Genomic DNA, 288,057 nt, shown 5'->3' with positions numbered 1-288,057 from the left:
CTAGCAACAAAGGAAATGAAATTTTTTTTCAAAATAAATAGTAAAGAAGAAACATCCTTCCAAAACTTATATCTGTTTTGGGATATGGCTAAAGCATATTCTAGAGGGTTGGCCATAATGTATACTGCTAAGAAAAATAAAGAAAAAAAAACAACTACAGTTAAAATTGAGAGAAGAACTTTAAAAAATGGAACTAGAGCTACAAATTGATCCACAAAAGAGAGTCCTTAAGAAACAAATGGAGATAATAAAACATAAACTAAATTTGGCCGAGATGGATATAATGGCACAGCAGATTAAACGGACTAAACAGAATTTCTTTGAAAATGCTAACAAGCCAGGAAGATGGTTAGCATATAGATTGAAGAAAGAAAAAGAAAAAAGAATGATAAATAAGTTACAAGATCCAAAAGGAGAATTACAGTTCCACAATGACGCAATGAAAAAAATCATTAAAGATTGCTACGAGATACTTTATAAGGCAGAGGTAGTTTCCAAAGAAAGAAATTTGAAAGAAATAGATTTGCCAAAAATCCTGGAGAATATCTGAAATATACTAAATGGGAAAATATCAATGATGGAGATTATAGAAGCCATAAAAAAGCAAAAAAAAAAAAGACAAGACTCCAGGCCCAGATGGTCTTCCTGCAGAATTCTATGTAGCATTACAAAATATATTAAGCCCGACATTGAAAGAATTGTGCAACAAAAATTTTTTGGAGACTAAAATACCGAATTCATGGACTGAAGCTAATATTACCTTGATACTTAAAGAAGATACTGATTTCACACAAATAAAAAACTATAGACCCATATCGCTATTAAATGTGGATTACAAAATTTTTGCCTCGATAATGGCAGAAAGAATTAAGAAATTCTTGATTGAATTTATTCATACAGATCAAAATGGTTTTCTACCTAAGGGGCAGATAAAAAACAATTTAAAGATTATCTTGGACGTTTTGGAATACTATGAAAATCATCCAGGGAAACAGATGGCATTAATATTTCTTGATGAGCAAAATGCCTTTGACAATTTAAATTGGCAATTTATGTTCCAGCAGCTGATGGAAATGGATTTTGGGAAAAACTTTATAAATGCAATCCAAGCAATTTACCATAAACAAATGGCCAGAATATTGTTAAATGGAGATTATACAGAAAGCTGACATTAAAAAAAATACAAGACAGGGATGCCCATTATCCCCACTGCTATTTATACTAACATTGGAAGTATTGGCTAGAAATATTAGGCAGGACATGGAAATAAAAGGACTGGAGATAAAAGAGCAAAAATATAAATTACAAGCTTTTGCAGACGATTTGGTCTTCATTCTGGAAGAGCCACTAGAAACAACTACTAAACTGCTGGAGAAAATAAAAAAGTTTGGAGAAGTGGCTGGTTTGAAAATAAATAGAGAAAAGACTAAGGTATTAACAAAAAAAACCCTAACAGACAGATAGAAAATCCAATTCACAAAAAAGACAAACTTGCAAATAGTCAAAAAAGTTAAATACTTAGGAATTTACTTAACAGCAAGATGCGCAACATTAAAAGAAGACAACTATGAAAGACTGTTGAAATAAAACTGGATTTGGAAAAGTGGAAAAATCTCCAATTGTCACTGCTAGGAAGAATAGCTACAGTGAAAATAAGTGTCCTGCTGAAATTACTCTTTTTATTCCAAACGATTCCTATAAAACTGGGAAAGGTCTTTTTTGATGATCTAAATGCAACAATATTGAGATTTATCTGGCAAGGGAAGAAAGCACGAATTAAAGTGAAAATGCTACAAGAAGCTAAAGACAGTGGAGAATTTGGGCTCCCAGACTGGAGACTATATTATCAAGCAGCTATCTTACTGTGGCTTAAAGAATGGATAATGCTGAGAAATAAAAGGTTATTGTACCTAGAGGGGCATGATCTACAAATGGGTTGGCATGCCTTTCTATACGGGAAAAATAAAACACACAGATATTTCCAAAACCATGCTATAAGAAATGTACTGTTTTTAGGATTGGGAAAGAATAAAACAAAAAAATTACATTAAACTACCCGAGTGGCTTTTAACAATGGAAGCTTTTGCTTACCCAAATTTAATTAACTACGACAAAGTCATTACTTATAAAGATATTTTGGACAAGGACGGAAAACTGAAAGATAGGCAAGACTTACAACAACAAGGTATTGACTTAGCATGGTGGCCTTATTTACAAATTCAAACAAGATACGAAAAAGATGTAAAGACAATGGGATTCTATAAAGAACAGATAGAATTTGATCAAATACTTTTAAAAACAGATGAAACAACAGATCAAACAACTTGATTAAGAAACTTTACAGATTTCTTCTAAAGTTGAAGATGGAAGAAGAACAAGTAAAAGAAACGATGATAATATGGGCAAAATTTTTGGGATACTCTATAGATTGGCAAAAGTTATGGGATAGAAACATTAAACTGACTAAAGCAGCTTCATATAAAGAAAATTTGTATAAAATGTTTTATAGATGGCACATGACATCAGTAAGACTAGCGAAAATGTTTAAAAATGTTTCGAACAATTGTTGGAAATGCAAACAAAAGCCAGGCACTTACTAACATATCTGGTGGGTATGCCCTAGTGTGAATCTTTTTTGGCTTAAGATGCATGTATGGTTGGAAAAGATGACTAAAATACAGATAGAATTTAAACCAGAATTGTTTTTGTTAGGAATACTAGGCGCTGAGTATGAGGAGAATGAGTATTTAATATTGCATATTTTAATGATATTTTATCTGGAGCAGAATTACCTCCATCCTGGAGAACGGCCTTCATATCATTAATTCCAAAGGATGACCAGGATCTGTCCCAGTCTAGAAATTATAGGCCTATATCTCTTTTAAATACAGATTATAAGATTTTTGCAAAGATATTGGCAAATAGATTAATGCAGGTTTTGAAACAATTGATTCATACTGACCAATCTGGATTTATAATGGGGAAATATATGAAAAACAATGTAAGACAAATTGTTAATTTAATAGAGTATTTGGATAAGAACAACCAAATCCCTGCTGCTTTAATATTTATAGATGCTGAGAAAGCTTTTGATCAATTAGATTGGAATTTTCTATTGAAAGTTGTAGAGGAAATGAATTTTGGAGATAAATTCTTGTCTGTTCTCAAGGCCATTTATCAACAACAATCGGCGCAAATTATAATTAATGGGGGATTAACAGACGTATTTAAAATAGGAAAAGGTACAAGACAGGGTTGTCCTTTATCCCCCTTGTTATTTGTACTAACAATGGAGATTTTACTTATTAAAATTCGAGATTCATCTAGATTAAAAGGAATAAAAATAAGTAAAATTGATTATAGGCTGAGAGCTTTTGCTGATGATTTGGTTGTGACATTATCCCATCCAACAGATTCAGTCAAAGATTTGGTTGAAATTTTAGTACAGTATGGACAGGTCTCTGGTTTTAAGGTAAATAAGAATAAAACTAAAATATTATTGAAAATAATGTCTAGGAAGGGAAAAGATTTTATAGCTGAAACAACCGGTTAGGAAATAGTTAATAAGGTTAAGTATTTAGGAGTTTATATTACAACATCTAATGGAAAATTGTATAAGAATAATTATGAACGCTTATGGGTTAAAGTTCAAAAAGATTTAAATGATTGGCAAAAGCTACAACTATCGTTATTGGGGAGAATTTCAGTACTGAAGATGAATGTTCTACCAAAGTTTCTTTTTTTGTTTCAGATGATACCCATTTTAAGAAGGATGCTAATTTGGATGAGTGGCAGAAGGATATTAATAAATTTATTTGGGGCGGGAAGAAATCAAGGGTAAAGTTTAAGATTTTACAAGATGCTCGAGAAAGAGGTGGACTTAAAGCACCAAATTTGAAATTATATTATGATGCGGCCACTTTAACTTTAGTAAGTGACTGGCTCAATTTAACAAATAGAGATATTCTTGTTCTTGAAGAGTGGGATTTATTATATGGTTGGCATGCATATTTAATTTTTGATAAGAAAGTAGATTTGGTCTTTAAGTCATATATTTTAAGATATGCTTTACTTCGAGTTTGGAAAAATTATTATTATAAGTTAAATTATAAAATACCTATTTGGGGGATCCCTGGACAAGCAATCCAGGGGGTTCCTAAGGGGGTGAATTTTGACAACATTTCGTATAAAGAGTTACTTATTTGGTCGGGTACTGATTGACAGTTAAAGTCTTCTGATGTGTTAAGGCAAGAAAACATTTTACAATCATAGTTTCAATACTTAACAATGGATGGGGGATATTTGAAGTTTAAGTAGTTCAGATAAAGTAGAAATGGTCTTATTGTATATAATATTAATGTTTTAATTCTGAGAGAGGAACTGCTCGGGCATTTCCCCTGGACCACATCAAGAGGGAGGAGAAGAAGGTGAGAAGTATGTAGGAAGGTTGAGGTGAAGGAGGAGAGGGGGTGAGTGAAGGAAAAGAGGGAAAGAAGTAAGTTTGTTTGAGGTGGGATGCGGTTTGGGGGGAAATGGGCAGGCAAGACTGAATGTGGCGTGTATCAATTTGTTTTATTTTTTATCTGAAGTATTTGTAAGATTGTTATGTATTGTAAAGTTGAAAATAAAAATTTTTACCCCCCCCCAAAAAAATATTGCATATATTGACAGCATTTGCCCAATATTGGATAAATGAAAATTTACCATCTGAAGAGATCATAATAAAAAAAAATTAGAATGTGCAGAAATGGATAGATTAACATTAGAGATTAAAGAGAAAGAAGACTCAGTTTACTTTAAAACATGGGATAACTTTTACCAATGGTTAACAAAATGAACTAGTGAAAAATGATTGTGATATTTAATGGTGAATATATTTTAATAAGATGAAGGATTGATTAACTGATATTGTTTATGATTATTGTTTCTCATATTTACTATAGCTATTTACTATTATATTAATTACTGTTATTGAACATATGTACCTGGACAATAGTCTGTTTGCTAAAGCTTGAAAATGTTATTGGGGGCCAATAACTTCAGATAAAAAATAAAACAAATTGATCAGATCAAGTCAGCCAAAGTTGCCATGCCCGTCCTGGACCATAGAGATCCCAGTCTTGACTTGATCTTGCCCAGGACAGACGTGCAGATTTGGCTCTTAGGCAGGTACAGTCTTCATTGGTGGGTTTTCTTTTCCCCAGTAGCTGTGTAGGGTTGTAGTGAACTAATTTGACTTTACTCCCATTTGAAATTTGATTGCTATTACCAAATTCTCCAGTCCCTTCCCATTCAGGAACTTGGAGTTAGCTCTTAATTCCCTCTAATTGGGGGCTATAACCTAACTCTGGTTAAGGAAGGGGTTCCTTCCTCATTCTCCCCCCTCCCCTCATCCAAAATTCTGCTCACTGGATAGAGTGGGACTAACGGCTGTTAGACCCAACCAGCTGAGGAGATCAATAAATCTCCATCAGAGCTTGTGGCTGTGGCTCCAGTGACCGTTTTCAGGCCGAAAATACCTCCCACGGGCAATACAGACCTTCCCAGCTCATTCGGAATCCGTCGGAGCTCTGCAGGCTGATCCAGGCCAGCCGAGCAATTTCGGCCCATTCTCTCACCTAATCGACGATCGCCGGTTTTTCATTCCGAGAAGGGGGTGCACGCGCATGAGAGCAGTGCCGATCAGCTGTACTGTGGCTGTTCGGTGAGTCTAAACTGGCCAGTTTTTTTCTGCCTCACTTCGTCACGAACCGCACTCCCTTCCCAGAATCGATTCTCGGGTCGGCCTTGCTTCCAGGAGTCGGCCCTCACGTGCGGCTGCCATCTTGGCATCGCGTGGTCTCACACGTGGCTGCCATTTTGGGACCGTGTGGTGTAAATAGGCCTCTTGAGTTCGGGGACTAAAGTGGAAGGGGATCCTTTCTTTTCTCCACTGAGTGCTATTTGGAGCGAGGGATCTCGCGGGGGGGGGGGTGCTCAAGAAAACAGGCACTACAGAAAGGATTCACTACAGATTGGCAGGCCGCCATTTTGTAGACAGCCGCCATTTTGTGTATAAGGTCGGCCCATTTGAACTGAGGCCTGCTCTCAGGGAAGAGGCCTAGACGGTCTTTCCTAATTGGATTATTGGCACATCCAGGTTCTCTGGGTTCCCTTTTTTCAGGCTCTGGTGTCTCCTGTTTCCCACATTGTCAACATTCATACAATTGGCTTCATCCGGATTCCAGGCACCTCTTGTAGTGTGTCTGTCCTTATCCGTGTAACAACTATACTTGGATTCCAGGTGCCCCCGGTAGCGTGCCTGTCCTTATCCACAGTGTTTGAGGCCAGATTCCAGACACCGGCTGTAGTGTGTCTGTCCTTATCCATGCAACAGCCATGGTTGGATTCCAGGTGTCCCCAGTAGTGTGCCTGTCCTTATCCATGCAGAGGCTGTACCTGGGTTCCAGACGTACCCTGTAGTGCGCCTGTCCTTACCCAGCGTGTAATACTCTCCAGATACCAGGAGCCCCCTATCGTGTTCCTGTGCTATCGGAGAATGGAGGACTCTACCCTTGCCTCAAAGGGTGCCTTGCCCTCCTCATCGAGTCTACCTGGTCTGAAGGCGTTGATAAGACGGCAACTAGAACCAAAGTCTGATCCACTGTCAAAGCTTCCAAAAGAATAGACAAACAGGCCAACCAGAGACACCAAGCCTTAGAGAAGGAGTTTTCCAAGGCGCAGAAAAAAGCTAGGCTGGAGACATCCCAGACTGAAGGGTTGGCCCTGGACTTACCCCTGGGGGCTCCAACCTCCCCTCTGGGGATTTGATCAACAGGGGAATCCTTACATTCCCCTACGCAGTGTGGGACAGGGAAGTTTCTCCTCATTTCCCAATCCACTACTACACGGGTTCCTCAGGGGGCTCCCGAGGCCACATTCACCCCTACTGCGGCAGGACTCCGGCCAAGTGAGCCGGTTTTCCTTCAGAGGACTGACTAGCCTTACTTATTGCACAAGCTGTAGACTAGGGCCCTTGATGCCAGGGCACAGGCTTCCAGGCCAGTGACTGCCATTCCCCATCATATCCAACAACCGGTGACTGAGACCTATTATAATCCTTCTTCCCCATTGGGGTCATCAGTCTCTGAGGGTTCTTACCTCCACCAGCCTGGCACAGACCAGGAGATTCTAATGTCTGAAGGGGAGGAAACTCCTCCAGAGGCCCCTTCATTCAGCGGCCTCTTCAACCCTTCTTTCTTTGTCACCTTACTACGTAAGGCCACATCCACAGCCCATCTTGGGTCTGAGTCTTCATCAGCAACAAACCCTGCTCCCCCAGACTTGGAGGCAGACCCAAACTTCATTGAACTGGTGGCGGCTCAACACTGCATCCCTTGCCCTTCTCTGTTTCTGAATGCGATCCGAAAACACTGGACATCTCCGACTTCTCTTCCCCTCCCAGGTAACACTGACAAGAAGTTGTACAATGTTGCCAAGGATCTGGAGGAGGCTCTGGACGTACCGGCTGTGGATGAGCCCTTAGGTCCCCTAGTATCGGCCACTGCTATTTCCAGGGATTTTTCTGAGGCCCTTAAAGCCGAGGATCGCAAGTGCGAATCCACTTATTGCAGAACGCACCAAGCGGCTGCATGGGCGATCAGGGCCGCAACCTCCGCCTCATTTTTCAACAGGGCCGCCCTCTGCTGGCTCCGGCAACTTCAAGCCCAGATTCCAGCGGAGGATATCCGCACACACCAAGACCTCAGCAAAATGGTGGCAACCACCGAGTATGTGTCAGACGCAACTCTCCAAGCCGCCAGATTTTCATCTACAGCTATGGCATCCAGTATCACTGGTCGCCGTATGCTTCGGTTAAAATACTGGCAAGCCAACGTTAAGTCCAAATGGAACCTGGCAGCTGCTCCATATCAGGGAGGTAAATTGTTTGGAGACGCTCTGAATCCCTATTTAACAGAAAATAAGGATAAACGCAAGGTCCTTAATCACCTCCTCAAAAAATCGGACAAACACTCCACTTATTACCCATGAAGACAGTCCTTTCATGCAGGAGCTAGATACAATTACACCCAGCCATATCACTCCTTCCTGGCCAGGCAGTATAGGTAGGAGAGTCAGCTTAATAGGCAAACTCCTAGACCCAGACAACAATCACAGGGCTAGCGGCCCTTTTGAGGGAACAGCAGGCCATTCCGCTGCTCCAGGTAACTCCCCATCAGTACCTCCCATAGGGGGCAGACTCTCTCTATTTGCCCACCAGTGGGAGGCCATCACCATGAACGCATGGATGCTCAACACCGTGCGTCACGATCTTTCCCTGGAGTTTATCTCCAACCCCCCAAATCGATTCCTCTCTTGTCCATACCCCTGGAACTGAACAAAGAAAAGGCTGATGAACGAAGCCGTTCAGCATTTATTACACATACGGGCCATAGTGAGGTGGGCAAGAAAAAGTTCAGTATATCTATATCTTAATAGGAATGCTTGTTGCTGATAATAGTTAATAGATAATATTAAGCTTGGCTGTGAAATGTAACCTAAATAATATAACCTGCGTGTCATAATTATAGAGATGTGTTCATGCTATGTAGAAACCATTTTACAAGAAGTGTCAGTGTCAACTAAAAGTCACAGATGTTGTAAGATAGCACCCGTGCAGAAAGGTGTGGTAAGACAACCGTTTGTGTGAACTTCTCCTTTTTACTTAAGTAGTTTCAAGATATAAACTTCTCTGTTTTAGTGTGTCAAAGGTAGATAAGAGCCACCCTAAGGCTAAGGCGTGGGTGGTTAATACTATAAGAATTACTCCCTGAGAATAGTTCAGGGTTCAGAATTTGTCATGCGAATGCTCTGAACCATTGTGCACAAATAAAAACCTGTTTTCTCCAGCCCTTCGTGGTCTTGTCTTCTGATGTAAGTATTGTGGTTTTCCACTACATTTATCTGGCGACCGTGGCAGGACGACAAGGAGTCTTGGGGCTCTCTGGAGGACCCACCCCGGTGCCAGAAGCCTGCAGTGAGGGGGGAATATCCCAGGCACCATCGGACCTTTTCTTCCGAGGGACTTCCCTGTGTCACAGGGCTCTGACATCGGCAGTCGGCCACTCCAAGAACCACTGGTGAAGGGTGAGGAGACCAGGCATCTTTCCAGCCGGCTTCAGGACAGAGGATTCGCCTGCAGGCAAGTATTGAGGGAAATAGGGAATCCCTCCCTGTAAGCAGGGACGGAGGAGAGGACTGATCACCCTCTCTTTAGGATAAGGTGGGAGGATTGTTGTGTGTGTTTGTTGTGAGTGAATGGCGTTTGAATTTCCCATCGGTGACCGTTGAGTTTCCGGCTCCCTGGGTCTAACGCGTATAAGTGAAAACCCTCAGTGTTATCCTGAGTGGAAGGACCCCTTACCTTCCTCTCATCCCTTTTCCTCATTTGTCTTGTCTGGTGCCCTGGGAGGCTCATGGGGGGTGGTGAAAGTGTACCCCTTACTCCATTGGGGTGCATGCTACAGCATTTTAAGTCTGCTTATGAGACACAGGATTATGGTATTAAGTGGAGCAGGCATAAATTGAGGAATTTCTGTGAGATAGATTGGCCCAGCTTTAACGTAGGCTGGCCAAGCACAGGGACACTAGATCCATACATTACCCAAAAGGTACATCAGCTAGTGTTCAATCCCACATTAGGGCACCCAGACCAGGCACCCTATATTGATGTGTGGCTTGGCTTGTTGCAAAGACCTCCCCCCTGGATCCAAAAGTGTAACAAAGAGCAGTGTAGACTTCTAGTATCACGCACCTTGCCATTCCCAACGGCTAAAAAGCCCATTCCAGTTCTACCAAGTAGCCCAGAAGAACTGCCACATCCACCACCGTACATCCCTCCACATGGATTGAGGGGAACCCCAGGGTCATCATCAGCATTGGGATCCATGTGGCGCCTGGACATGCTGTCCCCAATGCTAAAAGGCCTCCATCTTGAGGAAAGGAAAGGTCAGAGATGAACACCAGTCCAGGATCAAGGAGCCCAAGCAGGACCATCGTCCCAAGCAGCAGAAGGGAGCTCTGGGACTGAGGAGAAGGAAGAGCAAACGGAGGGAAGGGAGGAAGAGGAGCCAGTAGCTGAAAGGACTAGGGCAAGGACAGAGCTAGTCTCTCTGAATGCTCCCCTCAGGCAAGTGGATCAATTGGTTGTTAATAAAGACAATCCTACAGACATAGCCACTGCTCCTCTGTTCCAACATGTGCCTTTCACCACTTCAGATCTTCTCAACTGGAAGTTTCATTACGGGCCGTTTAGTGAAAAGCCAAATGAAGTTGCAGACTTGATAAAAACCATTGTAGACACCCACAACCCCAATTGGATGGATATGCAACAGCTTATGGGAACATTGTTCAATCTGGAGGAAAGGGAAAAGATCAGAATAGAAGTGGCAAAAATTGTGAAGCCCGATTTGCCTTCACTTTACACCCTTGAAGACTATGTCGAGGCTAAGTTCCCTTCTAAAGATCCTAAATGGAATCCATATCGTGACCTCCAAGAATTGCAGGCTTATCAGCAATTAGCAGTGCAGGCAGTCCATGCAGCAGGGAAACCAGCTGTCAATATGTCTAAACCATCTTTGGTGGTGCAGGAAGCCACAGAGAGTCCAGAAGCATTTTATGCTCGGCTGCTTGAAGCCTACCAAATGTACACCCCTATTGATCCAACAGAACTTGACAATGCTAGAATGCTTGCCATGGCTTTTATCTCACAAAGCACCCCTGATATTCGGAGAAAGCTGCAAAGATTGGAAGGCGCCCTAGGGAAGCCCATGAGTGAGCCGATGGAAGTAGCCCGGAAGACTTTTGTGAATAGGGAAAAGGAGGAGGAAAAGAAAAGAGATCAGAAAATGCAATGGAAGGCTGAGCTGCTTGCAGTTGCTATGATGGGGGTGCCAAGGGGCGGTGGAAGAGGCAGAGGGAGGGGAATGGTGTTAGGACGAAACCAGTGTGCCATATGTAAAAGGGAAGGACACTGGAAGGGTGAATGTCCAGAAAGAGAGAGGGAGGAGGAACAAGGAGAGGGAAGAGGAAGATTTGCAAGGTTTGCCAGAAGCTTCAGAGGTAATCCAAGAAGAGGCCAGGGAGGGAGAGGAAGAAGAGAAGGATTTTCAAGGACCCTCCCCCTCATAGGCCTGGCAGAAACAGAGGAATGGGACTGAGGCCGACCGGGTTCAGCCCGCCTCCCAGAACCTGTGGTCAGTTTAACAGTAGGAGGCAAATCTATTCCCTTCCTTGTGGATACTGGAGCCACCCGATCAGTCTTAACCCAACCCCTAGGCCAAGCCTCTCCTCACTCTATTAATATACAAGGAGCAACAGGAAAAATATTACAGCGACCTTTTTTGGAGCCCCTAAGTTGCACAATAGGGGGAAGAACGATAACCCACCAGTTTGTATACATGCCCGACTGTCCAATCCCATTGCTAGGGAGGGACCTGCTTTGTAAATTAAGGGCGCAGGTCTCCTTTGAAGAGGATGGAAAAGTAACTATGGAAGTTCCCTGTGAAGAGGAATGGAGAATGGTGATGCTGGCACAAGCAGTAGAAGAAAATACCAAGTGGAAAGAGTTCAATGTGCCACACCTGTGGGCAGAAGACAACCCCCCTGGTTTTGCAAAACATCATCCTCCAATTGTAGTGGAAGAAATACCAACTAAAGTACCTATCAGAATTAGACAACGTTCATATCCCAGGGTGGTAGCACAAGCTATCCAGGAGGTAATAAACCTCTATCTAGCTCATCACATTTTAGTCCCTATAGAATCAAAATGGAACACCCCAATTCTGCCAATACCTAAGGGGGAAGGGAAGTTTAGGCCAGCCTAGGATTTGCGGGTTGTGAATGAAGCCACAGTCACTATCCACCCGGTGGTCCCAAATCCTTATGTCATTTTAGGGCTAATCCCCCCCAGGGCTAAGTGGTTCTCAGTAATTGACCTAAAGGATGCCTTTTTCACAATACTTATACATAAGAAGAGCCAGCACTTGTTTGCCTTTGAGTGGGAGAACCCCGTATATGGAAGAAAACACCAATATGCTTGGACAAGGCTACCTCAAGGTTTTAAGAACTCCCCCACTCTCTTTGGAGCTGCATTAGGAAAGGACTTAGAGGACTTAGACATCCCCCACCCAGACGTGGTGCTGCAATATGTTGATGACCTATTAGTCACTGGTCAGACAGAAGAGGACTGCTGGCAGAATACTTATGCATTGCTTCAGCTCTTACAAGACCGAGGCTACAAGGCATCCCGTAAAAAAGCCCAATTGGTAGCCACGAGAGTTAGATATCTGGGATATGACATAGAGGAGGGAAAGAGAACACTAGGACATGAAAGAAAAGGAGCCATCTGTCAGCTGCCTGTCCCGAAAAACAGAAAAGAGTTAAGAGGTTTTTTAGGGGCTGCTGGCTTTTGCAGAATATGGATCCCCAACTTTAGCCTGATAGCAAAACCCCTGTATGAAGCAACCAAGGGAGGTGATAAAGAACCGTTGCAATGGGAGAAGCAGGAAGATAAGAGCACACATTAAAGCTCTCAAAGAAGCTTTAATGTGTGCTCCGAGTCTAGGGTTACCGAATTTGGAAAAACCCTTTTAATTGTTTGTAGATACAAAACAAAATGTGGCTGTAGGAGTTCTCACCCAGAAAATGGGGGCCTGGCATCGCCCGGTTGCTTATCTGTCTAAACAGCTTGATAATGTAGCCAGAGGGTGGCCGGCTTGCCTCAAAGCAATTGTAGGAGCGGCGTTACTAACACAGGAAGCCAACAAATTGACTTTTGGGCAGAAGTTAGATATCTACACACCCCATGCTCTTAAAGCTGTTTTAGAAGCAAAGGGGCACTTGTGGCTGACCAACCCACGCATGTTAAAATATCAAGCCTTAATAACCCATAACCCAGCAGTCACATTAATTCAATCTAACTCACTGAATCCAGCCACGCTGCTGCCTGAACCAGACTTGGAAACCACACACAGCTGCATACAAGCAATTGAAGCAACTTACGCTAGTCGCCCAGACATGAAAGATGTTCCCCTGCTGGATCCAGACTTTACCCTATACACTGATGGAACTAGTTTTATGCAGGAAGGAATTCGAAAGGCAGGATATGCTGTGGTGACTTTGGAGGAAATATGGGAAGCCGAGCCTCTTCCGCCCGGTACAAGTGCTCAACTAGCTGAACTGCATGCATTAACTAGAGCTCTGGAGTTGGCAAAAGGGAAGTGTATTAATATTTACACAGACTCTAAATATGCATTTCTAACAGTGCAAGTACTGGATAGTACTCACAACCAATGCCAGCCTGTTCGGCTGGGGAGCACACCTTCGGTTGCAGTGGGCACAGGGCCGTTGGTCCAACTCAGACCTCCGGCACAACATAAACTGGCTCGAACTACAAGCCATCCATCTAGCCCTTCGTCACTTTCACAACCTGGTGGCACGGCGTCATGTACTGGTCCTCATGGACAATGTGGCAGGCAAGGCTCATGTAAACCGCCAAGGGGGTACCCGCTCTCGGACTCTTTTGACCGAGTCTCTCTTTCTGGGTTCCTGGGCAGAACACAATCTGGCCTCCATCAAGGCCAATCATATTTCAGGAGAAGCGAACACCCAGGCAGATCTTCTGAGCAGGACAACGGTAGATCACTCGGAATGGCGCCTCCATCCGAGGATCTTCAGAGAAATTTGTCACCGTTTCGGCCTCCCACTTATGGACCTCTTTGCGTCTTCATCCAATGCCCAGCTGACTCGCTTCTTTTCCCAGTTCCCATCTGCAGGGGCAGAACAGGCGGATGCTCTTCAGAGCCCATGGCCGCAGGGTCTGCTTTACACCTTTCCCCCTCTACCTCTTCTCCCGGCAGTAATATGCAAGCTCCTTCGGGAGTGAGCGGAGATACTCCTGGTGGCTCATTATTGGCCAAGGAGACCTTGGTTCGCCGATCTGATGAGCCTTTCCCTCGCAGACCCCTGGCGGATCCCCCCCGGAGCGGGTCTCTCTCAGTCAAGGGGTTATTCTCCATCCGGACCCCCAATGGCTCCAGTTAGCCATCTGGCACTTGAGCGCTCAATCTTAACAAGGGAGCTTTGCTTGCCGGGGGTCATCACAGTAATCCAGGCCTCCTGCCGCCCTTCTACAAACCGTATTTACGAGGCCACATGGAAAAACGTCCAATTATGGTGCTCTGGGTGACAGTTGTTGCTCTCGGAACTCACAATTCCCCATATCTTAGACTACTTGTTAGATGGTCTGGAGAGGGGTTTGGCCCCAAACACATTAGGCAGGCAGGTTGCTGCTCTTTCAACGGTCCTCACATGCAACTCAGCGGCGACATTGGGTCATCACCCCTTACTCCGCTCATTCCTTAAAGGGGCCGCTAACACCAGACCCCCTACCGTGCACAGGTACCCTTTGTGGGAGCTACCACGGGTCCTTCGGGCTCTTATTTAAGTCACCCTTTGAGCCCCTAAGGATATGCGATGTTCGCTACCTGTCCCACAAGGTGGTGTTCCTGGTGGCAATCACGTTGGCACGACGCATCTCCGAATTGGCAGCACTCTCGATCCGGGATGTCTTGTGCATTTTCCACCAGGATCGAGTGATCCTCTGACTTGACCCTACCTTTGTCCCGAAAGTCAACTCTCTGTTCCATAGATCACAGGAGATAGTGCTGCCGGATTTTTGCCCCAACGCATCACACTCTCTGGAATGGCAACGGCATAGTTTGGACGTCCACAGAGCACTTCGGTACTATATTTCACGGACAGCAGAATTCCGCAAACCAGAGGCCCTCTTTATATCTTTTCACTCTTCCTCCAGAGGTCGGAAGGTTTCCTCTTCCACAATTGGCAGGTGAATTAGAGCATGCACTGCCGGAGCGTATCAAGCTGAGTCATTGCTGGTTCCAAGATGGGTTACAGCCCACTCCACATGGAGTGCAGCAACTTCAGTGGCCTGGGCTACCCAGGCATCCATTGAGGAAGTCTGCAGGGTGGCCATATGGGCTTCGCCATCTCCTTTTATTCGGCAGTACAAGATCGATAGGTTTGCCTCCATGAAGGCTTCCTTCGGTAGGAGGGTTCTCCAACAGGTTATACATCAAAGTGCCACACCAGACCAGTCTGCTTCCCACCCTCAGGGACAGTAGGCTTTGGTATATTCCATTGGTGGATTCTCCATCTCCAGTGCTGGAGAAGGGGCATTGTCTTACCTGAACGCCTTTTCTTAGTACGGAGATGGAGAATGATCTGGCATCCTTACAACATGGCCTGCCCAGCGCATCTGGGTTTTCATCAACAGAGTGTAAACTGATGATAGGCCTGCTCTGGAGAGGACATATGTGTCTGGTATCTTATCCTGCCACCGAATCCTCAGAATTCTATGAAGGCAAGTCATGTGGAAGTAGTTAAGTTGCCTAACATGCCTCCTGTACACTATCCAGGTCCCACTAGCATACATCAGGGTAGTTAGCAGTGCTGCCTGGTAAACTTTAAGCTTAGTAGCAAGGCTTATTCCACGGCAGTCCCACACGTTAGTCCACAATCTGCCAAATGGAGAACATGCCTTGGCAATTCTACAGTTGACCTCGATGTCAATTGTCACTGCACGGGAAAGGGTACTACCAAGATACATAAATTGGTCCACTGCTTGCAGCTTTTGTCCCTTTACTGTGATGGTAGGCTCTTGATATTGGGCTTTTGGAACTGGCTTGTACACCACTTCAGTTTTCTTCGTGTTGATGAAGAGGCCAAAGTTGTCACAAGCGGCTGCGAATTTGTCCATGCTGGCTTGCATTTCCTGCTCTGATCCTGCATTAAGGGCACAGTCATCAGCAAAGAGGAAATCTCGTAGCACAGTCTCTTTTACCTTGGTGACAGCCTGAAGTCTTCACAGGTTGAACAGTTTCCCATCGGTTCTGTACCTTAGATTAACTCCCACTGAGCTGTTCTGAAAGGCCTCTGACAGCATGGCTGAAAATATCATGCTGAACAGGGTTGATGCCAGCACGCAGCCTTGCTTAATGCCGTTAGTGACAGGGAAGGCCTCTGAGGCTCCACCGTTAATTCAGAACACGAGCCGCCATGTCATCATGGAACTGCCATACCATCAGAATAAATCTGTCAGGGCACCCAAACTTCGACATAATGCGCCATAATCCTTCACAACTAACTGTGTCAATAGCCTTGGTGAGATCCACGAAGGTGGTGTATAGCTCACAATTCTGCTCCTGACATTTCTCCTGGAGCTGTCGAGCTGCAAAGATCATGTTCACCGTGCCACGCTCTTTGCGGAAACCACACTGTGTCTCAGGTAGTATACCCTGTTCCAGATGGTCAATCAGGCGATTTAGCAACACTCATGCAAAGATATTCCTCTATAATTATTCCTCTATAATTATCGCAGACTTGTCGATTTCCTTTCCTCTTGTAGAGGTGCACGATGGACACGTCTTTCAGTTCCTGAGGAATGGAACCTTGTTTCCAAAAGGATCGGAACAACTGTGTAAGTTTTTCAACAAGCACAGCATCACCAGTCTTATAGACTTCCGCTGGGATTGTGTCAGATCCTGGCGCCTTACCACTGGAACACTGACTGATGGCCTGTAAGGTTTCAGACTCTGATGGTAGGGCATCCAGGCTATAGTTGATATCTACCTGGGGTATCCTGTCAATCGCCTCATTATTGATGGTGGATGGGCAGTTCAGCACAAAGTGGAAATGCTCAGCCCAACGCTGTAAAATCAGGGTCTTCTCAGTGATAAGAGTTGTACCAGTTAAATCCAGTAAAGGAGAGCTTCCTAATGGCTGAGGTCCACACAGGTATCTAAGGGCTTCATAGAATCATTTGACATCACTTCTATCAGCAAACTTCTGGATTTTATCTGCTTTGGCACTCAACCAGGAGTCCTGCATCTTGCGGAGCTTGCTCTGTACAATCCTGCAAGTGTTTATAAAAGCATTTTTCTTTGCAGTTGATGACGGGTCGTTCTGATGAGCATGGTAGAGATGGTGTTTTTCAGCAAGCAAGGCCTTAATCTCTTCATCATTTTCATCAAACCAGTCCTGCTGCTTCCTATATGAGGGTTCAAGAAACTTAAGTGCAGAAGAGTGCAAGATGTCCCAGAAACATTCCCAGTCCTTCTCAGCATTTTCCTGCAGCCCCAGGAGTTAATTGTCAAGATCTTTTACTAATGAAGCTACTACGTCGGGGTTTTCCAGTGTACTGATGTTGATCTTTTTCATCACAACTCTGTTTCCCTGTGGACGATTCTTTGGCTTGATGTGAATATTTATCTTGGAAACGATGAGTCTATGGTCAGTCCAGCAGTCAGCACTCGGCATAGCCTTAGTTACTCTTACATCTTGCATGTCTTTCCTCTGCACAGGACATAATCAATGAGATGCCAGTGCCTGGAGCGTGGATGCATCCAGGACGTCTTTTTATGAATAGGTAGGCGAAAGATGGTATTAGTAATGACCAGATCATGAGCAGCACATGTCTTCAATCGCAACAGTCCATTGCTATTACACGTGCCAATTCCATTTTTACCAATAACGCCATCCCAGGTAGAATGATCGGACCCCACTCTCACATTGAAATCGCCAAGTAAAATCAGCCTATCAGTGCCCTTCACAAATGAAAGTAGGGCATCAAGATCTTCATAAAACTTGTCCTTTAGTTCATCTGGATTTGTCATTGTGGGTGCGTAGGCACTGATCAGTGTGGCTTGCTTTACACTTAGTAATGGGAGATGCAGTGTCATGAGTCGATCATTCACACCCTTAGGAAGACTGATAAGTTGACGAACAAGATGGTTCTTAACCGCTAGGCCAACTCCAGACTCACAACGTTGGTCACTGCTATGTCCACACCAAAAAAATGTGTAGCTGCCTCCTGTTTCTGTGAGCTGATCTTCATTGGCTAGACGAGTTTCACACAGGGCCACTATGTCAATGTTAAATCTTGCAAGCTTTCTGGCTACCAGAGCTGTTCTTCTTTCTGGGCGATCTGCTAATGGATTGTCTTGAAGCATACGTACATTCCATGTACCAATAATGAGTGGTAACACCTTGTGTTTCATCTTAAATTTTGTATTTCGACCGCATGAAATGGGATCCCCTCCAACTGTGGTAGGCTGGACAGGGTTTGAAAGAAGCAAGAATGTTTAGGGCACATTTTCTAGCCCCTTCTTCATACTACGGAGGTGAGCAGTGTGATCCTAAAGAGGGCTGCTCAGTCGCTCAGATAGACATTGAATCCAGCTGTTGCTTCATCAGCAAGAAGCGACCATTAGACCTGAGCCGCCTGTGTGCAGGTCCACATCCACAGCTCCCAGTGATTCCACACCTGCTGCTTCTTCGCTCGCCTATCGCCACAGGACTTTAAGATTTATCGGAATTAGGGAAAGTCAAGATGTCAAGACTTGCGCATGGATTGGATTTAAGTGAGGAAGAGGTGTGCATAGTCAGCCTCACTCTCTCTTCCCAGATTCCATCTTATTCCAATGGCAAGACAAAAGTTGAGACAGTTGGAGACATACTGTCTCCAATTGTATGTTACTAGATAGATATAGAAAGATAAAGGATAAATGAAGCAAATTTAGGAATTTATAAAGTAAAAAGAGGCAAATAATAAAACGTTTGGTTTCTGATTACCTTGTCTTACTGGTTTCCTAGATGGCCACTATGGAATAGGCTTTTGACTAGTTAGGCATCTGATTTGACCTGAGAGAACTTTTGTTATAGTGCTAGTTATTGCTGTGAGCTTCAGAGGAGTGCACTGATTGACCATGACAGGCTGTGTCTAAAGAAATTACTAGAGAATAGAGGTGAAAGAGAAGGGATACTTTTGCTTACTCTTTTCTCCCACTGGAGCAGCAAGCAACACACCAGGGACATTGACCTAGAGCAGGGGTGTCAAAATGCCAGCCCGTGGGCTGGTTTCATCATACTGAAGCTGCACCCACCCCATTGCCAGCAATGCAAAACGAGTAGCGATAAGTTGCGACACATCATGTGATGTGGCAAGTTTGACACCCATGACGTAGAGGATACTGCAGGAACTACCCAAATACACTGCTACAAAGGAATGGGATTTGAACAATAATAGAATGGAGGTTGAGAGATGAAGATTAAATATGGCTAAGGTAAAAAATGAGACATTTATAAAGACAGGAATAAATTGGTACAGAGGAGATCAGCCCTACCGAAAAAAAGTTGTTGGATAAGGATAAAACTATAGAAAACTATCTATTGAATTAGAAAGTAAAAACGAGATAAAACAGAAGTGGTTAAGACTGGTCAAAACCAGTGGTGGGATTCAAATATGTGAACAACTCTGTGTGGATGCCACTTCCGGAAATCCACTTTAGGCCTGGGCAACAAAAAATTAGCTACCAGTTCTGCCGAAGTGGTGCGAACTGGCTGAATCCCACCACTGGTTAAAACCATTTGCAACAATCTAAATATGGTACTGGAGTATGAGGTAGAGAATTTACAAGTAAGGATAGAATGACTATGAAAGAGTCTCAAGATCTTATAAAATATGGTAAAGTTAAGGTATAGCACTAAACTCTAGAAAATGTTAAATTTAGTAGAATAAATGAGGGAGTGTATAGTATAACAAATAAAAAAACATGTGATAAATTAAAAAGCACTTCCTGCTCAGTTAATCAGCAATGTTTTAATTTTGTAGTGCACATTAGATATTAAGCTCGTTTTTCAACTCCCAATGGGAGTTGTTCTCAGTTCTTCCTGAGTTTGCCTCCTGAATCTACAATGGTGAACTTAGCAATTATGCCCAAATTGTGACTATCCCAACATTAGCAGTCAAACGTTTAGCAAACATGGAATGGCATGGGGCAATTAACTGAGATAATTATGCTTATGATACAGTGACGGGGAAAAAAATGGATCCCCTGATTTTGTACATTTGCACTGACAAAGAAATGATCAGTCTATAATTTTAATGGTAGGTTTATTTTAATAGTGAGAGACAGAATAACAACAAAAAAATCCAGAAAAACGCATTTCAAAAAAGTTATAAATTGATTTGCATTTTAATGAGTGAAATAAGTATTTTACCCCTTCACAAAACATGACATAGTACTTGGTGGCAAAACCCTTGTTGGCAATCACAGAGGTCAGACGTTTTTTGTAGTTGACTACCAGGTTTGTCCCACTCCTCTTTGCAGATCCTTTCCAAGTCATTGTTTCGAGGCTGACGTTTGGCAGCTCGAATCTTCAGCTCCCTCCATAAATTTTCTATGAGATTAAGGTCTCGAGACTGGCTAGGCCACTTCAGGACCTTAATGTGCTTCTTGAGCCACTCCTTTGTTTCTTTGGTGGTGTGTTTTGGGTCACTGCCATGCTGGAATACCCATCCACAATCCATTTTCAATGCCCTGGATAAGGGAAGGAAGTTCTCACCCAAGGTTTGATGGTACATGGCCCTATCCATTGTCCCTTTGATGTGGTGAAGTTGTCCTGTCCCCTTAGCAGAAAAACACCCCCAAAGCATGTTTCCACCTCCATATTTGACAGTGAGGATGGTGTTTCTTGGGGTCACAGACAGCATTCCTCCTCCTAACATGGCAAGTTGAGTTGATGCCAAAGAGCTCGATTTTGGTCTTATCTGACCACAACACTTTCACTCATTTCTCCTCTGAATCATTCAGATGTTCATTGACAAATTTCAGACAGCTCTGTACGTGTGCTTTTTTGAGCAGGGAGACCTTGTGACACTGCAGGATTTCAGTCCTTCACAGCATAGTGTTATGAATTGTTTTCTTGGTGACTATGGTCCCAGCTGCCTTGAGATCACTGACAACATCCTATGTAGCTCTGGGCTGATTCCTCACCATTCTCATGATCATTGAAACTCCATAAGGTAAGATCTTGCATGGAGCCCCAAACCGAGGGAGATTGATAGTTATTTTGTCGGTCTTCCGTTTGTGAATAACCACTGCTTGGCGAATCTTGTAGCCCATTCCAGCCTTGTGTAGGTCTACAATTTTGTCTCTAACATCCTTGGATATCTCTTTGGTCTTTGCCATGGTGGAGAGTTTGGAATCTGATTGAATGATTGTTTCTGTGGACAGGTGTCTTTTATACAAGTAACAAGCTGAGATTAGGAGGACTCCCTTTAAGAGAGTGCTCCTAATCTCAGCTCGTTACCTGTATGAAAGACACTTGGGAGCCAGAAATCTTGCTGATAGGGGATCAAATACTTCACTCATTAAAATGAAAATCAATTTATAACTTTTTTGAAATACTTTTTTCTGGATTTGTTTGTTGTTATCCTGTCTCTCAGTGTTAAAATAAACTTACCATTAAAATTATAGACTGATTATTTTTTTGTCAGTGGGCAAACATACAAAATCAGCAGGGGATCAAATAATTTTTTCCCTCACTGTAAAATGAGGAAATGAGGGCTGGCAAAAGACACTCATTGATCTACTGTATATGCAATATAATAAGCAAAACAATAGGCACCTGTTCTCCCTAGCCATCTAAAACAAGCTCCTATGTGTTGTCAAATTTTAACTGTGTCAAAGGGGTTTTGTGAGTCAATTAAAAGTTACACAGTGCATTAGGCACCAATCGTTCTCAAGAATTGATTTTTTTTTTTTACTACTACGGATTTATATTCTAGTGTTAAAAATGTAAAAATCTTCCCAAGGACATTGACTGATCATAGTCCTGTATGGTTGGAGTTAATTGCTGAGAAGGAGGAGAAAATGAAAATTTATTTAGATATGAGGTGAATGTACAGAAACTTAGAGAATATTTAAAGGAATTTTTTATTTTAAATATGTCTAAGGGAACTTCAATGGCTATGGTATGGGACGCCAGTAAGGCTTATATGCGTGGGATTTTGATTCAAATGAATAAGGTTTATAGGCAAAAACAAATGCAAAAATGTTAGGAATTGGAGGATGAGATTAAAATAAAAGAAAAAGCATTAATTTTGAATCCTTTGGATAAGAATGTAAAGGCTTCTATAAATTTGCTTAAAACACAATTCAATATGTTAATGGCTGGTCAGGTTGCAACTAATTTATGTTATATGAAACATAATACATTTTGTAATGCAAATAAGCCGGATAGGTGGTTGGCTTATCAATTAAGGAAGAAACAGAGGTCGAGAATTATAGATAAAATAAATTATAATGGTAAAGAGGTTTTTTTAGAAAGAATTGATTAACAAATCTTTTTTAGATTTTTATACAAAATTATATATGGGTCAGAAGGTACAGAGTTCGGATATAGATAAATATTTACAAGATGCTCATTTTCCGAAATTAACAAATGATCAAAGAGATGAGATTAATGGATTGATTACTTCACAGGAAATTATTATGGCAATTAAACAACTAAAAGTTGGCAAAGCACCTGGTACTGATGGATTGACATCAATTTATTATAAAACTTTAAGTGAGGAGATGATAGAGCCCTTGAAAGAACTTTTTAATAGTATATTGATGGGTTTAGACACACCTCCATCTTGGAGAAGGGCTTTTATTTCCTTGATTCCAAAAGAGGATCAAGATCTTACTTTACCTAAACATTATAGATCTATATCTCTTTTGAATATAGACTATAAAAGTTTTTCAAAACTTTTAGCAAATAGATTTATGATTGTATTGAATCAAGTGATACATACTGATCAAACAGGGTTTATAACTGGGAGATACATGAAGAATAATGTTAGACAAATTATTAATTTAATAGAATATTTGGACAAAAATAATCAGATTCCTGCAGGTTTGATTTTTTTAGATGCTGAGAAAGCCTTTGATCAGTTAAATTGGCAATTTATGTTAAGATTGGTTGAAGAAATGAATTTTGGGGATAAAATTTTGCAAGCTCTTAGAGGTATTTATTAAAAACAATCGGCACAACTTATAATTAATGGAGGTTTATCTGAGGTTTTTCAAATTGGAAAGGGAACAAGACCGGGATGTCCATTGTCCCCTTTGTTGTTTGTTTTAACATTAGAAATTTTGTTGATTAAAATTCGTGAATCATCTAAAATAAAGGGAATAATGATTAATAAGAAAGATTACAAGTTAAGAGCTTTTGCTGATGATTTGGTTGTTACTTTGTCTCAACCAACCTATTCGGTATTGGAGTTGTTACAGATTATAAATCAGTATGGGCAAGTTTCTGGTTTTAAAGTTAATAATAATAAGACTAAAATATTATCTAAAAATATGTCTAATTCAGATAAGGAGATTTTAGTTAATTTGACAGGTTTTGAAATTGTAAGAAAGGTAAAATATTTGGGGGTTTATATAACTGTCTCTAATGTAAAATTGTATAAAAATAATTACGAAATGTTATGGCTTAAAATGCAGAAGGATTTGAATGATTGGAAAAAAAATTGCAATTATCTTTGTTAGGGAGAATTGCTGCAGTTAAAATAAATGTTCTGCCAAAATTTCTTTTCTTGTTTCAAATGATACCCATTTTAAAGAAAGAGATAAATTTAGAAGAATGGCAGAAGGGTATTAATAGATTTATTTGGGCTGAGAAAAAACCAAGAGTTAAGCTTAAAATTATACAAGATGTTCGAGAGAGAGGTGGACTCAAGGTGCCGAATTTGAAATTGTATTATGATGCAGTGGTTTTAACGTTGATTAGTGATTGAGTTAACTTAACAAATTCAGATATACTTTCTTTGAAGGGATGGGATTTATTATTTGGATGGCATGCGTATTTAATTTATAATAAAAAGGTGGATAGGGTTTTTAAGTCCCATGTTTTAAGAATTGCTTTATTGCGTGTCTGGAAGAAATATTATAGATTAAATTTCAGAATACCGTTGTGGGGAATTCCTGGGCACACAATAGAGGGGATAAGGAAAGGAGTGAAAATGGATAGGATTTCTTATAAACAATTGCTTAAGTGGGAAGGGAATAATTGGCAATTAAAATCTATGGAGGAATTAATGCAAGAAAATATTATTTATTCTTGGTTCCAGTATAGGCAATTATTAGAAAGATGGAGTATAGATCAAAAAGTGGGTTTTGCTATGGAAGATGTGAATTTGATGAAACAAATTAAAGATCAAAGTAGAACTCATATAAAAAGAGTTTATAGTGCTTTAGTGGAATTGGATTCAGAAACAGAATTAGTTAAAGATTGTATGGTTAAATGGGCTCAGAATTTTGAAGAGCCGATTTTATTAGATACAAGGGAGATAATTTGGGTGAGGAATGTTAAATTTACTCAAGCTCAAAATTTACGAGAAAATTTTTATAAAATGTTTTATAGGTGGCACCTTGATCCACAAAAGTTGTCTCGTATGTATCCGAATGTACAGCCCAAATGTTGGAGATGTGGTTGTCTGGATGCAACGTACTATCATATTTGGTGGTCATATAGAAATGTAAAGGCTTTTTGGATTAAGATTTAGTGGAACATTCAGAAGATTTTTAATAGAAGGATAAAATTTATACCACAATTATTTTTGTTAGGTATTATTGTAGACTGTGATGGTAAAGAGATTATCTTAATGTTAAATTTTATTACGGTGGCAAGGTTGCTGATTGGGCAATATTGAAAGAAGGAGTCCTTGCCTACTATAGAAGAATGGTTTCTCAAAGTTTCTCATTTATCAGAAATGGCAAAAATTTCGGCTTATCTGAAAGACCATTCACAAGAGAGATATATTTCGGTGTAGAAAAGATGGGTAAATTTTGTACAGATTAAATATGGGATTAGGAAGTATTATTTAGCTTTTGAATAATTTATAGTTTAAATTGGGTATGGTTGGATTTGTAGTTTTTATGTATTGGAGTTAAAGTACTTTAATTTTTTTTGGGATGTATGTATAGTGGATTGATGTTCATTTAATTTGTATGTTTTTTTTTTCTCTTTCTTTAACCCTGTATTCAGCTCTGGGAAGGAGGGGGGAGGGTTATGGGGTGGGAGGGGGGGTATTTTATTGTAAAATGTATATAAAAATTTTCAATAAAAAAAAGTTACACAGTGCATTTATATCACATTTTGGTTCAGATTATCTGTACCTATGATACATCAGAACAGTTGCTAACAAATCTCAGTGTTGGTGATTCTGTAATACACAAATGAAACTGAATAAAAAATCACTATATTTGGAAGAGAGAGGCTATCTGGGAAACATCTGGTATCACCAATCCCACCAGGGAAACAGCAGAAGGCTCTGTCTAAATGCTACAGATGGGTGCTAAGGAATTGTATTCTTTACTGTGGAGTTTTGAATAATAATAACAACAACAACAACAACAACAACAACACTGTCCGTATATATAGCCAAGATATTATGGAGTTTGGCTTGGACAAATGTGCCAGACTTAATATCAAAAAAGGAAAAGTAGTGAAAACTGAAGGAATCAAGATGCCCCACGAAAATAACATTAAGAGTCTGGATGAGGAAGATTACTACAAATACTTGGGTATCCTTCAAGCTGACAACATCAAGCACACTGAAGTCAAGAAAAAGATTAGAGGTGAATACATCAAGAGAGTGAAGAAGATCTTAAAGTCCAAACTCAATGGAGGAAATACCATAAAGGCAATCAACACCTGGGCAATTCCAGTCATTGGGTACACAGCTGGAATAGTGGACTAGACTCAAGCAGAACTAAAAGCAATGGATAGGAAGACCAGAAAAATAATGACAATGAATCATGCCCTTCATCCACGCAGTGACATTGATAGACTTTATCTACCAAGGCAAATAGGTGGGTGTGGAATGCTACAAGTACATCAGATGGTTGAAGAAGAAAAAATGGCTTTGGAAGAATATCTGAAGAACAATGATGAAGATGCACTGAAATTAGTATATCAGGAAGGCTTATGACTACTGGAGAGATCAAACTAGCCTACAAGACAGACCAAATGAAGAACAGAATAGAGGCATGGGAAGACAAAGCATTACATGGCCAATAGCTGGGAAAGCAGATAATAACAAGACCTGGCAATGGCTAAGAGCAGGAAAATTGAAGAAATTGACCAAGGGACTAATTCTGGCTGCACAAGACCAAGCCTTAAGGACAAATGCATATAAAGTCAAAATTGAGAAGACAGCAACAGACAGTAAGTGCCGCCTATGTAAAGAAGCTGAAGAAACAGTGGACCACCTGGTAAGCTATTGCAAGAAGATTGCACAGACTGACTACAAGCAGCGGCATGACAAAGTAGCAACAATGGTGCATTGGAAGATCTGCAAAAAATATCATTTGCCTGTAAGCAAAAACTGGTGGGATCATAAAATAGAGAAAGTCATAGAAAATGATAAAATTAAACTGCTCTGGGACTTCAGAATTCAAACAGACAAGCACCTGCAACATAACACCCCAGACTTAACAATTGTCGATAAGAAAGACAAAAAAGTCTGGATAGTGGACGTGGCAGTGCCTGGAGATAGCAGAATAGAAGAGAAAGAACTGGAGAAGATAACAAAATACAAAGACCTACAAATTGAAATAGAAAGACTGTGGCAAAAGCAAGCAAGGGTAGTACCAATAGTCATAGGCTCCTTGGGTGCAATCCCAAAACAACTGGAGCACCACTTGAACACCATTGGCATTGACAAATTCGCTATTAGTCAATTGCAAAAGATGGCCTTACTAGGAACTGCTTCCATCCTGCGACAATATCTGTAATACCATCAAACATCCACATCTGCCTATCCCAGGTCCTGGGTAAGGACTCGATAGGTAGACAAAATGCCAAATCCAGTCTGAACATCTGGCTGACTGTGCGATGATCCATAATAATAATAAAATTGGAAGGGACCTTGGAGGTCATCGAGTCCAACCCCCTGCTCAGGCAGGAACCCTACACCATTTCAGACAAATGGCTGTCCAGTCTCTTCTTAAAAACTTTCAGTGTTGGAGCATTCACCGCTTCTGGAGGCAGGTTGTTCCATTGGTTAATTGTTCTGTCAGGAAATTTCTCCTTAGTTCTAAGTTGCTTCTCTCCTTGATCAGGTTCCATCCATTGCTTCTCGTCCTGCCTTCAGGCGCCTTGGAGAATAGCTTGACTCCCTCTTCTTTGTGGCAGCCCGAGATATTGGAACACTGCTATCATGTCCCCCCTCGTCCTTCTCTTCGTTAAACTAGACATACTCAATTCCAGCAACCGTTCCTTGTTTTAGCTTCCAGTCCCCTAATCATCTTTGTTGCTCTTCTCTGTACTCTTTCTAGAGTTTCAGCATCTTTTTTACATCGTGACCAAAACTGGATGCAGTATTCCAAGTGTGGCCTTACCAAGACATTGTAAAGTGGTATTAATATTTCACGTGATCTTGATTCTATCCCTGTTAATGCAGCCCAGCACTGTGTTGGCTTTTTTGGCAGCTGCAGCACACTGCTGGCTCATATTTAAGTGATTGTCTACTAGGACTCCAAGATCCCTCTCATAGTTACTACTATTGAGCAAGGTACCCGATACTATACCTGTACATTTGATTTTTCTTGCCTAAATGTAGAACCTTACCTTTTTCACCATTGAATTTCATTTTGTTAGATAGCGCCCAGTGTTCAAGTCTGTCCAGGTCCTCCTGTATCTTAAGCCTGTCTTCTGGAGTGTTGGCTATTCCTGCCAGCTTGGTGTCATCCGCAAATTTGATGATTTCCCCATCTATCCCCTCGTCCAAATCATTGATGAAGATGTTGAAGAACACTGGGCCTAGAACAGAGCCCTGGGGCACCCCACTACACACTTCCCTCCATGTAGATGCAGTTCCATTGAGGACCACATGCTGAGTACGGCCAATCAGCCAGCTACGGATCCATCTGGTGGTGATTCTGTCTAACCCACATTTTTCTATCTTATTGAGTAGTAGGTTGTGATCTACTTTATCAAATGCCTTACTGAAGTCCAAGTAAATTATATCCACAGCATTCCTCTGATCCACTAATTTTGTCACTTGGTCAAAGAATGCAATAAGGTTTGTCTGGCATGATCTGTTTTTGACAAACCCATGTAGGCTTTTAGTAATGACTTTGTTTGCTTCTAGGTGTTCGCTGATTCATTGTTTATCTTTTCCAGAATCTTCCCTGAGGTCAGGCTGATAGGTCTGTAATTTCCTGGATCCATTTTTTTTCTTTTTGAAGATGGGAACTACATCAACTCTTTTCCAGTCCTCTGGTAGTTCCCCAGTGTTCTTTTTTTTTTAAAAAAATACATTTTTATTGAAATTTTTTTTTTAAATTTTACAAAAAACAAAACAACCCTTCCCCAAACCTCCCCAACCCTCCCATTCCCTCCCCCAACCTTCCCAGAGCTGAATATAGGCTTAATTAAAATTTCTTCAAAAAATCTTTAAAAAGATATAAACCATGAATAAATCTAAATACATTAATTAAACAAATTATAAAATAATTAGCAATAATATATATATAGAAAAACATAAATACCAAAAGAAAAATACTTAAAAGAAAAAGAATAAAGAAAGAAAAAGATAAAAGAAAATATAATAAAAGTAAAAAGTAAAAATAAAAAGAAAGTAGTCTATAAAATATTTTAAATTTTAAATATTAAATATCAGTTATTAAAAAACTAAATATTTTTTTATATCCAACTTATGTTGTATAAAATCTATCCATTTTTTCCATACCGCAAAATACTTCTCTTGCGATTGATCCTTCAAAAAAGCCAAAATCTTTGCCATTTCCGCCAAATAAGAAACTTTAAAAAACCATTCTTGCAAAGTAGGAAAAGATTCCTTCTTCCAACATTGTCCTACTAACAACCTTGCAGCTGTAATTAAATTTAACATCAATGTAGTCTCTTTAGTATCACAATCAGTAACAATACCTAACAAAAACAATTGTGGGGTAAATTTTACCCTCCTTCTAAAAATTCTTTGAATATTCCACCATATCTTAATCCAAAAAACTTTTATATTTTTACACGACCACCAGATATGATAGTAAGTAGCATCCAAACATCCGCATCTCCAACATTTAGGCTGTAAGTCAGGATACATGCGAGACATTTTTTGTGGATCAAGGTGCCATCTATAAAACATTTTGTAAAAATTCTCCCTTAAGTTTTGGGCTTGTGTAAATTTGACATTCCTCACCCAAATAATTTCCCAGGTATCTAATAGAACTGGTTCACCAAAATTTTGTGCCCATTTAATCATACATTCTTTGACTAGTTCTGCTTCTGAATCCAATTCTACTAACACCCCATAAATTCTCTTAATGTGAGTTCGTCTTTGATCTTTTATTTAACAAGTTTTCATCTTCTCTAAGCAAACCCACATTACGATCTATCTTCCACCTATCCACTATTTGTCTATACTGAAACCATGAGTAAATAATATTTTCTTGTGTTAAATCTTCCAAAGATTTTAACTGCCAATTTTTACCATCCCATCTAAGTAATTGTGTGTAAGAGACACTATCCATCTTAACTCCTCTCCTTATCCCTTCTATCGCATGCCATGGTATAGCCCATAATGGAATTTTAAAATCACTTCTATAATATTTCCTCCAAACCCAAAGTAAAGAAATCCTTATAATCAGTGTTCCAAGATCTTTGAAAAATATAGTTCAGTGGTTCTGAGATCACATCTGCCAGTTCCTTGAGAACTTTGGGATGTGATCCATCTGTTCCTGGTGATTTGAACTCGTCTAGGCTGGACAGGTGCTCACTTATCATTTTCTTGCCTACCTTAACTTGTGTTTCTATACTGTTTTTTATGGCACTATTTTTTCTTGGATTACTAGGTAGGCAAAAATGAGTCAGTTGAGTCTTGATTCTCAACATGTCCAACAGTTTAACTCTATGTAAGACCATAGGGTCAGGTTCAGGCTATATCTAAGCCCTAGGGAATTATGCAGTCAACTTTTTAAATACAGAATAATGTCCTTGTTCTTTCTCGATTAACTAAATATCACCACCAATCAATCAGACTAATGCTGTTTTAAGATTCAGAAATTCTGAAACAATAAACAGGCTTTTCTGATAGGACTTGAAATAGAAAACTGATTTATAACTTAATACATTAACAAACTTTGGCTCAGCTTTCTTGGAATCACAGTAAAAGACAAATATAAAGATACAAAGGAATACTGTATCAAATGTTAGATTAGGGTAACAACAGTGCATAATAGTTTGAATAATGCAATACTTTGTACACTACTTTTGATTTCAATTTAAGAAACTTTGCAACTCTTCTCTGCATTGTCGAGAATTTCAAGTTTTAGATGGTATTGCTTTTATATTGTAATCTAGAGATGCAACTTCATTTGATATATAGATAGGAATATCAACTGAAGCAATCGTTTCTGAAAATACTGAGCAATCTAAGAATAGTTAATCGTTAAAATGTTTATTATAAAAATACAGACTTTTCTGGCATATCTATTTCATTACTAAAAGAGAAGAAAACACACGTGGATAGTTTTAAGTAATTAAATTTCCCAATGTTGTAAACATCATTAAAATAAATTTAAAAAGTCTGATTTGCCTCTTTTATGCAATATAGTATACCATAGATGTAGCATAGAGTAGACTAGACCTTGAGGATGCAAATGGCCAAAATGCAAGCTGTTGATAAGTAATATATAAGCTTGCATCAGTAAATGGTTTGAGGTAGCAGTGCTGACTAATACGATTTAAGCAGCATGATTTTTTATGATCATCATCATGAATAAGAGTGTCCTCATATGCCATTAAGTCAGAAATTCTCAAACTCATGGTGCCTTTTGCAATGATATATAAATTCACGTGACACTCCTGTGAATGAATTAATGGTTTTGTTTGGGTTAGGAAAGGTCAACAAAATATTCTGCTTACTTTTAAGAATCAAAATTTAATTTATAACAAATATCCCAAAACAATTTTTATAAAATAAATTCTTTTAATTGGAAATAAGGAGTAAAACAATAAAACTTAAAATCATATTTTTTTAATAGGAAAGAAGAGCTTGCGTGTTTGATAAAAATCCTGAAACCTGGGATTTATTTTTAAAACAGACTCTTTTGTTATTCATTCATGTTATTATCCATTTCATTTGGATTGATACACACAGTTTATAGTAGTAACTGTAGAAAATCCTAACTTTGTTGCTGGCTTGTCAAGGTAGAGCAGGAGTAAGGACTGCCACCAATCCAGGGTGCAACAAATCTCAGAATTCATTCTTGCTTTCCTTTACAAGCTGGCTGCCAATTTGTCCAAACACAACAGAAGCAGGTTCATGTGATCTACTTTTAGACAGCATATAAATCTTGGTGCAGGAGGGAACGAGTTTTGATAGCAATCCAGCTTTGTGTGAACAAATCATTAGATAGTGTTAATTAGCTTAAAAATTAATTATTCATGTGTTTATAGTTTGAAAGAATTGCATATTTTTCAATCTTAAAAGAAGTCACTTAACCAAGCACATGTTTAATTTGACTTACTTCATTTAATTGTGTTAGAAAGATCTGAAATATTAAACATAATTCAGTAACTCAAGACAAACAAAGCTGTATGTTGAGATCCTATTATTTTGAACAAAGATCTGAAACAAAAGATTCTTTGGATGAGAGGACATGGAGTTAATAATTACTCCAAGTCTAATTTCAAGAGAGGTAAAATGATTACCATGTTCCCATAAAAAATCTGTAGCCGAGATTACTTCTCCCCGCAAAAGGGATCAACCTGAACAATTTATCTAAATGTCTGAAGTCTATAAGCAAATGTTGTAAATACAGCTATGGCTTTTGGAAAATATATTTTTCATGTGATAGTCATCAATATAAATCATGGCAACTATTATAGTGTCCTCTTTTAAAACACAAAGTTTGTAAATTTGCAACCAATTAAAAGTGTTGCCCATTTCACTTATTGTCCATGTTAGAAGTAGGAAATGCATAGTCAATCTAAAGCTTTCCAAGATATTATCTTAATATTGAATTGTGTTCTTCATTGTAGCACTCCTAAACATAGATTGAAATCTTGACTTGAAATTATAACGGCACATGGCTGAACAGGTAGGATACAGATTCACCATTGTGTGTTCTTCTGATTGCCTCAGCCAGAATCATAGAAATATCAATAACCTAGAAGAAAAGGCAACAGCTTATTATAAATCTCATTATCCACACATAAGGGTTGATTCTTACCTGAATGCTACATCAAAAACATGTGACAAGGAAACAAAGCCAAAGAATCATGATTTGGAAAAAAGTAGCTTATTTTTGTGCAAAATATTGAGAAGTTTTATGTGCATAAATCATTTGGCATTGATCACCATCCTTGCAGTGATACACACTTCCTGGTCCTGCCTGATCACTCAAGAATTCCATATAATTAATTAGCAATAGCAATAGTACTTAGACTTATATATCACTTCACAGTGCTTTACAGCCCTCTCTAAGTAGTTTACAGAGTCAGCATATTGCTCCCAAACAATCTGGGTCCTCATTTTACTGACCTCAGAAGAATGGAAGGCTGATTCAACCTTGAGCTGGTAAGTATCGAACTGCCAAACAGCAATTGGCAGTCAGCAGAATTAGCCTACAGTACTGCATCCTAATCACTGTGCCACCACGGCTCTTAATTACAGTGTTCTTTTGGACTCTCTCCAAGGGTTGGGAGTAGAACATATTGTTTTTCAGTGGTTCTCCTTCCTCTGAGGCGGTTTCCAGTTAAAACTGGTAGCTGGGGACAGATACAGCACAATAACCCTTGCTTTGTGGGCTCCTGTAGGCTTGACATTCTCCCCACTTTTATTCAATATTTACATAAGGCTCCTGGGCAGGTAATCTGCATACAGATGATATCAGCTTATAGATGATACCAGCTTTACACCTCAATCCTTGATTGAACAAGCAATGCTCTGAAGGTCCTATCTCAATGCCTGAAGACTGTGAGGGGCTGGATAGAAAGCAAGTTTTAGCAAAACTGAGTCACTTGAAGGACCTATTAGTTGCAGTGATTTTTTTCATCTTTAGTTCTTGAAATGATAGCACTTCCCCAAATAGAATTTGCTTGTAATTTGGAGTCCTTCAGGACTCCTGTGCAACAAGCAGATTAAAGCCTTTGCTAAGTGGGCATTCATTCATTGTGCCAATTGTGTCTTTCATGGATCAGGAGCTCCTAACTCATAGGCACTTATGTTTTGGTCATCTCTCATCTGGATTACTGCAATGTGCTCTACATAGGGCTACCCTAGAAGATCATTCAGAAGCTACAACTGATCCAAAATTCAACCATATGAGTAATTATGGACAATTATATCTTTACCCATCCAATGCAATGATTACTAATGAGCTGCCTGGTACAATTTAAGGTACTGGTTGTCAATGTGCCCTCTGAGACCCAAATGGGCAAAGCCAAAAACAAGTTTACAAATAAATTAAGAATAAACATATAACTTGCATGTTTCTGTACTATTACTTATAAAATACATACTGTAGGCAGAAAACACTTTTCAATGCAAACTTTTTACAGATGAAAACTGTCTCTAACGAAGACAAAAAAAAAAAAAAATGCATACAAGCAATCATCCAGCCAAACCACCAGCCGGTAGTAGAATGACTCCAAAAATAATTTTCCTTAACTTTTTCTTATTTCACTGAACTAATCTGTTGTCATTAATTCTTTTAGGCAAACTGCCATTTATTGAAGTTGCTAACCTCCCTGTAATCTTGTTTCCAGAGATTGATCTGTATATTTCGAACTCTATTCCCCCATGATTATAATACTGTAGTTTTTTTCACTATGATGCGAGTTTTCTAGAAATATAAACAAATTCATTTCTGAAAAGTATTTCCAGTGCCTTACATGTGCAGTCATTTAGTTTGCTTTGCTTGGCAATCTTTTATTGGATACCACTTCAAAATATTTTTTAAAATAAATTAGTAAGTATCTCTGTCACCATGTTAACAAAAGTATGCTTCATTCTAAACATTAAATTTGGCAATTCCTATTGTTTTAAGTAAAAGACACAGAAAGTTTGTGGGTCACATCTTCTTGTTTGGGTCTAAAGTATCTTAGCCTAACATCAGTAAATACAATTCCCAGTCAGAAGTTTCTTCCCCCTTTATACTGTGAAATTCAAATAAAAACTGCATAACAGATATTAAAAGAATATGAAAAGTACCTGGATCTTAGGACAATGTTTCATTTTCTCCTCCTGTGGGATTGTATTAGTTACAACAACAGCTTCAAATGCAGCATTATTGATGCGAGAAATAGCAGGGCCAGAAAAGATCCCATGAGTGAGAATTGCATAAACTTTAGTTGCCCCTGCAGAAACCAGCCTGTTAAACATAGGGGAAAATAGGGAATAGGGGAAAGTGTTTCTACAAACATCAGTCAATTATATATTAGATTTCAGGCAAATCTAAATATCCCTAATATTTACCAGAAAAATTTAAGATAGTAAAAGACATGCATGCTTTTTTCCCTAGCAGATAAAACAATCAGATGGAACATTTCTTTACATACTTGGGAATGCTTAAAGGCAGCCCATATTATGCTTCCTATTATATTATATTATGCCATTATTATGCTACATTATGCTCTGTGTATGCCATGCATGTTTAAGTGAATATTAAAATTGTCACAGTAATATGAAACAAAATGAGAATTATCCCTTAATAAACCAAGCTGCTAAGATACCTTTTCTTTTATATTCTGTTCTTGTATATGGAGCCTTTTTGAACTGTGTTCTCTATATTGGAGCATCTTCAGAGTCACTAGGTATTCTGAACATACTTTATGAAAGTAATTTCCATGCCTGACTACAGGTAGTCCTCAACTTACAGCAGTTCATTTAGTGACCGTTCAAAGTTACAATGGCACTGGAAAAAGTGCCTTATGACTGTTTTTCATACTTATGCAACATCCCCCTGGTCACATGATCAAAATTCAGATGCTTGGCAACTGCTTCATATTTATATTTCATATTTATGACAGTTGTAGTTTCCTGGGGCTATGTGATCACCTTTTGCAACCTTCTGACAAGCAAGCAAAGTCAATGGGGAAGCCAGATTCATTTAACTAACTTAACAACTGCAACGATTAACAACTGTGGCAAGAAAAGTCGTAAAATGGGGCAAAACTCACTTAACAAATGTCTCACTTAGCAACATAAATTTTGGGCTTAATTTTAACTTGAGGACTACTTTTATATGTGCACTGCAAAGGTGTGATGACTCTTATGCAGTGAAAGATTATCATATCGCTTGTTTAAGTCAAAATATATTTTCACCTGGAAAAATTCAATTTTACAAAGTTTATTTTGTTCTTAACTTTTAGGGAGCATCCTTTTGATGAACAGAAAAAAAATAAAAAATACAAATCTAAAATTCCGTGCATCCACGATCCATATTTCTTAAATTAGAATTCATTGTTCCTTTACAAGAAACTCTTTCATTGCCTTTGCTTCCTTTTGCCTAACATCTTAATCCAAAAATCAGACTATATATTCCTCAGGATTTACTTACTTGTCAGCTGCGTGACATATTGTGCCACATGTGTCTGCCATGTCATCCACAAGAATTGCTACGCGATCAGTCACATCCCCAACCAAGACCATTCGGTCCACTTCATTGGCTTTCTTTCTTTCTTTGTGAATCAGGGCAAATTCCACATTAAGCCTGTCTGCAATTGAAGTGACCCTATAGTGTGTTAAGAGAGGAAAAATGAGAGAGCAAATAATTTTAAATATTGCATGTAACCAATGTTTCAAAGGAATACTAGACTTCTTTATATCCTTTATACTAAATCCCTAATACGTGTGCTTCTATCTTTTATTGAGATTGATACATTGATATAGCAAAACTACCTCACTTTAAAAATGTACATCCTGACAACAAATCAATTATTTTATGATTTTCAAAAGTCTCTAAACAGATCACTGGATATTTTTAAGTTAAGATATTCAAATTTAAGTGCTTTTCAAACAAATCTATTCTGTGTTTGGTTGTATGTATGTCTATTCATATACACAAAATTGAGAGTGATCTCTAGTGGTCTACTTTATACATAAACAAAATGAACTAAGATATACTAAATATGTATAATTATATGTGTATGTGTGTACGTGCGCGCCTGTGTGCGTATAATGATGGGTGGTGTGTATCTACTTATGGATAAAATCTAAGATGTACAGGCCATGTACGGTAAGTTTTCAAAGTATCAATGACATTTTCTGAGATATAGAGAACCACAGGCAATCTGTGTGTTTGCATATGGTTACACATGGACAATGGACTCATGTTTCTTACTGATGTTCTGTGTTCTTAAATCATGACTGTTTGTTCAATTAAGTAAGTCATAGCACGATCTACAAATCTGATATACATAGATATAGGTAGTCTTCGACTTAAGACCACAACTGAGCCCAAAATTTCTATTGCTAAGCGAGACAGTTAATTGAGTTTTGCTCCCTTTTATGACCTTTTTTGTCACAGTTAAATGTATCTGGATTCCCCATTGACTTTGTCAGAAGATTGCAAAGATGATCACATGATCCCAGGACACTGCAATTGTCATAGATATGAGTCAGTTGCCAAGCAATTGAATTTTGATCACATGCTGTTGTAACTTTGAATGGTCACTAAACAAATTGTTGTTAAGTCAAGGACTATCTGTAAACATATGTACCCCCATCCTTCAAGTTGTCATGATTCTGATTTGAAAAACTGCTCATTTAGGTGAGAGATTGTTGGACTTTTAAAAAAGAATCATTGTTGCCATCTACAAATCTGACCTATGTCCATGACTAATATTTTACAAGTTTGCGATTTCTGTGTGATCCTCTTGTTTTACCCACTATGGCAAATTTAGTGTAATCTTGATTTAAAAATCCAACATTAGGAAGCATGTAATTCCAAGGAGAGGAACCTTTAAATTGCCAATATAGTGGTGTTACAAAAGATTTCAATTTTGAAACAACTGTTCTGAGCTTACCAAGTGTTTCAAGCCCAAAACTGATTGGCTTAACCTGAAACACTACTGGCAGAGTCAGAATGATCCCATTTTGAACTTGAAATGTTCTATCTAAACAGAAATAGGTATGCTTGTGTAAGAAAGACGCTCTTAACCCTTTGGCACAAAAATGAACAGAGAGACTACCAACTTTGTCAAAGGTATCAAGTTCCAGAGTTAAATCCACCATTAAAAGTACCTTCACATTGTGTATTAGATTACTATTATTCTATTACATACTACTGTGTTTTCCCGAAAATAAGACCTACCCAGAAAATAAACCCTAGCCCGATTTTTGTCATGCGCCTAATATAAGTCCTACTCCAAAAATAAGTCCTAGTTAAGAGCCCACCCACCAGGTCCCACCATCTGGTTGCTCACTGCCACAACGGGGCAGGAGAGTGTGCATCACACTGGTGCCGCTGCCACAAGGCTAGTCAAGGCAGGGACGTTGGGTGATGGAGCTGCCTCACGCACCCCGCACGCCCTTACCACAGGGCCCCTGTAGCCAGGCCACTCCCCGCTCGGTGACTTCCCCCCACCCATTCAATGACCTGGCTACCTGCCTGCCTTTTCCTTTTCACTCCCCTATCGAGCCGGACTGCCATGTTATGGAGGATGGGCGGGGGAGGCTCAGTCAGCTTACCCGGTCACCCTCCGCCGTTTCAGAGCCCGGGAGGAGTGATGGTGAAAGGCTCTGCCACTGCTGTGCAACAGCCGCGTCAGCCACTGGAGGAGCTTTCTTTGGTCCTGGCCACTTCCCTTCGCCCTGTAAATTATCTGCCTGGCGGCAGCCTGTTCCTCCTTCTCTGCCAACTATCCCATGGCTTGCACCATGATTGGGCAGCGCAAGCCTCCCCTGCAGCCTCCCTCCACCTGCCCATCTGCTCCCTCTCACTGTCTGTTTGCCTGCAGCCTCAACAGCTTACAGGGCTTCCCTGGGCAGACACTTGGGAGGCGAGGGCAGTGCTGGCAGAACAAGCCTTTAGGCGAGGAGGAAAGCAGTGCAGACAGATAGGGGAAGCCAAAGGACCTGCCACATTCTGTCCTTTTGCAAGCAAACGAAGCTTCCAGTCTCCATCATTTCTCCATCCGGGCGAAAAATGTTTGGGCTCCTGTGGAGCTCTTGCAAACGCACCATTTGCAAGCAGACAAGGCCTCCAATCTGTCTCTGGATGAAAAGTGTTTGGTGCCTACGGGGTGCTTGGAAATGGAGCCAATCGCTACGTTTCGAAGTGCTTCATAGGCAACCAAACACTTTTCGCCCGGACGGAGACTGGAAGCTTCATCTGCTTGCAAATGGGGCCCTTGGAAACAGAGCAATTTGCTCTGTTTCTAAGCACCCCATAGCTGCCCAAGCACTTTTTGCTCAGAGGGATACTGGAAGTGTCTGCTTGCAAAAGAAAAGACTGTGGCAGGCGGAGAGAGGTGGCAGAGGAGGCTTGTGCCGCTCAGACCTTTGGCTTCCCCTGCCTGTCCACACTGCTCTCCTCGCCTGAAGGCGCGTTCTGCCAGCACCGCCTTCGCCTCCTGAGCATCTGCTCTGGGAAACCCTGTAAACTGTTGCGGCCGTGGACAAGCAGACGGTGGGAAGGAGTTGGCGGGTGGCCGCAAAATAAGACATCCGCCAAATTAAGCCCTAATGACTCTTTTGGTCCAATATATATATATAGTAGCACATTATAATTATTACATTATTATTATTGACTTCAGTAACAAAGTGAAAATGAATAAGTCAAATAATCTTTATAGCTTAAAGCTTTCCAAAGTTGCAAGTCTGGTGCTCAAGACTGCTTTTTGAACCATAAGGCAAAAGAGAAGTGTACAATGCAACTGCTGGCTTCCAGGAGCAAAATGTTCTTTGGAATGCATAAGGGTATCAATATGACATCTATATGCAACTCTTTAAACCACACACAACTTTTTCTGTAATTGTGGTGCAATCATCAAAGGCAGAAACACAAATATGATGTAGCCATTTTAGGCGTAGCAGAGAAGTGTCAGATGAGCACCCAAATTGCTCCCAAGAACTTTTTTGCCCTAAAAACTAAAATAGCACTAGCACTTAGTTTTATATATCGCTTCACAGTGCTTTATAGCCCTCTCTAAGTGGTTTACAGAGACAGCATATTGCCCCCAACAATCTGGGTCTTCATTTTACCAAGCTCGGAAGGATGGAAGGCTGAATCAACCTTGAGCCGGTGAGAACTGAACTGCTAGCAGTTGGCAGAATTAGCCTGCAATACTGCATTCTAACCACTGTGCTACCACAGCTATTATATCCAGAACCCTATCATATATGGTTTGTTTGCTACAACTTAGTCAAACGTTGAATGCCGAAGCATTTTGTTTAGAATGAATGTTTATAAGCACACAATAACTGCTGTGACCTTTTTGCTCCACCTGCATCGGGAGACACAATGACACAGTTTCTCCAGTCCACAATGTTTTCTTTGATCCATTGTAATACAGCTGGTTCTGCATACAGGTTGTCCACAGGGATATCAAAGAAGCCCTGAATATTACAAGAAAAGAAACAGTTGTACATTGAATTCTGTGAACAGCTGTCTTTAACTGGCTTGACTGATCACGTAGAAGACAGAGATGATGATATATAGTTTTCAATAGTGTTTTCTAGGCAACATGCACAGCAAAATGTACACTTGCTTTTATTTAGGCTTTCAAAAAAATAAGTTTACGCTTTATTCTATATTGTAGTCTTATTTTGGCATACATTTTTTATTAAATTTTATTCTAAAATAAAAATACAGGAAAAGCAAAAGTTAAAGAACCAAGGGAAAGAAAAGTAGAAAGAGAAAAAGAAAGTAGTGACTTTTGACTTTTTTCAGTGCACTAAAACACAAAAACAGTACAACCTCAAACTTTTACTTTACTGTACATTTCAGGTTTCAAGCTACTTCTATAATAACAAAATCATTATAATAATCAAACCTTAAAATCAAGTTTTGATTATTATAATGACCATTTCGTTATATCATTTAATCATTTCATTTTTTCAATTTTGAGCAAAAAGCTCAGAAGCAGTATCCAAGTAAAACAAAACTAGTTAAGTTCTTCTATGTGATTAAAACAGTCAGTTTTGCCATCACCTTTACCATCCATTTTTCCATGGTGGGAATTATCTTCATGCACTATGTTCTAGTCTTAAAGAGAATATAAAAGGATGTATCATTGGTACATATCACCAGAAAAACAGTCTAGAACACAGGTCGGCAACCTGCGGCTCCGGAGCCGCATGCGGCTCTTTGAGCCTTCCCCTGCGGTTCCCAGCCTCCTCTGCCTTTGCAGAGAGAGACAGAGACAGAGAGAGGAATTGCGCTTTCCTGCTTTTCTCTCTCTCTCTGTGTGTGTGTGTGTGTGGGTTTTTGTGTGTGTGTGTGTGTGTGTGTAAAAAAGAGAGTGCACTCACAGTGTTCTCCGAGGAGCTGAAAAGCTTACTGGGCGGAGCTCCTCCCTTTGCTGCATCTCTGCAGGAAGCAGGAAGGGTAGGAGAGAGCTAGCTAGCCCAGCTAGGGTGACTCAGGCATTCTGGGAGTTGAAGTCCATGAGTCATAAAAGAGACGAGGTTGCCTACCCCTGATCTTGTTGGACAACAGCCTGAAGCTTGTCAGGTGAGCAGCAGATAGGAGAGAGAGAGAGAGAGAGAGGGGAAAGAGAGAGAGAGAAAGAAAGAGAGCGGGGGAAGAGGAGTGGCAGACCAAGGGCAGATAGAGAAGGAGAGAGAGAGAGACCCGTTTGACATATAAAATGAAGATAACACTGCATATATCCTTTTTTTACCTGTGTGTGTGTGTGTGTGTGTGTGTATACATACATACATATACATATACATAAATATATACACACACACACACACACACATACACACACAAACACACACACACCTATAATAAAGGTAAAAAAGGATATATGCAGTGTTATCTTCATTTTAGATATCAAAATGGTTTTGCGGCTCCCAGTGTTTTGTTTTTGGTGGGAAACGGGTCCAAGTGGCTCTTTAAGTGTTTTGGGTTGCCCACCCCTGTCTAGAATATAGAAAGGTTCTTCAAATATACTGTATGCTGGGAATGTCACCAATGAGAATGGAAACTTCATCACACGTAGTAAACATGTAAAAAACCCCAGAAAATTCTAGATTCAATTACAGATAATAGAGATTTTAAAGATTTCATATACAATTCAAACCAGAGATTTTGGGAGAATTAATGGATAAGCAGCTGGACATGAAACTTTGTTTTTAAATATTACAACTATAGTGAGATTAATATATGCATAAAGGTGGGAAGATTCAACCTGACCCACAATGGAGTAATGAATGGTGACAATGATGGAACTTACTCAGATGGCCAAAATGACTGCTTTAATTATATGATATTGTCTACATTTGATATTGGAAAACCCTTATAGATGAAGTTATATGGTTTTGATTAGAACAAAAATAACATTATACTAAAAACATAATCAGCGGTATAACCATAGAGCAGGGCTTTTCAACCAGTGGTACGGGTACCATCTGTGGTACACTGGCACCTGGCAGGTGATATGCGACCATCCTACAAAAGTAGCGGGGGAGGGGAATGAGCTGAACCAATGGCAGCACTGCACAAGCCTGAGTGAGAGATGGCTGGAGCTGCAGGGCTGTCAGGGCTCAGTGGAAGCGCCAGGATCAGCGCTTCTTCGGGGTTGTCAGGGCTCAGTGGAAGCGCCAGGATTAGCGCTAGGTTCCAGCTGGAGCTCAGCGCTGATCCTGGTGCTTCTGCCAAGCCCTGAAGAAGCACCAATCAGCGGGAATGTTGCAGCATCTCCAGGGTCTTGTGATTTACATTCAAATGCTTGGCAACTGATTTATATTTACGACAGTCACAGTGTCCCAGGGTCATGTGAAGTGACCAAAACCTGCTGCAACCACCCAGCAGATGGGGGGGAATAAAAACCAAACACTCCCCATCCCACTCCCACTGCCAATCCTCAACAGAAATGCTCACAACAATGAAAACCTCAGACAGGAGGAAGAGCACCGCCAGGTGGGCAGGCAGGTGTCTTGCTCAGCTGTGGCTTGGGGGGCACTTTTTTCACTGCCATTGTAACTTCGAACAGTCATTAAGCGAATTGTTGTAAGTCGAAGACTACCTGTACTTTATCACTTTTTTCCTTTTTTGTTTTGTTTTTGGTCATCAAGTTTTTGACACCTTGCTAGGCGACTGGTGGTACTCGGATGTTGCCATATCTTAAAAGTGGTGCAATGGGTGAAAAGATTGAAAAGCCCTGCTATAGAGTAAGAGGGTAATTTATATTTATAATTGCTATAAAAGAATACAGGTAGTACAGGTAGTTCTCGATTTATAATAATTGAGCCCAAAATTTCTGGTGTTAAGTAAGGCCTTTTGTTAAGCGACTTTCCCCCCATTTTATACCTTTCTTGTCACAGTTAAGTGTATCACTGCAGTTGATAAGTTAATCACATGGTCGTTAAGTGAATCTGGCTTCCCCATTGACTCTGCTTGTCAGAAGATCATAAAAGGTGATCATGTGGCCACCTGAATTTTGATCACATGATCATGAGGATGTTGCACAGGTCATAACTGTGAAAAACAGTCATAGGTCACATTTTTCAATGCCGTTGTAACTTGGAATGGTCACTAAATGATCTGTTGTAAGTCAAGGACTACCTGTAGCTTCTTAATCTTTTTCTTTTGATTTCTGCATTTTTCTTTGCTCTTTTCTTTTTTTATTCTAAATATTAGTTTTTGTTAATTTTTATTGTTCCAAAATTCTAATATAGTTTATTATTTTAAAAAAAGCTTTTAGATATATGTGCAAAGGTGGGCTAATTCGCTGTTATATTTATGACTGAAATGCAGTCTCTAACTAGTTGTGCCCAATCATTTAAGGAAGCAAGCAGACAAATCCTCCAGAGATACATATTAGAACAGGGGTCCCACCCCGGTCCGTGGACCAGTACTGGGCCACGGCATGCCAGCAACTGGTCCGTACAAACAAGGAAAGCCCCATCCACAGGATGCAGGCAGCACACAAAATCACGCCCCCTCTGGTCCACAGAAAAATCTCCATGTAACCTGTCCTGATGCCCAAAAGGTTGGGGATCTCTGTATTAGAATGAAAAGGTCTAAAAGGAAATATCAATTTACTGACACTAAGTACTGACTTACAATCTATTTCAGCCTGAGCTAAGATTGTATAAGTGGTTCTACTTTGTAACCGTTTATTTGCAGGGCTATTTTGCGATTTGGTTCCTGTGTTAACCTTTTAACATAATATTCCTTTTCTTTTATCCTGTATTTTATGAATCATCCAGCTTGTCCACTGAATTGTCCCCGTACTGGCGAGTTATTTTACCTACTCTCTAAATTCTTGGGAGTTTATCCTTATTAAAAGGCAGCATTTGCAGAATTGTGGTGTAAAAGAATGTGGGAGCCAGGCACAGGAGTTCAGAGAGTATAAGAGGCAATATGGCCTAGATACGAGGATCATGCCAAAGAAATTGCTGGCTCTACATTTGCCTGGAATGCATTTTCAGTTTTCAAGGTGTTTTTTTTTTTACCCTTGATTAGCACTGAGTTTTCTGAAATTCATGTTTTTCAATTGTTGACTTGACACTTCTCCACCATTCACATGCTGATTCTTACTCAGGTGAATATCTTTCAAGCCTGACAGTTGTCTCTGAGTTGTATGGAAGGTCTATAATCTCTTTATATTTCTTCTTTGGCCATTCTAATATTTACCTTGCTCCAGTTATTTCTTTGAAAGTATAATTTAAAGGATACCATAGAAATATTGAATTTCTTTTGCTTTGCTCCCTTTTGCTGGTTTTGTTCATGTTTCCTAAAATCCAATTTTCTTGTTGTTGAGAATGTTAATGTCCTAAAATGCTATATGTCTTCTTTTTACAATTTTTGTGGTATATAACATAACACTAAAACTACAAGGAGATACCCTTGAAGTTACCAGGAAGTACATCTGTATAAGTATTGTCTCTGACTCATAATTACCTGGATCTGGGAAGCATGCAAATCCATGGTGATAATGTGGTCTGCTCCAGCAACTGATAACATGTTGGCAACAAGTTTTGCAGAAATGGGAGCCCTGCTCTGAAGAAACAAAATATGGATTTTATGAACTTTGAAAAGAATTCTTAAAGACTACATTTATTGCTACAAATTATTTTTATACGAAACAAGTAGGAATTCCATCAAAAGTTGTACCGTTCTTTCCAAACAGTAATGTTCCTATTCAAGTTGAAACTCAACAGGCATGCTTTTTCTGGATAGCATTTTTTCATAGTATTGGCCCTAACAAGTTATATATAACAAGCTTGTCCCTCCCATCTCTGTTCTCCATTTTTTTGTTTTAATGACACTTAGCAAGAGACAATGGAACTGTGCAGTGCTTCAGGGGAAAAAAAAAACTGCTGCAAAGCATGAAGAAGCACTCTGAGGATATCTGTCTGTCGAAGCAGCCATAAATTTTCCTGGGATTGCCATTCCCTATGGCTACTCTGCAATCCTTTAAGAATGTTTGGTTTATGGAGCTGTGGGCATAGGCTACATTAATTAGAATGGTAGGCAAAGTGCTTCTTCTTAATTCAGAGTTATGTGTACTACACAATTCAACCAGGCATTACAGTTGTATAGTTCCTTTGATTTGTGAACAATCCATGCAAACATCTCACAATTAAAGGAACACTGACAGTTCACCAAAAAGGCACATTGCACAATATCAAAACTGCAAGATTTCAAGCAGTGATTTAAATATTAAAAAGCCACAAGGCAGAAAACTTTCATAAATTTCATTTTCAGCAAGCAAAATGAAAAAATAATCATTCAAACAAGATGCAACACAATTTGTTTTTTTTTTAAAAAAAGAGATAACAGTTATGTTATTTACATCAAAAGCTATATGGTAAAATTCAATTTAAAGCTTATGGTTAGAGGAGCAATAGTAGACAACTAAAAGACCATCAATTATTTCAAACTAATATTTGAGCTTGATTCTCAGAAAAGTTGTAACCTGTAAGCCACCCAGAGTCACCTTGTAGGGGAGATGGGCAATATAAAAGTTAAACAAACAAACAAACAAAGACTATTAAAGAAGACAAACATCAGGTTTATTAGGCAAATTGTGTTTTTTGGAAAGAACAATTCTGAGAATAGGGTTTCAAACAATTATTCTGGTTTACAGAGTGTACTGCTGCCACACAGTCCAAAGAAAGGGAGTAAATTTATTTTTAAAGACAGTTAGCTAGAGTTCTAATTTTATATAGGAATCCTCAGGACTGTTAAATTATTCAAAATCTTTTAAAATTACAAGTTGCTTCAGAAAGCAAGCATCACTAAAATGCATCATTCCAAAGATGTCCAAAGGTAACAAAAAAGGGGATTCTTTTTGTTTTACAAAAAATTAAAGATACCATTAGCAACACCACTCTTAGTGATGACATGGGCACAACTATGTAATTTTTTGCAGCAATAATTGACTTCTTTCAACTTTCTAATCTACAGTCCTAATGGTCCTACATCAAACAAATAACAGGGTTGTTAATATCTCAAATTGAGTCATTTGAAACCAAAAAGGCAACTTCAAATTCTTCATCCACTTATTTACATTTTGGAACAAACTCTGAGAGAAAAGTTTCCTTCGCTTTCATACTTCGAACTTTCAAGAATTCAGATCTAATTTTGGTAATACACAAACATGTATTTTTCCCTATGTGAAGATTTTATTTTTTCTAGGTATTCCTAGTAACAAATATCTAAAGAACAAGCAACAAAGCCATTATCAAAAACCTGATATATTACAGACATACAACGTTTTATGATACTGATTTAGAAAAGCTGCTGAACCTTACCCAACAGTTGGGCTCAAGCAGGTGAATTTGTCTACCACACTTTTTGACTTACACTTTTCTAGAATGCTGAGGTTAAATGATACGATTTTGCTTCTCATGCCTATGCAACTGATAAATTTTCTCTCTCGTAATACTCATGTAAACTTTTGCTACTTCTGCAATAATATAGGAGCACACTTTATTTATACAGCTCATGTACAAACACAAAAGATTTGAGCAAATACATGGATTTAAAGCTTTCTTCATTTGGCAAAGTTGCAAGTATTTAAGATATTGTTTCAGCTAACATATTTACTTTGGAAAAAGTTTGTATTGATTTCAGTATGAACTTTGTCACACTAACAAAAAATTACTAACTTATTTGTAATGGCAAATGTTCCAGGCTCTTATTTTTACAAAGCCCAAGGATAAAGCTTGCTCCAACGGTAATTAAATATTATGCAATGAGACTCAGTTGAGATAAAAATGGGTATGCTGAGCTTGTAATAATCCATGGTATATTTTAGAGTTAAGATAGCTGCAAGGTACCACTTACCCATCTACCTTGGTCCTATATAGGAAAACACAATAAAAGCAAATTAATGAAAAATGCAAATCTTCATATGCAAGAACAGGATAAATTAAAAAAACCAGTTCAGTCAAATTTATTAAAATCCCAACTGACTTTTCTCATTTACAAAGATGTAGTATTGTAAACAAAATATTATAGAGTTCATTAAGAAACAAATTTATTCATGCATTTAAAGATGGATGTTGCATATGGTTTGAAGAATTAAAAAGGTAAATCACATTTGAAATATCTAGTTTCAATATTTTCATTTATGAAACAAAGTAAAAAATGAAACTTTAAGATCATGTGTCCATATACAGAACTTATATATAGTGTTCAAAGAGAATAAAATATATTGTAACAAACAAAGGGCATCTTTGAAGTAGAAACAATTTAAAAATCCATTTAGGAAAAAAATCACAATTGTTTAATATCAGCATTTGAATGGAATAAGGGCACTGAAACTCTTCTCCCAAGCCTTTAGCAAGGATGAGGAAGCTGCTTGGATTGACTGTCCTTTTTCCCCATTTCTGTAGGTTACTATTAACTTTGCTAATCTTTTATTTTTTTATGCTTGTTTCTAATTGTATTTTTTTAAAATGTGTTTATTTGTGAGTTGTTCAGGACTGTTGGGAGATATTCAAATTTAATAAATAAAATAGCTAAAGATAACTATGAGGTATATAACTGATGAGAAAGAAAACTGCCATGAGACAGTATGTACCATGGTGACTATTAAGCACAACTTCTAATGTACTAACTACTGGAGAGTACTGTTCACATAAATGACAGATTTTCTTTACTATATAAAGCATTTGGGTAAAAAATGAAAATAACTATTTCACTGAATTCCAAGAGTATCTCACTTGATTATCTAAACACAGGTTTCTGACTGTTATGCTCACAGTTGCAAAAATTGTGGTAGCCAAACACTGAAACCCAAGAAAATATATAATCAGAAGCAGATTATTAAGACATGGCCAGCAGCAGAATTAACAGAATTAAATGGAATAATTAAACACAGCATAGAAAAGATTTCTAGAAGTTAGCATATTTTTCTTCTTTGAAAGCAACAGTTTTACAGGCAGGTATATAGACAATTGTCAATAGAAAAAACATAATTTACTTTGTATAGAAGAATATAATATTCTGTTAAAATCCGGATCGGAATAATCTTGCCATTAATATTCTTAAACTTGATTTTTTTATTGCTTTTGTCACATTTGCCCAGCTTGCCATCACTCTTGTTTAAAATATTGAGTCAAATACTGTAGGCACAAGAGGTATTACAATGGAAGGAAGGCTTCTCCTTGCATTTTAGAGCTATTTCTCCATGGTACGGAACCCATGGCCCTAGCTCCATCTATTACTGGCCATGCTGATGGCCTTACTCGGAGTTATCGCTCAAGACTAGAAAGTTTACAAATTCCATAGTGCAATGCAGCAGTTAATGTCTTTTTTGTTCCATTCACATGGACACACACATAGTACATATCTGTAAAAATATTTTAGTAAACTATGTTTAAAAAATAAAGACTTGAATTTCTCTTCCTCCGTTTCACAGTAGTGGCTTTGGAGAACAGTCTTTTCTCATCTAAGGTGGAGTGAAGGAAAAAACATGTTCCAAAATCAGGACATTGTTTCTTAACTGTCTTTCTCTTTCTCTTGTATTTTGCTGGCATCGGACTTTAAGTGATTTATTTTCATCTAAAGAAACTATGGTATGGAAAAATTGAGCATTCTACTTTCATGGCTCTGAATCTTAATTTAGGCCAGAACCTCTGTATTTCCCTGTAATACTATATTTCCTGGCAATAGAACAGCATGCATAGGTCACACATTAAGCTAATTTTAAAGGCAAGTTTAAGATGTACAACTTGACTACCATTGGTCACAAAATTTAAATGATAAACAAACATGGTTAACATTATGCAACTTCCTTACCAGATTGGAAGATGCTGAAAAAACTGAGGTCATAATATAGTAGTAACCCAAACTGGATTTAAGAATTCTTTAGCATTGCATATTACAGACTAAAAGGGTGCAACTGCATGGTCTGAAGAATACATGAAATGCATTGCCAGTTTCTCTCAATATTTTAGTAAAGTTTAAAATTACTTTTAAATAGAAAAAAATTACAAGTACCGGTACTAGTACTATAAACCTTTTGCAGTGGCCTGGGTGCTCAACCCTAGCCAGATTTAAGAACTTTTAACAATTGTTTTTAATGTTTAAGAACAGAAACTTTTTTCACTATTGTTTCTGGTTTGGAACTTCTTAAGATAATACAGCCCAATTCTTCTGTAGCTTCGTATACCACTTTTAGCCCCTTCCCTGCCACAGAAAAATAAAAATTATACTTAGCTAAACAGATATAAAACAATAATTGTCTTATAAAATGCTCTCTTTTCCCATTTTAAATAATATAATAGCAAAAGGTAGACTCGTAATCCTAAAAAACTTTATTTTTTTGACACATCATCATAGTTCTCATTTTGTGCAATGACAACATTGTGGGCTCCCTTTCCTACCTTCCAAAACTCCTGAGGGGGCAAGAGCGGACGAATGTGAAGCTGAGCACTTCACAAAATATTGTACCAAACAAATCAGTTATGGAACAAATGGTTTACTTGTAAATAAATTCTCTCTATTTCATAATCTTCATAATCTTAATAAACTGACTAATGGAGAATTGTCACCCCTCACTTACCTTATCTTTCTTATCTTGCCTGGCATAAGGAAAACATGGAATTACCGCTGTCACACGGGAAGATGATGCAATTTTGCAAGCATTGATCATGATAAGAAGCTCCATCAAGTTGTCATTTATTTCTCCACAGCCACTCTGGATAATGTACACATCTTCTCCTCTAACACTTTCACCAATCTCCACACTGAAAGAAAGATTAAAATATGTGCTGTGACAGCGATGACAACTGAGCACCCTAATCTTATAGACCATTAACATTTTGCATTCATAATTGGCTTATTTCCAAGTTAGCCTTCTTCAGAAATAGATAAAAGCAAGCAGGGAGTGGTTACATACTGAGCCTGTTTGCATTTCTTTTCAGATATAGGCATCCATTCATTTAGGGACTTATTTGTTTCCATTCATATATTCACGTGGTTAGCTCCATCATGGGATTCATTTTTTTTAATGCAGTTTAGAGGCTGCCCAAGTCCACAAGACTGTATCTGGTTTACAAAAAAAGACAATAACACAAAAGTCCTACAAGGTCTCACAATCCACCTTATCCCCTAGGAAAATAGTTAGATTTTTCAACAACTTTCTGAATATCATCAGGATGAGAAACATACAGACCCCAGACCTCTGGGGACATTTTTGGAAGGATGGGAATCAGTAACAATATTAAAAACATAACAAAAGGTTATACAAAAATCCAGGTCTATAGAGCCTGAATCTTGAGCACACTCTTGTACTAGAGTGAGTCTTGGACTCTACATGCGCGGCAGGAGAGAAAGCTGAACACTTTTCATATGCGCTGTCTCCAACGTATTCTCAGCATCACCTGGCATGACAAAATCCCAAATAGTGCAGTCCTGGAATATGCTGGAATCTCTAGCATGTATACACTATTGAAACAGCGACGTCTACGCTGGCTTGGGCATGTCATGAGAATGGCTGATGGTCGGATTCCGAAAGATCTTCTATATGGAGAACTAGTGCAAGGAAAGGGCCCCAGAGGGAGGCCTGAGCTGCTATATAAGGCTATCTGCAAGAGGGACCTAAAGGCCTTGGCAATGGACATTAACAGCTAGGAATCCTTGACCTCTGATCGTTCAGCCTGGAGGCTAAAGACACAGCATGGCCTTCTCCAATTCGAAGAGACACTTGTGCGGCAGGCTGAGGCAGTCCCAGAACCAGCGAAACCTGGGGGCTGGACAGGGGACAGATTGTATCTGCCCTCAGTGTGGAAGGGACTGCCATTCTCGAATTGGCCTTTTTAGCCACACCAGATGCTGCCTTAGGACCTCTTTCCAGAGCATGATATCATAGTCTCTCGAGACTGAAGGATGCCAATGAACAAAAGGTTTGTCCTATATTTCCTTAAGGAGACAATTTTAAAATGCACTTTTAAAAACAGCTGCAGGAAAATAGATCTCTTATTGGCATACTGACATAAGTCTTCTCTCAAGCCAATACCCTGAGAGCAGTATAAATTTGCTATTGTTCACTGGCTATGTTGAAGTATATCCAAGTATGGCTTAATTTTTTTTTTTTTAAGTCATCCAGTTCTGTAGATTGGGCAGTCGGTAGCATTCAGCCTGAACTTCTGCACCTTTTAAAACAAACAAACAAAATGAGGGAGAAAGGATTTTTGAGGTGTCACTTTTTTGTTGTAGAATTCATTTTTAAAAATAACAAATACCCATAACAAATAATGGAAGCAACAGTTCAAAACATGTATGAAGCTTCACTGTACAAAAAGTAACAGAACTGAACCTAGGAAACAAACAAGAGCAATGGAGTCATTTCAATTCAGCCCATCAGTAAGAATGAAAATACATTTTTATGCCTGCTGCCAAATACACACGTTTAGCCACCTGAAAACTTAGCACTATATCTGAAATGCACATGGATCAGTACTTTCCTTGGCATTTGGCTCCCTGCTTAGGAAAAAAAAATGCAACTCAGAAAGGAACCTATATTTGTTTTATAGATGGAGAAATGTAATGGTATATCAATTTGATCTTGAGATTCCTACCCATATCCAACTTTCCAATTGCTACACTATTTTATGCTACACTATTTTATAATGTACAAAGTAGCCCTAAAATGCAATAAAGTGGCACAACATAGAATACATGAGTCATCCACAATTAAGTGAATATGGACGTTTTAAAGACATTCCTTCTTTTCTATCTACTGAGTTTCCCTGAAAATAAGACCTGGTCTTATATATTTGTTTTGCCTCCAAAAAAGGCATTATGTCTTATTTTCAGGGGTTGTTTTATTTTTTTCCAGGAGCTGCTCCACGCGCTTCACACCTGCTTACCGCGCTGCAAGGCTCTTGCTGCCGCTGCCGTGAGGCATTATGCTGCAGCCGCTGCTGTGAGGCGCGCCCTGCTGTTGTTGCTGCCGCCGGAAGGCGGATCCAGCCACTGTTGCCATTGTAAGGCACGTCCCGCCACTGTTGCCACCGCCACAAGGCGCGTCCTGTGGCTGTTGCCGCCTTATGGCAGCAGCAATGGTGGCAGGACACACCTCGCAACGGCAGCAATGGTGACAGGATGCACTTCGCAGTGGCGGCAGCAACAATGGCAGGACATGCCTCACAGCAGCGGCGACAGCAGGATGTGCCTCATGGCAGCAGAACCTTGCGGCACAATACCGTATATGCCGGCGTATTAGGCGACCCGGCGTATAAGACGACCCCCGTCTTTGTCACCGAGCCGCATTCCTAGAACGTCGTCTTATACGCTGGAAACTACCAGTATTTCCGGTGTATAAGACGACCCCCGTCTTTGTCGCCGAGCCGCATTCCTAGAATGTTGTCTTATACGCCGGAAACTACCAGTATTTCCGGTGTATAAGACGACTCGGTGTATAAGACGACCCCCGTCTTTGGCGCTTGCGGAAGTCTTATACGCCAACATATACGTTAAGCGGGATGTGGGGCACATGGGACAGCTCCCCCCTCCCCCACCTCATGTCTTAGCAAATAAGTATGGCTTATTTTGGGGGTAGGGTTTATATAAGGCCCACCCCCAAAAAAAGTCAAGCTAGAGCTTATTTTGGAGGTAGGACTTATTTTTGGGAAAACACAGTATATACTACTGAAACTCTTTGTGTCTATTTGATTGTTTCAGTTGGGTGAAACAATGCAACTTTTGAATCAACATACAACAAATGGTCTAATTTACAGAATTTGTCCAAAATCCAGGATTCATTACCATATGGTATGGAAATCTAGCAAAGTTATGGCTGCTTCAGCCACGGCCAGGTGATTGTCATTTCCAACGCTCCAAACCATTTTCCTAAACCAGTGGTTCTCAACATTTTTAATGCTGTGACCCCCAACCGGTCGTAAGCCGAGGACTACCCAACCGGTCGTAAGTCAAGGACTACCCAACTGATCATAAGTCGAGGATTTTCCTTGCCCGGGAGCGCCACGCATGCATGGTGCCGCCCCCTGCGCCAGCCGAGGCATAGCTGGCAAGGAGCAGCGAAGGCGCAGGGCGACCACCGGCTGGGCCACCAACTGGCCCAGCCCAAGGGAAGGCACCTGCCGGGCCCCACGCACACCAGCAACCCTCCCTGCACCCGCCGGCCTCCCACCTCCCACCCCTGGCCCTCTTTTACTTACATTTTTAGTAGTTGCTCAGCAGGGAGGGGTGGAAGCTTCCAGACAGCTCGCCTTCGCTGCAGACAACTTGCAGCTCCATTTGCAGAATGGGACTTTTGGCGGGCTCAGCAGGGCAGAGACGGCCTGGACAATTCCTATTGGCTTTTGAAAGCCAATAGAATTAGACTCTATTCAAGAGAGTCTATTCTATTGGCTTTCAAAAGCCAATAGAATAAAAGGGAGTAGCACAGCTAAGGAAAAGGGGAAAAAAATGGCGGACTGCGTTGTTTGGCGACCCCCGTGAAATGGTCATTCGACCCCAAATGGGGTCCCGACCCACAGGTTGAGAACCACTGTCCTAAACAAACAACAACGAAATACCAATGGGGAAGATCATTCCTGTTTCCACAGGTCATGTTGTCTAATTAAACTTATAAGAGCCTAACTTTTGCATTACACTGTTATTACTAATTAACTAATTATCCTCCCGTCCTCCTTCTCCCCTCTCCAGTTTAAGCAATCTTCAGAAATAACAATATAGATCAATGATGGCGAACCTTTTAGAGACCGAGTGCCCAAACTGCAACCCAAAACCCACTTATGTATTGCTGGATGCCGGATGAGTGTGGCCTACTGAGTGGGCAAGGCTATAGTAGTCATGGCAGCGTGGGTGGGCGTGGCCAGGGTGGGCGTGGCCATCTTGATGTTGTTTCTGGGGAGGGATGCCTGTGGGAGCTGGGCAGGGTTGGGGGAGACCAGGGGTTCTCTGGCAGGTGGGGCAGTGGGCAGGAGGCTCGTCCTGCAGGGTGAGGTGAGGCGAAGGAGTGAAGATCTTAAAGTCCAAACTTAATGGAGGAAATACCTTAAAGGCAATCAACACCTGGGCAATTCCAGTCATTAGATACACAACTAGAATAGTGGACTGGACTCAACTAAAAACAATGGATAGGAAGACTAGAAAAATAATGACAACAAATCATGCCCTTCATCCATGAAGTAACATTGACAGACTTTATCTACCAAGGCAAATAGGTGGGCGTGGAATGCTTATCATTATTAATAATAATAATTTCCATCTAGCAATCGATTGCTCAGTTTTAATGGGGCTGTTTCTGGTAGGGTTAGATTGGGCAGTAGGAGTGTTAGATGTCTGCTGCTTCTTTAATTATTGTGTTTCCTTCTATGTGTGACATACCTCCATTTGTCTTCCTCCAAGGTTTATCAGTAGTAACTCCTCTGGGAGTTATTTGTTCATTATTTAGTTCGGTTTGGGTACAGCTTTCTTTCGTATGTTTTTTGTATGTTGGAGTTTGGCTAGAGTTGCCTCTAGATCCCTTACTTTTTCCTCTAGTAGTTCATATAGTTTACATCTAATGCATGTATAATTTGGGTGTTCTTTGGACATAAGCACATACACGGAACATGTATTGCATACCACAATAGTATCAGCTGCCTGTTCCATGAGTTTGAAAATCCCTTTTTGGTTGGTGAATGTGCTTTTCTGTTAGCCTTGTTTCTTCCTTCTCTGTTCTAAGTAATTGTGCCTATTTTTTCCTAACCTTTTTTCTGCCTGTTTGTGCTCATTTTTCTACCTTGTTATTTATTCAACCTTCTTACTATTATGTTAGTTTTATTTATCCTTTTCTTCCCTTTTTTTTTTAAGTTTTTGAGCTCCAATTCCTTTTTATTCTTTACTGGGCGTCTTCTCTCCCTTCCTATTGGGACCTCAAACTTAATTGTTAACTTCACTTTTGTTGCTCGCTACTCCAGCCTCTTGTTTTCTCTACCAGCTCCCTTCTTTTTCTTGGTGCTTGTCTCTGCTCTGGTGAAGCCTCCGTTCAGCTTTCTGGTTGGCTCAGCTCCGCTGTCTGGTCTGTTCCTCTCAGCCAGCCACTCAGCTTTAGAGATCAGAGCTCTCTAGCTCGCAGCGTCTCTGTTGCTGCTGCTGCATTTCTCCCCCCCCCCCCCATCAAATTTTGTTTTGCTTCTCATCCAAAAAGCTTCTTCAGCTCTGACTGGATGGTGGGGAATGGAAGGACACAGGCGCAGGCCGCCAGGGAAGAATCTGTGTTGTCTGCATCTGAAACTTCAGTTCCTGTAGTCTGCAATTTTTCTGGAAATCAGTTTCTGGATGACTGAGAATCTCCATAGACATTTAGCTATGCACTTTGGGATGAACACCCTTTGAATGGTGAAGGAGTATGAACTGACAACACAGATTCATCCCCGGCAGCCTGTGCCCTGTTCAGCAATGAAGGGACATAGAGCAGAAAACATCCAGCAGAAAGCACAGCTCCACAATACAGTTCTTTCAGCAGTTCCAAGAAGGCTCCATACACATTTGTATTCAGGTCACCGTGAGGACACAGACAAACCTCCAAGTGGCCTCAATGACTCTCTAAAAGAATACAAATGACCAGTTGTCTAAAAGGAATATAAATCCTTCCATTCCCCACCATCCAGTCAGAGCTGAAGCTTTTTGGATGAGAAGTAAAACGTTTTAAAAAAAAAACCAAGAAAGTCCAGTTGTCTCTTGTAACAGCACCTTTGGGACACTGATTAACCTGTTGGTAGAGAGGAATGGAAAAATAGGGGCACAATGGAATCCCCTACTTTGAATTGGGGTAGACAGATCTCATATTTAATGCATAGTTTTCAAATTCAAAGTTAAAAAGTGCTTTATTATTTAGTTATTATATTTATGTGCTGTTCATCTCTGGAGGCAACTCTGAGTGGCTTATAACATATATGCTTTGTTGCATGTGGGGGTCTCAAACATAGTGCTTGTCTTCAATTTTTAAAGCTTCCTTGTCTTTTCTCAGGAGCAAAAAAAGGGTGACAGAATAGTCTAACTCAAATCTAGGCCTTCAATTATCTTGACATGAGTTCAGATAACCTATATCAGTGATGGCGAACCTTTTAGAGACCGAGTGCCCAAACTGCAACCCAAAACCCACTTATGCATCATCGGGTGCAGGGTGAGTGTGGCCCATTGAGTAGGTGTGGCCCATTGGGTGGGCATGGTTGCAGTGGTAACAGCAGACTGGGTGGGACTAAAAAGTTCAATCAATCAATTCCAACTTTGCAAGATCTTTTTTTTTCCCGCGAGAAGTTGAAATTGACTGATTGAACCTTTTGTTTTGTACATGGCAGTGGAGGCCTAAAGCGAAAAGGTTTTATAAAACCCAGCTGAAGGCCTACAACTGAGGCGACAGCACGTGTGCCCAGAGAGAGGGCTCTGAGTGCCGCTTCTGGCACCCGTGCCATGGGTTCACCACCACTGACCTATATTATAAAAACATTTTAATTTTGGTTTTATTACTATCTAAATCTGTTTTATGTTCAAGAGCAGACATGTCAAACACAAGACCCAGGGGCCGGATGCGGCCTGCGAAGTGGTTTCATGTAGCCCGTGAAGCCATCCTGGAAACAGTGAGGGAACGTCCCACTCTGCCTTGGCCCTGGCCCAGGCCAGCCGGGAGCCAATGTACAATTTTGTGGTGGCCATCTACGCTTAAACGCGTTCAGTCTTAGCTCCATAATCTGCCCCCCCCCGCATGGCCTGAGAGGAACAGTGAGGCTCCTCCAGTGGACCATGCCTTAGCACTTGCCCTGGTCCCATCCCCTTCTGCCAGAGACCCTCAGATCTATCCCACTCCTGCCCAGGCCCCCACAGGCACCCTTGATGCGATGTAGAGCTGGCCACACCTACCCAGTAGGCCACACCCACTCCTTCCACACCCACCCAGTAGGCTGCACCCACCCTGGTTATACCCACCCGGCCCCGAGGGCAACCGCAATGCTGATGTGGCCCTCAATGAAATTGAGTTTGACACCCCTGTTCAAGAGCAATGTTAAATTATAGACAGTTGTTTTGGAAAGCTTTGTAAACAAAACTGTAAGCTAATATTTTAATAACATTTGTCAGGCTACCTGTTTGGCAACTTTGCCACATAAACTCTTAATTCAGAGTATCACAAAAGAAAAGGATGAGTTATTAACTCTTGATGTTTGTTTATATCCCATCTTTCAGTGAAATTCTCAGAGGAAAAAATATAGTCAAGGATACAAATTAAAATACACTGCCTATGTGTAAATGGATCATGGAGTTGTATCTTTCATTAAACAAAACACAACAACACAGGATTACTTCCCCCAACCAATCAATCTTAAGCACTGTAGTAGTTAGCCCTTCACTATCTCATGCCTCTCCAATGAACTATGTTATATGAACAGCTCACAAAGGATGTACAATATTAACAATCCTTTCCCACCCATTTATGAGGCTGTTTCATTTTTCTCTGCCTATGGCATATATGGGAGTGAAAAAAGCTGACTACATTGTCAAGGTTTCCTTTTTTTAAGGAAGGAAGGAAGGAAGGAAGGAAGGAAGGAAGGAAGGAAGGAAGGAAGGAAGGAAGGAAGGAAGGAAGGAAGGAAGGAAGGAAGGAGACTGAATAAGTTCAGATGGCAAAGGATCACCATCCAGTACCTGACTGCATGCAGAAATAAATCTTTTGGAAAGGGAGAATATAGCTATATTATCAAATGCAAAATACATGATGTGTCTCAATGCATTAAAAATGGGAATATTTTACAATCTCAAAGCATAAAGATAATTAAGGCCTAAGTACTATAAAAGATTAACATTGTAGTTCTATACAAATCACTTCTTGTATGTACACTAAGAGCTTATGCACCAGAAACAAATTCTTTGTGTGTCCAATCACACTTGGCTAATTAAAAAAATCTATTCTATTCTTTGAAAAAAAAATCACTAACTTCCAGAGGATTTACAATGCTTGTGCATACCAGAAATGGAGAACCAAAGACCCTCTAGCTCTTATTCAGGAATACTTCCTGAACATTAGCCAGGATGGCTAGGTCTGATGGCAGCTGATCTTCATCATCTAGATTCTAGAGCGCTTTCAGTTAGCCACCTTAGTGCACAAGAATGAAATCTTGCTTTGCCTGTTTCAAACATTACCAACTCTGTTTAAACCAATGGCAGAGGGATATCTCTAAGTTTATACAGCAGGGGAAAAAACCAAGAATTATATATAAATTATTACAAGATGCTAAGGAAAGACGTGGTTTAGGTTTACCTGATTTGAAACTATATTTTGATGCTTGTTTGGTTTGGCTAAAAGAATGGATAAACCTTCAGAATAAGAAGTTACTGGACCTAGAAGGCCATGAATTAAGGTTTGGTTGGCATGGCTATTTGTGGTATGACAAAGTTAAGGTAAACGTTGATTTTAATAATCATTTTACCAGGCATGCTATTTTGAGAGTTTGGATTAAATATAAAACAAGATTCTCTACGAAGATGCCACTTTGGGTTTCCCCGCAAGAAGCCTTTTTTTAGAAAAGAGATGGTGATGAGGCCAAATTGGTGGACCTATGGTAAAATATCTTTCAACCTGGGTGAGTCTACTCTCAAATCTAAGGAGGAGCTAGAATCAGAAGGTCATGTCTGCCATTGGTTTACATATATGCAATTGAAAGAAAGATTCAAGTTAGATAAAAAGAACTATGGGTTTAATTTTGTTAAAAATGAATTGGAAAGCCTACTGTGCGGTAGTGATGAACATAGTATTGCTAAAGTGTACAAAATATTATTGAATTTAAATCTGGAAAATGAACAAGTAAAACATTGTATGATTCAGTGGGCAAGGAATTTTGGGTACAATATAATTCTTGAACAACGGGAAAATATGTGGAATAAAGGATTAAAAATTACATTAAATTATAATCTAAAAGAAAACTTTTACAAGATGGTATACTGTTGGTACTTAACAACAGACAAGCTATCAAAAATGTATAAAGGTATTTCAAGTGAATGTTGGAAATGTAAAGGTAAAGAAGAGACTTTTTACCATTTATAGTGGACATGTGATAAAGCAAAATATTAGAGAAAGATTCATATGTTAATACAGAAATTCCAAGAGTTCTGTCTTCTTAAGATGCAAAGTGGGGTGGGTCCTTACATTAGACAGGACTTGCAAAATTAATCCACCTGGAAGGGAGACCCTTGCTGGGGGATTTTGCAAAAAATTACCATGTCAGACAATGGAGCAAGAAAGGGGGAAAACTCCCTGGAAAGAGAGCCGCTGACCCAATTGGAACCTTGCCGGATGTTGGGATCCGAGAGGTCAGATTCCTCAGGAGAAGAAGTGGTGGAGACACGGGACCACAAGCCTCGCTGGTCAATGGGCATTGGAAAGAAAAGTGAATGGGGAAAGGAATCAAGAAAGGTGACCCTGAGACGGGGGCCCAAGCAACCAGAATGGAAGCAGGAGATAGAGAAATCCCTGCACGCAAGTGAAGAGGGAGAAAGCTGGGCACCGTACTCAAGACTGTATCCTAGAGAAAGCTATTGACCTGATGAAGAGAACTCTCAGCTCCCTAGGAGAGGAGAATCCTGAGCCCTACGGCCGCCCCAGCTCCTGGAGCCGAAAAGGGAGAGACACCGAGGGGGAAGTGGAACCTGCAGCCCCGGGGACATCTGCTGATCCAGTAGTCCCCACCTCCTACCGAACCACAGATGGCGATCTGGACGGAAGACACTACCACCAACAATGGAGGCACTGATCCATTCCAAGACGTCTGCCGTTGGAGGTGAAATTCAAAGGGGAGCCAACACGCTTGGGGTTTTTCCTAACCCAAGTCCTCAGCTACATGGAGGAATACGGGCAGGACATCCCCAGCGACAAAGCCCGCATCCGGATTGTGCAATCTGCCCTGGACGGACCGGCTAGAGATTGGGTGGTGAACTTGCATGACTCCAATGCCCCAGAACTCATCAACTTCAACCGTTTCATGTCCTCTCTGAGAAGACGATTTGAAGACCCCCTGGCTGATCGCAAAGCCCGCGAAAGGATAAAAACGATGAGGCAAGGCAAACGCCCGGTGGCTGAATATACACAAGAATTCCGGGCCATTGCCAGCAAACTGAACTGGCCAGAAGACATCCTCCTTAGCCATTTCAAAGACGGACTAAATTATGATCTATATGACGCCTGCCCCAAGGGGACCCACACCAACTTGAGGAATGGTATATCTTGGCAGAGGAAGCAGAGATCCACATATTGAAAAGACACCGCCGAGGAAAACAATGGAGCCGCTCCCCGCCTAAGTTGACACACGAACCAGTGAAACCATCGGCTACAGCCAAGAAGCAAATGGGGTGTTTCAAGTGCGGAAGAGAAGGGCATTGAGCTGTAGAATGCCGCTCCAAAGCCCCCCAGCACAACCCAGGCAAATCCCCAATCAGCAAATCCGGAAAGTCTTCAGCTAAGCCAAAAGAAACTGCCCTGAGAATGATGGAAATTGCGGAACCCCCCACTTCTGCTCATCTGGGGAAAGAACTCCAGCCTACACCGCAGGGCCAGTGAACGCTTCAGATGACAGCTCGGAGGGCGAACCCCTGGTAGACACATCGCACCCATCCTCAAGACAGTGACTATATTAATTCCCCCCATGCCCGAAGCTGTGAAGGTGAAAGCCTTAATAGACTCTGGCTGTACCCGCTGCCTCATTAGCCCAACACTAGTGGGGAATCTGGGCATCCCATTGAGGAGACTCAATCTCATTTGGCCAGTTAGATGGATCCATAGCAGGGCAGGTGCCAGCTACCCTAGCCACTCTACCAATATACCTCTCCCTGGGCAACCATGAGGAGGACATAACGTTTGTGGTGACCCCAGGCATGGAATGCCCAATGATTCTAGGGATGGAATGGTTGAAAAATGGAACCCCTGGGTAAATTGGAGGATGACAGAAATCAAATTCCCGAAGGGGGACCCTATGGACTTAAAACCCCAAGGGAGGCTACCAGAATCAAGAATAGAAAAAGCATCCATAGGAGAGGAAAAAAGATTAACAGAAATACCAGAGGAATATAGAGACCTTGCTGAAGTTTTCAGTGAGGAGAGGGCGAATGAGCTCCCCCCCCACATCGATCCACAGACTGTGCCATTGAATTCAAGCCTGGGGCAAAACTCCCAAAGCCCAGATTATACTCCATGAGCCCAAAGGAGAAGGAGGAAATGGAAAGATTCATAAAAAAAAACCTAGAGAGGGGTTTCATTGAGCCAGCCAAGCCTAAAGTGGCTGCCCCGGTCCTTTTTAGAGAGAAGGATGGCTCTTTACGCTTATGCGTGGATTATAGGGCCCTGAATACAATCAGTGAAAGCAACCTATACCCTCTGCCCTTCATGAAAGACATGCTGTCACACCTCTCGAAAGGGAAAAAATTTTCTAAACTAGACCAAAGGGAAGCATACTATCACGTGAGAATTAAGGAAGGGGACGAATGGAAGACCGCATTTAACTGCCCCATGGGGTGCTATCAATTCAAAGTCTTGCCATTTGGATTACAAGGGGGTCCTGCAGTCTTTATGCAATTAATGAATGACGTTCTAAGGGAGCACCTGTTCAAGGGGGTCCTTGTTTACTTGGACGACATTCTTATCTTCACCGAAACAAAAGAGGAACATGTCAACCTTGTCAGAGTGGTTTTAAAGAAACTGCGAGCCGCCCACCTATATGCCAAACTCTCAAAATGCGAATTCCACCAGGAAAGGATAGACTACCCTAGGTTATCGCATATCCCCCCAGGGCATTGAAATGGACCCAGAGAAGGCCAGAGAAGTATTAGATTGGCCACCACCCCGCACAAGAAAGCAACTACAAATTTTCCTGGGCTTTGCAAACTTTTACCGCCAATTCATCCCCTCATTTGCCCAGATAGCCTTGCCCCTCACTAACTTACTAAAAACGAAGGGAGCATCCTCAGTAAAACCTAGCCAGCCACTAACATGGACAATGGAGTGCCAAGCAGCGTTTGGGAGACTAAAGAGACTTTTTTCTGCCAAACCAGTACTAAGACACCCAGACATGGACCTTCGTAATACAGGCAGATGCAAGTGATGTGGCAGTGGAGGCTGTTCTATTACAAGAAAACGATGATGGAGTATTGCAACCCTGTGCATATACATCCAAGAAACTCACAGAAACAGAACAGCGCTGGCCCGTATGGGAAAACGAGGCATACGGGATACATTGAGCATTACTCACGTGGCGACAGTTCCTGGAAGGCAACAAAATCCCTTCCAGGTGTGGACTGATCACAAAAAATTTGGAAGCCCTAAAAACGCCCAGGAAACTCAATCCCAAACAAGCCCGCTGGTCCCAGCATTTTCACCAGTTCCAATTTAAGCTCAAACATTTACCAGGAAGAAAGAACTTACTGGCAGATGCACTATCTCACATGCCCCAATATAACAGCGCACGAGCCACAGACTCTAAACCAATAATGGCAGAGTCACAACTGGCAGCACCAGTAACCACAAGAACCCAAGCTAAATTAAAACCACAACTGGACAGCCAAACTGGAATTGAATTCAGAAAAAGTTTGGAAACAGACGAATGGTTCCAGAAAAACAAAAATGTGTGCACAATGAGAGATGGGTTGCCTTGGGTATGGGAAAAGTTATATATACCAACAACCCAAAGAGTCACTTTCATGCAGCTTTGCCATGACACAAAATCAGCAGGGCATTTTGGATTTGTAAAAACTTTACACTTAATTAAACGACAATTTTGGTGGCCATCAATAAAAAAGGACATAGAAAGTTATGTGGCCAGCTGCCCAAAATGTGCGTCTGCATAGAAGTTGCAAGGGAAATCGCCAGGACTATTACAAGCAGTGGCAAATCCCTCAGCCCCCTGGAGAGAAATAGCCATGGATTTTATAGTGAAATTGCCAGAAAGCAATGGGAATACTGTTGTCTGGACGGTCACGGACTTGTTTTCCAAACAGGTGCACTTTATCCCTTGCCAAAAGATTCCCACTGCAAAAGCCTTAGCAAAACGTTTCATCCAGCACATTTACAGATTGCATGGGGCATCCCAACGTATCATCTCTGACGGAGGGTGCAATTTACGTCTGCATTTTGGAAGGAATTTTTATCCCTCTTAGGAACCACTCAGGGACTGACATCTAGCCATCATCCACAATCAAATGGGGGGGCTGAAAAAATGAACTCCGTACTTAAGCAATATTTAAGATGTTTTCTTAGTTTCCAGCAGACCAAGTGGGTGGACTTACTCCCTTTTGCAGAAGTTGCCTACAATAATGCAGTCCACTCCAGCACAGGTTACACTCCTTTTCAAATAGCCACCGGTCAAAGTTTCAACCCCATGCCAGAATTAACCCCAAACGAACCAACGATCCCATCCCTGAAAGAATGGATGGAAAAACTACAAAACACCTGGCCAATAGTTAGAAAAGCACTAGATGAAGCTAGGCAGGCATACAAAGCACAAGCCGATAAAAAAAGGGTTGAGCCTACACCATTCATTATAGGTGAAATGGTGTACTATCTACAAAATACCTAAAGTCCCTACAACCCTGTAAAAAACTTGGACCAAAATATATAGGGCCTTTTCCAATTAAAAGAATCATAAACCCAGTAACAGTAGAATTAGAATTACCCAAAAATCTCAGGCAAATACACCCGATTTTTCATTGCAGCTTGCTGAAAAGAGAGCATCAGTCAGCTTTACGGCCAAAAATCCCCCCACCACCACCTCCAATCATGGTAGAGGGCGAACAACATTTCGAAATAAAGGAAATCCTAGACTCTAGGAGATATCATGGAGCAACTCAGTACCTAGTTGCCTGGAAACACCTCCCTGCCTCACAAAACGAGTGGGTCCATAAACGTTATGTCAGAGCCCCGAAGCTATTAAAGAAGTTTCACACAGAGTATCCTAACAAGCCTGACTTTTATACCTGTTTTGTTTTCTTTCAGGTGGATCTCTCTTATTTTTGAGGGGGCCGGATGTCAGAATCCAATTATATTTCATCTCTAATTATCAATTATAGAAAACCCCATTTCTGCCTTCTCTGGATTCTGTCATACAATGAAGGGAAGGGGGTGAACAAAGGGGCTTTATGGCCCTCACTTCCTGTGGTACAACTTCAAAGGGATTGAACGTGGATAGCACCAAAAAGGCCTAATCATAACAAAGGGGGCTATTACCTGTAGTTTTCTCTGAAGTCTCCATCCAGCCGGCAGTAAGGAAAAAGGGGGTGGGAATGTAATGCCTGAGACTGTCGCTGGAAGTAGGGGGTGACTGGGTGGGGCTACCGGGAAACCCCTTAAAACCTTGAATGGGAGAGCTTGGACCCCAAGTCCTGTCTAGAATGCCTGCAACCATTTTCTCTTAATAAAGGATTCCTGTTGGAATAATTATTCCAAGAGTTCTGTCTTCTTAAGATGCAAAGTGGGGTGGGTCCTTACATATAGAAAGAAAACCAGACTTTTCTCTAGACAAAGATCTGGAAAAAAATACGGAACTTTGAAGTTATATATGTTGACAGCAGCAAGATTACGCTCAGAAATGGAAGATTACATTGATTCCTACAAAGGAGGAATGGTTACAAAAACTGATGGAGCTAGCAGAGATGGTTAGACTGACAGTACTGATTAAAGAAAAAAATACGAACACTTTTATTGCCATGTGGAAACTGCTTCTAGATTTTATGCTTGAGGTGGAAAAAAATGAAATTTTGATTGTGGGTTTTACCGATTAGATAGATTTGATGTTATTGAAATGGCTAGTTTATATTATTTTGTAAAAGTAAAAAGTTGAGGTTTGAAGTTGATACTCTGTTATACCAAAGTCGGAAGTCAATGCCCTTTTTCCCCTTTTTTTCTCCCTTACCTCGTTTCTTTAATCCCCTTTCCCTTCCCCATATTTACCATTTACTTTGTATTTCGATTGTATCGTATATTATAAGCTAATAAAACTTTTTTAAAAAGAATGAAATCTTGCCTGACTATAAGTTAGCTCTTGCACTTTAATATAGCCATATGATAATTTCCAGGGCTTTTTTTGTCATAGAATGCACCGGAACAGAGTTCCGGCACCTTTTTTCGATGGATTTTCCAGAGTTGTGTTCTTTTCCTATTGTTTCCCTTCCTATCCTCGTTTGTTTTTGAAAATGCCCCGCTGGCGGCACGGTGCAAGCAGGATCCCCTCCACCGCTGTCTGGCTCTAGGAGGAGCCATGAGGTGCTAGAGCACCACAGCCAGAGTGTGACTTAATTGGCTGGGTCAGACCATGTGGTATGGAAGCTGATAGTGGGAGTGGGAGACACATAAACATGGAGGCCACCTTTCACGAGAGGGTGAGTGAACTTTTTGCCCTCCCTTACAGGTGTGATGTGAGGTTAAAAAGAGGCAAAGCGAGAAGAAAGAAAGGCGGCTGGCGTGGAAGCTTGCCCAACAGCGAAACTTTGCTGTTTCAGTTCCTTGAGTAGTTCAAAGGCTGGGATGTCTACAAAAATCTCTTTTTAGTCTTTTATATTTTATATTCAAACTGCAGAGGGGAAGAATAAGAATAAAGCCAATGTCTTGTGATTTGGATGTATTATTATTAATAATAATATATATTAATGATGTATTGGTCAGATGTAAAGGTAGACCTACAGTATGAGGTTTCATCAGATCTATTTATTAAATTGGGTTTAATTTAAAAGTAAATTAAAATTAATCTATTCACTAACAAAGTTTCAACTTTAATTGACTTTAATCAAGTCAATATCCATATTAAATTCCAAATATAAATTTTTCCACCTTGTTTGACAACTTCTTAAAAATAATTCAATCTTTTACAAGCAAATAAATTTTGTTTTATTGGGCCAATTTCACTCCACATAAAAAGCTGACATTTCCGCTCATTAAACTAAATGGGTATGCCAGTGGTAAATGTCCCAAAACATTTAAAAAATGCCTTCTTGTAATTTAAAGCCACACAGTGCATGGCAACATTAATAGTATTAACTTGAACAAAATCCTAGTCTTTTAGATACACTAAAAATTGAAGGGCGTTTTTTTCCAACTACAAAGATAAACCTTGTAGGGTAGGCAAGGCAGGTTGTATGACGTATGTGAGTTCCGGCACTATTTTTCTTTTTTTTTTTTTTTACAAAAAAAGCACTGACAATTTCTACTAGTCAGGTAATATTACCGCTTTTCAAACCTGTTAAAAGAGACACACCTAACAATTAGCCAGAAACAATAATTTTGGAGGAGACTGGTAAGAGATTGAATATGCTGACCAAATATTGATTCTGGAATTCATTTCCTCAACTGGTCCAAAAGAACAAAAGTTTGTTGACCCTCAGGACAAGCCTTATCAATGTACATTTTCCTTGGAGGTGTGTGGAAATAGCCTGAATTTCAGGAAGAGGATTAGTACTCTTTAATACTAAGCCAATTGGTTAATTGTTCACTTCTAATAATGCACAGTGCAAAACTGTGTAATGCTACTCATGTAATAATGTTCTGATAAGAACAGAACAAATGCAGTCAGCAAGATCTTCCCTAGACAGGATGCCTTCCAAACATGAAGAGCCTACAGATCATAAAATTGACTTCAGTCGATCTGGTCAACTATCAGTCATGTTATATGAGAATTATGGAAGCTACAGTTTTAACATGTTTAGAGGGGACCAGTTTAGAGAAGGCTAGGCTAAAAATACAACTTGAGATGGGCTAATAATATTTGCCCATCAGCAAAACAAAATAAAACATCAAGTTACAAATGTTTTCTATCCACAGCTAAGCTAAGAAAGTGTAGGCATTTTTCAGTAACTATACACAGAATATTAAATGCAGAGCACAACACAAATATAAAACAGTGCATATCTATTGCTGCATGTGCCAGGTAGTAGTAAAAACTGACATCAATTTCCCAGTGTGTGTGTGTGAGTGCATGCACACATTCTGTGACATATGGTGACTTTGCGCCACTTACCCTGTCTCAGCTCAGTCCACCTCACTGGACTGTTGTGAAGTAAGAGAGAAGTGTATTATGTATTTTCGCCACCTTACTTTACTTATAAACCATAATAAATGTGGGATAAAAATCTAATTATAGATAGTAACAAAAAGAAAAAAACATCAGCAATGTATCAGTATCACTTCATTTCCTATTACTTAATAACTGAAATTAACTCAAGGATGGTAAGATGAGCTTGGATATAGGAAATCAGCTCCAGATAGATCTTCCATTTCCTATTGTGATTATTGGCTATCTTGCAGAATTACTCTAATGATAAAATATGATTCCATACTTTCTTAAGAAGTTGAATACAGAATCCAACTGTATTCTCTTAAAATAATTTTATTTAGAAGACACATGGGAAAAAAATGAAGATAAAAAGACAAACCATGAAGAAAATGTTCTTGATAACATTATATGAGTGATTTGTTATTATCTTCTTCCATGATGGTGTTGGGTATTTTTGGGGAGGGGGCGACTTTCTGGTTTACTCTGCTGCCCCCAATATTTTCCAACTCAAGTACTAACTAGATTGAATTCTACTTAGCTTTTTGGATCTGTCAAAGTTGACTAGCATTCAAATTAAGCATAAATTAAAAAAACACAATTAAATAGATCAAGCATAGACTAATGTAGCATAACCTAGTGAATTTGCAATGTAAGTTAAAAGAATAAACAAGAATTCAAAAATAGAGAAGCATTTTATGTAAAATATTCATATGGAGGCAGAAAAATTAAAGTGCCAATAGTGGAATAGATAAAAAGGAATTGGTAAGCCAGGACTAAAAGTGAATTGACAAAACCTTGGGGTTTTATGCTACTTCAGCTCTTCAAGAATTACCTGAAGAATGAATGCCAAATCCAATTTTTTTCTGAAAGATTTATTTTCCACAAAATATTCTGTGTCCTCATATTTCTTTATAACAATAGTAATGGGTATCCCTAGCTTATAAGAGAGACCACAGGGAAATATAACTGGCTATTGGCATCAGCCATTTTCAATTCCTAGTGACCATATAGATTTTCTCCATGATGATCTATCCCTAACCTATTCTTTCAAGTCTTCAAGTATAATAATAGCATTTAAGTATCCTAAGATATGACACATAAAAGAAGGAATAAGCTTATCTTCTTGAAGAATATAGATTAAAACTGCAAGGAATTACATTCATGCTCGATATAAAGAGGAGCTTTTTGACTGTACAGTGCCAGCCTTTGGAACAGATTGAACCCTTGAAATGGTGAATTCTTTCCTAGAGTTCTTCAACGAAGTCTGATGGTCATTTGTCCAACATTCCTGGTAGATCCTGTACTGAATAGGACATCGGATTAGTTGACTCTCATTGTCTCTTTCAGTTCTATTACTCCATGACTATGAGACAACATAATGAATATAATAGAGTAAGTGCTTTTGTTAATCAAAAAGTGAAAAAGAATAAATTAAATGAACAATTCTTGACTTAATGTGACTGATAATACAACAACCATATAAATTAAACTTAAGAAAAATAAGCCTATTTAACTATATTCATGTTAATTTAATTAAATAGCTTTATTTATTCTTTTACTTGCTTTCACAACAACTATCACACTATTCAGAAAAACCACTGTTACGGTTCTTGATTGCTTTTACTGTGGAGGAACATATGTAATAAGCTTTGTCTATGCAATTATTAATGAACACCCCCAGCATTTTTAAGGTCACAGCTAGATCACAGATGGCAACATAATGGGATATGGAGCAAATAAATGTTCCCAAGTAAATTTAGAACAGTTCAAGGAGGAAATGTTAAGCACATATATTTAAAAATAAAGAACTACAGTTCCATTCCCTATACTTAGGAACAATGTACAACAAATCTAGTGAATTTTAAACTATTTTTAAATATTGTTCAATGCATGTTCTTTTAATCTTGTAAGTGGGTTTTTCCAAGTGAAATTAGTTGAGAAGGAAAAACTTTCACATTATTTGTAATTTTGCTTGATGACACTCCACTAAATTTTTCCTAGTCACATGATCAGTGGAAAACAACATTTGCTGAGAAGCAGCAAGAAAGTTAGGTAATCATGAAACCAATGTTTTTTAAACATTATTCAGTCCTTTTCATAAACAAGACTGTCACCACAAAGAGAAAAACAGTTTAAAGCTAGTAATTAAGTGTATGTAAGCTAAGTGAGTAGAGGGGATCATTAGTATGTACAGTTTCAGTAAGTTATTAGTTGCAACTTGTGACCAAAACACAGCCTTAAAAGTACATCTTGGAAATATTATATGATAATAAGTGGAGTATTTTTAAATTCAGAACTAATTTGCACATAATTCACTTGGATGATTACCCAGACATTTTGTGTATCAAATATGATCATTTTTTAAAAAAAGACTATACCAGCAATACAAAAGTACTGTTGTCCAAAACTACTGAAAAGGTGATAATATTCCAGATAGTGTACCGAGGCTATAATTTGTGGTTAAGCAGATCTGTTGATGTATAACGTAGATAGCAGCTTCCAGACTAAACATACTGGTGTATACAGGAAGCAAAAGGATTAAAGAGGCCTCTAGTAGCAACTTTTTTTTAAATAAATGCCAGCAAAATTATCCAGAGCAGTGTTCTTCGGGACGCATGCAATGTTTATTACATAAGGTTCTCCCTGATTATTTATTCAGCAGTCTCCTCCTCCCAATTAGAAGGATCACACTAATGGTAGTCTTGTCCACCATCAAGACCAGTCCACGCAGGAACGGGACGAGACTTACAGGCGACTGGAGCAGGCTGCGCTTTCCAGAAATCCTTGTCCTGGCTGCACTATTCACTTAACAGGTTCATACCCACTCTTCTTTCATTTGCCGCCCCAATTTCCACATCCTGAATGCAAAGGAGCAATCCCTATCGGGGGACGGTACTGAGAACCGTGGGGATAACATCCAAGGGAAGCAGAGGCAGGCCGACCCATCGACCTTAGGCTCACCTGGTCTCCTGGTTGCTGAACTTCTTGGTCACCACCTTCCCCAGATCCAGCCCCAGGCGATCAGCCACGCGTTGGGACAAGTCCTGATGGGAACTCCCGCTGAAGAGCACGATGTTGGGCATGACTGGGCACAGAAGGCCGAGACGAGTCGGAGCCGGGAAGAAGGGGGGGAACGAAGCCACGCGAGGGAGAGAAAGAGAGAGCGGTCGCGCGCCACAGGCCAACCAAATAACCGCGGCCCCGCCCCTTCCCTCGCGGAAAGCGCGCCAGAAGGTCGCCTTCCCCTCTGCCCGCCCCCATCGCTCTCCGGGGCCGCCGAGAGAACGGGACGGAGTGGGTGACGTTCTAGAAGGACAGGATTCAAAAGGGGAAGGAAAGGTCACATGGGGAGAATGAGCCTCGAGATAGAAAAATATGTCTATAATGTAATAATCCCAGTTTAAACTTCCTGCGTCGATGGAGTCATGCTTGAAGAACTTGTGGAAAGGAGGGTCAAATCGTATGAAAATTTACCTCGGAAAAGTGTGCAGTTTAAGAATGCAAACTTTTACATTTTTTTATCTCTATGATGAGGGGAAGGCGTTATGGATGGAAGGTCTGGGATGATGGGGAGCAAAGGTTGACGGGAAGGAGTCCAGGTCGATGGAAAAGGGATTCTGAAGAGGAGGAGAGCAGTTTGGTGTAACCTGGTTGTTCTGCTGTGTTGGGAGAATTTGTTCCATGCTGATGGACTCACATTTCTCTTATTGTTAATTAGCTCACAAGTCAGGAAATTCTGTGCAGTTAAACTGTGCTACAAGTAGACCTCAATTTACAACCATTCATTTATTGACCTTTCAAAGTTATAATGGCAGAGACTTATGACCATTTTTCACACTTACAACCATTGCAGCATCCCCATGGTCATGTGATCAAAATTCAGGGACTTGGCAACTGGCATGTATTTATGACAGTTGCACGATGATCACCATTTGTAACCTTCCCAACCGGCTTTTCAAGGATCAGACAAAAAAAAATATACCAGGAGTGTCAAACTTGCAACATCACATGACGTATCGCAACTTTTTTTCCATTGCCACCAATGGGGTGGGCGTGGTTTCACCATAATGCATCCGGCCCATGGGCTGGCAGTTTTGACATCCCTGGAATATAGGTACAGATGAGGCCCTGGGGATTAGAAGGATCAGATGTAGAGATAGGACCCAGGTGTGGGTGTAATGAACATGAGAGTGAAGAATATGAGTTCTGAGAGAAAATTTACTCTTAAACAATTAAACAACTTTTATGTCTTTCTGCTAACTAGGGGATTTCCAATACAAGCTTGTTAACTTGTCAATACTTGATAGTATTACGAGGGGGGCTGCAGGGGCAATGAAGCAAGGCAGACTTACCTGTCAGAAACCACTTAGCCAGGATGTTGGCTACATGATTAGCTCACTTACAAAAATACTTTACTTACAAGCACCCCCAAAAAAGGAAGGCGAGTGTTGGTAATCGGAGATTCTATCCTCAAAGGAATCATCCATCTGCAGACCAGACATACAATCTAGGAAGGTACGTTGTCTCCCTGGAGCAAAAATCAAAGATGTGGCTGAGAACCTAACCAAAATAATTAGGCCTACAAATTACTATCTTTTCCTCCTCCACCACATTGGGACAAATGGCACAACTAAGAACCTGAGTACAATAGTGAAAGATGATAAACAACTAGACAATAAAGTTAAGAAGCTAGGAGCACAAGTAGTGTTCTCATCAGTACTCCCAATGAAAGGCCAACACTCATTGAGGGAAAAAAGAATTTTAGAAATAAACCAGACATGTCAAACTCGTGATGTCACACAACGTATCGGGACGGTTTTGCCATTGCTGGCAATGGGGTGGGTGTGGCTTCTGGATGACGTGTCCAGCCTGCAGGCCGACAGTTTGACACCCCTGAAATAAACCATTGGCTAAAGGGTTGGTGTCACCAAGAAAACGTTGGTTTCCTGGATAATGGATTGCATTTCCTACGCAAACAACTCTTGGCAAGGGATGGGCTGCACTGCACAAAAATGGGAAAATGTACTTGGAAAAAGACTGGCCCAACTCATCAGGAGGGCTTTAAACTAAAATTGAGGGGGAAGGGTGACCAATCTTTACAATCTCTAGAACCCAAAACCAATCATAAATCCCAAGAAAACAAATCAATGAGGTAGGCAGTGATGAAAAAAAAGAATGGTTGGAAATTGATCAAAGAGAGAAGCAACCTGGAATTAAAAGGAAACTTCTTAAGGACAATTAGCCAGTGGAACAGCTTGCGTCCATCACTGGAGATTTTTAAGAAGAGGCTAGACAGTCACTTATCTGAAATGGTATAGGTCCTCCTACTTGAGCAGGGGGCTGGATTAGAAGACCTCCAAGGTCTCTTCCAGCTCTATTCTATTCTAAACCCCAAAACCACGTAGCTAGAACATGAAACTAGAAATTTTGCAAGATACTTGTGACCTGAGGTGGGCAACAGGTGGTGTGACATTTAGCTATTTTGCGTAGCAAGCGAGAAAGGTTTAGGGGGCTGCAATCCAGGTAACCAATCAATATATGTTATGCATGCGTTATTGGGGGAGGACAAAGGGGTGTATGTGATTCACCTTTGACTATAAAAACTGCTGGAAAACAAATCAGGGCCTTGGCAGTTTTCAAAGCCAGGGTCCTTATATCTTGGTACCAAAATAAAAGTATATTCTTGTTTCACACCTTGTCTTTGGTGGTCAGTTGGCTTCGACCCCAAGCTAAGGCCCAGTTTTGGGACAACAGTTTTGGTGGAGAATGCGGGTAGTTCGCTTGGATCCACTAAGGGACAGATCCAAACGGAAGGCCTCCAAATTGCATAAGTAGGTGGTTGAAAGAGGAGTGAATGATTCCTAAAGATTATATCTGGCAGGGTACCTCAGCTATGCGCCCCCTAGAGGTAGCCACCTTCTCATGAACTCGTCTGAGTTCTGACCTAGGAGGTTAAATAGCAAGGGTCTCTGGACAGGGCATGCATGCTGTTCTGGCACAGAGAAAGAGAGAAAGTGTGTGACCATTAGCCGCCTGCCTTTGGACTTGGCCCTGGAATAAGTCCTTGGACAGTGTGGGACTCAAAGGTCGAAGCCTGGAAAAATCAAGATATGGACTCCCAACTCCCTTTCTTGCATCATTGTGGAGGAAAATATTGGAATAAACCAGGCTCCCTCAGGTCACGTGGCAGGAGGTGGCCATCTGCAGGATGAGATGAGACTATTCAGGGGATGCCCCCAAGGGTTTAAGGGTGTGAAGTCTCAGGCGGAGGGAATATGACACTCCTAGGAAAACCCTTGAGAAACAATCACCAGGATGGGTAATAAAACTCCAGGAGGCAAGGCCCAAAGGGATAAAATCTCAACAAATCTAAAGGGAAAACAGTAAAAGGAGGGCCTCAGCAGTTATTACCCATGGACAGTCCCATAGGTTGTATTTTAACAAATTTCTGGGAACTAGGAAGAGGGGAATTTGGTACAAAAATTGCCCTGTCTAGGTATTGTATGTCAGTGGGGCCTCATGAAAAATTGTCATGACCAGATGACTTCTGGTCCCCACAATGGTCAGTAGATAGTCATCTGATCAGCAAATTAAGGACGGTATTGGAGAAAGGAGAGAGAGACACCAAAGCACAATACTTGGACCTATTTACCAAACTAGCCAACAGTCCTATATTACTAAAAAGAGTGTGGATGTAGGTTGGTAATGTGTGACAAGAAAAAGGGGACAACTAAGAAACCTAGTGCCCCTTCCACAATCCTTATGGAAGATCCAGAGGACGGATGGACCCCAGGAAATCTTACCCTCCAATGTCCTCCACCTTTATATCCTTGGCATGAAGTGGCTGGGGCTGAAGGGGTAGGGAGACCAGGGAGGCAAAAGAAAGAGAGATCAGTCAAGAATGACAAGCAGCCTCAGTAGGTGGGGCCAGGAGGAAAAAGACAAAGAGGTGCCTGAAGAGGCAAGTCCGGCTCTCTCAATATCGACTGGACCACACACTCTGTCCAAGGGAGCAGTCAAGCCAGAACTCCAATTATCCCTAAAGGGAGACTGTATTGGGGGGAGGGGGAACCACGAAGGGTATTGGTTTATACCCCATTCTCAACGGCTGGCCTATACAACTGGAAAAACCAAACTCCTAGTTATAGAGAGAGTCCAGACTAGATGCATGCCCTTTTTGCATCCATCTTCCAAATTCACCAACCTACTTGGGCAGACATAGAAAGTCTGATGGAAATTTTTTTTTAACTCCAGAAGAGAGGATGGTGAGGGGAATCATGAACAAGGCTCGGGAGAAGGATCATGCAACTGATGCAGACTGGACATGCCCTGTGGAGGGACCAAATTGGAAAACTCAGTCCATTTGGTTATATAACTATCAGACCTTGATATTGTTAGAACTCAAACGGGGTCCAAAAGGTTAAGAACTTGGGGATGGTCTACCAAATTCAACAGAAAAAGGATGAAAATCCAGGGAAATTCCTAGAATGCATTTATCAAACATTTAGGCAATACACTGACTTAGACCCAGAGGCTGAGGAAAATCAGAGGATGGTAAACATGATTTTTATTGGGCAATCAGCAGATGACATTAGGACCAAGTTACAGAATACTGAGGGGTGGGGTTGGAAAGGTGATTTCTGAACTTGTGGAATTGGCATACAAAGTTTGTAATAATAGGGCCCGAGAAGAAGAAAAGAAGGAAGTCAGAAGGCAAGAAGAAATGCCATACTCTTTGCCAAAGCTTTTAGACAGGAAACAGGGGGAGATAGAGATTCTTGTGGAAGAAGGAGGGCCAAGAGGGTCAGTAGATAGAACTTCAGGCCCAGCCAGAGACGAAGAAGGAGGCCGAGGGCACCCCTACCCGGGGTCTAATCAATGCTTTCATTGTGGAAAGGAAGGCCATTGGAAAAATGAGTGTCCAACAGTCTTAGCGATGGTAGATGAAGAAGACTGATAGGGCCAGGGGAGGGGAGAAATTGCCTCCCCAACCCCCAAACCCTTGGTGGAAGTTCAAATAGGGAGAAAACATAAAATGTTGCTTGATCCGGGTGCAAGTAGATCTGTTGTAATAAAATGTTAACTAGTGACAACCTTATAGTAATGGGGGCATTGGGAGCCACAGTGGAAGCTTCCTTCCTCCAGCCTCTGGAATGTAAAGTTGGCAAGACACTTCTGACCCACCAGTTTCTCTATATGGCAGACTGTCCCATTCCCTTATTGGGGCAGGATTTGTTGACCAAACTCCAGGCAACCATAACTTTCATGGATGGGAAAATCATAATGAAAATGCTGCCTGAAGTTTCATGGAGACTGATGGCTTTGTCAGAAGTGAATACAGACCAGGTACTTATGGAAATCAGGCAGGCCATGAATCCCTGGGTCTGGGCAGACAGGGAGCCAGGAAAGGCAGTGTTCACACAACCAGTGTCAATCCCTTTAAAACCAGGAAGCCAAATTGCAAACATTAGACAATATGATATAAAGAGAGAGGCAAGATTAGGACTAGAGCCAGTGCTAAAGAGGTTTCTCCAGTGGGGATTAATTAGGCCCATTTCCTCATCTTGGAACATCTCTGCTCTACCGGTCAAGAAGGCCGATGGGTCCTTCAGATTCGTTCATGTTTTAAGATGGGTTAACCGCAATACTGTGACCCTACATGCAGCTGTCCTACACCCCTACACCCTGTTGGGCCAAATCAATCCACAGGATGTTTGGTTTATGGTAATAGCCTTAAAAGATTCTTTTGCATCCCTTTGGCTGAGGAGTCACAGCCCATTTTCACTTTTGAATGGAGAGACTGAAATGTCTCCTCTCAATATACCTGGACCCGACTGCCACAGGGATTCAAAAACAGCCGAACCATTTTTGGACAGTGTTTGGCAGCTGATTTGTATAAGCCTAAGTGGGGTGAAAGAGTATTCCTTGTTGCAATATGTTGCAATTTGTCAGGGGCAAACACAAGGGAACAATGTGTAAAGGGGACAATGGACTTGTTAAACTGGTTAGGGACCTGTGGCTACCGCTGTCTGCTGGCAAGGTTGCTCAGAAGGAGGTGAAATACCTGGTTATGGTGTCTCTCAAGGGCAACAGACTTTATTGGCCCCCAAGAGAAACAATTTGTAGACTGAAACCACCCGAAAACAGATGGCAGTTGAAAGGATTCCTGGGATGGCTGGTTTCTGTAAAATTTGAGTCTCTAATTTTGGCTTCATGGCCAAACCTCTTTATGAGGCATCAAGGGGCAATGACGGGAGGTGTTTGAATGGATGTGGGAGTGTCAGAATGCTTTCAATGAGATTAAGCAGGAACTCACACGAGCTCCTGCCCTGGGACTGCTGAACCCATCCAAGCTCTTCACGTTGTTTGTCCATGAGCGAAAGGCAATTGCCGTTGGGGTCCTAACCCCAAAATTAGGTTCTTGGAACAGACCAGTGGCTTACTTCAGTAAGCAGATTGACACAGTGGCCTTGGGCTGGCCAGCATGTTTAAGGGCAGTGGCAGGCATGGCACTCTTAGTGAAAGAAGCCCAGAAGTTGATTCTGGGCCAAGAACTGACAGTGAAGGTCCCACATGGAGTCAGCGAAGTCATGGAAGTGAAAGGGGCATTTTGAATGACAGGTGGCAGACAGGCTAAATACCAAACCATCTTGTTAGATACACCAGCAGTAACCTTAGAATTATGTAATACCTTAAACCCAGCCACCCTACTGCCACAGGTGGACTCAGAAATACAACAGGATTGTATGGAAGTCATAGATTTGGTCTATGCAAGCTGATTGGATTTGTCGGATGAACCACTAGAAAACGCAGATTGTGAATGGTTCACTGATGGTAGTAGCTTTGTCCAGAATGGTGTCTGCAAGGTGGGTTATTCAGTAGTAACACCCTGGGAAGTTATTGAATCAGGACCTCTTCCTCCAAGTACAACTGGCTGAAACCACGGCCCTAACAAGGGCCCTCCAGTTGGCAAAAGGGAAAAGGGTTAATATTTACATAGACAGTAGATATGCATTTTTGAGTTTTACATGCACATAGGGCTATTTGGAAAGAAACGGGTATGCTAACTGTCCAGAGGGGGCAAACATGGACCCTAAAGAGGTTACAGTCATGCATATAAGGAGTCAAAGGGAAATTGGGCGGCAGACAAGGCCGTGAAAGAAGCCACTCAACAGGCCTCTGCACATGTCTGCCCCCTGTCAGTCAGAAACATCCCTGCCCAAATCAACCTATACTAAAGAGGAAGAGAAATAGGTTCAAGAACAGGGGGCCACCTGGTCTCAGGACGGGTGGTGGAAGTTAGGATCAAGGTTGGTAGTGTCTAAGGTTCCCCTAAGAGCTTTGCTGACCCAATTACACAAAGACACCCATTGGGGGGCAAAAGCACTCACCAATTTTGCAACCTGATACATGCTGGCAAAAGGCATATATGCCGTCGCCAACCAGGTCATTGCAGCCTGTCTCCGCTATGCACAAAACAACCCAAAAACAGCACAGAAACCTCCGTTGGGAGTCCTCCTATAAGACTCCTAGGTGCTGTATGGCAAATAGTGCAATACATGTTCCATGTATGCACTGATGCCTAAACAACACCAACACTATACATGCATCAGATGCAAATTATGTGAACTACTACAAGAAAAGGTTAGGAACTCAGAAGCAACTCTAGCCAAACCCCAATGTATGAAAGAAAGCTCCACCCAAACCAAACCAAATAACGAACAAATAACTCCCAGAGGACATGACCCTACTGATAAACCCTTGGAGGAAGACAACTGGAGGTATGTCACACACAGAAGGAAACACAACACCCAAAGAAAAAAACAGCATACAACAAGCAAACCCCTTCTGCCCAGTTCCACTCAACAAGCAACAGGCTCACAGGCCTTTTATAATTTTCCAAACAGCCTATCATAATTCTCCCTTTTTGCGCCTTGCGCATGCACGCAAGGCCGGCACCAACCAGTCTGGTCCTGGGCAGCTTTTCAAATCCCTGGAACCATTTGCAACACTTCTGGCCCTGCTGAGCTGCCTCAGCAGACCCAGGACACAACACCACTCCCCCCTAGATAAAACACACAAATACACTTGTTCCCTTGCCCAGCATACATAGGCAGACAAATATTTTTATAAAATAATAAAGTTAACTTAACAACCCGGTCTTCAAAATAAAATTAGTGTTTGTGTATTTTACCCAGTGTAGGTTCCCAACACCTCATTGTGGACCAGTAAGGTTCCTTTGTGATGACAGAAACCTCACATAGTCTCCCAGATTCTTGGGAGGGGCTTTAGCCCTTTCATACCTACGTAAAGTCAAGGAGGGTGTCTGGCCTGTCAGCTCACCTGCCCTGCTAGGCAGACCAGGACTTGTGCTTAAGGGTCCCTGGCCTACCGGCCTGTCTGTTGGGCTCAATAGACCAGGACTTTGATGCTCATAAGTTACAGGTGACCCCCATTGTGACAGGCTGGCAGATTCTTCTGGGCTCCATTCCGGTTCCCTTGGAGAGGAGGAAACCCCCAAACCTCGTGGTAGAGTAGAGTTTCCTCCGTCCACCATGGACTGCTCCTGGGAACTTAGTCCCTTGAGCCCACGACCAGTCTCGGACGTGACCTGCGTTTCAGCAGTGCCCCCACAGTTCCAGTCCCCCATGTAGGTGGCCAAATTGCCAGAGTCAGGAACGGCCTCTATGGCAAACTCCTTCACAGGAGAATTCCTGTTTGGTGCTCTAGCGGATGCTCCAGCCACCCCCCAGGATGACTTCCTATTTGGAGAAATTGCTGATGCACAGGACTTCCTGTTCAGACCAATAGCTGAACTGTGAGGATACCATTGCTCCTCCACTGGGGGAATTCCTAGCAACCTGTGGTAATTCCCAGGAACAATAAGGCTGGTTCTCAGGATTTTGACCTGAAGTGTGACCATGTTCCTGGGTCCCAAGATTTTGATCTGAAGTGCTACAATATTCCCTGGCCCCCTCCCCCCCCAAGAGCAGAGGCAGGGGCGGACGTGACGGGGGACAACCACCAATGCAGTTGGTCGATGTGACGCCAAAGGACATGGCCGTCTCCCAAGGTCACTTTGTATGATAGTGGTCCCGAGATCTTGTAGATGACAGCAGGGATCCAGAGATGTCCAGGACCATAGTTCCTTGCCCAGACCAGATCACCAACCTGAAGTCTCCTAGGTGCCCGCAGCTGCAACACCTGTGAATTCACCTGGTCTGGGTGCAATCTGTCCAACTTCGTGATGAGGTGGCGACCCCAGCGGAGTTCAGCTGGGCTCTTTCCGGTGGCAGTGCATGGTGTGGTGCGGTGTGCAAGAAGAAAATCTGCTAACCTGTGATGCCAGCTACCGTGTGTGATACGTTTGAGCGCGTCTTTGGTGGTGCGCACCATCCTTTCAGCTTGCCCATTGGTGGAAGGGTGGAAAGAAACTGACATGGTGTGCTGGATCAAGTTGGCCTGAAGGAAAGCCTGGAACTCAAAAGAAGTAAATTGAGGACTGTTGTCAGAAACGAGGACATCCGGAAGGCCATGGGTAGCAAAGATTCCTCTCAACACCTGGATAGCAGTAGTGGTGGAGGAGACAGGTTACAACCTCTAGCCACTTGGAATGGCTATCCACCAAGATAAGGAAGAATTGCCCCTGAAAGGGGCCAGTGTAATCTAAATGTACCCTTGACCAAGGGATTTGTGTCTCCTCCCACCTGTGTACAGGGGCGTGAGGCATTTCAGGCCATGACTGTTGGCACATCTGACATCCGTGTACCTGGGCCTCGATAGCTTTATCGAGGCCAGGCCACCACAGATGGCTTCTTGCGAGCGCTTTCATGCGCACAATGCCTAGACCTCAGTGGGACAGGAAGCAATTCTTCCCGAGGTTGGACCTTCTCGCGACCCAAACAGACAGAGGCAATATGGCCTTGCCTCCCACATGCCCTGCAAATGGCGGAACAGAACCTGCAGTCAGCTCGCTTGTGATGACCTCCGCAACCGAGACACTGAGGAGATGCTGGGGCCTTGATGGAACGCCCTCTAAACCTTCTTTCTGCTGGCTGGTGAAGTCTGTCCACCTCCTCTTCAGGATCCGCTTCTGAACCTTCTCGAGCGTCCTCTTGATGGACGGACACAGCTACTGTAGTGCTTTTGGCAAGTCGCAAGGCCTTCACAGCGCCTCCTGTGGCCTCTTCAGCTGCAACTTCTCACAAGACATCTTGGAAAGTGACTTCAGCTTTAGCAAATATTTTTTGTTGCAGCTCTCTGCTTCTCAAACCACAGACAAAACGATATCGTAAGCGCTCTTCCAGGTCCTTGAACTCACAAGGCCTAGCAGCTTGTCTCAAGGCAGCAATGCTTTCAGCAGCAGACTCACCAGGCTTCTGGTCCCTCTGCTCAAAAGTGTGCCTCCATGCGATTACAGATAGCTTTGAATGAAAATGATCCTTTAGCATATTTTTTAAGTCTGTGAATGTTACAGACTCAAGCAGTGCAGGAGCAACTAAATTTTCAGCCACATCAAAAGTGTCCTGTCCACAGACGGACAGCAGGGTTGCTGCCTTTAAACCGTCTTCTCGAACCTGGTTGACTCGCAGGTAGTTTTCCACCCGAGCCATGTAAGAGTTCCAATGCTCTGGGTGAGACACGTCGAATTCAGACAGCCTACCAATTTTTGACATCTCTTGCTTCTGTTAGCCTCGCTGCAATTCAGGCTGGGAAGAGGCCTGTTTGCCAAGCCCACCTCCAGTGTTTGCATACTGGTAGGTGAGTGCCGATCTGGGCGCTGACTTCTCATCTTCCAGGTCTTTTTTAAAAAAAGACTAGGTTCCTTGCGTTGTCTCCTTCTTTGCAGCGATCCCACCTTCATCGCCAGTTTTATGTATTGGGGTTCGCGGCATTGAAGTGACACGCAATACCACTTTCAACCAAGTTCTTCTTTATTCAATTCCAGTTCCACTCAATAAGCAACAGGCTTGCAGGCCTTTTATAGTTTTCCAAACAGCCTATCATAATTCTCCCTTTTCACGCCTTGCGCATGCGCGCAAGGCCAGTGCCAACCAGTCTGATCCCAGGCAGCTTTTGGAATCCCCGGGACCATTTGCAACACGTCTGGGCCTGCTGAGCTGTCTCAGCAGACCCAGGACACAACAGACACTGAGGTTCGTGATTTTAATGCCATACTGGTGGATGAAAAGCTCATCCTTGTCTCAGACCTAGACTCATTGGACTACCCTGACTTATTATAAAATTGGCAGGCATGGATCCTCTGCAATTTTGTCTGGTGTTTGTGTGCACCCTGTTAGTGGATGGGGCTATGAACAACAGCCTCGAGTGTTGTGAGAATGGGTAGGTAACTACTCTCATCCCTGGGACTGTTGAGGATCAGGGTCCAAAGTTTAGGGTCCTCAATAGCACCAAACAAACAAAGACCAGAGCCGGTCTGCTCCCCCCATCGTTGCCACTGCGCCTATCATGTCCTCCACCGGCCCAAACCCAGCCCACCATCTAAGCCCAAATCCAAGCCCAAACCCAAGTTGGACTGGAGGAAAGATATCATCCAGGCTAAAAAGGGGCCTATGCGACAATTGAGGGAAGGGGACTATATGCTGAAAATATTGACAATAGCTCAGAGTGTGGTCAACCAAATCAATCCAACTTTGATCCAACGGTGCTGGTTGTGTTTGTCTGTGTCCCTATCGGCATACCACACAGTCCCTGTTGTGCCAGAACCTTGGCTAAAAACCAACACCACCCTAGCCTTTGAGAGAGGCGCCAGGTGTGTGGGGGGAACTGGCAAATGCAAAACTACACGATGACCTCTACGACAGCTTGGAGAGGTTGGGAGTTAGCCACCTTCCCATCGTTGGCCCCATGGCCTTCAGCGTACACCTCCTAGGGCCACCTCCTTTATGCATCAAAAGGAGTCAGGACCCCCAGTAAGGCATTCTGGTGTAGGGATGAACAGGGGAACATTGGCGAGGGTGCCAAATGGAACTGGCCATAAGCCCTCCTCAACAGAAGCATAAGGAAGTCAAAATAACCCAGGACATCTCCCCTTCCACACCCAATCTCTACAGAAAGATGATCACTTTCTCTGTCCAGCCACGGTTGGACATTTCCAACGGGAGGGGAAACTCCATGAAGGTACCATGCAAAACCCAGGTTCCCACTTTGGCTCAGCAGCAAAAAAGTGGGCATGGACTGTGCTCCCCTTTCCCTTTGGAAATGAGAGCTCCTGCTATTTTCTGGAGCCTGGGGCTCCCTTATCTTTGATAAAGTCCAGGGACAAGAAGAACCTGAAGGGATTTTATTGTACTTATGATTTTAATATGTTTAAATTTGACATTAGCATTTATTTTATATATAGTAACCATTTTATACTTATAAGTAACCATGATACTTATAGTGTTATCATGTAATCATTGTTTTGTTATTTTGTAATCATTATTTTGTAGTTAATTGCTTGATTAGATATATATATATATTGGAAAAGTAAGGGCTTCATGCTTTAGGCATAGGTGATTGCTTATATGAAAAGAGCACAGTAAGAAGAGGGAGAAAAGGAGTTACGGATGGAGCCTGGGCTGCTGTGTGTGAGTTATCATCTAAGAATTGTTTTTTTGTGCCATCTTATGCCTGGTACCAAGACCTGATCTTTTTGTTCTGGGAAGGTATAAAAGGTGGAAGACATCTTTTCTGCTTGCTTGCCTTCATTCCTCTACCAGCCACGAAGAGGAATCAGGCAGCCCCTCTCTGTTTTGATCAAAATAAAGTTGTAATCTTTGTTGAAACCTTGGCTCAGAACTTTCTTTGGCTCTTTTAAATTCCTGAGTAACGTTGGGGCAATTTTGAGGCTAAGTGGAAAACTTTACATCCTGGCACCTAATGTGGTGGAAGCCACAATGGCTCTCTCCCCACATCTGGAGACCCCTGTTAAGGTCCCAGCGAGCCTTCAATTCTCAGCAGGACAAAACCAACGACGACTGAATTGTGAGTCTTAGAGTGGTCCTGGGTGTTTGACCTGGAAGATTCTATGCTTCATCGTCGCTGGTGAGATCCGTGTCTGAAGAACCTGAACGCCCGAACTCAATGAGGTTTCATGCTTCTCCACTGACGGGAGAAATTGCAACAGGCGCCTTGGTGAGTAAAAGAAATAAAAAAGCTTTGGAAATCCTGGAATAAGGCAGGAGGTTGATCTCTCTGACTAGTCCTCTATAGATAAGCATAAAAATAAATGAATAAATGTAAGAAAAGAGGAAGCCAAGCAACTTTCTTCTAATACACGATAGAGTGATTTAAGAAAAGTAATTGAATTGGTATGTAATTTTTTTTGCAGAGGTTTTGGTAATTTTGGAATAAGATAGGGAGCTGATCTCCCCAACTAGTCCTCCAAAGGAAAAATTAATTACAAAATTACAAATTAATTCAGTGAAAAGGGAGGAAGCCAAGAAACTATCTTGAAGTAAAAAAAGAAAAAAGAAAAAAGAAAAAAATATGGGGAATCGTCAGAGTAATTTAAAGAAAAAAATAAATCTAAATGTACTCCTCTGCAATGTGTTTTGAAAAATTGGGATGTTTTGAAACCTCAAATGGCTGTTAAGGTTAACCCTGTCAGACAACGTCTGGTGGTGCTTTGTGTTGATGTGTGGCCAACTTATTTTATGGGCCCTGGGCAACAACCTTGGCCAAGAGAAGGGTCTGTGGACTTGGATATTATTAATAAGCTTACAGATATTCTTGCTATACAAGGGCAGACGGATGAAGAATTATATGCAGGCTTTTTCTTTAATTTGAGCATTTTAAAACAATGTGGCCTGTTAATCCCTCCAGAGGTTTTGAATTTGGTCTGTCCAGTCCGCCCAGAAATAAATAAGTTTCAAAAGAAAGAAATTCAAACTTGTCCTGAACCTGAAGATTACCCACCACCTTATGTGATCCCAACTGCTCCTGCTGCATCTGAAGCTCCACCCCTGAGCTCAGCTGCTTCTTCCCCCACAGCCTCCTCTGTCTCTACTCCGTCCTTGCGTTCAGCTGCTGCTTCCCCCGCAGCCCCCCTTCTCTCCGTCTCTGAAGACGAAGATCCTGATGAGGGATCATCCTCTGCTGCACGGATTCAAAGCCCTTCTCACATGAAACAGGGCAAAGTTTATGCTAAAAAAAATCACTTGGAGGAGAAGAAAATATGCCCGCTGCGACAGGTACCAGCAAGCAAATGGAAAAATGGTCCTGGTTCACACCCCATTTACTGCCAGTGACCTTTTTAACTGGAAAGCTAACTTGCCACCATTTAGAGAATCCCCCCAGCAGTACGTTGATTTATTTCAAAGGATTTTTGCCACCCACAAGCCAACGGTCCCTGATATAGACACTTTGTTATCTGGATTTTTGGGGGCTGAGGACAAATGCCAGGTTTTGAAAAAAGCCTTGAAGAAATATACTAGGGGATGGAAGGAAGCCACCAATGATGGACAAATAGACATTGAACAGTGGCCAGCACCTGAAGTTGTTTTTGTTCCAAGTTTTGAATGTGATGTTAACACTGATGGGGGATGTGGTGCCTTACTGAATTTTCACAAAGCCATTCTCCATGGCATTAGAACTGGGGTCCCCAAGACTGTTAATTACTATAGAATGAATCAGATTTTCCAGACAGCACAAGAGAGTCCTACTGATTTTATCAACTGATTAAAAGATGGATTTCGTTGTTATACAGACATTGATCCTGATAGCCCAGCCAGTGAACCACTTTTGAAAATGGCTTTTGTTGCATAAAGCACCCCCGATATTTGGTGCAAATTGCAAAAACTTGTTTCATCCAGTGCTCAGACTTTTGAACTCTTAATACAAACTGCTTTTGGAGTTTGTGCCCAGAGGGAGGAGGCTGCAGAGGGGAAGGAGGAAGACAACATGAGGAAGCATGCCCAACTTTTGGCCGTCGCTCTCCAGCCTCATCAGGCTACCCTGAGGAAAGACCAGTGTGCCCTTTGCAAAGCACAAGTCCACTGGAAAAGTGTATGTCCAAAGAATCGGGGCCGTGGACAGGGACGAAGCCAAGTGCCCTGGAGGGGAAGGGGAGGATTTCCATCCAATAGCAGGGGACCTCCCCCATCCCGGCTGTTACCACAGGCTGAACCGTTCCATCCTACAATGCAGATGTATGCTAATGATGGCTATCCCTCCCAATACTGATGTGGCTCCAGAGGTCTTGTTTCCTCCCCGGAACCTCTCTTGGAGTTGCAGGTAGGGGGAAGAAACGAAGTTTTTCTTGTAGATACTGGGGCAACGTACAGTGTCTTGCAGCATGCCCCTAAAGACTGTTTGAGTTCTCAGACTACTCCTATTGTTGGTGTCAGTGGGCAAACTGAAATGGCTCCCTGCACCACCCCTTTGTGTGTGACTCCAAGCCAAGGGCCCAAAGTTCAACACTCATTTCTGGTTTTACCCCAGTGCCCTATTAATTTGCTGGGCAGAGATTTGCTGGGGAAATTGGGAGCAACAATCACTTGTCAACCCCAGGGTATTTTTTTGGATTTTCCAGCTTTGCAAGCTTATATTTGTTAACTGGATGATAGTGCACCTCCTGTTTCTTTTCCGGATTCCATTTCCCCTGAGGTTTGGTCTCATGGAATCCCAGGATTTGCTCATTATGCTGTCCCTCACCGAGCCCATCTTCACCCAGGGGCCCAACCTGTTTCCTTATGGCAATATGCAATAAAAAGGAAGGCCCAAATTGGCATCTAGGGGTTCATCCAAGCCTTTTTAAAGAATGGGATTTTACGAACCACCCAGTCTCCCTGGTCCACTCCAATCTTCCCAGTTCCCAAGCCTGATGTGTCCTGGAGAATGGTTCACGATTTGAGAGAAGCCAATTCTCGAATCCAAGCCTTGCATCCTGTAGTGGCAAATCCTTATACTTTACTCACCACTCTCAACCAAAAATAATGATGGTATACTGTAATTGACTTAAAGGATGCTTTCTTTTGTATTCCTTTGGCCCCTGAGTGTCAAGACTACTTTGCATTTGAGTGAGAAGATCCAGAGACAGGAGTAAAGGGACAATTGACGTGGACAAGGCTCCCCCAAGGCTACAAGAACAGTCCTACTGTTTTTACTTCTGCTTTGGCTCGAGATTTAGAGGCCTTTTCTGCCCCTTGGTGTACGTTGCTACAGTATGTGGTTGATTTATTGCTTGCTGCAGCAGATAAGGACCTTTTACTACAAGGGTCAGTTGATTTGTTGAATTTTTTGGCTGAATGAGGATATAAGGTCTCTAAGCAAAAGATCCAGTGGGTCCTTCCCCCGGTTCAATATTTGGGATAGGTTTTAAAAGAAGGATACCGGTGCCTTCATGCCAGTAGAATTCAAGCCATCTCTGCCCTGCCTTTACCCACCAATGTTAAACAACTTAGAACTTTTTTAGGCATCATAGGCTATGTGTAAGGACCCACCCCACTTTGCGTCTTAAGAAGACAGAACTCTTGGAATAATTCTTCCAACAGGAATCCTTTATTAAGAGAAAATGGTTGCAGGCATGCTAGACAGGACTTGGGGTTCAAGCTCTTCCATTCAAGGTTTTAAGGGGTTCCCCAGTAGTCCCACCCAATCAACCCCCCTTCCAGTGATAGTTTCAAGTATCACAATTCCGCCCCCTTTCTTCTTTCTTCCGTCTGGATGGGGACTTCAGATAACTACATGAAAGGCAACTACCCTCCTTTGGTATGCTAACGCTTCGAGGTTACAATAAACACACATTCAGCATTCCGCTCTTTGAAGTGTAAAGAAGGAAGTGAGGGCCATAAAGCCCCTTTGTTCTCCCCCTTCTCTCCCTCTTATGGCAGAATCCAGAGAAGGCAGAATTGGGAGTTTCTATATTTGATAATTTAAAGATGAAATATAATTGGATTCTGACATCCGGCCCCTCTTAAAATAAGAGAGATCCACCTGAAAGAAAACACAAGTATAAAATTTAGTCAGGCTTGTTAGGATACTCTGTGTGAAACTTCTTCAATAGCTTCGGGGCTCTGACATGACGTTTATGGACCCACTCATTTTGTGAGGGAGGTAGGTGTTTCCAGGCAACTAGGTACTGAGTTGCCCCATGATATCTCCTAGAATCAAGGATTTCCTTTATTTCGAAGTGTTGTTCACCCTCCACCATGAGTGGAGGTGGTGGTGGGGGGATTTTTGGCCGTAGATGTGACTGATGCTCTCTTTTCAGCAAGCTGCAATGAAAAATTGGGTGTATTTGCCTGAGATTTTTAGGTAATTCTAATTCTACTGTTACTGGATTTATGATTCTTTTAATTGGAAAAGGTCCTATATATTTTGGTCCAAGTTTTTTACAGGGCTGTAGGGACTTTAGGTATTTTGTAGATAAGTACACCATTTCTCCTATAATGAATGTGTAGGCTCAACCCTTTTTTTATCGGCTTGTGCTTTGTATGCCTGCCTAGCTTCATCTAGTGATTTTCTAACTATTGGCCAGGTGTTTTGTAGGTTTTCCATCCATTCTTTCAGTGAAGGGATCGTTGGTTCTTTGGGGGTTAACTCTGGCATAGGGTTGAAACTTTGACCGTTGGCTATTTGAAAAGGAGTGTAGCCTGTGCTGGAGTGGACTGCATTATTGTAGGCAACTTCTGCAAAAGGAAGTAAGTCCGTCCAATCACTCTGTTGGAAATTTAAAAAACATCTCAAATATTGCTCCAGTACCGACTGGCAGCGTTCCGCTTGTCCATCTGTCTGAGGGTGATGGCTAGATGTCAGTCCCTGAGTGGTCCCTAAGAGGGATAAAAATTCCTTCCAAAATGTAGACGTAAATTGCACTCACCTATCAGAGATGATGCGTTGGGGTGCCCCGTGCAATCTGTAAATGTGCTGGATAAAAAGTTTTGCTAAGGCCTTTGCAGTGGGAATTTTTTGGCAAGGGATAAAGTGCACCTGTTTGGAAAATAGGTCCGTGACTGTCCAGATAACAGTATTCCCATTGCTTTCTGTCAATTCCACTATAAAATCCATGGCTATTTCCCTCCAGGGGGCTGAGGGACTTGCCACTGGTTGTAATAGCCCTGGCGATTTCCCTTGCAACCTCTTTGCTGATGCACAGGTTGGGCAGCTGGCAACATAACTTTCTATGTCCTTTTTATTGATGGCCACCAAAATTGCCGTTTAATTAAGTGTAAAGTTTTTACAAATCCAAAATGCCCTGCTGATTTTGTGTCATGGCAAAGTTGCATGAAAGTTAGTCTTTGAGTTGTTGGTATATATAACTTTTCCCCTCCCCAAGGCAATCCGTCTCTCATTGTGCACACATGTTTGTTTTTCTGGAACCAGTCATCTGTTTCCAAACTTTTTCTGAATTCAATCCCAGTTTGGCTGTCCAGTTGTGGTTTTATTTTGGCTTGGGTTCTTGTGGTTACTGGCGTTGCCAGTTGTGACTCTGCCATTATTGGTCTAGAGTCTGTGGTTTGTGCGCTATTATATTGGGGCATGCGAGATAGTGCCTGCTGCCAGGAAGTTCTTTCTTCCTGTACATGTTTGAGGTCTTAAATGTGGAATTGGTGAAAATGCTGGGACCATCGGGCTTGTTGGGATTGAGTTTCCTGGAAGTTCTCAGGGCTTCTAAATTTTGGTGATCATCCACACCTGGAAGGGGATTTTGTGCCTTCCGGAACTGTCGCCACTGAGTAATGGCCCCGTACCCATAACACTCCTTCATCCATAGAGCCAGCGCTGTTCTGTTTCCGTGAGTTTCTTGGATGTATATGCACAGGGTTGCAATACCCCTTCATTGTTTTCTTGTAATAGAACAGCCCCCACTGCCACATCACTTGCATCTGCCTGTATTACGAAGGGCTTGTCCATGTCTGGGTGCCTTAGTACTGTTCGGCAGAAAAAAGTCTCTTTAGTCTCTCAAACACTGCTTGGCACTCCATTGTCCATGTTAGTGGCTGGCTAGGTTTTACTGAGGATGCTCCCTTCGTTTTTAGTAAGTTAGTGAGGGGCAAGGCTATTTGTGCAAATGAGGGGATGAATTGGCGGTAAAAATTTGCAAAGCCCAGGAAACTTTGTAGTTGCTTTCTTGTGCGGGGTGGTGCCCAATTTAGTACTGCTTTGACCTTCTCCGGGTCCATTTCAATGACCTGTGGGGATATGCGATAGCCTAGGTAGTCTATCCTTTCCTGGTGGAATTCGCATTTTGAGAGTTTGGCAGATAGGTGAGCGGCTCGCAGCTTCTTTAAAACTGCTCTGACAAGTTTGACGTGTTCTTCTTTTGTTTCAGTAAAGATAAGAATGTTGTCCAAGTAAACAAGGACCCCCTTAAATAGGTGCTCCCTTAGAACGTCATTGATTAATTGCATAAAGACTGCGGGGCCCCCTTGTAATCCAAATGGCAAGACTTTGAATTGATAGCACCCCATGGGGCAGTTAAATGCAGTCTTCCATTCGTCCCCTTCCTTGATTCTCACGCGATAGTAAGCTTCCCTTAGGTCTAGTTTAGAAAAAAATTTCCCTTTCGATAGGTGTGACAGCATGTCTTTCATGAGGGGCAGCGGGTATAGGTTGCTTTCACTGATTGTATTCAGGGCCCTATAATCCACGCATAAACGTAAAGAGCCATCCTTCTTCTCTCTAAAAAGGACCGGGGCAGCCACTTTAGGCTTGGCTGGCTCAATGAAACCTCTCTCCCGGTTTTTTTTTTATAAATCTTTCCATTTCCTCCTTCTCCTTTGGGCTCATGGAGTATAATCTGGGCTTCGGGAGTTTTGCCCCAGGCTTGAATTCAATGGTACAGTCTGTGGGTCGGTGGGGGGGAAGCTCATTCGCCCTCTCCTCACTGAAGACTTCAGCAAGGTCCCTATATTCCTCTGGTATTTCTGTTAATCTTTTTTCCTCTCCTATGGATGCTTTTTCTATTCTTGATTCTGGTAGCCTCCCTTGGGGTTTTAAGTCCATAGGGTCCCCCTTCGGGAATTTGATTTCTGTCGTCCTCCAATTTACCCAGGGGTTCCATTTTTTCAACCATTCCATCCCTAGAATCATTGGGCATTCCATACCTGGGGTCACCACAAACGTTAAGTCCTCTTCATGGTTGCCCAGGGAGAGGTGTATTGGCAGAGTGGCTAGGGTAGCTGGCACCCCCCCTGCTATGGATCCATCTAGCTGGCCAAATGAGATTGGTTGTTCCAGTCTCCTGGATGGGATGCCCAGATTCCCCACTAGTGTTGGGCTACTGAGGCAGCGGGTGCAGCCAGAGTCTATTAAGGCTTTCACCTTCACAGCTTCGGGCATGGGGGGGATTAATATAGTCACTGTTTTGAAGATGGGTGTGATGCATCCACTTACCAGGGGTTCGCCCTCCGAGCTGTCATCTGAGGCATCCACCGTCCCTGTGGTGTAGGCTGGAGTTCTTTCCCCTTGGTGAGCAGAGGTGGGGGTTTCTGCAATTTCCATCATTTTCATGGCTGTTTCTTTTGGCTTAGCTGAATACCCTCTGGGTTTGTTGATTGGGGATCTGTCTGGGTTGTGCTGGGGGGCCTTTGAGCGGCATTCTACAGCTCGATGCCCTTCTCTTCCGCACTTGAAACACCCCATTTGCTTCTTGGCTGTATCCGATGATTTCACCGGTTGGTGTGTCAGCTCAGGCGGGGGGCGGCTCCATTGTTTTCCTCGGCGGTGCCTCTTCAATATGTCGATCTCTGCTTCCTCTGCCAAGACGTACCATTCCTCAAGTCGATGTGGGTCCCCTCGGGGCAGGCAAGCATCATATAGATCATAGTTTAGTCCGTCTTTGAAATGGCCAAGGAGGATGTCTTCTGGCCAATTCAGTTTGCTGGCAATGGCCCGGAATTCTTGTGTATACTCGGCCACTGGGCGTTTGCCTTGCCTCATCGTTGTTATTCTTTCACGGGCTTTGCGATCAGCCAGGGGGTCTTCAAATCGTCTTCTCAAAGAGGACATGAAACGGTTGAAGTTACTGAGTTCTGGGGCATTGGAGTCATGCAAGTTCACTACCCAATCCGCAGCTGGTCCATCCAGGGCAGATTGCACGATCCGGATGCGGGCTTTGTCGCTGGGAATGTCCTGCCCATATTCCTCCATGTAGCTGAGTACTTGGGTTAGGAAAAACCCCAAGCGTGTTGGCTCCCCTTTGAATTTCACTTCCAACGATGGACGTCTTGGAATGGATCGGTGCCTCCGTTGTGGGTGGTAGTGTCTTCCGTCCAGATTGCCATCTGTGGTCCGGTAGGGGGTGGGGGCTCCTGGATCAGTAGATGTCCCTGGGGTTGCAGGTTCCACGTCCCCCTCGGTGTCTCTCCCTTTGTGGCTCCAGGAACTGGGGCGGCCGTAGGGCTCAGTATTCTCCTCTCCTAGGGAGCTGAGAGTTCTCTTCATCAGGTCAATAGCTTTCTCTAGGATCCAGTCTGAGTACGGTACCCAGCTCCCTCCCTCTTCACTTGCGTGCAGGGATTTCTCCATCTCCTGCTTCCATTCTGGTTGTTTGGTCCCCCGTCTCAGGGTCACCTTTCTTGATTCCTTTCTCCACTCACTTTTCTTTCCAACGTTCATCGACCAGCGAGGCTTGTGGTCCTGTGTCTCCACCACTTCTTCTCCCGAGGAATCTGACCTCTCAGATCCCAACATCTGGCAAGGTTCCAACTGGGTCAGCGGCTCTCTTTCCAGGGAGTTTTCCCCCTCTCTTTCTCCATTGTCTGACATGGTAAATTTTTTGCAAAATCCCCCGGCAAGGGTCTCCCTTCCAGGTGGATTAATTTTGCAAGTCCTGTCTAATGTAAGGACCCACCCCACTTTGCATCTTAAGAAGACAGAACTCTTGGAATAATTCTTCCAACAGGAATCCTTTATTAAGAGAAAGTGGTTGCAGGCGTGCTAGACAGGACTTGGGGTCAAGCTCTCCCATTCAAGGTTTAAGGGGTTCCCCAGTAGTCCCAACCAATCAACCCCCCTTCCCAGTGATAGTTTCAAGTATCACAATTCCACCCCGTTTCTTCTTTCTTCCATCTTGATGGAGACTTCAGATAACTACATGAAAGGCAAATACCCTTCTTTGTTACAATAAACACACATTCAGCATTCAGCTCTTTGAAGTGTACTGAAGGAAGTGAGGGCCATAAAGCCCCTTTGTTCTCCCCCTTCTCTCCCTCTGATGGCAGAATCCAGAGAAGGCAGAATTGGGAATTTCTATATTTGATAATTAAAGATGAAATATAATTGGATTCTGACATGTAACTAGAAATTTATGTATATTTCAGCCCAATTAAAAGGCCTATAAATAGCAGTTTAAATTTTTAATCATTCTGTGTTGTATTGGATTGAGACGGCATTGATTGTGCTCATGGTTAACCTCTGGCGGGAGCGGGATGGCTGTAGCGCATTCATCCTGGCTCTTCTTTACCTCTCAGAGGCATTCAATACCATCAGTCATAGAATACTTCTAGGCCAGCTCCAGAACTGGAAGTGGGCAGCACTGTGTAGTGCTGATTGTCTTCCTATCTCTGGGGCCAGTTCCAGACAGTATTGATAGAGGGAGAGAGATCTACTCCAGAGCCTCTACTTAGAAGTGACAACAAATTTCAGTTCCTAGTTTGGCTGACCTTATGGTGACCAACATACGTCTTCACAATTTAGGAGGGATGAGGGTTATAAAGTAGGTCAGGCCATTTCACATTTCAGCAATGTGGGGCTTAGGTTCCTTGTTTTTTTATATATATAATAGTTTATTAGTTTTCTAATTTCATAATTAAACATTTAAAAAGCAATGTGGTGCTTAAATAAATAAATCTTTAGCACAAATCTCAAGTTACAACATCAAATATTTCCTTTTTCCCTTAATATCTACTATCTCATATTGAGCTAATATAATTCTTATTGTTATCAACGTAAGTAAAACCATTTTTGTTACATTTATTAATAGTTTTTAGCTTATACATATCTTAATTGTGTTTAGATTCAATCTGTAAGGACCCACCCCACTTTGCATCTTAAGAAGACAGAACTCTTGGAATAGCTCTTCCAACAGGAATCCTTTATTAAGAGAAAATGGTTGCAGGCATGCTAGACAGGACTTGGGGTTCAAGCTCTCCCATTCAAGGTTTTAAGGGGTTCCCCAGTAGTCCCACCCAATCAACCCCCCTTCCAGTGATAGTTTCAAGTATCACAATTCCATCCCTTTTCTTCTTCCGTCTGGATGGAGACTTCAGATAACTACATGAAAGGCAATTACTCTTCTTTGATATGTTAAAGCTTAGAGGCCACAATAAACACACATTCAGTCCTTTGAAGTGTGCTGAAGGAAGTGGGGGCCATAAAGCCCCTTTGCTCTCCCCCTTTTCTCCCTCTTATGGCAGAATCCAGAGAAGGCAGAATTGGGAGTTTCTATGTTTGATAATTAAAGATGAAATATAATTGGATTCTGACATCCGGCCCCTCTTAACAATAAGAGAGATCCACCTGAAAGAAAACACAAGTAAAAAATTTATTTAGGCTTGTTAGGATACTCTGTGTGAAACTTCTTCAATAGCTTCGGGGCTCTGACGTGACGTTTATGGACCCACTCATTTTGTGAGGCAGGGAGGTGTTTCCAGGCAACTAGGTACTGAGTTGTTCCACGATATCTCCTAGCGTCAAGGATCTCTTTTATTTCGAAGTGTTGTTCCCCCTCCACCATGATTGGAGGTGGTGGGGGGGGGATTTTTGGCCGTAGAGGTGACTGATGCTCTCTTTTCAGCAAGCTGCAATGAAAAAATGGGTGTATTTGCCTGAGGTTTTTGGGTAATTCTAATTCTACTGTTACTGGATTTATGATCCTTTTAATTGGAAAAGGTCCTATATATTTTGGTCCAAGTTTTTTACAGGGCTGTAGTGACTTTAGGTATTTTGTAGATAAGTACACCATTTCTCCTATAATGAATGGTGTAGGCTCAACCCTTTTTTTATCGGCTTGTGCTTTGTATGCCCGCCTAGCTTCATCTAGTGATTTTCTGACTATTGGCCAGGTGTTTTGTAGGTTTTCCTTCCATTCTTTCAGTGAAGGGATCGTTGGTTCTTTTGGGGTTAACTCTGGCATAGGGTTGAAACTTTGGCCGTTGGCTATTTGAAAAGGAGTGTAGCCTGTACTGGAGTGGACTGCATTATTGTAGGCAACTTCTGCAAAAGGAAGTAAGTCCGTCCAATCACTCTGTTGGAAATTTAAAAAACATCTCAAATCTTGCTCAAGTACCGACTGGCAGCGTTCCGCTTGTCCATCTGTCTGAGGGTGATGGCTAGATGTCAGTCCCTGAGTGGTCCCTAAGAGGGATAAAAATTCCTTCCAAAATGTAGACGTAAATTGCACTCCCCTATCAGAGATGATGCGTTTGGGTGCCCCGTGCAATCTGTAAATGTGCTGGATAAAAAGTTTTGCTAAGGCCTTTGCAGTGGGAATTTTTTGGCAAGGGATAAAGTGCACCTGTTTGGAACATAGGTCCGTGACTGTCCAGATAACAGTATTCCCATTGCTTTCAGGCAATTCCACTATAAAATCCATGGCTATTTCCCTCCAGGGGGCTGAGGGACTTGCCACTGGTTGTAACAGCCCTGGCGATTTCCCTTGCAACCTCTTTGCTGAGGCACAGGTTGGGCAGCTGGCAACATAACTTTCTATGTCCTTTTTTATTGATGGCCACCAAAATTGCCGTTTAATTAAGTGTAAAGTTTTTACAAATCCAAAATGCCCTGCTGATTTTGTGTCATGTCAAAGTTGCATGAAAGTTAGTCTTTGAGTTGTTGGTATATATAACTTTTCCCCTACCCCAGGCAATCCGTCTCTCATTGTGCACACATGTTTGTTTTTCTGGAACCAATCATCTGTTTCCAAACTTTTTCTGAATTCAATCCCAGTTTGGCTGTCCAGTTGTGGTTTTATTTTGGCTTGGGTTCTTGTTGTTACTGGCGCTGCCAGTTGTGATTCTGCCATTATTGGTCTAGAGTCTGTGGTTCGTGCGCTGTTATATTGGGGCATGCGAGATAGTGCATCTGCCAGGAAGTTCTTTCTTCCTGGTAAATGTTTGAGCTTAACTTGGAATTGGTGAAAATGCTGGGACCAGCGGGCTTGTTGGGGATTGAGTTTCCTGGAAGTTTTCAGGGCTTCTAAATTTTTGTGATCAGTCCATACCTGGAAGGGGATTTTGTTGCCTTCCAGGAACTGTCGCCACTTGAGTAATGCCCAACGTATCCCATAAGCCTCCTTCTCCCATACGGGCCAGCGCTGTTCTGTTTCCGTGAGTTTCTTAGATGTATATGCACAGGGTTGCAATACTGCATCATCATTTTCTTGTAATAGCACAGCCCCCAATGCCACATCACTTGCATCTGCCTGTATTATGAAGGGTTTGTCCATGTCTGGGTGCCTTAGTACTGGTTCGGCAGAAAAAAGTCTCTTTAGTCTCTCAACCGCTGCTTGGCACTCCATTGTCCATGTGAGTGGCTGGCTAGGTTTTACTGAGGATGTTCCCTTCGTTTTTAGTAAGTTGGTGAGGGGCAAGGCTATCTGTGCAAATGAGGGGATGAATTGGCGGTAAAAAATTGCAAAGCCCAGGAAACTTTGTAGTTGCTTTCTTGTGCGGGGTGGTGCCCATTCTAATACTGCTCTGACCTTCTCTGGGTCCATTTCAATGCCCTGTGGGGATATGCGATAGCCTAGGTAGTCTATCCTTTCCTGTGGAATTCGCATTTTGAGAGTTTGGCATATAGGTGAGCGGCTCGCAGCTTCTTTAAAACCGCTCTGACAAGTTTGACGTGTTCTTCTTTTGTTTCGGTAAAGATAAGAATGTCATCCAAGTAAACAAGGACCCCCTTAAACAGGTGCTCCCTTAGAACGTCATTGATTAATTGCATAAAGACTGCATGGCCCCCTTGTAATCCAAATGGCAAGACTTTGAATTGATAGCACCCCATGGGGCAGTTAAATGCAGTCTTCCATTCGTCCCCTTCCTTGATTCTCACGCGATAGTAAGCTTCCCTTAAGTCTAGTTTAGAAAAAATTTTCCCTTTCGATAGGTGTGACCGCATGTCTTTCATGAGGGGCAGCGGGTATAGGTTGCTTTCACTGATTGTGTTCAGGGCCCTATAATCCACGCATAAACGTAAAGAGCCATCCTTCTTCTCTCTAAAAAGGACCGGGGCAGCCACTTTAGGCTTAGCTGGTTCAATGAAACCTCTCTCCAGGTTTTTTTTTTATAAATCTTTCCATTTCCTCCTTCTCCTTTGGGCTCATGGAGTATAATCTGGGCTTCGGGAGTTTTGCCCCAGGCTTGAATTCAATGGTACAGTCTGTGGGTCGGTGGGGTGGAAGCTCATTCGCCCTCTCCTCACTGAAGACTTCAGCAAGGTCCCTATAGTCCTCTGGTATTTCTGTTAATCTATTTTCCTCGCCTATGGATGCTTTTTCTATTCTTGATTCTGGTAGCCTCTCTTGGGGTTTTAAGTCCATAGGGTCCCCCTTCGGGAATTTGATTTCTGTCGTCCTCCAATTTACCCAGGGGTTCCATTTTTCCAACCATTCCATCCCTAGAATCATTGGGCATTCCATACCTGGGGTCACCACAAACGTTAAGTCCTCTTCATGGTTGCCCAGGGAGAGGTGTATTGGCAGAGTGGCTAGGTTAGCTGGCACCCCCCCTGCTATGGATCCATCTAGCTGGCCAAATGAGATTGGTTGTTCCAGTCTCCTGGATGGGATGCCCAGATTCCCCACTAGTGTTGGGCTAATGAGGCAGCGGGTGCAGCCAGAGTCTATTAAGGCTTTCCCCTTCACAGCTTCGGGCATGGGGGGGATTAATATAGTCACTGTTTTGAAGATGGGTGTGATGCGTCCACTTACCAGGGGTTCGCCTTCCGAGCTGTCATCTGAGGCATCCACCGTCCCTGTGGTGTAGGCTGGAGTTCTTTCCACTTGGTGAGCAGAGGTGGGGTTTTCTGCAATTTCCATCATTTTCATGGCTGTTTCTTTTGGCTTAGCTGAATACCCTCTGGGTTTGTTGATTGGGGATCTGTCTTGGTTGTGCTGGGGGGCCTTTGAGCGGCATTCTACAGCTCGATGCCCTTCTCTTCCGCACTTGAAACACCCCATCTGCTTCTTGGCTGTATCCGATGATTTCACCGGGTGGTGTGTCCGCTCAGGCGGGGGGCGGCTCCATTGTTTTCCTCGGCGATGCCTCTTCAATATGTCGATCTCTGCTTCCTCTGCCAAGACGTACCATTCCTCAAGTCGCTGTGGGTCTCCTCGGGGCAGGCAAGCATCATATAGATCATAGTTTAGTCCGTCTTTGAAACGGCCAAGGAGGATGTCTTCTGGCCAATTCAGTTTGCTGGCAATGGCTCGGAATTCTTGTGTATACTCAGCCACTGGGCGTTTGCCCTGCCTCATCGTTGTTATTCTTTCACGGGCTTTGCGATCAGCCCGGGGGTCTTCAAACCGTCTTCTCAACGAGGACATGAAATGGTTGAAGTTACTGAGTTCTGGGGCATTGGAGTCATGCAGGTTCACCACCCAATCTGCAGCTGGGCCAGCCAGGGCAGATTGCACGATCCGGATGCGGGCTTTGTCGCTGGGGATGTCCTGCCCATATTCCTCCATGTAGCTGAGGACTTGGGTTAGGAAAAACCCCAAGCGTGTTGGCTCCCCTTTGAATTTCACCTCCAACGGTGGACGTCTTGGAATGGATCGGTGCCTCCGTTGTGGGTGGTAGTGTCTTCCGTCCAGATTTCCATCTGTGGTCCGGTAGGGGGTGGGAGCTCCTGGATCATTAAATGTCCCTGGGGTTGCAGGTTCCACGTCCCCCTCGGTGTCTCTCCCTTTGTGGCTCCAGGAACTGGGGCGGGCGTAGGGCTCAGGAATCTCCTCTCCTAGGGAGCTGAGAGTTCTCTTCATCAGGTCAATAGCTCTCTCTAGGATCCAGTCTGAGTACGGCATACAGCTTCCTCCCTCTTCACTTGCGTGCAGGGATTTCTCCATCTCCTGCTTCCATTCTGGTTGCTTGGTTCCCCGTCTCAGGGTCACTTTTCTTGATTCCTTTCCCCACTCGCTTTTCTTTCCAACGCCCATCGACCAGCGAGGCTTGTGGTCCTGTGTCTCCACCACTTCTTCTTCTGAGAAATCTGGCCTCTCGGATCCCAACATCTGGCAAGGTTCCAACTGGGTCAGCGGCTCTCTTTCCAGGGAGTTTTCTCCCTCTCTTGCTTCGTTGTCTGACATGGTAAATTTTTGCAAAATCCCCCGGCAAGGGTCTACCTTCCAGGTGGATTAATTTTGCAAGTCCTGTCTAATGTAAGGACCCACCCCACTTTGCATCTTAAGAAGACAGAACTCTTGGAATAGCTCTTCCAACAGGAATCCTTTATTAAGAGAAAATGGTTGCAGGCATGCTAGACAGGACTTGGGGTTCAAGCTCTCCCATTCAAGGTTTTAAGGGGTTCCCCAGTAGTCCCACCCAATCAACCCCCCTTCCAGTGATAGTTTCAAGTATCACAATTCCATCCCCTTTCTTCTTCCGTCTGGATGGAGACTTCAGATAACTACATGAAAGGCAATTACTCTTCTTTGATATGTTAAAGCTTAGAGGCCACAATAAACACACATTCAGTCCTTTGAAGTGTGCTGAAGGAAGTGAGGGCCATAAAGCCCCTTTGCTCTCCCCCTTTTCTCCCTCTTATGGCAGAATCCAGAGAAGGCAGAATTGGGAGTTTCTATGTTTGATAATTAAAGATGAAATATAATTGGATTCTGACACAATCCTTATATACAATCAATGACCTGTTATTGCTTTTTTCCCAGGCTTTAATTTCCCCTCAATATTCAAATTAACATTTGGTATATTATAATTTCCAAGATTTAGGTGACCAGAATTTCCCTTATCTCAACTTCTACATTTTTCCCTTTTTATAACAAAATCTAAAATTCTAAATTCACATCTTGTCTATTTGCATATAATCTTATTCTGTTTTCTAAAAGTTATCTATTTTTCACCATATTAAACCAAAAGTCTATTAATTTTATTACACATCTTGCCTATTCAATTATATTGTTACTTTATTTTCTAAAAATTATCTATTTTCCACCATATTCAGCCCATTAATCAATAGTATAAAATCCCCTCTACTAGATCAAAACCCTAGTTTCTTTCAGCCTTATTCTGGCTTTTTTCCTTTACCAACTAACCTTCCATATCAGTACTTTTGAATCCTCAAATAGTTCTCCCTCTATTATTATATGTATTATTTGAAATAAGAAAGACCATTTAATTAAAGGTTTTTTGGCAGGACTAGCCCAATTATATTCATTTTATATTCATATTCAGTAATTGGGCTATTACTCCAATTTCCCACAGTTGTCCTGATAAGTTTATCTTCCATTCAATCTGTTCTTCTTCCTTTTCTTCAAATTTCTTCTGATTTATGTAAAAAGTCTTTTTCCATTTTCAATGTTGTCACTCTCTTTTCTAATTTTCCTGTTGGCTGGATCTGTTGTTCAGTTGGGTCTTCTGTCTTAGTATTTTATGTTACCTCTTATTTTGTTACATGCTGAAAAATGGTTTTGTGTATTGATTTCAACATAAAAAGGATTTTTTCCTGATCTTCATTCATATTCTCTTGATAATGTGTTAAGTTGAAAATTTTAAAATCAAACATTGAAAATAGTTTTTTGTTTTTTATAGCTAGTTATGGGATGTGTTATAGGTAGTCTTTATAGTGGAAATTGTTTGCAAAATAAGAATTTATAGTCCAAAGTATTCCATCATCTTGTATAATAACAGATACTTCTCATGTAAAGAAATAGGAAAACAATTTCCCACATATAGCTCTGAAAATCAGTAAAGGTTTATCTTCATAGTTCAAACAGGCCAGATATGCCACCCTGCAGTTCCTTCTTTACAGCTGAGTTCTCCTGGTTTTGAACAGTGTTTGGGTAAGCAAATTTGAAATTAGTTAATACTTGGATGAAAATATCATGAATTCCCAGGCTGATTTGGGATGCTGAAAAAAACAACCTTGAAGAAGGCAATAGTAAACCAGTTCTATAATGCTGTCAAGAAAACTATATAGAAGTATCAGTGAAGACTCCGGGAACAGTAGAAGTTTGAAGGAAACTATTTTATATGGATATTTTATTACTGTTTGATGTCTATTCCAAAAGAGCAGTAAGTTCATAGTAGCAGTAATACATCTGGTTTTTCTGTCGGAGCAATGCCAGAGTGCTCTGGAATTGGGGGAGATTTTGATATATCTTGTGCCAAGGACAGACCACTCACTGGTAAACCTCAATTTCTCAGGTGTTATTTCCACCCACAGGGAGGCTGAACCTATTGGATTGGCCCACCCCATGTGACTAATGGATCCAAGTGGGTTCCAGGGGGAACTTGAGATTATTTCGGAAAGCCTGATTGAAGCTTTGGTGAATGCATGGAATAACAAAGTTGCAGTGTTTTAGATCAGATCGTGCCTGACCAGCCTCTCTGTGACTAAAGTTCCCTATGTTCATGATGGGATTAAGGGAACTTAAGCAGGCAAAGAGATGCCTAGAGTGTCACTGGAGAAAGACAAGGAGCAAAGACAATCGGACACGAGCTAGAACATAGAATAATAGAATTGAAAGGGACCTTGGAGGTCTTCTAGACCAGCGATTCTCAACCTATGAGTCGGGACCCCATTTGGGGTCGATCGACCATTTCACAGGGGTCGCCAAGCAAGGCTGTCCGCCATTTTTTCCCACTTTTCCGGCGGGTGCCTTACCTCCCTTGGGCTGGGCCAGCTGGTGGCCCAGCTGATGGTCAGCCTGCTCCGTCTCTGCTGCTTGCCAGCTACGCCTCAGCCGGTGCAGGGGGCGGCACCACGCATGCGCGGCGCTCCCGGGCAGGGAAAGTCTTCGACTTACGACCGGTTTAGTCCTCGACTTACAACTGGTTGGGGGTCGCAGCATTAAAAAGGTTGAGAATGACTGTTCTAGACTAACCCGCTGCTCAAGAAGGAGACCCTTTCATTCCAGACAAATGGTTGTCCATTCACTTTTTGAAAGCTTCCAGTATGGAGCACCCACAACTTCTGAAGGCAAACTGTTCCATTGGTTGATTGCTGTCACTGTTATAAATTGTCCTTAGTTCCATGTTGCTTCTCTCCTTGTTTAGTTTCCCTCCATTGTTTCTTGTCTTGTCTTTTGGTGCTTTGGAAAGTAGTTTGAACCCTCATCTTTGTATGAGCCCCTCAAATGTTGAAACATTGCTAGCATGTCTCCCCTAATCCTTCTTTTCATTAGACTGGAGCACGGGTGTCAAACTCGATTGCGTCACGTGATGTATTGTGATGTTTTTTGCCTGGGGTGGGGAGCTGGGGTGGGCGTCGCCTGTGCATGATGCATCTGGCCTATGGGCTGCTAGTTTGACAACCCTGGACTAGGTACACCCAATTCCTGCAACCATTTTTCATACGTTTTAGTTGCCAGCCCCCTAATTTTGTTATTCTTCTCTTCAGTCTTTCAGAGTCTCAACATCTTTTTTATATTGTAGTGACCAGAACTGGATGTAGTATTCCAATAGCTAGAGCCACTATTAAGGTCTAATTCATGGCAATAAGGGAATTGAAACATAACTTCTTCTCCATGCTTAATGCGTTTGCTAATGGATGCCCAACTGCCCTGTTCTAGATGATTTGGTCCCTCCTTGGAGGGGGCAATGCCGAAGTGTACTTAAAGGGTCACTGTGAAGAATATGCTACATATCTGGCAGATAAAATTGGTTGCATTTGCTCTGCATTGGACTCTAGCCTTAGGGCAGAATCTATAGTGGTGTGCCCCCACTTCTCAAAGGATGATTGCTCAACCCATCTAGCCTGGATAGTTTTCACCCAGTCCCCAACTCCCCCTTTCTCCGGAAAGTGGTAAAGAGAGTCGTTACATAGCAGCTTCAGAGAACTCTGGATGAAGCAATTATCTATATCACGTTCACTCATGGTTCAGGCCAGAATTTGGGACTGAGTCTGCATTGATCACGTTTGGGGATGACCTCTTGCAGGAGCAGGATGGAGCTGGTGCATCCATTCTGGCTCTTCTTGATCTCTCAGTGGTATTTGTTATCATTCATCATGGTATACTTCTGGGCTGGCTCCAGGAACTGGGGGTGGGCAGCACTATATTGTGCCACTTCTCCTTCCTCTGGGACTGATTCTAGCAGATGTTGATAGAGAGACATCTAGCCCATGGCGTCTATTTGTGGGGTGCCTCAGGGCTCTACTTCAGACCCCTTGAATGATGCTGTGGACGTCTTATCCCGGTACGGGGATTGGATGAAGTGAAATGGGCTCTGATTCAAGTGTAGTGAGATGGAGTGGCTGTGGGTGTTTGGACTTCTCGGAGACAAGGTTCCTCCATCTCTGGTTCTGGACAGGGTTGGACTGCCCCAAACAGACTATATAATCCTCCTGAATTTATATCATCTGCTCGAAGAGCAGGTGGCAACCATGGCTAGGAGAGCCTTTGCACACCTCTGGATAGTGCACCAATTGTCCTCATACCTGGACTGGGAGGCCCTGCTCTCAATAACTTATGCCTTTATAACCTCCAGATTAAACTACTGTAACACAGTTTTCGTGGGGCTGCCCTTGAAGACCATTAGGAAACTCCAACTGCTGCAGAATGTAGCTCTGCAGGTAGTAAATGGTGCCAGATGTATGACACACATAGCAGCACTCCTGCATGAGCTGCACTGGTTGCCAGTGAGTTTCCAGGTGCAATTCAAGGTGCTGATGGTTACTTATAAAGCACTACATGGCTTGGGACTGGAGAACCAGAGTGCCTTTTTCCAAGATTCTCTACCCAGTTAGGTCAAGCAGAATGGCATTCTTCAGATCCCATCAGCCAAAAAGTGTCCGCTGCAGAGACCAGAAGGAAATTTTTTCTGCAGTGAATGAATTCCTGCTTTATGGAGCATCCTCCCTTTGAAGATCAGAATAGCCCCAATCCTGTTAAACCTTTTGTAGAACCTGGCTATGTTCCCGACTTGGGACACTCAGTAAGCCTAGGGACCATTTCCTAGCTATATTGCTAATGGACCAAATATCTTCCTCTTGTGTATCTTGAATTGGATTTTTTAAATGTTTTTGTTGGTTTTATGGTTTTATTATTTATAAGGTTTTTTTTTAAAAAAAATTAAATATATTTTATGAATTGTAAGCCACCCAGAGTCATTGGCCTTAAAAATTAAACAAACAAATAATTACTGCTGTTTTTGTCTTACTTAAAAAAAAAGTTCCGGTAACCATAAGATGTGTTTGGATTCAGTTTGCTTTTCTTTTAATTCCTCAAGTAATTGTATCTACTTGAAATAAATTTGAATGTATATGATCATAATAATAATTGACAGGTTATATGATTTGACAGAATGACTCAAACTATATATAATATATTGTTCTTGTCTCTAGTAACTAAATGTATTAGTATGTGAATATATTTATAAACAGTTTTTATAAGAGTTTCTTTAACACATACTACAAAAAACTGGGTAACTTTATTATATAACGTGGGAGAGGATTTATTACTACAGTTCCTTAATCCTGTTTGTTAAGTTTTTTAATTGTGTATCTTACAACAGTGTCTCCAAAGCCCGCAAAAGAGGCACATAGGAGAACCCTGCAATTTTCTGTTTGCTTTTTTTTAGTGACTGAAAGAGCTGACAGGCTTTAATTTTTTATCTAGCATCTTTCACACTTATCTTCTCATTATGGCATTGTTATAATCATGGATGACTTATTTTCTTTTTATTCTGATAAAAGCATTTAACAACAGCATGCATTGCATAAATTGTGCTTATTTGGACCCATGCACTTAAACCTGCTTGTGTAGGTGAATCTTTGCACTATTAATTTTGTAGTTCCAGTACATATTAGATAAAATTACTTCTAATGCCATAAATAAGGTAAAGCAAAAATTCAAGAAAAATATATTTGTATTTCATTTTTCCATACACAGGAAAACAACTGGAAGAAGCATACTTTAATAATTAATTAGTTTAACTAAAATTTCCAGGATATTAGGTTTACTTTTATATAATGAAATAAACAGCAGAATTTGGGAGTGCAGAATTTTGATCAAGTGGTTTGTAAAATATGGGTTCCAATGTACACATTTATATTACTTTGCATATTTTTTAACTCTGTTGTGAAAATAATTATCTACCATCAATTCCAGTTTATTTAATTATTGTGTATTTATTTTTAAAGATTTGTTGCACCTTCATTATTTTTATGACTAACTTAAGGAGACAATTACACCTACTACTCTTTCCTCCTCCTACTTTCTCTGCAACAACCTTGTGAGGAGAGATGAGCTGAGAGTAGCTAACTGGCCCAAAGTCACCCGCATTGTCTATTCATTTAATATTCTTGATGATAGCCAGGTATAACTTTTCCAATATAAAATGGCTCCATAATTGGCTGCTTTTCTTCCTCCATTCCACCTCTCTGGATGGATAGCTGAATGATGAGTGAACTCTTTCATCTTGCCTTAAATAACGTAGATGCAGCATTGTTTATAATTTTTTATAATCACAAATCCTTAATATTTTATAAGCAACATGTTGTCTGGGTTCCAATATTTAGCTTACTGATACATGTTAAACTCCTTTCTTTCTACCTTGTTTTTCTAGCCATTGATAAAATGTATCCCATATTCTAAAGTATTCTGAATCTTCTTTCTCTTTCATTTTCAGTGTAAGTCTGTCCATTTCTACACAGTCCAAAATTTTCTTGATTATCTCTTCCTCAGCTGGTAATTCTTCATCTTTCCAATGTTGAGCAAATACAATTCTCGCTGCAGTTAGTACATGTAACATTAAATATACACATTCTTTCTCATAATTTCCTACAATTTATACATAACAAAAATAATTCTGGCTTAAAATCTACATGTTTTATTAATATACCTCACAAATGGTGATTCCCTTTCAGCCAATAACTCTACTCCAGAAAATAAAGGAGAAAAGCTAGATGTGCTTTTTACAATTGTTGAAATCTTGGATTGAGAAGAAGGGGATAATTGCTCTGCTCCAATCCTGATGTTATCTTGGAAAGGTCAAATGACATTTTTTAAATTCATGGCAACTGCAAACCTTTTATAAACAGTTGGACAGTAAATTTACAAGTTTGCAAACTGAAATTGGGATCCATGGAGAACTTAAAATCACAAACCTTGTGAGTTAAAAGCTTTTTAAGCTTTTAAATTTGAACAAGATTTGAAAACTTGAAAAGCATTATTGTTATTTCCCATGAAAGCTGAATTGAATTCTTAGGGAGGCGACTCATCAGAAAGAATTTAAACATAAGTACTGTAACCTATCTTTGGAATCTAAGCAGCAGAATGTTAAATTACATGGAAGATTGTTGATTGAATTCAAACTTGAGATAATAGGTACTTAGAAAAACACCTATTATCTCTATATCCCTTACAGAGATTTACACCTATAATTATTAAGTTTCTGATATGTAGTATTAGAGACTACTTTTAGGACCAGCTATTGTATTGAAACATTCTGGTTCTTCAGTTATACAGTAGAAAAGCTTGGAAGATATAAAAAAGTCAGATTGTTTGTTTATTTTGTACTTAACAATCTTCTTGCCTTTGGGACAGGAGGTGAAAAGATTTACCAACCAATCTGCAATTTGAATTAATTCATAAAGTTAATTCAACTTGGTTTTTATTGAATTGATCTGTCTTGATTCATTATATTTATCTTATAGGAGATTTTTACCTTATGAGTAGTTTTATCAATCCTTCAGAAGGTAAAGGTGGTTGAGACTGCCAACTTGTGGAAATGAAATGTTTGTTTACATTTCTGTAAATATTCAGAAATATTAATTCTAAGTAATAAAAATAAATCTTTAGTTTCTAAATCTTACTGAATCAAGAACACAAGCATGACAGTATTATTATTATTATCGATCATCGCACAGTCAGCCAGATGTTCAGACTGGATTTGGCATTTTGTCTACCTATCGAGTCCTTACCCAGGACCTGGGATAGGCAGATGTGGATGTTTGATGGTATTACAGATATCGTCGCAGGATGGAAGCAGTTCCTAATAAGGCCGCCTTTTGCAATTGACTAATACGAATTTTGTCAATGCCAATGGTGTTCAAGTGGTGCTCCAGTTGTTTTGGGATTGCACCCAAGGAGCCTATCACTATTGGTACTACCCTTGCTTGCTTTTGCCACAGTCTTTCTATTTCTATTTGTAGGTCTTTGTATTTTGTTATCTTCTCCAGTTCTTTCTCTTCTATTCTGCTGTCTCCAGGCACTGCCACGTCCACTATCCAGACTTTTTTGTCTTTCTTATCGACAATTGTTAAGTCTGGGGTGTTATGTTGCAGGTGCTTGTCTGTTTGAATTCTGAAGTCCCAGAGCAGTTTAATTTTATCATTTTCTATGACTTTCTCTATTTTATGATCCCACCAGTTTTTGCTTACAGGCAAATGATATTTTTTGCAGATCTTCCAATGCACCATTGTTGCTACTTTGTCATGCCGCTGCTTGTAATCAGTTTGTGCAATCTTCTTGCAACAGCTTATCAAGTGGTCCACTGTTTCTTCAGCTTCTTTGCATAGGCGGCACTTACTGTCTGTTGCTGTCTTCTCAATTTTGACTTTGTATGCATTTGTCCTTAAGGCTTGGTCTTGTGCAGCCAGAATTAGTCCCTCGGTCTCTTTCTTCAATTTTCCTGCTCTTAGCCATTGCCAGGTTTTCTTATTATCTGCTTTCCCAGCTATTTTTTTCATGTATTGGCCATGTAGTGCTTTGTCTTCCCATGCCTCTATTCTGTTCTTCATTTGGTCTTTCTTGTAGGCCAGTTTGGTCTCTCCAGTAGTTAGTAAGCCTTCCTGATATACTAATTTCAGTGCATCTTCATCATTGTTCTTCAGATATTCTTCCAAAGCCATTTTTTCTTCTTCAACCATCTGATGTACTTGTAGCATTCCACGCCCACCTATTTGCCTTGGTAGATAAAGTCTATCAATGTCACTGCGTGGATGAAGGGCATGATTCATTGTCATTATTTTTCTGATCTGCCTATCCATTGCTTTTAGTTCTGCTGGAGTCCAGTCCGCTATTCCAGCTGTGTACCTAATGACTGGGATTGCCCAGGTGTTGATTGCCTTTATGGTATTTCCTCCATTGAGTTTGGATTTTAAGATCTTCTTCACTCTCTTGATGTATTCACCTCTAATCTTTTTATTGACTTCAGTGTGCTTGATGTTGTCAGCTTGAAGGATACCCAAGTATTTGTAGTACTCTTCCTCATCCAGACTCTTAATGTTATTTTCGTGGGGCATCTGGATTCCTTCAGTTTTCATTATTTTTCCTTGTTTGATAGTAAGTGTGGCACATTTGTCCAAGCCAAACTCCATTACAATATCTTGGCTATATATATGGACAGTGTTGAGCAGCGATTCTATTTCAGATGATGTTTTTCCATACAGCTTCAGATCATCCATATAAAGGAGGTGGGATAGTCTGGCAGATGTTTTTGATGTTTGATAGCCATGTCCTGAGTTATTCAGTATTGTTGACAGAGGAAACAGTGCAATAACAAATAGTAATGGTGATAATGAATCTCCTTGAAATATTCCTCTCTTGATATTAACCTCTCCCAGCCTCTCACCATTGATCTGCAACTGTGTCTTCCATTGTGCCATCGATCTTTGCACAAATTTTCTGATGTTTCTACTGACTCCTGTTATTTCTAGGCACTTTATTATCCAATCATGTGGCAGAGAGTCAAATGCCTTTTTGTAGTCAATCCATGCCACATTCAGGTTGGTCTTCCTTCTCTTGCAGTTTTCCAAGATCATTTTGTCTATTAGGAGTTGATCTTTTGTTCCTCTGCTATTGGGGCGGTTTCCTTTCTGCTCAGGTGGAAAGAGATTGTTTTCAACTAGATGCTGTTGCACTGCATCAGCTACTACACCAGTTAGTAATTTGAAAGTTGTTGGTAAGCAGGTAATTGGCCTGTAGTTACCTGGTGTTGCCCCTTTTGCTGGATTTTTCATTATTAGGTAGGTTTTCCCAGTTGTTAGCCACTTTTCAATTTCTCCTCCTTGTAGTATATTGTTGAACTGCTTGGCAATGAGTGGGTGTATAACAGTTAGATGTTTCAACCAAAACCCATGCAGTTCATCTTCACCTGGTGCTGACCAATTTTTGATTTTCTTTGCTCTTTTTTCTACCATTTTTGTTGTTATTACTAGTTCTTTCATTTCAACTTCTGTTTTATTTGCATCCACCTCTTTTAACCAAGCCGCATCCTTGTTGTATTTCTTTGGGTTATCCCATATCTGCTTCCAGAACTGCACTGTTTCTTCCTTGTCAGGTACTGACTGATTCCTTGCAGTTTCTCCATTGATGGATTGGTAGAAACGTTTCTGATTGGATTGAAATTGGAGGTTCTGCCTATAGTTTGCAATTCGAGCTTCATATCTACTGATTTTCCTGGCTATAGCTGTTATTTGTTGCTTTATTATTTCCAGTGCTTCCTTGATCTTCCTTGTTTCTAAGTGGTATTTCTTGATTAGGTATTCTTTGGTCTTCTTGTTCTTCAGCTTCTTTTCTTTCATCTGTTCTAGCTTGCTTGCATGTGATCTTAACTTGCTGATCTTATTTTCTAGTCTAACCTTCCATTTTTCTGGTGCACTGTTTGTTTGTTTTTCTTTTTTGTTGATTTTGCATCCCAGGTATTCTGTTATAACTGCAGCTGTGCTGTACATTAGTTGGTTTGTTTCTTGCAGTGAATTGGTGCTTATACTTGATATTGCAGTATTTGCATCTTTTAATGCTTGTGCTAGCTGTTTCTTTGGAACAAGCTTCAATGCAGGTAGCCTTATTCTGTTGTTTTTGTGCTGTTCTAGATGCTCAGTTATTCTTTGTTTCAATTCTTTTATTTCTTTAGTTAGAGGGTTTTGTTCTTCCTGAGGAAGAGGTGCCTGGTTTCCAAATGAGAACAGTTGTATATCTCTGCTGGATTCCTTCACTGCCAACTCCCCCTGGTTTGCCTCTACATTCTGAATTACTTCTGGTAAGGCTTTGATTTCTTTGCCCTGGGTAAACCTTTGCAGTTCGTCCAATTCTGTTTCTGTGAATACTTTATTTCGTGTTATAAATCGGCGTTGATCTGCTAGTCTCTGTTCTGTTATTTCTGATTCTGGATGTTGTTCTTTCCAGAACTGGTGCATTCGTTTTAGATATCCTCTTCTTGTTGGACTTGATCTGTAGTAACAGATCATTATTTCTTTGTTTTCCATCACTGTGTATCTGCGACGGGTAAACACCTTTTCTTCCAGTAGTTCTGCAGCTGCTGGCCCTGGTTGCTCAGCCAACAGTCCTGAGTCCTGTAACCCATTTTTCACCAGATATCCAGGAACTCCAATATCTAGTGCGGACCTTGTTAACCCGGGCGACGTCCGAGCCAGTATGGCATTCTGAAATTTACGTCTCACCATATTTTTTATGGGAGAGACACTCTTTGTCTGACTCCTCTGATGAGACCTGTCCAGTATGGTTGAACCTCTGGCATAGCTCTCATCTTCCTCAGAGTACACAAGCCCCACAACCACGTCAAGGTAGTGCCTCACTGGGGGATTATTATTATTATTATTATTATTATTATTATTGATCATCGCACAGTCAGTCAGATGTTCAGACTGGATTTGGCATTTTGTCTACCTATTGAGTCCTTACCCAGGACCTGGGATAGGCAAATGTGGATGTTTGATGGTATTACAGATATCGTCGCAGGATGGAAGCAGTTCATTATTATTATTATTATTATTATTATTATTAACTTCTTAGCTATAAAGTCCTTCATGACCTAAAGCGCCATCTGCTTTTCTTGATTTCTGCCTGGACTGTAGAATTAGGCAATGTCCTAGGTCAGGGGTCGGTAACCTTAAACACTCAAAGAGCCACTTGGACCAGTTTCCCAGAGAAAAGAAAACACCGAGAGCCGCAGAACGAGGGGGGGAGCTTGACTGAAGAGTTTAATTAAAAAGAAATAGAGGCTGCTGTGCATGAGTTCTCTCTCTCTCTCTCTCTCCCTCTCCCTCTCTCTCTCCCTCTCCCTCTCCCTCTCTCCCTCCCTCCCTCCCTCCCTCCCTCCCTCCCTCCCTCCCTCTTTCCTTCTGCTCACCTGGCAAGCTGGCTTCACGCTGTTCTCCGACAAAGTGACACACATTCTTATTGGGCTGTCTCTCTCCTGCCCTTGGACTACCAGTCCTCTTCCCCCACTCAGTGAGTGAGTGAGTGAGTGAGTGAGTGTGTGTGTGTGTGTGTGTGTGTGTGTGAGAGAGAGAGAGAGAGAGAGAGAGAAGTGCAAGTGCCTCTCTCTGTTTCTCTCTCTCTCTCTGCAAATGGCGGAGGAGGCTGGGAGCTGCAGGAGAAGGCTCAAAGAGCCACATGCGGCTCTAGAGCTGTGGGTTGCCGACCATGCCCTAGGTCCTATCCATTAAATAGTATGACCTGATGGCATCTAGGAATTGTTCTTTGTTAAGTACTTACCCTCTGGAACACCATTTCTGGCCAAGAGATATATCTGGCCCGCACCCAGGCCATGTTCAAAAGAGTTCTGAAAAACTAGCTCTTTTCCCAGGCTGTGGGTTAGCGTGGGTGCCATATTTGAGTGTCTTTTAGCGTTTTCTTCTGCTGTTTGGTTTTTTGTTGATGTTTTTGTTTTAATTGTTTTTTTTTTTTTGCTGTAGATTACCTAGAGTTTTTATAGAGTTGGGCTGCCTTATAAATTTCTGGGTTTTTTAAAGTTAACCTAATAATCTGATCTAGAAATCAAGATTTCCTTGTCTCATTTCAAAATGAATATATTGTTTTTAGAAAACAGTTAATAATGTGCCAGTATATTTATTAGCAATTCTTGAGCATCATGATATTCCTAAAATTATTGTGGTTTACAGTTTTATGCTTTCAGAAACAACAAATTTGATTGGGAATTAGTTATATAAAATAGTCTAAATCTCTTAGCTTTTTGAGGTAGTCAAGACAAGAACCACAAAGGGGAGACTAGCTTTATCTTTATTGCCGGGTTACCTTAACAGAATCTTGTAAAACTGAAAGTGTATCTTCCTTCCTTTCCTTTTACTTTCCAGAAAACTAGACAGGGTCCCTTCTGAAACATTTCCTATGTTCTCCTTCCTTCTGTGCTCTGAGATATCTTTTACAGTCTAGTCTGTGACTCTCCTTCTAATCTAAGATCATTCCCACATATCATTACAAATCATTATTTTCCAACCAGATAACAGTTGAGATGTGTGAACTTCAATTCCCAGAGTTCTTAGCAGTGGCTGCATTAGCTGGAAATTCTGGAAATTGAAGTCTACACATCATAATATTGCCCAGGTTGGGAAACCCTGATCTAAATACAATTAGATACACCTTCTGAAGATTTAGTATAGTATTCAACTATTCTGTCCATGAACTGGCCTGAATAACAGTTTGAATTCTAGGACTATTAAAAGTACCTACCTCATTCCCAGTTGTGCATGCATAGAATCTTGGATTTAGTCCTTTCAGTTTTATGGATATTGATTAGCTACTTATAATTATTGGTATTTAGCAATTATTTTACTTTCTCCACAGCAAAATATAATTGTAGAATCAATGCAGTTTTAAGAATCCATCAATAACATATCATTAACATAATTAACAATTAAAAGTTTGATAATAGGCACACCTTTTTATTTCCTATATAAAGACAGGGGACCAATTGCACCTCCTTGAAGAATTTACTCTTTTTTTTATTGAAAATTTTTAAAATTTTTATAAATAGGGAAAAGAAAAAATAAAAAACAAAAAACAACCCTACCCAACCACTCCAACCCTCCCACTCCGTCCCCCCCAACCTTCCCAGAGCTGAATATAGGCTTAATTAAAATTTCTAAAAATCTTAAAAAGAAATTAAAAAAGTATAAACCATAAATATATCTAAATACATTACATAAACTTATAAGATAATTAACAATAATATATATGTAAAAAAAGCATAAATATTAAAAAAGAAAAATGCTTAAAAAGAAAAAGAATAAAAGAGAAAAGAAAGAAGAAAAGATGTATATATATATATATAAAAAAGTAAAATAAGATAAAATAAAAATAAGAAATATAAGAAAAGAGAAGAAAAAAATACAATCTATAAAATATTAAAATTTATATATAAGTTATTGAAAAACTAAGTAATATTTTTTTATATCCAACTTATATTGTATAAAATCTATCCATTTTTCCCATACCGCAAAAAACTTCTCTTGCGATTGATCCTTTAAAAAAGCCGAAAACTTTGCCATTTCCGCCAAATAAGAAACTTTAAAAAACTATTCTTGCAAGGTAGGCAAAGATTCCTTCTTCCAGTATTGCCCTACTAACAACCTTGCGGCTGTAATTAAATTTAACATCAGTATAACCTCCTTAACATCACAATCAGTAACGATACCCAACAAAAACAATTGTGGGGTAAATTTTACCCTCCTTCTAAAAAATTCTTTGAATATTCCACCATATCTTAATCCAAAAAGCTTTTATATTTTTACACGAAGAATTTACTCTTGTCTGACTGTCAGACTATAATAGATAAATAGGCACACAATGGTACAAAAGCATTCCAATTTATTGTAGAAAAACTAAGAGACCATTTCAAAATCTCTTTCTCCCACATTCTACGTATGGTAATTACTTTCTTTTAGGTTAGAGAGACAGCCTATCCTCTGCAAAAAGTTTTTGAAAGCTTTATAAGTCATAGCAATAGCTTACATTCTTTCTACAGGCACAGCAGCTTATGCAGTTGTTTTAATATAAACTTCACATGATCCCTGTATCCTGCACTAGTCAGCAGTTTTGCCACCACAGTTTGTATCAATTGTAATTTCAGGATGCTTTGTAAGGATTTTTCCATATCAAGATGCATTGTACCAAGTTATAAATAATGATTGCTACATCCAAGCTACAAACTGGTTATATGTGTTGCACTAGATATACCTATATACACTTTCTCCTTGCCACTGCTGCTTTCTACAAATACATTGACAATTGGGAATCAAAGAGGACTCCCAAATTATATTGATGTACCATGGGAGTATATTCACTGAAGATTGGAAAATATATAGAGAAGGTCAAAAGATAGATTCTACTTAGATTTCTACTTTGGATGTGTCCATTGTGATCTGTAGTAATGGAGTTGGAGTAAATGGTATCTCGGTTTGCTCCAGCTTTTACAATCCCTGATATTAAGATATTAGAAAGTTTTATATAGATAAAAGAAACTATTTGTAAATCAGGATTGAACTGTGGGATTCTTGGTGCTATCTGAGCTTGGTTGGTTTCTTGTAGACATTTCATTGCCAAACTAGGTAACATCATCAGTGGGAATAGGGAGTGGGGGTTAGTTCTTATTTTATATACTAGTGACTTACCCTATCAATGTTGGTAGAAGTAGTCTTGATGATTGGGTTGTTGTTTACTTGTTTGGTACACCTTGAATGGTTTATTGTTTGTGATTCTTAGTCTGATGTTAATCTTGGTGTTACTCTATGTCCAGCTAGCTAGGTGTTGACTGCTTTGTTCTTTTTGTTGGTTTCTTGGCTTTTTGATTGTCTCTTTTGAATGATAGGGAAAAATTATTTGATCCCCTGCTGATTATGTAGGTTTGCTCACTGACAAAGAAATGATCAGTCTATAATTTTAACGGTAGGTTTATTTTAACAGTGAGAGACAGAATAACAACAAAAAAATACAGAAAAACACATTTTAAAAAAATTATAAATTGATTTGTATTTTAATGAGTGAAAGAAGTATTTGACCCCTTCGCAAAACATGATTTAGTACTTGGTGGCAAAGCCCTTGTTGGCAATCACAGAGATCAGACATTTCTTGTAGTTGGCCACCAGGTTTGTACACATCTCAGGAAGGATTTTGTCCCATTCCTCTTTGCAGATCGTCTCCAAGTCATTAAGGTTTCAAGGCTGACGTTTGACAGCTCGAACCTTCAGCTCCCTCCACAGAGTTTCTATGGGTTAAGGTCTGGAGACTGACTAGGCCATTCCAGGACCTTAATGTGCTTTTTCTTGAGCCACTATTTGTTTCCTTGGCCATGTGTTTTGTGTCATTGCCATGCTGGAATACCCATCCACGACCCATTTTCAATGCCCTGGCTGAGGAAAGGAGGTTCTCACCCAAGATTTGATGGTACATGGCCCTGTCCATTGCCCCTTTGATGCGGTGAAGTTGTCCTGTCCCCTTAGCAGAAAAACACCCCCAAAGCATTATGTTTCCACCTCCATGTTTGACAGTGGGGATGGTATTCTTGGAGTCATAGGCCTCATTCCTCCTCCTCCAAACACAGCGAGTTGAGTTGATGTCAAAGAGCTTGATTTTAGTCTGTTCATTGGCAAACTTCAGATGGGCCTGTACATGTGCTTTCTTCAGCATGGGGACCTTGTGGGCGCTGCAAGATTTCAGTCCTTCATGGTATAGTGTGTTATCAATTGTTTTCTTGGTGACTATGGTCCCAGGTGCCTTGAGATCATTGACAAGATCCTCCCGTGTAGTTCTGGGCTGATTTCTCACTGTTCTCCAGCAGCGGAGGTGGAGAATCCACCAATGGGTTAACTCTGCCTTCCTGCCCATTAGACTGAGTCAGCCAAATTTGTCACGCCTGTCCTTGGGTAGCCACTCCCCCAGTCTTGACTCGGTCTTCAGTCCAGATGGACATGATAAATTGACTCCCGGTCTAAGGCAGGTAATAGAGATTAAAATATTGGTGGATTCTATTCATCTCACACCACAGCTACTTCAACAGTGCTGGGACCAGCGCTGTGCGAAATAGCCTGTGGAAGGTTTGGGGGAAGTGGGTTCTCTCTCTCTAGACCTGGGGTTGTCATTGAGCGAAATCCCCCTTCAACTTCTCTTCAGCTGGAGAGTGTTGAGACCAGCAATGAGGCTTCAATTCCTTTTCTAAGAGAAATCCTTCTTCAGCTGTTCAGCGTTGGGACCAAAGCTGCAGCCGGAGCTCTGAGGCTTCAATTCCTTCTAAGATAAATCCTTCTTCAGCTGCTCAGCGTTGGTATCAATGCTGCAGCTGGAGCTCATCCGCACCTCTGGAAGGGGGTGGGGATTTCCCCTTCGATCTCTCCGTTCACTAACGAATCAAGGAGGGCTGGCTGATCAGCGGCCACGGCTTCTAGGAGGATTCCTTGCCAATCCCTCACCTGAACCTCTACCTAACTGTTGGGACCCTTGCTAGCCAGCATTTCTCCCTGCGTGTTATCCCGAACCGCCCAGTCACCTCATTGCCATCCCAGGTCACCCTGATCGCTATTTTGCACACCAGGACACGTGGAGACAACAGAAGGCACTTCTGCCTTCTTCTCCTCAAATCTCCCGCCAATAGGACAGAAGTCCCCTCGCACCGAATAACCAAAGCCGAAAGGACGGCTCCGCTTCTCCTCCAGGCACAAAGAATCACTCTGGCTGCCATTTTTTTTGGCTACCGGAGGAGGCGTGGCAGCCCAGTGAGGCATTAGGTCCCGGTGGAGGCTTGAGTCTCCACAGGAATGAAGAAACATTATCGGCCTTTTCCCTTCACTACAGGATAGACCGTTTTGCCTCCTGATAGGGGAAGGGGGACCCGCGTGGCAATTCAGTCTATAATAGCGATCTCTCACCACACGGCAGTTTCCATCCCCCTCCTTTCCCCCCATCTCCGCTTTTCAAACGATTGCCGGATTATTTAAATACAAACTGGGTCAGCACTTCAGGCATAGATACATATACATATAAACAAACAAACAAACAAACAAATATCAGAATAAATTAGCAATTAGCCACCACGTTTCAAGAGTTGCATCCATTACCCTGGTGCACCCATTAACCTGACCACCCCCCCATTCTTTTCAGCGCTGATCTATGAACAAGCGGTCGTAGACAAGACTGGATCCCAAAGGGGTGGGACAGCAACTGCTTCCCTACTAGTCTGGTGGTCAGAAGAGCAGGACGACCATCCCCTGCTTTACCTGTTTTGCCATCTCGCCAACTGATCCCCTGCCAGAGTTCCCTCTTGGTATCACTGAGATAGCTCACCTAGGATGGAGGAGCCCATGGTGTCTCAACCCAAGATCACCGCCTCCCCTCCCACCAGCTGCAAAACACAAAAATCCTCCAAACAGGAGGCGGCAGACAGGATCAAAGCCAAGGCTAAGACCATTTCTGGAAGGAAACCTTCCAAGTTGGCTGAGAAACAGGCTAGCAGAAGGCACCAGGGATTGGAGAAAGAATTTTCCAAAGTGCAAAAGCAGGCCAGGGCAAAAGCGGAGCAAACAGAGGATGCACCCTTTGACTCTCCCTTGGGACTCTCTACCCAAGGAGTATGGTTCCCGGAGGGGTCTCTCCAGGTATCTGAGGTGGATCAAGCCCAGGCAACCCACCAACTACCATTGCCACCATGGGTCACACACACCTTACCTGAGGCCACTTTCACCCCCACAGCGGCAGGACTCGGGGCGGAGCCCGAGGGTCTTCCCTCTGAGGATTGTCTCCAAACTCTAATCAAGCAGGCACTTAACAGGGTGCTGGCTGCTAGGGCTAACCACGGGTTGAGACCGGAATCCGTGATTGCCATACCCTCACCCAGCTTCCAACCAGGGGAAACTGGATACCAGGACCCCTCCTCACCGTCACGGTCCTTTCACAGCAGGGGCTCCTCTCCCACGGAGGATGACCATCATGACATATCATGGTGGGAAGAGGAAGACCATCCTCCAGATCCTCCCCCATTTGGAGGGGTATTCAACCCTTCCTTCTTCCTGCCCCTGCTCCACAGAGCCAGTTCCATGGCCAATATTGGACCGGATCATATCCCATAACCAGACCCACCGCCCGGTTCAGATCTGGTGTTCTTCGAGCCCGTTGTAGCTCAGCACCACATCCCTTATCCGGCACTCTTTCAGAATGCCATCAAGAAACAATGGACATCACCGGGCACCTTCTCAACACCAGGGGGAACAGACAAGAAGTTGTTCAGCACAGCACCAGAACAGTCAAAGGATCTAGAGGTACCAAAGGTAGACAAACCCTTTGGTTTCCTCTTCTCCCCATCTATAGTGTTGGGAGACATGGCAGAGGTATTAAAGTCCAATGACAGGAGATGGGAACTCACATTCCGCAGGACCCACCAGGTGGCAGCATGGGCAGTAAGAGAGCCGCTACCTGTGCATCCTTCTTTGCAAGAACCTCCCTACTCTGGATTCGTCAACTGCAAGCCAGACTTCCCCAGGAGGAGGCACATATGCAACAAGACCTGAGCAAGCTTGCTGCAGCATCAGAGTATGTCTCTGATGCCACACTACATCCGGGCAGGTTTTTATCCAGAGTGATAGCATCCAACGTCTTAGCACGCAGGATGCTATGGCTCAAACACTGGCAAACTGACCCAAAGGCCAAGTGGTGCCTCGCCACGGCCCCTTACCAGGGTGGTCAGTTATTCGGGGAGGCACTGAATCCTTACCTGACCAAAACCAAGGACAAGCAGAAGGTATTGGTCCACTCTAGCAGACGGGCCAATAGGCACCCAAACCCATACGCCTGTAGGCAGACCTTTCGGGCAGGAATGGGCACAGGATTCTCTCAGCCATCCCGGCCCTTCACACCCAGGCAAGACCGCCAACAAGACAGGTCCAGACCCAGACCCAGGCACCAAACCCAGAGCAAACGGTCCTTTCGGGGAGGGGGTTCAAGTGACAGAAGGTTCAAGTGACTCTTGAGCGGCCCCCCATAGGTGGCAGACTGGCACTCTTCCCCCGCCAGTGGGAAGTCACCACCATGGACTCCTGGGTTCACCAAACCATCCATTACGTCCTGTCCCTGGAGTTCATATCCAGTCCCCCAGAACGCTTTGTCTCTTGCCCTCAATCAAGGAACCCCACCAAAAGCAAACTCATGTGAGAGGCTATCTGACACCTCCTAGAGATAAAGGCCACAGAACAGGCTCCAGCCGGAAACCGGGGGCGGGGATTCTACTCCATCCTCTTTGTGGTCCCCAAGTCTTGGGGGAGTTGGAGGGCGATCCTGGACTCAAGGGTCTGAACCATCATATTGCAAACCCTCCATTCCATCTTGGGCAGCATAAGGCATGGGGACTTCCTGACATCCATAGATCTCATGGAAGCATACCTCCACATTCCCATCGCTCCCAGCCACCGGCGGTTCCTCAGGTTCTTCTACGCGGGACACCACTATCAGTATAGGGCCCTTCCGTTCGGTCTCTCATCAGCCCTAAGAGGGTTCACCAAGATCCTGGTAGTGCTGGCTGCACACCTACGAACGATACCAGTGCGTGTCCAGTGCTACCTGGACGACATTCTCATCCAGTCTCCCTCCTCTCAGGTCTCCCAATCAGACCTAGCATTGACAATCAGGGTTCTTCAGGAACACGGGTTTTCGATCAACTTTCCAAAAAGTCAGACTAGCCCATCCACCCATCTCCTACACTTGGGCGCCATCATAGACACACTCAGTGGTCAGGTCTAACTGTCACAGGAGCGTCGCGACAGCGTCCGATCCCTAATTTTAAGGGTATGCAGGGAACAAATAGTCCCACTGGTCATGCTCTCCCAGCTACTGGGGAAGATGGTATCATGCATTGCAATAGTTCCTTGGGCCAGACTACATTCCAGGGACCTTCAATGGTTCCTCCTTCCATTCCCGAGGCTGAAACTCAGCTCTTCCAACAGGCATGTAAGGGTTCCACCCAAAACATTTCGGTCTTTCAAATGGTGATCATCACCAACAGTAGCCAGGGGGGGTCACACTTCAAGGAACCCGACTGGCTCACGCTTCCGATGGACGCCAGCCTGTTCAGCTGGGGAGCACACCTACATGCTCTATGAGTACAGGGACAATGGTCCCAGGCGGATCTAGAACACAATATCAGTTGGTTGAAGCTAAGGGCCATACACTTGGCCTTCCTCCACTTCCACAACAGGGTAGCGGGGCAACATGTACTAGTGCTCAAAGACAACATGTCAGCAAAGGCACACGTGAACCGGCGGGGGGGCACCCAATCCAGGTCCCTCATGACTGAGGCCCAAGCCCTGGGATTGTGGGCAGAGGTGAACCTCACCTCCATCAGGGCCGAACACATCTTGGGGGAAGCAAACAGACAAGCTGACTTCCTAAGCAGGTCAATCGTGGATCACTCTGAATGACGTCTGCATCCAGACCTATTCGCGGAAATAGTGCAGAATTTCGAGCAGCCAGTCGCAGACTTATTCGTGTCTCCGACAAACGCCCAGCTCCCGAGGTTCTTCTCAAGTTTTCCATCATTGGGAGCAGAGGAAATGGATGCCCTGCGTTGCCCATGGCCGGGGGGTCTACTTTATGCATTTCCTCCTCTTCCGCTGATCCCGGCAACCATCTGCAAGATGTTGCAGGAACGGGCTGAGGCCATACTTGTGGCCTCACACTGGCCACGAAGACTGTGGTTTGCAGACCTGGTGAATCTCTTCAGGTCTCCCCCATGGAAGATTCCCCCGGGCTGAGCCAGGGAGATGTGCAACATCCAGAACCCCAATGGCTTCAGTTAGCCGCCTGGCACTTGAACACCGGATCTTGAACGGGGAATCATACCTGCCAAGAGGAATTTACATGATTCAGGCATCCCGCCGACCGGCAACAAATCACATCTATAACTCCACACAGAGAAACTTCTGCAATTGGTGCGAGAGGCGTCCACTTGATGTCTCAGATCTGACAGTTCCAAGCATCCTAGGATATTTGCTCGAAGGCCTTGACAGGGGTCTAGCACCTAACACCATTCGCAGACAGGTTGCGGCGCTATCCACCTTACTTACCTGCACCAATTCAGTCCCCTTGGCACAACACCCCAGGATTTGCGCCTTCCTTAAGGGCGCCTCCAATACAAAATCACCTGTGTTTCACAGGAACCACGGGTCCTCCGGGCCCTCACTAAGTTGCCATTCGAGCCCATCAGGTCTTGTACTCTGAGGAACCTGTCCCTCAAAGTAACCTTCCTGGTAGCTATCACCTCAGCCAGGTGCATCTCTGAACTCGCGGCATTGTCGGTCAGGGAAGATCTCTGCACCTTTCATCAAAACCAGATGGTTCTTCGCTTGGACCTAAACTTCATCCCCAAGGTTAATACCCTGTTTCATAGGGCCAAAGAAATCGTCTTATCAGACTTCTGCTCCAGTCCGTCTCATGCCCTGGAACGACAGTGACACACACTGGATGTTCAGAGAGCATTTCGACAATATATCAAGTGAACGGCGCCCTTCTGCAAGTTGGAAGCTCTCTTCATTTCATTTTACCACACCTCTAGGGGGCAGAAGGTGTCCGCCTCAACCATAGGCAGGTGGATCAGGGCTTGCATTGTGGAAGCATATCAAACACTTTCTTTACCAGCACCAGGGCAGACACAGCACACTCCACTCGCACTGCTGCGGCCTCCACGGCATGGTCCACACAAGCCTCCATTGAGGAGGTTTGCAGGGCGGCGACATGGTCTTCACCCTCCCCATTCATCTGACACTACAAGGTAGACCATTTTGCATCCGCGGATGCCTCCTTTGGAAGGAGGGTTCTTCAACAAGTAATCACTGTGGACGCAGCTATGGCCTGTTTCCCCCCCATTGGGACAGTGAGGCTTTGGTATGTCCCATTGGTGGATTCTCCATCTCTGGTGCTGGAGAAGGGCCGTTGTCTTACCTGAACGCCTTTTCTCAGCACAGAGATGGAGAATCCACTCCCACCCTTAAAAGTCAATTAGCTCATATTAGGGAACTGGGAGCCAACATGTCAAATTGTAGTCAGTTTCTTTGCCTTTGTCAAGACTGGGGGAGTGGCTACCCAAGGATGGGCGTGACAAATTTGGCTGACTCGGTCTAATGGGCAGGAAGGCAGAGTTAACCCATTGGTGGATTCTCCATCTCCGTGTTGAGAAAAGGCGTTCAGGTAAGATAACGCCCCTTCTCATGATCATGACAGTTGTCACTTTCTCACCAAGCTGCTTGGCAATAGTCTTGTAGCCCATTCCAGCCTTGTGTAGGTCTATAATCTTGTCCCTGACATCCTTGGCCATGGTGGAGAGTTTGGAATCTGATTGCTTGCTTGCTTCTGTGGACAGGTATATTTTATACAGGTAACAAACTGAAATTAGGAGCACTCCCTTTAAGTGAAGCTCATAATCACAGGTCATTACCTGTATAAAAGACACCTGGAAGCCAGAAATCTTGCTGGTTGATAGGGGATCAAATACTTATTTCACTCATTAAAATGCAAATCAATTTATAACTTTTTTGAAATGCGTTTTTCTGGATTTTTTTGTCTCTCACAGTTAAAATAATCCTACCATTAAAATTATAGACTGATCATTTCTTTGTCAGTGGTCAAACGTACACAATCAGCAGGGGATCAAATAATTTTCCCCTCACTTTATGTAGATGTTATTTATGTCTGTGTGCCTATTGATTGCTGATTTTTCTGAGTGCCAGACTTTAGGAATTCTATAGCAGTTTTGGACTTGGTTTTGTCTAGGATACTCACAGATTCCAGTTAAAATTATGGTTAAGCCAATCCATATGTAGTGAAATTAAGCAGTTTTCATCTTGACTTTTGACTGCCAGTTGGTGTTCATGGATGTGATCTGCTAGTCTGTTTATCTTACATAGTGGATAATACCAGTGTCTTACTGTGGTCTTACTGTTTTTCAGTCCTCACAGTGTATGTTGTATGTTGTAGATGTCCTGATTTACTTAGGATGTTCTGGAGGGTTTTAGTTGGTTTGTGTGACAGGCTTAACTATAGTTGCAAACTAGCTTGTAAGATTGATATTCACTAAATGAGTCCCTCTTTAATTAGTTTAAAAAGAAAAAAATACAGATAATTCTTGATTTATGATAACAATTGGCCCTCAAATTTTGGTCATAAATAGTTGCAGCTATTGAGCAGATCACCACATGCTTTATGACTGCATTTTGATTTTCCCAAGCATAGTCATTAAGCAGAGTGAAGGATGCGTCAGGGATTAGAGCAGTCCCTGGGAGACTTGTGTAGGTGGCACACAAGTTACGGGGTTGCTACAGTGCTGCACAAACACAGGGATGCCGTGGAAAGAAACTGTAGCTGCCCCAGGCCAGCAGTGCAGCAAAAAGGCACCAGGCACCTAGGAAGCACAAAACGCTCAGGAAGTCTTTACAGTGAGGTACTTCTTAAAACCATCAAGCTTATGAGACATACCCAACCTGGCCCTTTGCAAAGCAGAAGAAGAAATGCTAAAGGCAGATAAATTCTTCCTTTTGGAATTGAGGGTCTTCTGCACATTCTTGGGAAAATGAGGACAGCTCCCTTTTTCTTTTTTCTCTTTGAAGCCATCTGCAGTTCTCCAACTCTGTCCAGGAGCATGGGAAAGGGGATATTTTAAGATGCTGCAGCTGAGCCTTTAGCATTTTTCTTCTTCTTAAGGGCTAGGCTGATTGCTTCATGGGAGGAAGAAAACAGTCAGCGGGCATGGTAGATTGCAGGGAGTGAGGGTGACTGGACTGGAGCTTTCCAAGTATTTGGCGCTTTGTGGGGAGGGTGTCTGGCTCATACCATGGCCCAGCCTTGAGTCTCCCAGGCATTTATAACTTCCCATTGGGCAGCTGCTTTGGGTCCCACTGTGGAGACTTTCTGGGTGTTCAGCCCTTCATAGAAGGGGGCTATGGGTGTTTTGCATTGCACTGTTGGAACTTCCCTGGTGTTTAAGGCGGGGGGGAGAGAGGTAGGTGGAAGGAATTGGCTGCCAAGTGTGTACACTTTGATCATGTGAGTGGGGGGCTCTAGCAGGTGTTACTTCAGGCACAGGTTGTAATTCTATTTATTCAGCACCATTGTAATTTCGAACGTAAGGATGCACAGGTAGTCGGCATGATCTGAGTGTGTCAGGGCTGGAGATGGTTGCTGCTTGGTGGATAAGATTTACCAGAGTGACTTGTGACCATCTCCTCCTAGCTTCCTCCTTGATTTTGTTTTTGGGGAGCCAGCAGGAAAGGTCATGTGATAATGATCATGTGATTCTGAGTACACTGCAACCATGTTGGAATATTCATGAGCAGGAAAAGTCATGTGGTAACTCAGTCAGCCAATGTGAGAAAAGTGCTACTGAGTCTGTGCAAAAAAGGTATGAGTTAGGAGCTGGATTTTTTTTATTCAGTCTCAGGTCTGTCTCTGTATCTCTCTGCAAGAAGTCTTCATTGTGCTATGTTGCTGTAAAGAAGAATGTATGGTATTGTAAATATTTTGATATGAATATAAAGAGGTTATTTGAATCAGCTAAATGCAGTCAACTGTGAGAGCTTCTGATTTATTTTTACCAACAGAGAAATTAAAATTTTCTAATAGATTATGGGCCCAGAGCTTACTAAGGACTGCATTGTAATTTAAAGCTGGAAGAAATTGCCTGTGTTTAGAAAGTATAAGAACAAGGCAGAATTAGCAGAATGGCTGCAATGGAATTTAAGGAAACGCTGTGCCTCGTTTGAGCGAGAAGAATTACATTGTATGGACTGCTAAAATGGAATGTTTGCTCAAAGCAAAAGAGCTGTGGTATATCGTAGAAAATCTACCACAAGTGTTTGCAGCTGCTGATCAGAAAAGTCATGATCGAGCAATGGCATATCTCATCTTGAATTTAGATGATGAATAATTTCTAAATGTTGCAAATTTAAAGACTGCAAAGGAGATTTGGTTGAAGTTGAGAGTTGTGCACGTGAATGTTTCTGCATGCAATATAGTGCAATTGTCAAGAAAACTTTACAGGGCCTATTTGCAACCAAGTGAATCTGTGGAACAGCATTTAAATAAAATGCAAAGTTTATTTTTGGACTTAGAACAACATGGGATTAAATTCCCTGAGTCCCAAAAGGTTTTATTGGTGTTGAACAGTTTAGATAAAACCTGGGACACAGTTTCTGCAATATTTGAATGCAAAGAAGAGCAAGATTTAAATTTTGAGGCTTTAAAGACATGTTTGCTTAATGAAGAGGAAAAACGCCATTTTAGAAGTAGCCACGAGGAGGAGAAATTCCTGAGGAGGGAGTCCAGACTGCAAGTCTCCAGAGGAGAAGAAACAAGCAGATCAGACCCGGACCAAATTGCAACAAAAGAGAGACTTTGCAAGCAAAGAGCTTTACAAGTAAAGAATTGCTACATTTGTGGAGCCAGCACACATTTGCAAAGGAACTGTTTGCATCAAAGGACATTTGTGCATGCAAAAAGGACTGCTTTGCAAAAGGAACATTTTGGTGTTGCAAAAGTTTGCTATAGCAACAACAAAGACAAGTGGCTAATAGATAGTGGGGCAAGTCAAACAATTGTTAATGACTTTGAATTATTTTGCAGGTGTGTTCCAGTAGCACAAGAAGCTGTGGCTTTGGCAAATGGCCAGAAAGCAAAAGTCATCGGAAGAGGCGATGTAAAAATTCCATATTTAGAATCAAAGTTTACCAATTTGCTTTGTGTACTTGAGATGGAACATAATTTGTTAAGTGTGTCTAATTTAGACAAACAAGGTTTTGAGACCATTTTTGTAAATGGGAAGTGTCTCATCAAAAGGAATGGGAATATTTGTGCAGAAGGCATAAAGGAAGATAATCTATATGTATTGCAGGGACAAAAGGTACAATGTTCCCATATATTTAAGAATGTTGCAGAGCACGATTCGTGTGTTCATCTTCTACATAGAAGACTTGGCCATGCAAGCTTTAAGGTTTTGCAGCAAATGCAAGAATTTGCAGAAGGGCTAAATTTGAAGGGATGCAAAACATATTTGGACTGTGCAGTATGCAAAGCATCAAAGTCAAAGGCATTCCCAGTTAGTAAATATAGCACAAGACAAACAAAAAGAGCTCTAGAGCTGGTCCATGCAGATCTGGTGGGACCTATGCAAGCCAGTTTGGGAGGAGCGAAGTATGCACTGGTAATTGGTGATGATTACAGCAGGTATTCGTTTTGCTACTTGCTTAGAGGTAAGACAGGTGCTACAACAATTCAAACAGTGGTTAAGTTTTGTAGAGAGAAGGTGCAGACAACAAGTGTGTCAGTTGCAAACTGATAGAGGTACTGAATTTATGTCAACTAAATTCCAATAATGGTTAGGGCAGTTGGGGATAAGACACAGATGTACAAATCCTTACACAGCAGCAGAGAACGGTGTAACTGAAAGAAGGAATGGTGTTTTGCAAACAATGAAAGATTCATTATTAGAGGATTCTGGTATGAGCAGGTCATATTGGGGAGAAGCCATATTGACTGCCAATTATATAGTTAACAGGCTGTGGAGTTCCTCCATTAATAATACTCCATATGCCATTCTATATGGGAGAAAGCCATCACTGGCACATTTGAGAATTTTTGGAAGTACTGCATGGGTACATATTCCGAAAGCAATCAGAAGAAAGGGACAGCAAAAGGCAAGAAAGCTCAGGTTTGTGGGCTATGAGCCAGGGTCAAAAGGATATCGCTTTAGCGATGGAAGTAAAAGAATTGTAATTTCAAGGTCTGCTAATTTTGCAGAACAAAATTGGGACAGAATTAATGCAAATTCTGGGTATGTCTCACTTAATGACGGTGATCTATTTAACGACAATAACTCATCTAATGATGGAAAAATGATTATTGAAGATGTCAATAGGTGGCGCAGCAGTTAGAGTGCAGTACTGCAGGCCACTTTAGCTGACTGTGTTCAGCAGGTCAGCGGTTCAAATCTCACTGGCTCAAGATTGACTCAGCCTTCCATCCTTCCGGGGTAGGTAAAATGAGGACCCAGATTGTTGGGGGCAATGTAAATATATATATATATATATATATAATATATATTATATATATATATATATATATATATATGTATATATATATATATATACACACACATACATACACATTGCTTACTGGTGTACACCGCTTAGAGAGTGCTTGCATTTAAAGCGGTATATAAGTCTCATAAATAAATGTATGTATGTATGTATGTATGTATGTATGTATGTATGTATGTATGTATGTCAATTTTCAGAGAGGAGAGGCTGAACAAGACATGAAACCAGAAAGACTTGAGACACAGGAGCAGTTAATACCATGTAGGTCAGAGCAATATAACAAAGAAATTCTGCCTGACAGGTATTCTGCCAGCAAGGTAAAGGTTTGCAATGTGTGGTATGAGCCAAGAAGTTATAAAGAGGTGTTGGCATTACCAAAAGCTGAACAAGAAAGATGGAAGGAGGCCATGGATAAAGCCTAACACGATAACATATATAAATTAAACAAGGCTATTTATGGGCTGAAGCAGTCAGCCAGAAACCGGAATATCTGTTTAGATACTGCTTTAAAGGATCTTGGATTTAAAAGTTACAAAACTGATAATTGTATATATACTGAATAATTACAAGGAGGGAATTGTCTACTGTTATCATTTGTGGATGATAACAGTAGACAATGCATCACAAGTCAAAGAATTTGCTGATAAATTAGGAAAGAAATTTGAATTAAAGAATTTGGGAGAAATAAAAAATTATCTCGGTGTAGAGATACAGAAAAATGAAAAAGGTGGTTATATTCTCAGTCAAAGGAGAAAAATTGAGCAGTTATTGGAAAAATATAATATGAAAGATAGCAATACTGCTCCCACACCCATGAGTATGGATTTTTATAATAGTTTAAGTGCGGACAAAGGTGAAACCTGTGATCAAGAGATATATCACTCAGCAATAGGGAGTTTGTTATATCTATCACAGTGGTCCAGACCAGACATAGCTTGCGCAGTAAGCATTTTGAGTCGTTTTACTGCTGCACCTACAAAGTTACATTGGATGGGTGTAAAAAGGGTTCTCAGATATTTAAAGGGAACTATAAATTTGGGTCTTCAAATACAGATTACTGAGGAATTGAAATTAAAGTATTATGTCAATAGTGACTATGCAAATGACATAAACATAAGGAAATCAAATTCTGGGGTTATAATATTGTTTGGAGGGACTCTGATTGGGTGGAAGTCCAGAAAACAAACAACTGTTGCTATTTCAACAGCGGAAGCAGAGTTTATTGCTTTATCTGAATTGTGTTCTGAAGTAACATGGTATGTACAATTGTTGCAAGGTTAAATATTAATGTAAAAGAATCTGTAAAGGTATTTGAAGACAATGCTTCCTGTATAAAAATGGCAACTGGTGACAGGGTGAAGAACAGAAGTAAACATGTAGGCATTAAGTATTGTAATGTCAAGGAAGCTGTAAAAGAAAAATTGATTAGTTTATATCATTGTTCTTCTGAGAATAATTTGGCAGCATGATGACTAAACCATTGGGTGGTGTTCACTATGGAGAGTGTATTAAGTCAATAGGTCTGATGTCTCTTCCTGTCATGAAGGGAGGAATGTTGGAATATTCATGAGCAGGAAGAGTCATGTGGTAACTCAGTCAGCCAATGTGAGAAAAGTGCTACTGAGTCTGTGCAAAAAAGGTATTGAGTTAGGAGCTGGATTTTTTTTTATTCAATCTCAGGTCTGACTCTGTATCTCTCTGTAAGAAGTCTTCATTGTGCTATGTTGCTGTAAAGAAGAATGTATGGTATTGTAAATATTTTTATATGAATATATGAGGTTATTTGAATCAGCTAAATGCAGTCAACTGTGAGAGCTTCTGATTTATTTTTACCAACAGAGAAATTAAAATTCTATAATAAATCATTGTAAATGTGGTCAATTATCAGGCATCCAAATCATGATTATGTAACTGTGGAGCCATTGGCACTGGTTGAAAGTGCCACTCCTTCTATGCCTTCCTAAATTCAAACAATAGGTGAACCATTAATTGAGGCTACCACCAATAATTTTCAGTATTAGTGTTAAATATTTTTTTATAATTTTCTGTGTTACCTTTCATTCTATCCAAGTTCATGAAAATGAAATCTACCTCCCCCTTATAATAGTGTGGCATAATTTTTGTGTGTTTATTAGTGATATTTATATATTTGTTTTTAGATTTTTTTGAAATTAACTCTGGAACTCTGAGATATTCTTTGCAAGTCTTGTAAGTGGAAAATATTTCAAAATTGACAAAAGAATGTATGTTTTGAATGTTTAGTATAAATGTAATTATATTTATCTGGATCATTTCCTTAATTATATGTGTTGTTTTTGTTTATAAGACTAAGCATTCAGCAAGATACATCAATTTACTTCCATATTTTATTTCTTATTATTGACACAATTTCATATCATTTAGATCAGTGGTTCTCAACCTTCCTAATGCCGCGACCCCCAACCATGTAGTCGTAAGTTGAGAACTACCTGTATTTCCCTGTGGGCGGGGCAGGGAACACATGCTCCGCCTCTCCTGCAGCTGGAGCGCATGCTGGGCAGGCCGAGGGTGCACACAGGCTGTCGCCCAGCAACCGCCTTGGCCCGGGAGTGCCGTACATGCATGGTGCCGCCCCCTGCGCCGGCCGAGGCATAGCTGGCAAGTGGCAGTGACGGTGCAGGCTTACCACCGGGCCACCAGCTGGCCCAGCCCAAGGGAGGTAAGGCACCCATCGGGCCCCACGCACGCCAGCAACGCTCCCTGCACCCTCCGCTGCCCCGCTAGCCTTACCTTGGCCACCACATGTTCGGTGCGGCGGCAGGCAGGCCCAGGCGCCCCTGGACGGCCATGACACGTGGCAGCGAGGGCATAAACCGACTACTGGCTGGGCCACCAGCTGGCCCAGCCCAAGGGAGATAAGCCACCTGCCGGGCCCCACACATGCCAGCAACCCTCCCTGCACCCACCGGCCTCCCACCCCTGGCCCTCTTTTACTTACATTTAGTAGTTGCTCAGCAGGGAGGGGTGGAAATGTCCAGAAACCTCGTCTTAGCTGCAGACAACTTGCAGCACCGTTTGCAGACTGGGACTTTTGGCGGGTTCAGCAGGGCAGAGACAGCCTGGACAATTCCTATTGGCTTTCGAAAGCCAATAGAATTAGATTCTATTCAAGAGAGTCTATTCTATTGGCTTTCAAAAGCCAATAGATTCTATTGGCTTTCGAACGCCACTAGAGTAGAGTCTCTTGAATAGAATCTATTCTATTGGTTTTCAAAAGCCAATAGAATAAGAGGGAGTAGCACAGCTAAGGAAAAGGGGGAAAAAATGGCGGACTGCGTTGTTTGGCGACCCCCGAGAAATGGTCGTTCGACCCCAAATGGGGTCGTGACCCACTGGTTGAGAACCGCTGATTTAGATTCATAAATTCTTAATAATTCTCTATTTTTAAAAGAAAGATATTTAAGTAGGAAAAAAGTTTCAAAATAATGCTATTTTTCATTTGTATTGGTGAATCTCCTTTCCAGCTTGGTTTCTCTGTACATTGGATATGCATTTATATATGAACTTTCAGAATATCTCCGAGATTGGCATATTTTTCAGATATAATTTAGAGTCACCGTAACTTGCAAATTGAAGATATATATAGTATGTGGAATGGGCAGGATTTGTACTAAATGAAATCCATTAATTGAAATTATGTCCAGGGAATCAGTTTTTTCAGAAAAAATCCTGGAATTAATAAATGTTCGCATACAGTTGTTCTAATAATACATTCTATAAAATCAGGTCACTTAGTTTGAGTTCCTTTTATTATACAAATAGGAACTGTTTTACCCTGTTTCTCATACTTTCTCATACTATTTTAAATATTCTCTTCTGTTTCCAGGATCTGGAGATAGTATATTCTTATTTACATGGAATGGAAGCTTTGTCTAATTTAAGAGAACATCAGCTCAGGTAAGCTGAATTGATAAATTACTGTATTTTATTCTGTTTTTAGGTCTAAACAGTTTTGTTACGAGGTATTGTGTTAATTGGCTACTGCCTTGCAATTTTTTATATAATTATTTTTATTATAGATAAAATTAACATTAAAGGAAAATAACACAAGCCTGAAGTAAATAATGGTTTAGGTGGAACTGTACATACCAATATATTTTTTCAAATAAACTAACCTCTTATTATTCCGCATGACTATCATGAATTATTAGACAGTTTTCCTTGAATGAAAAAAATGTGCCATCATATTTATTTATATAAATATCTTCTAGAATCTTAATAAAATTAATGTAAAAGTATTTATCTTGTTTTTTAAAAGATTTAAAAAGATTTTAAAAGATTTATCACAATGTTTCCAATTAAAATTTAAGTGTTTGCAAGTATATGAAATTTCAAAATTTGAAATTAAATTATAAGTATGTGGATTTTTTGGGTGTGCGCACATATGTATCATATGAGTGTAAGTTGCTCTAGTAAAAGTAAATTAGAATCCAAAAGAAAGCTCAGCCAAGTTCCTGGATTAGTTTAAAAATTTTATGATCTGTCATTAGATGAAAGTAGCATTAGTGCTTGGCAAAATCCTTATGGCAGTGATCCCCAATCTTTCTGGTTCCATGGACCCACAGTGGCGGAAGCAGTGGTCGTGGGGAGGGGATGGTTTCTCATGCATAACCTAGATTTTATGCACGCACAAATGAAGCTTCACACGCTCGACGGCTGCTTCTGCGGGCCAGTTACCAACTGGCTGTGGACCAGTACCAGTCCGTGACCCGGGGGGTTGGGGACCTATCTTATGGAAAACATTTAATCTGATAATCGGAGTTTTGCAACCAAATAAGCCTACTTATTAATTGCCACATAATTTAAATTCTTACAGCGGCCCAGATGTGGCCTGCCATCTGAAATCTTTTGGCCCGTAGTCTTGAAAAATAGTCAATTGGCCAACACATGAGAGTGGAGAAGAGTGACTTTCTGTTTGTTCTTGTGGGTGCTTGCTGTATTTTTAAGATAACAGATTACTTAAATAGATATGTAGTATTATACTTAATTGGGTGCAGTATTATATGCAGTATTATACTTAATTATCCTAAATAATTCTGACTTGCTCAAGGTTGACTCAGCCTTCCATCCTTCTGAGGTTGGTAAAATGAGGACCCAGATTGTGGGGGTGATATGCTGACTCTGTAAACCACTTAGAGAGGGCTGTAAAGCACAATGAAACGGTATATAAGTCTAAGTGCTATTGCTATTATTATTATTACCTTCATTTATTAGTTACAAACATGGCCTCTGGTCCTTATTTGGAAAAATGTTGTTGACCTCTTAGAGATTTAGAGAAAGGGGTCAATGGATGATTTTTCAGGCATGTTGAAGGTTTAAAAATAACTTGGCACTTTCACCTGAGCTTACTTGGAATAGGCTTCAGGAACAAGGTTTTATTATTGTAAATATGTTCCGTTATGATTTGCATCAAATTCAGCCTCTGAACTATCTTTAAATGCAGTCTCACAAACTAACAAAGTTGAAGGATAATAAGAACGCAAATGATCGTGGGTAGACTCTTTCTATTCAGGAAATGTTGCAGCTGGTAAACTAGTGTTCCTTAATAAAAATGAGCCCCCAATGATATCTAAATTTCAAGTGGCAGAACTGGATTAAGGAAGATGTGAATCTGTTCATTCAAAGAGGGTGTAACTTCATCTAAATCTACTTCAAACTTACCTCTCTTATTTGATAAAATATGGTTCTCCATTAGACTATTGTGAGTAAGCTATGTGGGAGAGGAATTTGTATCCATCAGATTTTTCACAGCATTGTTTCATGAACAGCTAGAATTTGCTAATTATCATTATGAAATAACAAAAGTGATTTCTGGAAGTTAGAAATGGCTGTATTTAACCATGACAATTGCTGTAGAAAAGCTGAGCAAAAATCAAGTATTTGCAACCAAATGGAAGTGATGGTTTCTTCATTTTTCATCTTGGCTATTTTCATTTAGGAATACTATGATTTTTACTTTTAATTGGAGTTAATACATCTGAGAAGTTATATTTCATCTAAATGTAGATTTATTAAGAAAAAGATATACTTTGGATACTTTGCTAAATATATATAAATATTTCAAATATCAACATTAAAAGATAGACACAATTTACTGCTATCTTTAAAAAGTAATCATGATTTTCAGTTTCTGGTACATTTTAGTACTATAATTAGTTCAGTTGAAGATATATACAATTATGGCAATTATACTGCTTAGCTTACTATTTAGTGATACTGTTTTTATGGAAAAAATGCCTCCACATACAATTCTTCATTAGCAAGTCATTAGGAATTATTTCCATTGCATATGTAGGATGTCTCTTGAAGAAGCTTCACCTATAGTAATGATCTGATCACTCATAATCAAGTGTGTAGTGTAGACAAATGCATATAAACACACTTTTTTGGAATATATTTTCTGATACATTAATAAAGGATTCATTAATACTTTGCCCTGGTTCTCTCATATGCTTCTTAATACATTTCTGCACAGTGTTGTCAAGGTCTTTCTAAATAACATAATTTTGTTTTCACTACTTTGTGAATTATTTTAAATGTTTTTATAAAGCACAGAGTTCATTGTGTTTTCTCTCAGTTGACCATTTCTTAATATTCAGTGAGATTAATTTACAGTAAAATAGCATCTTCTATTATGTTAACAATTATGCAAAATGAAATATGACAGAATATAATAAATACAAAATCTACATTCTGTTCATCTGTTTTGATATATATGTGGAAACCAATTACAATAGAACTACTGTGGCAGAATTTAATATTACTGACAGTAATTTATCTGTCTGGGGATGCTGTATGCCATTATTATATGGGATTGAAGAAAGATAAGAGTAAGCAAGGACCAAAAATGGATGAAATTGTCTTTTTTTTCTTTTCTCATTGTTTCCTCTTGTCTTCTCTCCCCCAGCTAATATTGCAGATCACAAAGGAAGATAATTCAGATATCTAATAGAAAGTTTTTGAAATTAGGCGAAGGACCACATAATATTGTATAGGCCAGGGGTAGGCAACCTTGGCTCTTTATGACTCGTGGACTTCAACTCCCAGAATTCCTAAGCCAGCACAGCTCAGCTTGGAAACCTCTCCCTTTCCCCTCAGCGTGGCTGGCTCAGGAATTCTGGGAGTTGAAGTCCACGAGTCATAAAAGAGCCAAGGTTGCCTACCCCTGGTATAGGCTATAGGTTTAGCAACTCCTGAGCAGGTCCATACGACTTTAATAATGCAAGTAGCGAAGACAAGAAACTTAATGGCTAAAGCAATCATGAAACTTAATGCTTAATAGCAATAATTAGCTAAATTATTATATCTCATTATAAATATCTTTCTTTTTTATTGTTTTACAGAATAATGTGTGAAGCTGTGAGATATGAGAGGCATGAAGCCAATGAAGTTTTATACTAGTGAGTCTGATTGTTTTTAATTTTATATTATTGCTTTTTGGGAACTCTGCATGTTCACGTTTGGTTACTTTTTCAAATACCATTGTGTTGACTTTAACTGTACTGAGAATAGAAGGGAATATTATCCAAATGCCTTATAAATTATGCTAGATTGTCACATCTAAATTAACATAAAAACTTTCTAGTATTTGTATTCTATAATTACCAAACCATAAATTTTGGAAAAAATGTATTTCTTAACCATGTTACTAATTGAAGGAAATAGTTTAAAGCAGTTGTAGTATTGTTTGTTGCACTTTGTTTTAGAAGCATTTTATAATTTTATGCTATCAGGTATTTTCAAATATATTTCTTATAAATATGTGTGATCATTCTAAATTTGGAAGGAGGGGGGGAGGAAGGAAGGGGAATTATGTTGTTGGATTGCTTCATAATAATAATAGTAATAATAATAATAACAAACAAGGAAAAATAATGAAAACTGAAGGAATCAAGATGCCCCACGAAAATAACATTAAGAGTCTGGATGAGGAAGAGTACTACAAATACTTGGGTATCCTTCAAGCTGACAACATCAAGCACACTGAAGTCAAGAAAAAGATTAGAGGTGAATACATCAAGAGAGTGAAGAAGATCTTAAAATACAAACTCAATGGAGGAAATACCATAAAGGCAATCAACACCTGGGCAATCCCAGTCATTAGATACACAGCTGGAATAGTGGACTGGACTCAAGCAGAACTAAAAGCAATGGATAGGCAGACCAGAAAAATAATGACAATGAATCACGCTCTTCATCCACGCAGTGACATTGATAGACTTTATCTACCAAGGCAAATAGGTGGGCGTGGAATGCTACAAGTACATCAGATGGTTGAAGAAGAAAAAAGGGCTTTGGAAGAATATCTGAAGAACAATGATGAAGATGCACTGAAATTAGTATATCAGGAAGGCTTACTGACTACTGGAGAGACCAACTGGCCTACAAGAAAGACCAAATGAAGAACAGAATAGAGGCATGGGAAGACAAAGCACTACATGGCCAATACATTAAAAAAAATAGCTGGGAAAGCAGATAATAACAAGACCTGGCAATGGCTAAGAGCAGGAAAATTGAAGAAAGAGACCAAGGGACTAATTCTGGCTGCACAAGACAAAGCCTTAAGGACAAATGCATACAAAGTCAAAATTGAGAAGACAGCAACAGACAGTAAGTGCCGCCTGTGCAAAGAAGCTGAAGAAACAGTGGACCACTTGGTAAGCTGTTGCAAGAAGATTGCACAAACTGATTACAAGCAGCGGCATGACAAAGTAGCAACAATGGTGCATTGGAAGATCTGCAAAAAATATCATTTGCCTGTAAGCAAAAACTGGGGGGATCATAAAATAGAGAAAGTCATAGAAAATGATAAAATTAAACTGCTCTGGGACTTCAGAATTCAAACAGACAAGCACCTGCAACATAACACCCCAGACTTAACAATTGTCGATAAGAAAGACAAAAAAGTCTGGATAGTGGACGTGGCAGTGCCTGGAGATAGCAGAATAGAAGAGAAAGAACTGGAGAAGATAACAAATACAAAGACCTACAAATAGAAATAGAAAGACTGTGGCAAAAGCAAGCAAGGGTAGTACCAATAGTGATAGGCTCCTTGGGTGCAATCCCAAAACAACTGGAGCACCACTTGAACACCATTGGCATTGACAAATTCGCTAGTAGTCAATTGCAAAAGGCAGCCTTATTAGGAACTGCTTCCATCCTGCGACGATATCTGTAATACCATCAAACATCCACATCTGCCTATCCCAGGTCCTGGGTAAGGACTCGATAGGTAGACAAAATGCCAAATCCAGTCTGAACATCTGGCTGACTGTGCGATGATTGATAATAATAATAATAATAAAGTTGGAAGGGACCTTGGAGGTCATTGAGTCCAACCCCCTGCTCAGGCAGGAAATCCTACACCATTTCCGACAGATGACTGTCCATAACTAAGTTGTTTTGCACATGGCTACAATTTCCCAACAGTTTCATGACATTACAGGTAGTCCTTGTCTTACAACGATTCGTTTAGTGAACATTCAAAGTTATAAAGGCACTGAAAAATGTGACTTATGACCATTTTTCATACTTAAACTGTTGCAGCATCCCCATAGTCACATGAACAGAATTTGGATGCTTGGCAGCTGGCATGCATTTATGATGGTTACAGTGTCTCAGGGTCATTTGATCACCTCTTGTGACCTTCTGACAAGCAAATTCAATGGAGCAGCCAGATTTACTTAGCAACTGTCTTGCTAAACAACTGCAGTGATTCACTTAACAGCTGTGGCATGGAAGGTCATAAAATGGGGCAAACACACTTAAAAATTACCTTGCTTAGAAATGGAAATATTGGCTCAATTATGGTCTTAAGTCAAAGACTACCTCTGATTATAGACTTAGAAATAAAAACAATATTTAGGTAAACTATTTCAGAATACTAGTTCTAGTTTAATTTCATTCTTTGGTCTCACCTGCTAATTGAATTATTTTGTGGTTCATTCTACAGATTATCTGGCAGAGCAGCATAAACTTGATATTTGCAATCCTATGTATTTCAAGCATAAATATTTAAATAATTTGTTCTCTTCATTGCCGGTTAGTCTGAAAGCTCACTTGTCAAAAAGTACTGTGATGCTTAAAAGTTTATGAATCTCTTTGAATTTTCAATATTTTTCATAAATATGACTTAAAACATGATATGTTCTCTACTCAGGTCCTAAAATTAGACAGAAGATAGCCTAAATAAACAAATGTGTAAAAACCATTATACTTGTTCGTTTATTTGTTGTTGTTTTTTTTGTAAAAATTTTTATTTTCAACTTTACAATACATAACAATCTTCCAAATACTTCACATAAAAAATAAAACAAATTGATATACACCACATTCGGTCTTGCCTGCCTATTTCCCCCCAAACCGCATCCCACCTCAAACCAACTTACTTCTTTCCCTCTTTTTCTTCACTCACCCCTTCTCCTCCTTCATCTCAACCTTCCTACATACTTCTCACCTTCTTCTCCTCCCTCTTGATGTGGTCCAGGGGAAATGCCCGAGCAGTTCCTCTCTCAAAATTAAAATATTAATATTATATACAATAAGACTATTTCTACTTTATCTGAACTACTTAAACTTCAACCCATCCAGCCAATGTTTATGAGACCACCATTGGGAGAACATGGAACAATGGTGTGTATGGGAGAATAGCAAAGAGAAAGCCATTATGTTTTAAAAAAAGAACATTGTTTCCTGTCTACAGTTTATAGAAGACCACATGGATAAAACAGAAGGTTATTGGAAGAATAATCTGTGGATAGATGAGATGCAAATAGAAATGTTTGGCTTGAATGAAAAGTGTTATATTTGGCGAAAGGCAAACACTGAATTCTGGCATAAGGACCTCGTCCCATCTGTGAAACATGGTGATCGCAGTACCTAGATTTGGGCACACTTTGTTGTCTCTGGATCAGGACAATTTGTTGTTACTGATGGAAATATGAATTCTGAATTGCAGCAGCAAGAAAATATCAGAATAAGTGTCTCTGAATTAAAGTTCAAGAGGAAGTCTAACATGACAACAATCCAACATACACAAGTTGTTGGACAACAATCCAACATACACAAGTTGTATAACCAAAGAATGGTTAAAGCAGAAAAAGGCTAAAGTTTGGGATGGCCAGATCAAAATTTTGACCTTCATCCTGTAGAAATGTTGTGGAAGTCCCTGGCTTGGAGGGTGAGATGGATCTACATTCCATTCCATGACCTTGGAATGATCAGTGGCCCTCATGTGATGGCATGATGAGTAGTTTCGATTCCCCTTTTCCCAGCCCCCCTTCTTCCTTCCTGCAGCTCCCTCCCCTTGTCAGTTATGGGAAACTGGCATCTGGCAAAGAATAGATGGTGTAGCAGGATGGCAATCCTGTCACCTAAGTTGAAGCTGTTTTTAAAGAATGGTAGGCTAAAATACCTCCAAGTCAATGTGCAGGATTGATCAGCAGTTATTGTAAATGTTTAGTTGTAATTATTTCTGACCAATATGACAGGTTAGTTACTGAAAATAAAGATTCATATTCTTTTGCCATGTAGAAATATGTAACTTTGGATCACTTTCCTCAGTGAATAAATGAACAAAGTATTGTTGTCATGCAGTTGACTAATTTGTTGATTTGATTTCTTTTTATATAGTTTTAGGACTTGTGTCTTCTAAGTCATGTTGTATAATATATTTATGCAAAAATATTGAACATTTAAAAGGGTTCATAAACTTTTAAGGACCTCTGTAGTCTATCAATATTTTTGATCCTAAAGGAAAGAAATTAGATTTTTTCCCCAATTTAATGATATATTCTGAATAGAAACTACTGGGCAACCCATTGTTTCATAGATATATCTGTACCAGATTCCTTAATGCCTTTAAGAGTTTCAGAGCTGTCTTTACTAGAAAAGTTCTTAAAAATTCAGGAAGATGTTCAGAAATGTATTTGCTTTGAAAGTAGGCCATGTTGAACTGCATAGCACAGTCAAAAATCAGGAGTTGACTAGAGGAAATGTTTTATGACACTTTGTATTATGTCATTAAATGCTTTAGGTGAATGTTTATGTCATAAAATTGTTTGATAAAATTACAGTTCTATGGCAGTCATGGGTCCTGGATTTTGGATGCATTGTGTAACTTAACCCATTTGAAGTACCTTGGTTTTGCCCTATGCCCAGTTAGTTTATAGACACTAGATTTTTAGTAGTATACTGGACAAATAACTTGCCTTATTTATTGGCTTTGTGGGCACTGGATTGGCTAGCAGTAGACTTCTAAGTACAAGTCAAAGTATTTGTATTACCCATAAAGCCTTTTATGGCTTGGCATCCAGGTAACTGGGGACTACCTACTTCTGGAAGAACCAATCCATTGGTATGTTTGTACTGAATATGGATGCTGAGTATGAGTACTGAATAGAGCAAATGTTTGATGCATTTCAGCTTGTATTCCATTCTTATGAAGCAGTTTACTATTGGAGATGTAAAATGCCACCCTTCTAGATGGCATTTTAGAAAACATTCAAAATAGGGCTTTTCCACAGAGTTTAATTAACAATGATTTTAACATTTTTATGGTTGCTAATATGGATGCTAGGTTAGGGTAGGAAGATGTTTTATTGATTTTGTTGCTGTAAGGATGTTGTGTTTGGTTTTATTGATAAACTGGTATAAGTGCCTGATTTGTCAGGATAGAAATAGTATAAATAAACAAGGTAAGTAAATTGTTTATCCTATAGAAATGTATGTGATAAGACATAGTGAAAAAAATTTCATCTTTAGAAAATTTCCTCAGTTAAAACTAACATTACTAGTACTTATGTGAATTGCAGCACTATTGTATATGTCTTTCATGACATTTACCTCCTTTTAAAACCATACATCCTAAAGTTTTCTCATTTTTTAACAGCCCTGATGACATTGGGACCTGTTGGTATATTCTTCTGTCTGGTTCAGTATTTATCAAAGAATCAATGTTTCTTCCAAGGAGCAGGTATGATTGGAATTCATTTTAGTTTAAATATTTAAAAAGAAATTGGTTGCATTTATATATTTAAAGATATGTCAGTTACCAGTACTGAATATTTGAATAGAAAATTTACATCTGTGTTTCTAGTTGATAGGAACATATACAGTATCTAAAAGTGTATCACAATGAAAATACAATAGAACATTTTATACACGTAGGCAGCTTCTGATACAGAGCACAAAAATCTAGTTTGGATGTTAGTATGTAGACATGATTTGTTCTTTTTCAAAACTTGAACTGAAACTCTACCTGATTTTATACCTGATACTAGTTCATATTCATTTTTATAATAAAACGTATATTTACTAATGGGAATATAAAATACCAACACATCAACTCTAAACTTGTAATATAATTACTACTGTCTAAAATATATAAAATGTAGATTGCATTTCTTCTAGACCAGTGGTTCTCAACCTTTCTAATGCCGTGACCCCATAATACAGTTCCCCATGTTGTGGTAACCCTCAACCACTTATACATCACCGGGTGCCAGGGGTGTGGCCAAAGAAAAGGGGGGAAAAATGGCAGACAGCCTTGTTTGGCGACCCCCGTGAAATGGTCGTTCGACCCCAAATGGGGTCCCGACCCACAGGTTGAGAACCACTGTTCTAGACTGTACCTATTGATTTTAAAATACTGCAACATGAAATTCAGCAAGGGCCCCTCTGGCTATGGCTGCTATCTACTGTTTGAGAAGGATTTGAAATCTAGGAGGCACCCTGAATTGAGTACAGAATTGCCTGAGGTAGTGCAGTCTCATCCAGAACAAGAGATGGCCTAGAACCAGGGGATCCTAAAACCCAAAGTTACTCAGTCTTTCTAGGATTGAGCTGAAACCTGTTCTCTACCCAGAATGTCCCCCCACCCCAACCTCCAAATGATCAGATAGGACCACCATGGCATTGCTTGGAGTGCCCGTGATAGAAATATATAGCTTACCCTAAACCATGGAAGACTTCATCCAGTGGCTTCACTTAGGTATTAAACAGGAGAGGAGAGAGCACTGAAACCTGCAGAAGTGATAGCAAACCTTTTAGAGACAGAGTGCCCAAACTGCAACCCAAACCCAACTTATTTATCGTTGGGTGCCGGACAGGCGTGGCCCACAGGGTGGGCGTGGCTGGCAGGGTGTGGCCTACTGGGTGAGAGTGGCTAGCTCAATGTCAGTCGTGTCGAGGCACTTGTGTGGGCCTGGGCAGGACTGGGGCGGATCTGAGAGTCTCCAGCGGAGTGGGGGTGGGACCAGGGTGAGCACTGGGGCATGGTCCACTGGAAGAGCCTCACTGAGTCTCAGGCCATGCAGGGGGCCCCTGGACGGTGGCACAGGCCCTTGAGCTCCCACGGCACCAGGACCCCATAGTCCTGCCTACCCTACCCGCACTTCCCCGAGGGGCTGCCCAGCTGCATTTACCTCCTGCTCAAGGCTACTGTTTCTATGCTCGCTCTCCTTGGCCAGGTTGCTCATGGTGGGTGCAGGAGGGCAAAGTGCGTGGGTCAGAGGGAGGCCCATTCCCTGTCCATGTGAGGAGACCTGGCTTTGTAACTAAAGCATCCTCAGCAATAGGATGGGAAACCATGAGGGGATGGCGAAAGGGCAACAGGGCTGCTGGTGGCCAAGTGCTAAGGCAGGACTTCCCTCAGACCCTCCCTCCCTCTTCTTACTTCCTTCCTTCTTTCCTCCCTCCCTCCCTCCCTCCCTCCTTCCCTCCCTCATTTTTATTCCCATCTTCTTCCTTCCTTCTTTCCTTCCCTTTCTTCCTGTTTCCCTCCCCTCCTTCCTTTCTTCCCTCCCTCCTTCTCTCTGTGCCCAGGAAGGGACGAGGAGAGGGGGAGAGGTTGGCAGCGCTTCTCTCAAAGGGTGTTAGAAGAGACCTTTGAGGTCTTTAGTCCAAATCCCTGCTCAAACAGGCGATGTATACCATTCCAAACAATGGAATATCCAATCTCTACTTAAAAGCCTCCAGTGATGGAGCATCCACAACTTCTGAAGGCAAGCCTTTTCACTGGTTAGTTGTTTCCACAAGTCCTTAGTTCTAGGCTGGTTTTCTTCTTGATTAGTTCTATCTATTATTGCCTTCTGATGCTTTGGAAAATAGGTTGACCCCTTCTTCTCTGTGGCAGCCATCAAATATTAGAACATTGCTATCATGTCACCACCCCTAGTCCTTTTCACTAAGCTAGACGTACCCAATTCCCACAAACATTTGTCATATGTTTTAGCCTCCAGCCCCCTAATCATCTATGTTTACCATCCATTTAGACCAGATGGTCCCCTTGGTTTGGTTTATAGAACATGAGCAGAGCCTTCTGAGAGACAGTACCCCAATTATAGAACTTTCTTCCAAGGAAAATATGAACAGTGCATCCCTCACCCATTTAGAGGCAACTCTAAACACTGTTCAGTCAGGCATATAGTAAATTACTATTAATATTTTTCTTTCTTAAAATACATACTTTTAATGTTGTTTTAAGCAGTGCTAGTGATGCTTTACAATAGCTATCTTTGAAAGTTTTGTTTGTAAACCACTTTGGATTTCTCAGAAACATTTAATTTTGAAGGAGGTGGGGGAAGAAATGCTATTAAAGGGGGTGGGGGAAAAGACGATATTAAAAGGGTGGGGTAAGAGATGATATTGAAGGGGGTGGGGTAAGAGATGATATTGAAGGGGTGGGGTAAGAGATGATATTGAAGGGGGTGGGGGAAGAGATGATATTAAAAGGGGTGGGGGAAGTGTGTGTGTCTGTGAGACAGAGAGAGAGAGAGAGAGATCCCCTTTTTGTAAGTTTGTTTACTCTACAATGCTTTCCTTTTCCCAGAGGCCTGGAAAATGCTTCTAATGCCCAGATCTAGGGCTGCAGAGCGATTTTGCAGCCCTCCATGGCTGATCTGGGCAGCAGAAGCCTTTTCCATGTCTCCAGAGCTCACATCCATGGCCGTGGGGTGATTTTGCTGCATGCTAGCGGCCTGATCTGGGCTCTGGAGGCCTGGAAAATGCTTCTGCTGCCCAGATCTAGGGCTGCAGAGCAATTTTGCGACCCCCCCCCCCACGGCCGATCGGGCAGAAGAAGCATTTTACAGGCCTCCAGAGCCCAGATCCGGCTGCTGGCATGCCGCAAAATCACACCGTGGCCATGGATGCGAGCTCCGGAGGCCTGGAAAAGACCTCTGCCGCCCGGATCAGCCGTGGGAGGGGCACAAAATAGCTCTGCAGCCCTAGATTCGGGCGGCGGTGGCAGCACAATACGTGCGGTGGGTGAGTGGGAATGATGGCGGCAGTGCAATCCGCGCAATGAGTGGGGGCGGTGGCAAGGCGGTCCGTGCGGCGAGTGGGGGGAATGGCAGCAGGGACAGTGCGATCCACGCAATGGGTGGGAGATTTTGCACCCCCCCACGGCCTATCCGGGTGGCAGAGGCCATTTCCAGGCCCCCGGATCGGGCCACTGGGGTACTGCAAAAATCACTCTGGAGTCTTACCTGGACTCGTGCTGTCAGCTGCCTCCACCATCCAGCCCGGATCCGCCCAGCTCTTGCAGAGAGAAAGAGAGTGAGAGCGCAGGCACACGTGGAGAGGCAGAAGGGAGCAGCCTGGCCCTACCTCTCTCTGGGGCGATGGCGCATGTGCCCACAGGGATGGTTCTGCATGCCGCCTGTGGCATGCGTGCCATAGTATCCTATATAACAAGGGTCATGGACTGGACCTCTCCTCCCTTATCAACATGCTTGGAATCAGTCCCAAGGGAAAGAGGAAAATAAGCACAACATTGTGCCACCCACCCCAACACCCAAAACTGGTCCAGAAGGGTACCATGATCAGTGGTATTGAAAGCTGATGATAGGTCCAGAAGAGCATGGACAGATGGCTCTCATTTAAGTGATTGTCCACTAGGACTCCTAAGATCACTCTCACAGTTTCACCTAGCCTGTATCTATACAGTTGATTTTTCTTGCCTAAGTCTATAACCTTACTTTCATCTATGCTGAATTTCATTTGTTAGTTAGGGTCCAGTGTTTAAGTCTGTCAAGATCTTTTTGGATGTTGAGTTTCTTCTGGGGTGTTGGCTATTCCTGTTAGCTTAGTGTGATCTGCAAATTTGATGAGTTTCCTTTCTATTCCCTCATCTAGATCATTTATGAAGATGTTGAACAGTATTGGGCCCCAAACAGAAACTTGGGGTACTCCACTGTTTACTTCCCTTCATATAGATATAGTTTTATTAATGATTACACAATGAGTATGATTTGTCAACCAGTTACAGACCCATCTGATGGTGGTGCTGTCTATCCCACATTTTTCTAGCTTGCTAAGAAGTAGATTGTGGTTTACTTTATCAACTGCTTTACTGAAATATGAGTATACTATGTTCACAGCATTTTGCTTACCCACTAATTTAGTCACTTTGTTGAAGAATGAAATAAGATTTGTTTAGCGTGATTTGTTTTTGGTGAAGTCTTGTTGGCTACTGGTTATAACTTTGTTGGCTTGTAGGTGTTTGCAGATTTGTTGCTTGATTATCTTTTCCAAGTTCCTCCCAGGTATTGATGGCAGGGTGATTGGTCCGTAATTTCCTGGATCTGTCCCCCCCCCCTTTTGGAAGATGGGAACTGCATTAGCTCTTTTCCAGTCCTCAGGTAGTTTGCCAGTGCTCCCAAAACTTTGATCACTATTCAGGCAGCTCAACAATCTCCACACTTTGTGGCTACTTGTGTTCATGTCCAGTTCTTCCATTGTTTTAATCCAGCTTTCTCACTTAGCTTCAAATATGGTCCTGCATTCACTGTGTCTTCTGCCATAAGATCAGCCTCAAAAAGAGTGAGATACTGCTGCAATTTGTCCTTTGTTTCTGTTGTAAGGCCTGGGATATAGTTGGTTTTGCAGCTTCATGGGATTGATAACTGGAAACATTTTTTAATGGCCTCCACAAATTTCTTGTAATAGTTCAGTCTGGGTATTAATTGATTAACAGCACTAACCTAGAAATTTAGGCCAGTCAGCTTTTAAAAAGTTATATTTGTGTCTAATATTGTGAGGTTGAACTATAGCAAGAGGGCTTTTTTTGTCATAAAACGCACGAAATGGCGTTCCGGTACCTGTTTTTGAACCGAAGAACCGGTTCCTTCTAAACTGCCAGCACAAATCCAAGTATGCCCGCACAGTGATTTTGCAGACCCCCAGCAGCCTGATCCAGGCTCCGGAGACCTGGAAAAGGCCTCTGCTGTCCAGATCTATGGCCGCAGAGCGATTTTGCAGTGCCCCAGCAGCCCGATCCAGGCTCCGGAGGCCTTTTCCAAGCCTCTGGAGCCTGGATCCATGGCCGTGGAATGATTTTGCAGCCCCCCAGCAATCCAATCCGGGCTCTGGAGGCCTTTTTCAGGGCTCCAGAGCCCTTATTGGGCCGCTGGGGCACTGCAAAATCACTCCATGGCCATAGATCTGGGCTCTGGATGCCTTTTCCAAGCTTCCGTAGCCTGGATCCATGGCTGTGGAGTGATTTTACAGCTTCCCAGTGGCCTGATTCAGGCTCCGGATGCCTTTTCCAGGCATCCAGAGCCCGGATTGGGCTGCTGGGGGCTGCAAAATCGCTCCGTGGCCATGGATCTGGGCTCCGGAGGCTTGGAAAAGGCCCCTGGAGACCGGATCAGACTGCTGGGGGGCGCAAAATCGCTTCCTAAAGCTTCTTCTCCCTCCTCCCCCTCTGTAAAGGGCTTTTGACTGGAGCCGGAGCTGTGCATGAGTTCCAGCAGCTTTTTTTTTTTTACAAAAAAAAGCATTGTATAGCAGTAACATGACACATAATTGGCAGGTGTTAGGAATTTGGGGTAGGTGAACAAACTACTTAGACACATTGCTGGATTATAGAGTTACTCACAAATATTAAGTCTCGGTTATATCCCCTGTGCCATCTTCCACTGTTAAATGAACCTGGTAATTTGTTATCATGTAAAAGAGCCAGTTTATTCAAATCTGCCCACTGTATAACAGACTCCCCATTTCTGTCATTATTAGGATACCCCCAGATGATTCTGTGACAAGTAAAGTCACAGTAATAAGTTTTATTTTATCCTTATTAAATGTATTAAATTTGTCACCCGTGATCTAAGTTAATGATGGTTTATATACTCAAGTGACCATATAGTTCAGTGGTTCTCAACCTTTCTAATGCCGTAACCCCATAATACAGTTTCCCATGTTGTGGTGACCCCCAACCACTTATACATCACCGGGTGCCAGGGGCATGGCCAAAGAAAAGGGGGGAAAAATGGCGGACAGCCTTGTTTGGCGACCCCCGTGAAATGGCATTCGACCCCAAATGGGGTCCCGACCCACAGGTTGAGAACCACTGATATAGTTGCTTGGCTCTAGTTATTATTTCTATGTTATTTATTTCTGATATTGTTGTGGACTGAATTTGGATACCAGGCTTCACAAAAACTGCGCTGCCATAATTTGGTGGGACCTCTCTGCTAAAGCCACATGATCTATATTTTTGGTCTTCTCTGATGGTTGTCTCTGTGGGTCTCCTGGACATTGCAGTTTTATTTTTGGCACAAGTCTTGCAACAGTTCTTCCTTACATATGGATATTTACTGAAATAATAGTCATCTGTGCACCTGAAATGGTCCTTTTTGGGATACACGTACAGTGAGGGAAAAAATTATTTAATCCCCTGTTGATTGTGTAGGTTTGCCCACTGACAAAGAAATGATCAGTCTATAATTTTAATGGTAAGTTAATTTTAACAGTGAGAGATAGAATAACAACAAAAATATCCAGAAAAACACATTTTAAAAAAGTTATAAATTGATTTGCATTTTACTGAGTGAAAGACGTATTTGACCCCTTCGCAAAACTTAGTACTTGGTGGGAAAGCCCTTGTTGGCAATCACAGAGGTCAGACATTTCTTGTAGTTGGCCACCAGATTTGCACAGATCTCAGGAAGGATTTTGTCCCATTCCTCTTTGCAGATCATCTCCAAGTCATTAAGGTTTCGAGGCTGACGTTTGACAGCTCGAACCTTCAACTCCTTCCACAGAGTTTCTATGGGTTAAGGTCTGGAGACTGACTAGGCTATTCCAGGACCTTAATCTGCTTTTTCTTGAGCCACTATTTGCTTCCTTGGCCATGTGTTTTGTGTCATTGCCATGCTGGAATACCCATCCACGACCCATTTTCAATGCCCTGGCTGAGGAAAGGAGGTTCTCACCCAAGATTTGATGGTACGTGGCCCTGCCCATTGCCCCTTTGATGTGGTGAAGTTGTCCTGTCCCCTTAGCAGAAAAACACCCCCAAAGCATTATGTTTCCACCTCCATGTTTGACAGTGGGGATGGTATTCTTGGAGTCATAGGCCTCATTCCTCCTCCTCCAAACACAGTGAGTTGAGTTGATGCCAAAGAGCTTGATTTTAGTCTGTTCATTGGCAAACTTCAGATGGGCCTGTACATATGCTTTCTTGAGCAGGGGGACCTTGTGGGCATAGCAGGATTTCAGCCCTTCACAGCATAGTGTGTTACCAATTGTTTTCTTGGTGACTATGGTCCCAGGTGCCTTGAGATCATTGACAAGATCCTCCCGTGTAGTTCTGGGCTGATTTCTCACCGTTCTCATGATCATTGAAACTCCACGAGGTGAGATCTTGCATGGAGTCCCAGACTGAGGGAGATTAACAGTTATTTTGTGTTTCTTCCATTTCACACCAATTATTGTCACCTTCTCACCAAGCTGCTTGGCAATAGTCTTGTAGTCCATTCCTTGTGTAGGTCTACAATCTTGTTCCTGACATCCTTGGACAGTCCTGGTGGAGAGTTTCAAATATGATTGATTGATTGATTGCTTCTTTGAACAGGTATCTTTTATACAGGTAACAAGCTGAGATTAGGAGCAGTCCCTTTAAGTGAGTGCTCCTAATCTCAGCTCATTACCTGTATAAAAGACACCTGGGAGCCAGAAATGTTGCTGATTGATAGGGGATCAAATACTTATTTCACTCATTAAAATACAAATCAATTTATAACTTTTTTGAAATGCGTTTTTCTGGATTTTTTTGTCTCTCACTGTTAAAATAAACCTACCATTAAAATTATAGACATACAAAATCAGGAGGGGATCAAATAATTTTTCTCCTTGACTTCCGGTTTGCCGATGCAGCAGACATGGATCCCTAGAAGATGAGCTCCATCTTCTTCATCCAATTTTGCATCGCTGGGGGGGCCCTAAAAGGGTCAAAAAGTCATCCCGTAGAGGTGACCAGTAAGGAGGGGCTCTTGCTATATTGCGGGAGAGAGCTGGTGTTACCCTCCAAACTGGCGGTGGCCGGTCACTAGGCTGTGGACAGCTGAAGTTACACTTACCACTAGGCAACATTAAAGCAGCGTGGAAGAGACTGGGTGAGATCTACCTCTCTTAAATTCTATTTACCTTTTTTTACCTACGTAAGCTGCTAAAATATTTTTTCCCCTGTGGAGAGGGAAGGGGGATTTTAGCCCTCCCTCTAGAAACAGCGGCCGCCAATTATTCAGGGGAGTTTAAAACATTGAAAAAATAACTGGATCCCAATCGGAATTTTATTTCCTAAAGCTTGTGGATTAAAAGATTTTCTATTTTCTATTCTTTACTTTCATTTTTACTGAAGATCTGGGTTTTCCCTTAAAATTGAAAACTAAAAACTGAAAAGATTAAAATAACATTGGAACTACGTCTTGTGGCTAAACCTGACATTTCAACTTGTTATTGTCTAAAAGTATTTGGCTGACAACCCAGAAAAAAGAAAAGAAAAAAGGATAAGATTCATGTAACCTTGAAACACCACCAGCTGTGAGAAGTTTAGCTGTGTTTTTCTTTACTCAGCGGGAGGGGGAAAAGACTCTCTTTTTGGACTCCCTGATTGCAAAGCTTTTAGGTTAATACATCATTATGGAAGAAGATCAGAGCAGACTATTTCTATGGATGAACAAATTCTTTTTATGTTAAAAGCATTTCACCAAACCATCCTTTGATCTGGTGATGAAATAAGAGCCTACAGGAAAAAACAAGAAAGCAGCCCGGATGTGCAAATGCAAACTCTGACTACAACTATAAAATCAACTATACAGAATGTAACAGAAAAAATGGAACAATTAAATATCACGACAGAAGATTTAACTGTTCAACAAAGACAGATAATGGAAAATCCAGAAAAGAAATTAACAACATGGAAAAAGGAAAATATTTCTTACACAAATCAGAAGGAACTTGAAGATCAAGAAGAAGAACAGATGGAAGAGAAGATAAATACTTCAAGACAATTACGTCAAGATGGAAAAATAAAGAGATCTGCTAGACCTGCTAAACTTGCTAACCCTTTCAAAAAAATGGTGACCGGATGGTTTTCAATACAAAGAGAGTTGTTTGATGACTCCAAAGCATGGATATGGAAGACGATTTGGCAAAGAAAGAAAGTGAGAATAAGACTGAAGAAGAATGGGGTCCTGACTTACTTATGAGAATTAAAATAGAATATACCCAAATAGATAAGATGTGTATTTTGAATATAGGATATTATCATGCATGGAGACAAAGAAAACTTGGGTCACTTAAAATTTAGAAGTATAAATATCAACAGCTAAAATTGAATGTTGATTTGTTTATGAAGGTCATGTAAAGGTGTTTAAGATATATATAAGCCAAAAACTTACTGATGAAGGTAACAAATTTGTCGTAATGCAGCAGTTAAGAATGAAAATTATTAGCTTTAAATATGAGAGAATAGATACAAAGAGGAAAGATACAAAGATTGAACGTTAAAATAATCAAGATGTATATAAACTAAAAACTATTGATAAATATAAGAAAGTTATTTTTTATTTGATTGATAGAATAAGAAGTGCATTAATTCAAATATGAGACAGTACATATTAAGGGGAAAAGAGAGGCAATACCTACAGTCAGGTCCAGAAATATTGGGACATTGACACAATTGGAACATCTTTGGCTCTATACACCACCACAATGGAGTTGGAATGAAACAAACACAATATGCTTTAACTGCAGACTGTCAGCTTTAATTTGAGGGTATGTACATCCAACTCAGGTGAACGGGGTAGGACTTATAGCAGTTTGCATATGTGCCTCCCACTTGTTAAGGGACCAAAGGTAATGGGACAATTGGCTTCTCAGCTGTTCCATGGCCAGGTGTGTGATATTCCCATTACCCCAATTACAATGTGCAGATAAAAGGCCCAGAGTTCATTTCAAGTGTGCTATTTGCATTTGGAATCTGTCGCTGTCAACTCTCAAGATGAGATCCAAAGAGCTGTCACTATCAGTGAAGCAAGCCATCATTAGGCTGAAGAAACAAAACAAACCCATCAGAGAGATAGCAAGAACATTAGGCGTGGCCAAAACAACTGTTTGGAACATTCTCAAAAAGAAGGAACGCACCAGTGAACTCAGCAACACCAAAAGACCCGGGAGACCACAGAAAACAACTGTGGTGGATGACCGAATAATTCTTTCCCTGGTGAAGAAAACACCCTTCACAACAGTTGGCCAGATCAAGAACACTCTCCAAGAGGTAGGTGTATGTGTGTCAAAGCCAACAATCAAGAGAAGATTTCACCAGAGTGAATACAGAGGGTTCACCACAAGATGTAAACCATTGGTGAGCCTCAAAAACAGGAAGGCCAGATTAGAGTTTGCCAAACAACATCTAACAAAGCCTTCACAGTTCTGGAACAAGATCCTATGGACAGATGAGACCAAGATCAACTTGTACCAGAGTGATGGGAAGAGAAGAGTATGGAGAAAGAAAGGAACTGCTCATGATCCTAAGTGTACCACCTCATTAGTGAAACGTGGTGGTAGTGTCATGGCGTAGGCATTTATGGCTGCCAATGGAACTGGTTCTCTTGTATTTATTGATGATGTGACTGCTGACAAAAGCAGCAGGATGAATTCTGAAGTGTTTTGGGCAATATTATCTGCTCACATTCAGCCAAATGCTGCAGAACGCATTGGACAGCGCTTCATAGTGCAGATGGACAATGACCCAAAGCATACTGCAAAAGCAACCAAAGAGTTTGTGAAGGGACAGAAGTGGAATGTTACGCAATGGCCAAGTCAATCACCTGATCTGAATCCCATTGAGCATGCATTTCACTTGCTGAAGACAAAACTGAAGGGAAAATGCCCCAAGAACAAGCAGGAACTGAAGACAGTTGCAGTAGAGGCCTGGCAGAGCATCACCAGGGATGAAACCCAGTGTCTGGTGATGTCTATGCGTTCCAGACTTCAGGCTGTGATTGACTGCAAAGGATTTGCAACCAAGTATTAAGAAGAGAAAGTTTGATTTATGATTATTATTCTGTCCCATTACCTTTGGTCCCTTAACAAGTGGGAGACACATATGCAAACAAAAGTCCTACTCGGTTCACCTGAGTTGGATGTACATACCCTCAAATTAAAGCTGACAGTCTTCAGTTAAAGCACATTGTGTTTGTTTCATTCCAACTCCATTGTGGTGGTGTATAGAGCCAAAGATGTTTGAATTGTGTCGATGTTCCAATATTTCTGGACCTGACTGTATTGTAATAGTTTGAGATTTTGTATTAAGAATATTTGTATGTAATTGAATTATAGTAACTCAGCAAAGATATAAATGTAATGTTAGAAAATCAATAAAATTTAAAAAACACAACATAATTTTTTCCCTCACTGTAGTGTCACAGGTGGGAATAAGCACCTCATTCGGATGCTTCTGAATTGAAAGGATTAGCCAGCTATAAGCTGTTGCCCATGGGACATCCAAATGTGTTAAGAGCACACTTTCTTCAGGGAGGCTCCTTTCATGTCCCCCATTGCCAGATGATATTCAAAAAAGTATGTTGATGGTACCTATCTATACGTCTCCACCGTAAGTGAATTAAGTGATGATGTTGATGTCCTGTTCTGATATCTGGAGGCTATGGGTGTATGGATAGATTTTAGCCCTCTGAGGTAGTCCAGAACAGGAAATGAAAGTTATGATACTAATACTACTTTTATTATAAGGTAACAATAACAGTATTTTGCAAGTCTGAATGTGCCTCTCCCCTCCCTGCTTTTACATTCAAGAAAATTATGCAGGTCAATTCTGAGACTTCTCAAATTACATTCCTGCTTTGGACTGATTTCTCTTAACTGACCATTATCTTGGTTGTTGCTCTTCTACCTGTTATTCTCACAGCCCATTACAATGAGAACATCAGCCTTCAGTTTAACCTTAGAAAAACTGAATGCTTTGGGGTTTGAGGGCCTTCAGATTCTGGCAACTTACCATCTCTGGTCTGGATGGGTGGCACTCCACCAAATAGACCTGTGTACAACTTGGGGATCCTTCTGAACTTGCAATTCATATTCGATAAGCAGGTGATTGTCATAGCTAACAGAATCTTTGTTCAACTTTGAGTTGTATGTCAGTTGTGTTCTTTCCTTGATTGGAAGGCTCTACTCTCAGACATTCATCCTCCAGAATGGATTAATTTCTACATGAGTTGTCTTTGAAGAGCACCTGGAACTACAACTGGTTATAAAATATGGCAGCATGGGCAGTTATGTGTGCTCTCCAAATAGCTCTGCTCTGTGATACATTGGTTGCCATTTTGCTCCCAGATTCAATTCAGGTTGCTATTAATGACTTACAAGTTTTACATAGCATGGCATCAGGTTATTTGAGGGACTTCTCCCTGGTTTACAACTACTCATCCCATCAGGTCTGCCAGAAGAGGCATGTTATGGATTCTGTCCATTAAGGTATGTCATCTTATGAGATCCAGGAGCAGCTGCACTTTGGAACATCATTCCCTGTGAGCTTAGATTGGCCCCAAACCTGTTAGCTTTTCAGGAGGCTCTGAAGACAAGGCTTTGCCTTACTGGAGCATGCAGCCTGCAAGTTGGCTATCCTGTTAATAATGTATAGATTGCACTTTCTTATAGAATATGTTCAATACTTTTTAAATGTTTTTTATTTTAGTTGTTTATTTGTAATTGTGTATTGTTTTTGCTATCCAGTTTTGTGAGCCTTCCAGAGTTGCAGATATAAGACAGGAAACTATATAAAATTAATTAATTTTTTGGAACGTTGGGAATGCTGTTATTTGCTGTTGTAAGCATTATTTTTAAAAGGACTGTTAAATGCAGCATAATTTTAAATGAGGAAGTAAATTCTGACTTGCAGCCCCTTTAGTCCAGATTGTGACAGTGTCCCTATAGGCTCAAATTGAGTTATGAGATGAACTGTTAATCTATATTAACACAAAACATGCCTAGCCTTTAATAACTTTCATTTGCTAAGAGTAGGGATGACTAATTATTAACAGTCTGTGGTCCTGACTTAGTCTTCAAGTAGTTTTATCTGATTGTTAGTAGTTTCATGAAGTGTTCAAAAAGTTGAATCAAAATTATATCACTTGTTAGAAAGAATTATTATGAAGTGGCAGATTGCAATCTTGAGAAATTCCTTGTCCTGCCCAGGATGGTTTAATCAGTAGCTGTTGCCAGATCCATTTAAGGGGAGATGGAATGCTTTTCCTGCTGCAGAATTAGGAGATGGTGTTTCTTTCTTTTGTATTTCCATTTTATATAGTTAAAGTGTATTGACTGTCTGATTGACTGGAGTAATCACAATGTAAATAGAAAAATATCTGAGCCCATCTTTTTACACTTAATATGCAGGACTTTATATATGGAGTATACAGAGATATAATTTACATCTGTAAAGTTGACTGAACATATCACTTCTTTTAGGAAGATATTCAGTTCCTCAGTAAAAAATGTTTATGTTGGTTACAGCAAATTTATCTCAAATAGTTGACTTCGTGTATTGAGAATGAAGTGAAATATCCCATGAGGTTGTTTTGGAAAAATGGCTCACTGGATCCAGTTATTTAGTATAATCTGGTGCAATTGAATAGTTCATGTTATTGTCCTGTTTGAAAACTGTCAAGTCTTTCTGAAGATCAGTATCTCAGATCTGGTGCCTTTATGGAACTCCATAAACACTTTATACCAGGGGTCCCCAACCTGTGGGGTGCACCCCACTACTGGGCCATGGCCTACTGGCCACTAGACCATGGGACAAGCTGGCCAGTATGGGCACACATGTACACGCATTCACCTCCACTCATGCTAGTTCCTGTGGGACCCATTTGCGCATGTGTGTGGCTAGCGGCTAGCACCTGCACATCTGCACAAACAGGACCACTAGTGCACAGGCAGGTTCAAAAGCCCATTTGTGCATGCACTCGGGGCTAGCAGCAGTGGTGGCTAGAGCCTGCACACATGAGCAAATGGGGCTGCTAATGCCATATGGGTTTCGTGGCCCATTTGCACATGAGCACGGGGACTAGCAGCGGTGGCTAACATCTGCATGCCTATGAAAAGGGGACTGCTAGTGCCATGTGGGTGTGCACGGCCCCATTTCCGCACACACACATGCCCAAATTTCTCAGCTGCTCCCTTTCTCTCTAGGCCACCAGCATGAAAAGGTTGGTGACCTCTGCTTTACACTAAACTCTGGACCACATTGTTATGTTAGAAACTTACTTTCTTAGGATCTCTTTTAAGAAAATGAAAATTATCCTGTAGTAGCTATTAGCCCTACTGAGAAGAATATTAATATCTTAATTGATTGAACTCAGTAAATGGATTACAGGCAAATTATATTACATGTTCTCCAATGAACTGAAACTTTTACAAATTTATAATTCATTTTTGCTGGAAAAACCTGCTTTGCTGACAATAAACTGCTGTGAGATGTTTTATAGAACTCAAGATTATGGTGTTTTCTAAGAGCATTCTGAGCAATTTAAATATTAAATTCAATTTTTGTTTAGTACTTTGGTTGTGTTATTTATACTTATTAAAATTATGCATTTGCAATTTTGATTTTATGATACTTTCTGTGGCATTTTAATTGGTTGTATCCTGTAAGTATTGATTTGATGATATGTAGATAGAAGGGTTGGCTGGCTGGCTGGCTGGCTGAATAAAATGTTTGATGTTATGACCAAGCCTCCCAAAGCTACTTATAACCTGGTTCAGATGCCACTTTCCCAATCATATGACAGTATTTTGGATGCTCAGCAACTGGCCCATGTTTACAGCTGTTTGATGCAACCTGCTGTCATATTTATGACATTTTTACCAGAAACTGGCATTTATTTCCAATTCCTAGCAAAAACTGATCTACATCAAATAATGGGTATACTTAACAAGTGCAGCATTTGCTTTATAACTGCCATATTCTCTAGCATGATGGATGAAGAATCCACCAACGGGTTATTTCAGTCCTCCTGCCCAATCAGACTAAGTTGTCAAAGTTGTCACGCCCATCCTTGCCTGGTACCTCCCAGTTTCAACTTAGTCTGTTCGCCTATGAGGACGTGACAATTTTGACTCCCAAATTCTGACTTCTGACAGGTTTGATTCAGGGGAAATATTTTTCCTTCTAACCCATTAGTGGATTCTTCTTTTAGGGGAAAGAAACAGAAGCCACACAGCTCCTGTTCAACTTTCCTCTTAAAATCCTTAAGTTTCTGCCATCTGAACCCCCCCCCCTCTTATCTGTCAGCCCCACAGTGGGCTGCAGCTTCCATTTTGGAAACACTATTCTACCAAAATTTTTCAAGGTTTTAGGAATCCATTAGGGATTGCTTTGACAGGACAGCCAGAAGCTATTCAGCTTCTATTTGGCTCTCCGCTACGATCCTACAGGCTTCTGCTCCCTGAAGCCTCCCTTAGCTGTCAGCTCCGAAGGTTTGAGCTGTGGCCGTCATTTTGGTGGCCGTTAATCTGTCAGACACTTCAGGGGCCATTAACAGCAACTCGGTCACAGCTAGGAGAGTCAGTTTCAGTGCGAGGGTTAATATCTCGCTGCTGTTTACCCCAGCATTCATCGGATCTGACAGTTTCAGCTACTTTAGGCTCCGGATTTTCCGCTGCTGCTAGCAGGCGCCATGGTCACTGTGCCTCTCAGCTGTTCGACGTGGATTGCTAAATTTTCCCGTACAAGCTATAGGGATCAGGAGGAGAGGGAGACTGCTCTCTGCGTGTCTCCTAGCATTTTTGGAGAAGCATTTAGCCATTTCAAGCTCTTGCTCCTCAGGTTTCAAGGGTTTGCCCTTTCCCGTTCTCGGTTGCGCAGCCGCCATTTTGGCGTGCTGCGAGGCGACTGTTTGCTGGCATTGACAATCCCTTTGAAGGCTTGAACCTTGGAGGAGGATTAAAGTCCTTTGCTCACAGCGCCCATTAGACGGCTGCCAGCAATATTGGTCAGTCAGAGCTGCTTTCCTTGCTTTACAGCTGCTAGCACTATTTGGGATTCCCTCACCAACTGCTCCCTTCCCGCTTGTGTGGCTGCCATTTTGATCATCTCACGCAGTGGCTGGGCCTCACTCCTTATAAATTAGACCAATGTATAGCTGACAGCCTCCAATCTCACTCGGAATTTTTTTTCCCAACCTAAATTCAGAGGACCTTTTTCTACTCCCTGCTTGCACTATATTTGGCAGCTCTCTCAGCACCAATTATCCACTGCACATACAATTTTGCGCAGGCCTTTGCCACTTAGCACTCCTTCACCTTAGCCTTCTGCCACTCTGCATCTAGTGGTTGCTCACTAGGACCTGGCCATCGCCACTAAAGTGAGACACATGAGATCTCGTCACCACATGGGCCATAGGACTGTGCATTACAGACACATTAACTTTGCCTCTTCCTCTGGTGACGAGCGCCTTGGTGCACCTAGCGTGAGTCCTGCTTGGCCGGTGGGCCAGACCACGCTGATCCACATGCAAGTCAGTCCCATCACAGTGGGTAACTGACGTCTCTTGCAGATCAAGATCGTTCCAGTGCCGCATCAGGAACTCTTCTCAATTAACCATGGCAGACAACAGTGTGCCACAGGCTTCTGCTGCTATCAAGCAACCCAGTCGCAAATCTCCTAGTCAAGAAGCCGTGGCTAAGGTAAAGGCCAAAGCTAAGTCTAAATCTGGCAAGAGCTCAAGCAAGTCAGCTGACAAGCAGGCTGATTGCTTGCACCGGCCCTGGAGAAGCAATTCTCTCAGTCTCAACGATTGTCAGCTGGGGAAGGGTACAAATCACCATTTCCCTGCTTATAGCTCCCGCAATGTACTTGCAATCACTTACTTCAACACAGGCGTGGTCCCCAGAGTGAGAGCTTCAGCAGGTCTCAGTACAGACCTTTGGTCAAGGAGGTCCACCCTTGAGCCACCAAGCTCCTCTACGGAACCTACAGCGACCTTTACCCCGACTGCAGCAGGGCTTCGTTCTTCACAGGATCCTTCCTTTTCTGATTAGCTGCCGGCCATGATATCGCAGGCAGTCCTTCAAGCAATGGCCTCCTCAAGTCATCAACAATCTTCATCTCTGCCGAGATCTTCATCAGTGCCAACCGTCTCAACACGACCCATAACTGCTCGACCACCCTAGTTCTATCTCGCCCCCCCCATTCACCAGGATCAGACTCTTCCAGCTCCTCTGATTATGACTGCACTGCAGACCAGTGGTCGGATTGTGAGGAGCCTCCGCAAGATCCTCATCCCATGGCAGAGCTCTTTAACGCTTCGTTTTTTCCATCTTTACTTCGCAGGACATGTGCAGCGGGTAAGATCACTTCTGACCCTATTCCCACCCTGGAAACTTCCACTACCCAGGACACGAATCCACTATTCTCGGAACCGGTAATCCGGCGTCAGCAAATCCCCTGTCCCCCCTTATTTCTTAAGAATATTCAGGGACAATGGGAATCCCCGGCCGCACAACCTTCCCAAGGGGGACCTGAATACAAGCTAGTAGATATGGCCCCAAATTTAACAGATCTATTGGAGGTGCCTAAAGTGGATGAATCCCTAGCCCCACTATTCTCAGCCGCCAGGCTACCAGCAGATGTCTCTGATGCCCTTAGGGCGGAGGATAAGAAATCTGAGCTAGCATTTTGCAAAGCTCACCAAGCATCTGTGTGGGCAGCAAAGGCGGCAACCTCCACTTCCTTTTTTGCCAGAATCTCCCTCATTTGGCTTTGATAGCTTCAGGAGAGGATCCCCCTAGAGGAGATGAGAGTCCACCAGGACCTGACCAAACTGATAGCGACCTCTGAGTACATGGCGGATGTGTCCTTATATGCCACCAGGCATGCGACCCAAGCAATGGCTTCCAGCGTCGTCGCACAGAGGCTGCTTTGGCTTAAGAACTGGAGGGCTGAGAGTAAACATAAATGGCGTGTAGCCATGGCTCCATTTAAGGGAGGCTGGCTATTTGGGGAGGCATTAACACCCTACCTGGTGGAGAACAAACAGAAACAGAAGGTTATCTCTCATTTGGCTAAGAGAGCAAACAGGCGATTCTTTCCCTATGGCTGCCGTCAGTCCTTTCGGACGGGTGCAACAGCAGAGGCTGGACAAACATACTGTCCCTCTACTCCCAAGGCAGACCGTCCATTTGACAGGATGAATTATAGGGACCGGCCCCGACACCAGACCCAGAATAAGTCTTCCTTTCAAGGCAGAGGGGGTCGTCCCTCCCATCGCTCCAAGTGACTTAGGAGGGACCCCTCCCATTGGTGGCAGACTCGGTCTCTTCATCTGCCAATGGGAAAAAACAACCACAGACTCCTGGGTACTACAGACCATAAGGGAGGGTCTGTCCCTGGAGTTCATAACCAGACCCATAGATCATTTTGTCTCTTGTCCAACCTTGAGAAACTCAATAAAAAGGGGTCTCATGACAGATGCCATTTGGCATTTATTAAGCACCAGGGCCATAGAGGAGGTCCCAGCGGACCAGGTAGGAAAGGGATATTACTCCATCCTGTTTGTAGTCCCAAAATCCTCAGGGGGATGGAGGGCAATCCTCGACCTCAAGGGCCTGAACTACTATCTCCAGTATCGGAAGTTCAAGATGCAGACGCTCGATTCCATCTTGGGTAGCATCAGGCGAGGGGATTTCATGACCTCAATCGATCTCACAGAGGCATATCTACACATCCCCATCCTCACGGATCATTGGCAATTTCTGCTGTTTTGTCATCTCAACCATCACAGGGCCCTTCCATTCGATCTCTCCTCTGCCCCCAGGGTCTTCACCAAGATCCTGGCAGTTCTGGCAGCACACTTAAGATTGGCCCCAGTATGTGTCCAGTATTACCTGGACAACATCCTGCTCCAATTAACCTCCATCCCGACCGCCCAGTCGATTTGGCCCTTACAATCAGGACTCTTCAGGACCACGGGTTCTCGATAAATTTCCAGAAAAGCCAGACAGTCCCCTCAACCCGCCTCTTACACCTGGGCACGGTAATAGACACAGACTCTTGTTACGTGTTCTTGTCTGAAGACCGTCGAAACAGCATCCGAGACCTAGTCCTCAGGATCCGCAGGGAGCGGGTAGTGACGCTAGCTTTGCTTTCCCAGCTACTGGGGAAATTAATATCTTGCATAGTGATAGTGCCTTGGGCCACATTACATGACCGGACCCTCCAATGATTCCTGCTCCTGTTCCAGAGACGGCGCACCAGTTGCTCCAACCAACTGGTAAGGGTTCCCCGTCAGGTCCTCTGCTCCCTCGACTGGTAGATATCCTCAGCCATGCGCAAGGGGACTCTCTTCAAAGAGCCTCACCGAATTCTTCTGACCACGGACGCAAATCTTTTCAGCTGGGGTGCACACCTCCAATCTCAGATGGCTCAGAGTCAATGGTCGCGGTTGGACCTGAAGCACAACATCAATTGGTTGGAGCTCAGGGTGATCCATCTGGCTCTCCAACACTTCCACATCGAGATCGGGGAGCAACATGTGCTGGTCCTCACGGACAATGTAGCTGCAAAGGCTCACGTGAACCGGCAAGGGGGCACTCGTTCCTGGTCCCTCATAATGGAAGCTCGGGCGTTGGGCTCCTGGGCAGAGACCAACCTGCTTTCCATCAGGGCCGAACACATTTCGGGAGAGGCAAACCGGCAGGCGAACTTCCTCAGCAGGTCAATAGTGGACCATTCGGAATGGCAGTTGCACCCTGATCTCTTCACAGAGATCACAGACAGGTTTGGCCATCCGATTGTAGACCTGTTTGCCTCGCTGGAGAACGCCCGACTTCCCAGATTCTTTTCATGCTTCCCCTCTCGGGGGGCGGAGGGGATGGACGCACTATGCAGCCCATGGCCACAGGGCCTATTGTACGCCTTTCCTCCTCTCCCCCTGATTCCGGCAGTTGTCAGGAAGATCCTAGAGGAACAGGCAGAGTTAATATTCATTGCACCTCACTGTCTGAGACAACTGTGATTCGCAGACCTAGTGAGCCTTTCCACAACTTCTCCATGGCGGATTCCCGACAGTCGCATACGTTTAACGCAAGGGGCTCTACAACATCCAGACCCCCAGTGACTCCAATTGGCTGCCTGGCGCTTGAACGCCGCACCCTGACTCAGGAGCCATACTCGTCAGGAGTGATTGACATGATTCAGGCTGCCAGGAGACCAGTGACTAACTGCATTTATGATCACACTTGGTGGAATTACTGTCACTGATGTGACAACAACCATGGCACACATTGGACATACGCACGGCCCTGCGCTGTTACATCAAGCACACGGCGGCTTTTCATAAATCAGAAGCCCTGTTTGTCTCATTTCAACTTTCCTCCATGGGGCAGAAGGTATCCGCCTCTACCATAGGCAGATGGATCAGGGCGTGCATAGCAGGGGCATATGTATCGCTTTCCCTGCCAGTTCCAAGTCATGTGACGGCACATTCCACTCGCAGTGCTGCCACATCTGCGGCGTAGGCAACTTAAGCATCTATAGAGGATATTTGTAGGGCAGCAACATGGTCTTCGCCTTCCCCTTTTATTGGGCATTACCAACTGGACAAATTTGCATCTGCTGAGGCTCCCTTTGGTCAACGAATACTGCAACAAGTAGTGCCAGGACCAGGGACACAGGTCCCAACTGACTCCCTCCCATAGGGACAGTGGGGGTTTTGGTAAGTCCCATTGGTGGATTCTTCATCCATCATGCTGGAGAAGGAGTGTTGGTTTACCTGAATGCCTCTTCTCAGCATGATGGTGAAGAATCCATGCCCACCCCTCTAGAAGTCAGTTAGGCCATGTGTCAGGGGGTTGCTTCTTTTTCCTTCTCTTGGGAGTCATCACGTCGGACTATTGTCATTGGCTCTGCCATCGTTGAAACTGGGAGGTACCAGGCAAGGACAGGCGTGATAACATTGACAACTTAGTCTGATTGGGCAGGAGGACTGAAATAACCCATTAGTGGATTCTTCATCATCATCATAATGAGAAGAGGTGTTCAGGTAAGCCAACGTTCCTTTGCTTAAGGATCACCAAGAAAAGGTCATAAAATCAAGTTGGTCAAGTGATGATCTGCTTTACAACCATCATGACATACAGCCATAATTGCCAGGCTCAGTTATGGTCGTATGTAAAGGACTACTTGTAATGATAAGCTTTTCAGCAATAGGAGATGAGAGACCAAAGTCCTCTGTTAAATCATCTGGCATAAGCAAAGAATTGCTGCATTACCTATATATATATAATAGCAAAAGTAAGTATATCTGACATTTTAATCAGAGATCAAACTACAGTATCTACAATTTGTGAGGGGTTGGATGAGAAGTAGAATACATAAATTTGGGGTGATATTTATCGCCAAGTGTCCTTTATATTATTTTAATTTTTATTATTTTATTAAAATAATAAAGCTACTTTATTGGCCAATTTTTGAACAGATCAAATGGATTTTAGTTGCTAATTGCCATTTCCAGGCCTTAAGCGTAAGTAGCAAAGAGAAAGAGCTGCTAGAACTGGAGCCCATAGTTAAGTATTTATACTTATATCCAATGCTTTTTTTCTAAAAAAAAAAAGAAAAGAAAAAAAAAGGTGCCAGAACTCACACACGTCATACAACCCGCCTTGCCTATCCTACAAGGTTCCATCCGAAAAAGATGCCGGAACTCCGTTCTGGGCGTTCTATGAGAAAAAAAGCCCTGCTTATATCAATATTCCTATTATGCTTATTTGTTCTTCATAATTATTATTTAATACAGATGCCTGTTTATTTCACTAATTTAATGACTGAAATTTAAAAAATTAAAAGATAAGTTGATGGCCTCATAATGATTTAAAATATGATGTTTTCTAATAATTTACAAGCTTATGACAATTCAGACTCCTCCTTTTTCCTTGTCAGAAACCCACTATGAAGAAAACCTGACCATATCCTTGTTTATTGAACATTTTAATCAGTGATTTCCCAGTGTTCTCTGAGATACGTTCTCTGTTTTGTTTTTTTGTCCAAATGAGATCATTATAATGTATTCTAAGGGACAAATTAGCTAGAATATTGGGATATTATAGACCTTGAACAGTGTATAATTAGCAACAAATTATTATTTTAACTGTCACACATCATTCCATATAAAATATTTTTAGAGTTAGATGTCAAATTCAAAGTGTTCTTGCCAGCTGGTAACTATAAAAAAAGAGTGGAGTCTAAAGAAGAAACTCTGCTCCAGAAAGCCTGTAAATCAGTCCATCCTGATTAGGTAGTCCTAAGAAAAACTTGATTAGTTTAAATTAATTGCTCACAAATCATCTTCTAAATATATGGTTTTTACAATGATATTTAGGAACAGGATTCATAGAAGGTGGTTGCTATCTGTTCTGCAGTCAACTTTCAGCTAAACCAGAATAAAAAGGTCTAAGTAACAGCATTATAATCACTGGTAACTGATTTAGAATAGTTGAACTCATTATTTAAATGTGTGGTGTTAATGATAAATAAACCCCTCCCCCCAGCTATGATATCAGCTAACAGTTATGTAGCCTTAATTTGTTTAGACGTTTCTTTGATTTTTCAGATTTTCTTTTCTTCTAAATATTTTCTCTTTCCTTTAGTTTTGGGAAACGTTCTGCAGGAAGCTTCAGACGTGGCTGTGAATGCATTGTTCTAGAACCATCTGAAATGATTGTGGTAGGTATAACTAGATTAATGCTGATAAAAAGTCATTTGCCATTTTGTAGGTATTATTTTCTAAAATACATCCACTAACAATAGAGAGACTGTCTATAATCTTAATTTTTTTAGTGACTTAGAACATCCGATAAAGAAAATAAGTTTTTGTCAGTAAGAAAACAAAAAACTTTTAACTCTTTGCTTTGCAGGTTTTAACGCCAGACCCAATAAAAAATTATTTCAAAAGTGTTGGGAAAAAATAAATTGGAGTATTTTTTGTTATTTTAAATTCTTTTATAATTTCCTTAATTTTAATAGATTCTGTCTTGTTTTGCATAAATTTAACCTCCTTCATCTTTTCCTGTTCCACACAGTTTATAAGTGACAATAAATTTCAGTCACTAGTTTGGCTGATCTGATCTCTTCACACTTTAGGAGGAGTGAGGGCTAAAAAGGAAGTCAGGCCATTTCACGAATGTTAGCTATGTGGGGTTTAATTTCCTTATTTTGAACAGTGTTTGGATAGTGAGCTTAATTAGTATTTAGGTGAGAATATTATGAAATCCCAGGCTGAATTGGGATGTTGAAAAAAACAAAAAACCTTGAAGAAGGCAATGGCAAACCACCTGAAAGAAAACTATATAGAAGTATCAATGAAGAACTTGGTAACAGCATAAATTTGAAGGAAACTATTTTTATATGGGTGTTTTATTATTGTTTGATGTCTATTCCAAAAGGGCAGCAAGTTCATAGTAGCGGTACTACATCTGGTTTTTCTGTCAGAGCAATACCAGAGTTGGGGGAGATTTTGATTTTTCTCATGCCAAGGAGAGAGCACTCACTGCTGAATCTCTATTTCTCGGGTGTTACTTCCATCCACAGGGAGGCTTAACCTATTGGATTGGCCCATCCCAGGTGGCTAGTGGTCCCAATTGGGTTCCAGGGTGAACTTGGATTATTTCAGAAAGCCTGTTACTTCATTTGATTGAAGCTTTGGTGACTGCATGGAATAAAAAAGTGACAGTCACTTTAGAGCAGATGTGCCTGAGCGGCCTCTCCACACTCAGGATTCCTGATGTTCCCCATGGTACACGATGGAATTAAGGGACTTAAGTGGGCTAAGAGATACCTAGAACAACACTCGAGAAAGACAAAGAGCAAAGACAATTGGACATGAGCTAGAGCCGCTATTAATGTCTAACTCATGACAATAAGGATGGTGAAATATAACTACATCTCTTTCCTTGTTGCATTTGCTGATAGCTGCCCAGCAGTCCTCTTTCAAGTGACTTAGTCCCTTCTTGGATGGAGCAATGCCAAAATATGCCTAAAGGGTTGTTTGAAGAATATGCTGAACATATGGCAGTTAAAATTTGTCGCATTTGCTCTACATTGGATTCCAGCCTTAGGACAGAGTCTATGGAAGTCATAAAGACTACATCTTACAAGGTGATCTGGGACACGTGTGAGCCTGTTGAACCTGAGGAAGTGGATAGGGCTCCCTCAGCTGCTGGTTCGGCCACTTGTGTGTTAGATCTGTGCCCCTCCTGGCTAATGAAGGCCTCTCAGGAGGGGATGCATGAGTTGATCTGGCCAATAGTTAACTCCTCCTTAAGAGAGAAAATGGTCCTGTCAGCTCTTAAAGAGGTCATGGTGTGCCCCTGTCTCAAAGGTCCATTGCTGAACCCAGCTAGTCTGAACAGTGTTTGTCCAGGCTCCAACCTCTCCTTTCTAGGGAAGGTGGTAAAGAGAGTGTTGTATGGCAGCTTCAAAGAAGTCTGGACAAAGCAAATTATCTAGATCCCTTTCAGTCACGGTTCACAGCAGTGTTTGGTATTGGAGATGGCATTGATCATGCTTGTGGATGACTTTTGGTGGGAACGGGATGGAAGTAATTCCAGCTTTAGGACAGAGTCTATGGAAGTGATAAGGACTACGTCTTACAAGGTGATCTGGGACAAGTATGAGCCTGTTGAACCTGAGGAAGTGGATAGGGCTCCCTCAGCTGCTGGTTCGGCCACTTGTGTGTTAGATCTGTGCCCCTCCTGGCTAGTGAAGGCCTCTCAGGAGGGGATGCATGAGTTGATCTGGCCAATAGTTAACTCCTCCTTAAGAGAGAAAATGGTCCTGTCAGCTCTTAAAGAGGTCATGGTGTGCCCCTGTCTCAAAGGTCCATTGCTGAACCCAGCTAGTCTGAACAGTGTTTGTCCAGGCTCCAACCTCTCCTTTCTAGGGAAGGTGGTAAAGAGAGTGTTGTATGGCAGCTTCAAAGAAGTCTGGACAAAGCAAATTATCTAGATCCCTTTCAGTCACGGTTCACAGCAGTGTTTGGTATTGGAGACGGCATTGATCATGCTTGTGGATGACTTTTGGTGGGAGCGGGATGGAAGTAATGTACTAGTCAAATAATAAATGCAATAAAATTTAAGACAGAGCTAAAATACATTTGTAAAACAATCTATCTAATAACTATAAGTGAGAGCCAAGATACATACGATAATATCTAAAGTTACAACAAAGTATGTAAAACTATTAATATCAGCAAAGTAATAATATCCAAAATTTAAATGAATTATAGTTACAAAGAATGCATATATTGCAGGATATTGTCCCATCAGGGTTTGATGGATCTTCTGTGCTGCTGTACAAAACTGCTGTGTGTGCTATAACGAGGGATATTTTGTCTGTGAGCAACGTATGAGCCTAGGCCAAATCTGGACAGAAATAATATGAATATGGTTCTGATGTTTCCATAAATGGAGCAACAAAGAAGAATATGTTCTGTACTTTCTACCTCTCCAGAATCACAGAGGGTTTCAGCCAATAAAACTACTTATAGTATATATACTTATATTTTTATTTATTTGCATTTTATTAAGTTAAATGTTTGTTCTATCCCCTTAATGTTTCTTTATGTTAATCCTTTTTTCATTGTGCATCTATCCTGCACACAGTTCAAAGAACAAGTGTGGCACTCGGCGCCAAAATATGGTTCATCACATAGCCAGATGTTTAGACTGGATTTGGCATTTTTGTCTGCCTATTAATAGACAATTGGACTTGGTTTTTTCCCTTGAAGACGTTTTGCTTCTTATCTAAGAAGCGTCTTCAGTTCTGATTGAATGATGGGGAATGGAAGACATTAGCACTCTGAAGGGTGGTTGTTAGCATTTGGGGGTTTATCTGTACTCTCAGGGTCACCGGAATCAAAATGCAAATGGGTGTGGAAACTTTTTGGAACTGCTGAAAGGACTGTGTTGTAGACAGTAGATAGGTGATGTTATATGCCTCCCCCTCTGTTGAGAAAAGACTATTCCAATTTTAACACAGATGGCCTCTTTTACCCCTCTTTCAAACCAATGATCCCCTCTGTCCAGATTGTCGATCCCCTCTATCCAGAATGAGTGACCTTGTTCTTTCAAATGGACTGCTGAATCTTATCCTGATGGATTTGTTCTCCTATGTTTTGCCATGCGTTTGTGAAGTGGCTGTTTGTTTCTCCAATGTACAGACCTACACGTCTCACTGCATTGTTCTACATATATTACATTGCTCAGTTTGTGTCTGGGTATTTTATCCTTGGAGTGGACAAACTTCTGCATGAAAATGGAATTTTTCGTGAAATTCCATACATTGCAAGAATATCTGAAAAACTCAGGAGGATTTTCAAACAATACAAGATACATGCACACTTTAAACCTAAGAATACACTAAAGCAGAACCTCGTCCACCCTAAGGATAAAACACCCAGACTGGACCTGAAAGATACTTATTTAATTGATATGATCACAGACCAGATCTGTTCACACACAGACAGATTTAGGTACTTAGTTTTGGGGAGCATTCATCAAATAAGGCCATGGATTTTCTTGTAGGTAGACAATTGGCTTCTTAAATAGATAGTTGACTTTAAACCTTATTTTTCTCAGTTAGGACAAATTAATTTGCATCCAGTGCAAGTGGATTTCTACCCAGAAATAATGATAAATTCAAATATATGAAGTGTATGCAGGATCCTATCTGAGTCAGTCACCAGGACCAGAGGTTTTGTCTTCTGAGATTTTGGACTTGTGCTGGGGCCCACAAGTCTGAAAGCTCAAAAGACAAAACCTCCGGTCATGGTGACCAACCCAGATTGGATCGTGCAACATTATCCTGGGACACGTATATTCATCTCCATTCATATGAAATGTATATCTGTGCTGTGATCAAGTGAACACACTTGTGAGTTTTGCTGAGTCAAATGTAACATCTGCTGATCTTAGAAGATCAAATCAAATACTTGCTTGGCTCTATCTTTGAATCACTGTAGAAGTTGGTCACTGCATATGACTCTGTACCGCTGGTTCATAAAAAATGTTTGATTGAACAGTTGAACTTGAACACATTCTTCTTCAATTTTCACTAGATAGACTAGCTTCCGTACTCTGATAAATACATTTTATGAAACAACAAGAACAATAGCAGCAACTATTTCCCATCATTTAGGCAATCTGGCAATCAATTCCTCGAAATTTGGATGAAGAAAACATTGTCGAAATCTCTTTATCTCTGGAGTGTATCTATTGTTAAAAAGTCTGGCAAAGTATATACATGTGTTATTCAATATCTGTTGCACATTCCAATTTCTACTAGCTAACCAGGTTGTACAGGTGATATTAGGGAGTTCCATTAAAATATTTTACATATGCAAGCAAAAAGGAACCTGCTCATATTTTAGATGTTATTGCATTTCAGCTTAGCTGCATGTTCAGTTATCAGAAGATTGGATTGAATGAATGGGTTCAAATTATGATGTAAAATATCCTTGTGTAGGTTTTCCTCCAACTTTTTTGGGGAATTTTTTGTGTTTCGAAAAAGGAAGCATTAAGGTGCTTTTTATATGAACACATTTCCACAGGATTAGAAGGGAGTACCCGAATGGCCTATTCAGGGTTTTTTTTCTCATAGAACATCCAGAACGGAGTTCCGGCACCTTTTTTGGATGGAACCTTATAGGGTAAGCAAGGCTGGTTGTATGACATGTGTCAGTTCTGGCACCTTTTTTTTTTTTTAAACAAAAAAAGCACTGGGCCTATTGAAATCAACAGGAAGGTTTCAAATTCCGTTATTTAAATTTTGTTGTTTATTTTATTGAGAAAGTAGTGTTTTAGGTGAGTGAGTATAAAACATGCTTTCAAAACAGACATGAATACGAATGTTGAATATATGAAAATCAGACAGTAACACCCCTAAAAGAGAGTTTGTTCCCTTTTTAACCATAGCTTCAGTTGGATCCACTATTGAAAATATTATACACTTTGTAGGTAGTAAACTCTGATTTCATATCTTCAGAATAAAACAAATCTTTGCAAATGCATTGCAGACCACCTGTTAATGTTGCTTAAAATACATTTAAAGTACATTATTACATTTGCTTATTTATTAGGTGGATTACATGGATGAAAATGAAGAGTATTTCCAGCGACAAGCTTCACACAGACAATCTAGAAGAAGATTTAGGAAAATTAACCAAAAAGGAGAAAGACAAACAATTATTGATACTGTTGATGCTTATCCTGTTGGGAAGCCACCCTTACCTAGAGGTTATCATACGGTAAGCTATTAATATTTGTATAGTGTATATTACAGTGTAACTATGAGAATTAGACCATGAAATTGCTAATTGTTAAACTTTTTTATATTGTGAAAACAGATATGATCAAATTTCTCCATGTGTAGAAGTTGCCTTGCTTTTATAATAAGTAGTTATGTGCAACATGCATTTTAATGTGATGGATATTTTTTATTATTATTTTTTTAAAATTTTATTCAAATACAAATAATACAAACATAATACATATAAGTCTAAATAAAAACAGTATAAAAATACAAATATTACAGTGCACCCACCCCCCTGGAGACCATTTTTATTATCTATATTTCTTCTCATATAACAACTAACAATATACAACATATTTCAATTGTGCTCTTATCCCCTCCAAAACAGCATATATTCTTGAGTAGGTTTATTCCCTTTGCCTTCCACCAAGACTGTTTTTATAAAACCTCCCATATTTCATTATAATTATTTACTTTAATCATTCCTTTTTACATTTAATTTCTGTTAATTTATCATTTATTGCCATATTCCATATTTCATTATACCACTCATTTCTTTGAATAACCCAATTCTGTCTCCAATATTTAACCATCACTAATCTAGCTGCCATTATCAAATTTACAATCAATTCCTTTGTTGTTTCATTTATATCTTTTTTTCCACCAGTAACAGTAATGCAATATTCGGTGACATATCTAAATTTATCTTCAAAAGTTCTCTAATTTTCCTAAACACTATGTCCCATATCCAATCCCACCACATGTGTATATATTCCAATCTCTTTCTTGAAACTCCAGCAAATATTTGTATATTTAACATCTATATGATTTAATTTACGTGGTGTTAGGTACTATCTCCATATCACTTTATATCCATTTTCCTTAACTCTAACTGACATATTCTTATATACTCTTACTCTTCTGTTCCAAATATTTTTCCAATCTTTATCATTTATTTCTCTGAAATCTATTTCCCAGATTAATTTTAAACCTTTTGCCTGATTTTCTAATTCAGTTAATATTCGTGTATTTTCCCAATTCTTCCTTTAGCTGTATATTCTTCATTTTCCTCACTTTCTTTTATAATCATTTCAAATTTTGTTAACTGTCTTATCTTTCACCTCAAATTTTTCTTCCATTTTTATCCATTTCTCTAATTGTATTAAATTCAACCAGTTTAATTTAGTATCTGATAAAACATTCTTTAATTATATTATATTCTTTATCTTGTTCTTCCAGTCTTCCCATTTATATATCTGATTTTTTTTTAAATTTACTAATCCATTCTTTCAATTCAATCTTAGGGAATTTCTCCATTTCCACCACCGGTGTTAAAGGAGAAATTTCTGGCATTAACCAATATCTCCATTTATTCCATAATTCTATCAATTTTTTAAAAAAGGGATTTTGAATACTCTTAACAATTTTTTAATATCCTTTTTAAACCAATACGTTTCTATAGGATCGCCTATTTCCCTTAATTCCTTCAACTCTACATTGCTCCATAATAAATCTCTATTTACTGCTATAATATGTGGAACCACCCTTAATTGATTAGCTACTCAATAATTTCTAACATTTGAAAGACCCAGCCCACCCTTTTTAATGGTTCATACCATAATGCTTTACTTATTCTTGCTCTCTTACCTCTATTACAATACACTTCCAGCAATCTCTGTATTTCCTAATGTGTATCTGTATTTCCTAATCTCTGTATCTCCTAATATGATGGATATTTAAAGTACATTTTACATTAACTCTATGTCTGAAGATTCATATCAATGAATTATTGTTACCTCATTCCAAAGACAAATTTGTAATGTATTATCTATGTAAGCTCAATATTACTTTGTCTCTTCTCAACATATTAAACCAGATTGCACATCTTCCACTGATATGCTAACATAATATTATCTCATTTAACAAATCTGAACCAAATCTTTACCATCTGAGAGAATATTATGTTGCATAATTAGTTTGGAAATTTTGGATACTTTAGTTGAACAAGACATATTTGTACTTTAATATTATAATATTGACTAATGTTTGAAATACCGGAGTCTTAGCGTCAGCTAAACTTTGCAGGAGTTGTATAGTACAAGAATGATATGATAGCTTATACTGCCATTTTTCATCATGAAAGTAGGCTTTTTCTGGAGTTAATTAAATGATGAGTTAAATTAAGTACATATGCCGAGTGTGGCATTATAAACATCTTTGGTCACAACATTAATGTTAAGTGGGGTGGTTTTTTTTGGTTCGTTATATTTAAATTGTTGCTTTTTGGAAAACTTAAATGGTATACAATTAAAAAAAATCTATATTATCTCTCAAAAAATGTAATTTTACTTAAGAGTTCTCATAAAAAATTAAAGTAGAAAATTTCCTTGTTCTAGAAAGAAGCTCTGGTTTGTGGCTCTTGCTTCTGGAAGCCTAACTCTTTCCTGACAGATAGATGGGCTCAAATAGCAGAACTATTTTAACTTCTTTTTATCAAATGGGTTCCTGAGGAGAGAATTACTGCTAAAGAGATTAAGATTTTCATAGAACATAGCATAAGAATATAGAATAATAGAGTTGGACATATTCACTAATGCATATATTGATTTTAAGAGTAGCACTTAGTTAGTTAGTCCATAGGCAATTCATATAATGGTATAGCACATTCATATGTATTAACTTTTTATCCCCAATTACAATGTGAGGCATTTCATTCTGTACCAATAGATAATTTGATAACAGATTTCATTATATAAAATCATGAAGAATCAGACCTGAAAGTTACACAAAGAAGAATCAGCTTGGGAAGACATAACATTTTATGAGAGGAAAAAGTCTTTTGATTAATTTTGTAATTTTGATACAGTGAATTACTCTTCATATAATGCAGAAAAGAGAGTCTTTTGAATCGCTTGGTATCTATCCTTCATGTGCTTTCTCTGATTCTAAAGTATTGGGGAACAATATTTTCTAGAATGTTTGTTCCTTTATTTGTAGCCATTTTCTGTTTATATTGTTGGCCTGTAAATGTTTGCTACTATCAAAAAGCTTTTCTTGCTGTTTTGTGAATCTGTTGAATAACCCTAATTTGATATAATATCAAATAGATATATAATAGAATACTTCTCAGGGAAAGTATTGACTTAGAAACTTTCTATATGATTTTATGAGTTCTTATATTTGAACTCAGTACCCTAAATATAGGATACTTACTGATATGTTTTTAAAAGTACAAAGCAGAAATGTTGACACATTTCTCACATTTGTCCCAATACATGGTTCTCATATGAGCCCATGTAAATATAATGCTTAATTATGCAAGTTTCTTCCCCCCCCCCCCTTCACTGTAAAGACTGTAAAACAAAACATGAATTGCATGTTTGGTTTCTAAATGCAATTTCCTTTACTTGATTTATAAAACAAAGATTTTCTGAGGTAGCAAATGCTGATTGAATTATGTTTTAAATGGTAAAAGAAATAATATATAGAAAGGAAATATAGATGAAATCTATTATAGAAAAATTGATAAATTTTATCAGTACTAGTTTATATTAAATTACTTTATATTAAATGACTAAGTTGCCTAGGGAAAATCCATTTTAACAACTTCCTTACATAATAGCAGTAGTTCATAATAGTATATGTTTTGTTATATCTGATTATGTTCATCTTTTCCTTTCCTCCTATATGGCATTCATTTCATTTTGGCTCACAGGAATGCACTAAACAGCAGGTATTGTAACCTATGTGTATGGTCCTTTAATGTTTATTTTCCCCAAGTTTGGTGTGTGACTAATGTCTTAATTCTGACTTGTTGTGTCATATCCCTATTGTTCTACTACATAGTATATATTTTAATTTGAATTTAAGTCACAAATGTATATCCTTGTGACATCGTCATCGTTAGCATTTCATTTGTTGTTGCTGTTATTTTTGATTGCCTGTGTGGCATCTTTCATTGTTAAAAATTTTATAATTTAAATATACAATGCTTAGATATATAAAATAGTGGACACACACTTTAAGTATTCTATTTATAAATTTTTCAGTTTTCATTCTCAAGCAGCAGCTATATGTTACAGCTTAGTAACAGTGCTCTGTAACAAAAGCTAGTTTTATAGGTAGCCCTCAATTTACGATCACAGTTGAGTCCCAACTTAGTGGGTTGTGCCTCATTTTATAACCTTTTATGCCACAGTTGTTAAGCAAATCACTGCAGTCGTTCAGTGAATCATGCAGTCATTAAGCAAACCTAGTTTCCCCCATTGAATCTGCTTGTCAGAAGCTGGCTGGGAAGGTTACAAAGGGTGATCACATGACCTGAGGATAGGGCAACTGTATAAATACATGCCAGTTGCCAAGCACCCGAATTTTGATTATACGACCATGAGGATGCTGCAATGGTTGTAAATATCAAAACCGATCTTAAGTCACTTTTTTCAGTGTTGTGTTAACTTTGAACGGTGACTAAACTAATGGTTGTAGGTCAAGGGCTACCTGTATATTCAGAATGTAATGGAATGAGCTGAAGTACCAATTGCATATTTAAAATCAGATCTGTGTCATTTTCATTTGCTTAAAATTGAAATGGTATAAAATTGTATATCAATGTAGCTAAAATGATTAATTCTATAGCATAGATAAAATTAGAGCTGTTGCATCATCCATGGCCAAAGTTACGGCTGTTCACGTGATCACAATTTAGGCGCTTGGTAGCCCATCTGCACTTATAATCACAAGGGCTCTGCAACTCCCTCTACCTGACTATCTACCCCCATTTATGCCATTTTGGCTCCCTGCTGCCCTGTACTCCATCACTCCAGCTTACTTTAGCTGCCATCTTCTTGCTCCTTCTGCTGTTATTTTCATGTGATGAATCAGTATCTTCTTATCCTTGGATCCTTCTACATAGAATTAGATGTTTGTTTGATCTTATCATGTTCCATCTACTGTGCTATGAAGGAAACGAAAGAAGCATTAAAAATAATTCTATAAAACTTACAATTACAATTAACATTCATTTTTAAAAGATATTAGTTTCCCATATTATATATACACGAAATAGCAAAATAACTATAGATAGATAAGTAGATAGACAGACAGACAAACAACGTGCCTTCAAGTCATTGTTGACTCCCGGGGACTGCTTGGCCTAGTCCCTGCAGTTTTAGAAATGGTTTGCTATTTACTTTCTTCCTAATGGTGAGTGGCTCGAGATCATCCAGCTAGGTTTGTACCTCAGGCCAGACTAGAACTCAGAGTCTTTCCATTATTACCTCAGTGCCAAAATTACTACACCAACCTGGCTCTCATATAGTGAAGTGGAAAAAGCAAAAAAATATGTGAAACTATTGAGGGGAATAGGAAAAAAAAAAGAGAGAATGGAAAAGAAAATGGAAAAGAACTAGAAAAAAAAACCTACTAAAATCTTAGGAAAGATAATTAGCATAGCTAAAGTATATCTAATTCCAAATATACATTGTTTTAAAACCTAATTCATATTAATATTATCTGAGTGTTGATATCCTTTCATGAGGCCCATTTATGCAGGATTGCAATTAATATGTTCTGTAATGTTCTTGCTATTAAAATCTTAGCGTCAACAACTAACAGCTATATTGGATGATAACTTGTAAATCCTTAAACATTTTAAAAAGTAACATGAAGATAACTAAAAATCTAGAAATATAGGAGCTATTTCAGTATTTTTAATATCATTCTATAATTATTTCATCTGGTCAAGGGGCTTTTCCAGATTTTATCATATCATAGTATCATGGAGTTCCTGTAAAACACACCCAGCTTACTTGCTTGTATCCCAGAAATTTATATTAAAAATTACTATATCTTTAAAAAAGCATCTGTCTCTTTGCTATTATGTTCAGATGTGTAGAATTTAATATTTCTTACATCTCAAAAAATTGAAATTTGTTTAATCAATTATCTTATTAAAAGACTTTTTTTCATTTGAAATTATAATGTTTCTTGTTTAAAAAGAAAAATTAACTTCAATTTACATAAAAAATATGTTCTTTTGGTAGATAGTCCTTTAGCATTCCATGTCACAAAAATGAGTTTAAACTTTTTTTAAAGAAAAAATACCAGATGTATTATTGGAGTAAACAAGATCTCAGGTCTGACAAATAACAAAATATTAAACACTGCATAATCTGTTATAACAGTTGTAGAGCAACTGTCTTACCAATGTCATATTTTTTTATTGTTGCCTAGTTGATGCTGCTGTGAAGGGTTTAAACATTGCTGGTGTTGGAAGGTATTTGTTGTGTTGTCCCTGCCAACTTGTACCTTGTAGTAAGAGGAGCAAAATAAAATGAATCCTCAAAATGACATATCCATTTTGATGGTGAAAAGATGCCTATAGTTTATAATGGCTCCCATCAGCACTGTGGATTAAAATGTGGGTAGTTGTTCCTCTTTTCTCTTAGTATTGAAGTTGCCAATGGAGAAAAAGGGAAGGTTTAAATGGGTTAAGAAGATAAAAAGAAGTCAGTGTTGGACTCAGCAGGGGGAAAATTGCTAACAAGAGATAATTACAGAGATAAAAGCAAGATAAAGAAATAAAAACAAGAGATGAAATTAAAAAGTCTCAAGCTTCTTAAGAAATGTAGATTCTATGAAAATTCAAAATCACTAAGAAGAGTCAGGAGGAGAATGACTGCAACATGGGAACACTACCTGACTGAGATGTTCAGAGAGAGAAGAGATTCTGAAGACTGGGAAAAGAAGATCAAGGTAGACAAAAGTGATTGTCAGCTAAGTTTAATTGAAGCCCTTGATAAATGCCCCACTCTGAGGACGCTGGCAGAGGACCAGCGAAAGCTAAGTTGTTTTAATCTTGTATATAACTGTTTTTATTGTTTTAAATGTTGTTTTAACAATAAATAACTGGAGTATACTCTTCCCGGAGATCGAAGATTGCATCATTGAACAAATATGCCCAGGATTCGTATTTTTATAACCATTAAGGATATATATATATATATACCAAAGGATATGTCAATTAGTTACATGTGATATAAATAAAATATATACAGAGTTTTATTTACATATCAATAGATGGGAGTCCTTAAACCTTACCTTTATGGAAAAATAAATGTTGTCAAAATGAATATCATTCAAGATTAATTTATATACTGAGAGGAATTCCAGTTCACGCACCAAAGAAATATTTTCATAAAATAAATTCTTTGTTTGGAAAATTTCTATGGGGTTCTTTGATTTTGAGAATATTTTTACAGAAATTGCTATTGCCAATTATTGAGGGAGGATTTGGTTTCCTAAATCTCGAGCTACATCTTCATACTTATCTAGTGTCAAGTACTGAATACTTGAAGCCAACAATTGGTGTTAATTTTCTGATTAGGTCAGCTTTGGAATTTACATGTATTGCACCTTTGGTTGGATAAACAATCTAAACAAACTAAACTCTGGTATCTCTGGAAACAATTATGGTAACTATGGAATATAATGTCTAATAAAAAGTTTGAGTCTGTTCACCATGCCAAATTGACTTTATGGGGAAAGCCAACTTTAAAAATTTGGAGAAAGACGGAGAAAGATGGTGACATGAAAAAAGTTGGTGGACGCAGTCATATTGACTTTGGACCAATTGACAGATGATGATGAAGATGAATTTTTAATAACTCAATGGCCACATTTGCAGTTATAACATTATTTGGACCAGCATCATTTTCAGCTTCTGAGGCATTAGAACAACTTACTAAATCCTTTAAAAAAAACCTGCAATTAATGGGGAAGTCCTCCAAAGATGGTGTGCTGAACAATAGGGTGATTTTTCTCCCCTGCTGACAAACAGCTGGTTTCAAACAGCTGGCCCTTTGGCACACTCCCCAGATTCAAATGGGAGCTACTAGGAATGATCCAAGATGACCTTTGAATGACATGGAGAGGAATCTTGAAGATTTCTGTTTTCGGTAGAAGAGGCTGGAGGGTTGGGTCTTCATCTTTTTCTTTCAACTGTTTGGTTGTTTTAAGCACACCTTGGTTTTAACTGCATATTTTGATTTTTTTTTTAATTTGATTTTTATTTTTAAATATTAATCAACTGGTTGAATGCTATTTTACTCTAACCCAGTGGTTCTCAACCTTTCTAATGCCATGACCCCATAATACAGTTCCCCATGTTGTGGTGACCCCAGGGGCGTGGCCAAGTGGGTGTGGCCACCAAGTGGGCGTGGCCACCAAGTGGGCGTGGCCACCATGTTGTGGTGACCCCCAACTATAAAATTATTTTAGTTTCTATTTCATAACTGTAATTTTGCTACTGTTCTGAATCACAATGTAAATAATTATTTGGATGTGATTTGAAGTTTGTGTAATGAATTGAAATGAAGTAAGGTTTAACATTGTTTCTTTTTTTTTAAACTAAGTTAGTTATTATTGGAAGAAGATATAAATGAGACTGGTGATTAAAAGAGGGATGAGAGAGATTAAGAACTTGAACATATCTGGAAGAGATAATTGAAGTGATAATCTGTTGAAGTAAAACAATATTTGATTATGGAAATTGTAAATTGATAAAGTCTTAAAACAGGTTTAGTAGTAACAGAAACTTAAACTAGAAATGGAATACCGTATTTTCCAGCATATAAGACGACCCCCAACTTTTGAGAAGATTTTCAGGGTTTAGGATTCTAAACCCTGAAAATCTTCTCAAAAGTTGGGGGTTGTCTTATAGGCCGTAAAATACGGTATTTCCTAGTTTGATGTTACCTAGTTTGGTAATGAAACATCTGCAAGAAAACACAGAGATCACCAAACCACAAACCAGAAGTCATAGGCAGCACATTGCAGAAGTTACCAAAACTGTATCAAAGATCTGTATCTCCAGATCACCAGTTGATAGATCAGTTGAGGCAAATTCTAATCCACACATCAAGAGGGCATCCAGGTGAAGAAGATTCATTCAGGAGGAAAGGAAAGCAGACTGACACCATTTGACTGCACAATCAGCTCAGCTAGTTGACTGGCTCCCTCCCAACCCCTTACTGATCTCAGACACTGATTCTGGGCCAAACACAAGGCAAGCAAAATGCCATCAACATACTGATGCCACCTCTTTCCAAAGTCCAAGCTGATTTCTTTGATGATTTGTTTGTACTTGGAAAAAAGCAGAGTAGAGGAATATTTTTTAAGTGGATCTGAGTCAGTGGGAGACAATGGAAGGTTGCATTGGGTCGGGATCCCATTGGGGTCGGGATCCCTGTGGGTCGGGATCCCATTTGGGGTCGAACGACCATTTCACGGGGGTCGCCAAACAACGCAGTCTGCCATTTCCCCCCCCCCCTTTTCCTTAGCTGTGCTACTCCCTTTTATTCTATTGGCTTTTGAAAGCCAGTAGAATAGACTCTCTTGAATAGAGTCTAATTCTATTCGCTTTCAAAAGCCAATAGGAATTGTCCAGGCTGTCTCTGCCCTGCTGAGCCCGCCAAAAGTCCCATTCTGCAAACGGTGCTGCAAGTTGTCTGCAGCGAAGGCGAGCTGTCTGGAAGCTTCCACCCCTTCCTGCTGAGCAACTACTAAAAATGTAAGTAAAAGAGGGCCAGAGGTGGGAGGCCAGTGGGCGCAGGGAGGGTTGCTGGTGCGCGTGGGGCCTGGCAGGTGCCTTACCTCCTTTGGGCTGGGCCAGCTGGTGGCCCAGCCAGTGGCCCAGCCGGTGGTCGGCCTGCGCTGTCTCTGCCGCTTGCCAGCTATGCCTCGGCCAGCGCAGGGGGCAGCACCACACATGCGCAGTGCTCCCGGGCAGGGAAAGTCCTCAACTTATGATCGGTTGGGTAGTCCTTGACTTACGATCGGTTGGGTAGTCCTTGACTTATGATCGGTTGGGTAGTCCTTGACTTACGACTGGTTGGGGGTCGCGGCATTAAAAAGGTTGAGAACCACTGACTTAGACAATGGAAAAGTGTGTTAACTTAGATAATCAAAAGTTATAGTGGAACTCAAATTATGATTTTTTTTTATTGAAAATTTTTATAAACATTTTACAATAAAATACCCCCCTCCCACCCCATAACCCTCCCCCCTCCTTCCCAGAGCTGAATACAGGGTTAAAGAAAGAGAAAAAAACCATACAAATTAAATGAACATCAATCCACTATACATACATCCCAAAAAAATTTAAAGTACTTTAACTCCAATACATAAAAACTACAAATCCAACCATACCCAGTTTAAACTATAAATTATTCAAAAGCTAAATAATACTTCCTAATCCCATATTTAATCTGTACAAAATTTACCCTTCTTTTCCACACTGAAATATATCTCTCTTGTGAATGGTCTTTCAGATAAGCCGAAATTTTTGCCATTTCTGATAAATGAGAAACTTTGAGAAACCATTCTTCTATAGTAGGCAAGGAATCCTTCTTCCAATATTGCCCAATCAGCAACCTTGCCGCCGTAATAAAATTTAACATTAAGATAATCTCTTTACCATTACAGTCTCCAATAATACCTAACAAAAATAATTGTGGTGTAAATTTTATCCTTCTATTAAAAATCTTGAGGAACTTCCGGTACGGAGCGACAGCGATGGCGGCTATCTTTTAGCCGTCCAGCTGGGAAAGTGTCAGAGCCGCGGAGCGCAGCGCGCATCAGCTGGCCCGCGGCTCGGAATTCCCTTCCCGGGCAAAGGGAAGGGACAGAGAGTGCAAGAGTAGAGGTAGAACCCCTGAACCCTCTCTGGATTTAATTCTAGAGGGGGTGAAAGGAGCGTTCCCTCGGAGCTCTTGCTGTCTCCGCCTCCCAGCTGTTTTTGCTTCCTAGGAAGCAAAAGAAACTGCCGCTTCTATCTCCGTGCTTATAGAGAGTTGGTGAGTAATTCTTAAAAAACGGACAGAGCAGTTTAAAGGATTTTTTCTTATATAATTTAGGTGCTTATTTTTTTTTTATTTAGTTTTGATTATTTCTCCTTTCTTTTTTTATTACTGTGGAGAAGGAATTAAGATGGTGTTTTGAAAGTGACGGAGTTTTTTTTTTCCTTTGTCTTTTGTTTCACTTTCTCCTTTTAAGGACTGGACTTTACTTTTGCTTTTGGTATTGAATCCTCTTTTTTGATTTTTTTTCTCTTGGTTTTTTTTCTCTGGATTTTCAAGGATTATAGTGTTTTTGCTGCCTCTTTTAAAAGTAAAATTTTTTCTCTTTCCCCCTCATCTCTTTTTTTTTGGGGGGGGGAAGGGAAGTGAGAACTGTGTTATTTAAAATGGCTTCAAAGAGACAGCCGCTTCCTACAACATCCAAGGTGATTTCCTCTCCTATAACTTCTACTGCACAACCACAACAACAACTTAAACACGCACCACCGGCACAGCCACCACCCTCCCCTCCTTTGCCTGGACTTTCAGCACAAGAGGCTAGAGGTATAATGGGAGAGGCTGTAGCTCAAATGAGAGAGGAAATGAAGCAATTTTCTATACAGCTTAAATCAGAAATTAAATCTGACTTCAAAGAAGAGATAAGTGGGATAAAGGATCAATTGGAAAATAACAATAATATTTTGCGACAAGATATACTTGCAGCAGTCTCAGGTTTGGCTACAGTGGTGGTTAAGCTGGATGCAAGACTCGAGGAAGTTGAAGATAAAGTTGATTCCTTTGATGATAAAATTCAAGATGTGGAAAGGAAGGTGGAGACTTCACAAGAAGATATTCTGATGTTTCAGTATAGGCAGATGGAATATGCCTTGAGGATTAGAGGCCTCAAGGAAGATATGAATCAAGATCTGATGGAGGTGGTCCTTACTGATTTGGCTGTGGTTTTGGATATGGACAAAGGAGAATTATGCAGAGAAGTTGAAAAAGTGTACAGGCTTAACTCTTGGATTGCTAAGCAGAAGAATTTGCCTAGAGATGTGGTGATTTATTTTACGAAGAAGTCTCTGCGTAATGAGATCATACAAGCCTTTTATAATAAAAGATTTCAGATAGCTGCCCAAGATGTCATCATACTAAAGGAAATCCCATCAAAAATTTTAAGAATCAGGAAAGATTTTGCTTTCTTAGCTAATGAGCTTAAAGCTAGATCGATGCCATTTAGATGGGAAATCCCGATGGGTATTGTTTTGAGCCATGCGGGGACACGTTATAGATTGAATACGGTTGATAAAGCTAGAGAATTCTATACTTCAGTCCTAGGTGAGGCTCAATTTCACCTGTTCAGAAATCCCTGAGTGGCAAAGAGGCGGAGCAGCAGTCTGAGGCATCAGGTTTGGTTTCTGCTGGGATGCTGCAAGCTGAAGGGCAACGCCAGACGGAGGTTAAAGAGCAGAGAATGACTCGTGCAGCTTATAAACGTAAAGAGAAGGAGCAACATAAGAAAGAGGCCAAAGAGATTTCTCCTGGAAATGTATCACCACTGGTGGGAGGAGCAAGACCCAAGAGTCATGCAACACATGTTGCAATTTCAGATCTCCAAGGTGTCTTCTCCAGGCTGCGGGCCAAGGGAGATGGCAAAGTTTTTGACCTGGAATGTTAATGGGTTGAATTCTCCTCAGAAAAGGAAAAAAATCTTTTATTATTTGAAGCAACGTAATAATGATGTTATTTGCTTACAGGAAACTCATATTTTACTTAAGGATCAGAAATATTTAGTTAATGCCCGTCTGGGATCTCACTTCGTATCTTCTGCTCCCGGAAAGAAGGGGGGAGTTGTTATCTATGTTAAGCAAAATCTACCAGTTTTTCTGGTGGAGTCTGACCCCTAAGGGAGATATGTGATGGTTGAATTGGCCTTATATGGTAAGAAAGTACTTATAGTGGGACTATATGCACCAAATCAGCAACAGGAACAATTTTATAGACTCTTACATGAAAAAATAAATTTGCTGGACTACAGATCCGTGGTACTAATGGGGGATTGGAACGGTGTCTTAGATGTACAAAGGGACAAAAAAGGTTCTTCTCCTCTTCTTAAGCAGGCAAAATTACCTAAAGCCTTTTTTGATATGAAAGAGGACTGGGAATTACGGGACTATTGGCGGGAATGTAATCAAGAGGAGAAAGACTTTACCTTCTTTTCAGATAGACACCAATCCTTCTCAAGAATTGACTTCTTCTTGATTACAACGGACTTATATAATAGAGTAAAGAATGTCAAGATTTTCCCTAGGTCTTTGACGGATCATAGTCCAGTTTGGATGGAGTTGACTCAAGAAAAAGAGGAGAGAAGATCCTGGAGGGTGAATGAGAATTTATTTAGACAAGAAAAAAATGTTCAGAAACTAAAGGAGTGTTTAAAGGATTATTTTGCTTTGAATATGTATAAGGGGACTTCAATGTCAATGGTATGGGATGCAGGGAAAGCATTTATGCGTGGGATTTTGATAAAAATGAATAATTGTCATAAGCAAAAACAGATTCAGAAACGTAAAGAATTGGAAGATGAAATTAAATTAAAAGAAAAGTCTTTGATTTTAAATCCTTCTGATGAAAGTATTAAAGAATCCTTAAAGTTGTTAAGAACACAATTTAATATGTTGTTAGCAGATCAAGCTGCAACCAATTTATTGTTTATGAAACAAAACACATTCTGTAATGCTAACAAGCCAGGGAGATGGTTGGCTTATCAATTGAGAAAGAAACAGAGACAGAGAACAATAGATAAAATAAATTACAAGGGTAAATTAGTTTCTCAGAAGGAACTGATTAAGAAATCTTTTTTGGATTATTATCAAAAATTATATAAATCTACTAATGTGCAAATTTTAGAGATAAATAAATATCTAAGCGAGGTTAGTTTCCCTAAATTGACAGAGGATCAGAAACATGAAGTTAATGGTTTAATTACTAAGGAGGAAATTTCGCTAGCAATTCAACAATTGAAACCAGGGAAAGCACCGGGTACGGATGGGTTAACAGCTGTTTATTATAAAGCCTTATTGGAGGAGATGACTCAACCATTAGGTGATCTTTTTAATGGCATTTTACAGGGTCAAGAGATTCCTCCCTCATGGCGTACTGCTTTTATATCATTGATTCCAAAGGAAGATCAAGATCTTACTCTACCAAAGAATTATAGGCCTATATCTCTTTTAAATGTGGATTACAAGATATTTGTAAAAATCTTAGTAAATAGGCTTATGAGGGTTGTGCACCACCTTGTGCATAAAGATCAATCTGGGTTCATAACTGGAAGGTACATGAAAAATAATGTCAGACAAATTATTAATTTATTAGAATATTTAGATAAAAATAACCAAGTTCCTGCAGGGCTGATATTTTTAGATGCTGAAAAAGCCTTTGATCAATTGAATTGGCATTTTATGTTAAGAGTAATGGAAGAGATGAATTTTGGTGAAAAGATATTGCAAGCTCTTATGGTAATATATCAAAAACAAATGGCACAACTTATCGTTAATGGAGGCTTGTCAGAGGTTTTTACAATAGAGAAAGGTACTAGACAGGGTTGCCCATTATCACCGTTGCTGTTTGTCTTAACACTGGAAATACTGTTGATCAAAATTCGAGAGTCGCAGGAAATTAAAGGAATAGAAGTTAATAAAAAAGAGTATAAGTTAAGAGCTTTTGCGGATGACTTGGTTATTACTTTGTCGCAACCTACTTATTCTGTAGTAAAATTATTACAGTTGATTCATAATTATGGTTTGGTTTCGGGTTTTAAGATTAATGTTAATAAGACTAAAATTTTACCTAAAAATATGACTAGTCGGGAGAAGCAGACTTTGGTTAATTTGACGGGTTTTGAAATTGTTAATAAGGTAAAATATTTGGGGGTGATGCTATCTGTTTCTAATGCAAAATTATTTAAAAATAATTATGAAAGGTTGTGGGTTAGGGTACAGAGAGACTTAAAGAATTGGGAAAAGTTGCAATTATCCCTCATGGGAAGAATTGCAGTGATAAAAATGAATATTCTACCCAAGTTTCTCTTTTTGTTCCAAATGATACCGATTTTGAAGAATGAGATCAATTTAACTGAGTGGCAGAAAGGCCTTAATAAATTTATTTGGGCAGGGAAAAAGCCAAGGGTTAAATTTAAAATTATGCAAGATTTCCGTGAGAGGGGAGGACTCAAGGTGCCGAATTTGAAATTATATTATGATGCGGTGGTTTTAACATTAGTTAGTGACTGGGTAAATTTGACAAATTCTGATATACTTCACTTAGAGGGATGGAATTTACTTTTTGGGTGGCATGCCTATTTAATATTTAATAAAAAAATGGATTGGGCTTTTAAATCTCATATCTTAAGAATTTCTTTACTTAGGGTTTGGAGAAAATATTATAAAAGTGATTTCAAAGTACCATTATGGGCTATACCTTGGCATGCAATAGAAGGAATAAAAAGAGGGGTTAAAATGGATATGGTGTCTTATAGACAGTTATTTAGATGGGATGGACAAAACTGGCAGTTAAAATCACGGGAAGAGTTAGCACAAGAAAATATTATTTATTCTTGGTTCCAATATAGGCAATTATTAGATAGATGGAAGATGGACTGTAAGGTGGGTTTTCTCAGAGAAGATGAAAATCTTATTAAGCAAGTGAAGGATCAAAGACAAACCCACATTAAGAGGATTTATGGGGTTTTAGTTGAATTGGATTCAGAAACGGAACTAATTAAAGATTGTATGATTAGATGGGCGCAGAATTTTGGCGAGCCAGTTCCATTGGACACCTGGGAAACTATTTGGGTGAGAAATGTCAAATTTACACAAGCACAGAACTTAAGGGAGAATTTTTATAAAATGTTTTATAGATGGCACCTTGATCCACAAAAAATGTCTTTTATGTACCCTGACTTACAACCTAAATGTTGGAGATGTGGTTGTATGGATGCTACTTATTATCATATTTGGTGGTCGTGCAGAGAGATAAAAGCATTCTGGATTAAGATATGGTGGAATATCCAGAGAATTTTTAAAAGGAGGGTAAAATTTACTCCACAATTATTTTTGTTAGGTATAGTTATTGATTGTGATACAAAGGAGGTTATATTGATGTTAAATTTGATTACAGCTGCGAGGCTGTTAGTAGGACAATATTGGAAGAAGGAATCTTTGCCTACATTGCAGGAATGGTTTCTTAAAGTGTCTCATTTGGCGGAAATGGCAAAGATTTCGGCTTTCCTAAAGGGACAAACGCAAGAGAAATTTCTTGCTGTTTGGGATAAATGGATAAAATTCATACAATTTAAATTTGATATAAAAAAATACTATATAGTTTTTTCATAATTTTTAACTTTATATATATATATATTCTCTATTTTATATATATATATTTTTTTTATAAATTTTTTTAACTTTTTTTTTAATTAAGCCTATATTCTGCTCTGGGAGGTCCTGGGGGGGGAAGGGGGGGTTGGGTAGGGGTGGGGGAAGGGGGGTTTTGTTGGGTAATGTTTGTTTTTTATTTGTATATGTTGTTTTTTGTTTTTGTATTGTCTCTTATTTTTTGTAAAATTTATAAAACTCTTTAATAAAAATCTTCTGAATGTTCCACCAAATCTTAATCCAAAAAGCCTTTACATTTCTACATGACCACCAAATATGATAGTACGTTGCGTCCAGACAACCACATCTCCAACATTTGGGCTGTACATTCGGATACATACGAGACAACTTTTGTGGATCAAGGTGCCACCTATAAAACATTTTATAAAAATTTTCTCGTAAATTTTGAGCTTGAGTAAATTTAACATTCCTCACCCAAATTATCTCCCATGTATCTAATAAAATCGGCTCTTCAAATTTCTGAGCCCATTTAACCATACAATCTTTAACTAATTCTGTTTCTGAATCCAATTCCACTAAAGCATTATAAACTCTTTTTATATGAGTTCTACTTTGATCTTTAATTTGTTTCATCAAATTCACATCTTCTGTAGCAAAACCCACTTTTTGATCTATATTCCATCTTTCTAATAATTGCCTATACTGGAACCAAGAATAAATAATATTTTCTTGCATTAATTCCTCCATAGATTTTAATTGCCAATTATTCCCTTCCCACTTAAGCAATTGTTTATAAGAAATCCTATCCATTTTCACTCCTTTCCTTATCCCCTCTATTGCGTGTCCAGGAATTCCCCACAACGGTATTCTGAAATTTAATCTATAAATCTGTTTCTTCCAGACACGCAATAAAGCAATTCTTAAAACATGGGACTTAAAAACCCTATCCACCTTTTTATTATAAACTAAATACGCATGCCATCCAAATAATAAATCCCATCCCTCCAAAGAAAGTATATTTGAATTTGTTAAGTTAACCCAATCACTAATCAACATTAAAACCACTGCATCATAATACAATTTCAAATTCGGCACCTTGAGTCCACCTCTCTCTCAAACATCTTATATAATTTTAAGCTTAACTCTTGTTTTTTCCCCAGCCCAAATAAATCTATTAATACCCTTCTGCCATTCTTCTAAATTTATCTCTTTCTTTAAAATGGGTATCATTTGAAACAAGAAAAGAAATTTTGGCAGAACATTCATTTTAACTGCAGCAATTCTCCCTAACAAAGATAATTGCAATTTTTTCCAATCATTCAAATCCTTCTGCATTTTAAGCCATAACATTTCATAATTATTTTTATACAATTTTACATTAGAGACAGCTATATAAACCCCCAAATATTTTACCTTTTTTTACAATTTCAAAACCTGTCAAATTAACTAAAATCTCCTTATCCGAATTAGACATATTTTTAGATATTATTTTAGTCTTATTATTATTAACTTTAAAACCAGAAACTTGCCCATACTGATTTATAATCTGTAACAACTCCAATACTGAATAGGTTGGTTGAGACAAAGTAACAACCAAATCATCAGCAAAAGCTCTTAACTTGTAATCTTTCTTATTAATCATTATTCCCTTTATTTTAGATGATTCACGAATTTTAATCAACAAAATTTCTAATGTTAAAACAAACAACAAAGGAGACAATGGACATCCCTGTCTTGTTCCCTTTCCAATTTGAAAAACCTCAGATAAACCTCCATTAATTATAAGTTGCGCCGATTGTTTTTGATAAATACCTCTAAGAGCTTGCAAAATTTTATCCCCAAAATTCATCTCTTCAACCAATCTTAACATAAATTGCCAATTTAACTGATCAAAGGCTTTCTCAGCATCTAAAAAAATCAAACCTGCAGGAATCTGATTATTTTTGTCCAAATATTCTATTAAATTAATAATTTGTCTAACATTATTCTTCATATATCTCCCAGTTTATAACTATTTATAACTGTTTGATCAGTATGTATCACTTGATTCAATACAATCATAAATCTATTTGCTAAAATTTTTGAAAAAAATTTATAGTCTATATTCAAAAGAGATATAGGTCTATAATTTTTAGGTAAAGTAAGATCTTGATCCTCTTTTAGAATCAAGGAAATAAAAGCCCTTCTCAAGATGGAGGTATGTCTAAACCCATCAATATACTATTAAAAAGTTCCTTTAAAGGCTCTATCATCTCCTCACTTAAAGTTTTATAATAAATTGATGTCAATCCATCAGTACCAGATGCTTTGCCAACTTTTAGTTGTTTAATTGCCATAATAATTTCCTGTGAAGTAATCAATCCATTAATCTCATCTCTTTGATCATTTGTTAATTTCGGAAAATGAGCATCTTGTAAATATTTATCTATATCCGAACTCTGTATCTTCTGACCCATATATAATTTTGTATAAAAATCTAAAAAAGATTTTTTAATCAATTCTTTCTGAAAAACCACTTTACCATTATAATTTATTTTATCTATAATTCTCGACCTCTGTTTCTTCCTTAATTGATAAGCCAACCACCTACCCAGCTTATTTGCATTACAAAATGTATTATGTTTCATATAACATAAATTAGTTGCAACCTGATCAGCCATTAACATATTAAATTGTGTTTTAAGCAAATTTATAGAAGCCTTTACGTTCTTATCCAAAGGATTCAAAATTAATGCTTTTTCTTTTATTTTAATCTCATCCTCCAAATCCTTACGTTTTTGCATTTGTTTTTGCCTATAAACCTTATTCATTTGAATCAAAACCCCACACATATAAGCTTTACTGGCGTCCCATACCATAGCCATTGCAGTTCCTTTAGACATATTTAAAGTAAAAAATTCCTTTAAATATTCTCTAAGTTTCTGTACATTCACCTCATATCTAAATAAATTTTCATTCAACCTCCACGATCTTCTCTCCTCCTTCTCAGCAATTAACTCCAACCATACAGGACTATGATCAGTCAATGTCCTTGGGAAGATTTTTACATTTTTAACACTAGAATATAAATCCGTAGTAGTAAAAAAAAAAATCAATTCTTGAGAACGATTGGTGCCTATCAGAAAAAAAACGTAAAATCTCTCTCTTCTATATTACGTTCCTGCCAAATGTCTCTCAATTCCAAATCATCTTTCAAATCAAAAAAAGCCTTAGGTAATTTAGCTTGCTTGAAGAAAGTAGAAAGTCCTTTCTTGTCTTTGTGTATATCCAACACTCCATTCCAGTCCCCCATCAAAATAACAGATCTATAATCCAATGAAATCAATTTTTGATGTAAAAACTTATAAAACTGTTTTTGTTGTTGATTAGGAGCATATAAACCCACTATAAGCAATTTCTTACCATACAATCCCACTTCAATCATAACATATCTTCCTTGAGAATCAGAATCTATTAATTTAGCTGACAAACTTTTCTTAACATAAATAACAACACCCCCTTTTTTTCCAGGAGCAGAAGATACAAAATGTGAACCCAATCGAGCATTAATCAAATATTTTTGATCCTTTAAAATAATATGAGTTTCCTGCAAACAAACAATATCGTTATTATATTGCTTCAAATAATGGCGCCGTGCCACAGGAAGACCTTAAATTATGATTTATACAACAAAAATAATGTTTAGAATTTATTATAGAAAAGGACTGTCAAAAATAGCATTTGGTTGGAGATGTAATAAGCATTATGCTTCTTTAAAACATACTTTTCTACAATGTCTTATACTTAGCAAGTTTTGGGAGAAATAAGTGGATTATATAAATAGCAATAATATTTAGACTTATATACCACTCCATTGTGCTTTACAGCACTCTCTGAACGGTTTACAAATGTCAGCATATTGTCCCCAACAATCCTCATTTTTACCGATCTCAGAAAGATGGAAGGCTGAGTCAACCTTGAGCTAGTCAGTATCGAACTCCTGGCTGTGGGCAGAGTTATTTATATAGAAGACTTACATGGCCACCTGTCTTATACATATTAAGCCTAGGAGGCTCACAACAACATTTTATAAAAACAGAACCTCACTACAGCATCATATATCACAACCACAGCATCATAACGTCCCATTAACTCTACATTGCTGTGCTTAATTCCTTCCTAGGTCAATGCTTGAGTGAAGGTGTTTATAGCCCTTAGACTCAATCCAAAGAGTCAGAGCAGCCACAGGAGAGATATGTCTCCAAGGTTCAGCCAAATGGCCATATTTAAGGGAATTGACTGCAGTGCACTCACCCTGTCTAACCAATAGGGTAGACAATACCTTTAGCAAAATAATCTGATCTATGCCATTTAGGATTTTAAAGATGATAATCAGAAACTTGAATTGAACCTGAAAGTAACTGGTTCAGCTTGTGCAGCAGATATAAATTAAGCAAAATGTGAAGCACCCAGCATTTCATGTGCCATTGCATGCTGGACCAGTTGTAAATTATGGGTAGTCTTCAAAGGCAGTCCCAAATTGAGCATATTACAATAATCCAACTGAGAGACAACTAAGATGTAAGTGATAGTATGTAAGGCCTCCCGGTCCAGGAAAGAGTACAATTGTTACATAAGCCAAACCTCTGCAAAAGTCTCTGTAACCATAGCCGGCACCTGTTTTTTGAGCAGGAACTGTGAGGCCAGCAGAAAACCAACTTGGGATAGGGGGAATACTCCACTAAGAGTCAAGGATGATGACTCACTGAACACTGGGGAACCAAAAAAAATCAAAGCCAATCTTTCTTGCCAGGATTAAGTCTAAAGTGGGTCCCTTCCCATCTAGCCTCACAGCTTCTAGGCACTGGATAAGAATCTGAATGGCACAATGTGCCCAGCATGGGATGAGGATGTATAACTGAGTATTGGCCACATAATGATGGTGCTGTAACGCATGCCATCTAATCACCTCACCCAGAGTGCTCGTGTTTATGTTAATTAGGAGATTTAACTGTTGGCATAGGTGTAAGACATTTGAACATTCTTTGTAATGTTTCAGAGGAATTCAGTGGCTGAGAAGGGAGTAGATAACAGGTGATTTCACTGGAAGATTTCTTCTAGACAGGTGAGAATTATGAGAAGGTGGAAAAAGTGATTCTGTACTACTATGAAGTAATGACACACACATTCATACATATTCAAGCAGTGATTCAAAAAAATACTTCTATAGCCCACAAAAGAATGTTAGAGAATTGTGGCCAGATTGCTAGATTATGGCTACAATGAAACTTAAAATCCATTGAAGAAATGGCAGAAGAATTAGGCTTTGAATAGGTCTGCATTTCCTACCAAGCCCAGTCAGATTCTAAATTCAAAAGCACCATTCCGATACAGGAAAGAGGGTAGTAGAACTAGCTAAGGATTATTATTTAGCAACCTGAAGAGCAGAAGAACATCTGAGTTGAGCAGATGTCATAGGGGAACAAGTATAATTCCAAGAGAAGAAGCAAAGGTTAAGAAGGGAGATCTTAAAAAGGATGAGATAGAAAAAAGAAATCTCAAAAAGAGCAAAAAAAAGTGAAAAGGCTGCAGGAGACAAAAATGTTTATATTTGTGGTGAAACAGGTCATTGGAATAAAACTGACCATATCCCTCTGAGATACTTCTCAGTAGTGGGGTATAATGGAACCCATAAAAGAGGTAGAGAGACTCTTTGACAGTGGCAGTTGAAGCCACATTTAATCAAAATTCTTATGGAGTGGTCTAAATGTTTGGAACACAATAGGAGGATCTTATTAGTTCAGGGATCCCCAACCCCCAGTCCGTGGACCGCCACCAGACTGCAGCATGCCAGAAACCAGTCCGTGCAAACATGCAGAGCCCCATCCGTGGGATGCAGGCAGTACATGAAACCACGTCCCCTTCAGTCCACAGAAAAACCTCTCTCCCTAGAACCGGTCCCTGGTGCTCAAAAGGTTGAGGACCTCTGTATTAGTCGAAGACTAAATCTAAGACTCAGGCTTTGTGAAAAGATTTCCCTACAAAGTAATTTCTGTAATTCAAGCTGCTAATTCAAGCTAGGCAGGAAAACAAGATAGCTAGAATTACAATCAGAATTGAAGTGAAAAGTTGAACATTTCTCTTTATGTTTCCAATGTTTTAAAGCTGTCACTCTAAAATTTGCTATTCTCACCTAGCAGACTTTTGGGTATTAATATTGCATCTTTTTTGTTTATCTCTGTGATTCTTGCCTAGCAATGCTCATATTAATATTAATTTAGTATATATTTATGGAATACTTTATATTCTCAGAGTTTTCTGTAGCACATGGATTCTCATGATCTCCCAGATGACATATCTGGGGAACAAGTTACGGTTGTTAAAATTTATTTTTAAGCTAATCAGACTTGTATTAGGATAGCAGAAATACTGTAACAGTTGCTCCCACTTTGTCTAACCAAGCCCAAATTAAGTTTTAACAGCAGCCATACCTTGGGAAAGCCTGTTGTTGACTTGGCTAGGCAAAAAGGGGAATAAAGTCCAGAGAATTTTAACAATTCTTAGGCATTGCCTGCTCAGGGCTAATGACTTGTGCTAGGAAATATGGACCAAAACCCACAGCACAAAGATTGCTAGATATTTTTTTTTTGCTGGGTGACATTACGTATGGTATATAATAACGTAATGTAACATAACATCATAATATCCTCTATTCCTAAATATTCTCCTCTATCGATACATAACCTACATAGGTTTTTATTTCAAAATAGCACACATTAATCAGTTTATGATTACAGTCCCCATTTGTTTACCTAGGTTTCATCTTCTGTCTGAAAGTCTTCTGCATTACATCATCTATGTCGCAGATTTTTGTGACTGTCTTCTTGGATTTATTTTTTTCTTTTTTTGTTCCTTTGACAGAAGTGCTTGATCAATGTAATAATTGGGCCTACATTTTGGTTGCTTTAGAAACTAAGTATAATAAGAGTGTTGTAGATAAAATTAGATTTCTAAATAATGTTGCTTCAAGTTTAGATTTTTTTTTCCAATTTATGAAAATTAATAATGCTGAATTGCTATGGAGAGATAACATGTATTGGGATAATATTCACAGCTTATGGAAGGATTTTACTTTTTGAATTATTTTCACTTTTGCAGTGGAGTTAAAGTCAATATTTCCTCTAATATTCCCCAAATGTTACCAATTACCAGTTTACAGAAAACAATAGAATGTTCTTTTTTATACATATAGAATTATGTAAATCAGAGTAAGCATGTAGATGAGGTATGTTAGTTTTAAAGTCTCGTAGATCAAATATATTAATTAACTAAAATTAGGAGACATATTGATAAAAAATAAAATTTGATAAAAATAGACTATTTCAATATTCCAATTTTGGAAAACATTTAAAATATTTTTTCTAATTCATTTGACTTTACTCTAAGTCATTTTTCTGTTTCACATTTTGATTCCAAATACTACCAATTATTGTTTGCTTCTCTTTTTGATAAATGCTAGCTGGAATATTATTGGGATCTACAGTTGCCCCAAAGGGATGAGGCCAGAGACACCATAGTGGTGAACATAACATTAGAAGGATACCAAAACTAGATCAGGAGATTATAAATTCAAGACATTTTATCCATCCACTGGTCAAATTTATTGGTCAGAGTTATCATCTTTGGTCAACCCTGGTCAAATACCTTTGTATGTTCTCCTTTATAAAAGTAGATATTTAATACTGAACCAAGACATATCAGAACATTCCAGCAACTGTCAAGCCTTAAGTTGGAATTTTTTAAAGTCTGTTCTTCAGAGTCTTCATAGTGCTCAGCCGTTAGTGCTTAGTGTTCTCAAGGTACCTTTTACTGACAAGAATTTTGCTATCAAGCTTTATTCAAGTGGATTAGAATTTACCAGATCTGATTGGCAACATTGTTAAATACAGATTATCTTTTTTCAGTTGCTTTTCTCTGTAGCTTTCCCAAAGAAGTAATCATAATGTGCAACTTATTAAATCCTTATAATTATTTAAGTATTGCTATAGGGTGATATTTTTGAACTTGCAATCCTCTATTAGACCTATTGTCTTTCATGGGAATATATATACAGCTTATCAAAATGTCAGGAAAGATTTCAGGAATACATATTTCAGGGAATTTTTATTTAGTATATACACCTATATCAGATTGATTAATTATGTGCCATCAAGTTGTTGATTTATAGTGATCACATAGATTTTTTCCCCATGATAATCTGTCTCTAACCTGGTCTTTCAGATCTTCTAATGGTGCACTCATCACCACTAATGTACCATGTTTTCCTGAAAGTAAGGCCTACCCCGAAAATAAGCCCTACCTAATATAAACCCTACCCCCAAAATAAGCCCTAGTTTTGAGGAGAGGCACACATTTAAAAATCAAGCTAGGGTGTGGGTAGGGGTGTGGATCTGCCCCATACCCGCTTACCTTGCAGACAGGCCTCTCCTTGCTGGCCCACTTCTTCTGCAGCATCTTCTGCAGCCAGGTCTGCAACTAAGAACCAAGCTATGGATTAAATCCCTAGCTTGGTTCTGCAAGACCTGCAGCCGAGGACCAAGCTAGGGATTGAACCCATAGCTCGGTCCTTGGCTGCATAGGCCTTCCAGAAAGGCCTGACTGCAAAATGCAGGCCAGAATGCAGCTGCAGAATGAAGCTGAACCTTCGGCCCCAGAAAAATTGGACCTGCTGGGCGGGGTTATCAGTGCCGGAGGTAAGATACCCCTCAAAAATAAGACCTGGTGCCTCTTTTGGAGGGGAAAAAAAAGACCCGGTCTTATTCTGGGGAAAACATGATAGCTACAACTATCCACCTTGCTTCTGGTTGACCTTTTGCTTTTCATTCCACTTTTCCCAGTGTTGCAACTTTCTGTATCAAATAATCTGATAAAAGATACAAAGACCTAATATAAGGGAGACTAAATATAAAATAATATATAATAAATATATAATAAATCAGGCAGTATGATTCACATGCAAATTAATTTGTTAGTTGCGAAGTCATGTCCGACCCATTGCGACCTCATGGACAACGTTCTTCCAGGCCTTCCTATCCTCTGCCATCTTCTGGAGTCCATTTAAGATCACGCCTACTGCTTCAGTGACTCCATCCAGCCACTTCATTCTCTGTCGTCCCCTTCTTCTAGTGCCCTCAATCTTTCTCAGCATTAGGCTCTTTTCCAGTGAGTCCTTCCTTCTCATTAAGTGGCCAACTTCAGGATCTGGATTTCTAAAGAGCAGTCAGGGTTGATCTCTTCCAGGACTGACCAGTTTGATCACCTTGCAGTCCAGGGGACTCACAAGAGTCTTCTCCGGCACCATAGTCAAAGGCCTCAATTCCTTTGAGCTCAGCCTTTCTTATGGTCCAACTTTCACAGCCATACATTGCAACTGGGAAAACCATGGCCTTGACTATACGTACTTTTGTTGGCAGGGTGATGTCTCTGCTTTTTAGTATGCTGTCTAGATTTGCCATTGCTTTCCTCCCCAGGAGCAAGCGTCTTTTAATTTCTTGGCTGCAGTCCCTATCTGTGGTGATCTTGGAGCCCAGGAAAATAAATGTTCTATCCCAGCCTATTACTGTCCTTGTTAAAGGCACAAGGACCAAACCCCTGCTGATGCAATAGGCTGGAGACTTTACAACAAAACAAACCTCTTTTAATATGGGTGACAAACCTGTCAAATAGTCCAAAACACAAACAGCAAAACTCAAGTCCAAAGGAAACATGATGCAAACAGACGAGAAGTCACAAGCAAGACAAACAGACCAGGATTCCAAGAAGCACTTTGCAAACAGTTGCCTTCAGCAACCAGCACCGCCCACACCTCCTCCCTTTATTCAGCAGTCCCAAGGTGTTGCCTCTCATCGCCTCTCTGGAGGCGTCGTATTGATTGCTGTTGATTTTCTCTTGCTAAATGACGATGTGTGCAAGCATCAATTAGGAAGTCCATCAGGTGTGACTCTTCTGAGTCTGACTCATTCTCCTCACACAGCTGAGCTTCATCAGGAACACGACTGGAGGGCCCAGGCTCTGCAGCAAACCGTGAGTCCTGTAATTCATCTGAGCCTCCCTCTGCCCCTGATGGCTCTTCAAATACCTCCTCCACCTCCTCCTCAGATTCCTCAGACTCAGCTGTTGCGAGCACAGGCTGGCACGGAATCACAACAATAAAATCTGTCACTACCTCCATTTCTTTCCCATTTATTTGCCAGGAATTGAGAGGGCCGGATGCCATGATCTTGGTTTTCTTAATGTTGAGTTTCAAGCCAACTTTTGCACTTTCCTTCTTCACCCGCAATCAAGAGGTCTTTAGTTCCTCTTCACTTTCTGCCATTAGAGTGGTATCGTCTGCATATCTTATGTTGTTGATATTTCTCCCGGCAATCTTAATTTCAACTTTTGATTCATCTAGCCCTGCCTTTCTCACGATGTACTCTGCATATAAGTTAAATAGGCAGGGCGACAGAACACAGCCTTGCTGGACTCTTTTCCCAATTTTGAACCAATCAGTGGTTCCGTGTCCAGTTCTCAGTGTTGCTTCTTGACCCGCATATAGGTTTCTCAAGAGACAAATAAGTTGGTCTGGTACTCCCATCTCTTTAAGAACTTGCCACAATTTGTTGTGATCCACACAACAAAGGCTTTAGCATAATCAATGAAGCAGGAGTATACGTTTTTCTGGAACTCCCTAGCTTTCTCCATGATCCAGCATATGTTGGTAATTTGATCTCTAGTTCCTCTGCCTCTTTGAAATCCTGCCTGTACTTCTGGAAATTCTTGATCCACATACTGCTGGAGTCTAGCTTGTAGGATTTTAAGCATATCTTTACTTGCATGTGAAATGAGTGCAATGGTGCGATAGTTTGAACATTCTTTGGCATTGCCTTTCTTCGGAATTGGAATGTAAACTGACCTTTTCCAATCCTGTGGCCACTGTTGAGTTTTCCAGATTTGCTGGCAAAGAAACTCCCAGTACTATCTGCTTTTTTCCAGTCAGCTTCTGTGGCCATAGAATTCTACTCTGATGTTTAACCATGATTGGTTGATTTTTCTTGTACCGCTGCTTTTATAATACAAACATGGATGATTTTCAAAAGGGAAAAGTGAATTATTTTATTTTATAAAATAATAACCATCACTGTATCTTCATATTTCTAGTACTAATCTATGTATTTTCTTATTGCTAATCTCTAAACACCTAATTATTGCTAATCTCTAAATATCTAAACATCTCTTGGCTTTTTTTCTTTTCTGTTCTGTTCTGTCCAAGCCCTTACATTTTCTCCAACAACCAGCAGGTGGGGCTCTTGCATTTTTCTGTTTGATTATTTTTATTTCTTGGAAATACTTTCTCCAACTAATTTCTTTCTCTTCCAGGGCTCTTGCCTTACCTCAAGTCTAAGACTAGCTTGGGCAGGGGGAAGGGGTGCGGGGGTATGGGACATAGACTCCAGTTTCCAAGTTGCTGCTATTTTTCCTGCTGCCTCTTTAGTCAGTGGGACTTTGACTTCGCTGCTGTTCTTTTGCTGTGCTCCCACTCTGTGTTCTGTTTCCCAGTGTTTTTCAGAGCCAAGAAATATTATCCAGCATCAGATCTTTGCTCCTTTTCTTCTACAGATGTAATGGTATGTCAGAATAATCTTAGGAGATCTGACGATAAACTACTACATAGGGGATGGTTAGATAAGAGGGAACATAGCTCACAATTGCATAGTGGATGAAGCAAGAGACTCAAGAGAGATTGTCCCTAAGTTATTGGGCTTTAAAGGTGGCAGCAGGAGAATTGTACTTTCAAACTTGCAAGACTATGTTAAGGAAGACATGGTTAATTAGCTTTAGAATAAAGTAGAATTAGCTTATATGACTGTGCTTTCTCTCTGGTCTACCTGGCAAGGCTAACAGGTGTCCTGCAGGTCCATAATGTTTCTCGCAGTTCCTCTGGCTATATAGCTGCAAAGTGCTTGTCTTGTCTTTTCCATCTACACTCAAAATTCGAAAATCCTAATACTGAAAAGAGGAAAGAGAAAAACGGTTGCAATTTGTGTAATGGAATGTGCAGATGACCTTAGGGAATGAGGAGATGAGATGTTACCTAGGAAATAATCAGAAAAGGAAGGCAGGAGCCCCCAATGGATTAACAATCAGAGGAAGAAACTTGGAAAGGTCCTGCTGTAATTTTTCAGGCAGTTGAAAGTGGTGACAGCAAGTCTGTATATTAAGACTTGATTCCTAATGTATACTAGATTCCATTAGTGTAATCTTAGAATAAAATAGAATTAGCTTGTCTAGTTGTGTTTCTTTTCTGGCTTGGCTGGGAAGTTCTAACATTTGCCAGTTATGTGGTCCTTAAACATATTTCCCTCTTTACTATCCAGTTGACTGGCTTTCTGAAGCTCTGAGTTACCAATCCCAAATGTTGGAAATGCCATGATTTACTGTAGATGATCATATTCTGATTTGTGACACGCTATTCATCTTAACTAAGTAAGATTTTGTAAGTGATATATTGGAATGTAGTAGCTACTCCACATTCATCATGGATGGCATCATCATGAACTGAAAGAGGGATGACAAAAGCCATTCTATTCTTTTGAGTTGGCTTCTACTGTAATCTACCCATATCCTTTAGTTATATCCAAGGACAAATTTTTAGCCCCCACCAAAGTCATCTTAGATGTCATTCACTAAGGCCATTGGTTTCCCCATTTGATTTTAGCAACAATACAACCAATCACTTTTGTTATGTTATGTCCAGTTAGAGCATCTTATTGAGTTCCTCTTTTAACACCTTTTCTTTGGGGGGTTCTGTAATGTTGCTGTTGTAGAGAGTTTTCCTTGTATCTGTGTGATATTCTACTACATTGTTTAAATCTATTTGATTGGTAAATATTTTTGAAATTCATCCATAATCTTTAGTAATTTCTTCTGCTGTGATTAGGACATTTGAGATTCATGAAGTCTCCTAGTGAGGACTGGGTTGTTCCATACTTGGTCCAATAGTTTCATTTCTTCTCTCTTCTCCCTTCTGTCATGGCTCAGGATTCAGCCTCTGATGAGGTTGTTCCACCTGAATCAGTGGAATGTCACCTCAGGAGACACCAAGCCAAGAATAATCCGAGGCTGATCAAACACAGTTACCATGAGAGCAGCTAGATCAGTGGTTCTCAACCTGTGGGTCGGGACCCCATTTGGGGTCGAACGACCATTTCACGGGGGTCACCAAACAACGCAGTCCACCATTTTTCCCCCCTTTTCCTTAGCTGTGCTACTCCCTTTTATTCTATTGGCTTTTGAAAGCCAATAGAATAGACTCTCTTGAATAGAGTCTAATTCTATTGGCTTTCAAAAGCCAATAGGAATTGTCCAGGCTGTCTCTGCCCTGCTGAGCCTGCCAAAAGTCCCATTCTGCAAACGGTGCTGCACCAGTTGAGTAGTCCTCGACTTACAACCGGTTGAGTAGTCCTCGACTTATGACCGGTTGGGGGTCGCGGCATTAAAAGGTTGAGAATCACTGAGCTAGATGATGAGACAGGCCTCTAAGTGCTTGGATCTGATAAGTAGAGTGGAGGACAGAGCAAAAATACTCAGGCTCCTTGCCAAGCAATTACTTTTATATTTTACTGTCACATTGATGTTTCATTGGGTTTCTTTTTTAGGCAGCTTATTGTCATGGTTCCGATAAATGAAGCCAATCAAAAGAAATTCAAGGCGAAAAATTAATCTTCGAGAACATTTTATTTGGAAACAAGATATCGGCACTTACATAGTTGAACCCAAAACTGAAAGTTTCCTCCCCTGATACAAAGTTACAAGTTGTCATTCCTACCTCAAACCAAGCTGTCACACATCACATTCCCCAATGACAAATAAATGCGGGCTTTTCACCCCCACCCTCCTACTGCCAAAATTCTTTGCTCACAATGACCTTGATTAAAAATGCAGCTGCAATTGTTATGACTAAGAATGCTCATACCTCTCCCTCCCCCTTTATTCTATCTACGTGAAAAATCCCCAGCTACCTATGGAAAGTTACAATGAACAACAAAAGTAAAATGGCTACAGTTTCTTCTGTTGTCACAATGCTGAAATTCGGCCCCTCTTAACGAAAGGAGAAATCCTGTAATACAAACAAAGACATAACTCAAGGAACCCACTTGGGTTTATTTGGGTGCTTGTCCTGAAATCTACGAATAAGCCTATCTGCTTTCACATCAGTACATTTCACCCAGATGGCTTCTGATAATGGATACCCCTTCCATTGCACCAAATACTGCAGTTTCCCCTTGTACAGTCTAGTGTCTAAAATCCGCTTCACTTCATAGTGGGTCTGCCTGCTACCACCAAGAGCCCAGGGGTTTTCTTTGGAGGGGGTCTCAGTGTTGACTATCTCTAAGGCTTCAGTAAACTACAGTGAAAAATGGGATGAATTTTTCCTAAGAGTCAAGAGAGCTTTAACCTCACAATCACTGGATTCAAAACACGATGAGAAATGGTTCCAGGAATTTCGGCCCCAATTTCTTGCTATGTAATCTGAGTTTCAACTATTTTGTGGATAGATAGAACTGTCAGTGAGGAGCCCTTTTCTTGTCAGCTTGTTCTATGTACATTTTTGAAGCTTTTTCCAAAGCTTTCTTTGCATTGTCCCAAATTCTCTTCCATGAAGACATCCAATGATCTAAAGTCTGAATGGCAGGTGGTTCTTGGAAGTATTCAGGTATTGGAACAAAATCCCTTCCTGTGACAACATTAAACAGTGTGAGTCCCGTGCTACTGTGGACAGTATTGTTGTAAGCCACTTCAGCGAAAGGCAAGAGATTGGCCCATTTCGTTTATTGGTAGTCCATGTAACACCTAAGCTAAGGTATTGTTCTATCATTGAGTTCACTTTTTCAGCTGCCCTATTCGTAGATGGGTGAAAAGCCAACAATCCCTGTGAAGAACCAACCAGTTTTAGAAAAATCCTCCAGAACCTGGCCGTGAATTGCACCTCCCTGTCAGAGATTATTCTCTTTGGAACTCCATGAGGTCGGTAAATATGTTTAAGGAACGGTTTAGCCAGTCTCTGCGCTGAGGGGAGTCCCGGGCAGGCAACAAAATGAGCCTGTTTTGAAAATAGATCAATCATAGTCCATATTACCTTATTACCCTTACTTTTGGGTAATTAAATAATAAAACCCATAGCAATTTCTTCCCATGGGAGGGAAGGGTCAGCAACAGGCTGCAATAGTCCAGGGTTTTTTTTTTTTTTTGAATTCTTTTCATCGTAGTGCAAAGTGTGCAGCTTTTCATATAATTTTCTACATCTCCTTTTAACCCTGGCCACCAAAACTGCCTTTGTACCAAATGCAGTGTTTTCAAATAGCCAAAACATCATGGCCTCACTGGAGTGCTTACAAACAGAGAGATTCAGGCAAATACAGCTTCCCTCCTTTCCAAGCCACACTATCCCTGTGGGTCAGGATGGTTTGGTTGTCTTTGAGCCATTAGTCCTTGATTAGTTCCTGTTTTAGTTTCGTAACAAGAGGATTGTCAGGGTTAAAAGAATCAGTAAGGATCTCGTGGAGTCACTTGGGAAATGATCTGCAATGCTGACATGATTGAGTCCACAATCTGTTCGTGCTGGCTTTTGTATTGCGGCAATCTGGATAGGGCATTAGCCAGAACCTTTTTCCCCATGTGGTATGTACTGAAGGGTGAAATTGAAACGATTAAAGTATTGTGCCAATGAACATGTTTAGGGGAGAGCTTGCGGTGAGTTTTCAATGCCTCTAAGTTTTTGTGATCAGTCCATACTTCAAAAGGCATCTTGCTTCCCTCCAGGAAATGGCACCACGTGAGCAAAGCCCATCTAATTGCAAAAGCCTCTTTCTTCCACATAGCCCATTGCCGCTCTGCTTCAGTGAACTTCTTTGAAGTGTAAGCACAGGGTTGTAAAAGTCCATCACGGTTTTCCTGCAACAAAACCACCCCCACAGCCACATCACTAGCATTGGCCTGGATCATGAAGGACTCCTCAGGGTGAGGATGTTTTAGGACAGGCTTAACAGCAAACAACCTTTTTAAATTCTCAAAAGCCATTTAATATTCTATAGTCCACTGCAGCGGCTGGCCAGGTCGCAGTTTACCTCCGCCCCTACCAGTTTTTAACAAATCTGTCAGGGGCAAAGCAATCTCAGCAAATGAAGGGATGAACAGGTGTTAAAAATTGGCAAATCCCAGGAAACTCTGTAGTTGCTTTTGGGATTTTGGAGGTTGCCATTCAATAACAGCTTTTACTTTGGCTGGGTCCATTTTGATACCTTCGCTGGAGATTCTGTAGCCTAAATAATCCAGACTGTTTTGGTGAAATTTGGACTTTGACAGTTTGACATAGAGCTTAGCGTTCAAAACATCCTATACTAAGCCCACATGCTGTCATGGTCGTCATGTAGATTAGGATATCATCAAGATACACCAGAATGCCTTTATATAGGTGCTCATGTAGCACCTAGTTGATCAGTTGCATGAATACCGCAGGGGCCCCTTGTAGCCCAAAAGGCATAACTTTGAACTGGTAGCTGTCTAGGGGACTATTGAAAGCAGTCTTCCATTCATCACCTTCTCTTATTCTAACACAGTAATACACTTCTCTCAAGTCCAATTTTATGAAAATCTTTCCCTTCGTCAAATGTGACAATAGATCCTTCATGAGTGGGAGTGGGTATATATTCTCCACACTCACAGCATTAATTCCCTTAAAATCCACGCAGAGTCTAAGAGACCCATCTTCCTTGAACAACACCAGAGTGGCTACTTGGGATTTGGCTGGTTCTATGAAACCCCTGGCTAAGTTCTTATCAATGTACAGGCATAATTCCTCCACTTCAAGGGGGGTCATTGCGTACATTTTTGGCTTTGGCAGCTTAGCCCCAAGTAAAATCTCAATGGTGCAGTCATTCGCTCAGTGAGGGGGTAAAGCATTGTATTCCTTTTCACTAAACACCTCTGCCAAGTTTCTGTATTCACTGGGGACGAGTGGCTCCCCAGGCAGAGGTATGGTGGCTATTTTCAGTGTCTGCGGGCAGTCCCTTGCCCCCAGAGACATCAAAAGTTACATGGAGGGGGGAGATGGGCCTATAGGCAATCTCAGGGTTCTCATTCCCTTCTCCCACCAGATGAAAGGTTTCCACTTGTCTAACAAAGACAGACCTAAATTACTGCTTCCGTCATTTTCAGGGCTATGACAAAGCAGATGAATTCCCAGTGTTCACCTATTTCTAGCCGTACTACTTCAGTTAGGTGAGTGATTAAAGCTCCTCCCATTAATGAACCATCTGCCTGTTCAAACTTCATAGGGTTAGAAAGCATCCTCGCCTGTATGCCCAGCTGTTGAGCAATGGGTAGGCTAATATTGCATTGGGAGAACCCCGAATCTACTAGTACTTTTAAGTCTTTTTGAACTCCAGTTTTTTGGAACTATAAGTTTGACATTAAGGGAGAAAGGTGGGATAGGTTGACTCACCATCGGATTGTTTTCTCCCTTGTCATCATTGTAGGGTGCCAGGATGGAGGCTGGGCCAGAGGTGGCTTCTGTCCCTGCGTGGGAGTGTCAACCTTAGTAATCTGCTCTTGCGTGATTTTGCTTGATTTTTCCTGGAAGAGGGCAGGTTTGACTTCTTCTTCTCTGAGGGATTGGAATGCCTCTTTGCTGGTGAAATGAAATGGGACAAACAGTGGCTCTGTGGCCTGACTGGCCGCACCTAAAGCACTTGATCGGCGGGCCTGTAACTGGTTTAGGAGATTCCGCGGCCGTGATTGCTGGGACTCTTTGCGTTGGTGGCCGTCTGGTTTGCTCCAGCTTCGGTCCGGTTCCTGGAGGAGTTGGTTTCTTGTAGCCAGCAAGCTCAATGTCTATCTTCACTGCCACTTGGTACCACTCCTGTAGTTGATCAGGAACCCCCCGAGTGATACAGACCTGGGATAGATGGTTATCTAGCCCCTCTTTGAAGTGATGTATTAGGGAGTGTTCTGGCCACCTCTCCATCCCTCTTGCCACTGTCTGAAATTCTCGCACATATTCCATTGCAGGTCTGCCAACTTGCTTCACTTTATGAATATGTTTCTCGGCCTTGAGGGCTACGGATTCGTCCTCAAATCAGGTTCTCAATCTTTGGATGAAGAGATGGTAGTTCCCTAGTTCAGGCACTTGTTCATTTACAAATTATTTATCCATTCATATGCTTCCTTTTTTAGATTGGCTGCGATAACATCGACCATGGCAGCTGGATCTGGGTAGAAATTGGCATTTCGGTTCATATGGGAACACACCTAATTGAGGAAGAAGATCAGTTTCTCCAGATCATCATCAAAAGTGGCCTTCAGAGGTGGCGCCATAATGGGTTGCTGTCCGCCCAATTGCTGTTGCCCTCCCAGCTGCAGTTGCACCCCCTTCTGCCGCTAGCCCCCAATGGCTGCTGTCTGTCCAACATATCACGCAGTCCCAGCTGTTGAACCAAGTTGCGTTGAACATCCACATTGGGGGTCAGCTCTTTGTGCAGGTCCTGTGCTATGGCGGTGATAATCAGGGCTGCGTGACTGAGAGTAGTAATTGTCAGAACTCTCACGTACCAGTAGTGATCCGGGCTCTGACAGTATCGGTGGTCTGGGCTTTTGGTAGCGAGGGCATCTCTCAGGGTTGTTGTAGTGATCCCACTGTCTGGGGCTCTTGCAGTGGTGATATTTGTCAGGAGACCGTGATGAATGACGTCAGTCAGGGCTTCTCTGATGGCCAGGACTGTCATGACGGCATCTCTCGGGGCTGTCGTAATGATCTCGCCGTCTGGAGCCTCCGCGACGGTGATGCCTGTCAGGAGATCGTGACAAAGGATGCCGATCAGGGCTTTTCTGATGGCCAGGACTGTCATGCCGCGAGTAGCATTCTGAACTCCTTGATGATTTGACGACGACTGTGGGTGACGGTCAGGACTCTTCCTCCCCACTGGGCTTGAGGTCAATGCTGGCAGCTCCAATGTGGGGTCGCCGCCTGAGCTCCGTCACTGTGGCTAGGTCTTCTTCTGGGTATAGTTTGGCACCAATCCTGCTGGTCGTCACGCTCACTAGTAGGTAAGGAGGGGTGACCTGTCCCTCGCTTCTCATCTCTAGCCCCTCAAATTTCTCCATCAACCTCTCCAACAAACTCTTGTGTTCTCAGCTGGCAGATGTTTTGTTTCTTGATACTGTAAAGAAACTGCTTTAATATAGTTCACCAAGTCAAGGGATTGTAAGACTACTTTCTTCATTCTTTTTGTAAGAGTAAGACTTAACCAAATTTCCTGAACCACAATGGTATGCTAATTACGCATTTTAAAAATGAAATAATTAAGAGATAACATTGAGTAACAAATTGAAAGTGTGGTTTTCTATTATAGTGTTCTGTAATCTATGAATACATGTTTAAATGGGAACTTCTTCAACCTCTATGGCAAAGGGTAGCTGTCATTTAAGCAAATTTTTAACTGAGGATTCTAAAAATTCACACCCATGACTTTCTTAGTTCATTATTAACTATACAGGTAATACAGGTTTTATACAGGTAATTCAACTTACGACCACAATTGAGCAAAAAATTTCTGTTGCTAAGCAAGATAGTTGTTAAGTGAATTTAGCCCCACTTTATGATCTTTCTTGTCATAATTGTTAAGTGAATTACTGCAGTTGTTAAGTTAGTAACATGCTTGTTAAGTGAACCTGGCTTCCCTATTGACTTTGCTTGTCAGAAGGTTGCAAAAGGTCACATGACTTCCAGACACTGCAACAGTCATAAATTCATGCCAGTTGCCAAGCATCCAAATTTCAATCACATGACCATGGGGATGCTGCAACAGTTGTAAGTGTGGAAAATGGTCATAAAACACTTTTTTCAGTGCTGTTGTGACTTTGAACAGTCACTAAATGAATGATTATAAGTCAAGGACTACCTGTACCTGTGAATTTGAAATCTTGTCAAGTACTCCATTAATGAATTAGATATTTACAGCCTTGGTGCAATATTATTTTTGGATGAAGTATGGAATGAGAAGGTATTAACCAATGCTATGCATTTTATTCACCTTGGTGAACATTTATATTTAGTTTGGAGACTGTTAAGTAAGTAAATCTCCTTATTCCTATCCTGCCTTGGTAAGGCACTGGAGCCAGCAACCAATGGATTTCTTCCCCTCTGGGATTTGCTTGACCTACAGAGGCTGATATAATACAGGCAAGCGCTTGATACTCTATTTGAATTTTCCATCTGTACTTTAATGAGTGAAATAGTTAAGCAGCTGAGGGGGCGAGCGGCGAGGAATGTGTCTTTCCATTTGAGTTGAATTTTTCGATGTATGGGGGAAAAGGGAGGGAGGCAGTGAGAGATCGACTTACATCATTAGAACTGCACTGAGTGTGCCTGTGTGCAGGTTAAGAGACAGACTACAGTGTCTTTGCTTTCTGCAGGAAGCAGCAATGCCGTTTGTATCCTAAGTGGAATTTTTTATTTAGAAAAGGAAGCGTTCTTTCTACCAAGGAAATGGCTTTCCTTGTGCGTTGCTATGCCAACTGCCTGCAGCCATGGTCTTCCAAAGTAAGCACAATAACGTAATTATATTGGCGTATTACATTCAGACTCATGATTCTTTAGGTTTATTTTTCTCTGTGTATGTGCCTCCCGCCTTTCTTTAGTGACCTTCCTGGTGCTAGACATGATTTCCTTGAATGTGAGGGACAGACATTATTAAATGTCCGTCAGTATTATGCTGCTTAGATTAATTGTGCAAACTTGGCTAGTTGACTGGAACAGAGATCACTGGTCATCCTGTCAGCATCATTAGCAACCATGGAGGAGGTCCCTATTCAGATGCTCTGCCCTAATTTTTTTATTTTTTTATTGAAAAAAAGTGGGGTTGAGGAGCTCTCTTGTCATCGTGATTGCAAATTAAACAGGAGAAATAACAATCTTGGCTGTGTACAGGAAGCTGATTGCTGCATCCTGACTAATACTATATGGTTTTAAGCTTTTTTGAGGGAGTCTTGTGTGCAGTCAGCCATTTTAGCTCCCCCCTCCTTTTTTTCTCCTTTTTGGTCTCAGGGAATGCTCCTGTTTCTTGTAGAAGAATGCTGGATATGTACGGTGTTGCTAGGCACCTTACCTCTGTGCATGCTTAAGATATAAAGTGTTACAAAAATGGAGGCAAAAGCTGTTTGGATTATATTTCTGTACCACCAGTGTGAGAGATTTTGTGAACGATACTTTGAGCTTTTGGCTTGCTTCCCCCCTGTTTTTTCATTATTTAATTTATTGCAGTGGAGGTTGATTGCTATTCATGATAAATTAGTATATCATGTGTAAATTAAGTTCGGCATATGTTTGTTCATTATGAAACCTCTTGCAATCCCAGCTAACCATGGAGTTATGGGCCAGCAGGAGAAATATTCAGTAAGTATAGCAAATTCTGCTTATTTTTAAAGGGTTTTTCTACATTTAATTTTAACTTGTAGCTGCCTATATTATGTTCATTTTACTTTTGTGCAAATAATAGTGACTTATTGCAAGAGAACCAGCTTGGATTTAATTTTTTATTTGTATTTAAAATATTTAAGTTGCCTGCTTCTAAATAAAGAAGTTTGCAATATTAACTTTATGTAGGCTATACTTCAGTTGAACTTCTGACCATATTTCTTTTGAAGTTAAAATTACTTCAGGATGCACAGTGAAGTGGAATATTTCTCTAATTCATTGTGTGTACATGATAAATCTGTTTTTTCTGTGTGCAGCAAATCTTGTTTGTTAAAATGTGGAATTATTCAAAATATATAAGCAATAAATGCTAGTTCTTATAACTGATCCCATGAGTCAACTATACTTCTATCACCTAGTAATCCCAAGGTAGATGCTGTTTGTTGTATGTGAAGATAGAAGAGAAGAGAAAAATTGTGTTATGAATGCCAAAAAATTAAGGCCAAAATCCAGTAAACTATAGGTGTGCCCAACAGAGCTGTCCTTTTTTTCTTAAATGGCAGCCCCTTACTCCCCCACCCCACCCCCATGCAGCATTGATCAAATTGCCTCAGAAATTCCCCCGAGGTTTCAAAGCAGTTTGACATGCTATGTAAGAGACTTGGTGTTTGAAAAATAGAGGTCAAAAACTCCTTTGGGCAGTGCCAATTCACTTCATGGCTGCCTGAATAATGGCCTTTATTTGTCATTTAAACTTTACAGGATTCTAAAATGTGTGAAAATATATAGTAATTAGCATTATGTATATGCTTGTGATTATTCAGTAAACTATTTATTTAAAAATGCTTTGTGCAAGTATGACATTATGTACGAATGTCCTACATCATAAAACAGATTGCCATGTAATATTCCTGCTGAAGTGATACAAGGCCTGTGGAGTAGGAAGTTTTACATGCAATGAAGTGAGCTAATCTTCAGTAACATATGGATAAAAATGATACATGATGTATGAAAGGGGGAAAAGAAATAGACGTTGAAAGAATTTTAAAGATAAAACTGAAACCAGAATTTATCAGATGGTTGTTAGTTAGTATTTTTAAACTTAGTGACTTTAAAATTGCAAAATAATATCTGAATTATAATTAAGATACCATTTAGATTCTTTAAATATCTTTGTAATGCATTACATTCTAACTGACTTCATATATGTTTTTCCTTTCTGAATCACTGTGCTGATTGTAACATTTTCAATAAGGTTGAAGCTCCAAAAAGAGAATTCTGCCTTCCCCTTCTTTAGCAAGATATTGATGTGACAACAGTAACCATTTACCCTAGTGCAGGGGTAGGCAACCTTGGCTCTTTTATGACTCATGGACTTCATGGCTGGCTCAGAAATTCTGGGAGTTGAAGTCCACGAGTCATAAAAGAGCCAGGGTTGCCTACCCCTGCCCTTGTGTACATTCTCATTCCAATTGGCATGCCTGAAATCCCTAATTTCTCATGCTTAACATAAGAAGATATTACTTAAACTTATGGATAGCCAGAAATAGTAGGGAAAAGATTTCTAAACATTGAGTTTCAAGATTATCAACCAGATGGCTTTGGAAAATTTTTATAGACTAGGCTTGCCTTCTCCATTGTTACTTTTCATCACAGAGTCACTTTATAGAAGATAAGCCTTCAGATTCAGTTTCAACAAAATAGGAAAAGCATGGAGAGCATGACTTGTGGCATTCTTTCCAACCCCTTTACCAGCACTGGCCATTTCTTTGTGTATATGTGGATGAAGAAGCAAAGGTTGGCTATTTATGCTCTGTTTTGTGTCACATGAACAGGAAGGAGGGGAGATTTGCCTAGAAGAGTCACAAGCATTCCAAGTCCTTCCCACCTGCCATTCCCATAAGGAGGACAGTGGATTTTTTGCAAGGGTTTTTCTCCACAGTTTTGATTTAATCCATTTTTGAAGGTGATATTTCTTTTATTGACTTCTCCCCCTTATAGCAAATTTACTTTGTTTTGTTTCAGATTTTATTTAATTATGCTGAAAGAGTCCCGATCCTCATTACATAATTTCTTACCAACATTCTTTTAATGGAAAGAATAAAAAATTACTTCAGATTACACAGAAGTACAATTGTCTTCAATTCTTTAATGCAATTTCATCTTTCCTGAAATTGCATGGCTGCCTGCTGGTTTATACTAGTAAAAAAATAATGCTGTTTTAAAGAGTTACAAACAAATACTATATTTACTTTTCTGTGTATTACAAAATGCCTTTCTATCGCAAGCTCTGCACAGATAATAATAAAGCATTTTACACTATGAGACTTTTCCTGATAATGTGAAAAACAAAGCAAAGTTTTATAGAGATAGATTTTGTTTAGCAACCACATTGGAAGTGGCAACCTGGTCGTTAAGCAAAGCAGATGGCAAGTGAAACTATGATTACAATCTCACTTCAGCTTTTCAGCTTTGCTTCACAGACTTTGAGGGTCATAAATGTGAGAATTGGTCACAAAGTATCAATTATTTCTTCTTAGTGGTATCCTGAAGAAATGGGAAGGAGATTCAGTACTAGTCTTAGTCTTTTAAAACCACATTTTTATTGATATAAGCATCTTCAGAATAGATCCCTTTCTAAGCTGGTATTTTTTGTAAGTTCTATATTGTATATGCTGCATTCTCCTTTGTTTGTTTTATGGCATTATTTACTATTGATGGTCACTTATGTCTTGAAAAAGCTAAAAAAAAGCTAAAAAGATTTGATGCAAATCTTACAATAGGAAAGCCTTTAGTTCAACATTTATGGGTTTTCCCTGCTTTTCATAAATATTAACTGTAACAGATTCAGAAACATAAGTGAAAGTCTGTTATATAAAATACTATTTAATAATTTAAAGTTCCATTTCAACTTTTATTTTTCTCATCTGTTAATATTGTCTTCTGTTTGATTTTCTCAGCACCCACTCTTATAGGATAATATGATATTATCCTTGTTGGACTGGTTTGAGTATTTTATGCACTTATGAAGCCATAATTTATTAATTTATTAATAAAGTATTTGTTTTGTAACAGTCAAATTTGTTTTAATCTTTTTGCATCATTTTAGTAGGGTTCTTGATAGTTGAACTCTCAGAATCTTCTGCATGATTTGACAATTGCTTTTTCATCATTAATTGCTAAGAATTATTAATTATTTATATCATGAGTTTAGGCACTAGGGATTATATAAAGAAAATGGTAAAATTTATTCTCACATATATTATCAATTCATTCACAAGACTCAACTTAGTACTTGGATTTAAAAACAACAAAATACTGCTGTTGTAATTTGGGAGACTACATGGATATCAAGCTGCTGCAAAAAATGTGTTAATTAATTTTACTTTGTCATCTAAAACCTGAATGTCTCTTGGTTTTCTCATCAGTATGTTTGTACAAAGAAAAACAAGAAAACACAATCCTAGTTTATATCAGTAGTTTTGAGTTAGAGGAAGATATTTTGATTGATAAATTGTATAGTTTCATTTAAACATATGAATATTTATCTATACATTAATACAGTAGTCCCCAACCTTTTTGGCACCAGGGACTGGTTTTGTGGAAGACAGTTTTTCCACTGACCAGGGGAGAGATGGTTTTGCATGTTACTTATATCCTGCACATATGCAGATGAAGCTTTTGCGGCCTGCTTTTGTGGCCCAGTTCCTAACAGGCTATGGACCTGTACCAGTCCACAGTCCAGGGTTGGGGACGCTGAATTGAAACATACATGGGTATTTGCTTGAATGCAGAAAGCGAGTGAAAGGGAGAGAGAAAATGTGCTACTTTTCCATCTCATAGCTGCACAGACAGGAACACCATCTATAGGTATAAAGGCAGTGAAAAAAAATTCTTCTGTTAGATGAATATTTGCTCCTTCCAGCAATCTGTATAACAGCACTGTCAGGCTGAAAGTAGCTCAGTTAATCCATCCCACAGTATGGGCTTATATATTATTCACTTTATTTCCCCCCCAAATAAATATTTTTTAGACAATTTATACAGTGGAAATCTACACCTTCTACTGTGCCCAGTTATAAAGACCGTAATAATGCATGGTGGTATTATAACCCTTTGGGATAACTGTGACATATTCTTTATGAAATTATTTCTGAAAACTACTTAGATATTTCAGAATTTAGAAAGAAGATAGTTGAGTGACCCTAGAATCATATAACGTATGATTACCCTATTTCAGCAGTTTCAGTGGCTGACAGTTAATAAACTCAGGTTGAGGTCAGGTTGCTTGATAATTGTTTTCCTCACACATTTTAAGGTTCTTGAGAGAAGTCTTTTTCTCAATCCCATTCTGTATAAATGCTTGACAATAGAAATACTTTTAGTAAGAATTCCATGATACATGAACTTTCTACTCAGGAAGTCTAGGCTAGCACCATTTCTGCTGCCATTCTCTTTGGTCAAGTCTATTTTTTCCCTCCCTTTCCTTTTTCTTCCTCCTTTGATCACCCACTCAATTATTCCCTGAAAGCTCTTTGAAGCCCTTCTTTCTTTTGAAAAACTGTCAACACAAGTGTCAAGTTGGCATCTAGACAGAGTTTTTGAACTTCTGTTATTTCCTGAAGCCAGTTCTGACCTGAAGACAGGTTCTAATTGGTTCTAAGAACTTAGGATTGAAAAAGGATATAAACTAAATCAGCAGATGCCACCCTGAGAAAAAGGATTATGAAAGTTTATAAGAGTTCCAAATGCATGTTAGTTGAGAACTGAAATCCGGTTCAGTTATTTAAGGAAGATTTCAGCCTTTCGTTATCTCACTGAGCATTCCAGAAGGTGGAAGCATTTAACCTCTTTTATGTATGGTAAGATAGATATCAGACCTATTCCTTGTAGCACTGAAGATATCTGTAAACAGAAACACTAGTTTAATACTCATCACCATCTTACAGATGGTTAGAAAATGTACTATTTCTAGAAAACAAGTTATTATCTGTGGCCTGGCTGAGCTGCAGCAGACATCTTAGAGGCTCTGCCTGAAGCTGAGGGTTGTGCTGCTTATCAGACCCCCATCATTTAACTCTGTTAGTTTATTTAGAATGCTTTGGGTTTGCTATTCTCTTGGGAGAGGGGGAGACTGTTTGTTTGTTTACTTTGAGTCTTGCTATTCTGGTGGGAGGGAGGGATCTGCATTTCCTCCACTTTGTTCTTTACCCCTTTGATGCCTCTGGGTGTGAAAGGAAGAAGAAATGTGCCACAGGCCAGTCTTATCTCCACTCCCCTCTGATTGGAGGTGGATGGGAAGAAACTTGGAGGATTTTGCCTGGGAACTGCGTTTATCACCTTGGCTCTCATAACAACTTCGCACCTGGGGATTGGCTGAAATTGGACATTTGGCTGTTGGGGTAGGGTTTGAATGGGATGCTTTAATGTAACGTTTAACGTGGGAAAACACTGGATCTCGCTTTGCTCTCTTGCTATCACTGTCTTTCAATAAAAGTTCCTTTTGAAACAATGCCTGTTTCAAGAGTTCTACTTTCTTGGGAAGATTAGTTGAGGCAGGATCTTACACTTCTTTTCTTTTCTTTTCTTCCCACTTCTGTTTGCATAAGGCAGAGAAAATGGAAACATGCTTGGCTGGTGTTGGGAGAATAAAAATATTGGGGCTTGTGGGTTTTATTAACTGCAGCTTTTCTCTCAACCTCAATATTTCTTGCATAAGTTAACAAAACCAATATGATAATACTCTGGGAACTTTGTAATTTTTCATATCACCTCTGTGGCCACTAACTGTCATAAATCAATAATTATGGGTAATTTAATATGATGTGTGTGCAGTTTAGTGTGCTGTTTCTCCCATCCTCCTTCCGTTGTATCGTAAGCACCTCAAGCATTTCCCATGTACAAAATACTTCTGAAATATATTGCTGGCTTCAGGACACATAAAGAAATGGATTAGAGATTGAGTATGACTGGCATTATGCAGCTTTCTGTCACTAGGTCATCCTCCTAGAATTTTCTCACTACAGAGATTCAGTCTGCTCACTTAATTGTGGGCTTCAATTAAGATCTGGTTATTCTATCATGCACAGGAGGACAGATTGATGTGATTGAAGATATGAGTTTAACATACAATTTCCTTCCTTCCTTCCTTCCTTCCTTCCTTCCTTCCTTCCTTCCTTCCTTCCTTCCTTCCTTCCTTCCTTCCTTCCTTCCTATTATTGGATTCTCAGTGGCAGTTTCTTCAGTTTAGAATAGTTTGCCCTCTAAAGTTAGGTCAGAACTTGCTCTTTTGTCATTCATGAAGCTAATTAAAAAGCAATCCTTTTCCATAGGAGATTCAATAAGGGAGATTTTACTAAGGACAGGAACGGCTTTTGTTTATAAAGGTTTTAATGCTGAATTAATGTATAAATTTTTTAATGTGTGGATATTGTAAGCTGTCTAGAATCATTCAAATGGGTGGCATACAAATATTCACATTTTGAAACTAAATTATTTTATGATTTATATTGTATGCTTTTGGAGATGGATTGTAATGAATAAAATTAATTATTTGGCCATTATCTTATTAGAATTGTTGTAAAACAATAATTATTAAAAGTTTAGGGAGTTAACTATTTATTTATATAATCATTGTGCTTACTATATTGTTTTAGTTTTAATGGTTGGCCATTATCCATTAGTTTTTATATTATGTTTTACATTTTATATTAATTATTATGCACTGTGGCTGAACTACTTTAGCCAAGGAATGCTAGTTGGTACAGCCCAGCCCAGGGGTGTTCCTTTCTACCATAGTACCTACTATGTGGAACATTTGCTATCCGTAGATAGCCCTGACCCTGCTGGCATTTTGTAAGGCCCTAAAGTTCTGGTTAAGTGTGGGAAGGGTCCTGTATCCTGGCTAATAGTGACTGTTGATTGTGGTATCTTCCTTAGTTGAGTATATTTTATTTTTTATATTTATATTGAGAATTATTTTAATTTATTTTAAGAATGTTCACCATCCAGAGTCACTTAACAAGAGACCATGCTAGTTAAAAAAATTAGTAAATCAATTTATTGATTGACTCATAAAGTCAGAAATTCTTTATTTCTGTAATTAGTGATTGAAATTATAAATCAATATATGCAACTGTATGTAAGAAATCCTCCTCCTCCTCTCCCAGAGAATTGTTAAAAGTGTCATATTTATTTGTAATCCTGGGAGTTATAGTCTCAATATACAATAAATTTCTGGAGGCCATTAAGTTAATATAAATTACATGAAAATGAACCATCTATTTAAAGTAGCATTCCAATGTAAAATATATTAACTGGATTTTATCCTATGTTGGGTATGTCTCTTTTTCATGACTATAAATTAGGTCATTTGTTCTAATCAAGCATATTGACCCTTTTAAGTCACTAAATCAGACAGCTAAAATTTTATCTCGGTGAGTCAGGCTCACTTAGCAACCACTTTGTTTAAGAACAGAGCTGCCAATCCCAACTGTGTTTGCTAAACAAGGATTATCTTTACAGATTTTGTCAAAATGCATAAGATTTTTTTTTAACTGTAGCTCACTTTCATCAGATATATGGAGTGCCTAGACCAGGGGTCGGCAACCTAAAATGGTGAAAGAGCCACTTGGACCCGTTTCCCTCACAAAAGAAAAAACTGGGAGCCACAAAAACTGTGCATGCGCGCACGCATGCACACACATGCGTAAAGGGGCTTGATTGAAGAGTGGAGCCTAAGGCGACACATGCACCGGCCCTGCCCCGTCCAGCTCTGGTATGGACGGCTCTGCCGTCCTGGCTTCTCCTCTCCTCCCCCCTTTGCTGAAGTGGGCATGGCGGGGCTACTGGAGGCTGAGGCCCCAAAAAGCGCGGACCAGGCTATCTTCCATAGTGGCGGGAAGGCGACCGCGAGAGCAACAGCCTGCTCATCTCCCCTGGCGGTGGTGGCAGCAACTGCGGAGCCATCTGGTGGGGTTTACATGGCCCTTCCTCCACGTGACTGAGATAGGCACCGCTGCCCTGCTCTGCCCCACCCTCGTTTCCCCAGAGCAGAATTAGGGCCGCGCCAAAGGAGCCGGCTGAAAGTGGTACCTTGGACTACCCCTTCGAGTACGGCGCTTTGGAGGCAGGCCGGAGCGCGGCACCCTTGCCAGAGAACTAGAGTCAACCCCACTAACTAACATGTGAACCCTACACTAAGAACGGCCCTGCCTAAACTGAGCTCAATCGGACAGGAAAGTTCCAATCCAATGGAGGCTCCTGCGAAGTCAGTTCGGTCATTGGGATCATGCAGTTCAGTGAACTTGGCGCCCCCCCCAAGCTATTAATCCAGAACCAGGCAGCGATTGGCTTGCAATCGGTTGGACAAAACAGGTGGATAGGATTTCAGCCAATGATAGTAGGACGTTAGAGCCGCCAACTCTGGTCTCCACCTGGGCGGGTGGGTGAGAGAAACCCCGAAACCTTTCGCGTTCATTTGCAAAGAGAAAACGCTGGTGGCGCATGGCCTGGGGGGGGGAGACAGCTCCAGAGGGAGGCAGCCACGCAGCCAGACCTAGTTGTTGGTGTGGGAGGCTCCAGCGTTGTCGATGATCAAGGCCTGGCCTCTGCAACCCAGTTCTGTACCCCGACAACCGGCTTTCACTGCTTCTTTGCAAATGAAGACAAAAGGTTTCGGGGTTCTGCTCGCCTGTCCGCCCGGGTGGAGACCCTGTGTCTCCCCTTCTCCTGCAGCCGGGGAAAGTCGGCCAGCCCCGAGCTTGTCCTGGAGGACTTTTTAGGCCCGGGATAACCCCCACCCCCTCACCGTCAGCCCAGGCACTGCGGCTCCACAGCAGGATGAAACTCGCTGGACTTTCAGTTTTCCTGGCTTGCCGACGAGGCTTGCAAACCCAGCTCCTGCCAGGGAAGCAGCACCTTTTGGGATAGGCTCTGAGCAATTGTACGCTACAGGGAAGGAGCACAGAGGCCTGCAAGCAGGCAGACGCTGGGCAGCATGAACTAAGTGGCTGCAGGAGAAACGCGGGGCCTTGGCTTGTTGCTTATCAAGACTGTGCTCAGTTTGTGCTGCCCAGTGTCTTGTTCCGCCGCCGTTCAGGCTCCTTTTTCGCCACTGGAAGCACGCTGCATTAGCTGGCACCGCAGGGGGTGGTCCCACGGCACACTGATAGTCCGGGCCATGTGCTACCGGTGTCTCCAGTCCCAAGCTGCAAGCCGCAGGAAATATCTGGGCCCAAGTTGTCCACTGCAAGGACACCCCGCCCACAGCAGCGCCGCCAAACTGCCTTCTATGCCGCTGGCATCCCCGGGCTGGAGCAGTGAAAGCTGGTCCAGCTGGTCGTCGGGGTGCAGAACCAGGCCGCGGACGTCAGGCCTTGCTCATCGGCAATGCTGGAGCTTCCCATGCCAACCAGTAGGTCTTTCGTGCCGCTCCGCTCAGACCGCCGGCTTCTGGCGGCAGGGCTGCCTCCCTCTGGAGCTGTCTTTCCCCCCCTCCCATCTATGTTGAGCCCATGGCGAACAGCGTCCCACAAACCAAAGAAGTTGAACCAATAAATTCAAGCTTCTTTCGTGAGAAGTTTGAATTGATTGGTTCAACTTTTTTAGTCCTATTTTTTTGGGCACTGCACGTGGCTGGGAGCCGCAGTAGACAGCTGAAAGAGCCGCATGTGGCTCCGGAGCTGCGGGTTGCCGACCCATGGCCTAGATTGATGGAGGATTTAATTTGGAGTGAGGCAGAGAGGATAGGAAAGGAAGGCAATACAAGTTGTTTATGTTGATACAAGTACATATGAGAAAGATTATAAGTACTTTAACAATTAAAAGATGTAAAACACATTGCTGAGCCTTTTTGAGATTGCCTGAAACTTTTCCATGTATGTGAGTTCAGTAATCTGTAGCTCAATGTTGCTGTTAAATTCTTGCTTTTTCAAGATGGCTTGAGTTCTGCCATAAATTGTTCTTGAAGGTTGAAATAGTTTGATGCTATGTTTTCATAATGTCAAACTGTACATTAATCCTTCTGCACAAAGCTGGTCCATGTTATACACTTAGTATCCAGAGGAGCATTCTGGCAGATAATGGCATGTATCAAACCTCTTTTCTTCTTCGGACTGCACGTGGTGGCAGTGGAGGAAGAGCCGGGAGGATTGCTGGAAAGGTGGCAGAACCTGGGTAAGGAGCTGCGGGTGGCCAGTCTCAGGATGCCTCTTCCCTGCCTGGCGGGTATCCCCTCACCCTGCTCCGCTGCCACCTCTGTTAATCCGGGGAGGTCGCTGGGGGTCTCGGTAGCTTCCCCTCTCCGCCCATGCCTTTCGGCCATCTTGCGGATAGAGAGATTCCCCCGCGGCACCTGCCCGGCCCTTTCCCCATCTGCTGCATGGCGCCCCTTCGCTATCCTCCTACCGCCGCTGCCTAAGCCCATTGCACTGAGTGAGGCCAGAGAGGTGGCGGCGACTGGGCAGCCACGCCCCTTCGCCATCCTCCCGCTGCCGCCACTGCCACATGGCTCTCCACCGCCTGGCCCCATCTCAGCCCTATCGGTGGTGCCTTCCTCGGCCTGGGCAGCCACTGCAGTGGCTGCCCTTCACCGTTCTCCCGCTGCCGCTGCTGCCACAGGGCTCTCCGCCACCCGGCCCCACCTCAGTCCCAGCGGTGGTGCCTTCGGCCGCTTTCGGGGAGCTGCCGCCACCGTCACCGCCCTTGATGCTGCAGGAGAAGGAGACCTTGGGCTATGAGGCCGGCGGCAGGTCGGGACCCCCCTCGTCCTCGCGGCGGCACTCTCCGTTGCCAGCGCAGTCATCCATAGTGTATCTGCGCTGCAGGGAGAGCAGCGTCCCCTTGGCTCCCTCCTCTTGCGATGGCGAAATGGCTGAGGATGCGGCAGAGGCAGTAGCTGGGCCGACGGTGGCAGCGATCCGTGACGATGCTGCAGTGGCCACTGCCGTACCACCACCGGAGCCGCTGTCTCCCGTCCTGCTCCCCCTCCTTGCCCTTCAGTGCTGTCTGCCTTTCATCTGGAGAGAAAGAGAGAGAAAAAAGAGGAAAGAGAAAGAGAGAGGAAAGAGAGAAAGAGAGGAAGGAATGAGAAAGAGGAAAGAGAGAGAGAGAAAGAGAGGAAAGAGAGGGAGAGAAAGACGGAGAGGAAAGAGAAAGGGGGAGAGGAAAGAGAAAAAAAGGGAGAGGAAAGAGAGAGAAAGAGGGAGAGGAAAAGGAAAGAGAAAAAGAAAGAGAAAGGGAGAGGGAGAGAGAGGAAAGAGATGCAGACATTTAGAGAGAGAGAGAGACCCTTTTGACATCTAAAATGAAGATAACACTGCATATATTCTTTTTTACCTTTATTTTATATATACAGTGCTTTTTTTGTAAAAAAAAAAAAAAAAGGTGCCGAAACTCACATACATCATACAACCCACCTTGCCTACCCTACAAGGTTCCATCCAAAAAAGGTACCGGAACTCCGCTCTGGGTGTTCTATGACAAAGAAAGCCCTGTATACACACACACACACACACACACAGAGAAAGAGAGAGAGAGAGAGAGACAGACAGACAGACAGACAGACAGACATATAATAAAGGTAAAAACGGATATATGCAGTGTTATCTTCATTTTAGATATCAAAAGGGTTTTGCAGCTCCCAGCGTTTTGTTTTCAGTGGGAAACGGGTCCAAGTGGCTCTTTGAGTGTTTTGGATTGCCTACCCCTGGTATAAGCAAGGAGTTGGACTACAAGACTCCACAAAGCTCTTCCAGCTCTATTCTGAATTTAAAAAAAAAAAAAAGATATCTACACAAGTTTAGTGTGTGTGTATATATATATACACACACATACATACATACACATACATACATACATACACACACACACACACACACACATATAACCTACTTATATGTGTCTAAGAATATATTTATGATTACATAGCTAATAGTTAAAAGTGACAATATTTAACAAAGTTATGTTTTTTCCCTTGTATTTCTTTAATTGCCTACCTCAACATCACCTGTGAAGTGTTCTGTCTATGTAGTTATGTGAGGGTAGAAGAGGGAAGTACAATGTGTTTAAACATGCATTGTATGACTATAACACTAAATAATTCCTGAACTGTACAGAACTGAATAGGATGGTATGGTAAGTAAATGATAAGGTAGACCTACTGTATTTCCCCCAAAATAAGACTCAACGAGAAAATAAGCATCATTTTTAGGATGCTTATAATATAAACACTATCCCAAAAAGAAACCCCAGTTGAGATTGTCAACAAGATGGATGCATTTAGTATGTCCGTTGCAACACACGACCGATGTATTGAATTATAAAATAATAATATTAATATATAATTAAATAGAAATAAATAATATTGACATTAGTACTTAAATAAATTATAATATAAATTATTATTAAGTATTTGTAAATACTCAGGCGGGCATCTTTGGACAAGAGGTGAATGCCTATGTAAACAGTTGAACTTGCCAAATGACCAGTCGAATACAATGCATGAATAATGTGCACACTTGATAACTAACGGATGTGTTTCATAATTTAATACATCATATGTTGTAATGGACGTACTTAATGCACTTGTGTGAAATAAAGAAATGTTTTCTGAATTTTGGTGCCCGCAATTTTTTGTTGCTTTTGTGTGGACCATCATTCTTAACTGACATCATTTTCATTGCCACTCCTATCTCGTAAGTCTTCAATTAACACTTGATTTAATGCAGACATGTTAAACACAAGGCCCATGGGCCCAATTCGGCCTGTGATGGGCCCATATCTGGCTTGCAGGGCCATGGCGGGGGACTAGCCACAGCCCAGTAAGCCGGGCGCTCCCCTGGCATGCCCACAGGCAGAGAGCAAGCAGGGGCCACAGCCTGCTGGCCCCTTAGCTGGCGTTGTCTGGAGCTGCATAGCCCATGTAGCGCAGGTGAGTCAGAGCACTGCGACTGCCAGGCCAGCCCTCCAAGCAGCTGGCAGAGGCAGGGAGAGAGGAACACGATCTGGATGCACTGAGCAGCCACCCCCCCATTCCATCCCACTGTCTATCTTTGCTTGCTGGGGACACGGCCATGAGGTGAGGCAGGTGGCAGGGTAGGGGTGACGCCATGCCACGGCCCCTGTGCACTTAGACCTAGTCATCCAATCTCTTCCTCTAGCTCTGCTGCACACCTGCAATGGTCCCAGCGAACAGGAAGGGTAGGTAGCACCTGTCCCCTTTCCTGCTCCGCCCCACTCAAGCCCAGCTCTAGAGTTGCTCCACACACCCCGTGCCCACACACCAGGCCATCCCCACCCCGCCACCTGTCTTACCTCACCTTACGGCATTAGCAACAGCAGCAGGCAAAGGCAGAGGCACGGGGGAGGTACGTGATTCGGCACACTGGACATGACGCGTGTCTGCCTGCCCCATCGTGACCGCGGGCAAGCAAAGACAGATGGTGGGATAGAGTGGGAGGTCGGCTGTGTGGCATGTTCAGTGGACCAGATCACATGCCTCCCCCTGCGCCTCTATCTCCTGCTGTTTGGAAGGCCAGACTGGCAATCACAGCACTTGGACTCATCTGTGCTGTGCCGGCTGTGCAGTCCCAGAGTATGCCAGACAAGGGACAGGCTGGCTGTGGCTGCTGCTGGACACTATTGCCCCCCACGTGCTCACCGCTTCCTGTGCATGCACCGAGCTGGGGGTGGGGCGGCAGGGACCTATCCCTCATCATTTCCAGGTTGTCTCTGCGGACCAGATATGGGCCTATCTGGCCCACAGACCTTGTATTTGACATGTCTGTTGTATATAAAAAAAATAAGACATCACCTGAAAATAAGCCCTAATGTGTCTTTTGGAGCAAAAAATTAATATAAGACCTGGTCTTATTTTGGGGAAATTAGATGATTAAATGCAGACCAAAGATGGAAAGTACAAAGGAATCACTACTGCTATCAAAATCAGGTGAATTTCTTTAGATTCAGTTGGGAAATATCTGCGTTCTTGTTTGAAAATGTCCTTCAGCTCTTTGAAGACTTCAAATTGGGAACACTTCAGTTGAGCTGAGCTAAGTTTCCTTCTGTATACTATTGTTCAATATTTGTGGACCAGTCATTTATTTCCATGCTTGATTCAGTTCCAAAATAAAAAATGGTTAGAGAAGCCAATTTTATTGTGTGTCAAAGAGATGGTCAAAGTTGCTGGTACTCCTGGAAATTATAAGTAGCCAAGATTTCCAGAAATTAGAAAAAATATGTATCAGAATTCTCAATAAATTTGCATATACTTGGTACCAAAAAATTATTATTGTTATTGAATACATAAGATTCATTCTTGCCATTAGAGCTTAAGGAAAATATTATATGTTATACCAGTTCTTAATTTATAAAAATAACAAACTTCTTTCCAAAATAAGGATCGGAAAATTTTTAGATTGCATACTCTTTTTTTAAAACAACAAATAAAAAATCACACTTTGCTTTTTAATCTCATACTAATATATGAGGAAGACATGTAAAAGCATTGCCAAGTCTAAAATCTTAGTACAGTAAGTCATCAATTTAAAAGATCTTAGTTTAGCAGAATTTAGATGTAAAAAACAACAAAATTTTCCTGCTAATATCTCAGGTAACAGATGAATTCTATTTTATGGAATTTTTAAGAAATTTGGATACATTGTATCTATTTATAATTTTTGTGTAATGATGTTAATGTAAATTGACTGAATGTGAATTTGGCTATAATTAATATCTAACACATAGCATTTCCCTGATAAACTGACGGTTACTGAACTTATAATGATTTTTTGTAGTCCTTAGGTATCAAAAAAGATGGATACTTATTCCAGTAACTGAAATATTGTTTCTAGTTCTGTGCAAAGCATTTATATTTAAAAATTAACAGGAGTTCCACTCATATAAATCAGTATTTGCAATCTTCACTGCGTTCATGTTAACTCCTATCAATTCTAAAACTTTTAATGATTTCAGTAGAAATTACTAAATATGGCTTATTGAAAGGTTTGTCTTAGATATGCATATTCCTTTCTTTGAAAAATAACAAAGGCTGTTGCTTTTTAAGTATAATGAGCATTCAAAGTTTTCACCTACGAATATAAAGCATTGCCTTGTAATATTTCTTCACATTATTCTTAAACCATGAATATGCTTAATAATTTGTTCATATCTTGGAAAAACATGTACTGTGAAGTTTTAATTTTTTAATAAAATTTTTGCCGTTATGCAAAATCTAAAGATACATTTTCTCCTTCTGTCCACAGCTACCTGCAGATTTTACAAAACTGCACCTCACTGACAGTCTCCACCCACAGGTGACCCACGTTTCATCTAGTCATTCAGGATGTAGCATCACTAGTGACTCTGGCAGTAGCAGTCTATCTGATATCTATCAGGTATCTTATAACTGTTTTTAAAATCTCAATCCCTGTTAAATGTTAACAATTGAATATCCTTGTTTAATTACTTTGCAAATGTAAGCAGAGTTGTGAAACCAACAATGATTTATGTTGATGGCAAACAATTACTGACTATCCATGTAATAGCAACTGGTACTGAAAACTACTATAATTCAGCAGCATATCAGGGATTAGAGGTTATCTTCTTACAGAAATGCTTATGTATCCATTCATTAATTTTATATGAACTTAATTAAGTTATATGAACATGTGTTGGAATTTTGAAGTTGAAAGCAGAAGAATTTGATTCAGATCTAGTTGCAAGTATCAGCAAGCATATTGGTGGATAAATAACACTTTGCAACATATAGTAGTTATTTTGACACATATATTTCTATTTGCTTTTGATAGAAGAGCTTGTTTGCTTTGACTAATTAATATTTACCAAAAAAATCTAAAAGATAAATCATAGAAACATTTTATAATTTTTCATATTACTTGTCATGCAACAAAACAAACTCAGATACTTAGCTTATGTTTTTTTGTAATATATTTTATTGATTTTTTTAAACATAAATCACTTAATAATTGGTGAACAGTGTGTTCTCTGGGTAATTGGTGAACAGTGTGTTGTCTGGGTTACATTTGTAAAACAATCACTTAACAATTGATTTCTATAATCCATAATCCACATAATAGTTTTAGTTGATTTCTTTTTTCCCCCAAAATATCCTCTTTTGCAAACATTGAGTTAATACAATTCTTATTGTTTTGATAGATTATATATATATATGTATGTATATGTATATATATATATTCCCAATAGTCCTAAAAATAATAATCACATCAATATAATATTTCTTTTCTATCCAATCATTCTGGTTGCCTTATCATAGATCCTGTTATAGTCCTTATTTTAATTTGTTTCTCCTACCAAATTCTAGGTATTCTTAACTGGTTAAGATTTTCTCAAAAATTAATTACATTTAAGAATTTAACTCTATTTTTCCATATAAACCATCTCACACTTACAGTAGGAAAAAAAAAGAAAAAAAGCAAGAGTAAAGAAGCATAAAAATAACATACTATTTAAAATATATATCCCTCCTAAGCTAATATGTGTTTATTTCCTAAATTTCTTATTCTTTATAACCATAATTAAAAATATGTTTAATCTTTAAACATTCCATTTAATACATCTAGTCATCTAGTCCTTTAACTCTTATTCAAAAGAGTTGAATCTTTTATCCATTATAATTTTCTTAAATTCAATCACATTTAAATATCTAAAACATTTCCTTTATCTAAGTCATTTCAACTTTTTTATATTACTCATATCAAGAAAGAGAACAAAAAAGGGGAAAAAGCATACTATATTATATTTAGATAATTCATCCCTCTTAGAGTGACATATATATTCCAAAACTTTTCTATTTCTTTAATCATATTCAAACAAATGTTTCTTTTTAAAGTATTCTCTCTGATAAGTCCCATCATCTATTTTCTTAGTTTCCACTTTAGTCTTTTTCTTTTGCCCAGTGTCTTTCTTAATCAATGTATTGCTGAATAAAAAAGTTTTCCTGTATGTTTATAAATGTTGCTGTAGATATAAAAAGTAAATCAGGAGAAGTGTCTTTGTACAGGCCTCTGCCTTTCCATGTTTGTTGAAAATCTTTTTTTTTCTTTCCCTCCACTTCTCTTATCATTTCCTTTCTCTCCGATGTTCCTGATATCTCTACAGTCCATTTTATCTAATCTGTTTTCTTGTCCTCAGATTTATTTTGTAGTCTTAAGGGATAAGTTGTTTTTTCCAATTCTTGTGAATTTTTTTCCACTAGGATTAAATCATGTTTCCTTGTTTTGTTAAGTTTCATCTTTAAGTCTCTATTCTCAATTCTATATCCATTTATCTGTTTTATCTGCTCCTTCTCTGTCGTTTTCTGGGAAATTTTTTGTTGTAAAGTTAACTTAGAAATAGATTGATTTATATTTTCAAAGTTGTTTTGGATTTCTTTGTGGTTTAAAGTCATTGTTGTTTGAATTAGTTGCAGTATATCTCTTCCTGTGAAGTATTTATGTTTTCTTGATATGTCCTTTCTACATCTCTACATCTCTGATCCATGATAGCCAAGAATTTGAGTTTTCCTCTTCCTTTCTTTTCTCTATAAATAGCTTTAGAGTCCCAATTAGAAAGATATTTGTAATCCAAATAGTTCAAAAAAGATTTTTTTCTGAAATTTATAATTCTGTCTTTGTCTACAGCCCAGATTATTGTCTTTTTTTGTCACAGCTGTTCTTTGTTGTTAAAGCTTTGAAGGTCACAAACACAGATTAGCTTTTCCCAGATTTTGCCAAGTCTTATATTAAAGTCATAGCTGTCGTAGTCTTCATCTGCCATTAGGTGTCAGCAACTATTTGTTTTTCAATTTCCAAAATGAACAATTATCTTTAAAATGAGAGTCTTAACCACTCAAACAATTTTAGATTTATCCAGATTTAAGTTTTAAGCTTCAGGTTTTATATTTATTTATATTTATAAATATATTTATTTCACTTCCATATATTTGATCCTCCATAAAAAGATTAATTCGCCGCTTCCTTCCTTCCTTCCCTTTCGGAGGTATTTTGCTTCTTGGGGATCTTTTCCAGGAAATTAAATGTAAAATAGAAAAGAGAAGATTGAATTCCTCACCCAGTTTCAAGCATGCTGTTCACAGTTGTGCTGGTTAGTGCTTTTGGACTTCAGTTGCCAGTAGCTTGGGCTGGTCGATGCAATACGGCCAGCCTTTCTCCTGTCGGGCTAGAAAGCTTTCCCCAAGTTGAATGGAATGGCCACTGCAGTTCCAGAATCGCTGGAGCACCCTTTTTTCTTTGCAACTTAGACCCATTTAGGGTCTCTGGCAGGGTGAAATTAGCTGCGGGAGTGTAGAGAATCTGCAAGCCTGTGACCAGTCACTACCGCGCAAAATTGGAAGTCCTACTTAGCTTATGTTTTTATGGGGGACTTATTTGATATGAAGTAGTAACCAGAAGCAATTTCAGTGTTTATAAATGATATAATGGAAGCTAGTTTCCCAAAGTAGGAGTGCTGAGAATATGAACATATGTAGTCCTCAATTTACAACCGCAATTGAGCCCAAAATTTCTGTTGCTAAGCTAAGCAAGACAATTGTTAAGTGAATTATGCTCCATTTTATGAACTTTCTTGCCACAGTTGTTAGGTGAATGTCTGCAGTTGTTAAATTAGTAACATGGTTGTTGACTGAATCTGGTTTCCCCATTGACTTTGCTTATCAGAAGTTCACAAAAAAAGGATCACATGATCCCAGGACATTGTAACAGTAATAAATATGAGTCAGTTGCCAAGCATCTGATTTTTTTTTAAAATATATTTTATTGGTTTTTTAATTTTAACAAAAAGTACTTAAAACACACCGTGGTGTTTGGGTAAACAAACATTCCAAAATACAAGCATAGATAAACAGCTCAACTTAGTACATTTACTGTCATCTCTCTATCTCCTTCAAATAACATAGTACATTTAATATATTCCATTTCTAAATTAAATTTCTATTACTACTAAACCTGTTTTACAACTTTGTCAGTTTACAATTACCATAATCAGATATAGTTTTACATCAACAAATTGTCACTTTGAATATCTCTTCCAGATAAATTCAAACTCTTAATCAACTTAGTTAAAAAAAAATGTTAAACCTTAATTATCAATTCATTACACACACTTCAACCTCCATCCAATTAGTTATCATACCTTATCAAATCTATACTAATATAGAAGAAAAACAACTAATTAATTTAAAAACTTCAAAGTCCCACTCTAAAAAAGAGAAAAGGAAAAAAACCTCAACATTTTTTCAATTCCAATACATGATTTCCATCAAAGTCAATCTATTATTCCCAAAAATGCATTCTTAGTCTAATTAAACATATATGTCAGTTTAAAATTACCATAATCAAGTATAGTTTTACATCAACAAATTGTCACTTCAAATATCTCTTCCAGATACATTCAAACTCTTAATCAACTTGGTTAAAAAAAAATGTTAAACCTTAATTATCAATTCATTACACAAACTTCAACTTCCACCTTATCAAGTCTATACTAATATACAAAAAAATCATCTAATTAATTTAAACACTTCAAAATCCCACTCTACACTTCAAAATCCCACTCTAAAAAAAAACTCAACATTTTTTTGATTCCAGTACATGATTTCCATCAAAGTCAATTATTATTCCAAAAATACATTCTTAATCTAATTAAACATATGTATGTGTGTGTGTGTGTGTATATATATATATGTATGTGTGTGTGTGTGTGTGTATATACACACACACACACACACACATACATACATACATGCACATATATATAATTGTTTTCTGAGATTTTCGCGGGTGTTTGTATGTAGGTCTTTGGTTGTTCGGGTTTTCTCCCACGTCAAATTGTAGGTGTCTTGGCGACCTTTCGACGAAGTCTCATTCGTCATCTTCAGGCTGGTGTTTTCGGTTTTGTGCTTCTAGGAGCAATGTGTGATCGTAGCTGTTTCTTCCTTTTAACTGCCAGTGGGGGTATGAACTGATTGGATGAGAGCATCAAAGCTCATTTCAACCTTTTCACAGATTGTACCACTTTTAGGATATGGCAGTATTCAAGTACCACTAGTCTGGTATCAAAAACCTGATGACCCCCCCCCAAAAGGAAAAAATTGTTAAGTCCTTGACTTACAACAGCTTGCTTAGTGACTGTTCAAAGTTACAACGGCCTTGGAAAAAGTCACTTATGACCATTTTTCACACTTATGACTGTTGCAGCATCCCCACAGTCATGTGATTTACATTCAGATGCTTGGCAAATGATTCATACTTATGATGGTCACAGTGTCCCAGGGTCATGTGATCACCTTTTGCAACTTTTTGACAAGCAAGGTCAATGGCCGGGGGGGCGTGACCAGCTCAACACGCTCAGGTTGCAGGGCACCTGTGGGGGGTGCAGGCAGGGTTGTGGGGGGGATCCATGGATCTCTGGTGATGGGTGAGACTGGAGTAGGTGCCAGGGCATGGTCCACCAGAGGAGCCTTGCCGTCCCTCTTGGGCTACACGGGGGGGGGACTCCCAGACATTGGCGTGGGCTGTCCGGAGCCCTGGGCAGTGGAGAGCAAGCCTGGCCCTTGAGCTCCCGGAGCACCAGGACCCTGCAGCCCAACCCACTCCGGCCCCACTTCCCTGAGGGGGCGCCTGGCTGTGCTTACTCCTCGTCAAGGCTGCTGCTACTGATCTGCCCACTCTCCTTGCCTGGAATACTGCAGCCACACCTGGAATACTGCGGCCAATTTTGGTCACCATATCATAAAAAAGATGTTGAAAGTTTGGAAAAAAATCAGAGAAGAGCAACTAAGATGATCCAAGGCCTGGAAGACTAAAACATGCGAAGAATGGCTGCAGGACTTGGGTTTGGCTAGTCTAAAGAAAAGAAGAAATAGGGGAGACATGATAGCAGTATTCCAGTATTTGAGGGGTTGCCACAAAGAAGAGGGGGTCACGTTATTCACCAAAGCACCAGAGACAGGACAAGAAACAATGGTTGGAAACCGATGAAAGAGAAAACCACCTGGAATTAAGGAGAAACTTCCTGACAATGAGGACAATTAACGAGTGGAACAGCATGCCTCCAGAAATCGTGGGCGCTCCATCACTGGAGATTTTTTTTAAAAAGGCTAGACAGCCACTTATCTGAGATGGTATAGGTACTCCTGCTTGAGCAGGGGGTGGACTAGAAGGCCTCCAAGGTCTCTTCCAGATTCTATTCTGTTCTGTTCTGTTCCTTGGCCAGGTTGCTCATGGTGGATGCAGGAGGGCAAAGTGCGTGGGTCAGAGGGAGGCCCACTTCCTCTCCATGTGAGGAGACCCAGCTTTGTAACCAAAGCATCCTTAGCGATAGGATGGGAGATCAGGAGGATAGACCAGGAGGAGGGGGCAAGGAGATGGCGAAAGGGCAACAAGGCTGCAGGTGGCCAAGTGCTAAGGCAGGACTTCTCTCAGACCCCCTCCCTCTCATTCCAATCTCCTTCCTTCCTTCCCTCCCTCCCTCCCTCCCTCTCATTGTCCCATCCTTCCTTCTTTCTCTCCCATTGTTCCTTACTTCCTTCCCTCCCTCTCTCCTATTGTCCCTTCCTTCCTTCCTTCCTTCTTTCCCTTCCTCCTTCCCTCTCATTGTCTCTTCTTTCCTCCTTTCCCTCCTTCCCTGTCTCGCGTTCTCATTCTCATCTCATTCCTTCCTTTCTCCCTCAGTGCCCAGGAAGGACAATGGGAGGGGGAGAGACTGTCACTTAAATTCCTGGTCAAGAGCCATACAACCTTAAGAGCAGAATGGCAGGAAGATATTTACGATGAGGGAGGGAGAAAACAGAGCAGAGTTGGCGGTGAGCGCCTGGCGTCCCGGTTAAAAGGGAAGTGCTCAGAACCTGGTCAGCCTGCGGGGCAAAACAGTCACCTGGGACATCAAGTGCCATGCACTCACCACCTCCTACATGCACACCCAGGCAGGTTTGGCTTCTTGCCACTTCACCTCACCTGGCCCAGCCTCTCCACGCAGTGAGGAGAGCGCAATGCTGCCTGCTGAAATCGAGTAGGCTGGAGACTGGGCAGTGTACTGCAAGTAACATGAACTGTCATGCCACTCGCGGCGTCCCCTCCCCTGGAGTCCATGGGTGTGTCAAGTGGGCAAGTGCCACTTGCTGGACTTCTTGAGGGGATGCTGCCTTTCTTCATTCAGTTAAAAACTGAATAAAATTCTTAACATGCAGCCTAATTTGTTAAATGTAGAGAACAAAAATTTACTTTATGTTTTCTATTTTTCTGTTCACCCAATTTAAGCATTGATTTAATTATAAGCCAGAACATTATATTACTAATTTACATTCAGCTGACAATTTATCCAAACATCTGCATCTTTACAACTTCTGATAGCTTATCAGTTTCCTATATAGTATAATCATGATGGTTTTCCTATATACTATAATCATGATGATGATGTTGAAGTTTTAAACTGAAGTTTTAAATTTAGGGTTTGAGCTTGCAGAACTATTTTTGTCATTTTCAGTATTAACTAACCCTTCCATTTGTATGGTTTCAGATTTGATAAATACCCATATCTTTTCATCAAAATCTCTCTTAAGATTGAACCACTGTCAGTAATGATTCCTTGTGGATTTAGCTGTTTAATTAGCTATGAATCCATCTAATGGTAATGTCCTCCAACCCTTTTGTCCCTACCTAATCAGCAAGAGTACATTAGGAAATCTCAGAATCAATGTGCTTTGCATTCCAAATATTCACTGCACTAGCTGCTGTAAGCTTGATGAACCCATGCTTGCTCTTATTAATAGATTTAGTGTATACTGAAACCAAACTTTTCCTGACATTAACATCACTTTGATTAGACTGCAGATTTCTGGATATGTTTCTTTGGGAACATTGGCCTATCTCTAATGTCATCCAAATCATTCAAAACTCATGAAGGCATTCAGGGACACTGTTCCTCAGATCGCTGGGTGTGAGACCATATTTGTTAAGTTGAGCTCTAACTCTGCCTGAGCTTCTTGACTCTACGACAAATTTGGCAGTGGAATCCTATGGTTTTGGGAGACCTCAATTTGCCTTTCCTGGGTATTGGGGCAGAGGTATCTCAGGAGTTCATGGCCACCATGACAGTCATGGGCTTGACTTAAGTAACCCAGGGCCCGATGCAAAAACCTGACCTGATTTTTCTGTTGGAACACTAGCAGAACGTGAAATTGGGTGAGATACTGGTTTCTCCCCATCATGGTCAGTATTTGCCTGGTAAAACTATAGTTCTGTGGTGCTGCCCCACTCTACAGGGAGACTGAGCCTAATAGATTGGACTACCCCCAATGACTGATGGGACCAGAGGAAGCTTGGTGTTGTTCCAGAAAGTCTGCTACATGGTCTGGCTAAACCTTGGTAGGTAGCTGTAATGGGAGAATGGCTGCATCTTGGTACTGGATTGTGTCTGAAGCTTTGGTGGCTTCGTTGGTGGCCAATATATTTCTAGGTGCGATTAATAGTGCTGGTTCTCACCTTTAAAACCTTTCATGACTTGGGACCAGTTATCTGAGAGACCATTTTCTGCCAGTTCTTCCTACCCATTCAATCTGGTCTGGCAGAATGGGCATGTTCTGGGTCCCGTCGGCCAAGAATGCTGGTTGGTGGAGATCAGGAGGCATGCTTTTTCTATTTGAAGGGCCAGGGGTTCCAAGTGTTTGAAGGGGCCCATTCCTTGGTTATGTTGACAGTGATGGATTATAATATCTCATGGCTGCTATTTATAATTAATTTATTTTTGTATTGTGCTTTAACTGTTATAATTATTTTTATTTTTTGTTCACCGTCCACACTCACTGCTTTGAGAAAGGTGTCTATGCTAACTGAATAAGAAAATAAACAAGCAAATTTTCAGAATTATGTGATATAATTCATTTATCATGAGAGACCCGAATCCTTTACGAGTAGTTTTTGAGTTACACCCATAATGGAGCCTTCCCATCACAATTGTAATTCATGATGGCTGTATAGTGAATCAGTTATGTGATTGGCCTGATTTTATGGCCTTTTTTGAGTAGTAATTAAATGAATTACTGTCATTAAGTGAATTTGTTGTTCTTAAATGAATTCCAGGGTCTTTAAGTGAACAATGGTTTCCTCTCGGCATGGATATTCTCAGTCATCCAGGTCATGGTTGTAACAAAAGTGCTTTTTTAAGATACAACTGGACTTTTTTGGTTTTTCTTTGAAGATGTTTCACTTCTCATCCAAGAAGCGAAAAAGCACCTTTGGGAGGTCTTGTTCCTTACATTTTTCAATTTCTGCTCTTTCATGTTTTTAAATTACTCACATCTGCTCTTAATTTTTTTTATTTTGTCCTTTGGTCTGATCTTCTACTTTAGGGTTGAATAAGTTTTGCTTTTGGTTTTCTAATTGTGATACCAAGTTCTTCTGTAAACATCATTGTAGTACTGTAGACAAGCTAATTGGTCTATTTGATAGATATTGTTTTAATCTTTGGAAACATCTTATTGATATCCTTTATTATAGAGGCAAGGTCTTTTTTATATACCAGAATCATAGCTTTTTTATTTACCACCAGTATAACTCTTAACATCATTCTATTTCTCTGTCTTTTTTTTGGTTGACTTAAAGTGATGAATATACTTAATATTTCTTTCTCCTATTTCCCCCACAATAACAACCCTGTGAGATGTGTTGAGCTGAGAGAGAGTGACTGATCCAAAGTCACCCAGATGATTTTCATGGTTGTTATTTTGGGGAAATGTAGGAGGAATGTATGTGCTCATGTAACATAATTCTAATGAAGAAATAAATAACTATCAACAATAACAAAAACATTTGATATAAAGGTGTTTTACAATTTTAGTTTTTTAAAATATATTTTAAATACTTGATTATTACCCAGTGGTAATGAAATTGCTTCTCTAGTAAAAATAACATGGCTTTGTTCCATAGTTCATTATTTTTAGTAGGTTAAAGACTGTGCTTCAAGACAGTTTAAAATACAGATACTGCAACTCCTACTAGCTTAATTTCTACACCCTCTGTTACATATTAAGGACTACTCTCGAAAAACAAAAATTCATTTCTTTTATTTGAATGAGCGAGCTAGATATTTTTTAAAGCATTTTTATTTTTACATTTGTAATTAATCAAATTGCAAAAAATGAAGTCCCATTTTTCTTATTTCTGTACAGTATTTAGTAATTTCTGCTATTTAAAAAATAGGAAAGTGGCCTGGGAAGCTATAAATGGAAAAATCAGAGTCAGTTGGGGATTGGTTGTAGGTAAAAAAAAAATGGTTAAGGAATCCCCAAAAAGGAGAGGGTAAGGGAATATGTATTGGGCAGAATGAATGGAAAGAGCAGCTGTCAGGCTATAAAGCTGAGAATGAAAAATTAATATCTGTACACCTATGGTAAGTAGTGCAGAATATGGTATCTGGGATTGATGTTGAGATAAGAGGGGATTGGGGGCTGCATGTGCTGCCACTGATCTAGAATACTCATATATCCCATTGTAGTTCAACAAAACAACAACAACAAAATCTTCCAGGGCTGTAGATATCTTTAATAAAATTATCAACATAAATGTATCTCAAAAGATAAATTTGATTTATTAAAATATGATCTTTTCAAATATCATTGTTGTTTCTGAACTTTCACTGAAGTAAGTTTGGTCCTTAATATTCACAACATCATAAAATTTTTACTTTAAGACTTATTTCTGGCAAACATATACTCTGAATGAAAAGTAATAAATCAACTTAATTAATGTCAGTTTTGATAGCATCATATAAAGTCTACAATCTTTTGTTCTGAATTTTATATTATCATTTTAGGCCACAGAAAGTGAAGCTGGTGACATGGACCTGAGTGGATTACCAGAAACAGCAGTAGATTCTGAGGATGATGATGATGAAGAAGATATTGAGAGGGCTTCTGATCCTTTGATGAGCAGAGATATTGTTAGAGACTGTCTAGAAAAAGATCCAGTAGACAGGACAGATGATGATATTGGTAAGCTACCATTGACATAAAAAAAGGAAAAGAAAATTTTTGTCTTGAGTGGCATTTAAGAACTTTTGATTAGGTATTTTCAGAATTTAACTGAATGAAATTATTTCCATGAATCAAAATAGAATTAGCAAAATAAAATTCTAAATGTCAGAGATGGACATGTTGTGTATATAATGATTAAGCCTATTAGCTTTCCATTTGTCTCCATTTCTATCGCATTTCATTTTTACTGAAAATATTTAAGGATTCGTATTTTTTGCTTAAGAAATTTTTAATGATAGGAGTAGAGCTTGAAATACACTAGAATTTTAATCTAAGCATTTAACTTTAGTATCTTTGTGTATGTAAGTGTATACATGTATAAAATTACATACATATATAAAATTAAAAAGGAAGATAAACAAGTGAAAACTAAAAACTAATACAAAGAAAAGAAAAAATCAATAAGAAAGCTTAGTGTGCAAGAAATATAAAAATAGAAAATGGAATAGAAAGAAAAATGGTACATAGACGTGACTTCCAATCTTCTTCACAGCAGTTATAAGTACAATTATAAATGTATTTCTTTTTCTGTGGTTACAATGTGATGCCTTCTTTCTGTAATCTTTGTGTTTAATCAAAATCATAAATCATAAGTTCATTTTTCCTTTTTTATGAAAAAAAATTCATAAGAGGTTTTCAGTGAGCAATAAAATTATTTTCTCTCATAAAGAAGTCAATTTAGCCATCTTGGCAAATTCCAACTTCTTCACCAGCCATTCCTCCATTGTGAGTCATGCTGAAACTTTTTATCTTTGTGCATACAACAATCTAGCTGCAGTTACGATATTAAAAAACAAAATTTCATGACTTTTTCCCATCAACTTCAAAAGAAAAAGCCTATGGATTTTAATTGTATACTAATTTTTAAAACTATCTGAATCAGCACACCTGTTTGAATCCAAAATTTTCTAGCTTTCTTACACATCTACCAAACATGATAAAATATCATTATTATTTGCATTTCTAACTTTGGGGTGACTTTGTACCTTCTAAACCAGGGGTGTCAAACTGCCGGCCCATGGGCCAGACGTGTCACATGGAAGCCACGCCCACCCCATTGCCGGCAATGGCAAGACCGGCCCAATACGTTGCACGACGTCATGTGATGTCGCAAGTTTGACATGCCTGTTCTAGACAATTTCCCTGATGATATACAGTATGCCAATAGTACATCATTCTATATTTTTTAAAGATTATAACATAGTGTAAATTTGAATCGTTTCAACAATATATTTTTCCATTGTCCCACCTGTATATTATAACCGAAAATTTTAAGCATATATTATCATATATTATTTCACCTGTTTTTTTTATTTTAAACTTTCAATTAAAAAATGTACATTTTAGCAATTACATGTTTCACACTCAGTCTTACAACATTCAAAACCATAAATCCTTTTATCTACTTCAAATTAGAAATAACCGTAAGAAAAATTTTGACAACTCTATCAATCTGCCACCAGTTCTGTTGATTCTCAAAGAAATACTAGAATTTTGTTAATAGGAATGTAAATTCATTTGTGTTTGCTTGTTAACTTATCTATAAAATGCTTCTTATTCTGAAAGCCACACCTGGATTTGTATCTATTCCATATTCTCAGTATGGCACTCTAACAAAATGATTTTTAAAATCCACATTAACGTTGACTTTGTCGTACCACAAACATCTATGCCACTCAAATCTCAGGTTGTTTCCTTTTAACTGCAAGAGCCTTATATTTGTAACCAGCATGCACTTCACTCTCTGTTTGAAACCAAACAAGCTACAAAATACAGCTCCAAATCAGGTAGACCCAAGCCTCCTCTTTCTTTTGCAATTTGTAATACCTTATATTTAATTCTTTGTTGATAAATTTAACACACAAATAGTTTGTTGCAGAAGCGACTGCCTGTGAAGGCTCCTAGATTGGGGCTGAAAGGCAAAATCAGAAGCAGTATGCTCTGTTCCATATTTGGGGTAGACCAGGTTGCCCTCATAGACCAGTCTCACCGGAAAACATTTTGTCCCTCTTTAGATGTTAATGGTATTTTCGCCTCTTTCCACATTTCTGCATCATTCCTTGTAAAGATTGTAAAGGTGTAAAGTAGATTATAACGTTCATCCTCAAAACATTTATAATAAGAACCTGATAATTCAACTAGTCCAGGCACTGTGTCTGGTTTAATCTTTTTTATAGCTTCAGAAATTTCCTTTACTATTAGAGGTCCGTTCATAATAGCAATAGCACTTAGAATTATATACCACTTCACAGTGCTTTACAGCCATCTCTAAGCGGTTTACAGAGTCAGCATATTGCCCCCAACAATCTTCACTACTGATTTCGGAAGGGTACTGGGTCCTCACTTTACTGACCTTGGAAGGCTGAGTTAACCTTGAGCTGGTGAGATCGAACTTCTGGAGTGAGCAGTGAGTTAGCCTGCAGTACTGCATTCTCACCACAACGCTCTCTGTTCTTCTGTAATCCTTCATAAATTTTCTTTCTTTGAATTTTATCTATTTTTTTTCTCAGAGAGATGTCATTTCCTTTATACAAGTTTGAATAATAATGATGAAATACTTTTCGTTTGGCTGTGTTATCCAATATCAGTCTCTTGTAGTTTCAAATCATTTTTTTTGTAATTTTTATGCCAACCACTTCATTTGTTTGCAAACTCAAAAATTTTTTTGCTTTACATAATTCGCTTTAGTTTCTATTTCTTTTATTGTTAAGCTACAGTTTTCTTAAATCTGGGGAGTCAGGCAACATTTATTATCTACAGTATTCATTATCTATACTACTAGTAGTATAGCATTTATTATCTATACTATTAAGATTTTTATGTCTGTAACCTTTAGCTGGGCAAAACAGTGCATCATAGGGCAAAACATTTTCACACAAAATACCTCAAATGGGCTAACTTACAGAATGTGTAAAAAGCCAGGACCCATGTCTCCTCTGGAACTGAAATCTGGCAAATTTTATAAAGCATTTTCTGACATAATACAAATGTCATAAAATATTTCTTGTGATCAGCTGCTGATGTTTGACTGTACTATACATTTCAACATGGGTTGCTTTCAAGACAGATCTCTGAATATCTCTAAATTTTTAAGAACTTTTCCAGTACATGAGAGGATCTGTCATTTTTGAAGATATTGAGGAATCTAATAAGGAATCTGATATCACTGAATCAATAACACAATAGGTCATGAATTGTTTAGGTATTTTTATTATTAAAATAAAATATATTTTAATAATATAAGAAATATTTAGGGAAAGATATTTTTCCATGTCTGTTCTATGAATCAGAATTATCAGAAGATTGTAATAATATAAAAATATAAGCATAGTCAAAAACCATTTACGAGTCTTTTAAAACATTAAATGCTTTGGGGGATGTGGAAACATATTTGCTTGTTTGCTATAAACCACTCTCAGCATTCTAGGTAAAAAGCAAGATCATAATCTTACATATGGCAGAATATATATTTTTTTCAGCAAATATAACATTCTATTAATGTCTGTCAATAGCCAAAACAAAGATGTCCCTGTCAACCTAATACATATTAGCCCAATATACTAGGAAGGTGTATATATCTAGAAACATGCCAGGTGTTTGATTCATGAAATTTGTTTTTTTTTCTGAATGTGATTCATTTATTTTTTACAAAGTTGTGAAATGGCTTATTTTTATTTTTTTAATATTAATTCAAACAGTTTTGGCAATTGTAAAATATTTTGAGATGACATGGAATATATAATATAATAGATGGAAGTTGCATATATATATGTGTGTGTTGTATTTTCTTCTCTAGAACAACTTTTGGAATTCATGCATCAATTACCAGCTTTTGCTAATATGACAATGTCAGTGAGAAGAGAACTCTGTGCTGTGATGGTATTTGCAGTTGTAGAAAGAGCAGGAACCATTGTTCTAAATGATGGAGAAGAAGTAAGTAGTATTTGTAGCTTTCTTGAGTTTCTCAAAGAAACATTAAATTTATTTCATATAATAAAGACATTAATTTATTTTATTCATAAAAATTATAGATAAATTGCTGAATATAAAACACATGCATTGGGGTTACAGTGTTAACATTAAAATGATCAGTTTTTGTATGTATTATGAAACTGAATTTCTTTATTCAAACACACACACACACACACACACACACACATCTCTAAGTATGTACCACAGATAATTTGAAAGGTTTGTGATTAAAATACTAGAATTCTTTATCCAGTTCTTGTTTTATGCAGATCATAGCAGACTTACAAGTCATAGCCTTGACTTACAAAGGCAGTTCTGATGGTTGTAAAGCACAACTGCATCATTTAGCAACAGCAATCCCCTGGATCCCATTGTTAAGTGAATGCCATGATCATTAGGTAAAACAACTTTCTGCTGGCTTCCCACAGCCAAAATCAGTAGGGAAGCCAGCAGAAAGTTGCAAGTCCCAGGCTGGCAGGCAGGCTGAGGGAGGAGCAAGAGGGTGTATGGGAAAGGGTCAGGTAGCGGGGTATGATGGTTCAGGAGAGGGTGTGAAGGGATGCATGAGATATGGAATGGATTGGGGTGGATGCAAGAGTGTGTGCAAGTGATACAACATGGGTCAGGAGAGTGCATAAGAATGTGAGGAGATGTTTGAGAGGCATGGGTCAGGGAGGTTGGGGAGGGGGTACACAGGATACACAGGTCAGGGAATGTGCAGCACAAATCAGGGAAAGTGCCTGAGGATGCAAGGGAGTACATGAGAGGTGAGGCATGGGTCAGGCAGGGGCTGCAGGGGTGTGAGTGGCTAGTATGTTACAAGTGCAGAGGGGATAATGTAGCGTGCAGGTTGGGGGGGGGGAAAGACTGAGCCCAGCGATTTAGGACATTCCCTGCCAGCTTCCCCATTGATTTCTGAGGAAGCCAGTAGAGAGAGTTGCAAATGACAATCATGTCATCATGGGGTGCTGCAGCCATTTGTAAATGTGTATCAGTTGCCAAGCATCCAGGTTGAGATCATGGCATGTTGGGATGGCCAGAACTCTGAGGACAGAACTCTAGTTATAATTATAATTCATTGCTGTTGTAATTTCAAACAGTTGCTAAATGAAATATTGGAGACTACCTGTTACTTTATTTACCTGGGAAATAGCTCAGAAATGAAACCAGAATATATCAAGTTGGATATCTTTAATTTTTGTCGACTGAATATGTAAATTGTTAGGTATTTAATTGGACTTAAAGCACACCCATCTTCAACTGAAAATTTGTGTCTATTTGGTTTAGTGTATGGTCACATGTTTGTTTTTTCTCTTATTTGCAAGCATTTATTAGAAGAAAACTGAAAATGTAGTTTTATCTTGCTTATCTGAAACAATGTATTTTATTTTTAGCTTGATTCCTGGTCTGTTATTTTGAATGGTTCTGTGGAAGTAACATATCCAGATGGAAGAACAGAAATATTATGCATGGGAAACAGTTTTGGTGTTTCCCCTACTATGGACAAAGAATATATGAAAGGAATCATGAGAACTAAAGTGGATGACTGCCAGGTAGACTTTGAAATCTGAATGAACTATTAGAAGAGTTTACGTTTCTTATGATTGGACATTATTAACTTTTTGTGCCTTTTGTGTTTCACCCTACTGCAGCTACAAATAGAATTTTGTCCTTTGTTTTCAGTTATCAGTTTCATCCTATATCTCTTGAATAACCTTCTGTATATGCAGATTGCAGACTGCCTAGTTGTATAAATCTTACAACATTCACATATTAGTACGTTCTTGGAGCCATCATTGAAAAGCCTGTATATATTTATAAATCTGGACTAGCTAGCCATGTTTTTGTTTTAATACTACAGAAAGACTGCATTTTTTTTTCAGAATTAGATAAGATAAGAAAGCCTTTATTGTCATTTTTTTACTTTGGGCACAATGGCACACATCAAAAATGAAATTTAGTTGCCCGCTCTCAAAGTGAAACACATACAGGACACACACCTAAACATACTATGTACATTGCATTCTCTTTAACATTTCCCAAACTAGGCATTTCCCTCTGCATGAGTAATTCCCCACCTAGCACAGGTGAAAAGTTCACAAATCTGGAAGATGCCATATTTGCATAGAAATTAGTTTATTCAAGAAATGGAGGGGAATGGTGATATGAGATTGTTGTGATAGTTATTAATTCAAATTAAATTAATTATTAATGTAATTTCATAAACAAAAAGCCTGGTACAGTTTTCCTAGTTTATATAAATACTTGAGGTAGCAGTAATTATTGTTTGGCATTGTTGCAAATCATCTGATAAAAAATGACATAATAATAATAGTAAATAAATCATTTCTAGTAATTATCGTAGTAATGTGCTATTCTAAAATCAAACAAGTTCTAGAAATATTTTGGATTTGACAAGAGTATTAAAAATAACATAAATACATAGAAAAACATTAACTCTACTAAGATTATAAGCATAGTTATGGAATAAGCACACTGAAGTCATAAATCTTAATTCTGAATAGAGATCCAAAAGTTTGTGATGAATGCTATTTATTATTATTTTTTATTATGGCTGAATTCATACTTCATATTTTACATTAGGGAATTAAGTATAGAACTGTGGCCTTAAAGTTTTAAATATATTTGGATACAATTCAAAATAATTAATGTGCTGTCACAAATCTCTCTTTCCAGTTTGTATGCATAGCCCAACAAGATTACTGTCGCATTCTGAACCAAGTAGAAAAGAACATGCAAAAAGTAGAGGAGGAAGGAGAGATTGTTATGGTAAAAGAGCATAGGGAATTGGATCGCACTGGAACAAGAAAAGGTCACATTGTTATTAAGGTATTTTTTTAACATCACAATGTATTCAATGGAAAAAAATGAATACTGTTTAGGGAGTATTTGTATATTAATGTTATAATATACAAATACTGCCTTATTTTCAATGTTTTAAGCGTTTATAATTTTTAATTATAGAAAATTATATTTTAGAAAAATAAATTCTTGGATATATGCAATTATACATGAAGTATTCCTTTTCTGGTTAAGTATTGTTATGCAGAATCCAAAAAGGAAATAAGAAATAATAGATGTCTGTCTCCAAAAACCAAGATAGATATATTCTGACTGTACCACACAGATTTCTTTATTGTTCTTCACCCATAAACATTAGTTTGGTATGCCAAACTAAAGCATATCAACTCCCCCATAAAGCATTTTCAGAACTATTAGGGAGGAGCCATCTTCACCTTTTTTCTCTCACACAAACGCTGAATAGCTGAATAAAATAGAGCTGGAAGGGACCTTGGAGGTCTTCTAGTCCAGCTCCCTGCTCAAGCAGGAGTACCTATACCATCTCAGACAAGTGACTGTCTAGCTTCTTCTTAAAAATCTCCAGTGATTTCTGGAGGCAAGCTGTTCCACTGGTTTATTGTCCTCACTATCAGGAAGATTTTCCTTAATTCTAGGTTGCTTCTCTCTTTAATCAGTTTCCAACTATTGTTTCTTGTCCTGCCCTCTGGTGCTTTGATGAATAACGTGACCCCCTTTTCTTTGTGGCAGCCCCTCAAATAGTGGAATACTGCTATCATGTCTCCCCTATTTCTTCTTTTCTTTAGACTAGCCAAACCCAAGTCCCACAGCCGTTCTTCGTATATTTTAGTCTCCAGGCCTTTGATCATCTTAGTTGCTCTTCTCTGAATTTTTTCCAAACTCTCAACATCTTTTTTGTGATATGGTGACCAAAACTGGTTGCAGTATTCCAGGTGTGGTCTTACTAAGGTTTTATAAAGCGGTATTAATACCTCGTGTGATCTTGATTCTATGCCTCTGTTTATACAGCCCAGGATTGTATTCGCTTTTTTGGTTGCTGCTGCACATTGCTGGTTCATGGTTAAGTGATCATCCACAGTTACTGTTTTTAAGCTAGGTCTTACCCAATCTGTACTTATATCATTGATTTGTCCTGCCTAAATGTAAAACTTTGCTTTTCTCCACATTGAAACTCATTTTGTTAGATAGGGCCCATTGTTCAAGTTTGTCAAGATCTTTTTGGATTCCAAGTTTGTCTTCTGGGATGTTGGCTACTCCTGCCAGTTTGGTGTCATCTACAAATCTGATGAGTTCCCCTTCAATTCTCTCATCTAAGTCATTGATGAAAATATTGAAGAGTACTAGGCCTAAGATGGAACCTTGTGGTACCCCACTGCTTACTTCTCTCCATGTGGATGTAGTGCCATTGAGGACTACTTGTTGAGTACGGTTTGCCAGCCAGTTACAGATCCATCTGGTGGTGATATTGTCTATTCCAGCTTTTTCTAGCTTACCAAGGAGTAGGTTGTGGTCTATTTTATCAAATGCCTGACTGAAGTCTAAGTATACTACATCCACAGTATTTTGCTGGTCTATTAGTTTAGTCACTTTGTCGAAGAATGAAATAAGATTGGTTTGGCATGATCTGTTTTTAACAAACCCGTGCTGGCTACTGGTTATAACTTGGTTTGCTTCTAGTTGTTTGCAGATCTGTTTTTTATTATATTTTCTAGAATCTTCCCAGGTATTGATGTTGAACTGATTGGTCTGTAGTTTTCTGAGTCCATTTTTTTTCCTTTCTTGAAGATGGGAACCACATCAGCCCTATTTCAATCCTTAGGTACTTCCCTGGTGCTCCAGGATTTTTGAAAGATGTGGTGCAATGGTTCTGAGATAATATTTGCCAGCTCCTTTAGAAATCTGGGATGTAATCTGTTAGGCCCCGATTATTTATATTTGTCAAGATTGGATATGTGTTCTCTTACCATTTTCTTGCTTATTTTAATTTTTGTTTCAAATTAGTCTTTTGCAGTGGGTTTTTTTTTTAATATATTGGGCTATAGTTTCTTTTTGTGTGAAGACTGATGCAAAGTATGAGTTAAGCAGCTCTGCTTTCTCCCATCCCTTGCCAAGAGTCCTTCACGTAGGAAATGCAGTCCATGATCCAGGAAACCAAAGTTTTCTTGCGACAACCCTCTAGCCAATGGTTTATTTCTAGAATTCTTTTTCCCCTCAATTGGTGTTGGCCTTTCATTGGGCATATGGATGAGAACACTACTTGTGCTCTTAGCTTCTTAACTTTATTGCCTAGTTGTTTATAATTTCTCACTATTGTACTCAGGTTCTTTGTTATGTCTCTGAACACAACTCTCTGAACTGAATTGTCTCTTGACTGAATTCATTCCCTCTTTGTTGGGAATCTGGACTACATTTTATCACATCAAACTAAAGAAATTTAAGGAGTGAGATAAGGAAGAGAACTGTAGCTAAAATTGTTTATTCCAGTACCATTCAGTATGATACTATATAGCTTTCTTTCCCAGCCATATTTGCTTCCATTGCATCCATACACTATCCACCACCAATTCCTACATACTTTTTTTTTTAAAAAAAAAAACATATCCAATCTCCTTCAAGAATCTCTTCAATGCCTTCTATTATATTCTGATCTTCTATCCTCTTCTCAACCAATTTTTTTATCTGCCATACATTTTCTGCAGTTTAATCCACATACATTCTCCTGTGAATACCACTCACTCAGTTCAGTCCATACTTATTTGGCATCTATTCATTCTTGAAATTATTTTTTATTACAATATTTATAATACAATACTTTATTACAATACAAAATATTACAATATTTTTATTACAATACAATACTTCCCAGGTACTCACTTCCACTCTATTTATTTACTTTAATGTTTCTTCTGACTTTCAGTACTCTGTAAAAGAAGTTGGCAAAAGCAAGATTTTATATGCAGCCAGTTTCCTATTTTTCAGGAAGCATTCATTCCTCTTAACAGATCAGATACTATCCCTCAGTTTCTAACAGTCAATATCATTTTAATATTAACTTCTGTTGTTCATCTTGGTTTTGATCTGAAGATTTTATGTAATGCTTTGATAAGTTATAGAAGATGTAGACTAAAGGGCCAGCATTATTTGTATTCAGAGAAAGTTGCGTATGGCAATTAATGTGTGTGTATGTACTGGTATGTATATACGTTTGTGTGTTTGTGTCATGTCATTGTTTAATTTTAAATATAGTCTAATAAACATTCTGTTTTAAATTTGGTGAAACAAATAAGGTGCAAGAAAAAAACATTAATGTGTTGATGTTTGAATATTTACTTTTACAGGGAACACCGGAGAGATTAACAATGCATTTAGTCGAAGAACATTCAGTAGTGGATCCAACTTACATAGAAGATTTCCTTTTGACATATAGAACCTTCCTTTCAAGCCCAATGGACGTGGGAAAAAAGTTATTGGAGTGGTTTAATGATCCTAGCCTCAGGGATAAGGTTGCATAAATAATGTTCTTCTAGGTCCTTATTTTAACTGTATTGTATTTGGATAGTTTATATAGAATTGGAGGATGAGGAGTGACAATAATTTTTTTCTCCTTCAGGTCACTCCCTCCACTCTATGTAGCAACCAGAAATGAGTAGGAAAAATGGCTGCAACCATGCTCATTTGTAGAGTTGACACACCATTTACATGCACAGACTCCTAACTATGGAATGTTAAATCTTGTATATTCTATCTGTCTTTTGTTATAATTTAAGAAAACTAAATACCACATTTAGTTTTAAGCAATAGACTCTATTACGAGATTTTAATTAATATTTGTAAATTGCAAAAAGATTGGAATTTAATAGGTATTAAATAGTTTTAAAATAAATTAAAACATTAAACTCCTTTTTTCTGAAAGTAAACCAAGTGGGAAGCAGTCATTGTTCCAAAAGGTGTATTTTGCAGTTTGTGAACAATAAAGAATAATTTATCCAAGTAGATAGCTAATTCTAGACATTTTAATTAGCAAATTAAGAATATAACAGGTTTTGAAACTCATTGGTTATTTATTTATTTGGTTTATATTGCTGCCCAATTTACAAGAATAAAATTGGGCGACTTACAATTTGAAAAGCAAATTTGAAAACAAGGAATTAAAAATGAAATAAGAGACAATATAAAATAATGTAATATAATAACTTTCAGAACTTACAAAACAGGATAATTGAATCACACAAATAACAATAATAATAGTCCAATCAACATGTATATCGTTTAAGGTTTTTCATTTCATATAGGCTCTTCCAGTGGTCTGGCCCAATTATTGAACCAGGGTTTTAGGACTTTGCAGGAGGACAGAAGGCTCAGGGCTGTCTGAACTTCAGCTGTAAAATAGGATTATCTGAAATTTAAAATGATTTGTTAATAATAAACCTTTCTCTTAGAATGCTTGTTGTAGCTAAAATAATGATTTCAAAACTATTGAAAGAATTAGACTGTCTATTCTCATGTGCAAAGAAATTGTGGTGAAATTAATCATTCAGAAAATATATATTTTTATTTTTTAAAAATTCCAGATTGTTTTTTATTATATTGGTGTACTTTTATAAAAATGGTGAATATCATATCATTCTATTCAGTTAAATGTCATTGATCAGATCAATTCATACCTAAATATTAATTCACTGAATATAATATTTTTATATGAAAATGCAACATAATTTTATATATCTTCCTTCAGGTTACACGGGTAGTGTTATTGTGGGTGAACAATCACTTCAATGATTTTGAGGGAGACCCTGCAATGACTCGTTTTCTGGAGGAATTTGAGAACAATTTGGAAAGAGAGGTATAAATAGACTTTTAGACAAGGAAAGAAAAAAGTTTTGATGCTCTATTGAGAATAACATTGAAATTAATGGTTCTGAATTAATATTTTTGCTTGCAGAAAATGGGTGGACATCTGAGGCTGTTAAATATTGCATGTGCTGCTAAAGCTAAACGAAGGATGATAACATTAACAAAACCATCTCGGGAAGCTCCTTTGCCTTTCTTATTACTAGGAGGATCTGAAAAGGGATTTGGAATCTTTGTTGACAGTGTAGATTTGGGTAGCAAAGCTACTGAAGCAGGGTTGAAACGTGGAGATCAGGTATGCAAATTAATGTTTGAAATGTCAGTAGTACTTCCAGGAAAAGACATTGTTTAACAGTTCATTTTTATATGAAAACTAAAAAAAAAAAAAACAGGAGTAGGAAAAGAATGGGAGATTTGCGGAAAGATGATCTTTATGAAACTGTAAAGCTTTGTGAATGAGTAAATTCCAGAGAAAAGCCTATTTTAAAAACATCAGTTGAATGTGAATTCATTGAAAACAAATAGTGTTATTTATGTAACATGTTTTAAACGTCTGATTTTTCAAATTTGCCAGTGCGAGATTTTTTTGTTCGTCTATCTAGATATTGGAGGTAAATGGCCAGAACTTTGAAAATATTCAGCTAGCGAAAGCCATGGAAATTCTTCAAAATAATACCCATTTATCTATTACTGTGAAGACCAACTTATTTGGTAAGTATTAATGACGTAAAGTTGTGTAATTTTTATTCAAATAGACTAGTTAAAAATATGATGCAGTATTTATTTAATTAATTGCCCTGTATATCACCAACTACTATATAATTCTAAGTCACTAATAACGTTATGATTTAAAATACCAGTTATTCCAATAAATTGACCATGATATTAAAGAATAAAATAATTAAACATCCACAATAAATAAATTAAATGTAAGTAAATGCTATTAAAATTTGCATAAACTTGCAAACATTAACAATATTTGTATATAAACCCAAGAAGATTTTAGAGTTGATCAAATTGTCAAATAAACTGACAGAGACTGGAAACAGCTTGTACAGTTTGCAACACAAGTATTATTAATAGCAAGACAAAATACTCATTCTTAATATCAATACAATAGCCTCATATAATGCCTCATAGTGCTTTACAAGATTCTCTGGACAGATTATAATATCAGCATATTGTCCCCAACAATCTGGGTCTTCATTTTACTGACCTTGGAAGGATGGAAGGCTGAGTCAACCTTGAGCCCGTCAGAAAAGTTATAGGCTTGAGCTGTGCATGAAAGCAAATTGGAAATGTCAGAAAACTATAAATTATTTATTGCCATTGCATATCACACTAAAATTAGCAAAAAGACAATGACATGTTTGTTTATTTACATTTCATGTTCCAAAAAGGGGCTCTAGGTCGTATACAGTATAATCAACATATAAAACAGCATATAAAATTAACAATAACATATTAAGATTAATTTAGGGTTAAAAACTTTAAAATGAAAAGATTATAACATTATAAAATTTCAAAGAAATAAACATAAGAATTCCAAGATGGTCATTTAACACAGGTTAATAAGGCAGAGAGAGGGCTCTCATGTCACCAGCCAGCCCTACAATGGCATGGACTTTTGTGCCTCCCATGCAAGTTCACAGAGTCAGGTTTTGATTTCTTTATGGGAAACCAGGAGAGTGGGGCCTGCCTTACCTTTGGGGAAAGGATATTGCATAATGCAGGGACAGTGGCAGACAAGACTGCCTTCCTAGACCTCACAAAACCAGCTTCTATATACTTTTCTTTCTTTTTTTAATTTTTTTTATTTTCTTTTTCACCATACACCATACACCAAAACAAACTTAAAATACATAAACATAAATCTTTTCTTTCAACAGAACAGTGCTATACATTTTAACCATTCTTTACATCTTCTTTACATTTTATTTACATCATTAATTATATCTTTTTCTTTCTCTGTTCTAGCCAATTATAACATTTATTCCAAATTTCATAAAATTCTGTCGCCTCCTTGTCTTTTAATTCTAGTGTAAGTTTATTCATTTCTGCGCATTCCAAGATTTTATACATAATCATGTTATTTGTGGGTGTATTTTCACTCTTCCAACATTGAGCATATGCTATCTGTGCTGCAGTCAATATGTGTATAATGATGTGTTGGAGTTGATTTTCAGTCTTTAAATTTATTATGCCCAAAAGAAATACTTCCGGTTTGAAGTCCATTTGTACCTCAGTTATCTCCTGTATCCAATCTCTTATTCGTTCCCAATAGTTTTTTGCTTTAGGGCACAGCCACCACATATGATAAAATGTTCCTTCTCTGATTTTACATTTCCAGCACTTCGGGTCCATATTTTTATGCATTTTGGCCAATCTCGCCGGTGTTAAATGCCATCTATAAATCATTTTATATTCTCCCTGTATGCAATTGATAGCGTCAATTTGCAATTTGTGTTCCATAATCTTTCCCATTCCTCTAAATTTATATTTTGCCCCACATTTCGTGCCCACGCTTCTATATACTTTTAAAGGGTAGCCCCATTTAGAGCACATTGCAGTAGTCCAATAGAAAGAAAACTAGGGCATGAGTGACAAAGTGGAGAGCCCCTTGTCCAGGAAAGGACATACAATGCAGAGTTGGACAAAAGAACCTTCTAGCCAAAGCTTCCACCTGCTCCTTGAGCAGGAGCCATGAGTCTAAGAGAACCCTGAAGTTACATAGCAGTATTATATGTATCACCCTAGGATTCCCCAAAAGTGTGCATGCCATTGCATTCTGCACCAGCTGTACCCTTGAAGAGTAGTCCAAATAGAGCATATTGTAGTAATTCAACCAAGAGATGACTAGGGCATGAGTATCTGTGCACAGGGCCTCACGATCTAGGTAAGGGTACAACTGGCATACATGACGAATTTGTGCAAAGGCCCTCCTAGCCACCATCTCTTAAACAGGAGACACAAGTCCAAGAGAACTCCCAGATTGTCCACTGAGTCTGTCTATGGCACAGGTCGGCAACCTGCAGCTCCCAGACTCTTCTGCCATTTGCAGAGAGAGACAGAGAGAGGCACTTGCACTTCCCTCCTCTCTCTCCCTCCCCCCCCTCTCTGTGTGTATAAAAGAGAGTGGCCTCACCCTGATCTACGAGCTGAAAAGCTTATTGGGCAGGGCTCCTCCCTTTGCTGCGTCTCTGCAGGAAGCAGGAAGGGGAGGAGAGAGCTAGCCTGTTGCAGAACAGGTTGAAGCCAGCTTGCCAGGTGAGCAGAAGATCGAAGAGAGGGAGAGAGGGGAGGAGAGAGAGAGGAAAGAGAGAGAAAGAGAGAGGGGGAGAGACAGAGGGAGAGGAAAGAGAGAGGGAGAGGAAAGAGAGAGAAAGAGAAGAAAGAAAAAGAGAGAGAGATAATAAAGGTAAAAAAGGATATATGCAGTGTTATCTTCATTTTAGATTTCAGAAGGGTTTTGTGGCTCCCAGTGTTTTGTTTTCAGTGGGAAACGGGTCCAAATGGCTCTTTGAGTGTTTTAGGTTGCCTACCCCTGATCTATGGTAATGCAAGCCCATGCAGATTTAAAGATGATAAACATCTGGATCCTGAGGTCCCTTGCACCCACAGTCACTCTATTTTCTCAGGATTCAGCTGAAGCCTGTTGTCCCCTATCTAGACCTCTACAGCCTCCATGTACTGAGAAAGTGCAGCCACAGCATCACTTGGCTCACTAGGATGGAAAAAGTAAAAGTGTGTATCATCAGCATACTGATGAATCTCTTCCAATGATTTTGGGTGTTCTCACCCAGCAGTTTCATGTATATGTTAAAAAGGAGTGAACATTGAGCCCTGCAGCACTCCACAAAGGAAGGGCCATGAGCTGGATCTCTCACTCCGTATTAACACTGATAAGGACTGACCTTGAAGGAAGGAAGTGAACCAGAACAAAAATGTGCTGTCCACTCTCAATTCCTTACCTTAACCAGGAGAGATCCAGGAGAGAAAGGATGGATGTTAAGCTCCAAAAACCAAGAAAGACACATTGAAATTTTTCTAAGCAGTTTCCTTGATTGCTTCTCACCTATAGATAGAAATCTTGCCAAACTGAAGCAGCCTTTCTTTTGCTCCTCTGGAATGCACTTCTTCCCTCCTGGGAATCCAGACTACATTCCATTACAGACCTTCCCAGGGGGTTTCCAACAGCAAAGTCAATGATGGAAACCAAATTCATTAATGACCACATGATTCAGTTAACACCTGCCATGATTTGCTTAACAATCATGGCATAAAATGTAAATCATTTAATGAATGCATTGCTTAGTGATGGACATTCCACTCCAATTCTGATTGTACATTGAGGACTATCTATATGTCTTGAAGACTCAGTTCTGCCTCTAAAATAGATTGGTAGACTAGACCAGTGATGGCGAACCTATGGCACACGTGCCAGAGGCGGCACGTGGAGCCCTCTCTGTGGGCACATGCCATCACCCCAGCAAATGTGATCTCTAAAAAACTTCGCAATCACTGGCCTAAGGCCAGCCAACCTGGAGCCGCCATTGGGGAGCCCACCATCCTACCCGCCAGAGACCCTCTGGATCTCCCCCAACCCTGCCCGGCTCCCACAGGTGTCCCTCCCCATTAGCAATATCAAGGTAGCCAAGCTCACCCCAGCCACGCCCACCCAATCTTCCATGACTACTGCAGCCACACTCATCTAGTGGCCACGCCCACCCAGTCTGCCAAGCCCACTGTAGCTGCACTCGCCAAGTGGGCCACACCCAGCCGGCACCCGGCGATACATAAGTGGGTTTGGGGTTGCAGTTTGGGCCACTCGGTCACTAAAAGGTTTGCCATCACTGAGCTAGACTGAAATTTTATATTTATAGGAACATGAAAAGTACATTTTGGGGGGTGGTAGTTTTTCTACATGCTTTCTTTTCTTTTTCTTTCTATGCAGTTTTTAAAGAACTTCTAACAAGATTGTCTGAGGATAAAAGAAATGGTGCTCCTCATCTTCCTAAAATTGGTGATATTAAAAAAGCAAGCCGTTATTCCATCCCAGATCTTGCAGTTGATGTGGAACAGGTGATGGGTCTGGAAAAAGTAACAAAGAAAAGCAAAGCCAACACTGTTGGAGGAAGAAACAAGTTAAAGAAAATACTGGACAAAACCCGCATCAGTATCCTGCCTCAGAAACCATACAAGTGAGTTTGATATTTGGAAGAACAATATGCTTTCATTAGATATATCACTGGTGCATTTTTTAACATTGACAAATGATTATAAACAAAAAGCATAGAAGTATAAGCCAGGGACAGTCTGAAAACCTCTAGCATAAAGCAGGTACTGCAGGTACACTAGGAACAAGCAAACTGCAATTGGTTGTAAATATGAGGCAATTTCAAGCACCTGAAATATGGTCATGTGACTGTGGGAGGGCCAGCATAATGTTGCATAATACCTGTAAATGCTTTACAAGCCACAAAGCACTCTTTCTAAGCTATCATAACTTTGAAAAATTAAACAGTAATAAATCAAAGACTACTTTGATTTATTTTAAGTATTGATTTATTTATTTTAAATATTTGTATAGCCACCCATCTTATAACAAACTCTTGGCATCTCCCAATTCAGGCATTTAGGTATTCACGTTTACCTAAAATAGAATTAGCGATGTAATCTTCATGAATTAAAATTGTTTCTTCAAAATTAAATATCTACATAGTATAATAATATTATGTATTCACGTGAGTCAGAAACTTAAATTACTTCAAAAAAGTAATTTTGTTGAATAGCACTGGCCTTTTACTTCCTTATTCTCAAAATCAAATGAAGCTCAGTATTATTTGAATATTTTGATCATTAGAGTCTGATTTATATCTGAAAGATTAAATAATTGTTTCACTGTAAAGATGCAGGAAACGTGCCTTTGTGTATTCTTGAATAATTTGGGAACTGAAGCTAATTACATACACAAGTATATATAGTAGGGAATGGTGTGAAAATTAAATATATCAGTATTTATTCTCCTGTAGTTTTAAAATGCTGTTCCATCCATGGACACATCCATGGCACTGTAGCAAACTTGAGCTTTTCAGTTTTACAGTGTCTAGATATATTAATATCAGTTCATCTGTTATCGGATTAGTGAATATATTTTAATTTATTATGGTTTTTTTCAAAGTTATCAAATTTATGAATGTTATGGGCCAATGAATTTAGAACAGCAAGAAAACTCATAAGGATACATTACATTATATACAAGAATAACTGTGTAAGCAGAGTAACTATGTTTCTATTCTGTTACTGTAGTGATATTGGAATTGGTCAATCTCAGGATGATAGCATTGTAGGCTTAAGGCAGACCAAGCACATTCCTCCTGCTCTACCTGTCAGTGGAACATTATCATCAAGCAATCCTGATTTACTGCAGTCACATCACCGTATCTTAGATTTCAACACAACCCCAGGCGAGTATCGAATTTTGATTGCCATCAATGAATTAACCTTTTATTTTGCTGATGGATATAGAAACTGAAATGAAAATGTGCACCTTAAGTTCACTTGAGTTTACTTTGTGTCACAGTGAAATACATAGAAATGGATAAGACTATTTAAGTGCGCAAATTAAACAATACACTAAATTATACCCAGATATGAGTTGCTACTTGATATGGCCCTTGATTATTTTGATAAATGTTGTTTGAATTTGGGGATATGTGATCTGCTGTATGTAAAATCTTTTATATATTCTCATCCCATTTTTACAGAATACAAACATTTTATAAAAGAAAACTATTTGTGTGTTTGCTTGCTTGAGCTGTTTTATACCAGCCAGCTAAAAATAACAATTGATAGCTTGTAGTAGGATTAAATAAGTGATACTGAAACAAATAACCAAAAAACCTCTCTCTGTATTACTTATTATTAGATATATAGAACTATGCCAAAAATAATCTGGGATGTAGTTTGACCTGTAGACTTTTAAATACTATTTCAAACATAGCGAATCTAAGCCATTATTTAGAATGAATCACAGAAGTTATCTTGTCCAACTACGCTGCTCTGTAGTATCTTTAACTAATGGCCCTCCAACTTCTTCCTGAGGACCTCTAACAAAGGTGAACTCATCACATCGTTGGAATATTTTCCAGAGGCTAGCATCCCATAGGATTGGGAAGCTCATTTTAGTATCCAGACGGAACTTACTTCCTTGTGGCTTTAAACATTGGCTCTGATCCTCTGAAGCAGTAGAGAAGTTGTGTCACAACTCTTTAGATATTTCAAGATTGCTATGATATTTTATCCTACCCATATTTTATCCTACCCATATTTTCAGTAAACTAAATATTCTTAGATCTTTTAACTGTTGTCCGTGGCATATAGAATTCAGTTAAGATAATAGTAAACAGAAAGAGATGACAATTGAGAAATAATACATTTTCTGAAGAGTTTATTGTTAGAAGTTAGTAAATACAAAGCAATTTTAGTTTATAAGGAGAAGTAAAGTATTATCTTGTAGCATTGCTGATAATGATTATAAACTACTATATACTTCTCAATAAATGCTGTGTGCTTTTTTGAAAACCATTTCTTGTACTCTATATTCTGTTTATTTAATGTCAACATATATTGTTCCCTTAGGAATTTTTAAAGGAAGTTGGATTCTAATCTCAAGTTGCAGTGTGTATTTTAATAGCATGTGCACAGTTTAAATTGGTTGCTAGTATTGACTGTATAAAGATTAAGATGGAGGAGCTTCCAGGTATTAGTACTTAAGGTTACTAAAATGGCGAAAAAAGATAGAATTGTTGTCTAATATAGTTAAGAAGTTTGTAATGCTGCTTAGGCAAGAATGCTTAGTTACATGAATATTTTAAACTTGTAGTCAGCTTTTCCAGAGTAATTGGTTTGTACATTGAAATTTTCAAATTAAATTTTAATAGGTGTGAATCCAGATATATATTTTAAATCTGATTACTTCTTTATCTGAGGCATTCACTTAAGATCTTTAAATTATACTTTTATGCAAGACACTAATTAGATATTACATTTCCTTCACTTGAATTTATTGTGACATAATGCATTTCTTGGTAAAAAGACAGATTTGAAACCTTATGTATTATAGTGTCCATTCCATAACATACTTGTGTGAGAGGCATACAGGTGGTCCTTAATTTATGATGGCAACTAGGACTGGAATTTCTGTTGCTAAATGATGCAGTCATAAAGCATGACAGCATGTCTTAGTGACAGTAATCCCTGCAGTCTCACTTAGATTGTTAATCTAATCCCACAGTGGTTATGCAAGGCAAAATCCTGCTGGCTTTCCACAATCAAAGTCAGTGGGGAAGCTGTAGTAAGTTGCAAATTCCAGGGTGGCAGGCAGGTGAGTGGTCACTGCTGGGTGGGTGAGGGAGTGCACAGGATGCAGGAAAAATGTTAAGGAGGCAATACAAGAAAAGGTCAAGGGCCAGGGTGAGTAAAAGGCATGGATCAGGGAAGGGAGCAAGGTGATACTCAAGGTGTGGTGCAGGTCAAGGAAGGTGTATCGGGGTGTTAGGAGGTGTTAGATTTGAATGGCATGTATCAGGGACCTGCAAGGAGATGGATGAGTCTGGGTTATGGAGAGTATGAACCCCAAAATAATGTGTACCTCCTCCTTTTTCATCATTAGTACACTCAAAATGAAGAGATTCAAATAATTTCCTCCACTTGCTGCAAATCACAGTTTCAGATTATATTAGGATATTCAATTCTTAATTTAATATCTGTGATTCATACACAAAAGTTCTGTAGTCTGCTATGTTCAGAGCTTAAGATTTTGACAGGAGCGCTACCTCATTATAAAACATTTCACAAAAAGATAGGACTTCTACCAACCATTTCAGTTCAGTATTTTGATTTCTATTCAAAAACATCTTAATTCTTCCTCTCATGTTTTCGATATTTGCTTGGTATTGTTAGAATATATGGTCTCCAGGCCTCTTAAAAATACTTGATAGTTGAATTGTGGAGGCCTACTTTTCCTTATGGAGAGAAATTTTTGTAGCCTGTCTTCATAAAAGGCAATTGTAGAAGCATGTTCTTAATAAATCATGATATATGTGTATCTGGGAGCACACTTTGAGCTAGCTAACATGGCAATTATGATTACCCCCAAATCGCCATTTAAACCTACTTGTTCCTCTTCCTTTCCAGTAATGCTAAATCAGTTAAACCTTTCATCAACTATCCTGAGCATTCAAGTGAAGGGTCAAATTTCAAAAGTGAAATACCATTCTCTTCCCACACCGTGTATTTATTAATATTCTTATTTTTTCATGATTGTTATTGAGCAAAAGCAGATGTTTTATTACTTCTTTTTCAGATATTGCATAATAGTATTATGAAACTCAATCTCTAGTCATTCTTCTGTTTCACCATCCATCTAGTTTGCTATTCAGAAATTCACTTTCAGAGTTTTACTGACATATCTATCCATATGTATCTTAAAACAATTAGTCCACCCAGAATCCTTTTACTGGTGAGAGGGCCAGTATATAAATTAAACAAATAAATCATCTCAATACCTCTGTCCATTTCTTTACAGGATGCCATTGTTGGAGATCAGACACAATTCTTTCCTTAGAACACATGCAGTCCTTCACAGAGCAGGTTATACAGTGCACTGTGACCTAATGATCAAAAATCAGAGCAGTGAATGCAGAATCATTTCTTTTAGCTAGTGCAAAACAAACAATAATAGTTATGCAAATACAAATGTTTTCATTTTGCTAAAATTGACTAAGGATTTATTGTTTAAGCTCTCTTTGATGCCCTTTGCCTCAAAGCACTTGAAAATCTTTACTCAAAAAAAGGTCCGTTCTTTTCCTTTTCAGTACTTCCTATATAACTTACCGTAAATGCCGGCGTATAAGATGACTTCCGCGAGCGCTGAAATCGGCGCCAAAGACGGGGGTCGTCTTATACGCCGAGTCGTCTTATACGCCGAGTCGTCTTATACGCCGGAAATACTGGTAGTTTCCGGTGTATAAGACGACGTTCTAGGAATGCGGCCCGGCTATAAAGACGGGGGTCGTCTTATACGCCGGGTTGCCTAATACGGCGGCATATACGGTAGTAATTTATATCTCATTGGTCACAGAGTCCACATTCTATCCCAGGAGATAATGATGAGCATAAACTGGATATGATGATTCACTAATTTTGTTTATTTATGTATTTGCCTGGCAAAACATTTCATGTGAGAGAAGGTGTTGTCTTTAATTTTCTTCCTGATGATAAAAAGGAATGTAACCAAACTGAGAGATTCTACTGAGGCTGAGAGAGAACAAGAAGTATCTCCGGGCTTAAGCAAGTAGATGGCAGATGTTGTTATGGACTCATCAAAGAAATAGATTGTTAGCCTACCATGTAAACGCTCTGAAAAGAATAAATTCAAAAGTTTCAGAGGCTTTCCTTAACAAATCCACTATTAAGTAGGGCTGCAGAGCCCCCATTCTCAAGGTTCTCTACTTTAATTTTTAGTTCTTAGCATTAAAACTAATTAATTTTCTAATGAACATGAGTATGATCATGCTTACTTGATCATATTCTGCAAATAAGGGTTTGACACAAGAGTATTGTGGATAATGGAGATTCTGCCGCAGGATTTACCATCTCTGGCCATATGATCCTTGAAGCATATCTAGAGTATATTAGATTACTTCACTAGGTAGCATAGAAATTACCATTTTTTTAAAAAATCACAATTTTTCCATGTGGGATAATCCAATTCTTCAGATCAAGTCTCAATATAATAGGTTCTGTTTCTTCCACGTGACTGTTTTGGGTACATTACACAATCTAATTTCCAAATTATTATCTGGTCACCTAGTTTCACTGAAGTTAGTCTTTCATTTATTCAGTTACCTTGGCTAGATATCTTTGCAATACAAGATGGGAACTTCCTCATAAGTAAAAACAAATATGAGCTCTGTTACCGGAGGAAAATCCTCTTTATAACAATTAGATGAACTTCCTGATGATATTCAGGAGTAATCTTCCTTTAGAACATTAATCAAGTGATTGTTGAAGTCCTTGTGAACAATGCCACATTAAAATACTATCTGAAGAAACTGCATGAAATTACTATTGTTAACCAGGTTTGCACTGAAAATTTTGAGATCGGTGTACTTTTCTTTCTTGTGGCCATTTGTCTGGCAGAGAAAGACAGTATAGTGGCAGATATGGATACCTAGGCATTACTGAACATTTGGAAATGAAACTTCAAGCAATCAAACCTTTTCCATGAATAGAGGTTGTGTCTCTTAGAAATTTACTGAATAACATGATCAGAGCCTTTGACTTTTGTCAGGCATAATATGTTGGACCCTTTCAAAATGCAGTATTTGACTAAGCTCTCCTTTCTTAGCATTTCCCTGAAGCATCTACCTCCAGATTCAGTTGCTGGTTAATCATCTATACATATGACTCAAACAGTGATCAAGAACTGGTTATACAGTGGTAACTGTTGCTTTATAACTGATCATCCATAAATTTAAACAGGCCAGCAAACCATCCTACTCAAGACTGAGACTAGTATATAATTTGGATGCAATCTGGTTGTCATGAGAATTGAAATGGTTGGAGACATTGCTGCCTTTGTATATAACACGATATGGTGAGGCTCATATCAAAACAATGAATTTTGTTTTAGAACATTCAACCTGATTTATTGTACAAATGCAGAACACCTATATGTAAATTTAGAGATGACCACACAAAGAACATAGTAACAGGTAAAATATTAATTCTCATAATTGTTCATGACTAAAGCTTATGAAAACAAGTCAGTTTTGCAGGTTTGAAATTAATTATTTCAATAAACTGAAGTACAAAATTGGTAGTGCATGATGCTAAAATAAGTTTACTTAAAAATAGTAGATACAGTATATACTAAGGAAGGTTTAAGAGTGAGCTTGCCAAATTTGACTTTAGTAATTTTTAATATAGTTTATTAGTTCATCTTGATACAGTAAATAAGTTTCTGATATGATTATAGATAGTCCTTGGTTAACAAATGACTTATTCAACAACCATTTGAATTTATGCTAGCAATGAAAAAGTAGATTTATGATTGGTCATAACTGCATGAAATTACATTATTGCAGTGTCTCTGCGATATGGGTGCTTCACTATTTGCAAACAGTTATGACAATCACAGTGTCCTATGGTCAAATGATTTTGTGACCCACATAGCCAGCTTCTGACACACACAGTCAATGGGGAAGTTGGCAGTAAAGTCACAAGTCACTGTCATGTGATATGTTTAATAACTGTGAGTGATTTGTTTAACAACTGCAGCAGAATTAAGTTAGATTTAGTCATATAATGTTTCAGTTAACAATCACATTACTTTTGCCAGCCAGTCATTAAGTGAAGACTACCTGTATACCGACTGTTTATTGAATGGGTGGAAATATATAGCACAGATTACAGAGAGGTCTCTTGCTCAAATCAGTGTATCCATTCTACATATGTTTTAGAAGTGATATCTCATATAAATAGGAAAAACAATATTCTTAAGACAAGATACTGTAAGTGTTTATGCAAGAAAAATTTATCATGAAGAAAAAGGTATCAGAAGAAAAATATCCCTATTCTTATTATATTATTCCTTGTTGAGAAATAATGACATTTTATTCTGTAATATGTCTTAGTATATATTTTTTTCATTACAGATTTACCAGATCAGGTTCTACGAGTTTTTAAAGCAGATCAGCAAAGTCGCTACATTATGATAAGCAAGGACACAACTGCAAAAGAAGTAGTTGTTCAAGCTATTCGTGAGTTTGCTTTAACCACCACCCCAGATGCTTATTCTTTATGTGAAGTCTCTGTCACTCCAGAGGGTGTCATTAAGCAGCGGAGACTTCCAGATCAACTCTCCAAACTTGCTGACAGAATACAACTTAGTGGAAGGTGAAAAAATAGATGTTATTTTGGCTTACAATTGGTATTTACTTAATAAAGTCATTTGGAAGCTGTTTATTTATTTAAACCTGATAGATTAATATGTGAAAAATATTTTTCAGGTATTATCTGAAAAATAACATGGAGACAGAAACTTTATGTTCAGATGAAGATGCTCAGGAATTGCTAAGAGAGAGCCAAATTTCTCTACTGCAGCTCAGCACTATAGAGGTGGCTACCCAACTCTCAATGCGTAATTTTGAACTGTTTCGCAACATTGAACCTACAGAGTACATAGACGATTTATTTAAACTAAAATCTAAATTTAACTGTGCTAATTTAAAAAAGTTTGAAGAAGTAATAAACCAAGAAACCTTTTGGGTAGCATCTGAGATTTTGCGAGAAACCAACCAGCTGAAAAGGATGAAGATAATTAAGCACTTCATTAAAATAGCACTGCACTGCAGAGAATGCAAGAACTTTAACTCAATGTTTGCAATAATAAGGTAAGCAAAGATAGATTTCTTCTGTCTATTCAGTATAGTAACAAAGGTTAACATGTTTTGTAATAAAAAGGTATTAGATAATAAGTAGAAAGATACACACACACACACACATATATAATTAGTAAATTTATATTACAAGAATATTTCATCAATCTGAAGCTATCTCAGTAGCTTTAAACAGAATAAGAGTAATGTAAAATATTTTTCTTCCCTGTTTAAATAATATTACAAGTTTTCATTATAAATATATTTATATGCATTCTTAAGTATCCAGAAAACTTGGGGACTGAAATGAATGACCACAAATTTCTCTTTAAAGAGTCAATGTGACATAAGTTTCATACTATATAAATCCTTTAAAAGTCACACAATGCAAGTTACATTTAAAAAGTAGTAATACTTACCATGAGGGGAAAAATCCAATTCAATGAAGTTTTATACAATCATTGAAAGCTTTCGAGTTTCTTAGAACTCATCATAAAGCAAAATAGAGAAAATGAATGTGGCCAAGTTTTAATTTATACTTTAATCAGATTGTATTTTTTTAATTTTGTTACATAAAACATCAGCTATCTCTCCAGATAGCATTGAGTAGTTTGTTCCTTTTTTCCCTCTTCCAAAAATCGCTATGTGTCTCAGGAACATATCAGTTCCTAGACCTATCCCAGATCATCAAAGCGTGACTCAGGACAGTAGTCACACTTTGGATATAATTTTCTTATTGGAGCAATGGCAGTATAATTGGGTGAGGAATCTGTCATCATCCCCTTTGTTATGCCCCTCACATGCCCTGGGGGCTGTGATATTTTTCAATGCTGCCCCCTCCTGCAGGGAAGCAGGACCTATTCAAATGATCTGCCCTTGGCAACTAATGGCCTTGCTTGGGTTCCAGAAGGATCTGAGGGATATCCCGGGGATTCTACTGCATGGCCCTGGGGAGGCCTTGGCTACAATCTGAAATCAAAATGACTGGGGCTCTGGACAGGTCATGCCTGTGTGCTGTCTCCTGGCCTGAAACTCTCTGAGGAATTGAGGGTTCTGAAGAGGGCCCAAAAATGATTAGAGCACCACTGGAGGAAAACTAAGAATGAACCCAACCAGACATGGATACGAGCCACAGTTAAGGTCTATCTTGTGGCAGTAAGAGTAGCAAAAACAAACTATTTCTCCAGTCTTACTATATCTGTCACCTGGCAGCCCTGCTCAAGGTTACCCAGTCCTTCTTTGGGAAGTAGGGCTCAGAATATCAGAGGATGGTGCAGAACAATTTGCCAGTCACCTAATAAATAAAATCAATTGGATCCATTCTCAGTTTGAGACCAAGCATAGAGCAGGCTCTTTGGAGATTTCTGGGAAACTGACTTGCCTGATTATCTGGGAATGGTTTAACCCTATTGGACCTGAAGAGGTGGACAGGATCCTTGCAGCTATCAGCACAACTATCTGCTTATTAAATCCTTGTCCTTCCCGGCTGGGGAGAGCTTCCAGGACAGTGCCCTATAAGTGGGTCCAGCCATGATTAATGCATCCCTGCAGGAGGGAGTGTACCTGGCACCATTTACCTTGGTACACTACCTCCTCAAGAAACTATCAGACCCAACCTGTCTGGGCAATTTTTGTCCAGTTTCTTGCCTTCCATTTCTAGGGAAGGCAGTAGAAAAAGTGGTTGCATTGCAGTTTCAGAGGGTCCTAGATGAAATGGATTATCTGGACCCCTTTCGGTCAGGTTTCAGGCTGGGTTATGGACAGAAATGGCATTGGTCACATTTGTAGATGATCTCTGGCAAGAGTGAGATGGGAATAGTGCATCTATTCTTTATCAGAATAGAGCTGGAAGGGACCTTGGAGGTCTTCTAGTCCAACCCCCGGCTCAAGCAGAGACTCGATTCCATTTCAGACAGGTTACTGTTAAGTCTTTTCTTAAAAACCTCCAGTGATGAAGCACCTAACGACTTCTGAAGGCAAGTTGTTTCCACTGGTTAATTGTTCCCACTGTTAGGAAATTTCTCTTTAATTCCAGGTTGCTTCTGTCCTTGATTAGTTTCCATCCATTGTTTCTTGGCTTTCTGATGCTTTGGACAATAATTTGACCCCCTCTTCTTTGTAGCAGCCCCTCAAATACTAGAATACTGCTGTCATGTCACTCTTAGTCCTTCTTTTCTCTAGACCAGCCATACCCAATTCTTCATATCTTTTTGTCTCCAGGTCTTTAATGATCTTAGTTGCTCTTCTCTGCACTTTTTCCAAAGACTCAACATCTTTTTTGTAATGTGACCAAAACTGGATGCAGTATTTTGATTCTATGCCTCTGTTTATACAACCAAGGATTATAATAGCTTTTTGGGCTGTTGTCTCACACTGCTGGCTCGTGTTTAAGTGATCATCTACTAGGACTCCAAGGTTTCTCACACAGTTACTGTTTTTGAGCCAGGTTTCGTCTAATCTGTACTTGTACCTTTGGTTTTTCCTGCCTAAGTGTAAAACCTTGTTTTCCTCCACATTAAATTTCATGTTGTTAGATAGGGCCCATTGTTCAAATCTGTCAAGATCTTTTTGGACCTTGAGCTTATCTTCGGCGATGTTAGCAATTCCTGCCAGCTTAGTGTCATCTGCAGATTTGATGACTTCTCCTTCTATTCCCTCATCTAAGTCATTTATGAAGATATTGAAGAGTACTGGGCCTAAGATGGAACCTTGTGGTACCCCACTGCTTACTTTCCTCCATGTAGATGTAGTACCATTAAGGACTACTTATTGAGTATGTTTTGTTAACCATTTACAAATCCATCTGGTGGTGATGCTGTCTATCTCACATTTTTCTAGCTTACCAAGAAGTAGGTTGTGGTCTAATTTGTTGAATACCTTATTGAAGTCTAAGTATACTATGTCCACAGCATTTCCCTGGTCTACTAATTTAGTCAGTTTGTCAAATAATGAAATAAGTTTGGTTTGGCATGATCTGTTTTTAACAAACACATGCTGGCTTTTAGTTATAACTTTATTTGTTTCTAGATGTTTGCAAATCTGTGTTTTGATTATCTTTTTCAGTATCTTCCCAGGTAATGATGTTAGATTGGTTGGTCTGTAATTTCCTGGAACAGTTTTTTTTTTCTTTCTTTTTTTGAACATGGCAACCATATCAGCTCTTTTCTAATCGTCTGGTAGTTCCCCGGTGTTCCAGGTTTTTTGAAAGATATGGAACAATGGTTCTGATAATATCTTCAGGTCCCAGTGATTATATTCATCAAGGTCAGACAGTATATAGGCATTTGAGTCCTTTATGGGTCTTGGGTATGTTTCTTATATCATCTATTTTGTAACTGAGATTTCCATCCTTCCCATCACTCTCTACTACATTAGTTTTTTCTCCTTCCTTCCTTCCTTCCTTCCTTCCTTCCTTCCTTCCTTCCTTCCTTCCTTCCTTCCTTCCTTCCTTCCTTCCTTCCTTCCTTTTTACTCCCTACCTCCTTATATGATTGGTTATTTAGTGGTTTTTATTTGGAATTAGGTTCTAAAGGTTGTGCAGATTGTCTCTCCTCCCCCTTCAGTTTTAGTTTAAAGCCCTTTTGATAAGAAGAGCCAGTAGTTTTCCAAATATTCCAAATATTCTTTCCAGTTCTTGTGTAGTCCATCCCTTGCCAGTAGCCCTTTATATGGGTAATGCAGATGGTGGTCCCGGAAGCTGAAGTTCTGTTGATGACACCAGTTTTTATGCCAGTGGTTTGTTTCTAAAACCTTTGATCCTTCATTGGATATTGGCTTTTTGTTGGAAGTATAGATGAAATTACCACTTGTGCTCCTAATTTTTAACTTTCTTCCCTAGCTGTTCATGATCTCTTATTATTGTTATCAGATTCATTGTTGTATCCTTGCTCTTGTTGATCTCTTTAACAGTTTTCAATATCATTGACTGTAATATCCTTTTGGGCCAACTGCAGGGTTTGGGGCTGGGTAGTATAATATTCCACTGGATCCCCAGGGCCAGCCTAATTGGCATTGATAAAAGATGAGATATCCAGCCTGTGGCCACTCCTTTCTGTGGTGCCACAAGGCTCAGCACTCTCTTCACAGCACTCTCTCCACTCCTTTTTGACATCTACATGAAACTGCTGGGTGAGAACATCCAACACCCTGGGAGGAGATGATACACAGCTTTACATCTTCATCCCAGTGAGCCAAGTGGTGCTGTGGCTTCTTTTTCTCAGTGCCTGAAGGCTGTAGAAGTCTGGATAGGGGACAACAGGCTTCAGCTGAACCCTGGCAAGATAGAATGCCTGTGGGTTCAAGGGACCTTAAAATCCAGTTGTTTATCATCTTTAGTTCTGGATGGGCTTACACTACCCCAGATAGTTCTCGTGCACAGTCTGTGGATTTTCCTGGACTCACATCTGCTGCTCTAAGAGGGGTGGCAGTTTAGCCAAGAGAGACTTTGCACAACTTCATCTTATGCACCAGTTGCACCGTTATCTAGATTGTGAGGCCCTGTGCATGTCCTAATCATCTCTTGGTTGGATTTTACAGCAATCTGCTCTACAAAGGGCTATCCTAGAAGAGGATTTGAAAACTACAGCTAGTGCAGAATGAAATGACATGCACATTTCTGGGGGGCTCTAGGGAGACACACACAACGCCATTGTTGCACAAGCTGCATTGGTTATCAGTTTGCTTTCAGGTCCAGGGTATATGTAGAGCTGTTTCACCCCAATGGGAATAACCTATCTATTTGTGCCAGCAGAAAAAGCCCTTTTGGCTTTCTGGAAGGGTATTAAAACTTTATTATTAAAACTCCTCCCAGGGTGTTGGATGTTCTCACCCAGCAGTTTCATGTAGATGTTAAAAAGGAGTGGAGAGAGTGCTGTGGAGAGAGTGCCGAGCCTTGTGGTACCACAGAAAGGAGTGGCCATAGGCTGGACATCTCATCTTCTATCAACGCCAATAGTTGGCTAGAGGTCCGAGAGAGCCATTTACCACTGGAGGTGGCTGACAGAATAAAAAGACTTCATCCCTGTGCCCTCTGTCTCCTTGATTCTATTTCATCGCGTAGTTTTTTTAAAAAAATGTGCAGTTTTAAATTTTAATTGTTTTTCTATTTATCTTTTTATGATATGGGGACATGACTGGCAAAATAAATAAATAATCAATCAATCAAACAATATTCCTTTATGTCAACCAGAACTCCCATATTTCTTTTTAAATTGCTTGTTCATAAAACTCAGTAAGAATAATTCTGGTTTCATAATGATATTAGACTGTAATATCTTTTGCATTGTTGTATGAATTTGTACCTTTGTTTTTGCTTTTTCCCAATACATGTTAATAAGTCCACTCTTCCTTTTCACATTTCCAGTCCTTATTTGACATTCCTTTATAAATTTTAGACAATTTAACCAATGTCATATATCTACATTATTTTATATGTAAATTCTTCTATGTTTTCTGGAGTTTTTTATGGTTTAAAATCTTAAGTGTCAAAGTTTGATTATACCGAGATGTCCTTTTTGTCTTTCTTGTCCCTTATTATTATAATTAAATATGAAAATATGCAATTTTGATCTATTATTGAAAGATGTTAGGATACTTAATTCAGGCATTTTTGTTTGAGTACAGATCATTCTAGACTTACAGTCATTCACTGAATAACCAAAGTTACAATGCAACTGAAAAAAGTCCTTATATCTGGTCCTCACACTTACGACCCTTGCAGGGTTCCTGCAGCCACATGATAAACATTCAGGTGCTTAACAACCAGCATGGTAATTATGGTGGTTGCAGCATCCTGGGATCACATGATGGCCATTTGCAACTTTCCTTGGCTGACTTCTGACAGTGGGAGAAGACAGATTCACTTAATGACTGTTCATTTATTTAACTACCATGGTGATTTGCTTAACTACTGTGACAAAAATATTAAAATAGGGCATGACTCACTTAATGATCACATTGTTTAGCAATAGTAATTCTGGTCCCAGTTGTGGTTGTAAGTCGAGGACTACCTACATTTTAGCCAAATTACTGTCTATGAAAATGAAGGCTGAATGTCAAATGTCAAGGCAGAGATTCAAGCCCAGAGAGGTTTTTTTATAATGAACACCACGGTTATAGTCAAATAGATGTAGCCAGTGCCTCTTCTAAACCTCTGCTAATAACATGCTTCTTTTTTGAATATATTAAAGGAATGACTCATAGCATTTTATAGCTGCAGTTTTTGAATAGATTTCACTGTGCTACCCCATATAGTTCTTTCCTTCTGTTTACTGATGATCATTGTCATATCTTTGTACTGTGTTACTTTGTATTATAGCAGTGTTATAAAATACCTGGGAGAACTTTTAGAAAAAGAGAAATATTGTATTATCTTTTTATTGTCCTTCAATTCACAATACTGTTTGAAGATTTCTGCTTTTATTTTAAGATTAAATTCTTGAAAGGCTTTATTCACTCTGATTTTAGCCACTTGTTATGTTAACTGGATTAATTTAATTCTTTCTTTACCAAATGAATATGAGTGGTGCACATGCAAATTTCAAAAATCTTTTAAAAATATTGTTTAGTGGTCTGAATTTAGCTCCGGTTGCAAGATTACGAACCACATGGGAGAAACTTCCAAGCAAATACGAGAAATTGTTTCAAGATCTTCAGGACTTGTTTGATCCATCTAGAAACATGGCAAAATACCGCAATGTCTTGAATAGTCAAAATCTACAACCTCCCGTTATTCCATTGTTCCCTGTAATAAAAAAGGATCTTACTTTTCTTCACGAAGGTAAGTTAAAATTACATCGGGTACTTACCATGTGTTCAGCAGTCTGCTGAAATGTGTCAATTGTTTTTGCAACAAATGGAAAAAAGAATAGTTCTTTGCCATTAATTATTTTGTAATATAGGAAATGATTCCAAAGTGGAAGGATTGGTCAATTTTGAGAAACTAAGAATGATTGCAAAAGAGATCCGCCACGTGGGCCGAATGGCTTCCGTTAATATGGATCCTGCTTTAATGTTCAGGACTCGGTGAGTATTCTGATGAACAGAAAATCAGTTAAAATATGTAATAAACAGTTTACTATATAATAAGAGGCAGGCATACTGTACTGTAAGCTAATTAACTAGTATGTTAATTTACTTAACTAATAAGCATGTAGAATTGGAAATGACATCAAGAATTAGAAAAGCTATCATATTATTTCTTAGATAGTTGCATTTTTTACATAATCATGCATTCTTGTATTTATCAATATAAAATAAGCAATGGTCCTTTTAGCATTTTTAAGTAATGTACTTGCCCTTTTGAGGTTCACATCAGACTCCTTAATCCAACATGATCCGTAAGCATTGTACATAATAGTTCAGCTCTCACTATTTAGAGATTAATATTCAGATTTTGCTTTTCCACTGATTTTTTCCTATGGTTCTCTCATTATGACAACTTCAACACAAGCACTGAGATTGTTGTATTACTATGACAAATTTTCTAACAATTTGGATGAAATTCTACATATGTTTATTTAGGAAAATTAGATGATTCTATTGACACAATTCAGTGCAAACAATCTTCAGAAGTTATAATCTATATAGTTGATGTATTCCATGTGAAATCATTTATCATTTTCAGTGGGTTAGATGTAGGCGCAATTCAGAAATAGTATTATAGTGGGGAAAGGAATGGGATAAAGTACCTGAGCAATTTACTCACTGGAGACTGGAGAAGGGCCTAATGCTGGGAAAGATTGAGGGCAATAGAAGAAGGGGACGACAGAGAATGAGATGGCTGGATGGAGTCACTGAAGCAGTAGGTGTGAACTTAAATGGACTCCAGAAGATGGTAGAGGGCAGGAAGACCTGGAGGAACATTGTCCATGGGGTCACGATGGGTCGGACATGACTTCGCAATTAACAACAACCTGAGCAATTTACAGAAAAGAGAAGAGAAAGAAGAGAAAAAAAATAAAAAAATCCTCCTGATTATTAAGAAAGCACCATCAATTGTGCTTCAGATTTAGTTGTTTATTATAATCATACTTTATGATTATTTAAGAAGAGGGCAAAAAAGAGAAGAAAAGAAAAATAAAACAATCCAAGGACCTTGTGCTATAAGATTGAATTTGCTGTTGACTAGTTTTAACTATATCCCGCTTGAGTTTTTTATTAAAATTTTTGAATTAAAATATCATGATGAACCATGGGTGATCAAAATGCCACTACTACAGTATATCCATGTATGAGTTTTAAAGTAATTTAATAAAAGAATACTCATCATTGATATATACAAAGATGACTGTCCATACAGGTTCAATTTTTTGTATGTTCTGAGCAAGAAAAGAGAGCAGACAATCTTATTAACATTCTTGATTAAAAATAATAAAAGACTGTCAAATAGCAGGGTATAATAAATTACTATCTTACTTATCTTTTTATCAAGCAAGATGAACAGAGGAATAAATAGTGTCATACAACATAAATCTCTTTCGTTTGATTTCATAAAAGTCTTTCAAATTGTTAGTGCTATCTTGCCCAGAAAGGCAAGGAAATGTGAACTACTGTTAAATAGGAATCACAAAATTTATTTTCCAATGAAAAACTATCCAACATTTTGAATCAGGTTTTATTGCTTTGTTGTATGACAATTGGTGTTCCTTCTGTAGGGAGATTCAAAGCACATTCAGAACCAACATGGCCCTATCGGCTCCAAAGATATATAATTATTAATTGTTTTGAAAAAGTGCCTGAGAGAAGGTTATTCTGAGATGTCTGTTACAGCTTGTCCTGAAGTCTGACTCTTTTCTTCTGAGCTTATAATCTTTCTCTGTCTCTTCCTTAAATCCATGCTTCAATATTCATGGCTCTCACTTGCAGGAAGAAGAAATGGAGGAGTCTGGGGTAAGTGGCTGGAGAGAACAATACAGGCAGCCATTCCTTTCTTGAACATCTGCATTGTACTTTTCTTGCTTCTCTTAATTTTCTGATGCCTTAGCACTTTTTCCTTTCTGATAACACTTTTTTACTTACATCAAATTTAATCCTAGTGCTTCTTTTGCTTGAGGTCATAAATATAAGAGCTGTGAAACTTTACAAGTCATGAGACACTTTGGCTAGATTTAGCAGTCTCATTTAATGGGATTTATGTTCCAAAATTGGGTTGTGTAATGGTGATTCAGGTATATCAGAAATAAATTTAGATGTGTCTCATTATATATATATAATTATATTTAAAATAAAGTGCTTTTTACAGCTCAACTAACTAAATTATCTTTCTACAAATCGGTCTTCATTCAAACCAAACTTCATTTTTGTTGTTAACGACTTAGATATAACTCCAATAGAGAAAAACATCCAAACCTGCATGTTGTTTCCTTATTAACTAATAAGAGTCTTTATTATATAACAAGAAGTTCATTTCAACTGGGGAAAACAAAAGAGGAGAGAGATTTGTTACAGTTTTTGCAACAAATTAGATGTTTTAATAAATATACTTCCAAATATACATCTTTTTAAAAAAGTATCTGACATTAAGGTTCAGTGAAATTTGATCCCTGTTTACTCACTAGGAACATTTTATTATTAGTACTGCTTTTGAAGTAGACTACCGTGAAGAGTTAGTATGGATCATTTTCCTAATGAATAGAATTACATTATTTTTTATTTTGGGCAGAGTAGGTATTATAGATGTATTTTAATGAAGATATGCACAGACTTATACCTAAAATGTGATTTTAAAAGCCTTGATTTTTATCCTTTATTTTAGTTGTATGACTTACCTGAATGAGGCATGTGAGCTTTGACCATAGACTGACTTCATGCAGATCTTTGCATGTTTATAGTTCTTTAAAGGATTTAGCAAGGAGCTCAGTTTCAGACTTACCATCTTCCTTTACCCTAGATCTCTTAGCCAAGGCAGTACAAACACAGCAGTACTTGATGTTGCACAGACAGGTGGACACAAAAAACGGGTGCGTCGCAGCTCATTTCTTAATGCCAAAAAGCTATATGAAGATGCCCAGATGGCTCGAAAAGTCAAACAGTATCTTGCTAATCTAGACTTGGAAATGGATGAAGAAAGTCTCCAGGCACTGTCTTTGCAGTGTGAACCAGCCAGCAATACACGTAAGTGTTGTTTTTTGTTCTCTTTTACTATCCCAAATGACAGGGATATGAAGTAAGTTTAAAATGAAAATTATAGTATCCTGAATCATGTTCCTCTGTACCCTAATAGCTATGAGGGTATATATGAACTGCACCCAAGTGAACTTATACTAATAGTAGTTTTATTTTGGCATTAAGTTCAGGCATTTGGGTTTTATTGATTAAAATAATTTGTTTGTTTATAATTTTGTTAATTTCTTAATTTAATCTAATTTTTACTAAGGTATATGAGTTTATGGGAGGTTACAAATAAGAAATAAATGAAAATAAATTTAAATATTTTTTTGCCATGTAAGTAAGAAAAATCTTTATGATTAGGCTGTTTGCATTAGCAAACTGGTTACTACCGTATATACCAATGCAGATTGTACTTTCACTTTCTTATACTTTTGTTTCTAATAATGTTTTCAAGCCTTAAACTATGTAAATAATTTCATTACTCTTTATTATAATGTCATATTTTTTAATGATATTGCCTTTCAGTTGAATAAGGAATATTTTAGAATTGAGGACAGATTATATTTTATTTTTCTAAACCATTTGTCATTAAACTCAATTCAAAATTGAAAGATTCTAACAGAATCAATTATCATCTTAATCTATGTCATGCTATGTTTTTCGCTTAAGTACCCAAAACTCCAGGGGAAAAACGGTCTGGAAAATCTGAAACATCTCCTGTCACACATCGGTCAGGGATGCAGCAGAAGACTCAGCAGCAACAACAGCCCAAGGCAAACCAGGTTTTACAGGTTCCTGCTGTATCACTTTATCCTTCTCGTAAGAAAGTACCAGTAAAAGATCTCCCACCATTTGGTAAGTTCTACAAAGAATTTTGTTCTGGAGGAAAGCAAATTCTCACAAAAAATTCAATAATTTTACAAATAATATTTATATTATCTATATTATATTTATATGTAATGTTTATTAAGAATTTTGATAATAATAGTAAAATCTAATACAAGCTAAACTTAAAGAAAAGAGAATAGAGAGGAGGAAAAAGAATAAGAAAAAAGAGAAGAAAAATAAGAATAAGACCATGATAAAGAAAAAGAAAATTATATAAAGAAGTGATTTCAAACCTTCATCACAAGTATAAACATATTTACTAAGTTTTCACCTTTTAAAGTTACAAATATTTTTGCTTCTTTCCATATCTCATCTCTTATCTATAAGAGATTCATAAATAGCAGCAGCTTTTCAGTCCTCATGTAAGCAAAAAGTCCATAAAGGGTAAACAGAATTAACAACATATCTTATATTCAGCTTTATATTCCTTCCATTTAATTCTTGCATCTTAATCTTTATTTTATTCAAATATTGTTATAGCATTTTATTTTTCTTTATTTCTTTTTCATCCCATCACATAGAGTTCTTCAAGGTTTTAACAAGTCTCTTTTGTTTAATCCAGTAGGAAAATACTATCCTGGTCACTTTCTTTGTTTGTCATTTGTATTTCTCTTTTTAAAAACTGAAATGTATTTTTCCAAATTAGTCTCTTGGACTCTCAGTTTTAAATCTACTTTCAGTACTATATCTTGTCAGACAAAGTTTGTTCTGCATCTCACATTTTTTCAATAACATCTTTTGGACATTGTCTGTCCATAAAAGTAGACATCATTACTGATATTGTTGATATTATGACTACTGTTTTCTGATTCCATTCTTCAAAAGGTGGGGGTTTTTTTTGAGCATTTTTATGGTTACCTAAAATTTTTAATCTCCTCAAGGGCCCAGTTTTTGAAATCATAATATTCTTTATGCATGTTATGTCTTGTAACAACCAAAACAGGATCTATTTTCCACAAGAAGCTGTTTATATTTTATAATTAATTCCAAAATTTTATTGTAAATGTTTCACTATTCCAATTTTATCTGGACCCTTAGTCTTTTTATATTTTTCTAGGATAAAATCTTATTTAGCTTTTTGGTATGTCTTTCATATTTTTTAAAAAAATTAAGTTTTTGACTAAAATCTAAACTTTTTTTTTTTGTTCATGATTAAAAGCAGACTCGTAAAGCATTTTTAAACTTGTCACTTCAAAGGTCTGTAATAGTAGTTGATGAGCAATTTCCAAAAGTGATTAGAACACAAGATGTGAACTTAATGTCTTTTAAGTCTCCACTGTGGTTGGGAGCAATATGATTAATTACATCATCTTCTGGTGCTCAAGCCTGTGGAAAAATGCAGTCCTGCAGTCTCTTCTCTTCATGAAGAGCAACCATCCAGAGCATATTGGATGACATCTTATCCTTTCTTTACCTGGAGAGTGATTTGGTTATTATTTGCTCCACTGTTGGCGCATTCACAACTTCTAGAGGCAAGTTGTTCCACTGATTAATTGTTCTAACTGTCAGGAAATTTTTTCTTAGTTCTAGGTTGCTTCTCTTCTTGATTAGTTTCTATCCATTGCTCCTTGTCTTGCCCTCAAGTGCTTTGGAGAATAACTTGACTCTCTCTTCTTTGTGGCAATCCCTGAGATATTGGAACACTATCATATCACGCCTAGTCCTTCTTTTCATTAAGCTAGATAGACTCAATTCCAGCAATTGTTCTTTATATGTTTTAGCTTCCAGTACCCTGATCATCTTTGTTGCTCTTCTCTGTACTCTTTTTAGAGTTTCAACATCTTTTTTACATCGTGGTGACCAAAACTGGATGCAGTATTCCAAATGTGGCCTTACCAAGGCATTATAAAGTGATATTAACATGTCACGTGATCTTGATTCTATCTCTCTGTTAATGCAGCCTAGAACTGTGTTGGCTTTTTTGGCAGCTGCCATTTCTTCTGAATCATAATAATTTATGAATTAACATGAGTTGACATTAGCAAGAGTGTCATACGCTTTGAGATTTGGGAGTCATTTTTCTGCCTCTGTGTAATTTCATGGCAGGGGGTGGTGAAGATAAATGTAAATGGATAATGAGCTATATGAAGAAATGGGAAGTTAAAATGTAATTAATGTTACATTTGAAAGGCCCATGAGGTGCCTTAATATGGACATACTGAGGAAAGTATATATGTATATCTGAAGTTTTGTTTTCCTTTTTCCCTGTAAGGCATAAATTCCCCGCAAGCTTTAAAGAAAATTCTTTCACTCTCTGAAGAAGGAAGTTTGGACCGCCATAAGAAGCAAGCAGAAGACACAATTTCAAATGCTTCTTCACAATTAACGTCTCCTCCCACCTCACCCCAGAGCTCTCCGAGAAAATGTATATTAGTGCTATCAAACATTTTAAAATTCTTACATGCTCTCTTCTCTAATCATAGTTACCTATAGTAACAGTTAACAATAACCATAATCATTAGTTGCCAAAAATATAATATGTTGCCAAAAATCCAGTAATCCATGATTTATAGTGAAGAGTCATTTGCTTCCATTATAAATTATATGCTATAAAGTCCCTTAAGGGAATCATTTTTTTCTGTGTTCTTAAATTTATATTAAAATATATGCAAAAATATGCATAAATTTATAGGCAATATTGAATACTACTTTGTCTTAAAAAAACCCCACTGCCAGTGGCTTTATGCACTCTCTTTACATTCAGTTGACTGAAAAATTTAGAAAAAAAATGCTGATTCATCTGAACAGACTTAGAGGAGTTTAATTAACTCAGCCACAGCCATATTTTATAGTCATTTCATAATCACAAATTCTATAACTTTATTTCTGGGGGTTTTTCCCCCAGAAGAGTCAGATTTCTTGACTTTTATGAGGCTGGGTAGCTAAGGCTGGGAAAATAGGTTTCTCTGTCATGACCCATATGTTGCAGAGAGATGATAAGCCCAGACACCAGAGGGCTTCTGAAAGCAACAAAACAAAGCATTTACAAAGCACTTTTTAAAGCTTCATTATGAAATAATGAATCTTTTAAATATTTTTTCTTTATTTCTTGCTTTGTCTTTCAACTGAATGGTAGTTATTTTTAATGATCATTTCTTACTGTACCATTGACATGTGTTTGTTTGTTTATGCATGCATGCATGCGTGCATGCTGTGGATGAGTTATGTTTCTTTTTGTATGTGCCAAGAATCTTATAATTGTAGAAGTATGGAAATTTAATAAGTCGTAAGATTACCTTCATTTTCAGGAATAGCATCTCTATATGTGGAGATAACTTCTCTCAAAAAACATATCAGTAAGTTCAAGGAAAGTGAATTGCTGCTGCAATTGTAACTTTGAATTTTTAAGGATAGTATAGCCAGACATGTTTATTGTATCAGAACTGATTGAAAAGTGCAAGAGTACAGTAGCAAGTATACATTATGAAGGAATCATGCCTGCCAAAAGTTATATGACTATATTCATCAGGACTGAAAAATTCATCAGGACTGAAATAAAGAACAGATTGTGCAAAGTAGGGTTTCAAACTGATAAAAAAAAGATATATTTTTCAAAAGAACACATTGCATATTATACTTCCTCCTTTTCAAATTCAGCATCTTGGAAATGAGATATTATCAATATTCCATTGTACTTTATTTGTTTTTGGAATAAGAAGACATTTGAATTTGTTCTGTTTGTTTGTAGTTTCTATATAAATTGTGGAAAGTTTTATTAAGTAATTAAACTATTCTTTCTGCAGGTTACATGCTGGCTCTTAGTGGCACAGTGGATAACTTTTCCGACTCTGGTCACAGTGAAATTTCTTCCCGATCTAGCATTGTCAGCAATTCTTCTTTTGACTCCATGTCAGGGTCTCTACAAGATGAAAGAAGACAGAGGCACTCAGTCAGCATTGTCGAGACTAATCTTGGAGTGGGCAGAATAGAAAGAAGAGCCACGGTTGAACCAGATCAGTACAGTTTAGGGTACGATGTTCATGTTTTATATTTATTTAAGACTTCTATGTGATGTTTATTTATTTACTCTGCTCCTTGAATCAGGTTTTGAATACATAAGTTGCTATAAAACTTCAACAATTTTGCCTCTTGATGACTTAGAAACTATAAAAAATATAAGACTAAACCTGTAGGATCTATAAGATTAAATCTATAAGATCTGTAATATAGATCAATTGTCAGGTATAAACAACCAGACCCATACATGTGAGAGTTCAAACTTGCTACTTTATTGCTCACAGGAATCAGTTTTTGTCTAGAAAAGATTAGATAAGGCTCATAGGTATGGGGGTTTGTCAGACCTTGCCCTCTTGTGTTTACTTAACAAGTCCAGACTAATTCCACCCTTGAGTCCTCCTCTCTGCTGCACTTTTAGATTCAATATCTAAAAGATTTTCCAAAGCAGATCAGCACATAAATAATAGAGAGGTCATTTGGGCAATGGTTGAAGCAGCTTTGTCTTTTCCTGGGTCATAAAAACTAAAAACTGTGTGTGTGTGTGTGTGTGTACTAATGCATCTATTTCTCTGTCTATCACCATACTACATATGTTTCTATGATCTGTTCTGTTGCTAGATTTGAATATATTCTTGTTTATTTATTTCATTTATATTCTTATTCTCTGAAAGGAAAAAAAATAGAAAAATACATGTTGAAAACCCAACCTTGTCTTACTTGAAATAGCACTGATTATGATAGATTTAGCTGCATGTATTTGAACATTACAGATAGTCTTCAACTTATGACCACAACTGAGCCCAACATTTCCCTTGCTGATCAAGGCAACTGTTCAGTGAATTTTGCCCCATTTTATGACCATTTTTGCCAGGATGGTTAAGCGAATCAGTTCAGTTGTTAAGTGAATCATGCGGTCATTAAGTAAATCTGGCTTGCCCCATTGACTTTGCTTATTGGAAGCCATCTGGCAAGGTTACAAATGGTACTCACAAGACCCTAGGCCAATGTAACTGTCATAAATACATCCCAATTGCCAAGTGTCCAAATTTTGATCATGTGTCCATGGGAATGCTGCAGTGGTTGTAAGGGTGAAAAGTCAACTTTTTCAGTACTTATAACTCTGAATGGTCACTAAATGAATAGTTGTGAGAAGACTACCTGTATATGTAATGATTAAAATGCTTTGTATAATTTGTATAATTTTTAATGTATTCAAGGGAACAAAAAGTATACAATTTGTCTTCTACTGTACCAGTTTCTATTGGCTACATCCAGTAGTGGGATTCAAATATGTGAACAACCAATTTTCTATGTGGATGCCACTTCCAGAAGTCCATTCTGGGCCTGGGCAACAAAAAATTAGCTACCGGTTCTGCTAAAGTGGTGTGAAACAGCTGAATCCCACCACTGGTTACATCATTGTGTTACGTTATAGTGACTAATGATTTCGTTGCTATGCATTTTTAGCTCCTATGCAGAAAACAGAGGGTTCTATGCTGCAGCAACCATGCTTTCTTCTCCCAGTACGGAGGAACTATCACAGGATCAGGGTGATCGAGCGTCACTTGATGCAGCAGATAGTGGACGAGGCAGTTGGACTTCTTGCTCAAGTGGTTCCCATGACAACATACAGACAATTCAACATCAGCGAAGTTGGGAAACTCTGCCTTTTGGACATGTTCATTTCGATAATTCAGGCGATGGGGCAGGATTGTGGGCCTCAGGCAGTCACATGGACCCATTGATGTTCTCCGATCATGGCACAAAGTATGGCAGGCAGAGTCAAGGTAGGGAGGGCCTTGATCAAGCACAGTCCAGAGCAAGCTGGGCATCCTCCACAGGATACTGGGGAGAGGACTCTGAAGGTGATACAGGTACCATAAAACGGAGGGGTGGGAAAGATGTATCAATTGAAGCTGAATCCAGTAGCATAACATCCATAACAACAGAGGATTCAAAGCCGGTTCCTATGCCAGCTCATATAACTATGCCAACAAGTAATACAAAGGGTCTTATTGGTAAGTTTAATTTTGTTTTCCACAAACTATCCTACATATTTGTTGTTAGTTTATTTTATAGATATTTTTCTTTAGCCTTTTAAAAATGTAACAAGAGGTTAACCTTTATCTCATATTTTCTTTTTTCCATGAAACCATTTGCACTGTGAAAAGTAATGCTTTCTGATGCAGATACTGGTTTTGTCATTGTCGTCATAATCATCATCATGTTACTAAAGCCGAATCTTTAAAATCATTTGCACAAAGCAGTACGCACATGTAAAGATTATTTGAATAAACATAAGAGTTATGGAAAAGATGAATTTCCTATGCACAGTTGCTGCTTCCCCACCCAGCCCATGCTCTAGCCCAGTGGTTCTTAACCTGGGCGATATTGCCCCCCAGGGGGCGATTTTATTTTTTAGGGGGGCGATGGAATGAAAAGGGGTGACACGGGGGCAAAGGAATGAAAAGGGGTGAGATGGGGGCGATGGAGCGAGATGATTTGGGGACACTTTTGAGACTTTTTCGTACAGTGAATCGCTGTATATCTGTCGTACAAAAACATCAGATCACTCGCTGTTAGTGGATTGAATTGTGTTTTCAAATGTTCCTCCAGCTAGCTTCAGTACAGAACGCCGTACATATGTGAATATGCATCGCTTATCTTCATGCGCGTTGCACAGTAGCCTCTACCCATACAGTGGCACGCCATTGGCCAGAATATTTATTTATTTATTTATTTATTTATTTATTTATTTATTTATTTATTTATTTATTTATGAGACTTATATACCACTTTAAGTGCAAGCACTCTCTAAGCGTTGTACACCAGTAAGCAATGTATATATATATTTACATTGCCCCCAACAATCTGGGTCCTCATTTTACCTACCCCGGAAGGATGGAAGGCTGAGTCAACCTTGAGCCGGTGAGATTTGAACTGCTGACCTGCTGAACACAGTCAGCTAAAGTGGCCTGCAGTACTGCACTCTAACTGCTGTGCCACCTCGGGAGATATGGGAAAAAGACTGGAAATAAATTATTTGCATCGATATGTCCTGATGACAATTTGAAAGAAAACAAAACAAGTGTTTGCATAAATTGAAGAATTATTTCCTGTGTTGTGATTGAGAGGTTATGTTGGGGGAGGGGGGCGATGACAACTTCCTCATTGGCTCAAGGGGGCGATTCGTTCAAAAAGGTTAAGAACCACTGCTCTAGCCTATAGCTTCTACCTAAGCTCACCTTCACCATCAGTTTCCCCCAACTCTAAAAGCAATTCTGGTTGAGTATTACAGCAATTGAAGTCCAAAACTTCTGGAAATTAATGTAGAATGCTGTCATGAAGGACTCAAAGCAATAACTGATCATATACCTTAGCATCATAATGGTTTAGTAATTACACAGCATCCAAAGTTGTCGTAGTGACCCATTTAAATCAAATTTATTTGAGAACAGGAAGTATTACTCTCATTCTGAGTAGACTGACAATTTCACTTGACTATGTGGACATACAATTAAACCAGATCAGCATTTGGCTGACTGGAATATTTGGAATTTGGAAACCATGTTGATGTTCTCATAAAATGACTGATGGAGGGGGGGGAGAACGGGACTTACCTTTTAACAAAATAGTGAGTTACTAAGCACCACAATGTTTCCTTGTAAATTTTGTCCTTTTTCTAACAATTGAGCTCATTTGCAAATGAAGCACTGGCCCATCAGTTTATTGTCTAAGAAAGGTTATGGGTCTTAGAAACAGAAATGATGCTAGAAGTCCTTTGCAATATGGCAGTTTCCCCCACCTATACACACACATTTTTTTTTAATGCTAAAAAAATTGGGGAGTTTGGAATGTGCCAAAGCAGAACCTACAATGAGGTCCGATAATTGCATTGCTAATTTTGTCTGAATTGATTGATTTCCCCCTCCTCACAAAAGGACTTAGGTTGTCTTTTTGCTTATCCAGATACTAATTAAATTTGCATTCTATGCCAATTCAAATATTTATCACATTTACTTTGTGCATTTGAAGAAATTGTTTTTGGAAAAAAACCACTTCAGATGTTTAGTGAATTGAAAAATAAAAACAATAATTTTACTGGAAGAGTGCTTCAAATTATACACTTCATTTGTTTTAATATTATTAACTTGATTTTACTGATTTTACTGAACTATGCTGAAAAATGTAGGCAAAACATGAATCTTGTTATAATGAGGAAACTATATAAACATTTAAAACCATTTACTTTGCAAATTGGTTTAGTATTATTTGACTTTTTTGCTAAACAATTAAACTCTAAGGATACATTATACTGTATTACATAGAGTCCTTCTAGTAGCTATATTTTTATAGTACTAAAGTCATAAGACATCTTTTCCAGAGGTCACCATTCCTTTGTGAATTCCCTTTATGAGTGCTTTCTAAAATGGTTTTAAATCTTCACTTCTGGTCAGTTGCTATTTTGTCTTTTCTGTAGCTTTGTTAAAGTGTTTCTATTTGTGACTTATAAATAAGACATACACATTAAAATGTCTACACCTGCAAAATTAAGTCAAATTAAACAGTTTTGTATGATATTTGTTTGATAGAAAAGTTTTAAGCCCATGATGAACTCCCCATTAGAATCAATAAAATTGAAAACATAACTGCCTTTTGACTGGCTCATGTAAACATCATATCACATTTTGAAAATCATAAAAAGGTTAGGGCATTAGAGGAGATGGTGCAAATCCACAAAAGACTGACTTTTAGTGGCTTTTTAAATGCTTTGTCGTTATGATGCATATGATGGTTTGCAAGACATTGCACATAACCTAATTCAGAGTCAATATCAGTATGTATTATGAATTAAACAAATATTTGTAAATTATTGCTAATAGTGTATTATTTTACTGCAGCTCGAAAAGAGGGTCGCTATCGTGAACCACCACCAACCCCTCCGGGTTATGTAGGAATACCTATTGACTTTGGAGAAGGAATTTCTCATCCAGTCCGAAAACCTCCAGATTACAACGTAGCACTTCAGAGGTCTAGGATGGTGGCACGGTCTAATGAAGCCCCTGGGACTTCAGCTTCACCTTCACAGCAGCAATCACAGGGTCATTCCTCTATCAGGCCTGTTAACAAACCTCAGTGGCATAAACCAAACGAGTCAGACCCACATCTTGGTCATTATCAATCTCAAGGGTTTTCCACAGAGGAGGATGGTAAACATCTTATCACATTTTGAAAATCATAAAAGGATAATTTCGCAAAGGGCATTAGAAGGGATGGTGCAAATCTATAAAAAAAAAAAATGACTCAGGCTCTGACATTAAAACTTCTCAGTTTGTTGCCTGAATATGTTTATGAAGGAAAAGATCATAGGACATTAACTGTTTGGCAGATATGCTAGGTTTCTCCCAAGCCTTTGTGAAAGGCTGAAAGCTCATACCACATGCTCATAATTGTTTAAATGAAATAATTTTTTGTTGAAAAAGAGCTTCTCTGAACAGAATGTTGAAAACATTTTTAAATACATTGTTTTGTATACAAAACAATGCTGAAGAAACTGTGGCCTTGATGTTGCTCCACAATACTAGCTGAATATGATCAAATTCCAGTAAAGTCCCTCAGGCCAGTTATAAAGGTGTACTTCAGTGTAATATATAATTCAGGATTATAAATAAATGGAACCAAATTCAAGAATACCAAATATATGCCAGTTTGATGTAGCAGTTAAAGGCTGTGGGCTAGAGACCATGAGTTCTAGTCCTAAGGCCAGCAGGGAGAGTTTGGGCCAGACACTCTGTTTTAGCACTAGGAAGAAGGCAATGGCAAGCCACTTCTGAAAAATGCATGTATTCACTAGAAGACCAGAAGTTTTAAGTATCTTTATCTTTATTTCCCTTCTGTCATGTTGTATTTGCAGAAGATGAGCAAGTCTCTGCTGTCTAAGAATTGGAGCTTTCGGGATTACAAGTAAGCCAACTTTAAGGAGAGCACAAGATGACATCCCTAATATAGGAGCCTTGGAACATTAATTAAAGGATGGTGGACCTGTGCCTCCTTCCCTGCCTTAAAGCAGCATGGGCTTCTTCTCCCCTTCTTCCCCCCACCCTTCTCCCTTTGCATGTGAAATACTGTGAAGAAATTGCCCTGGCACTTTTCAAACTGTGTTGCTTGAAATGCGCAGTGCAGCATCCTCTCAGCTATCACTGTTGCTGTCTACCACATCACACAGTATCATTCCAAAATCAACTCGTAACTCTGACTGCACTCTCCCATGCCTGGAAGCATTTTAAATTCTTTTTCCTATCTTAATCCTGATCCTAGCACTTCACTTGATTGTGATGAAGAGATCAACTAGTGGACAAATATATTTGGCCTTTATTAAGAAAGAAATGTATTGAAATCCTTCAAGTACACAGTGCTTGTTTCTTGTTTACAATGCCTTTGTTGCTACTCTCTCTATATATTGTATTTGGAGAGGGATAAAAGGTTACACCTGCATTAACTACAGTATTATTTTGTATTATTTAAGAAAGTTTGCTAGCCTGGACTACTTTAAAAAAAAAAAAAGTGATGATGTGGTTAACTAAAAGTGGCTTGGTTTATAGGAAGGATTCAGCCTTTCAAGCTTTGTTTTTAGTGTTCCACTCAAAGCACAGTTGATTAATTTCAGAATTTCTGGTTTTGTTGCTTTGTATCTCTAATGATGTGGTTCTATTGACTCTTGCAAATAATCTGTGAAGAAAGTTAGTGTCCTTTTCCTGTGCCTTAAGGAATACAGGATGGTAAGTAAAAATATTTGTCTTCAATTGTCAAATGGCAATATCTTCTTTTGCTTAAAATACTTACATGATTTTTCCATCCTCCTCCTTGTACTAAGTAATGGGATTTTGTCACACAAATAATCAGGGTAATGTATTAAGGCAATTCAGCACACACTGCAACCAGTGCCAATCTCAAACTGTGTTGCTATTGGCTTGGCATTAGAAAATAGTGAACCTTTTGAAGAAAGTAGGTGTCACTCAGCAAGCTTTTCCAGTGAACAATTATTCATAATTGTCTTTTACAGAACATTGCATATATAGAGGAGGCCAGTGGGTATCAATCACCTGCTTACAGCTGCTATGAACCCTTTAGTGTTGGAAATGAAAATCCACCCCCTTTCTATTTTCTGTTGTTATTTTGGTTTTGCACAGACTCCAGAAAAGTGAAGGCTGCCAATCCGAGTAGTACTCAAATGTGAGGAACTGCTGTTCTTGGATTTTTTTTTCATTAAATTCAGCTGATCATATTGATCAGTAGATAAAAGTAAATAGTATCAACTTATAAAGATCAATTTACAGTGGTTTTTCACTGTATTGAACAATGTCAGTGCTTTATTTAATCGCTTTCTTCTATAATCATAGCTCTTCTCTATTTGCTTATATATCACCTTGTCAATTATGCATTTGTAATTTTACATGTAATATGCATTTGCCAGTTTCATTATATAGGCTATGGACCTCATGTGCATATAGCAAAACAGAACAAACCTAGCTGTCTCACAAGTTGCACAAATGTTATATAGGAATTAAGTAATTGTAGACCATAGGACTGCTAATCTCAATTCACTCTGTGATGTCAAGTGCAGAATGTACGACTTACTGGTGATTTCCTCATACTTTTGATACTACTTGTACCTGTATGTCTTTTAGAAAGACATTGGTGGAGTCTGTATCCCTTTTGTATTTTTAATACAATAATTGTACATATTGGTTATATATTTTTGTTGAAAATGGTAGAAATGTACTATGTTTATGCTTCTATCCAGTTTGTATGAAGCTGGAATATAAATAAATATAATGTTAATGATGTCTCATTTGTTTTGTGCTCATTTGCTTGGGGAGACAGCTAGTTATGTGCAATATTCATATGTGGGGGAGAACCATACATATAATTTTAGTTGCAGAAATTATTTGAGGAACTTTTAAGACATAAATCAAGATCCAGTAGCAGTAATATTATGGTAAAAATCATGCATGGATTGTTATGCAAAATATACAGCAAGATATAAAATATCATTTTAAGTTGGTTGATCAGTTCCTGTTTCAACCAACAGATCAACATTCTGTACATCTGAAAAAGGAAGAACAGACCCTGCACTTGCAGGAAGAATGCTAGGAAGAAAAAAATATATTTTAACCCAACTTATTTTATGAAATATTTTATGCACAAGATAAATTGCTAACTTCTATAGAAATTTATTTTACATTATGAGACTAGGTTCTATGAAATACTAATTATGAAGAGTCAAGAATTTTAGGAGATTTAAACATACAATTTGTTTTATTGTAGCATAATCTACATCTTATTGCTGTCTCTGTTCCCTGAAATCAACATCTGGATTTATTAGTGTTGTTGCTCTGTGTGTGGTCCTGCACTGTATAAACTTAAGCAGTAATTAAGTATATCCTTGTTTTATAACAAAGCAACTATGAAACAAATTTAACTCCAGTAATAAATAGTCATGTATTTTTTTATTAAAGATTGAGTTGATAGCTTTTGAAACACATTTTAACATTGAATATGCAAAAAACAAATCTCTCCCCAATATACTATAAAAATCACTTTCTGATACAAATAATATGCTACATTATTTTCTCTGTTGTGAAATGTTAGACATGGATAATTTCATTTCGATAAGGGTTACACACAGCAATATTATATAAAAGGTGTACAGAGATGAAAGTGACAAACAAATGATGCTATAATTGTTGAATAATACATTGAGCATGAGGAGATTACATTTAAATCTTTTACAAATATGCTTGAGAGTGTTAAAAAGTTTCACAATCTCTATGGAGATTCTCAGTCATCCAGGTCAGGTTTGTCCCAAAGGTTCTTTTTTAAGAGGCAACTGGACTTTGTTTTTCCTACAAAGCCCTAAAAAGAAACTCCAGTTGCCTTTTGAAAAAGCACTTTTGGGTTTCACACAGTACTTAAGTATAAATCTCCAAAAAGAAGAAAATGTCTTCTTCAGATGATAATAGCATAATGTCAAATGAATAAATGCTGTTCCTGCATATACTGTATTTATCCAAGAAAAGACCCAGAATTTATGATAATCCTCAAAAACAAGACAAAACAAGGAAAAACACATTTCATCAGAAATAGTCAAAATTTAAAGTCAGCAAAGACAAGTTCATCCATTCTTAAATCCAGTTGGTGAGGTAATGTTCCAGGGCACCCATGCTTTCATAGTTGCTGAAATGACCCTTCATGTGAACAGGACTAAATTCTGTGGTCTTTGTGTTTGGAAAGTGATAATCTACAACGGGGGCAGCAGTAGGAAAGTGCCTGACTTGTGAGTAAAGAAACACTATAACAGCCATAGGTTCAAGGATCAGCCATAAATCCTTTTTCAGCAAAACTATAACTTTGAACAGTTGCTGAACAAGCAGTAAATGAGGACTATCTGTACAGATAACATCCACCCATTTTTAAAAGTAAGAAATGTTCCATGAGTTACTTGAAGTCCAAATTCATCTTTTCTCCTTTTGATCATTTTTATAACTGCAGTCTTAAACTTTGTACATCCCTCAACCTAATTCTAAAAATATTTTGACATTAATATTTTCTTAATGTGTAAGAAAATGAAAAGAAAATCAAGTTTCAAATACAAGAATGATGTTAAAAAAGTATAGACTGCTTTAGTCTATTCTTTTTACAACATACAGCTTTAGCCTTGTCCAACGTACGTTCATACCTATTACTTGCACAACTTCTTTTGGCATCCCAGAATTTTATTTCCTCTGAGATAATGCAAAGTATCGTATTCTGCTTTTTTACTAAAGGATCAAGACAGCTGTATGTGCTTTGCAGAAAGTATTTTATAAGATGCCCTTAGTAGTTTTCACAGGAAATGGGCCAAACCACCCTGTAACAAGTGTTCAGTTTCAAAATGATTTCAATATTTTGCAGATGATTCAGGTCCAATCCAGGATCTCTTACATTATAGAAAATTGCTAGCTATCAGTCAAAACCATGCTTGATAGTTTAGCCAAGTGTTCTAATTACTGCAAGGCAACTTTATGAGTTTCTATTGTTAGGTCTAAAAAAAGTTGCCTTTCACCATTTTTGTCCCTCTGCTATAGCATTCCCCATATCTATATATCTGACAGAATGCCCCACATACTTTTCTGATACCAATGGATTCTTTTCTTATTAGCTGCTTTCCTATTAGCAAAATCAAAATAAAAAATATTTAAAATATGGTGAAAAAAGTCATTAAAATAATCTTTAACTTAACTTTTTAAAATGTAGGAGACTGAACTTGTCAACAATTGATGCAAAACTGGAACCTCCCCCTGTATTTAGTATCTTTAATCTCCTCCAGATATTTCTAAATCAATCACTTTGCTTAAAGAAGTAAATGATCTATGTTGGCAAAGCTGTCCATGCTGTTCAAAGGTGGGCAGTCCAAGGTGAAATCATTCACAAAATTCTATATAGCACAGTAGAGTGTCTTCACTATAATAGTCCATAGTCTTTTTGCCATCTTGGCTTTTGCACCAATTTGTCTTATGTACCAGTTGTGTCCATTCCTAAATTGGGAGACCTTGCTCATGGAAACTTATACCTCAGTGTGGATCCCCATAACTTACTCTACATGGGGCTGCCTTTGAAAAATACTTGGAAGCTGCAATTGGCCATGAATGCACAGATGTGGGCAGGTTTTGAGTATTTCTCATTATACCCATAATGTACCACTCTCCCACGAGTTGCTCTGGGTCCAAGTAAGTATCTAGCTGTGGTTCAAGCTGCTGGTTATCATCTACAAAGTGTTCCTAAATACTGTGGGAATCAAAATAATATGGAAAAAATAGTAATTGAAAATGGGAGTTAACTTATCTTGGTTAAGCAAGTGAATATATTGCAACTTATATATGAATTGCAAGAGTAGCTTTTGAATGGCCTTAGTAGCTGAGAAGATATTTAGTGTACCTTGATGACATACTTTCTACTGCAGAGATAGTCTCAATGTAGTACTACTGGCTTTAAATAATTAAGTTGGATTACTTTAATGTTTTATACATAAATACTAAGGCATTTCTTTTTTAAGGTACACAGAAAGGAAAAAAATAGTAAGCCAAGAAAATTCAAGACATAAGATGACAAAAAAAGGAAATCTAGCTAAAACTAGATTATATCAATGCTATTTATTAGTTGCTCCATATCTTTCTAACTTTAAATACTATTCTTGCTTCTGTGCTTTCATTATGTCCATATGCCACTTCATACATTATTGTTTTTCTGTATTTCAGGATCTTTTCAACTTCATTCCTTAATTTCTCAGCCATCCTCTTGCTGTCAGCCCATTTGTTCTTAGTATGTTTGGTTATATATGTCTGAATGTCTAGCTATTTATCCATCTATCTTATCTCCATTCTCTCTGCATGACCAAATTACCTCATTGTGTTTCTTTAATACCTGTCACTCATTTTGTATTCAGTCCACATTAATTCATCACCTATTCACATTTATCGATCTTTTACATGTTATATTACATACTTTTGTAGTATCCCATTAGTGCTATATTCCACTATATTTCTCCTTGTATAAGCATCATTTGATTCTTTATAACAAATTGGACAGAAGCACACTTCTATGCATAGCTGTTTTCTCTTTGGCAAATTTTTATCCCTCACAAACTATCTTTTCCCAATGTTTCACCTCTTTACATTTCTTCATGTATCCTCCCATGTTTAAAAAACATGCTACAAAGATATAAAAATTCAACTACATGTTCTTTTCAGCTCTTTTCATTCTCAATATATAAATTGCAACTCCACTGTCCATGTCAATCACAACTTTCATCTTTGATACCAACATCTCCAGATCCAATCTGCTATATTGTCTAGTGCTAACATTCACAAAAAAATATTCAGATGCTCAACCCATAACACAGCATAAAGAAGTATATCTTACCAACATATTTTTAATATCATCAAACCATTATTTTATTTTGTTGGGAAAACAATCTATTAAAGTTTTTCATTGGAACACATCCTATTCCTTCAGTAATTCTAGGTTGATTCAGTTGTTTTTAATTTTTTTTCAAGTTCATTTTTTAAACCTAGTATATACTCTGAGTTCTTCCCAAAAATGCTCTGTTCCATTTTCAGAGCCTCTGGTCAACCCTTTATCCTTTATTATGTTTTACAATCATTCATTATAAACAATTGGATAGACATATTTAAAAATGGTTTTTCTAAGATGATGTTCACCAATCTTAAAAAACAATCATTCATTCTTAGTTTTCTGAACGATCCATGGAAGTTTTCCATTTTCTCTTATCCATTCATTCATCCAAGCCCTTCACGCACAGAATGGAATTATTTGAGTGACCACCTCTTCACAATTTCATCTGCCCATTCTCGCCAGGTTCTCTCTCCTGGAGAGCTACATTTGGCAAGCTATAAGTGGCAGACCTCTGCTATGGCTTCTGCACTATGGAATCTTTTCTCCTCTGAAGTGAGGTCAGCTTCATCACTTTTGAATTTCTGGAGATCACTCAAGACCAGGTTATGCCAACAGGTCTGGGGTCTCCAGGGGACAGGTAAGCTAGTGAAGTGGCTCAGCTATTTTTAAAATCCTTTTATCATTGTTTGTTTTAGTCTGATTTTTATATGTTTTAATGTATTTATTAACTTTTATTTACTGTTTTTAGCTGTTTTGTAAGATAGACCGTTATATAAATTGGTTTAATAAATCAATAAATTTATATCACATGGAAGGGTATTATTTTCTCTCCTGAATTGCATTAATTCAGAATATTTTCCATAATTGATATTTTGTTCTTCTACTATCACTTATTACTCATTATATTCAAAATTACATTAAAGTAAAAGTAAAGGTTTTTCCTATCCAGTTGAGTCTGACTCTAGGGGGTGGTACTCATCTTCAGCAAGCATCTGAAAATACTTCAGATGACTATATGCCAAGGTGCACAGAACGCTGTTATGTTCCCACCAAAGTGGTACCTGTTTACCTACTCTAATTTGCATTTTTTTTTTTGAACTGTAGGTGGATATGAGCTGGGGCAAATAATGGAAACTCACCCCATCATGTGGTGCTTAGGTTGCGAACCTGGGCTGTCAGTTTTCCCACTGACAACCTCAGTGTCTTTGACTGCTGAGCCATATCGCCCTCTTATATTATACATTAGTCAAAGAAAACAAGCAACTATTACCAACCTATGGATTTCTACTTCCATATTCATCTCAACAACCTAGACAACACTACTACTTCTTATCAGAATGATAAGAATGTCACATATTATAGATACCGAGCACCTTCAACAAGTGCAGTTATTGAGGCGCTCTCTCTCCCTCCAGTATATGTATATATGTATACACACACACATACACTGTATATACAAACACACTGTGCACACACACACACAGTACACACACATACACACTGTAGAGGGAGAGAAAGCCTCAGTTATTTTATGTAATTTAATTTAGCTTTGAGTTTCCAGAAGAGAGGGAGAAAGTTAGAGAGAGAGATCTATTCTGGAAACTCAAAGCTGCTACCTATTTCTAATTAAGTAGTGCCATAATCAAAACCCAGAGAGTTTGTTTTTTTTAATAAAATAAAATGGGTAGATAAGTGGAGTAGGTAGCTAGACAGATTTTTAAATATAAATCTGTATTTTAGTTGATTTCTCCATATATATATATATATATATATATATATATATATATATATATATATATATATATATATATATATATATATATATATACAGGAAGTTTTTTCAGACAGATGTCTAATTGATTACACCTTGACATTTTTTTTTAACTGCTGTACTGCAGTTTTACTTTTTACAATCTCTTTTGCCTTGCAGCCCCCAACTAATTGTAATCAATTAGACACGACCACAAACCAGAAGCCAGACCACAGCTGCATCATTAGCCACTTTAAACCCCTCCAATCCATACATGAAGCAAACTGACACCCTCCATGAAAAGCAGGCACGACCACGAACGCGAAGCCAAAAAATAGCAAGGCAGCCCAAAATCTTAAACCCCTCTGCAACTCAGACTAACCTGAGCACAACCAAACAGAACACTCCCCCAGCCAATCAGAGCACAGCCAACCCCCCAGCCAATCAGAGCACAGCCAACCCCCCCAGCCAATCAGAGCACAGCCACGCCCCTAACCAATCAGAACACACCTCCACCCAATCAGAACACAGCCAAGCTCCCACCCAATCAGTTTATACCCCCACTGGCAGTTAAAAGGAAGAAACAGCTAAGACCACCCATTGCTCCTTGAAGCACGAAGCTGAAAACACCAGCCTGAAGATGACGAATGGGACTTCGTCGAAACGTCGCCAAGACACTTCCAATTTTACGCGGGAGAAAACCCGAACAACCAAAGACCTACATACAAACACCCGCGAAAACCTCAGAAAACACACACACACAAACACATATGTTAAATCACTGCCTAGTATGTAAATTGCCCAGGTTCGAATCCCATAAAGGGTGTGGCTAACTGAAGAGAGCAGAATGAGCTCGAAATGGCCATATTAGTCTCCCAATTTAATTCTTTAACTCTTTGCCAGAAAAAGAAATTTGGATTTGTAAATGTTTCGCAGTTGGGGGGCTGCAAGGCAAAAGAGATTGTAAAAAGTATAACTGCAGTATAGCAGTTAAAAATGTCAAGGTGTAATCAATCAGACCAGTCTCTCTGAAAAACTTCCTGTATGTATGTGTGTGTGTGTGTGTGTGTGTGTGTGTGTGTGTGTGTGTGATTATTGTGCTCAATTTTGGGACCCCCTATCCTTAGATCTAGGTGCTATATGTATCATGAATGAATCAATCAATGTGCAACTTCAAGTGACTCATAATAATTGAAAGAGTCACCTATTCATTATAGGAGAACAGAAGGAGAATGTAGGCTGTCTGTGCACACCTATTGCACCTAAATATTCATCATGGAAATGTTGAACAGTCTCCATGGCAATCAGCTTTTGGTAGCAATGACGTAGAACATGGCATAAAGCCACAGGGACGTTGCTTTCTAAAATGTGCACATCTTAATCTTCTGTGAGATGCTAGATGCAAACCATTCTGTCACATATTCTCTATACACACACACAAACACACACACAGAAACACACACAAAGAAGTGAGGTAATATAAATTACATACTGGAATGTTTTTTTTATAATCTAATCAAATGAAGCATTGAAATCTTATTTTGTACTGCATATGTTTGTTGCTGCTGATAAATAGGCATAAATAGCAATAAAATATTTCACCTCTATTTAGCTTGTAAGAAATTATAAACACTGGCATAGTAGCAGAGTAGTAGAGTAATAGCAAGTAGAAATGCAATCACTCTGAATATTAATAGTGGATTGTTTGCCTAATAAAAGGTTACAGTATCTTTTTTTCAAAAAGCTTTATGTTTCATCTTTAGGTGAACTGGCCATATGCAGATTCGGTGTTCAGATTTTTTTAGCCACAGCAGATACTATTGAATTGCAGTTCCCTTTAACCTGGTTATTATGGTCTGTGCTATGGAATTATAGAAGTTACAGTTCAACATCTGGAAGGCCACATATTGCTGACCCCCAAGGCTAATATAGAAGGTTATCATATGTAAACTGGTTTTTCTCCAGCATGATGAATGTAGAATCCACTGGTGGGTAATCTCAGCCTTCCTGCTTAGATGAGACTAAGTCAGAACTTTAGCCACGCCTCCCTCTGGGAGTGTCCTCCAGTTATTGATTTAGTCTCAGCTCAGTAGGACGCAACTCTTTTGGCTCCTCAGTTAGACTATGTTAATTGGTTTGATTGATTCACTCATTGCATTTTATTTTATTCAAAAGTCTCTACACAGATTTGACTTATTCTTTATTGAAATTTGGACTCAGATTGGTTATTTGATTGTAATATTGTTCAGGCCTTTTTGGGCTTCAACGAGCCTAACAGGCTCCTGTGGAGCAGGATACAGGCCGATTTAAAGGGTTTTTTTTAGCTCCGATCGAGCTGATCAGCAGGAGCGTGGATCAGCAGAACAGATGGCTTGCGGCGAATAGGAGATCCTCGGAGCTCGGGCAGACCGGAGGGCTTCCCTTTCCAACTGTTGTCGACGCCACGAGGTTCTCTTTGGAAGCAGGCGAATTCAGATTGCAGCGGAGGCTGTGCGACTTAACAGCAAGTGCATTTAAAGAATGGGGGAGAGGGCTTGATTTACATTGAGAGATCCCTTAGAGCCTTTTCCTTTCCAGGGGGCCTTGTAGTCTCCTTTTCCTCCAGTTCCCGGCAATGTCACCATTTTTAGGAGGGACTGAACAGGCGCGGCTGCCATTTTGACTGCGTGCTTAGGGCACGGCCGCCATTTTGGGCACCTCTTCAGGCACGGATGCCATTTTGTAGGGACCTTGTGTTCCTCTGAGCAATATTGGGCCTGCTTTATTAGTTGCTTTGGCCTGCTGTGTCAGGCCTTTACTGGGGGGAAGCATTTTAATGCTCTTTCACGACAACTCTGTGCATTATCAAGATAATCACATGAGTGATCGCCTTTTTGCAATTGCATTATTGTTCTAACTACTCATTGAAGTTTAGGTCCAAGGGGACCATTTTCAAGGTGCATATCTTTCATTACTTGTGTGAATTCAGCGAAGGGGAATTTATTTAGAATCCACCTGTTCCATTTAGTTTGTGATGCTGTGTCAGAAGGCCTAGACAGGCAGTTCTAGTGAACTGTCTGGCTATTTGCCATTGTTGTTGTTCAGAGCGCGGGTCGTTTTTCCTCTCTGACAACCAGATCTGCGTGTTTGGGTTCCCCCCATTTCTGGGTATCTCCTACCCAGAATATACAGACTGCAATGGCAGACAGTGCCTCACCCCAGGCATCACAAGGCTCCAATGTTCCCCCCACACAAATAAAGCACAGATCAGCTGATTTGGAAGCGGGGGAAAGAAAAAGGCCAAGACAAAACACATATCCACCAAAGAGCCATCCAAGGCAGCTGAGCG

At 39.6% G+C, this 288,057-nt stretch overlaps 3 protein-coding genes and 1 pseudogene across 9 annotated transcripts; 3 read left to right on the top strand and 1 right to left on the bottom strand.

Moving 5' to 3' along the window:
- Positions 1 to 10,335: 10,335 nt before the first annotated feature.
- LOC120306496 lies at positions 10,336 to 11,228 on the top strand. The gene has a single exon (XM_039339818.1). The coding sequence runs from the start codon at positions 10,359 to 10,361 to the stop codon at positions 11,196 to 11,198; it is 840 nt and encodes a 279-aa protein (XP_039195752.1). The 5' UTR covers positions 10,336 to 10,358; the 3' UTR covers positions 11,199 to 11,228.
- Positions 11,229 to 11,414: 186 nt separating this feature from the next.
- LOC120306495 lies at positions 11,415 to 14,113 on the top strand (annotated as a pseudogene).
- A 16,768-nt stretch (positions 14,114 to 30,881) lies between these two features.
- Positions 30,882 to 69,750, bottom strand: LOC120306494 (ribose-phosphate pyrophosphokinase 2). 2 transcript variants are annotated; one of them, XM_039339816.1, is made up of 8 exons: positions 69,539 to 69,750; positions 49,111 to 49,294; positions 46,386 to 46,400; positions 43,995 to 44,093; positions 39,354 to 39,478; positions 35,478 to 35,651; positions 34,130 to 34,289; positions 30,882 to 32,084 (listed from the first exon to the last, which is right to left on the bottom strand). In XM_039339816.1, exons 1-8 carry the CDS (start codon positions 69,658 to 69,660, stop codon positions 31,992 to 31,994), a joined length of 972 nt encoding a protein of 323 aa, XP_039195750.1. In that variant the 5' UTR covers positions 69,661 to 69,750; the 3' UTR covers positions 30,882 to 31,991. The 2 variants fall into 2 exon arrangements, with proteins under 2 accessions (XP_039195750.1, XP_039195751.1); XM_039339817.1 differs by lacking the exon at positions 46,386 to 46,400.
- A 59,639-nt stretch (positions 69,751 to 129,389) lies between these two features.
- RAPGEF2 (Rap guanine nucleotide exchange factor 2) lies at positions 129,390 to 278,876 on the top strand. 6 transcript variants are annotated; one of them, XM_039339812.1, is made up of 29 exons: positions 129,390 to 129,460; positions 132,907 to 132,963; positions 138,453 to 138,536; positions 161,513 to 161,588; positions 166,999 to 167,166; positions 170,887 to 170,904; positions 220,156 to 220,287; positions 230,741 to 230,918; positions 234,757 to 234,893; positions 236,327 to 236,485; positions 237,630 to 237,782; positions 241,112 to 241,276; positions 242,509 to 242,616; positions 242,716 to 242,919; positions 243,227 to 243,335; positions 247,579 to 247,825; positions 248,934 to 249,091; positions 255,347 to 255,587; positions 255,701 to 256,084; positions 262,636 to 262,847; positions 262,969 to 263,092; positions 264,935 to 264,958; positions 265,959 to 266,182; positions 266,849 to 267,034; positions 269,280 to 269,432; positions 270,811 to 271,036; positions 272,492 to 272,811; positions 275,926 to 276,234; positions 276,939 to 278,876. In XM_039339812.1, the coding sequence occupies exons 1-29, from the start codon at positions 129,423 to 129,425 to the stop codon at positions 276,962 to 276,964; spliced, it is 4,620 nt and encodes a 1,539-aa protein (XP_039195746.1). In that variant the 5' UTR covers positions 129,390 to 129,422; the 3' UTR covers positions 276,965 to 278,876. The 6 variants fall into 6 exon arrangements, with proteins under 6 accessions (XP_039195746.1, XP_039195743.1, XP_039195744.1 ...); XM_039339809.1 differs by having other exon boundaries at positions 272,492 to 273,042; XM_039339810.1 differs by lacking the exon at positions 170,887 to 170,904 and having other exon boundaries at positions 272,492 to 273,042.
- The last annotated feature ends 9,181 nt before the right edge of the window (positions 278,877 to 288,057 follow it).

This window comes from Crotalus tigris, unplaced genomic scaffold, assembly GCF_016545835.1.
Source record: "Crotalus tigris isolate CLP2741 ecotype Arizona unplaced genomic scaffold, ASM1654583v1 scf7180000017740.2609645, whole genome shotgun sequence".
Taxonomy (NCBI): domain Eukaryota; kingdom Metazoa; phylum Chordata; class Lepidosauria; order Squamata; family Viperidae; genus Crotalus; species Crotalus tigris.
The sequence above is the reverse complement of the archived record's forward strand: the minus strand, read 5'-3'. Positions and strand labels throughout refer to the sequence as shown.

Coding starts and splice junctions, on each gene's coding strand:
- LOC120306496 (XM_039339818.1), top strand. CDS start 10,359: ATGGATATGCAACAGCTTATGGGAACATTGTTCAATCTGGAGGAAAGG.
- LOC120306494 (XM_039339816.1), bottom strand. CDS start 69,660: ATGCCCAACATCGTGCTCTTCAGCGGGAGTTCCCATCAGGACTTGTCC. Junction 35,652..39,353: donor GATGCAGGTGGAGCAAAAAG/GTCACAGCAGTT, acceptor AACACACTATAG/GGTCACTTCAATTGCAGACA. Junction 32,085..34,129: donor AACATTGTCCTAAGATCCAG/GTACTTTTCATA, acceptor CTTTTCTTCTAG/GTTATTGATATTTCTATGAT.
- RAPGEF2 (XM_039339809.1), top strand. CDS start 129,423: ATGGAAGCTTTGTCTAATTTAAGAGAACATCAGCTCAG. Junction 230,919..234,756: donor CAGGACAGATGATGATATTG/GTAAGCTACCAT, acceptor TTTCTTCTCTAG/AACAACTTTTGGAATTCATG. Junction 247,826..248,933: donor CTGCCTCAGAAACCATACAA/GTGAGTTTGATA, acceptor CTGTTACTGTAG/TGATATTGGAATTGGTCAAT.